Genomic DNA, 278,371 nt, shown 5'->3' with positions numbered 1-278,371 from the left:
TAAAGTTATCATTAATATACTAATAAACAAACCATTGAACAGCAGCCCGGGGGGGGGGGGCTTCAGGCTTCAGGCTTCAGGCTATTAAAGCAGAAGTGAGTGATCCGGTCGTTTTCGCTAATGCTGCGTTCCAGGCAGGCTTTTGAAATCGTAAATTACAGCTTCAAGTCACAACTTAACGGCCACTCGTAACTTCTGACCCGTGAACTCGTACCAGATCGAACTGATACAACTTCACAGGACGGAAAAACACGAGTCTACGAGTTTCCTTGAACGCACCATAACAGTCCTCGTCGCTACGTCACCACATTCACGGCGTCCCTTGGCTGCACACACAGCCCTGCATGCCGTTCTCTCTCCTCATTGGATAAAAACTGTAGGATACGATAAATGTTTTCTCCTCGACTCAGAGCAGAGCAGAGTGACTGACAGACCCGTGTTTCAGTCCAAACACTCTATAGAAGTGATTGCTGTCGGAAGATATAACTATTTAAGACTTATATTAACACAAATATATCACTTACTTCTGCTTTAAGTGAATAGAGAATAAAGAGCAGAGTAATGTGTTTTCATAGCTTTCTTATTAAAAGTCGTCACACTCAGATGCTTTGCCTCCGCTCCTCACCTGTGCAGCCAGAGCAGAGCTCAGCTCAGCGGGCGACCGCACCTCCAAGCCGGCCGCAGAGCCGGTTACCGTGGCTACAACACAGAGCTGCTACCGGTCGATAGCTACTAGGTTGCTAATAACAACAACGGTGCAGCAAAGCATCTGGCGGTGAAGGATAGTAGCGGTGCATCCTCTGAATGCCGGGGAAAGGAGGACGCTGCAGGCTGCATCTGGAGGAGCCTTCCACAGCCTTCCACAGCCTTCCATAGCCTTCCACAGCCTTCCACAGCCTTCCATAGCCTTCCATAGCCTTCCACAGCCTTCCACAGCCTTCCACAGCCTTCACGCAGCGCTGTGACGTCATCGGCCTTATGCAGCCCCTGAACTGGGACACAGTCACGCTCTGTTTTATTTTGAAAATTAACCAGGTGTTTTATTTTGTGTCTGTGAACGACTTCCTGTCCCCCACGATTTGCTCCGTGCTGATTGGCTGCACCGTGCTCTGTGCCATAATAACCAGGGAGGGGTGGTTGTCATAGAAACAGCTTAGGAAGGACATGCTGTGTGGTCATTGGTCAGTAGGTGCTGAACCTCTGATGACATCACAGCAGCCGTGCGCTCTGATTGGTGGATTTGAACTGTTTTTATAATAAACAACTTTGGTCAAAATCACTTCCTGTTGTGGTTCTGCTCTCTGATTGGACGTCACCATGGTAACCACCCCAGACTGTGATGTCATCGTCTCCCCCGGTCACACGGCCAATCAACCGACAGGACGCTGCTCTTCTTCTGGGGTTTATTAACACACATCAGCACAAACACAACAAACGGTCAGAGTGTGTGTGTGTGTTACAGTGTGTGTCTGTGTGTGTTACAGTGTGTGTGTGTTACTGTGTGTGTGTCACTGTGTGTGTGTCAGAGTGTGTGTGTGTTACAGTGTGTGTGTGTGTGTGTGTGTGTGTTACAGTGTGTGTGTCAGAGTGTGTGTCTGTTGTTTCCAGTGTGTGCTCCAGTTGTGTATTTCCTTCAGTCGTCTTCGTTTGTCTTCGTCTGAACGTAGCAACTCGGACTGGAACAGCTGCTGGAAGTGCTACACACACACACACACACACACACACACACACACACACAGAGACACACACACACACACACACACACACACACACACAACAACACATTAATTAGAGAGGTTAAGCAGTTATTTTCTGTGTCTGTGTGTCTCTCTGTGTGTGTGTGTGTGTGTGTGTGTGTGTGTGTGTGTGTGTGCAGGGCTCGACAGTGCGAGCCCCTCGTCGCAAATGCGAGTAAAAAACAGATCAGTGCGAATTGTGAAATGCAATTAGTAGCACGTGTGCGACTACCAAATTTTACCGTTCAATAAATGTTTTATGATGTGTTGCGAACGTTTGGAGGTTGTGGCCGGTTGTGCACTTGAATGCAGCATCAGCTGAAAAAAAGAGACTGCACGCGGAACCAAACCGAAGCGCAGCGCCCGGAGCGGAGGCAGTTTCAGATTGGCCACATGTCAACCGGTCTGCCTGGTCACATCTGGCGCTGTCCGCTCCCTGTGTGACCAGCCAAGCCCCCGCGAAGGCCCCGCTCCGCCTCCGCGGGCAGTGTGTCCGTAGGCTACACGTAGTGTAAAGCGAACTCGTTCATATGCTCAGTCACAACCCAAAGCAGCGCCGTAGCCGCGCCCGCGAGCACTCGGTGTGACGGCGTTGTTGTTGTTGTTTTTTTATTCCGTGCCTGTCCGTGGAGCTGTGCGCCGTGGTTCTCTACGTTGCTGTGCCAGGCAGCTGTTTCCCACGGAGCTCGGCCCCGTTTGAACAGAAGCCCGTACTGTACTGTATGAAAAGACGTCGCGTCCGCGGTGTAGAATGTGTAGAAGAGAAACACACATTTCAGGACCACTGACTTGAATAATCGGGTCAGACAAATGTAAACACACAAGGCTGAACATCACTGGACATGTCTGTTGGGATTATACAAAAAAGTAAAGTTAGGTAGAGCTGTCAAGATGTATGCAGTAGGCTATATACTAGGCTATCACTCATTTCCAATGTACAGGTGCATTAGAATATCATGGAAGAGTTTATTAAGGCCTATGTCACTAATTAAATTCAAAAAGTGAAACTAACTAACACATTATATACTGTAGCCTAATGAAGACCTGAAATTCAGTATTCCCAAAAATGTAAATACTACAAAGGAACCTTTTTTTCTCTTTTCTTTAAAGCATTTTTAATATAGAAATGTTTTCCATCTATATGCACTCAATACTTGGTTGGGGCTGTTTGATTTGAACTACTGGGACTTTTCCATGATATTATAATGTATTTAAATGCACATGTATTATGTTAATGGTGAGTGTCACCGCTCTAAGATCTTTTTTGGTCCTGATCCGTTGGCATCCCTGTTAAAAAGCTATGAATTGAACTGTTGTGCTTATAAATGCCTCCTCATTGACCTCATATCACGTTATTATTTAAAATTATTTGTGTGCTACTAGATTTTTCAACTTAGTAGCACACGTGCTACTTGGGAAAATGCTAAGCGTCAAGCCCTGTGTGTGTGTGTGTGTGTTACCTCCACGGCTGTGTCTCTCTGCTCTATCACAGCCAGATGTCCCAGAGTGCACCTGGCTGTGGTCAGCGATTCTGTGGTTGCCGTGGTAACAGCGGGTGGGGGGGTCAGATAGGAAACCCCAGACCAGGTCCTGCAGAGAAAACTGTCAATAAAGTTTATTGAAAAAACAAAACAAAAAAAACAACAACAATGACATCAGTGTTTCTGACATCACAGCTGTGACATCATCAGGTCACCTGAGTCGTGGTTCAGCTGCTGCGTCCTCGTTGCCGTCGCCAGGGAGCTGCGGGGACGACGTCCTGGTTTCTATGGAAACAGAGAGAGTGAAAACCGGTTGGACGACTGAGACAACTCCACCAGGTAGAGAGGGATGTTCAGCTGGAGGAAGAAGGAGGTGCAGAGAGAGGAGGAGGAGGAGAGAGGAGGAAGAGGAGGAAGAAGAGAGAGGAGGTGGAGAGAGGAGGTGGAGAGAGAAGGAAGAAGAGAGGAGGAAGAGGAGGAAGAAGAGAGGAGGTGGAGAGAGAAGGAAGAAGAGAGGAGGAAGAGGAGGAAGAAGAGAGAGGAGGTGGAGAGAGGAGGTGGAGAGAGAAGGAAGAAGAGAGGAGGAAGAAGAGAGAGGAGGTGGAGAGAGGAGGTGGAGAGAGAAGGAAGAAGAGAGGAGGAAGAGGAGGAAGAAGAGAGGAGGTGGAGAGAGAAGGAAGAAGAGAGGAGGAGGTGGAGAGAGAAGGAAGAAGAGAGGAGGAGGTGGAGAGAGAAGGAAGAAGAGAGAGGAGGTGGAGAGAGGAGGTGGAGAGAGAAGGAAGAAGAGGAAGAGGAGGAAGAGGAGGAAGAGGAGGAAGAGGAGGAAGAAGAGAGGAGGTGGAGAGAGAAGGAAGAAGAGAGGAGGAAGAGGAGGAAGAAGAGAGAGGAGGTGGAGAGAGGAGGTGGAGAGAGAAGGAAGAAGAGAGGAGGAAGAAGAGAGAGGAGGTGGAGAGAGAAGGAAGAAGAGAGAGGAGGTGGAGAGAGAAGGAAGAAGAGAGGAGGAAGAGGAGGAAGAAGAGAGAGGAGGTGGAGAGAGAAGGAAGAAGAGAGGAGGAAGAGGAGGAAGAAGAGAGAGGAGGTGGAGAGAGGAGGAAGAAGAGAGGAGGAAGAGGAGGAAGAAGAGAGAGGAGGTGGAGAGAGGAGGTGGAGAGAGAAGGAAGAAGAGAGGAGGAAGAAGAGAGAGGAGGTGGAGAGAGAAGGAAGAAGAGAGGAGGAAGAGGAGGAAGAAGAGAGAGGAGGTGGAGAGAGAAGGAAGAAGAGAGGAGGAAGAAGAGAGAGGAGGTGGAGAGAGAAGGAAGAAGAGAGGAGGAAGAGGAGGAAGAAGAGAGAGGAGGTGGAGAGAGAAGGAAGAAGTAGGAGGAAGAAGAGAGAGGAGGAGGAAGTGGAGGGGGGTTGACAAGGACAAGGTGGAGGAAGAAGGAGGTGCAGAGAGAGAGGAGGAGGAGGAGAAAGAAGAAGTAGGAAGAAGAGGAGAGGAGGAAGAAGGATGAGGAGAGAAAAATATGAGTAGGAAGAAGAAGAGGAGAGAAGGAGGGTTGGGGGGGAGAAGAGAGAGGAGGAGGAAGAAAAAGATAGAGGAGGAGGAAGAGAGAGAAGGAGAAGGTGGAGGAAGAAGGAGGTGAAAGAGAGAGAGGAGGAGGAGGAAGAAGAAAGAGGAGGAGGTGAAGGGGGGTGGGGAGGAGAGGAAGGAGGTGAAAAAGAGAAGGAGAAGGTGGAAGACGAGGAGGAGGAAGGTTCGGTATCGATGTTTCAAAGCAGAAGTATCACAACAAGATGTGTCGATGCCTCGCTTCACCACGGCAACTGTCACCTAGTAACTTCCCAGGCGAAGCTTCATCACGTCGTCACGTCGACCGCATCGACGGCGTCGCAGCCGAGTGAATTTAGGGCGGAGTCAACATCACTCTGCACTTCGTTTGTTGTTGTTGTTGTAGTTTCATGTGTTAACCACCAGAGGGCGTGTGTGTGTGTGTGTGTGTGTGTGTGTGTGTGTGTGTGTGTGTGTGTGTGTGTGTGTGTGTGTAGATCAGAACCAAAGAGCCACAGTCACATTGAAGGGAAACAGACTGAAGCAAAACTTCTGTCATAACAACGCTCCCTGGTAGTAGAACAAGCATTTCACAATTTTCTAACACATTTTTGTATTTTGTACATATATTATTTTATATTTCTATCAATGATGCATCTCTTTATTAGCCGACGTACAGCACGTTATGAAGACACCATCACGTTAAGATGTAACAGAAAAAACAGGCCAAAATCTGGAGATGCACATAGAACCTGAATTGTTAAACATACACAGTTGATGGATGACACCTCGCCCTTTATTGTTACGTGTAAATGCTGTTAAAGGTCGACCAGCAGGTGGCGCCGCGTTGAATTGTATCAAACGCTGTGAAACACTGAAGCATCTCAACACAACAGGTGATGTGTTACCTGCTGCAGGCGTCAGCAGTTTGTCGTCCAGCTGACGGAACAGCTGCTCTGTCAGCGACGCCAGTGATGTCACAAACTCCTCCCCCCGGACTCGCACACACTCCTGCACACACACACACACACACACACACACACACACACACACACACACACACACAGAGACTGAGGGCAGCAGGTCTGTGAGGTACAGATGTTATTCTGTCCTCAGTGTGTGAATATACACAAACTGACAGATAGCAACAAGCTCCAAGAGAATCACAGTTGAAGGGCCTTTACTGAGCTCTTGAAACTATTTTTGTAAAACTGAAATGATACAGAAAAATAACAACGACTGTATTGTCACTAAACTAACGTAGCCTAATACATTCACAGGAATTATAATGCAAATAGCTTTAGGCTAGTTGTTAGCTTAGCATTAGCACGATTTACATGTGAATCAAATAAACATTTATATAATATTCCAAAAATACACTACAGGAATCTGTGTAACGACATAATTAACTAAAATCATGAACAGTAACTCACAAGCGATAATTTCCTAGACACAAGCAGAAGGAGGAAAAAGATACGAGCTGCAGCTGCAAGCAGACGGCCGCTGCAGCTCTGCATTTCCTGATCAGACTCTGCACACTAGTCCAGTCATTTTATGAAAAAAGGTTGAACAAATTGCAACAGAAGCAAACTCAACTGATTGAGTGACCCCATTCAGGTGAGAACAATAATGAATAGGCGTATTATGGGCTATATTTGGGTCTTTTTCTAAACTTTCCCCTAATGGGATTCTTCTGGGCTTTTTTCCCCTCACTCAGGACATGTTGAGGAAACAAAACCAGTTGAGTTTGATTCTGTTGCAGTTTGTTCAACGTTGAGCCCTTTGGCTGAAAACTACTGGACGACACTGTCATGTGACCAAAACTACCTTTCAAAATAAAAGCTTGAATGAAATATAAGGTAATGAGTTACTCCCAAACGCCAATGGGCGGAGAAAAACAACACAAATACAGGCAAAGCAAAGCTCACACAGAACATGACAGATGTTGCAGATGTTGCAGCTGTTTTCTACCTGCAGCTCCAGGTGAGAGCAGCAGACGGCGTCCTCCATCGTCCTCTGTCTGTCCTCCTCTCTCCTCATCACGTCCTGCAGCTCCACGCCGCCCACGCTCGCTCTCAGCCGCCGCACGTTCAGCACCTGAGGACAGAGGACAGAGGACAGAGGGGCTCTGAGACTCTTGCACACACCTTGACTTTTAATTCTATTTATACGTATGATATTTCGGTAACACTTTACTGTAATAGGTGTTCATCAGATTGACATAACACTGTCATAAACATCAATGAATCCTTCTGACAGCTGTGGTTAAGTGTCATTCGGTAAGTTATGTCACTTTTAATGCAAAGTTGACATTATTTGAGATGTTCTTGTTCTGACAACTTGACATAAAGACAATTTAAACTGTCATAGCAGACCTAATGGACAAACTTTAACAATTATGTCAAGTTGTCCGGGTCCGAATCTCCAAACCAGAAACGTTTGTAACAGCACCGGGAAAGCAACACTGAAGAGCTGTGGCTTTGCTGCAGCTCATGGGGATCTGAATAATAAACTAAACTAAACCAGAAAACTTCTAATATTGTCAATAGACTCGCTCTGACTAAACTGCCAAGGGAACACCAGTACGTCCGTACGTCAGCACGTCGGTGACGATCTCAAAGCTGATAGGCTGTCGCGGCGCGTCTTCACGCGAATTCGCCGCAAAAGTTCAAGCACGATGACGCGTCTAATCGCGTGTTTGCATTGACTTTACATGTAATCTCGACGCGCGATGAAGCGTCATCGCGTTTGGTGGGAACACCCCGTAAGGACAATAAAGGTCTTTTAAGTTTAAGTGTTTTTTAAGTCCTCGTGTCCTTGTCTCCTCGTGTCCTCACCCTCTCCTCCTCGCTGGCCGCCGCCGCCTCCTCCAGCCTCCTCCTGACTCCGCCCACCGCCGCCAGGAGCTCCGCCTCCTGCTGTCGCCCATGGTTACCGATCAGCACCGACGGCAACGAACGCAGCAGCTCGTTAAAGGCTGACAGCTGCTTCACCAGCTCTGAGGTCAGAGAGAGACAGACAGGTGGAGGAGAGACAGACAGACAGACAGACAGGTGGAGGAGAGACAGACAGGTGGAGGACAGACAGACAGACAGACAGACAGACAGACAGACAGACAGACAGACAGACAGACAGACAGGTAGAGGAGAGACAGACAGACAGACAGACAGGTGGAGGAGAGACAGACAGGTAGAGGAGAGACAGACAGGTGGAGGACAGACAGACAGACAGACAGACAGACAGACAGACAGACAGACAGACAGACAGACAGACAGGTGTCTCACCCTCTCTGCTGCTGCTCAGGAAGCTGCTGCTCTGCTCTCCGTATCCCAGCAGCCTTTGCTGAACGCTGTCGGCCCATTGGTCCAGAGAGTCAGGAAGCAGCTGGAAGCGGCCGTGGCGCTCGCTGCAGTAGAAGTCCTGAGGGACAGACACACCTGTCTCACACCTGTCACCTGTCTCACACCTGTCTCACACGCTCGCTGCAGTAGAAGTCCTGAGGGACCAGACGGGCTGTCACTTTTTAGAAAAACGAGGTTCCAACGAATATTGAATGACCCGTAATTCGTTCGGATATATTTGAATATTACCCCCCCCCCCCCACCGCAGCACACACAGTCACACGCGGTGTTTTATTTTGAAAATTTACTGGATTCTTTCGCACAAAATAGACCAGACGCCGTAACGACCGCTGCCGGCCGCAGAGCTGCACGCCGTGACACCACACCAGCGGTTCATATGGGCACAGAAAGTAAACTGGCTCCGCTTCTCGGCTCTTCGCAGCTCTTCTCAACTCTTCTCGACTCTTCGCGGCTCTTCGCAACTCTTCTCGACTCTTCGCGGCTCTTCTCGACTCTTCGCAACTCTTCTTGACTCTTCGCGGCTCTTCGCGTCTCTTCTCGACTCTTCGCGGCTCTTCTCGACTCTTCGCGGCTCTTCTCAACTCTTCTCGGCTCTTCGCGTCTCTTCTCGACTCTTTGCGGCTCTTCTCGACTCTTCTCGGCTCTTCTCAACTCTTCTCAACTCTTCTCGGCTCTTCTCGACTCTTCTCGGCTCTTCTCAACTCTTCTCAACTTTTCTCAACTCTTCTCGACTCTTCGCGGCTCTTCGCAACTCTTCTCGACTCTTTGCGGCTCTTCGCAACTCTTCTTGACTCTTCGCGGCTCTTCTCGACTCTTCGCGGCTCTTCTCGACTCTTCGTGGCTCTTCGCAACTCTTCTTGACTCTTCGCGGCTCTTCTCGACTCTTCTCAACTCTTCTCGGCTCTTCGCGTCTCTTCTCGACTCTTCGCGGCTCTTCTCGACTCTTCTCGACTCTTCGCGGCTCTTCTCGACTCTTCGCGGCTCTTCTCGACTCTTCGCGGCTCTTCGCAACACTTCTTGACTCTTCGCGGCTCTTCTCAACTCTTCTCGGCTCTTCGCGTCTCTTCTCGACTCTTCGCGACTCTTCGCGGCTCTTCTCGACTCTTCTCGACTCTTCTCGACTCTTCGCGGCTCTTCTCGACTCTTCGCGGCGCTTTGCAGCTCTTCGCAACTCTTCGCGGCTCTTCTCGGCTCTTCTCAACTCTTCTCGGCTCTTCTCGGCTCTTCTCAACTCTTCTCGGCTCTTCTCGGCTCTTCTCGGCTCTTCTCGGCGCTTCGCAGCTCTTCTCGGCTCTTCTCAACTCTTCTCGGCTCTTCTCGGCTCTTCTCAACTCTTCTCGGCTCTTCTCGGCGCTTCGCAGCTCTTCTCGGCTCTTCTCAACTCTTCTCGGCTCTTCTCGGCTCTTCTCAACTCTTCTCGGCTCTTCTCAACTCTTCTCGGCTCTTCGCGGCGCTATGCAGGCACTGGGCTGCAGCCAGAGACGGTGAATAGAGAATCTTTGCTGCAGAACTACACATCCAGCAGCTCATTACCACTCCAATACGAACTTTTCACCCCACATTCAAACAAATATTCGATTGTCGAATAAAAAGCGACAGCCCTAGACCAGACACATCTGTCTCACACCTGTCTCACACCTGTCTCACACCCCTGTCACCTGTCTCACACACAGCGTCCTTACCTCGGCAGTGAGCAGCAGGAGGTCGTTGGTCGTCCACAGAATCGAGTTCACTGAGGAACTGAAGGAGCTGAAACACATCAGACCTCATCAGACCACATCGGTCCACATCAGCTCAACTGGAAGGAAAACACTGGGGTCCTTGTAAAGAAGGCTCAGTCCAGGCTTTTCTTTCTAAGGAAACTTAGATCATTTGCCATCAGCCCAAGGCTGCTAGGCGTCTTCTACCAGGGCATCCTGGCTAGTGTCTTATTTTATGCTGTCCTGTGCTGGGGAGGCAGTATATCCATTGACGATAAGAACAGAATTAACAAGATGATAAAGAGGGCTGGCTCAGTGATTGGTTTTAATCCAGACAAGCTTGAGGTGATAGTGGAGAAGAGAACAAGGACCAAGTTGAAAACAGTCCTTCTCTATGAAAACCTCCCACTCCACAATATATTTAAGGATCTTAAAGCTGGGGTCTGTAATCCTGTTCAGAAGCACTTTTCGTTATACTGGGGGAAATGGCCCGTCTAATTTCAGAGGAATCAGTACATTATGTCATCAGGAAAAGGAACGGAGAAAAACAGAGCTCTGTGACAGCCGCAGGAATGAGAAAACTCCGCCCAATCTGTATCCTTCAGACCGAAGGGCACGGATTGGTCGAAGTTTGCTCGGAGAGTAAAGAACCAATCAGATGCCTCCGTGTCTCGTTCTGCACCCGCCCCCTCCTGCGCGCGCGTGCACAGTCTTCACGTCTCGCTGTTGTTGCCCGGCTGGAAAAAGTCAGCACTGCTCTGCAGAAGAACGGATTTCATGCTCATTTCTGAGCAACGGCTGAGAAAATGCAGCCCAAATCACCACTTCCACGGTTACTTGTAACGACTCGCCCTGAGAAAGCCGGAGGAAGAAAAGGCTGGCTGCTGACAAAACGGCTCGGGATCAGTCTATGCTCTGGTGCAGCAAGAGGCTAAACCAGAGTACATCGGTGTAGCTTCAGGTCGGTGGAAACAACGGAGGGATCTGGGCCTGAAAAGTGATGCCGAGGTTGCTGTCTTCTGCTGGACAGGTAATTATTTGTTTTGCTTCGGGGAGGATTTCTTATTTTCATGAAATATGTAGGCTAACTTTTGCTAACGTAGCTATTGTAGCTTGTATTAGCCAAATGCTACTATTAGCTTCTCTGTGGGTTTAAAACTGGTCGGTGACGCTAGTATTGAATAGATTCTACCATAGTCGTCAGTGTCTGCATTATTATTGTGATAAAAGACGCACATATGTTGGCTTTTACGTTTTACAACTGTTGCTTATTTATGTTTTCATAGTCATGACATGAGAACTATCGATCAACCTCGACGCAGTCTAAACACGGATCGATTAGGCCCCGCTAGCTTCAACTACTGTTTCCAAGTCTCTGTCCACGGTGAGTTCAACTTGCTGCTGCTGCTGCTGCTGCTATGAATATGAATTTGACCAACGTTGTCTTTGGTGTGGTGTAAAAATCTGTCTTTCATATCTAGCCCTTTCTGTTTTATGTGGCTCAAAGTGCTATTTGAGGTACTTCAGAAAAGTATTATTGCACATACAGTATAGCCTACAGTATATGAAGTGATATCTGCCATATCATTATACAGACATTGAGTAAATGTTAGTGATTATCTTTTGAGAAATGTGATGGCCTGAGGATAAAACCTGTCCTTCACCTTAGGAGGTCCAGCACTCCACACAGAGTTGTTAACATCAACTACAACAACCACCAACACTAAAATAAAACACAGCTACCTTAGGTTGTACCTCTAACTTTGTGTGGTGTTGGTGGAGTAATTGATAATGTTACAAGCTTGTCTATGGACTATACTCTGTTAGCTGCTATGCAGAGAGGATAGGGGAAAACTGAGGATCTTCTCAACAGTTTATATAAATCTTTATGCCTTTTTGTTCTGTCAAAACATCTTCCTTTCAACTGCCAAACCCAAGACTTCTATTTCTACATATAAGCAGTTCTGTGTTTTGTCCTCTATGAATGAAGGGTAAATGTATGTTGATGCTGCACTGACAGTATTCTCTAATTTTGTAATCCTCACAGAGATGATGACTTCTCAGTAGCTGGGGTTCAGGAATCAGACATTAGCTGCCCAGAGGAGACAGCTCTTCAGCAATTGGATGCAAGGTATGTTACTGTGACGACCATCCCTGCTGCCTTGCTCTCTCTCTCCTCACAGTAGCAGGGTGGTCAGTGGCCGAAGCTGCACCTGGGCTGTGGGGAGGCTGTGGCCTACAACTCCCTCCTGGAGTCAGCTGCTCTCCCTCTCTCCTGCCTACAACACCTCCTGCTCTTTGGTTCTGTTTTTACACTCTACAACACCCCACACACACATACTCTTCCATCCATACACCCACTTACATTACTGATCTTACAGACCACACACGCCATGCTTAGTTTGTTCTTTTTCAATCCTTTTTAATCAGGAAAAAAGGGGCAAAAAATATTATTGGCATTTTTGAAGAGGACACTTTTGTCCCTAAATGATAAGAACGTATGTTTTTCATAAGGGTGTAGGTTATAGGTTGTATCACAGCCACCACACTTGACAGGAGTTACCTCCTGCTCCTTATGATGTTGCTCCTTTCAGACGTTGTTCAACTGGGGCAGAGCTTTATGCTTCAGACCTTGACGCATAAAACTCCACCCCGAGTAAACTGTAAGCTAATATGAATGTATCACACAAAGCTTATTATCTTTTCTCTTATTACAGATACGGCAAGGTGTACAATAAAAAGTGGAAGAAGTGGAGCCTTTCCACAGAAAAGGTGGAGATGGACTACAGTTACATTGCAGATCAACAGAGCTGACAAAACACTCCTCATACACAGCCTGACCTGTCTGCCTTCCCTGGAAACACCTTTTCCATGTAAACACCTTCTCCAATGTGTAGATATACTCATGTTGAAAATGTACAGATACTTATGTAACAATAAAGGGTTATACCAACTTTGTTGTAATTTTTCTGTAATCACTTATTTTTGTTGTGGTGGTGAGAAAATGTATAGCTTCTTTTGCAGACATACTAAAATGAAAGGCATTCATCACTTTCAAATTTTTATTAAAAACAATATAAATAACAAAAGACACAATTTAAATATAAGTCAAAAATATAGGCCTAAATAAGAATAATAAAATAACTTTGGAATGTACAGACTGTAAACCTCAGTGCAAATTTGACAGGAATCTAATGTAGAACACAGTATAAACAGCAGGGCTCTAGTAAATCTTACAGTGTGTTTACACTCTACAAGGGACAAAACCTTTATACTGTCCATGAGGATCTGGGTAGCGGTCTCTTTATTTTCCAGACACAGGAACTAGGTAGACGTGAAGCTGGAGGGCCTGGCGGAGGAGCATCTCCTGATGCTGACATCTGCAGGTATCAAACAGGAGGTTTGGGTTGATGAGATTCTTCCAAGCTCAAGTCGTTCATTCCTAGCCTGTAAAGAGAATAGTTCATCAAGAAGATTAGACTTTCTCATCATGTTGTCCTTATTATTACTAATATTACTGGAATTTCATTTATTATTTTTCCTTTTACAGTTTATGAATGACAATGAATTCTCTAACAGAAATGTTGTGTTCACAGTAAATGGCATGTCATTGTTTACAGTTGTTTACAGTTCTTGATTATGTTGAGATCAAGAGAAAAAAAAGGGCTCAGACTGTAGCTGGGGTCTGAGCCAGTGCTGTCATCGTGTAAACTATCAAACAACAAAGATATCGTTATCCTATTGGCATATCTGCCTAACTAATTTATGTAGCCAAATTGAGATATTGGCCTAAATTTACTTTCCTAACACTTCTGCATCACCCTGCATCATTTTCAATGAAAAACTGAGTTAGGCAGATATGCTATGTGACTATTAAAAACACTAAATACACGTTTGTCAGTGAAAAACACATCACAATCAGGCTACAATGTAATTTAGCTGATGGGTCTGTATCCAGCCGGATCCTCGGGAAAATTCAGCAGATTCAGACCTTCAGACCCGACCTGCCCCTGGGTCTGCACAGACTGATGTGCTATAAAACAAACAATAATAATAATAATAATAATAATAATATAGTTTACTTACAGGTACGGTAAGTGAGACATGACTGTTTGTTGTCGTCCAAAACTACTCGTAGCTCGTAGCTCGTAGCCCTTAGCTCGTAGCTGTCCTCTCCTCCGTGCTGCTTCTGTGCGCGTGCTAGTGTGTGGGGGCGTGGCTTGGACGGACTCACTGACGGGAGGGGGAGCAGGGGGGAGGAACTTTAGGAGGTGCTTTTTTCAAATCTTGCTCGCTCTCTTGCTAGTTTTCCAGCATTACAGACCCCAGCTTTAAAGCTCCTTCAGTGAGCGGTTAGTGATGCCTCAGTGTTCTACTGAACGACTTAGACGCTCCTTTGTTCCTGCAGCAGCAGATATTTTAACCACAAATAGCGGTTGTCTGTTGTTGTTGTTTTTATCTTCTGGAGGTGTATATTTATTTATTTATCCTTGCCTATATTAATATCAATTTAAATCGCTCTGAGCAGCTACTCTGTCGTATGAAGTATCCAATCATGTTGATAAGTTTTGTGCAATGGTATGGAAATGTTTGTATTGTTTGTTAAGTGGATGGTTGTGTTTTTATTAGGTGGCAAAGCAGTTTCCCCTAAAGTTTTCTAATCTAATCTAATCTAATCTAATCAGTCCACATGAGACCACTTCAGACCCCCAGACTGGACTCACCGTGTGCTCTGCTCTGGTTTTGGTTTGGGTCCAAACACCTGGAACCTCTTGTCGGTCCTGATGGAGCGGCCGCCCCCCTTCACGGCTCGGACCGACTCAGCAGATCTGAGAGGAGGACGGACCGCGGGACTCTGACCTGCAGATGACATCATCATCATCATCATCATCATCATCATCATCATCATCATCATCATCATCATCATCATCACCATCATCTTCATCAATAATAACGTTCTGGGGCCAGATTCACAAAACGTTCTTAAGAAAAAACATCTTCTTAAGTGTCATTTTTTTCTTAACTTCTGTCTTAAGAAGAAAGAATAAGTCATATTCTCCAAAAAAGTTCTTTCTTCGATTCCCGACCGACACTGACAACTAAAGCCTCGACTGGTAACAAGTATGAGGACCGTTGTAGTGAGCTAGCTCGATGCTAACTTCGGTTAGCGGTAGCGGTTAGCATCCGCCGCGACAGCATAACAACATAACACCGAGGCTCCCGTGACGGTCGGCTATCGGCTCACGGCTCCAGCGCTTCACTGACACTGTTTTTCCTTCCCTTTGTTGTCATGACAACTGCTGCTGTCTGGGGCAGGAGGCTACACAGCTTAGCCCCAGAGGAAGGACCCAGTTTCAATGTTTTGATTACAAACTGCAACGAACAAAACTCTACCTGCTATGCTGTTTGATGGTGCATGCAATGCAATGCAATGACGTATTTTAAGAAGTTCTTAAGTAGGACAAATAAGAAATTCCTAAGAAATGACAGTTCTTAAGAAAATATTGAGGAATTGCACTTAAGAACTTTCTTATGAACTTCTTAATTTTCTTCTTAAGATCTTTCTTAAGAACATGTTGGTGAATCCGGCCCCTGGTGTTTACCAGCTGGTCTTCTGGTCTCTGCTGGACTCTGCTGGACCAAAGAGAACCTGGAGGAGGTGGAACATCATCATCATCATCATCATCATCATCATCATCATCATCATTATCATCATCATCATCATCTTCATCTTCATCATCATCTCGTCAGACAGAGTGAGACAGGTGGAGGAGAGAGAGTTCAGACCTGTTGAGGGACTTGATGACGGCGACCACGGCGTCGTCCAGCAGCTCCACTCCGGTCCGGCTGCGCTCCAGGAGACCAGCAGGAGGATCAGACTGGAGCTGCTCCCTGGACCTGGTGACCTCGTCCTCCTGGGGGGGGAAGAAGGGGGGGGTTAGACAGGTTAGACAGGTTAGACAGGTAGACCAGACAGGTGGAGAACAGGTGTGGGTGTGACCAGGTCTCAGTAGTCCAGGGGCCGTATTCACAAAGAGTCTTAGGGTTAAAAGTATCTCCTAAGGGCTGAATTTAGGAGCAACTCCTAAAACAAGTGGGTGTGTCAGTCTGAAATTTAGGACTCCTAGTTATTTAAAGGTTCATGCTGTGCACTTTTCTCTGGGTTTATTTCCCTAACAAGATGTATCACTGGTTTTGAGTAGCTGTGATCTGCTTCATATGGTTTCTACTGCCCCTTTCTGTTGCCTCTTTCTGGAGCTCTAGCAGGCACAGGTCATTTGGCCAATCAGAAGAGAGAATGAGAACCTCTCCTCTGATTGGCTCACTGTTTTAGAGTGGCATGTGGTCGGGCCAATCACAGGCAAGTAACTGAAACCTAAGCTGCAGTCATAAAAATTGAAAAACAACAACTGGTCACGGTGGGCGGAGTTACCTTGTGTGTGACATCACAGAAAGGAGGAAGTGCTATCTGCTCGTCTTAAAGAGACAGTTCCTACAAATGGGCGGTGTGTGTTTCTCTGTTTATGACCAGTTTGATGCATGGGGCAGGATATACGTCTATCTATAAACATCTATATCATCTATATACGTGGCCCAGAGACCTCCCCAAGCACAAAAAAATAACCACACATCACATTTTTCACGCCATGGGGCCTTTAAAATAAGAGTGATTCACAAAGTATTTTAGGCCTAAAAGTAGCTCCTAAGTCTGGGAGAGCTTAAAAGTCCTGGTGAGGACTCCTAACTCAGTAAGACCTATTCACAAAGAATCGGAAATGGCTGCAGCCAGGCAAATGTTTTGGAGACAATGGAGGACTGCGAATTGCTGCAGAGGGAGGGAGCTGGATCATATTTTATCTTGCAGTAGGTCCTTTTAATCTGCCCATGATGATACGTTATATGTTACATGTTATTTGGTGTTGTCTATTTGTGTATGTGTTTGAATGTGTGGATCTTCCCGGCTGCAAATCAATTTTCCCTGTTGGGACAAATAAAGACACTTTGACTTTGACTTTGACTTTGGAGCACCTGCCCCTTTGCCCATTGATGCCCAAAGTGCCTTTCTGTCTGTGTTTTTGTTTTGTTTTGTTACAGCAACAATATCTAGAACATTTTCGCTATAAAGTGGGAGTAGTGACGGTGACGGACTGTCTAATAGCCTCTAGGCGTCACAACGGTCGGACCGAGGTGACTGCTACCGCTGCGATGCAGTCGTGCTGCTGTGAGCCAGAAATATCTCTGTGAATAGCTTTTAAGAAAAAACTCCTACGTAATAACCTTTAGTGCGAGTTAGCAGCACTGCTAGCGGTGAGATAAACGGCTTCGTGAACACGGCCCCAGGTGGTCCAGGCCCAGGAGGAACTCACCAGCTGGAAGTCCAGGTAGTGACGACGTCGCTCCAGGTCCTGACTGACGGAGGAGAGGACACACAACACCTGGTCTGCACACACCTGCAGAGAGACACACATCTACTGGATACCTGTGTGTGTGTGTGTGTGTGTGTGTGTGTGTGTGTGTGTGTGTGTGTGTGTGTGTGTGTGTGTGTGTGTGTGTACCTGTGTGTTCTCCATCATCTTTCTAACTTGCTCCAACTTGCTGTTGATCACTGTCTGTTGCTGGTTACTGAAGGCTGCCTGAGGAGAGACAGACAGACAGGTAGGTGGAGAGACAGGTAGAGACAGACAGACAGACAGACAGACAGACAGACAGACAGACAGACAGACAGACAGACAGACAGACAGACAGACAGACAGACAGACAGGTACCTGAGCCTTGATGTGAACCTGTGAGCTGCTGATCTCACTCTGTATTTTCTCCATCAACGTGACCTCTGACCTCAGGGAGCAGAGCTTCTCCTCCACCCTCAGAGACTCCTCCTTCACCTGCAGAGGAGCAGACAGACAGGCAGACAGACAGACAGGTGTCTACAGGTGTTCACACCCAATGCAAAGCTATTTTTCACCTGGCTTTACTCTGCAAGTTTGACCACAGGAGAACTGGCGTGTTCTCACACGAGCCTCAGCGCTGATACGTCGCACCGAGCCGGTCACTGCACCGCCGGTACAAATTTGCGTTGTAGGAGCCATAAGACATATAATAGATATGTAAAAAAGAGTTGGAAACTTAGATTGTATTTCATTATTTCAGGGTTTGTATTTCAGATCTATGTGTTCTATATCTATAGTGCAGAGTAGAGAGAGATCACGGCACCGACTGCCTCAGTTTGGATGAGAGCGCTGAGAGGGAGCACAGTTTTTCTACGGAGTGATGGATGTACCGTAATTTCCGGACTATAAGCCGCTACTTTTTTCTCACGATTTGAACCCTGCGGCCTGTACAACGATGCGGCTAATTTATAGATTTTTACTGGCCAACGGCCTCCGGTGGGCGCTCTAGCGGGAAGCGCAAGTAAGACAGACATGTGGGGAAATATTATGCGCCGAAGAAGACACTAGTTTTGAGTTTTGGTGCAGTGTTTTATTTTCTAACCTGGCATGTTACTGTCTGTTGGTGCTGTGTTGATGCCGTATTGGTGCCGTATTGGTGCCGTACTGCCTATTTTCAGGCACAGTTTGGAAAAAAAGCATGTCAGGAACTAAGCAGGATTTCCCCTGTGGCTCTGCTACATTTTTACCTTAATTAAAAAGCTCCGGAGTAATTGTGATGGTTTAACTCGCTACATGACTTGTGACTTGTTACGAGCGAGAACGGAGGCTCTCTGTCTTCACTTGTCGTCTCACGGCTGAAAACCAACCTTGTAACATCACTACAGTAGCCTGGCCGCTGCCCCGTGTCTCAACTCTCATCTCTGCTGCACCGCAACACAAACGCACTCCGTAACCCGTAGCCTAATCTTTTGTTCATGACGGTACAAATGCACACACGCCGTAATATCGTATATGTCATGTAATGTTATCCACCGCTCCATTTATTGATTTTTCGCCGGCTTCGTTGTCAACAAATGCACATGGAGGAGAGGAGCGTAACCAAAACAGCGGAAAAGCGAGCGGACTTGCACAGTTCCACACATCTTCCGTGTACCGTCTTTCTGTGTAAATATCTCATGTTACATCATGAAAAACCTGCAGCTTATATTCAGTTGCGGCTTATATATGTAAAAAATCTATTTTCTTTTCAAATTTAGCTGGTGCGGTTTATATTCAGGTGCGCTTAATAGTCCGGAATTTACGGTAAATTGATTTTCCTTCAGTAAAGTTTTTGTTTTGAAACAGATACATCTCTTATTCATTCCTGTAAGGATCCCTGCCTTTCATCCTCTCATGTGGCTTTGACACCACCAAGGAAAGCCACGACATGCGTCTTTGCATTGACTTTGTACGTAATCTCATGGCGTGGGAAATGAGCTCAGCGTGCGGTGTGAACGCCGTCAGACTGTGTTTGTCCCTCCAGGACACCGTACCTGTCTACACCACCAGACTGTGTTTGTCCCTCCAGGACACCGTACCTGTCTCAGGCTGTTGGACTGGAAGCGGTCCAGCTCGGAGCAGACTGCCTCCTCCGTCTCACTGATGTGTCTGGTTTCCTCCGTCAGCCTCCTCTTCAGCTGCTTCACCTCCTGGGGGGCGTGCTCCCCCCCCTCGCTGAACAACCTGAGGCAGCAAGACAAGGCAGGAAGGAATGGGACCGGACAAACATTACAACATCGGTGCTGTTTTTTTTTTTTACTTCTCTGGTAAAGTAACTAGTAACTATATTACCTGAAAGAGGAGAGGACCTGGGCCATCTCAGTTACTTCTCTGGTAAAGTAACTAGTAACTAGTAACTATAGTAACTATAGTAACTAGTAGGTGCTAGTTACCTGAAGGAGGAGAGCAGCTGGGCCGTGCTGCTCCTCAGACCGTCCATGCGGAGCTGCAGCGTCTGTCTGAAGCTGCTCTCACTGCTCTGGTAAAGTAACTAGTAACTAGTAACTATAGTAACTATAGTAACTAGTAGGTGTTAGTTACCTGAAGGAGGAGAGCAGCTGGGCCGTGCTGCTCCTCAGACCGTCCATGCGGAGCTGCAGCGTCTGTCTGAAGCTGCTCTCACTGCTCTGGTAAAGTAACTAGTAACTAGTAACTATAGTAACTATAGTAACTAGTAGGTGTTAGTTACCTGAAGGAGGAGAGCAGCTGGGCCGTGCTGCTCCTCAGACCGTCCATGCGGAGCTGCAGCGTCTGTCTGAAGCTGCTCTCACTGCTCTGGTTCAGTCTGATGTGCTGGTCCAGCTGCTGCTGCAGGTTGCAGCTCACCGCCTGCAGCCTGGGGGGGGGGGGGGGGGGGGGAGGGGGGGGGGGGGCACGTGTAAACGTTTACACAGAATGAAACTGTAAACGTTTAGTAAAAAATCCCTAAACGATACACGCAATTCTTTTTTTTTATTATTTACATAGCCTACATTTTGGGGGGGGTGAAAAACAGTCCAGCACACTGTCTTCATTTAGATAAACTATGATTTAATAAAAATGATGCTGTGACGCGCTTCCCTCCTTCAGACTAAATGTGTGTGAATCATGGTGTGAATGCGTTTTTGCCTTTTTTTCTTGTCTTTTTTTTTTGTTTTTGTGCGAGTGAGTGTGATGGCGCCGCCACCGAGTAAACCGTAAACGCCGATCTGAAATAAAGGTTGACATCCCTAGTTGTTCCTACCTCTGGCTGCTGAGCGACGTGCGGACCTGCTCCTCCATGAGGGACAGAGCAGAGCTGAACTCCTGGTTCCTGCAGCTGATGGAGGCGATGAGGTCGCTGAGCTGCTTCCTGCAGCACGACAACACCTGCTGCACCTGCTCACAGTGCTGCTGCACGGCCTGCAGGTGGCGCTGCAGCTCCGCTACACACAACACAAACAGACAGGAAGATCACCATCACCATCATCGTCCCTGTTCAACCAGGTTCAATTCCCTGTGGACGTGGGGGGTGAGGAGCTCTCCTCTCTAGGGAGGGTTCAGCTTTTATCTGCTTCTTCTTCTCTAAGTATCGTTGTAGGACTTTTAGTTGCTGTAATGCAGGGGTGCTCATTACGTCGATCGCGATCGACCGGTCGATCGCGAAGACATTTGGGTCGATCGCGTGATGAAGAACAAAAAAAAAAAAAAAAAAAAAAAAAAATTAAAAACACAGTTGTCTGGACAGCAGGCATTTTTCTCACAACCGACCCATAGACTGTAAAAGAACCGACCAAAAAAGCGAGGGCAGGTCCGCCGAAGCATCATTCCGGGTGAATCAAGCTCTCCGCCCGTTGTCTTTGTTGTTAATTTGTTGCCGCTCCACAGAGCGCACATGGCTACTTAATTATGCACGTGCTGACCACTATGGTTGTGCTGAGGCATTCTGGGGGTGGAATATGAGGTGTGTTCATGTCCGCACCATGCTTGGGTCCGGTGTGATTTATCAATGGAATATTGCGCAGAGTTGTCGCACAGCTTGATCAGTGTTTCCCACTAACAGAAAAAAAAAAGTTTTTTTTTTTCTCCTCACGTGTGTTTACGTGCGGTGCGCCCGCACGCCAGAGACGCGGCAGGTTGAGAGGCTGACAGCTGACAGATGAGAGATGGTGAAACACTAGCATGATTATAAAAAAAAACACCATCTCTCATCTCTGCCCGCACATAGACAGACACAGGTTCACATACAGACAGGGGCGCACGGTAAATGCAGCTGTCCCCCCCCCCCCCCCCCCCCCCCCCCCCCCGCCGCATAGTCCGACCAACTGGACGACCAAAAATTGGTAGATCATTTTGACTTGGTCACTTTAAAAGTAGCTCTCAGGCTGAAAAAGTGTGAGCACCCCTGCTGTAATGGATAGTTCAGTCAGGCAGCAAAGGGCCGTGTGAAACGGGATTCGATCGGGGGCCGGCTGCAGTGAGGACTGTACTCAACCCACTGAGCCACACGGCGCCTCAAACCGGTGCCGGATAATAAAACAACTGAGACCAACAGTCTGTCATCATCATGAAACCATGTTATAGACACGCTGAGCTCTGATTGGACCAGAGCGTGTGACGGGTTAGTGGATGAAGAGAAGGTGTGTGTGTGTGTGTGTGTGTGTGTGTGTGTGTGTGTGTGTGTGTGTGTGTGTGTGTGTGTGTGTGTGTGAGTGTGTGTGTGTGTGTGTGTGTGTGTGTGTGTGTGTGTGTGTGTGTGTGTGTGTGTGTGTGTGTGTGTGAGTGTGTGTGTGTGTGTGTGTGTGTGTGTGTGTGTGTGTGTGTGTGTGTGTGTGTTACCCAGGCGTGGCTGACAGATGTGTGTGTGGATGTAGTCTGTGTTCAGCTGCTGCAGGTGAACTTCCTGCTCCAGAGAAACCGCCTTCTTCCTGTCCGTCACCGTGGCAACCGCAGAGCTGAGGACGGCGTGGAAATGTTGCTGCAGGTGATCCAGGACCAGCGTCCGAGTCCTGAACACACACACCATTGTTACCATGGTTACCACGGCACCTGGGCTCCGTTTCACAAAGCAGGTTTAGTGAAAACTCTGAGTCTGTTAACTCTGGGTTTTCTGTTTCTGAAAGGGAGGAAACTCAAACCAGGGAAAGAGGAGTAACTCTCTCCAGCCCGTTTCACAAAGAGAGGTAACTGAAGATCAGAGTCAGTTACTATGGCAACACACTCCGTGAACCTAACCTGGTCGGGACCCCGAGTTTCTCCTTTTGATCTGAAGCTGCAGACTGAGAGCAGCGGCTGACAGGACTGGATGTTTGATTCTCCATGAGGAGGAGTTTGATCGTTCCTGAACAACCCTCACATGACACCACACGGACACGCGTCTCTCTCTCTCTGTTATTGTTTCGTATTAGGTCGATCCACTTCTGGATTATTTCCAGGTGTGATAGTAGATTGATGACTACACACACATCCCATAATACATCCATGGCACATCTCCGTTACATTATAATGGAAACAAACTTGAACATATCAAACACAACATTTGGAGTTGCACCTGCTCAGACACACAATGTTGAATAACTCTCCAGATTTATTTTTTTAGATTAATACTCACGTTTTGTTCCGCGGTGTAAAAGTGGGAGGGGCCAGGCTTTTTTTTTTGCTGGTTGCCATGGTGAATCATGTTATCTTTGTTCCATTGATGAGGGCTTCTCATCTCCCCGTAACTCAGGGTCAAGTTACTCAGAGTTATATGAACCAACTGTTAAATATCACCTGTTCTCAGAGTAGATCAACTCAGAGTTTGTTGAAGCTGCTTTGTGAAACGGACCCCTGTGTGTGTGTGTGTGTGTGTGTGTGTGTGTGTGTGTGTGTGTGTGTGTGTGTGTGTGTGTGTGTGTGTGTGTGTGTACCTGGTGAGTGTGTGTGTGAGCAGCTCCGTGGGGAACAGGCTGAGCGGTGTGATTGGCTCCAGCAGGTCGGGGGCGGGGCTTCTGAAGGCGGGGCCGCTGTAGGCCACGCCCCCCGACGTCTCAAAGCTGACGGAGTCGGTGATGTCATAGAGCTCCAGCAGGGAGGACGCCCCCCACACACACACACACACACACACACACACACACACACACACACACACACACACACACTGAGTCATCTGGACCAATCAGACATCTCCATGAGCATTATACTGTTTCCATGGAGACAACCGATCAGAATAAAACGTGTAAGTTGGTTCTGGTTCCTGTTCAGGTGTATCCTTGTCCTGAGCCTCGTCGTTCGCCTCAGTCTGATTAAATGAATCTGATTCGATCTGTATTAAACGCTAAATAAACCGATCTACGTTCAGTCTGGTCACATGACCTCAGCTGAAGACCATAATATAGTTCCCTTGTTCCCATGGCGACCTTCTGCTCAGCTGCAGCAGGAAAACATGAAGCGATTATTAGTATTAATGGGTCAGAGTTGTTGTTATTACTGTAACAGTTAAACAGTTAAAGTCCCCCTAAAGAGGCATTTTAAAATTTGTAAAAATGCTCTGCTATGACTATTCTTTGATTAAAATTGCTTACCTACACAAAGTTGTTTAAAATAACTCTCCAAGACACTAAAAACACGTCCATTATTTCTCCCTCATTGAAAAATTCATCTTCTATTCATATGCATGACTGCCTGGTCAGGGTTGCTAGGTAACGGTGGTGCGCGTCAGGGGCAAGGGAGACAGAAAGGTGATTTCAAAACACGAAGCTCACGTCAGGTTTCACGTGCAAGCTTGTGTTTCCTCCGGCGAGTAAATGTAAATTTGAATGTAAACCGAAATGTGAATAAAGAATAAAGAAAAAGAAAAAAAAAAAAACGTTTAACGTACGTTACTCCCGCTTTTTACCCTGTTCATATTTTATGTAATGAGATGGGGGGAAAATCAACGGGATTGGTTGCTACAGTTTTGTGACGCACGAAAACTGACTCCAATTTGAAAAATTGAATCCAGTTTTTTCAGAGTCTGGTATTGAAACGTATTGAAACTGCATTTTCAAGTCTAAAATGCTCAGTTATGGCGTGGATTAGCAATTTTGCTCCTGAAATGCCTTGTAACAGAGCCCACACACTAAATTGACATGTTAATCATTTAAAAAAGTGCATTTTTGGTTTAGGGGGTCTTTAAACAGTTAATCATGTTCATCTCTAACAGAAACATCCTGATGAGTAAAACTGAGCCACTTCTGTGTTTGTAGTTTTGTTTCCAGCTCAGGAGGAAGTAGCTACGACTTCTTCCTCTGTGGTGGTTTTAGAGGGATCAGAGACTCTGCTCATGTCAACATGCTGAACATGAAGCTGTTCTGAATAAAGCCAATAAAGTACATGTTAGGTGCATGATCACTAGAGGTGAAACGGTACACAACAAGTCACGGTTCGGTACAACACAACACACACTAACTGAATGTAAAACTAAAAACCATCTTCTGTTATAAAAGTAAAAGTAAAAGAAAAGAGAAAAGAAAACAAGTGTTATAATACCATTTATTAATTCTAGAGGAAAGAAACTTGCACTTGAACTGGAAACTATTATAAAAAAAAATCAAGAAACATCAATGTTGTTTTACACAGTTGATTTAGACTAGATGCCAGTTGCTATGGTGATGTTTCTGGTCTGTGTTCATGTCAAGAGGCTTAAAAGCAGTGGGATAAGTTGTTACACACAAGTTGTCTTTTTCCTTCACCAGTGATTGACATGTGGAGGGGTGGGGGGGGTTGAACATGTGTTAACGTGTTTGATGCGTTTCTAGCGACGCAGCGCGTTTTATTGAGAAACCACACGGTGACATAGATGAAGCAGCAGCTCCTCTAACTTCACACTCTCATTACTTCTCTTCTCCCTCTGTTATGACAGTTGCTTTTTTTTCTTTCTTTTTTTAAATATTCACTCAGACGTATTCACCGTGTGACTGTGTGCACCGAACCGTGACAGCACGGGACAAATACATCCACCGTTACACCCCTAATGATCAAATTGTTGGATTGTTGAGCCGTAGAAACAGTGGATTCTGGTTTTCCAGTCCCTCTAGTGTTTAACCTGATGAAGACGTTTTGTGGGGATGTGAACAGAACTAGTGAAGTGTAGTTGGTCAGATCAGTTTAAACCAGGAGAAGCAGCTTCTCCATCAACCAAACATCTGGATCAGAGAGACTCCTCCACACTCGGCTTCTCTTCCTGTTTGATTCTGATGGTTGCATAGAAGACAGTAACCTTACGTCACGTAAAAGGCCACGCCCCCTCGCTGGTGAAAACAAAGGAGAAGTCCTCAGTGTGTTCCATAGGCGCCAATACAAAAAACCACAATGCCAAAGAGTTGTTGTGTGGTATATTGTTCGTTGAACAACTTAAAAGAACCTAACATCAGATTTTCCCTCCTCCCCTTCAGAGAGTGGGACAGGAAAAGAAGAGATTTATGGTTTCAGGCCGTATGAAGAATGGACAACAATGGCCTGAAGCCGTGGGACCGGCTAACAGCTTGGACGCACTAGACGCGGAACCGAAGCGCAGCGCCCTGGAGCGGAGGGAGTTTCAGTTCGGCGCACATGTTAACAGGTCTGCCTGGCCGCACATCTCGCGCTGTGGAGCGCAGTGCGCGCGCCTGGAGCGCTTCAGTTCGGTTCATTTCTATTTTTCGCGCGAGCCGCGCGCGCCGAGAGCGCCGTCTGTCAAGCTGGACAGACGTGGTCGTACCAGACAGGAAGTTGGGCACAGAAAAGGCGAGAGAATCCGGTCAATTTTCAAAATAAAATAATTAAATGATGATTAATTAAGTTGTTGCTTGTCCATCTAAACATATTTGACCGTTGCGTCTGCACATGGGGCACACAGACACATGTTTAAAATGACGTGTGTGTGAAAAACCGAGTGAATACGAGTATGAACGACTGCAGTCGATGTCTGACCGGCGCGGAGAGAGGAGGAGAAGTATGCTCCCTGTGCGACCACCCAAGCGCCCGAGAAGCCGCGCGCAGTGCGCGCGCCCAGCTTCCGCGTGCAGTGCGTCCAAGGGGTAACTGTTAGTCCACATGTGCTTGTGTGGTAAACCAGGTGGTAAACCAGGGGGGGGCGGCCGCCATTCCGAAGGTCCGATAACATTATTCCGAAATTGTACATAATGTGTGGGCTAATATACAAGGAAATTTTTTTTTAAATGTTACGAGTTTTGATCCCTGGCCGCCCACACCCGAGGTAACTGTTCTAACCGCTGCACTACGGCAGCAGATGATTGGCAGGTTTCACTCAGCGTTATATACCGCACCTCTCGCTGCTGAGTGGGCTCATTCTCCGCTAGGATTTATGGACATACATTTCCTAAATCTTTATTTTTTCAGTAAAACGAGGTGATAGCTGTCTGCCTGACAAACGTTAGCTATTGCAGGAGGTTTCCAGGCCAAATCAAGACGGACTACGGCAGGATTTGTATTTACCGCCAGTTAAAACCAGCAGTTTGTTTTCACCGGAATGGGGGCGTGGCCTCACCTGCTACTCTCCATCCATGGAAACGTGTCAGTGTGTGTGGTGTCATGTGATCAGAGCTTCACCTCCGTCAGCGCGTCCTCAGGGGCGGGGGGGGCGGGGGCGGCCTCCTTCTGACGGCTGGTTGGATGATTCTCTGTGGGTTTCCCTGGTTTCTGTGTGTCAGCCTCCACGCTGGTCTCCACGGTAACGACAGACAGCTGCAGCTCCTCCAGCTGCTCGGGGGTCTGAGGAGGGACAGGTAGGATCAGTACGACAGGTGTTTCCATGACCTTATCACCATCTTTTATCTCTAGAGCAACAACTCACTACCTCTGTTGTATTGAAAGGAAACAGGTGTTTAAAAAGAAATAGAAATTTTATTTTCTATGAGCTGTATACGAGTAAGAGTAGTTCCACTTTGTTAATTATCTTATCTTTGTTTTACTTGAGTGCAAATGTTTGACTAATCTTGTAAATTTTCTTAACTAATTTTGAAAAGTTTGTTCGTTGTGTCTTTAATTAATGTGACTATGTGTTGAAACTATGTGCTGTCATTCTTGGCCAGGTCTCTCTTGCAAAAGAGATCTTGGATCTCAATGGGACAAACCTGGTTAAATAAAGGTTATAAAAATCTAAGAAAAACTGTTTAAGATTGGTGGAAATGTTCAAATGTTAGCTTTAACTTTTTAACATTTAGGTTATTGTGATTGACTGTAAATGTAAATGTATGATATGTTGTGTATATGTATATTTTGTGCTGTTCCTTGTGGACCCCAGGAAGACGAGCTGGCTACTAAGGTACCGGCTAATGGGGATCCTTAAAGAGGAACTAAACCCCTAAACCACTTTTTTCTGCTGAAAACAAATGTATTTGGGTATAAGGTAGTGTTGTCGGTTGATTCTGGTCCAACTTTTGACATTTTAGTCAAAATATTTCAATTTAGTGTATTTTGTAGTAAAAATGTAGAGTGACTGCCCTCTATGGGTTGAAACACGGCTATTACAATCACATTTTTCTATTGGCTGAGATGGAGGCAGATGACATTTTGGAGGCAGCTTTCGTCACCGGCCACCAGCTCCCCGGCCAATCAGCACCGGCTGCTGCCTGCCGCTAATGGTTGCTAGGCACTCTAGCTGCTCCGCTGTGGCTAACAGCTGCTAACAGCTGCCTGAATGGGAATCACTAACGAGCCGCTAACGGCTCCGGCGTCCTCTCCTAGTAGTGTCTGCGCTACTAGTGCTGTCAGAGTCGCTCGTTAGCGCTATATCATGTGTGTTTATTACTTTTTTTTCTCTTTTGTGTGATTTCGCGGGTGTGAATGCAGCGCAGGGGGGAGGGGGAGGGGGGATCGGAGAGTACTCCTGGAGCCCCGCCCATAATCAAGGCATTTTTTAATTTCCAGCTTAGAGCACGTCATCCAAAACGGAGGGGTTTAGTTGCTCTTTAATTAACAATTCTAACCAATCATGGTTACCAGTGTGTAGTCGTGGTCGAGCTGGTAGAAGGAGCTGAGGCTGCGGCTGTAGGAGACCAGCTCGTCCAATGAGACGGAGGGAAGACGCTCCAGCACCTCGCCCTGCTGAGACACACACTGAGAGAGGCTGCACGCACACACACACACACACACACACACGCACACACACACACACACACACACACACACACACACACACACACACACACACACACACACACACACACACACACACACACACACACACACACACACACACACACACACACACACACACACACACACACACACACACACACACGTCAGTCCCTGTTGTTACGGTCACCAGCGTTGCCGTGGAGCTGCAGCCTCACCTGTGTGTGAGGTCGTGCAGGTAGAGGACGGTCCGGTCCAGGCTGGTCGTCATGGTGACGTCGCTGCTCTCCTGGCGCAGCGCGGCCAGCAGGTCGTCCAGACGCACCTTCTTCCTCTGAGCAGCAGCAGCAAAGCATCATGGGAGAGGTTCACTTTACTTTGTTGTCACATATAATTACAAGTAATTACAGTGAAATTCTTATGCACCTTCGGTCATTTGCATAACATTAATAGGGTAACAAGAATAATACAAGAAGAAAGAGAAAGATATTTAAAACAAAAAGAGATTGGTAGTAAATTTAAAAATATAAAATAGCGCAACAGCAATCAATATGAAAAAGAAGAAAAAGAAGAATGTAACAGTTCATATCTTTTTTTTTATCCACAAGTTTCTGAACGTCATCTATGGTCAAAACCAGAAGCCGGTTTTGTATTCCCGGTGGAATTGTACGTTTGCGTTTCCATGGTTTTCAGTCGTTGTCATAGTTACGGTAAACGCATGGATCTATTAACGCTGGCTTTTAAAACAGATGTCAGTCTGTGTGATATCCACTGTTAAAAGCTGCTGTGATGATCCATGTGTTTTACAGATTTACATGGAAAAAAATTAAAAATAAAATCCATGCATTTACCGCGACTACCGTAACCATGGAAACAAGCGAAACCAGCAAAACAGGCTACGTTTTTGACAAGGTATGGGAGAGACGGCCTCACCTGGACGTGTCTGTCCTGCGAGCGGCGCAGCGCGTCCAGCTGCTGCTGCAGCTCTGCTGCTCCGCTCTCCAACCGGCTGCTGTGGGTCTCCCATAGCAACGCCACCGCTCGCATCACTACAAACACACACCTGCTGAGGCCGCGGGCGTGGCCACACACCTGCTCACAGCTCACCTGAGAGACACAGAGGCTGTTTTAGAAACCGCATACTACCGTACTGCCTACTACATACTGCGTTATATGTACTGTATACTGCATACTGAATGTGGTATCAGTATACTACTTCAGCAGACCGACGCCGTTATCATCGCAGTATGCAGTATACGAGTTTCCCAGAATGCATTTAGCAGCAACCGGTAGCGGTAGCTGTAAAACAGGTGAAAAGCTGTTTTATTTCCCGCTCTAGCGCTGTAATTATGTAACTTTATTAAGTTTTAATATGTTTTCATGTGAGAAAGTAACTGTTTAGATCCCAAATATACGGCCAGTTTATCCAAACGACGGCTGTTTAGAAGTTTGCTCCGATGTTTTTCAGAGAAGTGAAGCTCTGCAGCGACCGGGACATCACAGAGACAGCAGCCGGTCTGCAGAGCTGCTCGGCCGGCCAACCTCCGTCCTCATCCCGGGGGAGAAAACCATCGCTAATTAACTTACCCGCAGGTTTTTAGAGGTTTACCACCGGCTGGTTACATTATTTTTAGGAGATAAATGTTGGTCTCATTGATGAAATCTCAATTGTGTCAGTAGCATTAGTTTGTTTGAATGTAAAGTGAAGCTTCTTGTGTGTGAGCAGCGCTGCCTCGGGGCTCTGGAGCCTGACGTTACGTACAGAAATCACCACATTTACAAAAAATAAATAAATATTTTACAATGAACCGATCAGTCTGCATGAAGTTTTATTTTATTAAACTATAGTTACGGTACACGGCTACACTACCGTCTTTGGTTACGCTCTGGTTACGGTTAGACGTCAGGGGAGCATTGCATTGTGGGATACAGTAGGCGATGTAGACTGGTCAGATACTGGAGATATTTTCCGAATCAGTACGACATCCGGGAACTTTTCACATACTGCAGATTTAGCTTTTGTTCGCATACTGCATACTACATTTTGGCCAAATCAGTACGTACTAGCAGTATAGTATGCAGTTTCGAATACAGCCTGAGAGACAGACAGGTAGGTGAGAGACAGACAGACAGACAGGTAAAGAGACAGACAGGTAACTGACGTCCAGAGCAGTCAGCTGCTCCTCTTCCTGGCTCTGGCGTTGTCCAATCAGAGTGAGGAGCTGAGAGCTGATGATGTCGTTGACCTCGTCCTCTGGCAGCTGCAGAGCGGAGAGCGCCTCCTGAGAGACAGACAGGTAGAGACAGACAGGTAGAGAGACAGACAGGTAGAGAGACAGACAGACAGCTGCAGAGCAGACAGCGCCTCCTGCAGGACAACGAGTCATCAGCCGTCAGCCAATCAGCATCACTCATCACCAGCCATGTTTCCATCCAAAGTGATGAGAATTACTGGGAAATGTGCAGTAAAAGAAATTCTAATCCTGTATGTTTCCATCTACGGACTTTGCCCCCGGACGGACTGACGGTCTGATTTGCATAAGTTTATTACCGTCTTATAAAACGTAAAGGTGAAATCCTGCGATCTGATTGGTTGTTAACCGTGGTATAATGAGCATATACCACAGCTACTATTCTAAAGCCTCATCACAGCGTAGCTATCACTCCGCCTCAGGCACGTATGACTGGTATGAATGGAAGTTGTTGTACGTCACTTTGTTCAAATCATCAACCAAAACCCGGCCCCAGCGAGCATACAGTATGTCAGTTTGTGTGAATCAGGGGATTTTTATTAGAATCACGGCGTTTCCATCATCATTTTCTGATGTGATACATCTAGATGATCTAAACAGCTGATGGAAACACAGCTACACACAGACACACACAGACACCTGTAGCTGACAGCAGTCTCACCTTGCAGCGCTGCACCTCGGCCAGTCGCTGCTTCCACGTCTCTTTGTAGCCGCAACGCAGCTGCTGGAGGAGCTCAGCATGGAGGCTGTCTGCACACACACACACACACACAGAGACACACACACACACACACACACACACACACACACACACACACACACACACACACACACACACACACACACACACACACAGTTGTTTAATGGATGTCCCTATTCCACTAACGTAATAAAGTTGCTGTGTCTGTTATGTGGGTTTATTCCACATACACAAAGCCAGATTTCTCCAGGCGACGCCAAATGAAGCTTTAGTTTATGTGGAACATGTAAAATATGTAAAAACACGAAAACTTTGAAGACATCCAGTCTTATGGAAAATATTATGGTCCATATTACTAGATAAAACCTATACTGGTTTTTTTTTTGCATATATTTATTTTCTGTCTCTTTATTGTTCATAATTATTCTTACGCATTCGGATACATTGTATTTTTATTTCATTTATTTACTTTTGTCAAGTTCTGCTATATGTATTCCACACTCTCTGTACTTCAGTGTTGTTTCATGTCAGTATGATGTCATGTTTGTATGTTTCAAATGTGATAAATAAAGTTTGTTGAAAAAAAAAGAAGAAAGAAAAAAGGTACCGATCTGCTGATTGACGGCCGTCAGCTGGTCGAACCAATCACAGACCAGAGCGGTGGAGCAGGTGGGCGGGGCCAGGGAGCTGAAACACATCATCACTGGATCAATGACAATAGAATAGAATATACTTTATTTAAAATATTATTTCGTCACAGCGCTCCAGTGTACAAAGGTGAAGAATATTAACGCAGAATAATACAATACAACAACGTAAGATAAATTACAAATTAAATCTTTCAAAAAATGTACAAGTTAAATATTACCAGAATTACAAAATTAAAAACTACAAGAATAAACCCAAAAATGTGCCCCTCCCACTCCCCCCATCTTAACAATATATACAGAAGAAAATATAAGCATAATAAATGAGTCTCTGTTGAGGTGATATTGCACCTAGAAATAAGCTGCTTCAGTGTACAGGCCATAGTGAGCTATTGTACAGAATAACTGTACACTTTAATGGCCAACAACATGGCTGGCTTTGCAGATGAGTTTGTTGAGTTGAGATCTATCAGAGATCCACGGAGCCGACCAATCAGAGGACAGAGTCTCAGCCGACCAATCAGAGGACAGAGTCTCAGCCGACCAATCAGAGAGCAGAGTCTCACCAGATGCTGTAGACGAGGTCACGGCGCCGCTCCGTCAGGTCGTCCAGCTGCTGATCTGAGAGCAGCTGCTGCGTCTCCGCTCCGCTGCAGCTGCTCCTGAAGCTGTCGACCACCTGGCTGACTCTGCTCCTCCTCCAGCGGGACACGCTCTCCTCCCAGAGGAGACGCAGCAGCGCCTCCTGCTGCAGACGCTCCTCCTGCAGGAGCAGCAGCAGCCGCGCCGCGCTGCGACGGTTAGCCAGCAGAGACTGGTTCAACACCTGAGGAGGAGGAGGAGGAGGAGGAGGAGGAGGGTTAGCTGTCAGCGCTAAAAATGCAGACACAGCCCCTAATGTAGCCTATATGTAGGCTAATAACTAGCCTATTATCACATCAACCGCCTCCGCCCATCAGTAGCCATGTTTCCATCCAAAGTGATTAAAATTACTGGGAAATGCATTAAAAGAAATTCTAATCCTGTGTGTTTCCATCTACGGACTTTGCCCGCCGCCCCGCCCCCCTGATTTGAACACATTAGCGCGATTTAGCGCATATGTTTATTACCTTCATAACGCGACCTGTCCGTGTGTTTGTGTGTGAGAGAGACTTTATTAATGGTAAACTCTGGATGCGCTGGTTGATAAGTTTAGTTTTTACTGAGGAGGAACTATGAAGAACTGAGCAGTAACATCATTATGAAGGTGTGTGGGGGCTTTTATTTTGCCGTGGCGGTGCAGAAACCCTGATGTTGTCTTGTGAGTGAACTGCAACACGGGAGCAGATGGGGTGAAAGTGGCTACGTCCAGGGCTTGACGCTTAGCATATTCCCAAGTAGCACGGGTGCTACTAAGTTGAAAAATCTAGTAGCACACAAATAATTTTAGTAGCACACAAATAATTTTAAATAATAAAGTGATATGAGGTCAATGAGGAGGCATTTATAAGCAAAACAGTTCAATTCATAGCTTTTTAACAGGGATGCCAACGGGTCAGGACCAGAAAAGATCTTAGAGCGGTGACACTCACCATTAACATAATACATGTGCATTTAAATACATTATAATATCATGGAAAAGTCCATTTCCAGTAGTTCAAATCAAACAGCCCCAACCAAGTATTGAGTGCACATAGATGGACAACATTTCTATATTAAAAATGCTTTAAAGAAAAAAAAAAAGAAAAAAGGTCCTTTGTAGTATTTACATTTTTGGGAATACTGAATTTCAGGTCTTCATTTAATGTTAGCCATAATTATTACTATTAAAATAAACTGAATGAATAAAGACATGTAATGTTTCATTCTGTGTGTGTGATGGATATATATTGTGTTAGTTTCAGTGTTACCGTGGCCTTGTTGTGGACCAGCGTGTGGACGTGTGGCGGCAGCAGGAAGCCGATGTTCTCCAGCAGGAGGCGGTGTCTCTGCAGCACCGCTCGGATCTACAACAGAGAGGAGGACAGATGTTAGACCTGGTCCTGGTCCTGGTCCTGGTCCTGGTCCCGGTCCTGGACCTGGTCCTGGTCCTGTCTCCATGGCGACCGTCTCACCTGCTCTGTTCGCTGAGTCTCACATTCAGTCAGTTTGAGCTTCAGCTCCACGATTCTCGTCTTCTTCATCTTCACCTGCTGCTCCACCTGCTGCCAGAGGACACACACCTGCTGCTCTCACACACACACACACACACACACACACACAGAGACACACACACACACACACACAGAGACACACACATCCTTGTAAATCTATCTTTGTGAGGACATGTCATTGACATAATGTATTCACTAGCCCCGAACCCTAACCTTAACCATCCAAAACAAATGCCTAAACTTAACCATCACTCTAATGCGGCGTTCACACCGGACGCGATAGACGCGAATATAATCGCGCCAGACGCTCCATTCGCGCCGCCTCCGCCTGAATCGCGTGTCATCGCGCCATTTACATTGATTTTCAATGTAGAGTTGCCGCTCCATTCGCGTCTATCGCGTCCGGTGTGAACGCCGCTTAAACCTAATTTAAACCTAATTATAACCTAAACTTAACCATCACTCTAAACCTCATTTAAACCTAATTATAACCTAAACTTAACCATTACTCTAAACCTAATTTAAACCTAATTATAACCTAAACTTAACCATCACTCTAAACCTCATTTAAACCTAATTATAACCTAAACTTAACCATTACTCTAAACCTAATTTAAACCTAATTATAACCTAAACTTAACCATTACTCTAAACCTCATTTAAACCTAATTATAACCTAAACTTAACCATTACTCTAAACCTAATTTAAACCTAATTTTAACCTAATTATAACCTAAACTTAACCATCACTCTAAACCTCATTTAAACCTAATTATAACCTAAACTTAACCATTACTCTAAACCTAATTATAACCTAAACTGAACCATCACTCTAAACCTAATTTAAACCTAATTATAACCTAAACTTAACCATTACTCTAAACCTCATTTAAACCTAATTATAACCTAAACTTAACCATTACTCTAAACCTAATTTAAACCTAATTATAACCTAAACTTAACCATTACTCTAAACCTAATTATAACCTAAATTTAACCATTACTCTAAACCTAATTATAACCTAAATTTAACCATTACTCTAAACCTAATTTAAACCTAATTATAACCTAAACTTAACCATTACTCTAAACCTAATTTAAACCTAATTATAACCTAAACTAAACCATCACTCTAAACCTAATTTAAACCTAATTATAACCTAAACTAAACCATCACTCTAAACCTAATTTAAACCTAATTATAACCTAAACTTAACCATTACTCTAAACCTAATTTAAACCTAATTATAACCTAACGTCTTAACCCTCAAACAGCCCTTGGAAAAAGTGAGGATCGGCCAAAATGTCCTCACTTCCCAAAAATGTCCTCAGTCTGTTGGTTAAAAACTCGTACAGGTCCTCACAACGTAGCATGTACAAGAACACACACACACACACAGTGAGTGAGGGTGCTGGTCCAGATGTGCTGCTCCTACCTCACAGATACACGTATACTGACTAGACGGCGCCTTCTGCTTCTCAGCGTACGTCAACACGGCGGCCATCTTGGTCAGGGGTTTCTGACCATAGACATATAAACGTCTGAGCAGCAGTCAGACCAGTCAGACCCTGTACAACATGTTTCACTGTATTTATGCATGTGGGTGTGTGAGTATGTAAGTGTATGTTTAATTCATTTAAAAAAAACAATTATACATTAAAAAAATATATTTATATTTTGTTGTTGTATCATAAATATATGTCTGACATAATAAACCAAACAGCTTGAGAATGGGTTGAATATCCAGTGAGTTGTGGTGATGTTAATGGTTGATAGACCTCTAACAGGAAGTAGACACGGCTTCCCCCTGACCAAGATGGCCGCCGTGTTGACGTATCATTCCAATGGACAGCAGCATCTATGTGTGTACGGTATCCACAAGTTTCGTCATCTATGGTCAAAACCAGAAGCCGGTTTTGTATTTCCGGTGGAATTGTACGTTTCCGTTTCCATGGTTTTCAGTCGTTGTCATAGTTACGGTAAACGCATGGATCTATTAACGCTGGCTTTGAACACAGATGATGTCAGTCTGTGTGATATCCACTGTTAAAAGCTGCTGTGATGATCCATGCGTTTTACAGATTTACATTGGGAAAAAATAAAAATCATGCATTTACCGCGACTACCGAAACCATGGAAACGTAAACATGAAATTCCACTGGAAGAACAAAACCAGCAAAACAGGCTACGTTTCTGACGTTGGGAAAAAGGTGATACATCTCTCTATGGTCCTACCTGCAGACTGAGGTGGTCCAGATGTTCCATCCTATCCCTCAGTGCGTCCAGGCTAAGCTCCGCCCCCTGGAGACAGGACAGCACCTGGCCACACACACCCCTCACCTGGGCCTCGCACTCCTGAGGACACACACACACATACACACACACACACACACAGGGATGTTACTGCAGTGTGTGTGTTGTATCAGTAGCTATGTTTACATGCACAAAATTTCTTAATCAGATTCAAAATTTGAGGGATCGGAAAATCCGAATCCACTGTTTACATAGACGCAAAATCAAACAATCCGATCATGACGTGCGTCCACATGCACCGAGCTTTATTCATAATAACAGCATTTTGACACGCGCAGAGCTTTTCCCTAAAACAACAGCAGAAGAAGAGTTATACTTCCTGTACTACTGTAATAAACGCGGAAGTGGTTCAGTTTATCCCGTTCAGTAGGACTCAAAACCTGCACCAGATATCAAGAGCTGTTGCTGTACTCCTAGTGTACATCGTTATTAAGCAGACTCAGCAACGTGTAGCTACTACTGTTCCTGCCATTGATAAATCTCACCGGACCCAAGGAAAGTGCGGCTGTGAACACGCCATATATGGTCAATGCAAAACAGCACCTGCATATTAATTAGCCATGTGCTCTGGAAATTTGTTGTTACCTGAGCCAGCGAGGTCAGCTCTACGTCCAGTCGTCTCAGTTCGTCCTCGTGTGTGTGACGCTTCTTCTCCGTCAGTCGCTGGATGATGTCAGAGCTGGGACGATCCACCACTGATAGAGAGAGAGGGAGGGAGGGCTGTGATTGGTCGACTGACAGAGATAGAGAGAGAGAGAGAGAGAGAGAGAGAGAGAGAGAGAGAGAGAGAGAGGGAGAGAGGGCTGTGATTGGTCGACTGACAGAGATAGAGAGAGAGAGAGAGGGCTGTGATTGGTCGACTGACAGAGATAGAGAGAGAGAGAGAGAGAGAGAGAGAGAGAGAGGGAGAGAGGGCTGTGATTGGTCGACTGACAGAGAGAGAGGGCTGTGATTGGTCGACTGACTGACAGAGAGAGGGCTGTGATTGGTCGACTGACTGACAGAGAGAGAGAGAGGGCTGTGATTGGTCGACTGACAGACAGAGAGAGAGGGCTGTGATTGGTCGACTGACAGACAGAGAGAGAGGGCTGTGATTGGTCGACTGACAGACAGAGAGAGGGCTGTGATTGGTCGACTGACAGACAGAGAGAGAGGGCTGTGATTGGTCGACTGACAGACAGAGAGAGGGCTGTGATTGGTCGACTGACAGACAGAGAGGGAGGGCTGTGATTGGTCGACTGACAGACAGAGAGAGAGGGCTGTGATTGGTCGACTGACTGACAGAGAGAGACCGAGAGGGCTGTGATTGGTCGACTGACAGAGAGAGGGCTGTGATTGGTCGACTGACAGACAGAGAGAGAGGGCTGTGATTGGTCGACTGACTGACAGAGAGAGGGCTGTGATTGGTCGACTGACTGACAGACAGAGAGAGACAGAGAGGGCTGCGATTGGTCGACTGACAGAGAGAGAGGGCTGTGATTGGTCGACTGACTGACAGAGAGAGAGAGACAGAGAGGGCTGCGATTGGTCGACTGACAGAGAGAGAGGGCTGTGATTGGTCGACTGACAGAGAGAGAGAGAGGGCTGTGATTGGTCGACTGACTGACAGACAGAGAGAGACAGAGGGCTGTGATTGGTCGACTGACTGACAGACAGAGAGAGACCGAGAGGGCTGTGATTGGTCGACTGACTGACAGACAGAGAGAGACAGAGAGGGCTGTGATTGGTCGACTGACAGAGAGAGAGGGCTGTGATTGGTCGACTGACTGACAGACAGAGAGAGACAGAGGGCTGTGATTGGTCGACTGACTGACAGACAGAGAGAGAGAGGGCTGTGATTGGTCGACTGACTGACAGAGAGAGAGACAGAGGGCTGTGATTGGTCGACTGACAGACAGAGAGAGAGAGAGAGGGCTGTGATTGGTCAACTGACAGACAGAGAGAGAGAGAGAGAGGGCTGTGATTGGTCAACTGACAGACAGACAGAGAGAGAGAGAGGGCTGTGATTGGTCAACTGACAGACAGAGAGAGAGAGAGAGAGGGCTGTGATTGGTCAACTGACAGACAGAGAGAGAGAGAGGGCTGTGATTGGTCAACTGACAGACAGAGAGGGCTGTGATTGGTCGTGTTGTTTGATACGAACCCACTGTGTCAGGAAGTCTGATGACATCATCAACCTCCTCCTCCTCATCATCATCATCATCATCACCACCAGCCTCCTGCTGCCCCCTGTTGGACACACACACACACCTGAGACACACACACACCACACTGCAGCGTGTCTGTCTGTCTGTGTGTGTGTGTGTGTGTGTGTGTGTGTGTGTGTGTGTGTGTGTGTGTGTGTGTGTGTGTGTGTGTGTGTGTGTGTGTGTGTGTGTGTGTGTGTGTGTGTGTGTGTGTGTGTGTGTGTGTGTTCTATGCTACGTTGTGAGGACTGGAACGAGTTTTTAACCGACAGACTGAGGACATTTTGGCCGGTCCTCACTTTTTCAAAAGGCTGTTTGAGGGTTAAGACGTTAGGTTATAATTAGGTTTAGAGTGATGGTTAAGTTTAGGCATTTGTTTTGGATGATTAAAGGGACAACCAGGAGTTTCTATGTGGTTATAAAAAAGTCTGATATTAATGTGGATGAATCTCCGTTACCACTTGTTAATGGTCCATTTTAGATAAATCTATGGTTTTGTCTCTATGGTTATTTTGTTATTATTAGTGGTGGTGGAAATGCTGGGCGAGCCGACCAGCGTTTCTTTACTTTCGGTTTCGTGGCGAGTCATGAGAATAACGCCGCCGTATGAATCTCCGTTTATGGTGGGAACTACGACGGTATGTGATCGTCTTCCAACCTCTGACTTTAATTCTTGATGAATGAAAACATGAGTCTGTCTTGCGCCGGTCAAAGAATTTCACGGTGCGGAGGCTCATAAATGTGTGTGTGTGTGTGTGTGTGTGTGTGTGTGTGTGTGTGTGTGTGTGTGTGTGTGTGTGTGTGTGTGTGTGTGTGTGTGTGTGTGTACCTGCTGCAGTGTGTGTGTGTGTTGCTGTCCTCAGCAGACAGACAGTCTGTCCTGGTGTCTCTGCGTCCAGCCAGCAGACACCTGGACAGCTGCACCTGGAACACAGACACAGACACACACAGAGAGTAATCCAACTCACTCTAGTAATGTACCAGATTACTTTTAGTTACTTTTGGATCATTACTTCTACACCAAACATGTCACTCAGCCAATAGCCACCCACCTAGATTACATCACTGCAAACAGGAAGTCAAACACACCGAGCATCAGGTGAATTTCACAATAAAACCCAGTAGATAAACTCTGATATGTTATTCATATTATACATGTTATTCTCATGTCACACACAGCTGTTGACCTGTGACCTCATGACCTCTGGCCTCCAGATGTTCTCATGGAGCCAGATGTTCAGACCTGCAGCTGCTGATCTGACAACTATTACACAAACCTCTTTCTCCATTTCACACTCTGTTGTTTTTCTCTTCTATATTTATTCTTGTGTATTTCCACCTTGTTCACTGATACCAGCTGTAGCCTTCATGACTACTCACTGTGCAGCGTCTTGACCAAACTACAGGTTTCTACTTTAATAGTTTTGTACACAACAGTACATATCTTTGTTTCTTCTATATATTCATACTCTTGTACATAGTAAATCCTTTATATTTTAATGATTCTTTATTTCTTTAGCATCCTGTCCTCTCTGCTACTGCTACAAGAGGATTCTCCACATGCTGGTCTGGATCATAAACAGTCTCAGTTCAGATTGAATGAAACTGCTCCATGAACAGCTCAGTCAGAATAAACAGGCAGTTTGTCTCAAAGATCTTTACATCCCATCATAACAACATCCTCTGACCTTTGACCCTCACATCCACTGAGGAAAAACTCCATGGAAAACCCTTTAAACAGGGACATACAGGTGGAATATACAGGTGGAATAAACCTTTACTGACACTGATCCACAGTAAAATGACATCATGTAAACGGTGAAACTGAATGTGGTCTGGTCCTGGTTCTGGTCCTGGTTCTGGTCCTGGTCCTGGTTCTGGTCCTGGTCCTGGTTCTGGGACCGGACCAGACCAGTCCAGACCGGACCGGACCAGACCACTTGACCAGATGCTCTTTAATGAATCTTAACAGCACTTCTGTGGATTAAATGCATTTTAATTCTGTCCTCCTCCTTGCAGCTTCTGACTGAAGCTACTGTGATATATTATTGTATATATTAATATTGTGATATATAATAGTTGTACCATGTTGTGTTGTGTTTAGTTCTTGTCTCATGTTGTTGTAGTGTGAACTGCTGCAGATGGAGATGAGCTTTACAGATAAATCTGGTGTTTACATCCTTACAGCCTATTGTATGTTCATGAATACGCAGAGTCCCGTTACTAATAAACTAATACATGAAATGAATCAGATCAGTTAAAACCTGACTCGGTCTCCATGGAAACCCAGCTGGTGTGTTGTGTCGTAAAGTGTCTCTGCTCTACTGTTTGATTTAATGTAATCCCTGTTTTGTTTTTTTATCAAACACACGGTAATCTGATTACAGTTACTTTTCTGTATCCTGATTAATTAGCCTACGTAGCGTCGTTACATGTTAACGTTACATGTAATCCGTTACTCCCCTCCCCAGTAAGTTAGTCCGTTAACGTTACTCACCTGGGCATCGAACAGCTGCCGGTACACCTGTCCGCTCGGCACCGCTCTGCTCTCACACATCCCGGCCCCGGTTCGAGTCCCGTTCGTTCCTGTCGGTGTCAACCAGCTCCACTCTCCGTTAAACCGTCCGTTAATCCTCCGTTAAACCGTCTATTAACTCTCCGTTACCCTCCGTTAAACTCAGTTAAACTCTCCTCCGTTAAACCGTCTGTTAAATCTCCGTTAAACTCAGTTCAACTCACCGTTAAACCATCCGTTAAACCGTCTGTTAAACCCTCCTTTAAACTCCTTTAAACTCCGTTAAACTCCGTTAAACCGTCGGTAGCTCCGTGATCTGCTCCGTGTTTCCTACCGGGCTGTTCTAACGTTTGTTCGTCGCCATGCCAACAGAGGCTCTGGTGCGTTCACGGGCAGCGGAGAGAATAGGAGAAAGAGACTCCGGTAGAGAAAACAAACTGAGCCGGTACAGTTACTACGTAGTTGAATGAATGAATGAATTCATTCATTCATTAATGAATGAATGAATGAATGAATGAATGAATGAATGAATGAATGTTTTTTTTTTCGTGCCATCCCACCACTGTGGCCCATCCCATATGAATGAATGAATGAATGAATGAATGAATGAATGAATGAATGAATGAATGAATGTTTTTTTTTCGTGCCATCCCACCACTGTGGCCCATCCCATATGAATGAATGAATGAATGAATGAATGAATGAATGAATTTTAGTTTAGTTTAGTTACCTTTATTTAAACTCGTTAGTACACTGAGGCAAGCCTCATTTACAGTGCAGACGAGAGTACAGAGCAAAACAAACAAAACAGAACAGATATACACAATAAAATACAGTAAAGGACAGTAGACATCAGAGGAAACAATTACAAATGGAAGACAGGGAATTATTAATTAATAATTTGAAGTGATTGAATGGGACAAATGAGTTTAACTTAAGAGTTAGTTGTAGATGATTCCAGATGTGTGGGGCATAAGCTGAGAAGGCAAAATGAATGAATGAATGAATGAATGAAAATGTATTTATTTCGGTCAGGTCATTCAAAGTTAAAAGTCCAACCCTAACCCTAACCCAACTGCTGAATTTTTTCCCCCCTCCTCTATCCATTTAGCTCTCGATCTAATGAAAGCCCCTTGCGCACGGCCAATCAAATCCCAAACAATCAGTCATTCTCTCATCAGCAGCTGAGTAAAAGTCACCGTGGTTTTTGTCCTGTAATAATCGACGCTTCCATCTTTAAAGGAAGAGGAAGAAGTTTACAAGAATCACTGAGAAGAGTTTAAAACATCAACTGATTTAATCCATGAATGTGAAAACGTGAGTGAGAGACAGAGACAGAGACAGACATGTAGAGACTGAACTGTCTGTTCAACAGTGAGAAGGTTTCTGTGACAGGAGGAGACTCTGCTTCACTCAACACAGACTCAACCAGGAACCAGAACCGATCCAGAACCCAGGATACAGAGGTTGAGTGAAGGTGGTGTTGAAGGTGTAGAGGTGGATCAGTGAGTCAGAGGAGACTCTGTAGAAGGACAGAGAGCCAGCAGGACAGTCCACATACACTGCTACTCTGTTAGAGACAGAGGAGGAGGAGGAGGAGGAGGAGGAGGAGGAGGAGGAGGAGGAGGAGGAGGAGGAGGAGGAGGAGGAGGAGGAGGAGGAGGAGGAGGAGGAGGGGATAGGGGATAGGTGTCAGTCTGCCATTGTGCCTGACACTGTAACCACCATCATAGCAGTCCAGACTCCAGGACTGATCGTTCTCTCCAAACACACAGTCTCTACTGTTTCCTTTCCTTCTGATTCCTCTGTAACTCACTGATATAACAACGGTTCCTCTCCTCTCGACCTCCCAGTAGCAGCGACCAGTCAGACCAGTTGAACACAGCAGCTGATACAACCGGTCAAATCTGTCTGGATGATCAGGATATGACTGATCCTCCTCCACCCATGTTGCCTTCCTGTTGTTGTCAGACAGTTTGATCTTTGTGTTCACTGTGTTTGTGTCGATTGTGAGTGGACAGGAATCTGATGGAGAGAACAAGACACAGCTGCAGTTATTGATCATGTGATCAGTTATTGACAGTTTGATGAAGACTCATGAGGTCAGTGATGTGACAGTGTGAAGATGGTTGAATGTGCTGCTCAAAGTAAAAACACACTTACACTTCCCCGGACCGAATTGGGCTCCAGCAGGCTGCACCCTGAAAGGAGGAGGGGGGTCAGAGCAGCACCTTCTCTGTCAGCATGCACACATGGACATTACATGGCTCTCACACACACACTGTTTTATCACTGTGTTCACATGGAGGCTGGTATGTCTGGATGAACACTCAATCAATCAATCAAATTTTATTTATATAGCACCTTTCAAAGCAAACAGATGCCGTTCAAAGTGCTTTACATTTTGACTGAACAAATAGGAGGTAAAACAAGAAAAGCAAGGAGACTAAAGCACGAAGATTAAAAACAACAAGAAAAAATAACAGCCTCAAACAACAATACAATTTTACAAAACAAAAATAGAATAAGATGCAGGATAAAAATAGGAGAAAGATAACAATAAGAAAGAATATAAAACTGTAAAACAGAACAAAAACACTGTGAGACTATAGCATAAAAGCCAGATTAAAAAGATGGGTTTTTAGCCTACGTTTAAAAGTGTCAATGTTTGTAACTCCTCTCAGATCCTCTGGCAGGCTGTTCCACAGCTTTGGGGCATAGTGGCTGAAAGCAGCATCACCAAATGTTTTGGTTCTGCTCTGAGGGACAGTTAAAAGAAAGGAGCCAGAGGATCTGAGGGGCCTTCCTGGTTTATACAATAAAAGCATCTCTGAGATATAATCTGGTGTAAGTCCATGGAGTGCTTTAAAAACTAATAAGAGAACTTTAAAATCAATACGGAAACTAACAGGCAGCCAGTGTAAAGACTTTAAAATTGGCGTGATGTGTGCTCTCCTTCTGGTCTGAGTGAGGACTCGTGCTGCAGAGTTTTGAATCAACTCTGAGCACAGAGAAGAAGGAGCTGGAGTCTTTATCTAGTGATGATACAGAGCAGGAGGAGACCAGGAGGAAACACTTCATCATGTCTTTTCTCCATGTCATGTCACTGCAGTGTGAGACACACACTTTCACTCTCTGACTCTCAAGCTGCACAAACACACGTCACAGCAAAGAAGATGAAGACACAACAGGTGCAGCTGACCAGCCCAGATATCCCACAATGCACCAGGAAAGGCACAGGTGAAGACACGTTTGTTAGAGCTCAGTGAAACAGAGAGTTTAGTGAGAAACACTGAGTGTGAACACAACTTGTGTTTGTCTGAAGAAAACTCCCCAGGAAGCTGAAGAATGAGGCTGTGAGCAGGTTTCCACAGGAGCCACAGCCAAGGGCGTCACTTTACTTTGAAAAGTGGTGGGGACAATGACCATATGCAACCCCCCCCCCCTTGGAAGCCTGGACCGTGGACCCGATGGGGCTGGACTCACGGCCATTTTTTTTTTTTTTTTTTAATTCTCCGCCGGACCGCGGCAAAAACTGAAACGAGACGCTTATAGAGAGGAAAAACACAGAATATACAATATATGTCCAAAAGACTTTGTCCCGTCGTCACGACGTGAGTGAGGATCGGATGCACTGCATGAAAAGTGGTATTTTCGACAGTTAGCGGCACTGTAAATTGTCGTGGAAGTTCAGGTTTGTGACTGCATACGACAATTTGCAGGAAACACCTACAACTGTCGGGAATTGTCGTGAATTGTCAGAAATTGCCGTGGGCTTTGCTGGGCAGTTTCCCCCCCATCACCCCCCTCTCCCTAATTCAAGGGAAGGCTTTAACATGTAAATGATCATGCTGTGAGCTATACTAATGCAAATCAGTGTAGCTTGGTAGCAGGAGGAGTGTTATTCCAGGTCAGATTTTTCTGAAAGGTATTAACTTCATTTTAATCCTTATAAAACCCACTGTCAATTTAAAACATCCCAAAAAAGTTTTTATGCATTTGAATTTTAACACATTTTGTCAATACTGAGAAGTACGCTGGTGTATTAGGGCCATATGTAAAAAAAAAAAAAAAAAAAAAAAAAAAACTATTTTAAAAGAAATATATTCAGAGAAAAAACAAACAAATTGACTTTAATCATCATCTAAATAGGTTTTTAAAAATTATGTAAAATTTGTTATCTACTACAATGTTATGTAGAAAAGATTAATACAACAAGCACAACAGTGAAAAGCAACCACATTTTAACTAGACAATTTAAATGGGACACTATTTCCCAGGACTTTTCCCAGGTTTGTCTAAATGAATACAACTTTGAACATATTAGGCGAAGTTTGGAATGAGTGTTGGGAGATGGGCAAACCACATCTCGCGAGTTCTTCCATATAACAATGAACTCCCCTGTGATTGGAGGACCCGACGAGACTCCGGGTCCTCATCCAATCATGTGAGGTCGTGGGCAGGACTAACACGGAAGTACTTGCAAGGCGTAAACAGACTTCTCCCACAACTTTTTCTAACTTTGCTGATTTGTTGACTACTATGGCTGGACGGCGTCTTAACTTCGCCTCCCCCTCAACTCCTCTGCATGGACGCGAACACCTTTCCACAGCAAGTCGGCACACCGACGAGAGGAGAGTGCTTTTGAACGCTGTTAGTGGGCTGTCTCGTCAGATAACTACCGCCGACTCGGACTGACTGCCTTCATGCCTTGGAGATGAAAAACAGGCCAGAGGAGCCCAACTCTAAGAGGAAAAGACGGATGCAATCCCCAAATTGCGGTAAGAATATGTTCGGTGCCTGCTTGCTAAGCTAAGTAGCCTCAAAGTAAAGCTTTCTTTCCGTAGCCCAAGCTAAAAGTAGTCTGAACCAGTGTGTTGCTTTATCAAAGTGGGTCTCTGTGTATTTACAGGATGCAGCACGCCGTCTTCACAACTCTGAGGCAACTTGGAGGAGCTACAAACCAGAGCAAGGGTAAGATTTAAAGAATAGGCTATGTGTTCATTCTGCTGCATGAGGAAAAACGTAAAACAGATACTCATCTTAACCGTACATTTTGTTTTCACAGACTGACCTCGTGACCACTGTGCCTGATGCCGATAAAGACACTATTGTGTGTAAGTAACGTTTACTACTTTCTGCTTACTGTTGAATGTAAGGGGATGCATGTTAATGCTGTGCCTAAGTGTTACTGTCTTATACTTGCAGCGCAGGCGGAAGCTGTGAAAAGTTCTCTGGAGCTCTACAGCCTCACATTCAGAGGCAAATCCTGAATACAGGGCAACACACCACAGATGTTTACAACTTGGACAAAATTAAAAAAGAATGTCATCTGTTACCTACATCCCAGACGCAGCAAACAGAGCTGTGCCGTAGGATCATGGAGGAGACTGCTGTGTGTTGTGTTTTGTGCTATGTAGCTATACATACATTTTTTATTATTATTTATGCCAATAAAGCTCTTTCTGTGAATAAACATGTTGCTGGCAATTTTCCTTTGCTCAATAAATTCATGTCCATAGGATAACAATGTGTGTGTGTGTATATTTCAACCAATTAGGAGTGATTTCCCTAGTTTAAAAGTATATATCAACCAATCACGAGTCTTTTTTCTAGTTTAAAAGTATACATATCAACCAATCACAAGTCATTTTCCTAGTTTAAAAGTATATATATCAACCAATCACGAGTCATTTTTCTGGTTTAAGAGTAGTGGTTTCAACCAATACTGAGTGAGGCCATTCAAGCCCCGCCTGGCTGCTGCTGTTCATATGCTGATTAGAGCCATTAACACCTTCTGACCAGGCGCTGTTTCGCCGCTATTCATATGCTAATTAGCCCCTCCACCAGTGGTTCGTTTCCGTCAGTATGTGGCACGGACGAACGCGACGTTTGCAGTCCATAAATTGTCGTTAATTGCCGGAAATTAGGGAAATCTGTTCACGGGAGACGAAAATCCCACTTTTCATGCTGTGATGGTGGCTCAGGTTTAGTGATGAGGAACTGTCACTGTCAGCAGCTGCTCCAAACAGACACGTTACAAACTTTATTGTGAAGGGACAGATTAGATGTTGATTTCGTTAACATTGACTTTGCACCCGAACAGGGGCGGGGTTATGGGATGGCTACTTGGGCTCAAGCCCCGGATGTTTTTGCCAAAGCCCCGAATGTTTTACAGTAGGGGCAAAAAAAATCTCAACGCAGTTTATGTCAGTCTCCCTCCGCTGACCGCACCAGTCTGAAGTGCAGCCTCACGGACGTCGGAACTGTTTAATGAGAGGGGGGGGGTTATTGGGAGGGTTGGGGGAGAGACGCACACTTATCAGTGATTATGAGATCTGAAGTTACTTTGTAATAAATAGCATACCGCATCATTACATCAAATAATGGCCGGTATTCAATCATTACACGAACGAAAAAAAGGCCGGCCCTAAATACAAGAAAAACAAACAAACAAACAAAAAAACTCATGTGTGGACGTCTGTGAAGACTGACGGGAGTGAAGCTGGCCTCGTCCTCTGCCTCAGAGAGGGACAGCTTTCCACTGGGTCTCTGCTCTGTGTCCGGAGCATGGATATATTATAGATTCATGGACCGAAGACGGACCGCAGGGCACGCTGTAAAAATGCGACTTGAATGGGATTGAAGCGATACAGCGTAACGGAGACAGAGACCCAGGTCCGACAGCGCAGCGAGGAGAAAAGCACGTGAAGAAGATGAAGATGAGCTAATGAACGATGAGCTTGGTCGCTATGTGTAAAAATAAAAGGAGGGATTTAGAAATAAAGGCTTCCCTCAGATAAAAGCCTGCCTCCCATAAAGGCTGTTGGTCGTAGCCTACGTCACACTGAGCTGTCAGATGAGGCCTGACTCCACTATGCCAGATGCCAGGCTGCTGTATGGAGCCAGGCTGCTGCATATCACATAGATCTATGCATTATATGAGATACAGTAGTACTAAGTTAGGGATGTTTGGCTTTTGGGTTAAATTTCAGAATGCACCTAAAATGCACTATAACATTTACAGGTGAATTTAATTTAAGACACTGAAGTCATCAGGAGGAGAAACTCCTGATCCCAGTAGTTCATCACTGTGACTGATGAAAGCTGCACAGCTCATGTTTGAAACACTCAGAGATTTTGTCTTCAGTATAAACTGTGTTGGGACGAGTCAGACTGAAACAGAGGACGTCAGTGGAGTGGGCGGAGCTTCACTGTGGCCTACACCACCTCTGGATATGGTCTCAGTGATCAGATCTGATGTTATCAATGCATCAATCACCTGAGACAGATGTTAATACCAGGTGTGACCAGATGTGAACGGGGCCATAGAAAATGTTCCAGCTCCTCCTCCTCTATCAGACAGTGTGTGTGGCTGCAGCAGCCTCTCCATACCTGAAAGACTCCAGTCTCCAGTCTGGATCCTCCAGTCCAGCAGACAGCAGCTTCTCTCCTGAGGCTCCTGGATGGTTGTAGCTCAGGTCCAGCTCTCTCAGATGGGAGGGGTTGGAGCTCAGAGCTGAGGCCAGAGAAGCACAGCCTTCCTCTGTGATCAGACATCCTGACAGACTGAACACACACAACAACACACAGGAACCCTCTGTCAACACCTGCTGCTGTGTTCAAGTGGCATCAGATAAACAGGATGGTTCCTCACCTGAGAGTCTCCAGTCTACAGTGTGGACTCCTCAGTCCACCAGACAGCAACTTCACTCCTGAGTCCTTCAGTTCGTTGTTACTCAGGTCCAGGTGTCTCAGACTAGAGGACTGGGAGCTGAGGACTGAGGACAGAGCTTCACAGCTTCTCTCTGAGAGGTTACAGCCGCTCAGTCTGAAGAGATGATCATGAGGAATTAAAGAAGAAAGGGATTTATTTTCTGTCCTGTTGAAAAGACAGAAGTGTTTTTATACAATGATGAATAAATCCAACTATCTCTACACTTACAGAGCTTTGTTGGAGGCTTTGACCACTGGCAGCAGCCTCAGAAGAGCCTCCTCTGAAGCAGAGTATTTCTTCAGGTCAAACTCGTCCAGATCTTCTTCTGATGACAGTAAGATGAAGACTAGAGCCGACCATTGAGCAGGAGACAGTTTATCTGTGGAGAGACGTCCTGATGTCAGGGACTGTTGGATCTCCCCCACTAGAGAACGGTCATTGAGTTCATTCAGACAGTGGAACAGGTTGATGCTTTTCTCTGCAGAGGGAGTCTCTTCAATCTTCTTCTTGATGTACTGGACTGTTTTCTGATTTGACCGTGAGTCACTTCTTGTCTGTGTCATCAGACCTTGTAGGAGAGTCTGATTGGTCTTCAGTGAAAGACCCAGGAGGAAGCGGAGGAACAAGTCCAGGTGTCCATTTGGACTCTTTAAGGCCTCGTCCACAGCGCTCTGGTGGAAATGTGATGATTTGTCTCTGAACAGTTTAAAAAGTTTAAAGTTTAATTTCTTTCCCGACATCAGGTTGAGTCCAGAGTTGATGAAGGTCAGATGGACATGAAGAGCAGCCAGAAACTCCTGAACACTCAGATGGACGAAGCAGAACACCTTGGCCGCCTGGTACAGGCGTTTCTCCAATCTAAAGATCTGTGTGAACACTCCTGAGTACACTGAGGCTGCTCTGATATCGATGCCACACTCTGGCAGGTCGGATTCATAGAAGATCAGGTTTCCTTTCTGCAGCTGCTCAAAAGCCAGTTTTCCCAGAGACTCAATCATCTTCCTGCTCTCTGGACTCCAGTGTGGATCTGTCTCAGCTCCTCCATCATACTTGACCTTCTTCAGTTTTAGATGAACCACCAGGAAGTGGATGTACATCTCAGTCAGGGTCTTGGGCAGCTCTCCTCCCTCTCTGGTCTCCAACAGCTCCTCCAGAACTGTAGCAGTGATCCAGCAGAAGACTGGGATGTGGCACATGATGTGGAGGCTTCGTGATGTCTTGATGTGGGAGATGATCTCTCTGGCCTGCTCCTCATCTCTGAACCTCTTCCTGAAGTACTCCTCCTTCATTAGGTCAGTGAACCCTCTGACCTCTGTCACCATGTCAACACACTGAGGAGGGATCTGATTGGCTGCTGCAGGTCGTGTGGTTATCCAGAGGCGAGCAGAGGGAAGCAGCTTCCCCCTGATGAGGTTGGTCAGCAGCACGTTGACTGAGGTGGACTCTGTCACATCAGTCAGGATCTCAGTGTTGTGGAAGTCCAGAGGAAGTCGACACTCGTCCAGACCGTCAAAGATGAAGATGACCTGGAACTGATCAAAGCTGCAGATTCCTGCTGCTTTGGTTTCAGAGAAGAAGTTATGAACAAGTCCCACCAAGCTGAACTTTTCCTCTTTCAGCACATTCAGCTCTCTGAAGGTGAAGGGAAATGTTAAGTGTATGTCCTGGTTGGTTTTGCCTTCAGCCCAGTCCAGAGTGAACTTCTGTGTTAAGACTGTTTTCCCAATGCCAGCCACTCCCTTTGTCATCACTCTTCTGATTGGTCGGTCTCCTCCAGTTGAGGCTTTAAAGATGTCTTCTTGTCTGATGGTTGTTTCTGGTCTGGCTGGTTTCCTGGACGCTGTTTCAATCTGTCTGACCTCATGTTCATCATTGACCTCTCCAGTCCCTCCCTGTGTGATGTAGAGCTCTGTGTAGATCTGGTTCAGAAGGGTTTTATGTCCTGCTATAGCGATGCCCTCAAACACACACTGGAACTTCTCCTTCAGGTTGTCTTTGAGTTTAGGCTGGCATTTGTGAAGAGCTTCTGAATGAATGAACAACAGATAATAGGACAATAAGGTAAAGGTCCTTGTAACAACAGGTCACAGTGAATGAATCTAAACACAGAAATATTTGGATCTAAATTCATGTAGTCATGGTGATGACTACAACAGTTAAATGTGACATCCCCTCACAAAAGGTGTTTAACTTCACCTGCTGCTGCTGCTGACGGGTCTTGTCCTGTTGGAGGAAAGGGAATCATTAATCATGAGGAGTAGCAGGACCAACCCAGTTGACATTGTCCTCTGTGTGGAAATAGTTACAAAGCCAAGATATTTAACAAAGGTAAAACACTGGCTGCACTTCCCTTGACTGACCTTCATTAATTCCCATCTTCTTCAGAATTAACCTCGCCACCTGCAGAACTTTGTCAGTAGTGTGCATGCCGACCATCAAGTCCACCATGTCCACTCTGCTTGCATCCTCCAGCTCACACTTTGGGATGGCAGGGGAACCATCCAGTAAGTCATCATTCTGCAGGTACCACTGGAAGCGTTTCAGCTCTTCGTTCCCCAAATTCATCAAAATCTGCAGCAGCTGCTCCTTCACAGATGTCGCCATCTTTGTTGCCTGACAGAACCAGATCAGTGACACTGTTTCACCAAGACTGATACCACAATTTATCATGGTAAGGGATGTGACTCTATTTAGTGCCATCACATCCCTGGTTTGTTAATTAATATACAGTATTTAACACTGGTAGGATAAATCTGAAATGTCCTCCATCTGTACACAGGACAAACATCAGTGTGACTCACAGCAGTGATGGCCAACAAAAGACAGAAGGTATTTCAGTGTTCAGTCTGCTCCTCAGACACAGTCTCATAATTTTGACCCTGGTAGTTTTTGGTTTTTGTGAAATCTGTTTTTGTGTGCAAAGTAAATTAAATCAAGCATCCAAAATAAGGTATGGTATAAAAATGATTTGCTCTGTTTAAAAAGGACAGTCAATCACACAATCAGTATAAAACACATTTAGAACTTCAAGACAATATAGTTTAGATCAGCCTTTCTCAAAGTGGGTGCCGCGGCACACTGGGGTGCCGTCTGACTGCGTCAGGGGTGCCGTGAAAAAAATACCTCTTCTGACATAAAGGGGCCGTGTCCACCGGACGCCCTTTTAGCGCTCTGGGCGTCTACTTTTCATTCAGATCCTATAGAGCTCGGCGTGCACACCACTCAGCGCCCTCGCCGGGAAGAAAAAAAGCTCTCGGCGTTTTTTTGTTTTTGTGGCGCTCAGACTCAGAGTTGAAATATGTTCAACTTTTGGAACAGCGCCGCACTTGTCAAGCGGCTCGTTTTATAACCTGGTAACGGCAGCGTTCTGAGGGAGAGCGAGGGAGAGAGAGAGAGAGAGAGAGCGACCACTCCAAAAGTGTGTTTGGTGGACACGGCCGTTGGTCACGGGCGCTCAGAGCAGTAGGGGCCGTGTCCACCGGACACCGGACGCTATGAAAAAAATGCGTGGTACCAGGCACACGTCTCCCACTGATGGTGAGTCACACCCCCTCCTCTCTCCAGTGGAGGGCTTTATAAGTGAGTAGCAGCACCTTGAAATGAATTCTGAACGGGACCGGTAACCAGTGCAGAGTGGCAAGAATGGGTGTGATGTGGTAGGGTTTTTTGACTTTGTCAGTAGTCTGTTTTTTTTTTTTACCTTGTCAGTAGTCTGGCAGTAGCTTCGTAAACCAGCAGCTCCCGGAAATGCAATTCATTTCATTTCTGAGGGAGAGTCTGGCCTCATCCCCGTTGTAGCGTTTGGCTTGAAACCCTCAGAAGGCCGAGCCAATCAGCGTCGCCGCTGTGATTGACACAACACGTTGGCCAATCAGGGACCGACTGGTGCAAAGCCCCGTCACTACACCAACTTGCTGATTGGCTGAATGGGGTTGTCTGTCAACGCTACTACTCCCGCTCAGCTCCCGGCCCCCCCAAACGCTGACATGGGGAATGAGGCCAGACTCTCCCTCAGAAATTAAATGAAATGAAATGCATTTCCACGAGAGGCTGGTTTACGAGACTAGTCTGGCAGCTGCATTTTGGACAAATTGAAGGCGGTCGATGGATGACTGATTAAGGCATGTGAAGAGTGAGTTATAGTAGTCCAGTCTGGATGATATGAAAGCATGTATTGACATTTCTAGTTCTGAGTGGGAAACTATGGAACGGAGCTTGGCAATGTTTCTCAGGTGGAAGAACCCGTTTCGGGAGAGGGTTTTCACATGTTTTTCTAGATGCATAGATTTGTCAAAATGCACTCCAAGGTTCTTGATGTTTGTGTGGATGTGGTTCTTGAGTGGTCCGGGATGGTCTTGTACCCTGGCTGTGACACAGTTGGAGGCTATGACTAGAACCACAGTCTTTGCAGTATTTAGCTGCAGGAGGTTGGCTGCCATCCAGCCTTCAATAGCTGCCAGGCAATCCAGGAGGGTGCTGAAGCCCTGTATTTTATCAGGTGTAAATGAAAAATGGAGCTGAATGTCATCTGCATAACAGTGATGGGAAATGCCAGGAAACTTACTGATGATGTGACTGAGTGGGAGCAGTACAGGGCGAACAGGAGAGGGGCCAGAACAGAGCCTTGAGGTACCCCACAATGCAAGGGGGTGGAGTCTGACCTGTAGGGACCGACGGCCACCGAGAAACATCTGTTGCTGAGGTATGATGCAAACCAAGCTAGGGCGGAGCCCGTCACGCCCACCCAGTCCCTGAGCCTGCCGAGGAGTAAGCTGTGATCTACAGGATCAAATGCTGCGCTTAAATCTAATAGGACCAACAGGGCGCACCATTTCACGTGGCTACGAGCAAAACCTGGAACGTGGTGGTGAGAAATAAAGAGAGAAAAACACAAAGAATAGACATGTAGCCTGAAACTGCACAATAGGAAGACTTTTCTGAGAAATCATGTGACACGACTGTGAACAGAGCGGACGTGACTTTGTGGTTGACACAGTTATTGCTGGAGTGGGGGAGGAAGTCTCAGTACTGTCATTAAACTTCATGTCTCCTTCCCTTTGTTACTTTTAGGACTTATTATTTCAGTATTAAATTTGTGTAAATATACAGAGCTTTTTAATGGAATTGTGCAGATATGAAAATAAGACAAATCCTCCATCAGAGTTACTGAACAAGTGGCTGTAGTGAAAAACAACTGTGAACTACACTCATCTGTTCCTCAGCAAAGTGAAGTGAGGGCTGAGCCTCCACCTGCAGGGAGAGCTGCACTCAGTCACAACAACAAGGTTTACACAACAAGGTTTACACACCTGTCCACCACAGTGTCATTCTGCTGTCAACCAGCAGGTGGTGCTGAAGGAAGGAAAGTTCAAATCCTTCTCACATCAAACTGTTCTTTCAAATCTTGCATAGTTCCCCTTCAATAGCTAAATGTTTAAAACACAACATTCACCACCTTCCTTCATGTACAACTGAACCTTTATCCACTGGAGAACAAACAGAACAAAGGAGAGTTCCCCTCTGGACTGAGAACATGAACCAGCTGAGTGGTAGAACAAAGACGACACTCACCAGGTGAATTCAGACCCACATCCAGTCAGAGTCGCTCTTCCTTCACCTGTAGAGGAAACACAGAGAGAAGCATCAGCATCAGTCTATAATCACTTCACAGTCAAAGAGTAGAGACATTAACATGACGACAGTGAACACAACAGGAAAGACAGGAAGTAGAAAACAGGGAACTGCAAACAGGAAAAGAGAGAATGAGTGAGAAAGAGAGAAAAGCAACAGAACTTACAGACTTTCCATCAGGACTTTAACATGTGAGGGTCTTCATCAGTTTGTCCATCAGTCAGTGACAGTCGACTGGTCTCTGAGCTGCTGTCACAGCAAAGTGAAGTGGAGCGACACCACAGGAAGACCTTTCTGAGAAATCATGTCACACGACTGTGAACAGAGCGGACGTGACTTTGTGGTTGATACAGTTATTGCTTGAGTTGGGGAGGGGGTCTTAGTACTGTCATTAGTGTGAATGCTGAAAGCATAAGTATTCTCTACTCTACTCTAACCAAGCCTTTTTAATAATCAATGGGTGGATCAATGGATTATCATATACATGTTAGGATGGGTGTAGTTGTGTAGTCTTATCTGTCATAAACACGTATGTTGCAGAGCCTCCACTCTCCTTGTAACAAGCTACAAGTCATTTATTCTGCTGTTAATGACGGTAAAAATGAAACATAAGGTAAATATCCTGCATAGTTCTCCTCCTGTCCCTAGCAACGACCCGTTTGACCTAGCAACGGTCTGGCAATCGACTGCTGGAATTCTTTTTCTGTTGTTGTTCTGGTAATTCTACATAGTCAACCTAGTCAGTTTTCATTTCACTGCATCTATGACTCGTCCAACGGTGCTAACAGACCAGAGGGAGCTGATATCACAATTCAGTAATTTATTTTTTTTCCTGAATGTGTCTAATTCTTATTGAACTTTTTGTAGCTATATTCCACAAGAGCACTGGTGACTCCCCTGTGTGCCCTCCTGTGTGTTTTGACCGAAGAACATGAGACCGTCAACAACCAAGTTAGTATTAGAGTTAATGTGAAAAAACGATTCTCTTTGCTGAAGCGGCTAGCTGCCCGTTAGCTCCGTGTTAGCCATGCTAACGTAGCTCGTCTCAGACATTTACTGGACTGGGATCAAACTAATACGGTTTAACATCTAATGACCACAGTTTCATGTTAGCAGAACTGGTTTGTGAACTGGGTGATGATGTGTTAAAGGGATAGTTCAACATTTTGGCAATTTCTCCTATTGCCGTATTCCCTATAGTCATAGCAGTAGGTTCATCACCTTTAATTATTGGTGCATGTTGTTTTGAGATCGGCGGGGCAGAGACGTGAGCTGCCCAGTGAACACAATGGAGGTGGACAAGTTGTGACCTGCACATTCACCACGCTCTGAAATAATCATGTACAATGATGTAACATTACGACACATGAAGCAAATACTTGGAACTACTTGTGCTTTTGAAATCACTCAGCCCAGCAGCCAAAACGACTCGTACCTGCTGTCACCTGCTATAGTCAGACTTGCGAAATAAAAAACATGGTCTTCAACATGAGTTCATGTTTATTTTATATTTTATTGTGTCAGCTTGAAACCATACAACCATGTGTCGTTGAACAGGAATGTGCACGGCCAATCAAATCCCAAACAATCCATGAACCAATCAATGATCACTAATAAACAAAAATGAAGTCATGAGTGTTAATTGGCTCCAGTTTCCAAGAAACAGCAGTTAGGTAATAATTATAGAAATATATAATAAAAAACAATCAGTCTCAAAGTCAAGATAAATTTAAATCTACAAACTTCATGAACTCAGCGTCATGGTAACAGAAAAAATCATTGTCTGGTAGGATTAGTAGCTGATGGTTTTTGTGCTGCTCTACATCAGCAGGAAATGTCCATCACATATAAAACTGATTCACATTGTTTTATTTGATTCAGTAAAACCACAAAGAAAAATAAATCACATGTAATTCATTCTATTCAGTGTCTCTACAACATGATGTTTGTTTCCAGTTGTGTTTCTTGTTGTGTGTGTTTAGCTGTGAGCAGCTCACAAACAGCCTGTAAAGTTGAACATGAACAGTGAATGTGTTTAAAATGTGTTTTTCTCCTCAGTGACGCTGGCGACTCAGAGACTTTTAGCTTGGTGATATTAGGCCTCGTCCTTCATCAGCAGCTGAGTAAAAGTCACCGTGGTTTTTGTCCTGTAATAATCGACGCTTCCATCTTTAAAGGAAGAGGAAGAAGTTTACAAGAATCACTGAGAAGAGTTTAAAACATCAACTGATTTAATCCATGAATGTGAAAACGTGAGTGAGAGACAGAGACAGACATGTAGAGACTGAACTGTCTGTTCAACAGTGAGAAGGTTTCTGTGACAGGAGGAGACTCTGCTTCACTCAACACAGACTCACTGAGGAAACAGGACTGGACCAGTCCAGTCTAAACCCAGGATAGAGAGGTTGAGTGAAGGTGGTGTTGAAGGTGTAGAGGTGGATCAGTGAGTCAGAGGAGACTCTGTAGAAGGACAGAGAGCCAGCAGGACAGTCCACATACACTGCTACTCTGTTAGAGACGGAGGAGGAGGAGGAGGAGGAGGAGGAGGAGGAGGAGGAGGAGGAGGAGGAGGAGGAGGAGGAGGAGATGATGTCAGTCCGTTTGTTATTGTGCCAGACGTAGTAACCACCATCATAGCAGAACAGACTCCAGGACTGGTCGTTCCTTCCAAACCAACAGTCATCACTGTTTCCTTTCCTTCTGATTCCTCTGTAACTCACTGATATAGAAACCTCTCCTCTCCTCTCGACCTCCCAGTAGCAGCGACCAGTCAGACCAGTTGAACACAGCAGCTGTTCCCACCAGTCAAATCTGTCTGGATGATCAGGATATGACTGACGCTCCTTCACATATGTTGCCTTCCTGTTGTTGTCAGACAGTTTGATCTTTGTGTGCACTGTGTTTGTGTCGATTGTGAGTGGACAGGAATCTGATGGAGAGAACAAGACAGCTGCAGTTATTGATCATTGATCAGTTATTGACAGTTTGATGAAGACTCATGAGGTCAGTGATGTGACAGTGTGAAAATGGTTGAATGTGCTGCTCAAAGTAAAAACAGACTTACATCTCCATGGACCTGGTGTCAACCATGGGACTCCAGCAGGCTCCACCCTGAAAGAAGGAGGGGGGTCAGAGCAGCACCTTCTCTGTCAGCATGCACACATGGACATTACATGGCTCTCACACACACACTGTTTTATCACTGTGTTCACATGGAGGCTGGTATGTATGGATGAACACTGAGCACAGAGAAGAAGGAGCTGGAGTCTTTATCTAGTGATGATACAGAGCAGGAGGAGACCAGGAGGAAACACTTCATCATGTCTTTTCTCCATGTGATGTCACTGCAGTGTGAGACACACACTTTCACTCTCTGACTCTCAAGCTGCACAAACACACGTCACAGCAAAGAAGATGAAGACACAACAGGTGGAGCTGACCAGCCCAGGTATCCCACAATATACAAAGAAAGGCACGTGTGAAGACACGTTTGTTAGAGCTCAGTGAAACAGAGAGTTTAGTGAGAAACACTGAGTGTGAACACAACTTGTGTTTGTTTGAAGAAAACTCCCCAGGAAGCTGAAGAATGAGGCTGTGAGCAGGTTTCCACAGGAGCCACAGCCAAGGGCGTCAGTTTACTTTGAAAAGTGGTGGGGACAATGACCATATGCAACCCCCCCCCTTGGAAGCCTGGACCGTGGACCCGATGGGGCTGGACTCACGGGCATTTTGTTTTGTTTTTTAATTCCCCGCCGGACGGTTATAGAGAGGAAAAACACAGAATATACAATATATGTCCAAAAGACTTTGTCCCGTCGTCACGATGTGAGTGAGGATCAGATGGTCGCTCAGGTTTAGTGATGAGGAAACTGTCACTGTCAGCAGCTGCTCCAAACAGACACGTTACAAACTTTATCGTGAAGGGACAAATTAGATGTTGATTTCGTTAACAGTGACTTTGCACCCGAACAGGGGCGGGGTTAGGGGATGGCTACTTGGGCTCAAGCCCCGGATGTTTTTGCCAAAGCCACAAATGTTTTACAGTAGGGGCAAAAAAAATCTCAACGCAGTTCATGTCAGTCTCCCTCCGCTGACCGCACCAGTCTGAAGTGCAGCCTCATGGACGTCAGAACTGTTTATTGAGGGGGGGGGGGGGGGGGCCTCGTCCTCTGCTTCAGAGAGGGACAGCTTTCCACTGTCGGGCCTGGGTCTCTGCTCTGTGTCCGGAGCATGGATATATTATAGATTCATGTACGAAGACGGATTGCAGCGCGCGACTAAAAATGCGACTTGAATGGGATTGAAGCGATACAGCGTAACGGAGACAGAGACCCAGGTCCGACAGCGCAGCGAGGAGAAAAGCACGTGAAGAAGATGAAGATGAGCTAATGAACGATGAGCTTGGTCGCTATGTGTAAAAATAAAAGGAGGGATTTAGAAATAAAGGCTTCCCTCAGATAAAAGCCTGCCTCCAATAAAGGCCGTTGGCCGTAGCCTACATCACACTGAGCTGTCAGATGAGGCCTGACTCCACTATGCCAGATGCCAGGCTGCTGTATGGAGCCAGGCTGCTGCATATCACATAGATCTATGCATTATATGAGATACAGTAGTACTCACAAAAAGTTAGGGATGTTTGGCTTTTGGGTTAAATTTCAGAATGCATCTAAAATGCACTATAACCTTTACAGGTGAATTCAATTTAAGACACTGAAGTCATCAGGAGGAGAAACTCCTGATCCCAGTAGTTCATCACTGTGACTGATGAAAGCTGCACAGCTCATGTTTGAAACACTCAGAGATTTTGTCTTCAGTATAAACTGTGTTGGGACGAGTCAGACTGAGACAGAGGACGTCAGTGGAGTGGGCGGAGCTTCACTGTGGCCTACACCACCTCTGGATATGGTCTCAGTGATCAGATCTGATGTTATCAATGCATCAATCACCTGAGACAGATGTTAATACCAGGTGTGATAGAAAATGTTCCAGCTCCTCCTCCTCTATCAGACAGTGTGTGTGGCTGCAGCAGCCTCTCCATACCTGAGAGAGTCCAGTCTCCAGTCTGGATCTTTCAGTCTGTCTGACAGCAGCTTCACTCCTGAGGCTCCTGGATGGTTGTAGCTCAGGTCCAGCTCTCTCAGATGGGAGGGGTTGGAGCTCAGAGCTGAGGCCAGAGAATCACAGCCTTCCTCTGTGACCAGACATCCTGACAGACTGAACACACACAACAACACACAGGAACCCTCTGTCAACACCTGCTGCTGTGTTCAAGTGGCATCAGATAAACAGCTGGATGGATCCTCACCTGAGAGTCTCCAGTCTACAGTGTGGACTATCCAGTCCACCAGACAGCAGCTTCACTCCTGAGTCCTGCAGGTTGTTGTTACTCAGGTCCAGGTGTCTCAGACTAGAGGACTGGGAGCTGAGGACTGAGGACAGAGCTTCACAGCTTCTCTTTGAGAGCTTACAGCCGCTCAGTCTGAAGAGATGATCATGAGGAATTAAAGAAGAAAGGGATTTATTTTCTGTCCTGTTGAAAAGACAGTTTTTTATACAATGATGAATAAATCCAACTATCTCTACACTTACAGAGCTTTGTTGGAGGCTTTGACCACTGGCAGCAGCCTCAGAAGAGTCTCCTCTGAAGCAGAGTATTTCTTCAGGTCAAACTCGTCCAGATCTTCTCCTGATGACAGTAAGATGAAGACCAGAGCCGACCATTGACCAGGAGACAGTTTATCTGTGGAGAGACGTCCTGATGTCAGGGATTGTTGGATGTCCTCCACTAGAGAACGATCATTGAGTTCATTCAGACAATGGAACAGGTTGATGCTTTTCTCTGCAGACACATTCTTACTGATCTTCTTCTTGATGTACTGGAGTGTTTTCTGATTGGTCTGTGAGTCACTTCTTGTCTGACTCATCAGACCTCGTAGGAGAGTCTGATTGGTCTCCAATGAAAGACCCAGGAGGAAGCGGAGGAACAAGTCCAGGTGTCCATTTTGACTCTTTAAGGCCTCGTCCACAGCGCTCTGGTAGAAATGTGTAGATTTGTCTCTAAACACTTGAGACCACCTGGATGTTGTTTGTTGTTGTGACATCAGGTTGAGTCCAGAGTTGATGGAGGTCAGATGGACATGAAGAGCAGCCAGAAACTCCTGAACACTCAGATGGACGAAGCAGAACACCTTGTCCTGGTACAGGCCACTCTCCTCTTTAAAGATCTGTGTGAAGACTCCTGAGTACACTGAGGCTGCTCTGATATCGATGCCACACTCTGTCAGGTCTGATTCATAGAAGATCAGGTTTCCTTTCTGCAGCTGCTCAAAAGCCAGTTTTCCCAGAGTCTCAATCATCTTCCTGCTCTCTGGACTCCAGTGTGGATCTGTCTCAGCTCCTCCATCATACTTGACCTTCTTCAGTTTTAGATGAACCACCAGGAAGTGGATGTACATCTCAGTCAGGGTCTTGGGCAGCTCTCCTCCCTCTCTGGTCTTCAACAGCTCCTCCAGAACTCCAGCAGTGATCCAGCAGAAGACTGGGATGTGGCACATGATGTGGAGGCTTCGTGAGGTCTTGATGTGGGAGACGATCTCTCTGGCCTGCTCCTCATCTCTGAACCTCTTCCTGAAGTACTCCTCCTTCTGTGGGTCAGTGAACCCTCTGACCTCTGTCACCATGTCAACACACTGAGGAGGGATCTGATTGGCTGCTGCAGGTCGTGTGGTTATCCAGAGGCGAGCAGAGGGAAGCAGCTTCCCCCTGATGAGGTTGGTCAGCAGCACGTTGACTGAGGTGGACTCTGTCACATCAGTCAGGATCTCAGTGTTGTGGAAGTCCAGAGGAAGTTGACACTCGTCCAGACCGTCAAAGATGAAGACGACCTGGAACTGATCAAACCTGCAGATTCCTGCTGCTTTGGTTTCAGTGAAGAAGTGATGAACAAGTTCCACCAAGCTGAACTTTTTCTCTTTCAGCACATTCAGCTGTCTGAAGGTGAAGGGAAATGTGAAGTATATGTCCTGGTTGGCCTTGTCTTCAGCCCAGTCCAGAGTGAACTTCTGTGTTAAGACTGTTTTCCCAATGCCAGCCACTCCCTTTGTCATCACTCTTCTGATTGGTCGGTGTCTTCCAGGTTGGGCTTTGAAGATGTCTTCTTGTCTGATGGTTGTTTCTGGTCTGTCTGGTTTCCTGGACGCTGTTTCAATCTGTCTGACCTCATGTTCATCATTGACCTCTCCAGCCCCTCCCTCTGTGATGTAGAGCTCTGTGTAGATCTGGTTCAGAAGGGTTTGGTTTCCTGCTTTAGAGATCCCCTCAAACACACACTGGAACTTCTTCCTCAGGGCAGATTTGAGTTTACAACGACAAACTGGAGCAAAATATTCTGAATGAAAACACAAGAAATCAGACCAATAAGAAAATATAACATGATAATTCCTCTAAATAACGACTTTATGAACATGTTTCCCTCCATGTGTTGATGTCAGTGAACGTCTCATTTGTCCATCATGTTGAATCTTTAGAGAAATCCTCTTACTGCTCTGCAGACGCTCAGCCAGCTCCTCCTGCTTCATCCTCCTCAGGAAATTCACTGTGATCTTCACTAATGCCTCTCTGCTGCTCCTCCTCTGCTCTTCATCCTCCTCATCCTCCCTCTGACTCCCTGAGCATTCTGGGTAATCTGGACTCAGAAGCTTGTGGATCTTCTTCAGCTCGTTCTTGACAAAAGTGACCATGTTCTCCTCCAGCAGCTGGAACAGAAACTCTATGAGTGACAGCATCAAACTAAAACCTGACAGACTGACAATCCACTGGTGTCAAAGTGCAGCATGGAGATGATGGTGAACACAACAGATGTAACAGCAGCTGTTGGACATGTCCTCACCATAAATATGGAGTCCAGGTGTGTTTGATGCTGCTGGGCAGACTGACCACTGGGAACCTCTGAGCTCTCCTGGTCCACTCTGTGGAGGAATCAGTGTCAAGTCAACATCAGGACAGAGAGATAATACAAGATGGACTTTATATGTCCCCTGAGGACGTTCACAACAGACACAGACACTTTGGTTTCAGACCTGGTCCAACAACACGTCGTACAAACTGGTTCATTTCTACAATAACCTGAGTCTGACTGTCAGTTACAGCTTACATCTGATCAGCTGATCCACGTCCTCCTTTAAAGTTAACGATCACTTCCTTTGAGTCGTTGCTCTTTAAAGACAGACAGCTGGGTTCAGGAGAGTCTGGTCTCTGCTGCTGGATCCTGAAACAACAACACAACTCATGTTAAATAGTTTAGATACATGGAACATGAATGCAGAAAAGTTTTGCAGTTTTATGCAACCTGGCTGAATATTTGTCAGCTTTCTGCAGACCCTGGATGACGATAACAGATAATGTGTTATCTGCATTTCAGTGCCCCAATCACTCCCACTATATGGCTATATTCATAAACTCTTGAATGGACCTAAATATTGTCCAAAGTGACACCAAAGTTACATGGGTGAGTAAATGACCTTATTTTATGCCAGAAATAAGGTCCAGGTTGTAAAAGACGTCACTTGTCCAACAACAACATCTCTGTCCCGTCTGTCCGTCCTGGGTGAGGGATCCCTCCTCTGTTGCTCACCCTGAGGTTTCTCCGATTTTTCCCTGTTAACTCATTGAGTGCCAGCCCTTTCATAAAATGGTCAGTGCCATGTGCCAGCGTTTTGGGGCATTTTGAGTAATATGTCAAGACCCAGAGAATATTTTGTACTATGACTCTGAAAACACCAAACAGCTCAAAGGAAAGAGGAGACTCTCTATTTAACTAGGGAAAAAAACATTTGTTTGTACCTTGTTCCATTCTTGATATATCTTAAGTTGAATAGAGTCTAGTTGCACCAAAAAGACCACTTATGGGCGTCGCGTGGCGTAGTGGTTAGAGCGGGCGCCCCATGTACAGAGGCACAGTCCTCGCTGCAGTCGGCCCCGGTTCGAGTCCCGCGTCATGTCATTCCCTCTCTCTGCCTCCCCGTTTCCTGTCTGTCTCAACTGTACTATCTATAAAGGCATAAATGCCCAAAAAATATACTTAAAAAAAAAAAAAAAAAAAAAAAAAGCATTTTTGTGAAAGAGAGTCTCTCAAGAAAAACAGTGATTTATCTGTTTTAATTTTGGTTTCAAAAACATGTAAGACATCTGAAAATTTAATTTCACATGTTTTTTCATTGACCCCCCCCCCCCACACACACACAAAAAAGACAAAGCAACAACAACAACAACTAAAATACAACAAGTACGAGCAGTTGCTGCCCCCTCAGCCTCCCCTCCCCCCCCCCCCCCCCCCCCCCCCCCCCCTCCTACTTCTCCTCCTGCTGCATTGTCTCTGAAGTAGGGAGGGAGACGTCATGGCGTCTTCAGCCTCTCTGCTGGACGCGGCAGCGACTCACCGCGCTGATCTTTTTTTTTTCTCTAGAAATAGAAACTTTTTCCAACTTTTTTATCTCTGTACCGATCGCGCTGTCTTCTCCTTCTTCTTCACTTCTTGCTCTGATGTACAGTCTTCTTCGTTCTACACATCCCAGAAGCCCCAAAATTACTCACAGTGTGCGCGACAGCGTCCCCATTTACCAGCCGCAGAAAACTGCATTTGACGTCTATGGACGTCAATGGCACTCAAGCGTTGGATTTTGATTGACGTCCATAGACATCAATGGCACTCAATGAGTTAAAAGGGTTTTCCATGGAGTTTTTCCTCAGTCGATGTGAGGGTCTAAGGACAGAGGATGTTGCTACGATGCCATGTAAAGCCCTTTGAGACAAACTGTTTGTAAAAACGGGCTATACAAATAAAATTGCCTTGCCTTGCCTATATGGCTATATTCATAAACTCTTGAATGGACCTAAATATTGTCCAAAGTGACACCAAAGTTACATGGGTGAGTAAATTACCTTATTTTATGCCAGAAATAAGGTCCAGGTTGTAAAAGACGTCACTTGTACTTTAACATGTGGATGTTCAGGTAGGGACAATGTGTATCCGAGTTATAACTCTGATTTTATGGAGAATCATTGAAATTTGACTCCACAGGAAGAACGTTCAACAGAGACTCGAAAGCTTTGAAATCTAGTTTTGTCTTACATCTGATCAGCTGAACCTAGTCCTCCTTTAAATTCAATGACATCTTCCTTTGACATGTTGCTCTTTAAAGACAGACAGCTGGGTTCAGGAGAGTCTGGTCTCTGCTGCTGCATCCTGAAACAACAACACAACTGATAAATGTGCCTGTTGGAGAAAAACTGATGACAAATATCTTCATTTTTTTAATAAACACAACAACTGACTTTTAGGGAGAAAAGTCTGACAGTTTTATTTCTGACCTGTGGTCTGTGGTCTGGCTCTTGGTTTTAGAGGGAGGGGCTCCCTCCTCTCTGTCCTCACACTGATCCATGCTGCTGAGCTCACATCCACATCAGCTCACACACACTTTGTAGCTTCACCTGCAGAGGAAACACACATCATTCATGTGCACAGCAGCTCACATGTCCACCATGTCTCCAGCTGCTCCTCCACTGATTGGCTCTTCTCCTCTGCTTCATATCAGTGTCAGCTGAATGCAGTCACACAGCAGTGAGGAAGAGGAAGCTGCCATCAGCTGCTGTACTTCTACTATCAGTCCACTAGATGGCGTCATGAAGCTGCAGATCTGAGTGGAGAGACTGGTGTTTTTGCTGCAGTTTATTTCTCCCACTGAACCCTAAATATTTAAAACATTACACAGTAGAAGAACTGTGACTCATGTTTCTACGTTGGACCAGACGGCTGCATTGTAGAGGGTAGGCACTAAGCAGCAGTAATGAGCTGCCTCATGTTTTTAGTATGATTATATTGCACAAGGTCACTGCTGTTTTGTTTTGTGCCCTGTTTTTGTCTAAAAGCATGTTGTGGCCAAAATAAAATACATTTCATTGCATTTTAAAAAAAGAGTTCCTATTAAACCATCCACGGAGAAAACAGGAAAAAGAGTAAGGGGCTGTAGGTGTTCACACGTTAGGCACCTTAGCTACGTGAAGCACTTTGAATGCAAAGTTTGTCCCGGTGTAGGTAGTAAACTTATTTCACCTCACAGCTTCATTATCACAACATTCAGTCATTTCACTCACTGGAAATTCAGAGAGAGAACAAGACTCTTCACTTATTGTCTCTGTCAATCCATTCATCGTCTGCTCCATCAAATTTCAGGAAACAAAGTTCGTCTCAGTCTGAGGCCACGTCTTGTTTTGTCCACAGCAACAATCAAAGAGACAAAAACATTCAGTTTACAGTCAAAGAAAACAAGGAATTCTTCAGTGTTTGAGGCTAAAAACTGAACATTTCTGCTTGAAAAATGTAAAACTGTTGCAGCTCTAAAACAATTCTTCAGAACAATATTGATGATTTGTGTCCAATAATCAATAACCCAGAGTGTTTGCTGTGTGTAATCACAGACATGAATGGTGGGGACACAAAGACAGTGTTTTTAATCTACAACCTGCAGCTGGAAAGTGACCAGTAGCTTCACCTGTCAGGTACATGAGCTGCAGTACAAGCAGGAAGTAGCTCAACAAGGAAATACTCAAGGAAAGTACAAATACCTCACAACTGTACTGCACTAAATGTACTCAGTTACTGTGAAGAACCTGTTGCTGAACATTGATCAACACTGGAAAATCAATCATCAGTAAAGTCTCAGGAAAACCCTGATAACAACATAAGGTGTTCAGTATTGATCTGTGATAGGCAGTATTGGTATTGATTAGTGATACGCAGTATTGATCGATGATCAATCAATCAATCAATCAGGCTTTATTTGTATGGCACTTTTCATGCCCACGACAGCTCAAAGTGCTTTACATGATAAAAACAAGGAACACAGGGGACACATATTGGGAGACACAGCCTACTACATACGCATTCACACAAGAATTTTAAAACACTGGAAGTTATGGAGAAAACGCCATCTAACAGTCTGTAATTAGTGATAGGCAGTTACAGCCCATATTGATCAGCGATCAAACATTTTAACTTTTACCTTACCTTAACAGCTGAAAAAGAACTGCCACGAAAGACGCTGGCTCAAAAGTGAAAGTAAACTTTGAACAGGCAGTGGGGGGAGGGGAGGAGGTCACATGATCTGTGTAAAGGTCAGTGTATTACTGCCATCTAGTGGTCAGTTTTCTTGTCAAGGGAGCGGGGTATAAAAGGGAGGAGGCCTCTGTCACCTGTCAGCTCTTCCTGTGGGTGTGTGCGCTCACCTGTGTGCATCTCCACCATCCTCCCTTTGTTCTCCCCTGGCTGGCGCAGTGTTTGTGCTGCTGGCTTTGTTTGGACCATGTTCGTGGCTTTTTGAGTGAGTTTTCTTTGTAGAATTATTTGTAATCTTTGTGTTGGTGCAGTTTTCCTTATAGTTTGGTCTTGTTTTGTTATTATTTGGAGACAGACGTTAGAGTCGGCACCTTCCATTCTATTAGCTCCCTTGGTTTGTGGAACAAGGTGTGTATCAGAATTTTGGGCTATTTCTTTATTTTTGATGTCTTGTTTTATTTTTTGTTTTGGGGTGATGCCGTTCACATTATATTTTAATTCTTTAAATAAGGTTTTAGTAATATTGTAATGGGTTAATAAAATGTAGTTTTGTTTGTTTGCTTTTTTTATAGTGATAAGTTGGGTGCTTCTTGAATCTATGTGAAGTGTAATGTGTTTTTTTTTGTATATTCCCACATAGTTTTCACGGTGCTACACCAAGGCAATAAACTTATGCACCCGTATGAAACTCTCCGCCTCCTTTCTCGGGGAACCAAGGGCCGCTACAACCTGAGTGGAGAGACTGGTGTTTTTACTGCTGTTTATTTCTCCCACTTTAAAATATTACACAGTAGAAGAACTGTGAAGTACAGACTCATTGTTCACTGCTGTTTTTTGTGCCCTGCTTTTGTCTGAAAGCATGTTGTGGGCAAAATCAAATCATTTTCATTGCATTAAAAAAAGTTCCTATTAAACCATCCACGGGGAAAACACGGAAAAGAGTGGAGGGACTGCAGGTGTTCACATACGAGGCAACTTAGCTGCGTGAAACACTTTGAATATGAATTTGAAAGTTTGTCTCGGTGTAGGTAGTTAATGGTTATTTATTATTTTATTATTATTATTATTATTTATTTTTATTTCATGTAGCCTACTTTAACATCTTTTTTTTGTTATTCTGGCGTGGTGCGTCTCTTTGAACGCTCGGATATCGGAGTTTTGGGACTTTCTGAATTCCGAGTCATCTCGAACGCAGCATGAGAACGCAACGTCATTGCGTCACATCCTCGTTCGGGGCTACGTGCGGTGCGTCGCTGTCTCCGCCCACCGCTGGTGACGTAGGGACGAGCACCAATAGATCCATGACGAGGGCGGGGGCTGCTAACTCCATCGGCTGACAAGAAGTTATGGTGCGTTCAAGGCAACCCGTAACTCGTGTTTTTCCGACCTGTGAAGTGGTACCAGTTCAATCTGGTACGAGTTCACGGGTCAGAAGTTACGAGTGGCCGTTATAGTGACTTTCACAGGTAAAACAGGTCGGAGAAACACGAGTGGGTTGCCTGGAACGCTACAAAGTCATAAGTCGTGACTTGAAGCTGTAATTTACGGTTTCAAAAGCCTACCTGAAACACAGCATTAGCCAAAACGACTGGATCGCTGACTTCTGCTTTAAGATCGTGGGTTTGATTCCCATGTTGACAGAGATGGTAAAACCAGCAGCAACCTTTCAAAATTTCCCCAGAGGAAATTTTCTAGTTTCTGGTTGCTCTCCTGAAACATTTAAAATACACAAATACATAAACATTAGCACAGAGTCGTGTCCACATCCAGCTGCTGTTTATTCACTTACAGATTAAAACCTCCACTGACATTATGGGATGTATCATAGAGCTGAACCTCTCAGCGCTAATGGTAAACCAAAACCTACAGACTGCTCCTTTAAAGGGACAACGAGGAGTTTCTATTTGGTTATAAAAAAGTCTCATATTAATGTGGATGAATCTCCGTTACCACTTGTTAATGGTCCATTTTAGATAAATCTATGGTTTTGTCTCTATGGTTATTTTGTTATTATTAGTGGTGGTGGAAATGCTGGGCGAGCCGACCAGCGTTTCTTTACTTTCGGTTTCGTGGCGAGTCATGAGAATAACGCCGCCGTATGAATCTCCGTTTATGGTGGGAACTACGACGGTATGTGATCGTCTTCCAACCTCTGACTTTAATTCTTGATGAATGAAAACATGAGTCTGTCTTGCACCGGTCAAAGAATTTCACGGTGCGGAGGCTCATACATGTAGTGAAAACACTTTGCTTTTACAAAACTCCTCGTTGTCCCTTTAAAGCAGAAGTAAGTGATATATTTGTGTTAATATAAGTCTTAAATAGTTGTATCTTCCGACAGCAATCACTTCTATAGAGTGTTTGGTCTGAAACACGGGTCTGTCAGTCACTCTGCTCTGCTCTGAGCCCAGGAGAAAACTTTTCTCGTATCCTACAAGTTTTATCCAATGAGGAGAGAGAACGGCATAAAGGGGCAGTCCTCTCTGTGTGTGCAGCCAAGGGATGCGCGTGAATGTGGTGACGTAGGGACGAGGACTGTTATGGTGCGTTCAGGGCAACTCGTAACTGGTGTTTTTCCGACCTGTGAACTCGTACCAGTTCAATCTGGTACGAGTTCACGGGTCAGAAGTTACGAGTGGCCGTTATAGTGACTTTCACCGGTAAAACAGGTCGGAGAAACACGAGTGGGTTGCCTGGAACGCTACAAAGTCGTAAGTCGTGACATGAAGCTGTAATTTACGGTTTCAAAAGCCTGCCTGGAACGCAGCATTAGCCAAAACCACCGGATCGCTTACTTCTGCTTTAAGGTTAGGGTTCGGGGCTAGGGAATACATTATGTCAATGACATGTCCTCACAAAGATAGATTTACAAGGATGTGTGTGTGTGTGTGTGTGTGTGTGTGTGTGTGTGTGTGTGTGTGTGTGTGTGTGTGTGTGTGTGTGTGTGTGTACCTGCTGCAGTGTGTGTGTGTGTTGCTGTCCTCAGCAGACAGACAGTCTGTCCTGGTGTCTCTGCGTGCAGCCAGCAGACACCTGGACAGCTGCACCTGGAACACAGACACAGACAGTAATACAACTCACTCTAGTAATGTACCAGATTACTTTTAGTTACTTATGGATCATTACTTCAACACCAAACATGTCACTCAGCCAATAGCCATCCACCTAGATTACATCACTGCAAACAGGAAGTCAAACACACTGAGCATCTGCTGAATTTCACAATAAAACCCAGTAGATAAACTCTGATATGTTATTAGTATTATACATGTTATTCTCACTTCACACACAGCTGTTGACCTCTGACCTCTGGCCTCCAGATGTTCTCATGGAGCCAGATGTTCAGACCTGCAGCTGCTGATCTGACAACTATTACACAAACCTCTTCTCCATTTCACACTCTGTTGTTTTTCTCTTCTATATTTATTCTTGTGTATTTCCACCTTGTTCACTGATACGAGCTGTAGCCTTCATGACTACTCACTGTGCAGCGTCTTGACCAAACTACAGGTTTCTACTTTAATAGTTTTGTACACAACAGTACATATCTTTGTTTCTTCTATATATTCATACTCTTGTACATAGTAAATCCTTTATATTTTAATGATTCTTTATTTCTTTAGCATCCTGTCCTCTCTGCTACTGCTACAAGAGGATTTTCCACATGCTGGTCTGGATCAATAAACAGTCTCAGTTCAGACTGAATGAAACTGCTCCATGAACAGCTCAGTCAGAATAAACAGGCAGTTTGTCTCAAAGATCTTTACATCCCATCATAACAACATCCTCTGACCTTTGACCCTCACATCCACTGAGGAAAAACTCCATAGAAAACCCTTCAAACAGGGACATACAGGTGGAAATACAGGTGGAATATACCTTTACTGACACTGATCCACAGTAAAATGACATCATGTAAACGGTGAAACTGAATGTTGTCTGGTCCTGGTTCTGGTCCTGGTTCTGGTCCTGGTTCTGGTTCTGGTCCTGGTTCTGGTCCATGTCCTGGTTCTGGGACCGGACCAGACCAGTCCAGACCGGACCGGACCAGACCACTTGACCAGATGCTCTTTAATAAATCTTAACAGCACTTTTGTGGATTAAATGCATTTTAATTCTGTCCTCCTCCTTGCTGCTTCTGACTGAAGCTACTGTGTGATATATTATTGTATATATTAATATTGTGATATATAATAATTGTACCATGTTGTGTTGTGTTTAGTTCTTGTCTCATGTTGTTGTAGTGTGAACTGCTGCAGATGGAGATGAGCTTTACGGATAAATCTGGTGTTTACATCCTTACAGCCTATTGTATGTTCATGAATACGCAGAGTCCCGTTACTAATAAACTAATACATGAAATGAACCAGATCAGTTAAAACCTGACTCGGTCTCCATGGAAACCCAGCTGGTGTGTTGTGTCGTAAAGTGTCTCTGCTCTACCGTTTGATTTAATGTAATCCTGTTTTGTTTTTTTATCAAACACACGGTAATCTGATTACAGTTACCTTTCTGTATCCTGATTAATTAGCCTACGTAGCGCCGTTACATGTTAACGTTACATGTAATCCGTTACTCCCCTCCCCAGTAGTCCGTTAACAGTTACTCACCTGGGCATCGAACAGCTGCCGGTACACCTGTCCGCTCGGCACCGCTCTGCTCTCACACATCCCGGCCCCGGTTCGAGTCCCGTTCGTTCCTGTCGGTGTCAACCAGCTCCACTCTCCGTTAAACCGTCCGTTAATCCTCCGTTAAACCGTCTATTAACTCTCCGTTACCCTCCGTTAAACTCCGTTAAACTCTCCTACGTTAAACCGTCCGTTAAATCTCCGTTAAACTCAGTTCAACTCACCGTTAATCCTCCGTTAAACCGTCTGTTAAACCCTCCTTTAAACTCCGTTAAACTCCGTTAAACCGTCGGTAGCTCCGTGATCTGCTCCGTGTTTCTGAACCGGGCTGTTCTAACGTTTGTCCGTCGCCATGCCAACAGAGGCTCTGGTGCGTTCACGGGCAGCGGAGAGAATAGGAGAAAGGGACTCCGGTAGAGAAAACAAACTGAGCCGGTACAGTTACTACGTAGTTGAATGAATGAATGAATGAATGAATTTTTTTTTTTCGTGCCATCCCACCACTGTGGCCCATCCCATATGAATGAATGAATGAATGAATGAATGAATGAATGAATGAATGAATGAATTTTAGTTTAGTTTAGTTACCTTTATTTAAACTCGTTAGTACACTGAGGTAAGCCTCATTTACAGTGCAGACGAGAGTACAGAGCAAAACAAACAAAACAGAACAGATATACACAATAAAATACAGTAAAGGACAGTAGACATCAGAGGAAACAATTACAAATGGAAGACAGGGAATTATTAATTAATAATTTGAAGTGATTGAATGGGACAAATGAGTTTAACTTAAGAGTTAGTTGTAGATGATTCCAGATGTGTGGGGCATAAGCTGAGAAGGCAAAATGAATGAATGAATGAATGAATGAATAAAAATGTATTTATTTCGGTCAGGTCATTCAAAGTTAAAAGTCCAACCCTAACCCTAACCCAACTGCTGAATTTTTTCCCCCCTCCTCTATCCATTTAGCTCTCGATCTAATGAAAGCCCCTTGCGCACGGCCAATCAAATCCCAAACAATCCATGAACCAATCAATGATCACTAATAAACGAAAATGAAACAGCAGTTAGGTAATAATTATAGAAATATATAATAAAAAACAATCAGTCTCAAAGTCAAGATAAATTTAAATCTACAAACTTCATGAACTCAGCGTCACGGTAACAGATAAAATCATTGTCTGGTAGGATTAGTAGCTGATGGTTTTTGTGCTGCTCTACATCAGCAGGAAATGTCCATTACATATAAAACTGATTCACATTGTTTTATTTGATTCAGTGAAAACACAAAGAAAAATAAATCACATGTAATTCATTCTATTCAGTGTCTCTACAACATGATGTTTGTTTCCAGTTGTGTTTCTTGTTGTGTGTGTTTAGCTGTGAGCAGCTCACAAACAGCCTGTAAAGTTGAACATGAACAGTGAATGTGTTTAAAATGTGTTTTTCTCCTCAGTGACGCTGGCGGCTCAGAGACTTTTAGCTTGGTGATATTAGGCCTCGTCCTTCATCAGCAGCTGAGTAAAAGTCACCGTGGTTTTTGTCCTGTAATAATCGACGCTTCCATCTTTAAAGGAAGAGGAAGAAGTTTACAAGAATCACTGAGAAGAGTTTAAAACATCAACTGATTTAATCCATGAATGTGAAAACGTGAGAGACAGAGACAGACATGTAGAGACTGAACTGTCTGTTCAACAGTGAGAAGGTTTCTGTGACAGGAGGAGACTCTGCTTCACTCAACACAGACTCAACCAGGAACCAGGATAGAGAGGTTGAGTGAAGGTGGTGTTGAAGGTGTAGAGGTGGATCAGTGAGTCAGAGGAGACTCTGTAGAAGGACAGAGAGCCAGCAGGACAGTCCACATACACTGCTACTCTGTAAGAGACAGAGGAGGAGGAGGAGGAGGAGGAGGAGGAGGAGGAGGAGGAGGAGGAGGAGGAGGAGGAGGAGGAGGAGGAGGAGGTGATGTCAGTCCGTCTCTTATTGTGCCAGACAATGTAACCACCATCATAGCAGCTCAGACTCCAGGACTGATCGTTTCCTCCAAACCAACAGTCTATACTGTTTCCTTTCCTGCTGATTCCTCTGTAACTCACTGATATATCAACGTTTCCTCTCCTCTCGACCTCCCAGTAGCAGCGACCAGTCAGACCAGTTGAACACAGCAGCTGAGGATACAGGTCAAATCTGTCTGGATGACGAGGATATGACTGATCCTCCTCCACACGTGTTGCCTTCCTGTTGTTGTCAGACAGTTTGATCCATGTGTGCACTGTGTTTGTGTCGATTGTGAGTGGACAGGAATCTGATGGAGAGAACAAGACACAGCTGCAGTTATTGATCATGTGATCAGTTATTGACAGTTTGATGAAGACTCATGAGGTCAGTGATGTGACAGTGTGAAGATGGTTGAATGTGCTGCTCAAAGTAAAAACACACTTACACTTCCCCGGACCGAATTGGGCTCCAGCAGGCTGCACCCTGAAAGGAGGAGGGGGGTCAGAGCAGCACCTTCTCTGTCAGCATGCACACATGGACATTACATGGCTCTCACACACACACTGTTTTATCACTGTGTTCACATGGAGGCTGGTATGTCTGGATGAACACTGAGCACAGAGAAGAAGGAGCTGGAGTCTTTATCTAGTGATGATACAGAGCAGGAGGAGACCAGGAGGAAACACTTCATCATGTCTTTTCTCCATGTCATGTCACTGCAGTGTGAGACACACACTTTCACTCTCTGACTCTCAAGCTGCACAAACACACGTCACAGCAAAGAAGATGAAGACACAACAGGTGGAGCTCACCAGCCCAGATATCCCACAATGCGCCAGGAAAGGCACAGGTGAAGACACGTTTGTTAGAGCTCAGTGAAACAGAGAGTTTAGTGAGAAACACTGAGTGTGAACACAACTTGTGTTTGTTTGAAGAAAACTCCCCAGGAAGCTGAAGAATGAGGCTGTGAGCAGGTTTCCACAGGAGCCACAGCCAAGGGCGTCACTTTACTTTGAAAAGTGGTGGGGACAATGACCATATGCAACCCCCCCCCCCTTGGAAGCCTGGACCGTGGACCCGATGGGGCTGGACTCACGGCCATTTTGTTTTGTTTTTTTTAATTCTCCGCCGGACGGTTATAGAGAGGAAAAACACAGAATATACAATATATGTCCAAAAGACTTTGTCCCGTCGTCACGACGTGAGTGAGGATCGGATGCACTGCATGAAAAGTGGGATTTTCGACAGTTAGCGGCACTGTAAATTGTCGTGGAAGTTCAGGTTTGCGACTGCATACGACAATTTGCAGGAAACACCTACAACTGTCGGGAATTGTCATGAATTGTCAGAAATTGCTGTGGGCTTTGCTGGGCAATTTCCCCCCCATCACCCCCCTCTCCCTAATTCAAGGGAAGGCTTTAACATGTAAATGATCATGCTGTGAGCTATACAAATGCAAATCAGTGTAGCATGGTAGCAGGAGGAGTGTTATTCCAGGTCAGATTTTTCTAAAAGGTATTAACTTCATTTTAATCCTTATAAAACCCACTGTCAATTTAAAACATCTCAAAAAAGTTTTTATGCATTTGAATTTTAACACATTTTGTCAATACTGAGAAGTACGCTGGTGTATTAGGGCCGTAAAAAAAAAAAAAAAAAACTATTTTAAAAGAAATATATTCAGAGAAAAAACAAACAAATTGACTTTAATCATCATCTAAATAGGTTTTTAAAAATTATGTAAAATGTGTTATCTACTACAATGTTATTTAGAAAAGATTAATACAACAACCACAACAGTGAAAAGCAACCACATTTTAACTAGACAATTTAAATGGGACACTATTTCCCAGGACTTTTCCCAGGTTTGTCTAAATGAATACAACTTTGAACATATTAGGCTACGTTTGGAATGAGTGTTGGGAGATGGGCAAACCACATCTCGCGAGTTCTTCCATATAACAATGAACTCCCCTGTGATTGGAGGACCCGACGAGACTCCGGGTCCTCATCCAATCACGTGAGGTCGTGGGCAGGACTAACACGGAAGTACTTGCAAGGCGTAAACAGACTTCTCTCACAACTTTTTCTAACTTTGCTGATTTGTTGACTACAATGGCTGGACGGCGTCTTAACTTCGCCTCCCCCTCAACTCCTCTGCATGGACGCGAACACCTTTCCACAGCAAGTCGGCACACCGACGAGAGGAGAGTGCTTTTGAACGCTGTTAGTGGGCTGTCTCGTCAGATAACTACCGCCGACTCGGACTGACTGCCTTCATGCCTTGGAGATGAAAAACAGGCCAGAGGAGCCCAACTCTAAGAGGAAAAGACGGATGCAATCCCCAAATTGCGGTAAGAATATGTTCGGTGCCTGCTTGCTAAGCTAAGTAGCCTCAAAGTAAAGCTTTCTTTCCGTAGCCCAAGCTAAAAGTAGTCTGAACCAGTGTGTTGCTTTATCAAAGTGGGTCTCTGTGTATTTACAGGATGCAGTACGCCGTCTTCACAACTCTGAGGCAACTTGGAGGAGCTACAAACCAGAGCAAGGGTAAGATTTAAAGAATAGGCTATGTGTTCATTCTGCTGCATGAGTAAAAACGTAAAACAGATACTCATCTTAACCGTACATTTTGTTTTCACAGACTGACCTCGTGACCACTGTGCCTGATGCCGATACAGACACTATTGTGTGTAAGTAACGTTTACTACTTTCTGCTTACTGTTGAATGTAAGGAGATGCATGTTAATGCTGTGCTTAAGTGTTACTGTCTTATACTTGCAGCGCAGGCGGAAGCTGTGAAAAGTTCTCTGGAGCTCTACAACCTCACATTCAGGGGCAAATCCTGAATACAGGGCAACACACCACAGATGTTTACAACTTGGACAAAATTAAAAAAGAATGTCATCTGTTACCTACATCCCAGACGCAGCAAACAGAGCTGTGCCGTAGGATCATGGAGGAGACTGCTGTGTGTTGTGTTTTGTGCTATGTAGCTATACATACATTTTTTATTATTATTTATGCCAATAAAGCTCTTTCTGTGAATAAACATGTTGCTGGCAATTTTCCTTTGCTCAATAAATTCATGTCCATAGGATAACAATGTGTGTGTGTGTATATTTCAACCAATTAGGAGTGATTTTTCTAAGTATATATATGAACCAATCACAAGTCATTTTTCTAGTTTAAAAGTATACATATCAATCAATCACAAGTCATTTTCCTAGTTTAAAAGTATATATCAACCAATCACGAGTCTTTTTTCTAGTTTAAAAGTATACATATCAACCAATCACAAGTCATTTTCCTAGTTTAAAAGTATATATATCAACCAATCACGAGTCATTTTTCTGGTTTAAGAGTAGTGGTTTCAACCAATACTGAGTGAGGCCATTCAAGCCCCGCCTGGCTGCTGCTGTTCAAATGCTGAATAGAGCCATTAACACCTTCTGACCAGGCGCTGTTTCGCCGCTATTCATATGCTAATTAGCCCCTCCACCAGTGGTTCGTTTCCGTCAGTATGTGGCACGGACGAACGCGACGTTTGCAGTCCATAAATTGTCGTTAATTGCCGGAAATTAGGGAAATCTGTTCACAGGGGACGAAAATCCCACTTTTCATGCTGTGATGGTGGCTCAGGTTTAGTGATGAGGAAACTGTCACTGTCAGCAGCTGCTCCAAACAGACACGTTACAAACTTTATTGTGCAGGGACAAATTAGATGTTGATTTCGTTAACAGTGACTTTGCACCCGAACAGGGGCGGGGTTAGGGGATGGCTACTTGGGCTCAGGCCCCGGATGTTTTACAGTAGGGGCAAAAAAAATCTCAACGCAGTTTATGTCAGTCTCCCTCCGCTGACCGCACCAGTCTGAAGTGCAGCCTCACGGACGTCGGAACTGTTTATTGAGAGGGGGGGGGGTTTATTGGGAGGGTCGGGAGAGGGACGCACACTTATCAGTGATTATGTGATCTGAAGTTACTTTATAATAGCATACCGCATTTCATCAAATAATGGCCTGTATTCAATCATTACACGAACGAAAAAAAGGCCGGCCCTAAATACAAGAAAAACAAACAAACAAACAAAAAACTCATGTGTGGACTGTCTGTGAAGACTGACGGGAATGAAGCCTCGTCCTCTGCTTCAGAGAGGGACAGCTTTCTACTGTCGGACCTGGGTCTCTGCTCTGTGTCCGGAGCATGGATATATTATAGATTCATGGACCGAAGACGGACCGCAGGGCACGCTGTAAAAATGCGACTTGAATGGGATTGAAGCGATACAGCGTAACGGAGACAGAGACTCAGGTCTGACAGCGCAGCGAGGAGAAAAGCATGTGAAGAAGATGAAGATGAGCTAATGAACGATGAGCTTGGTCGCTGTGTGTAAAAATAAAAGGAGGGATTTAGAAATAAAGGCTTCCCTCAGATAATAGCCTGCCTCCCATAGGCCGTTGTCCGCAGCCTACATCACACTGAGCTGTCAGATGCAGCCTGACTCCACTATGACAGGTGCCAGGCTGCTGTATGGAGCCAGGCTGCTGCATATCACATAGATCTATGCATTATATGAGATACAGTAGTACTCACAAAAAGTTAGGGATGTTTGGCTTTTGGGTTAAATTTCAGAATGCACCTAAAATGCACTATAACCTTTACAGGTGAATTTAATTTAAGACACTGAAGTCATCAGGAGGAGAAACTCCTGATCCCAGTAGTTCATCACTGTGACTGATGAAAGCTGCACAGCTCATGTTTGAAACACTCTGAGATTTGGGCTTCAGTATAAACTGTGTTGGGACGAGTCAGACTGAGACAGAGGACGTCAGTGGAGTGGGCGGAGCTTCACTGTGGCCTACACCACCTCTGGATATGGTCTCAGTGATCAGATCTGATGTTATCAATGCATCAATCACCTGAGACAGATGTTAATACCAGGTGTGACCAGATGTGAACGGGGCCATAGAATATGTTCCAGCTCCTTCTCCTCTATCAGACAGTGTGTGTGGCTGCAGCAGCCTCTCCATACCTGAGAGAGTCCAGTCTCCAGTCTGGATCCTCCAGTCCAGCAGACAGCAGCTTCACTCCTGAGGCTCCTGGATGGTTGTAGCTCAGGTCCAGCTCTCTCAGATGGGAGGGGTTGGAGCTCAGAGCTGAGGCCAGAGAAGCACAGCCTTCCTCTGTGACCAGACATCCTGACAGACTGAACACACACAACAACACACAGGAACCCTCTGTCAACACCTGCTGTGTTCAAGTGTCATCAGATAAACAGCTGGATGGATCCTCACCTGAGAGTCTCCAGTCTACAGTGTGGACTCTCCAGTCCACCAGACAGCAACTTCACTCCTGAGTCCTTCAGTTCGTTGTTACTCAGGTCCAGGTGTCTCAGACTAGAGGACTGGGAGCTGAGGACTGAGGACAGAGCTTCACAGCTTCTCTCTGAGAGGTTACAGCCGCTCAGTCTGAAGAGATGATCATGAGGAATTAAAGAAGAAAGGGATTTATTCTCTGTCCTGTTGAAAAGACAGAAGTGTTTTTATACAATGATGAATAAATCCAACTATCTCTACACTTACAGAACTTTGTTGGAGGCTTTGACCACTGGCAGCAGCCTCAGAAGAGCCTCCTCTGAAGCAGAGTATTTCTTCAGATCAAACTCGTCCAGATCTTCTTCTGATGACAGTAAGATGAAGACCAGAGCCGACCATTGAGCAGGAGACAGTTTATCTGTGGAGAGACGTCCTGATGTCAGGGATTGTTGGATCTCCCCCACTAGAGAATGATCATTGAGTTCATTCAGACAGTGGAACAGGTTGATGCTTTTCTCTGCAGAGGGAGTCTCTTCAATCTTCTTCTTGATGTACTGGACTGTTTTCTGATTTGACCGTGAGTCACTTCTTGTCTGTGTCATCAGACCTTGTAGGAGAGTCTGATTGGTCTCCAGTGAAAGACCCAGGAGGAAGCGGAGGAACAAGTCCAGGTGTCCATTTGGACTCTGTAAGGCCTTGTCCACAGCACTCTGGTAGAAATGTGATGATTTGTCTCTGAACAGTTTAAAAAGTTTAAAGTTTAATTTCTTTCCTGACATCAGGTTGACTTCAGAGTTGATGAAGGTCAGATGGACATGAAGAGCAGCCAGAAACTCCTGAACACTCAGATGGACGAAGCAGAACACCTTGGCCGCCTGGTACAGGCGTTTCTCCAATCTAAAGATCTGTGTGAACACTCCTGAGTACACTGAGGCTGCTCTGATATCGATGCCACAATCTGGCAGGTCGGATTCATAGAAGATCAGGTTTCCTTTCTGCAGCTGCTCAAAAGCCAGTTTTCCTAGAGACTCAATCATCTTCCTGCTCTCTGGACTCCAGTGTGGATCTGTCTCAGCTCCTCCATCATACTTGACCTTCTTCAGTTTTAGATGAACCACCAGGAAGTGGATGTACATCTGAGTCAGGGTCTTGGGCAGCTCTCCTCCCTCTCTGGTCTCCAACAGCTCCTCCAGAACTGTAGCAGTGATCCAGCAGAAGACTGGGATGTGGCACATGATGTGGAGGCTTCGTGAGGTCTTGATGTGGGAGATGATCTCTCTGGCCTGCTCCTCATCTCTGAACCTCTTCCTGAAGTACTCCTCCTTCTGTGGGTCAGTGAACCCTCTGACCTCTGTCACCATGTCAACACAGTAAGGAGGGATCTGATTGGCTGCTGCAGGTCGTGTGGTTATCCAGAGGCGAGCAGAGGGAAGCAGCTTCCCCCTGATGAGGTTGGTCAGCAGCACGTTGACTGAGGTGGACTCTGTCACATCAGTCAGGATCTCAGTGTTGGGGAAGTCCAGAGGAAGTCGACACTCGTCCAGACCGTCAAAGATGAAGACGACCTGGAACTGATCAAAGCTGCAGATTCCTGCTGCTTTGGTTTCAGAGAAGAAGTGATGAACAAGTTCCACCAAGCTGAACTTTTCCTCTTTCAGCACATTCAGCTCTCTGAAGGTGAAGGGAAATGTTAAGTCTATGTCCTGGTTGGTTTTGCCTTCAGCCCAGTCCAGAGTGAACTTCTGTGTTAAGACTGTTTTCCCAATGCCAGCCACTCCCTTTGTCATCACTCTTCTGATTGGTCGGTCTCTTCCAGTTGAGGCTTTAAAGATGTCTTCTTGTCTGATGGTTGTTTCTGGTCTGTGTGGTTTCCTGGACGCTGTTTCAATCTGTCTGACCTCATGTTCATCATTGACCTCTCCAGTCCCTCCCTGTGTGATGTAGAGCTCTGTGTAGATCTGGTTCAGAAGGGTTTGGTGTCCTGCTATACCGATGCCCTCAAACACACACTGGAACTTCTCCTTCAGGTTGTCTTTGAGTTTAGGCTGGCATTTGTGAAGAGCTTCTGAATGAATGAACAACAGATAATAGGACAATAAGGTAAAGGTCCTCGTAACAACAGGTCACAGTAAATGAATCTGAACACAGAAATATTTGGATCTAAATTCATGTAGTCATGGTGATGACTACAACAGTGAAATGTGACATCCCCTCACAAAAGGTGTTGAACTTCACCTGCTGCTGCTGCTGCTGCTGCTGCTGCTGCTGCTGCTGCTGTTGCTGCTGCTGACGAGTCTTGTCCTGTTGGAGGAAAGGGAATCATTAATCATGAGGAGTAGCAGGACCAACCCAGTTGACTTTGTCCTCTGTGTGGAAATATTTACAAAGCCAAGATATTTAACAAAGGTAAAACACTGGCTGTACTTCCCATGACTGACCTTCATTAATTCCCATCTTCTTCAGAATTAACCTCGCCACCTGCAAAACTTTCTCAGTAGTGTACATGTTGACCATCAAGTCCACCGTTTTCTCTCTGGTTGCTTTCTCCAGGTCACACTTTGTGATGGCAGGGAAACCATCCAGTAAGTCAGCATCCTGCAGGTACCACTGGAAGCTGTTCAGCTCTTCGTTCCCCAAATTCTTCAAAATGTGCAGCAGCTGCTCCTTCACAGATGTCGCCATCTTTGTTGCCTGACAGAACCAGATCAGTGACACTGTTTCACCAAGACTGATACCACAATTTATCATGGTAAGGGATGTGACTCTATTTAGTGCCATCACATCCCTGGTTTGTTAATTAATATACAGTATTTAACACTGGTAGGATAAATCTGAAATGTCCTCCATCTGTACACAGGACAAACATCAGTGTGACTCACAGCAGTGATGGCCAACAAAAGACAGAAGGTATTTCAGTGTTCAGTCTGCTCCTCAGCAGTGTTGGTAATAACGGCGTTACTAACGGCGTTATATTTTTCAGTAACGAGTAATCTAATTAATTACTTTCCCCATCGTTACAACGCCGTTGCTGTTACTGAGAATGTGAAGTGGCGCGTTACTACAGTTCGGTTGAATGAAAAGCAAGGTGGTTTCAGCCACACATCAGCTGCCTCAGGACAGGGCATGACGGCGAGCTAAGGTAACGTAGCTAACGCAGCATCCAAGACCGATCAGCTGTGTGCCAGTGCAGCCCCTGGGACACAGCTCGACAGTCACAGCGAGACACAAGCACCCACTCCACCCGAGCAGCGGCGGTTGGAGTCCGACAGACGGACTCGAATCCACCTCTATAAAATGGTAAACACAGCTGATCGATCGAAAAAAATGAATTTACTTTCCGTCACTGAAAACATGCAGGTTCTTGAATGTAACTCGGTTAAGACGTATCCTCAAGACTTTTTTGCAGTTCTGTTAGGTCATGCTGCTGTTTGCTGGCATCATGCAGCATGATGATGATTATGGTAAAATTTACAGATAAAAATAAGGAAGTAGGCTAGTGGAGCTGTGCATAAAGCCTATTCAATCAACCTTTATTTAGTGGGAGCATTGGTAAAAAACAAACAAAAGAAACGTTTTAAAGTAACGAAAAAGTTACTTTCTCAGTAACGCATTACTTTTTGGTTTAAGTAACTCAGTTACTAACTGAGTTACTTTTAAAATGAAGTAACTAGTAACTGTAACTAGTTATTATTTTTCAGTAACTTGCACAACACTGCTCCTCAGACACAGTCTCATAATTTTGACCCTGGTAGTTTTTGGTTTTTGTGAAATCTGTTTTTGTGTGCAAAGTAAATTAAATCAAGCATCCAAAATAAAACTATGGTATAAAAATGATTTGCTCTGTTTAAAAAGGACAGTCAATCACACAATCAGTATAAAACACATTTAGAACTTCAAGACAATATAGTTTAGATCAGCCTTTCTCAAAGTGGGTGCCGCGGCACACTGGGGTGCCGTCTGACTGCGTCAGGGGTGCCGTGAAAAAAATACCTCTTCTGACATAAAGGGGCCGTGTCCACCGGACGCCCTTTTAGCGCTCTGGGCGTCTACTTTTCATTCAGATCCTATAGAGCTCGGCGTGCACACCGCTCAGCGCCCTCGCTGGGAAAAAAAAAAGCTCTCTGCGTTTTTTTTTTTTGTGGCGCTCAGAAGCTCAGAGTTGAAATATGTTCAACTTTTGGAACAGCGCCGCACTTGTCAGGCGGCTCGTTTTGTAACCTGGTAACGGCAGCGTTCTGAGGGAGAGCGAGGGAGAGAGCGAGAGAGAGAGCGACCACTCCAAAAGTGTGTTTGGTGGACACGGCCGTTGGTCACGGGCGCTCAGAGCAGTAGGGGCCGTGTCCACCGGACACCGGACGCTATGAAAAAAATGCGTGGTACCAGGCACACGTCTCCCACTGATGGTGAGTCACACCCCCTCCTCTCTCCAGTGGAGGGCTTTATAAGTGAGTAGCAGCACCTTGAAATGAATTCTGAACGGGACCGGTAACCAGTGCAGAGTGGCAAGAATGGGTGTGATGTGGTAGGGTTTTTTTGACTTTGTCAGTAGTCTGTTTTTTTTTTTACCTTGTCAGTAGTCTGGCAGTAGCCTCGTAAACCAGCCGCAATTCATTTAATTTCTGAAGAGAGTCTGGCCTCATCCCCGTTGTAGCGTTTGGCCTGAAACCCTCAGAAGGCCTAAGAGCCAATCAGCGTCGCCGCTGTGATTGACACAGCACGTTGGCCAATCAGGGACCGACTGGTGCAACGCCCCGTCACTACACCAACTTGCTGATTGGCTGAATGGGGTTGTCTGTCAACGCTACTACTCCCGCTCAGCTCCCGGCCCCCCCAAACGCTGACAGGGGGAATGAGGCCAGACTCTCCCTCAGAAATGAAATGAAATGAAATGAAATGCATTTCCACGAGAGGCTGGTTTACGAGGCTAGTCTGGCAGCTGCATTTTGGACAAGTTGAAGGCGGTCGATGGATGACTGATTAAGGCATGAGAAGAGTGAGTTACAGTAGTCCAGTCTGGATGATATGAAAGCATGTATTGACATTTCTAGTTCTGAGTGGGAAACTATGGAACGGAGCTTGGCAATGTTTCTCAGGTGGAAGAACCCGTTTCGGGAGAGGGTTTTCACATGTTTTTCTTGATGCATTGATTTGTCAAAATGCACTAGGTTCTTGATGTTTGTGTGGATGTGGTTCTTGAGTGGTCCGGGATGGTCTTGTACCCTGGCTGTGACACAGTTGGAGGCTATGACTAGAACCACAGTCGTTGCAGTATTTAGCTGCAGGAGGTTGGCTGCCATCCAGCCTTCAATAGCTGCCAGGCAATCCAGGAGGGTGCTGAAGCCCTGTATTTTATCAGGTGTAAATGAAAAATGGAGCTGAATGTCATCTGCATACAGTGATGGGAGATGCCAGGAAACTTACTGATGATGTGACTGAGTGGGAGCAGTACAGGGCGAACAGGAGAGGGGCCAGAACAGAGCCTTGAGGTACCCCACAATGCAAGGGGGTGGAGTCTGACCTGTAGGGACCGACGGCCACCGAGAAACATCTGTCGCTGAGGTATGATGCAAACCAAGCTAGGGCGGAGCCCGTCACGCCCACCCAGGCCCTGAGCCTGCCGAGGAGTAAGCTGTGACCTACAGGATCAAATGCTGCGCTTAAATCTAATAGGACCAACAGGGCGCACCATTTCACGTGGCTACGAGCAAAACCTGGAACGAGGTGGTGAGAAATAAAGAGAGAAAAACACAAAGAATAGACATGTAGCCTGAAACTGCACAATAGGAAGACCTTTCTGAGTAATCACGTGCAGGGCCGGTTTTAGCTATGGGCAATATGGGCGACCGCCCAGAGCGCAATCTTTGTGAGGGCGCACAAGCGCTTTAAAAAAAAAAAAAAAAAAGACAAAACAAAACTCGCCGTCAAGTTAGTGGAGTGGTCGCTGGGGCGCCCCTATGTCACGTCAACTTGCTGCTGAGAGTCATGTAGCCTACTACAGGTTGTGTATGTGTCAGGAGAGGCGAGGGGGGAGGGGCGAGGGGGGCGGGGGGATCAACTTGCGACTGCTGAGGTCTCACGTCGGATGCTCCGCCGGCCCAGAGGGCTCTCATGCGGGGAAAGAAAGGAGGGTGAAGCGCTAAACTCCTCGCCCTGAAGTTGGCTTCATTTTGGTAATGTTGCTATCGGGATGCCCAGCAATATTCCTCTTCTTCCTCTTCAATGTCTGGTCTCTGGTAAACAACATGAATGAACTGCGACAAGATCATGTGTTAAAAGGATCCTGGACTGTCCTGATGTTTCTAATGAGCAACGTCACGCTGTTTCCAAAACCACACCGACTTCAGCAGAGAAGTGAGTTTAAGCACATTAGTTTAGCCTACAGATGGAACAGTGGTTCCTGTCATTACTTTATATTCAAAATATCATGTTGCTGGCCCTACACTCACAAACAAAAACTATTTTAAATTGTGTATTTTTTTTAGAGGTTCAGAGGCTGTAGTCAAGCTGCTCAGTTTTAATATAGCCTAAGCCTATAATTTTATGTGATTGGCTATTTTAAAAAATCATTTAAATATGGCTGGATGATCAATAACAAATTAAACTGTGGTTTGACAAATTCAAACACATTTATTGATGATTTAATTTAAAGGAACCACGGTAGCCTACAAGATCATGTGTAAGATCAAATTCAGTGTTAAAGGCGCTCAGGCAGGTGATTTTGAAATATGCTAAAAGTAATCCAGAAAGTATTAAGAATACATTACTTTACTTGAGTAATTGAAATGCATTACAGATAACAGATTTTGGGACATGTAATCAGTAATCTGTAGGGGAATACATTTTATAAGAAACCCCCCAACACTGATTATAATATATTCTTGTGTTTGTTCGTTGGTGGGTTTTTTTTGTTTTGTTTTGTTTGTTGTTGTTTTTTTTTTTGGGGGGGGGGGCACCAAGGGATGGTTTCGCCCAGGGCGTAAAACTAGCCAGGACCGCCTCTGATCACGTGACACGACTGTGAACAGAGTGGACGTGACTTTGTGGTTGACACAGTTATTGCTGGAGTGGGGGAGGAAGTCTCAGTACTGTCATTAAACTTCATGTCTCCTTCCCTTTGTTACTTTTAGGACTTATTATTTCAGTATTAAGTTTGTGTAAATATACAGAGCTTTTTAATGGAATTGTGCAGATATGAAAATAAGACAAATCCTCCATCAGAGTTACTGAACAAGTGGCTGTAGTGAAAAACAACTGTGAACTACACTCGTCTGTTCCTCAGCAAAGTGAAGTGAGGGCTGAGCCTCCACCTGCAGGGAGAGCTGCACTCAGTCACAACAACAACAACTCTGCTTTCAACCAGCAGATGGTGCTGAAGGAAGGAAAGTTCAAATCCTTCTCATATCAAACTGTTCTGTCAAATCTTGCATAGTTCCCCTTCAATAGCTAAATGTTTAAAACACAACATTCACCACCTTCCTTCATGTATAACTGAACCTTTATCCACTGGAGAACAAACAGAACAAAGGAGAGTTCCCTCTGGACTGAGAACATGAATCAGCTGAGTGGTAGAACAAAGACGACACTCACCAGGTGAATTCAGACCCACATCCAGTCAGAGTCGCTCTTCCTTCACCTGTAGAGGAAACACAGAGAGAAGCATCAGCATCAGTCTCTAATCACTTCACAGTCAAAGAGTAGAGACATTAACATGACGACAGTGAACACAACAGGAAAGACAGGAAGTAGAAAACAGGGAACTGCAAACAGGAAATGAGAGAAAGAGTGAGAAAGAGAGAAAATCAACAGAACTTACAGACTTTCCATCAGGACTTTAACATGTGAGGGTCTTCATCAGTTTCTCCTTCAGTCAGTGACAGTCGACTGGTCTCTGAGCTGCTGTCACAGCAAAGTGAAGTGGAGCGACACCACAGGAAGACCTTTCTGAGAAATCATGTCACACGACTGTGAACAGAGCGGACGTGACTTTGTGGTTGACACAGTTATTGCTTGAGTTGGGGAGGGGGTCTTAGTACTGTCATTAGTGTGAATGCTGAAAGCATAAGTATTCTCTACTCTACTCTAACCAAGCCTTTTTAATAATCAATGGGTGGATCAATGGATTATCATATACATGTTAGGATGGGTGTATTTGTGTAGTCTCATCTGTCATAAACACGTATGTTGCAGAGCCTCCACTCTCCCTGTAACAAGCTACAAGTCATTTATTCTGCTGTTAATGACGGTAAAAATGAAACAGAAGGTAAATATCCTGCAGAGTTCTCCTCCTGTCCCTAGCAACGGCCCGTTTTACCTAGCAACGGTCTGGCAATCGACTGCTGGAATTCTTTTTCTGTTGTTGTTCTGGTAATTCTACATAGTCAACCTAGTCAGTTTTCATTTCACCGCATCTATGACTCGTCCAACGGTGCTAACAGACCAGAGGGAGCTGATATCACGATTCAGTAATTTATTTTTTTTCCTGAATGTGTCTAAATCTTATTGAACTTTTTGTATATTCCACAAGAGCACTGGTTACTCCCCTGTGTGCCCTCCTGTGTGTTTTGACCGAAGAACATGAGACCGTCAACGACCAAGTTAGTATTAGAGTTAATGTGAAAAAACGATTCTCTTTGCTGAAGCGGCTAGCTGCCCGTTAGCTCCGTGTTAGCCATGCTAACGTAGCTCGCCTCAGACATTTACCGGACTGGGATCAAATTAATACAGTTTAACATCTAATGACCACAGTTTCATGTTAGTAGAACTGGTTTGTGAACTGGGTGATGATGTGTTAAAGGGATAGTTCAACATTTTGGCAAATTCTCCTATTGCCGTATTCCCTATAGTCATAGCAGTAGGTTCATCACCTTTAATTATCGGTGCATGTTGTTTTGAGATCGGTGGGGCAGAGACGTGAGCTGCCCAGTGAACACAATGGAGGTGGACGAGTTGTGACCTGCACATTCACCACGCTCTGAAATAATCATGTACAATTATGTAACATTACGACACATGAAGCAAATACTTGGAACTACTTGTGCTTTTGAAATCACTCGGCCCAGCAGCCAAAACGACTCGTACCTGCTGTCACCTGCTATAGTCAGACTTGCCAAATAAAAAACATGGTCTTCAACATGAGTTCATGTTTATTTTATATTTTATTGTGTCAGCTTGAAACCATACAACCATGTGTCGTCGAACAGGAATGTGCACGGCCAATCAAATCCCAAACAATCCATGAACCAATCAATGATCACTAATAAACGAAAATGAAGTCATGAGTGTTAATTGGCTCCAGTTTCCAAGAAACAGCAGTTAGGTAATAATTATAGAAATATATAATAAAAAACAATCAGTCTCAAAGTCAAGATACATTTAAATCTACAAACTTCATGAACTCAGCGTCATGGTAACAGAAAAAATCATTGTCTGGTAGGATTAGTAGCTGATGGTTTTTGTGCTGCTCTACATCAGCAGGAAATGTCCATCACATATAAAACTGATTCACATTGTTTTATTTGATTCAGTAAAACCACAAAGAAAAATAAATCACACATAATTCATTCTATTCAGTGTCTCTACAACATGATGTTTGTTTCCAGTTGTGTTTCTTGTTGTGTGTGTTTAGCTGTGAGCAGCTCACAAACAGCCTGTAAAGTTGAACATGAACAGTGAATCTGTTTAAAATGTGTTTTTCTCCTCAGTGACGCTGGCGGCTCAGAGACTTTTAGCTTGGTGATATTAGGCCTCGTCCTTCATCAGCAGCTGAGTAAAAGTCACCGTGGTTTTTGTCCTGTAATAATCGACGCTTCCATCTTTAAAGGAAGAGGAAGAAGTTTACAAGAATCACTGAGAAGAGTTTAAACAATCTACTGATTTAATCCATGAATGTGAAAACGTGAGTGAGAGACAGAGACAGATACAGACATGTAGAGACTGAACTGTCTGTTCAACAGTGAGAAGGTTTCTGTGACAGGAGGAGACTCTGCTTCACTCAACACAGACTCAACCAGGAACCAGACCTGGACCAGTCCAGTCTATGTCCTGGTTGGCTTTGCCTTCAGCCCAGTCCAGAGTGAACTTCTGTGTTAAGATTGTTTTCCCAATGCCAGCCACTCCCTTTGTCATCACTCTTCTGATTGGTCGGTCTCTTCCAGGTGGGGCTTTAAAGATGTCTTCTTGTCTGATGGTTGTTTCTGGTCTGTCTGGTTTCCTGGACGCTGTTTCAATCTGTCTGACCTCATGTTCATCATTGACCTCTCCAGTCCCTCCCTGTGTGATGTAGAGCTCTGTGTACATCTGGTTCAGAAGGGTTTGGTGTCCTGCTATACCGATGCCCTCAAACACACACTGGAACTTCTCCTTCAGGTTGTCTTTGAGTTTAGGCTGGCATTTGTGAAGAGCTTCTGAATGAATGAACAACAGATAATAGGACAATAAGGTAAAGGTCCTTGTAACAACAGGTCACAGTAAATGAATCTAAACACAGAAATATTTGGATCTAAATTCATGTAGTCACGGTGATGACTACAACCATGAAATGTGACATCCCCTCACAAAAGGTGCTGAACTTCACCTGTTGCTGCTTCTGCTGACGGGTCTTGTCCTGTTGGAGGAAAGGGAATCATTTACTATGAGGAGTAGCAGGACCAACCTAGTTGACTTTGTCCTCTGTGTGGAAATATTTACAAAGCCAAGATATTTAACAAAGGTAAAACACTGGCTGCACTTCCCATGACTGACCTTCATTAATTCCCATCTTCTTCAGAATTAACCTCGCCACCTGCAGAACTTTGTCAGTAGTGTACATGCCAACCATCAAGTCCACTGTTTTCTCTCTGCTTGCATCCTCCACCTCACACTTTTTGATGGCAGTGAAACCACCCAGTACGTCAGCATCCTGCAGGTACCACTGGAAGCGTTTCAGCTCTTCGTTCCCCAAATTCATCAAAATCTGCAGCAGCTGCTCCTTCACAGACGTCGCCATCTTTGTTGCCTGACAGAACCAGATCAGTGACACTGTTTCACCAAGACTGATACCACAATTTATCATGGTAAGGGATGTGACTCTATTTAGTGCCATCACATCCCTGGTTTGTTAATTAATATACAGTATTTAACACTGGTAGGATAAATCTGAAATGTCCTCCATCTGTACACAGGACAAACATCAGTGTGACTCACAGCAGTGATGGCCAACAAAAGACAGAAGGTATTTCAGTGTTCAGTCTGCTCCTCAGACACAGTCTCATAATTTTGACCCTGGTAGTTTTTGGTTTTTGTGAAATCTGTTTTTGTGTGCAAAGTAAATTAAATCAAGCATCCAAAAAAACTATGGTATAAAAATGATTTGCTCTGTTTAAAAAGGACAGTCAATCACACAATCAGTATAAAACACATTTAGAACTTCAAGACAATATAGTTTAGATCAGCCTTTCTCAAAGTGGGTGCCGCGGCACACTGGGGTGCCGTCTGACTGCGTCAGGGGTGCTGTGAAAAAAATACCTCTTCTGACATAAAGGGGCCGTGTCCACCGGACGCCCTTTTAGCGCTCTGGGCGTCTACTTTTCATTCAGATCCTATAGAGCTCGGCGTGCACACCGCTCAGCGCCCTCGTCGGGAAAAAAAAAAGCTCTCTGCGTTTTTTTTGTTGTTGTGGCGCTCAGAGGCTCAGAGTTGAAATATGTTCAACTTTTGGAACAGCGCCGCGCTTGTCGAGCGGCTCGTTTTGTAACCTGGTAACGGCAGCGTTCTGAGGGAGAGCGAGGGAGAGAGAGAGAGAGAGCGACCACTCCAAAAGTGTGTTTGGTGGACACGGCCGTTGGTCAGTAGGGGCCGTGTCCACCGGACACCGGACGCTATGAAAAAAATGCGTGGTACCAGGCACACGTCTCCCACTGATGGTGAGTCACACCCCCTCCTCTCTCCAGTGGAGGGCTTTATAAGTGAGTAGCAGCACCTTGAAATGAATTCTGAACGGGACCGGTAACCAGTGCAGAGTGGCAAGAATGGGTGTGATGTGGTAGGGTTTTTTGACTTTGTCAGTAGTCTGTTTTTTTTTTTTTTTACCTTGTCAGTAGTCTGGCAGTAGCTTCGTAAACCAGCCGCTCCCGGAAATGCAATTCATTTCATTTCTGAAGAGAGTCTGGCCTCATCCCTGTTGTAGCGTTTGGCCTGAAACCCTCAGAAGGCCTAAGAGCCAATCAGCGTCGCCGCTGTGATTGACACAGCACGTTGGCCAATCAGGGACCGACTGGTGCAAAGCCCCGTCACTACACCAACTTGCTGATTGGCTGAATGGGGTTGTCTGTCAACGCTACTACTCCCGCCCAGCTCCCGGCAGCTGCATTTTGGACAAGTTGAAGGCGGTCGATGGATGACTGATTAAGGCATGTGAAGAGTGAGTTACAGTAGTCCAGTCTGGATGATATGAAAGCATGTATTGACATTTCTAGTTCTGAGTGGGAAACTATGGAACGGAGCTTGGCAATGTTTCTCAGGTGGAAGAACCAGTTTGGGGAGAGGGTTTTCACATGTTTTTCTAGATGCATAGATTTGTCAAAATGCACTCCAAGGTTCTTGATGTTTGTGTGGATGTGGTTCTTGAGTGGTCCGGGATGGTCTTGTACCCTGGCTGTGACACAGTTGGAGGCTATGACTAGAACCACAGTCTTTGCAGTATTTAGCTGCAGGAGGTTGGCTGCCATCCAGCCTTCAATAGCTGCCAGGCAATCCAGGAGGGTGCTGAAGCCCTGTATTTTATCAGGTGTAAATGAAAAATGGAGCTGAATGTCATCTGCATAACAGTGATGGGAAATGCCAGGAAACTTACTGATGATGTGACTGAGTGGGAGCAGTACAGGGCGAACAGGAGAGGGGCCAGAACGGAGCCTTGAGGTACCCCACAATGCAAGGGGGTGGAGTCTGACCTGTAGGGACCGACGGCCACCGAGAAACATCTGTCGCTGAGGTATGATGACGTCAAAGAATTAAAAGCTTCTGTGGAATTTAACAACTCACTGATAGAGGTGCTTAAGGCGGACAACGCCTCACTGAGAACTGAGGTTATCAGCCTGAAACGCCTGACAGCTGGACTCCAAAAAGACAAAGACAACATGTCCAAAAGCATTCTTGACCTACAATACAGAAGTATGAGGGATAACATCATAATACATGGAGTGCCGGAGGCCGAGAAGGAAACTCACCACAGATCTGAAGAGCTGGTGAAGGCATTCCTGGTGGATAGCCTGAAAATGAAGCCGGAGGAAGCCGAAGCTGTTCGCTTCTCTAGGGTCCACCGCATCGGGAAGGCTAAAGCTAACCGTATCGGGGAAGCTAAAGTTGACCAACAGAAGCCCCGTCCCATTGTGGCTAAAGTCACCGACTCCAAGATGAAGTTTGCCATCATGTCCAGGGGCAAAGAGCTGAAAGGAACCGACTACTCCATCAGTGATCAATTTCCAGCGGAGATCTGAATAGACGGAGGCTGCTCTACCCGATACTGGCGGAGGCGAGGAAAAACAAAAAGAACGCTCGTCTGACTGGTGACAAACTTTACATCGATGGCCGACTCTACAGAAATTCTCATATCACATACTGGTTGAGTGGAGGTGATGAAAACACCATCCCCGAGCCTCAGGAGGAGTCAACCAGCATGTCTCCCCGAGCCGGTGTAAACAGTGGCGCAGGACGATGACGTCACCAGCGCGACTCTACTACCATGACAACCGGTGAATACTGAAGTCTCACTTTTCCTATCTCTCCCTTTAGACGCTCCAACTGTTCTGATATTACCCCCTTCCCATCATTTCTCCCCAAATTCTTTTGTTTGTTTGTGTTTTATTTTGCTTTCTCCCTCATATATCTACGTTCTGACTATTTTGTGGGGAAACTGGCCCAGAACTTTGGCCGACTGGGCAGGCTAGACCCACTGCCCAGTGTGATATGACCATTGGGTCAACTGAGATGGCTTTGGCCGTAACCTCTGTGTGTGTGTGTGTGTGTGTGTGTGTGTGTGTGTGTGTGTGTGTGTGTGTGTGTGTGTGTGTGTGTGTGTGTGTGTGTGTGTGTGTGCGTGTGTATGTGTGTGTGTGTGTGTGTGTGTGTGTATGTGTTTGTTCCAGGACAATACAGCAGACCATGTATATACCACAGAACATGTGTGTGTCTATGTATGTGGGTAGGCCTATGTGTGTTTGGCAACTCTACGTGTGCGCAGTCTGTGCTTCATGTATGCATCCATGTTGGATAACCACAGTAAATCACATTACTTAATGTATATATGACTTTCAATGAGGATACCTATGACACAGATGATGTGACACAATGCTTTGACTATGACAGGGATATACACTGCAGCCAATATGTTCCAGAGCAGTTAATACAACTAAAAAATGAAAACAATTATTCCTTTTTACATCTTAACATTAGGAGCCTGAATAAGCATCACGATGACTTAGTAACTCTACTCACCAACATTGGTTGCAGTTTCGATGTCATAGGCTGTAGCGAAACCTGGATTAACAATAGATCCTATACTGACATCTTAAACCTTGAAGGTTATGAACTACTCATTAAGAACAGATCTGGTAGACCTGGTGGTGGTGTGTGTCTATATATTTCCTCTGCACTCCAGATGACTGTGCGTGATGATATTGCCATAGTAGACAATCACTCTGACTCACTTTTTGTTGAGATTAATATAAAAAATGGGAAGAATCTCATTGTCGGCGTGATTTATCGCCCCCCAGATGCCGACCTTGAAACTTTCAACATTAAACTGGAGGAAATTTTATTTTCCATAAATAAAAAAAACAAAAACTGCATCCTCCTCGGGGACTTCAATATAGACCTCTCCAGGGATGACACAGCAAAAAATAATTTCTTAAATACATTACATTCATTTTCATTCTTCCCCACGATAAGCACCTTTACCAGAGTAACCCATTCCACCAAATCTATTATTGACAATGCTATCACAAACATTCGTAACACCCCACTGGAGTCAGGAGTTGTGCTTTCTGAGATTTCTGATCATTTCCCTATTGTATTATTTATCGACCTTGTTGGCAGATCCCCACTCTCACACCATAAAATAAAACAAAAGTAATTAATGAAGAAACTTTAAGATGTTTGAGAGAGGACCTGCATACCAAGGCATGGCACAAAGTCTACAACCAAAATAATGTAGATGCTGCATTCGATACTCTGACCAAAGAAATTACAGATTCTATACGGAGGACTATTCCTGAGAGAACTCTCACTCACAATACTAGTCACAACCCATGGCTCACCAAGGGCATCCTAAAATCGATTAAACATAAAAACAAATTGTATAAACGCTACATAAACAACCCAAATCCTACTAACAAAACTGAGTATACCAATTATAAAAACAAACTCACACACATAATAAGAAAGAGTAAGAGTAAACATTACACAGAACTTATAAAAGCATCACAGGGAGACTCAAAGAAATCCTGGAAAGTGCTCAACAAGGTCTTAAATAAGCATAAAAAAAACACAGAGTTCCCGAACATGGATAACACCGAAAGCAGCAATGCCAATCTTGCAAATAGATTTAACGATTACTTTGTCTCCATTGGAGACAACCTGTCCAGTAAGATAAGCCAACCAAAGGGAACCTCTTTTAATCACTACCTTAAAGGAAATTACTTAAATTCATTTTTCTTGAAGCCAACTTACTGTGATGAAGTACAGAGAATCATTATGCACTTAAAAAATTCAAATTCAGCTGGAACCGACGAGATCTCCAACAGAATCCTAAAAACTATTGTATATGAAATAATTGAACCTCTCACGTACTGTATTAACTTATCTTTACTTTCTGGAGTGGTTCCAAAATCCACTAAAATCGCTCGAGTCACTCCAATATTTAAATCTGGTGACAAAAACGATCTATCCAATTACCGTCCAATCTCCATCCTACCTACTCTTTCCAAGGTATTGGAGAGAGTAGTCTACAGTAGATTAAATAACTATCTCGACAGGCAAAATATTATCGTCCCATCCCAGTATGGCTTCAGGAAAAATAATACTACGTGTATGGCAATCTTAGACCTAATTGAAAAAATAAACGACGCCACCGACAAAGGTGACTATGGTATTGGTATTTTTCTGGACTTATCAAAAGCATTTGACACCATAGACCACAGAATTCTTATCAATAAATTGTACCACTATGGGATCAGGGGTCAACCACTCAACTGGTTTAGCAGTTACTTACTTGGAAGACAACAATATGTATGTATACACAACTACAAATCATCTCTCAAACCCATTAAGCACGGGGTCCCCCAGGGCTCCATTTTGGGACCACTTCTTTTTATTTTGTACATAAATGACCTAGTTCACTCTTCACATGCACTCCACAAAGTTTTGTTCGCCGATGACACTAATATGTTTTTATCCCATAACAATCTTGTTGAGCTCGAACAAATCATAAACCAAAGTAGACACCTGGTTCAAATGCAATAAACTTTCTCTCAATATAAGCAAAACAAACTACATCATATTCCGTTCAAATAAAAAACAATTCGACACTAACCACATATATCCTAACATAAATGGAAAGAACATTACTCGAGTCAGCTCAACAAGATTCTTAGGGATTGTGATCGACGAATGCCTCAATTTTAAACAACATATTGATGACTTACTAAAAAAACTGTCTAAATATGTTGGTCTATTCTTTAAGTTGAGGCACTTCATTCCACTTTCTGCACTCCTCACCTTATATAAAACCTTATTTGAACCACATTTAAACTACTGTAATGTCATATGGTGCAATACATTTCCCACTTACACAAAAAAACTTGAGATTTTACAAAAACAAATTACACGGGCTCTATCATGGTCTAGCTACAATTCTCCTACAGGACCACTTTTCCTTCGCTTCAATCTCCTGAAGCTCTCCGACTATAACTATTTTCAAAATGCTGTAACAATGTACCAAGTTGTGTATAAATTAAATAAGAAGTTATGTGACCTCATTCCAATCTTTCGACCTCTGCACACCTATAGCACTAGAAATAAACATCTAATTATAGGAAAAAGGAGGAAATTAAAATGTACCAGCCACAGTGTTGTTTGCAGAGGACCAGAGATCTGGAATGGGCTTGATGACACTCTTAAAATGTCACGCTCTATCTCAATTTTTAAAAAAAACCTTAAAAATGCGATGTAGCCCTGACTTGTCGAAGGAATATTGCCTTTACTCGCCATTCTACCCCACACCCAAACCGTTATGTCCACCTGCTTATCTTTATTTTACTTAATTCCTTTTTTTCTTTCCACTCACACACACAGTTGCATTTGGAAGATGTAAATGTTGCTGTATGTCTGTCCTAGTGTCTGCTTGTGCTTGATGTTTGTTTGTGTGTCTGTTTTGGCATGTACTCAATGTATGTTATGGTATGTCTGAGGGCCCCCTACTATGAGCCTTGAGTGGCTTCCTTGGGGTGACCCGTTTTCGCACACTGCAGCTAAACGTAATATGTATCTAAGATGCTCTGCAGATGCTGTTGTACGTGTGTGAAATAAATTGAATTGAACAATGATGCAAACCAAGCTAGGGCGGAGCCCGTCACGCCCACCCAGTCCCTGAGCCTGCCGAGGAGTAAGCTGTGATCTACAGGATCAAATGCTGCGCTTAAATCTAATAGGACCAACAGGTCCTATTAGGTCGAAGCTCCTCTTCCTGGTCCGTCCAAATCTCGCGTGATTCGCAGTAACCGCACTGACGCCGGCGCAAATCACGCGAGATTTGGACGGACCAGGAAGAGGAGCTTCGAGAAGCTTCCGCTACAAACAAGCTTAAAATATAGACTTATTTAATTTTTTTCGGGACAATTACGCAATTTGGGGCTTCAGCACAAGACGGACATTACATACAAGCATCATGGAGGTATTTGGATGTTTTTTTGTGTGTGTTTTTTTACGAAGAGCTCCGGTGTCCATTTGCAACCGTTATATGGACATGCACTGCTATGCCGAGACCCCCTGTAACTCAGAGAAGCCACGGAGGAATCTGAAACTTCTTCCAGCCCTTAGTCCACATGAGGGTGAGTAGATAATGAGCGAAATATCATTCTAGGGTGAACTATCCCTTTAACATGACGACAGTGAACACAACAGGAAAGGCAGGAAGTAGAAAACAGGGAACTGCAAACAGGAAATGAGAGAAAGAGTGAGAAAGAGAGAAAAGCAACAGAACTTACAGACTTTCCATCAGGACTTTAACATGTGAGGGTCTTCATCAGTTTGTCCTTCAGTCAGTGACAGTCGACTGGTCTCTGAGCTGCTGTCACAGCAAAGTGAAGTGGAGCGACACCACAGGAAGACCTTTCTGAGAAATCATGTCACACGACTGTGAACAGAGCGGACGTGACTTTGTGGTTGACACAGTTATTGCTGGAGTGGGGGAGGAAGTCTCAGTACTGTCATTAAACTTCATGTCTCCTTCCCTTTGTTACTTTTAGGACTTATTATTTCAGTATTAAGTTTGTGTAAATATACAGAGCTTTTTAATGGAATTGTGCAGATATGAAAATAAGACAAATCCTCCACCAGAGTTACTGAACAAGTGGCTGTAGTGAAAAACAACTGTGAACTACACTCGTCTGTTCCTCAGCAAAGTGAAGTGAGGGCTGAGCCTCCACCTGCAGGGAGAGCTGCACTCAGTCACAACAACAAGGTTTACACAACAAGGTTTACACACCTGTCCACCACAGTGTCATTCTGCTGTCAACCAGCAGATGGTGCTGAAGGAAGGAAAGTTCAAATCCTTCTCACATCAAACTGTTCTTTCAAATCTTGCATAGTTCCCCTTCAATAGCTAAATGTTTAAAACACAACATTCACCACCTTCCTTCATGTGCAACTGAACCTTTATCCACTGGAGAACAAACACAGAACAAAGGAGAGTTCCCTCCGGACTGAGAACATGAATCAGCTGAGTGGTAGAACAAAGACGACACTCACCAGGTGAATTCAGACCCACATCCAGTCAGAGTCGCTCTTCCTTCACCTGTAGAGGAAACACAGAGAGAAGCATCAGCATCAGTCTATAATCACTTCACAGTCAAAGAGTAGAGACATTAACATGACGACAGTGAACACAACAGGAAAGACAGGAAGTAGAAAACAGGGAACTGCAAACAGGAAATGAGAGAAAGAGTGAGAAAGAGAGAAAAGCAACAGAACTTACAGACTTTCCATCAGGACTTTAACATGTGAGGGTCTTCATCAGTTTGTCCATCAGTCAGTGACAGTCGACTGGTCTCTGAGCTGCTGTCACAGCAAAGTGAAGTGGAGCAACACCACAGGAAGACCTTTCTGAGAAATCATGAGACACAACTGTGAACAGAGCGGACGTGACTTTGTGGTTGACACAGTTATTGCTTGAGTTGGGGAGGGGGTCTTAGTACTGTCATTAGTGTGAATGCTGAAAGCATAAGTATTCTCTACTCTACTCTAACCAAGCCTTTTTAATAATCAATGGGTGGATCAATGGATTATCATCTACATGTTAGGATGGGTGTAGTTGTGTAGTCTCATCTGTCATAAACACGTATGTTGCAGAGCCTCCACTCTCCCTGTAACAAGCTACAAGTCATTTATTCTGCTGTTAATGACGGTAAAAATAAAACAGAAGGTAAATATCCTGCATAGTTCTCCTCCTGTCCCTAGCAACGGCCCGTTTTACCTAGCAACGGTCTGGCAATCGACTGCTGGAATTCTTTTTCTGTTGTTGTTCTGGTAATTCTACATAGTCAACCTAGTCAGTTTTCATTTCACCGCATCTATGACTCGTCCAACGGTGCTAACAGACCAGAGGGAGCTGATTTCACGATTCGGTAATTTATTTTTTTTCCTGAATGTGTCTAAATCTTATTGAACTTTTTGTATATTCCACAAGAGCACTGGTTACTCCCCTGTGTGCCCTCCTGTGTGTTTTGACCGAAGAACATGAGACCGTCAACGACCAAGTTAGTATTAGAGTTAATGTGAAAAAACGATTCTCTTTGCTGAAGCGGCTAGCTGCCCGTTAGCTCCGTGTTAGCCATGCTAACGTAGCTCGTCTCAGACATTTACCGGACTGGGATAAAATTAATACGGTTTAACATCTAATGACCACAGTTTCATGTTAGCAGAACTGGTTTGTGAACTGGGTGATGATGTGTTTAAGGGATAGTTCAACATTTTAGCAAATTCTCCTATTGCCGTATTCAATCAATCAATCAATCAATCAATCAATTTGTTTATTTCGGGCATGTCAATTTAAATCATCATCATCACACTTCATCTTAGTTCAATAATACAATACACATGGCCGAAAGGGAAAGCGGGAGAAGCAAAAGCTTATCTAGTCCCGCCCCCATTACCCACAGAATAAAAATCTTTATCATAATCTTTTCTCCTTTTTTTTCCTTTTTTTCCTTTGCATTTCAATATAACATTCTTTTACTTATGACATTTTGACATAATATGTTACGGCATTAGTAGTATATAGATCATATCATAGTCTTTTCTTTTCTTTTTGCTTTTTTTTTTTTTTTTACATTTTGATATAACATATTTTTACTTATGACATTCGATATAACATGTTGGCAACAGGTAGTAAACAGAGCTGAAGTTTAGCTCTAGACAGTACATACAGATTACGTGTGTGTTTGCACATGTGTCCATATTTGTCCGTCATGAGTGAACAACAGTCTCATCTTGTAGCTTGGCATGTCACAAAGTCATAGAATGGTCCAGTCGACAGAGAGCAAAGTCCAGTGTACTTATTATTTGTTGGGATGGTGTGTGCTGTGGTGTAAGAGCCCTATTTTGCCATATTCTTTTATTCATCCGTCTCCTCTGCAGCCTTCGCCGCGCTTAACCTCGCCATATCCTCCCGAGTTTTGGCCATGTCAGCTCGTAATATTGACACGAATTCACGAACTGCTGTGATGTAGGAACGCATCCCAACCACAGCACCTCGAGTAGTGGCGTTGTCCGCCCTGGCATTGCTCTGCTCAGAGGCGATCTTCCTCATTTTCCGATATTGCATGAAAATTCCGCATCCCAGGGTGAACATCCCAATTGTCATGAACGTGAAAATGTACACGTCTTCGACGTCCTCAACATCGAGTGCGGCAAGGCAGAGGACTCTCCACTTTTCCCATCCATCCAAGATGTAGCCGGAGATGAAGGTCCCGTCCGGGCATTTGGGTTCACCAGAACCCGCACGCCTTGTTGAGAACACTCTGTCAATGGCATTCAGTGACCAGCTCAGCAAATCCATCGTGGACCAGTTGATTGAAACTCAGCTTGACAAATTACAGGGCTGCAGTACTCTGATCTCTCACAGTCATGTTACAGCATGCATTAGTACCCTAATTTATCTCCACCTTGTTGATAGACATTATAACAACATCCTGCACAAACAGCCTGGTTTAGACCTTTGACATACAATTTTCTTTGGTTAAACGTATTGTTTGGGTACAGAATGTTTTTTGTTATGTTCCCTTGCCGTCACAGCACAGTGTCTGTTGATTCGTGTCTCTGACCTTTATCAGCCCTCCTGTGTTATTTTGTACCGGTTAATAGTTGAGTTGACATACTTTCTCTTAAAGACATTAAATGTCTCTGATGTTTTAACATCATCTTCTAATGCATTCCATTGTTTGACACCTGTGATCGACAAGCAAAAGGATTTTAACGTAGTTCGAACATTTCTTTGTCTGAGAATCTTGTTCCCTCTAAGATTGTGTCTCCCTTCTCTTTCCAGGAAAAGTATTTGCAGATTTTTTGGGAGGCTTTTATTCGCGGCCTTGTACATCATTTGTATTGTGCGGTAATTTATCAAGTCATATAGTTTGAGTATTCTTGAGTCCACGAATAACTGATTTGTGTGTGCCCTGTAGTTGGCATAATGCAAGATTCTCAAAGCTCTTTTTTGGAGTATTAACAACGGATGTGTGGAGCCTTTATATGTGTGACCCCACACCTCTGCACAGTACTGCAGGTGTGGAGAGACTAGTGCCCAATACAGCAGGTGAAGTGCTTTTTGATTTATTATTTTTTGTGCTTTCCAGAGTATGGACACACTCCTGGCTAACTTGCTTTTTAAGTGTCTTATGTGTGGTTTCCAACTTAGCATGTCATCAATAATTACTCCCAGTACTTTGTTCTCACTGACCCTTTCAATATTCACTCCATTTACTTGGATGTTAATACTCTTATTACAACCTTTTTTCCCGTATAGCATGTATTTAGTTTTCCCTAGATTTAGTGATAATTTGTTTATATTGAACCACACATGAAGCTTAGCCATTTCCTGGTTTACCGTTTCCACAAGTTGGTTCAAATCACCCCCAGAACAGAAGATATTGGTATCATCCGCGAATAATATTAGTTTCAGAATATTGGACACATTGCATATATCATTTATGTATAGTATGAATAGCTTTGGACCCAGAACTGACCCCTGGGGGACCCCACAGATTAAGTCCAGGCAAGTTGATGTGTTATCACCTATTTTCACATATTGGGACCTTTTGTGTAAGTAGCTCTTAACCCACTCCAGAACTACACCTCTAATGCCATATCTCTCCAGTTTAGCTATTAAAATATTGTGGTTAATGGTGTCAAATGCTTTTTTCAGGTCAATGAAAATACCTATGGAATGTAGTTTTCGGTCAATAGCGTCAGTAATGATTTCCACCGACTCAGTTAGAGCTAAGGCAGTCGAGTGGTTCTTTCTGAATCCATATTGGCTGTCATATAGCAGATTGTATTTGTTGATGAAGTTGTCTAATCTGCTGTTGAAAAGCTTCTCCAAGATTTTTGACAGTTGTGGCAGTATTGAGATTGGTCTATAGTTGGTAAACTCATGTGTGTCCCCATTCTTAAACAGTGGCACAACTTTGGCAATTTTCATTTTGGTGGGAAATGTCCCTGTTTGAAACGATAGATTGAAGATGTATTTAAGCGGTAAGATAATACCTGGTAAAACTTTTTTAATTAACCTCATGTCAAATTCGTTAATGTCAGTTGATGATTTTCCTACACACTTATTGACCAGGTGTGTGATCTCTGTGGCCTCAACTGGTGTGAGAAACATTGAGCTGGGATTTCTGTCTCCGTCCTTATCAAAGTGGTCCCAGTGTAGGGGTGAGTCAGGAATGTCCTTGGCTAGCTCTGGCCCAATATTTACAAAGAATTGGTTGAATCTATTTGTTATGACTCCCGGGTTATCTTCCTGCATGTTGTTATAGTTGAAGTAAGGAGGATAGCTTAGTTTTGCCTTTTCATTTTTTGTCACATTGTTTAAAATATCCCATATTTTTTTAGTATGTTTCATGTTTTCTGCTAGTAGGTTGCTGTAATATTCTTTCTTGCGTTCATTTAAAATGCTATGTAGCTTGTTTCTATATCTTTTGTATTTCACTTCTGACTGTGTCGTTCTTAGTTTCAGGAACTGTTTGTACAGGGTGTTTTTCTTCCTGCAGGCATTTATCAGTGGTTTTGTGAGCCATGGTTTCCCCTCCTTGTTCTGATTTGTGTGTCTTTTTTTCATAGGACAGTGTCTGTCATACAGTGTTTTAAATATTTGCAAAAAGGAGTCATATGCATCATTCACATCTGTTTCATTGTACACATTGTTCCAGGTTTGCCTCAGTAGTTCATTTTTTAGTGCATTCATTCCTTCTTCGGTCCTGACCCTAATGTAAACGTTTTTGTTAGGTGTCTGTCTCACAGTGTGTTTCCAGTCATAGATAGCAAAGATTGGTAGGTGGTCACTTATATCATTTATCAGGAGTCCTCTTGTTATGTCGTTAACGTTAGTGAAAATATTATCAATTAGAGTAGCACTGTGTGTTGTGATCCTGCTAGGGCGTGTGATGAGAGGTTGTAAGCCCATTGTATACATCATATTAATGAATTCATCGATTACCGTGTTTTGTTTTGGATTTAGCAAGTCAATATTTACATCACCACAGATGAAAACTCTCTTTTGGCTAATTTCTGATAATATTTCTCCCACACATTCATTGAAATCTTCTATTTTTGAATCTGGTGCTCTGTAAACACAGCTTACAACTATATTTTTACCATTTGTTACACATATTTCAATTGTCACACATTCCATTAAGTGGTCAACAGCTTTAGACATATTTTGTATAGTGTCATACTTAATTTCATTGTCAATGAACAGGGCCACTCCTCCTCCAATTTTGCTTCTTCTGTTAACACAAACAAGCTTGTATCCATCCAACTCACTCTCTCTGACCTGTCTCACCTGTCTTTAACCTGTCAGTAGGCTTTATGCACAGCTCCACTACTTCCTGAACTAAACCAGCTCCTTTATTTCCTGTTTTACATAACTGGACCAACTGATGAATCCAACAGGTGAGTCTGAGTGTGTCTGTTGTTGTGAGGTCAGACTCACCTGGAGTCATCAGTTGGTTCAATTATGTAAAACAGGAAATAAAGGAGCTGGTTTAGTTCAGGAAGTAGTGGAGCTGTGCATAAAGCCTATAGAGAATGTGAAGCTGACGTCACGCCACTTTGGCGTTGTGGGACGTCGGCGCCATCTTTGGAGGAACGCAAACGTAAACAGAGAGTGGGGAAAAACGGAGGAAAACGAGCAAGAAGTAAAAGAGAAAGAAAAAGAGATGAGGAAGACGGACAAAAATAAAAAATAAAAAAGAAATGGAGAAGGGGAAGGGAAACGAAGGAGGAACGTATCGTGATAAACTCAAATTTAACGAGAAACAAGGTACACAGAAAAACTACAACTTATTAAGACCCAGATTTCCTCCCTCCACTGACTCATCCAGACATCGTGAACTATCTCGTTTTTGGTATTAGTGCATATAGCTACTACTGTGGCAGCAGTACTGTCCCACCATCATTACTTTTAAGCGACTTTGGGGAACTTTTTTTAGGGAGACGAGCAAGTGTTTACATCCGCGATCCTCCAAAGATGGCGCCCAACGTCCCACGGCGTGACGTAACTTCACATTCTCTATTGTATTCAATATAGCTTTATGGGAATGGCTGGTGTGACATCACGAATCACTTCCGTGTCCAACTCCTGCTGCTAACGTATACAGCCATGCATGTTCTTCATTACTGTCCCCTCAAAACACACACACACACACACACACACACAATCAATTCACTTTCAGTCAATGAAAACAGCTGTTTCTTGAATGTAACTCGGTCAGTTATGTGAGGTCATACAAGATGTAGCCTACACGCTGACAAAGTTAGACATCAGACTTGTGCTCGGAGAAAATCGCTTTGTTACTTTCGTCCCACGTAACGTTCATCTTCTCTCTCTCTCTCTCTTTTTTTTTTTTTTTACAGTAAAAAAAAATTAAATATTTATGCTATATTGTGCATTAAATTCATATACATGAATATATATGTTTATTTATTCCTAAATGAAAGCTCCCGCGGTGTTTTTGACCCGGCTCTGCCTGTTGTTTCTATTCTGAATATCCTGCGATTGGACACGGAAGTGACGTTTTAGAATGTGACGAGACATTCACATTGGCATGAACAGAGATTTGTTTCTGCCAAGGCAGTTTACACAATACTTACATACAGTATAATGCACCACAACATTGCAATTCATATTCAGAACAGCACAAAATACATCTAATCACAAAAACAAATACATCTGTGATGTCATACTGTCTGTCTCTCTGCAGGCAGCTGCTGGGGGGGGTGGACACTCTGCGTCTGGTCTCTCAGCTGCTTCAGTCCATTGAGAAGATCTCAGTTTTGGACTCGTCCAGTCCACCTGACCCCTAGACCGTTGACCTCTGACCCCCCGGTCTGACCCCTAGACCTCTGACCTCTGACCTCTGACCCCCCGGTCTCTCACCAGAACGTCAACAACCACAGACTTTATTTTAACCCCGAGGAGTCGTAGGAAGCTGCTGGTCTGGACCGAACCTGGTCTGGTCTAGAGACACAGGCCTTTCCTTCAAAATAAAAGCACCAAGCTAATAAAATGCAGTAAAACTCTTTAATTTAAGCAATATAATTTACAAGAAAGTCCCCGAGCCGTTAAATTAACATTTTGCTTTTATTGAATTACAAGTTAATGTTTATTTTATAAGTTTTATGGGTAACACTTTATAATAACTATCCGTTATAACTAGTTAATAGATCATTAGTAAACTGTTAATTAATGAGTTATTAATGACTTGTTAAGTGTTTGTTAACAGTTTGTTAAGGGTTTATAACGATGCCTTATATATAGTTAATAGACCATTAATAAACTGTTAGTAAATCAGTTATAAATGACTTGTTAAATAACAGTTAACAATTTGTTAAGGATGTATAACTGTGCCTTATAGATAGCCAATAGATAACTTACAAGCTGTTAGTTAATGAGTTATAAATGACTTGTTAACTGTATGTTAAGTAAGGGATAATGTATAGTTCGGAGGTTGTTATGGAGAAATAAACCCCGACAGGTTGTATGGAACCCCGACGCGAAGCGGAGGGGTTTCATTCAACATGAAGGGGTTTATTTCTCCATAACAACCGACCAACTGTACATTATCCCGCTTATTACACGGCTTACGAGTGAAATAATTAATTTGAAACTGGTGTTGATCAAAATACGACATCGATTTAAAATTGCATTTAGCGAATCTGCAAGACCGGTCACTTCCGCTGTTTTGCCGAGCCTCCTCCCGTTCGTGCATTTGAAGCCTTTGATAATCAATCAGTGGATCGATGGATTACCATACACGTGTTACGATGTGTGTATTGTGTGTAGTCGTATCTGTCATAAACAAGAGATTAACTTTACCGTTTACGGGGGGCGTTTATGTCGCGGAGCCGCGGTGCCAGCTGCACCGAGACGAGAGGAGAGCTGTGACACCGGGTCAGAGGCTCTGATCAGCAGGTTTGGTTTCCAGCCACGATGTGGAAGGAGCCTCCACTCTCCTTGTAACAAGTTACCAGTCATTTATCTAACATCACTAAGTCCGACGCTGTTTAATGACGGTAAAAATGAAATATAAGGTAAATATCCTGCATAGTTTCTCTTTTCTGTGCTGCGCTGATCAGAGCGGCATCCCTAGCAACGGTCTGTTATACTTGACGACGGTCATTATTCAGAAATAACAGACCGCAGAACGCAGCGCTGGACCAATCAGAGAGCAGCATTCAATAGAGCCGTGTAATAATCATTTATAACTACACCTTATAAATTAGTAATAGATCATGAACAAGCTATTAGTGAATTACTTACTAATGACTTGTTAAGTATCAGTTAATATTCTATGTATGTTATTGGGACGTTATTCTAAAGTTGCAACTATTCCTCATGTATTAACTGTTAATAAATGAGGAATAGTTGCAACTTTAGAATAACGTCCCAATAACATATATAAGCTAATAACTAATATATTAACTCACACTTTACAGATCAGTTGTTAATAGTTTGTTAACCATCTACTAATACCAGTGAAACTTTGTAGAACAGCAAATGGGTGGAACAAGTTCAAGGTACAGAAATTTGATGTGATATTTAAAATATCAAATTTTTGTACCTCAACCTTGTTCCACCCATAGGCTTTTCTGTGTACTGTATTTTACCAAAGAAACACCACAGATGAAATGTTGAATATTGTGTTTAATGTACAGAAACACACATACTGAGCCATCACATGGCAGAACAGCAGTATACAACAGTATACAGTACAAACCCATGAGGTTTGGGCACTTTTTGTGCAGGACATGAAAACAAAATAAATCAAAATCAAGCCATTGGCATTATTGATATGAACATGTCTTACAGTAGGACAACTTGGACCCTCTATACTTAGTGAACCAGACCCGAGCTACAACCAAACTGCTCTAGGGCGCTATCCCACAGTGACACAACACCTAAGCTTTCTTAGACAGAGGAATCAGTTTCCCCTTTTTCTTTTGATGTTCAACATCCCTCAAAAGGTTTGGATCATTAATCAACACTTCCAGACATTTTTTTGCAAAGTCCTGCAGTCGTTGCTGTGGTGTATGAGCAACCAGCAACTCCTTGTATTTCTTTGGGGCCACAACAGCCAGCTCACAGATCGGGGCATTGGCGACGACGGTGTTTCGGTCGACACCGACCTTTCGATATGCCACACTCAGCTTTCTTCCTTTCTTGTACGCCTTAAGGACTTTCCTGTATCTCTTGATGACCTCCTCAGGATGACGTGCTGAAACAGATAGAAATTTAGTTCAGTATAACAAACATACAAGTAGTGAATCGGCACAGGGAAACAGCAATTGGAGGGAAGACAATATGCCCACCAGGAAGTACATTATGGAAAATAAACTTTATACAGAGAGAGACAGAGACACACACAGACAGAGACACAGACAGACAGACAGAGACACACACAGACACAGACAGTCTACCTGCCTGACACACATGAGGGGAGCAGCCTTATTGCCTTCCTGTCTTTACACTTACCTCTCTGCTTGCCATGTTGCCTTTTTTTCTTCTCTTTTTTCTTCCTCTTGTCCTTTTTCTTGTGACTCTGGTGGTGGTGCTTCTTTTTCTTCTTGCGTCTTTTCTTCGATTTCTTGTCTGAATCGGAAGAATCAGTTGATGAGGATGAGGAGCTGGACGAAGAGGATGAAGAGGAGTCGGATGGACTGGAGGATGAAGAGAAAGAAGATGCACCAGGAGACGAGTTGGCCGAGGAAGATGTGTCAATTGTCCCACCGTCATCTGTATCTACAACATAATAGAAAATACAATACCAAATGCATTACTATGATGATACAGGTCAACTCACATACATTCTTATCAACATTTACATTTATTAATTTAAAACGTTTCACTGATTCATCAAATCGTGATCTCAGCAGTTGGACAGATGTGTCTGCTGTCAATCAATGCTACCGATATTATCTTCCAGGTATTAACTGTACATGTGTATTGTTTGGGTAATAACACGCTCATGCTCTGATGCAGGTCTGTGAAATGTTGGCCTTTCTTCCACTCAATATAGTTTACAAAGCACCCAAGTATCGTTGTCAGGTGTGCAATGTTTTCCCAAGAAAGTGTTAGGCCTACTTACTTTGACCAACTTGTTGGCAGAGGGAGTCTCTCTCCTCAGTCAGGTCACTGATTTTTTCTGTGATTGTGTGCTGCTTCTTCTTGGCCTCACGGAGCTTAAGCTGCTTCTTCCTAATATGTAAAAATGCTGTTGGAGCTACAGTTGCCTCAGTATCTGGAATGATAGGATAGAGAATTAAAAAAGCTCTAATCATAAAAGCCAGGTGAAGGTAAAATAAAATAATGAGAATCTCTGAATGAGTGAACATAATTGTACTGTATAACTATCATCCATCACGAGTGAATATATGAATGGATATGTACAGACTACCATTATATACACATAGGGCTGGGCGATATGGCCTTTTTGAAATATCTCAATATTTTTAGGTTACAATATATCCTGATATCTTGCCTAGGGAGCCTTGAATTAACGTTTTGATGCATACAAACACACCAGTATGATGATTCTTGTTTGACTATTTTGCAGCCAATTCAGTTATTGTAGACTAAGTTTTACCAGCTAGACCAGTCTGGTAAATTCAGAAAATGACATCACTTTACTGTTATAGCTTTCAAAGCCAGGAAAAGACAACTATTATGATAACAATATCGATATATTGCTCAGCCCTTATATTTGACAGCTGTAACTATTCTGCCCTCCCTGAACGTGATGTGTTTAGTTTGGCAGATAGCTAACAGTTCTCCAATGAGAGGCAAAGTTGTCTTCTTCTTGAAGCTTACTGTAAAACTGAAATACATACAACAAGGATTAATATAATATATTTAAGTAATAAAGATGTTCAACCAACACAGTTTTAACAGCATTCACACTTACAGTAAAGCCATTAACACTTAAATTATAACAGCTGAGAATAAAGTCCGCTAGCCAATGCTAACATACAATGCAAAACGCCATAGACAGGCTAACAAAACTACCACAGTCACAGCGGCAAAAAGATAAAAGGGCCTCGATCTTACACAGGTTACAGTAACACACTTGTGTGTCTATGTTTGCACACACGCACACGCACGCACGCACACACACACACACACACACACACACACACACACACACACACGTCTATGTTTGCACGCACACACGCACACGCACGCACGCACACACACGCACAGGCGCACACACACACACACACACACACACACACACACACACAATTAATCATTGGACACTTCACTAATCTGGTTGAATTATGTAGGCCACATCTATCAGTCCACGTTATCCTGTTAAACAACTTTAAGATGCAGTTTTGCTTACCGTCACCATTGTTGTCCACGAGCACAGCATGGTCCACATGTGTAGTTTTCTTTTTGCTGGAAGTACCCGCTGTTGACTTCTTTCTCTTTCTCCCGACATTACCTGGATTTCTCTCGGTATTTTGCGCATCGCCACTGGGAACACTGGTATCGGACATTTTACCAGACCGTGTCTTCATTCTTCGAAACCAATGCTAATGCGAGCTGCATGGATGTATTCTGGCGAGCTGCCGAGTGAGTGAAGGATGGGCGTGTCTGTCTAGGTTGTCAGTGGTGATGCGAGGTGATTGACAAGTTGACAACCAGCCCATATGGAGGAGGCCGGATGGCTCCTCCTCCAGCCCGTGAATACAATTATGATTGGCTTGTTTCACCCTCGTCACCCTCGACCAGTCTATGCCCTCGACCAATTCAAACATAATCTGGCGGGAGCTATAGTCAAAGACGGTTTGCTATAGTCACAGAGACTCGGGAAGCTGCTTGTGTGATGTGTGTGGAAAGAACAGAGAATAAAATAAAATATAAACAATAATGCCTGGTTTAGCCACTGAGCTAAGAGAGCTTATTGAAGGCAGAACTAAATCTAAAAGAAGACACAGAGAAATAATCAAATGGATGCAGAAGAAAAGGCTTCTAAGAAGAAAGATGAGATGCCAAAAATGCAAACACAAGATGAAATTCAAGGAATCAGTTTGTGTGGACAACTATGCATGGTAAGTTTATTTTTATTGCATGAAATTACAACATAAAGGGTATTTTTGGTTCAGAATTCTAGTCAAAATGAAATCTATTTAATTGTGAGCTGATAAGAGTGCCAATATTTTAATTCATGTCAACATTTAATTCTAGAAATACACTACACTACTTAATACTAATCTACAAGATCACAACACGTCAAAATGTTGTGAGCTTATAGATCTGCTATTTTCAGAAAAAAAATACTGAAAACATTTCAACACACATTTTATGGGGGTTCCTGGCACAAAATATTTTCAGATGGGGTCCATGGCCAGATATTAATTTGGGGGTCCTTGACATGAAAATGTTTGAGAATCACTGCTCTAGCCACTACCCTGGCCTGTGTCATTCTTATCTTTATTTGTATATCTTCAGGGTTTGCAAACACCATAACCACAGAGGGAGGAAACTGAAGAGGTCAATTAGACACAAATCTATATTCAGCAATTCAAAGGTCTCCCTCTTCAACTGGATGCGCTTTGTGTTAGGGATGGGTACCTTTTGCATTTGAATCGATACGGTATCGATACTCGGTACCTGGGAACCGATACCAGTACCAATCGGTACCTGTTTTTGGTACTTTTTGTGTGTGTGGTAATTAAAAAAATTAAAAAATAAATAAAAACGCCTGAAATTTTAATATTTACCCCTTAACAACATCACAGCTCCTCAGCCTTTAAGAATATTTTATGTTTTGGGATGGGCAATGATTTTCATATAATGGAATAGTCATTCAATGAAAAAAAAAAAAGTTTATCAGACTATAGTCTTGTCTGAAAAAATGTCCGTTTTTACTGTGGGAAAAGGAGAAACATGGAGAGACTCCTACAGCATCAGAAAGCTCTGTGTGAAAAAAAAACTGAAACTGCAGTGCAAACTCTGCAACATGTGGACTTCACGTTTTGACGAGAGGAGAGTGTGAGACTTCATCCTCGTTTAGATGTTTAGATGTTTAGATGTGCTCTCATTACATGACGAGGACTTGAATGGCGCCGCTGTGATGAGAAGCGGGACTCGGGACTCGGGACCGCTTCGGTCCGATTGTCACAACAGTCCGTTCTTCATTGTTAAATGACGGACGGCTGTTTTTCACGTAGTGATTTAAAACGACGGGCTGGCGCTACCGCTTCTCCGCGTCTCATTTCAGAGAGAGAGAGAGAGAGAGAGAGAGAGAGAGAGAGAAGGGGGGCGGGCGTGAGTGTGCGGTGCTCATGCAGACTGCACTCTCTCTCGCTGACGCACGATGAAGGTGCGTTCAGGTACCGAAATGTGGTACCGATTGACTTTATGTGAATCGATACTCGGTACTTTGGTGGGAATTCGGTCAGTACCAAAAAAGTACCGAATTTCGGTACCCATCCCTACTTTGTGTACAGGTAAGCTATGGCATAGGTATATGATTTTAGTCTGTCTAGGATGAAAAGTGAAATACTGTATAACTATGCTGTCATAAACAATAACTGGAGACTATGTAGTAAAGCTTGTGATTACTATGTTATGGAGCATATCTAGACTCATGATGATAACAGGTGCTTGGAGTTATTTCACTTTTGTGGTTTATTTTGCTAAAAGGTGTAATTTACAGCTTGAATTCTTAACAGTTTAATTATGGAAATATGTTTAATTGCTGTTACTGTGTTGGTCATTATGTATTGACAGAGCTCATTATTGCTGTTTTTGTCTACACATGGACAATTTTCATATCCTGGGGTGCAGTAGATGTAAACTTTGTGTATCAAACCAAAAAGATCAAAAGTGTGGTATAATAATTATTTGCCTTGTTCTATCAGATTTGCACAGGGCCTGCGTCTACGTCAAGTGGACATGATCAATGATGACATCTCTGGAAGCTCAGCAACCCTGTCCAAGATGGCTCAAAAGCTGCGAGATGTGTGCACTACAGCGATGGACAGATATCAGCAAGCAAGAGGCCAGTACATTGGGGGGCGGCAGCAGTTTGTCACCATTGATGAGAGCCACTTCAGACACAAAAGAAAGGCAAGCAGCAAGCACTATTATCTAGATACTAATGCAAATTACCATTGAATGACAGATTATTAATTTTGTTTAAAGAAGAATAATTCCTAATATTTTATGTTTTCAACAGTACGGACGGGGACGAATGGCTGGTGGCTGGAAGAGGAAGAAGTGGGTGTTTGGGATGCTAGGTGTGAACCGGAGAGGGAGGAGACATGCAAAGCCTGTTCTTCGCTTAGTCGAGAGAAGAAGAAGGAGAGATCTGGTGCCACTTATAGCTCACCATGTTAAAGTGGGATCTACAATAATAAGTGATGAGTGGCGGGCTTATCGCAATGCTTTACCTCAGCTAGGTTACACCCATTTCACTGTCAATCACAGTGTGTCATATGTCGATGCCCAAACAGGTGCACATACTCAGCACATAGAGAGGGCCTGGAGAACGGTCAAGGAAAATGTGTGGAGACTCAGGGGGAATCGTACAGAGGAGTTACTGGTAGACCATCTCAGAGTTATCGAATGGCATGAGTGGCTTGCCCGTAAGCATCGCAAAGGGCCGTTAGGACGGATAATCCATGACATTGCTGTGATGTATGGACATTAAATGTCCCTCTGAAATTCTGATTATCCGGTGTTTAGCACAAAAAGTGCCCAAACCTCATGGGTTTGTACTGTATACTGTTGTATACTGCTGTTCTGCCATGTGATGGCTCAGTATGTGTGTTTCTGTACATTAAACACAATATTCAACATTTCATCTGTGGTGTTTCTTTGGTAAAATACAGTACACAGAAAAGCCTATGGGTGGAACAAGGTTGAGGTACAAAAATTTGATATTTTAAATATCACATCAAATTTCTGTACCTTGAACTTGTTCCACCCATTTGCTGTTCTACAAAGTTTCACTGGTATTAGTAGATGGTTAACAAACTATTAACAACTGATCTGTAAAGTGTGAGTTAATATATTAGTTATTAGCTTATATATGTTATTGGGACGTTATTCTAAAGTTGCAACTATTCCTCATTTATTAACAGTTAATATATGAGGAATAGTTGCAACTTTAGAATAACGTCCCAATAACATACATAGAATATTAACTGATACTTAACAAGTCATTAGTAAGTAATTCACTAATTTATAAGGTGTAGTTATAAATGATTAACATACAGTTAACAAGTCATTTATAACTCATTAACTAACAGCTTGTAAGTTATCTATTGGCTATCTATAAGGCACAGTTATACATCCTTAACAAATTGTTAACTGTTATTTAACAAGTCATTTATAACTCATTAACTAACAGCTTGTAAGTTATCTATTGGCTATCTATAAGGCACAGTTATAAATCCTTAAAAAATTGTTAACTGTTATTTAACAAGTCATTTATAACTGATTTACTAACAGTTTATTAATGGTCTATTAACTATCTATAAGGCATCGTTATAAATCCTTAACAAACTGTTAACAAACACTTAACAAGTCATTAATAACTCATTAATTAACAGTTTACTAATGATCTATTAACTAGTTATAACGGATAGTTATTATAAAGTGTTACCGTTTTATGTTGGTGAAGACTTTTATTTTGGTGAATTTGGTGATTTCGGTCTCCGCTGCAGACGGGAACCAGAATGCAGACAGAATTCGAGGTAACGGACAGGAAGAGTCTGGTGACGCCAGGCTAGCACGAGCCAATCAGAGTCGTAGGAAGCTGCTGGTCTGGACCGACCAATCAGCTTCTCCTGGTCCGTCAGACTCGGCCCGTTGCCGTGGTTTCAAGGTGCTGGGAACGACACGCTCTGTTTTATTTTGAAAATGAACCAGGTGTTTTATTTGGCTGCTCCGTGCTCTGGAGGTGTGGTTGTCATAGAAACAGCCCAGGAAGGACATGCTGTGTGGTCATTGGTCAGTAGGTGCTGAACCTCTGATGACATCACAGCAGCCGTGCGCTCTGATTGGTGGATTTGAACTGTTTTTATAATAAACAACTTTGGTCCAAATCACTTCCTGTTGTGGTTCTGCTCTCTGATTGGACGTCACCATGGTAACCACCCCAGACTGTGATGTCATCGTCTCCCCCGGTCACACGACCAATCAACCGACAGGACGCTGCTCTTCTTCTGGGGTTTATTAACACACATCAGCACAAACACAACAAACGGTCACAGTGTGTGTGTGTGTGTTACAGTGTGTGTGTCAGAGTGTGTGTGTTACTGTGTGTGTGTGTGTGTGTGTTACAGTGTGTGTTACAGTGTGTGTGTCACAGTGTGTGTCTGTTGTTTCCAGTGTGTGCTCCAGTTGTGTATTTCCTTCAGTTGTCTTCGTTTGTCGTCGTCTGAACGTAGCAACTCGGACTGGAACAGCTGCTGGAAGTGCTACACACACACACACACACACACACACACACACACACACACACACACACACACACACACACACACACACAACAACACACTCATTAGAGAGGTTAAGCAGTTATTTTCTGTGTGTGTGTGTGTGTGTGTGTGTGTGTGTGTGTGTGTGTGTGTGTGTGTGTGTGTGTGTGTGTGTGTGTGTGTGTGTGTGTGTTACCTCCACCGCTGTGTCTCTCTGCTCTATCACGGCCAGATGTCCCAGAGTGCACCTGGCTGTGGTCAGCGATGCTGTGGTTGCCGTGGTAACAGCGGGTGGGGGGGTCAGATAGGAAACCCCCGACCAGGTCCTGCAGAGAAAACTGTCAATAAAGTTTTATTGAAAAAACAAAACAAAAAAAACAACAACAATGACATCAGTGTTTCTGACATCACAGCTGTGACATCATCAGGTCACCTGTGTCGTGGTTCAGCTGCTGCGTCCTCGTTGCCGTCGCCAGGGAGCTGGGGGGACGACGTCCTGGTTTCTATGGAAACAGAGAGAGTGAAAACCGGTTGGTCGACTGAGACAACGACCACCAGGTAGAGAGGGATGTTCAGCTGGAGGAAGAAGGAGGTGCAGAGAGAGGAGGAGGAGGAGGAGGAGAGAAAATATGAGTAGGAAGAAGAAGAGAGAGGAAGAGGAGAGAAGGAGGGTTGGGGGGGGGAGAGGAGGTGAAAAAGAGAAGGAGAAGGTGGAAGACGAGGAGGAAGACGAGGAGAGAAGGAGAAGGTGGAGGAAGAAGGAGGTGAAAGAGAGAGAGGAGGAGGAGGAAGACGAGGAGAGAAGGAGAAGGTGGAGGAAGAAGAAAGAGGAGGAGGTGAAGGGGGGTGGGGAGGAGAGGAAGGAGGTGTAAGAGAAGGAAGGAGGAGGAGGAAGGTTCGGTATCGATGTTTCAAAGCAGAAGTATCACAACAAGATGTGTCGATGCCTCGCTTCACCACGGCAACTGTCACCTAGTAACTTCCCAGGCGAAGCTTCACCACGTCGTCACGTCGACCGCATCGACGGCGTCGCAGCCGAGTGACTTTAGGGCGGAGTCAACATCACTCTGCACTTCGTTTGTTGTTGTTGTTGTAGTTTCATGTGTTAACCACCAGAGGGCGTGTGTGTGTGTGTGTGTGTGTGTGTGTGTGTGTGTGTGTGTGTGTGTGTGTGTGTGTGTGTGTGTGTGTGTTAGATCAGAACCAAAGAGCCACAGTCACATTGAAGGGAAACAGACTGAAGCAAAACTTCTGTCATAACAACAGTCCCTGGTAGTAGAACAAGCATTTCACAATTTTCTAACACATTTTTGTATTTTGTACATATATTATTTTATATTTCTATCAATGTTGCATCTCTTTATTAGCCGACATACAGCACGTTATGAAGACACCATCACGTTAAGATGTAACAGAAAAAACAGGCCAAAATCTGGAGATGCACATAGAACCTGAATTGTTAAACATACACAGTTGATGGATGACACCTCGCCCTTTATTGTTCCGTGTAAATGCTGTTAAAGGTCGACCAGCAGGTGGCGCCGCGTTGAATTGTATCAAACGCTGTGAAACACTGAAGCATCTCAACACAACAGGTGATGTGTTACCTGCTGCAGGCGTCAGCAGTTTGTCGTCCAGCTGACGGAACAGCTGCTCTGTCAGCGACGCCAGTGATGTCACAAACTCCTCCCCCCGGACTCGCACACACTCCTGCACACACACACACACACACACACACACACACACATAGAGACTGAGGGCAGCAGGTCTGTGAGGTACAGATGCTATTCTGTCCTCAGTGTGTGAATATACACAAACTGACAGATAGCAACACGCTCCAAGAGAATCACAGTTGAAGGGCCTTTACTGAGCTCTGGAAACTATTTTTGTAAAACTGAAATGATACAGAAAAATAACAACGACTGTATTGTCACTAAACTAACGTAGCCTAATACATTCACAGGAATTATAATGCAAATAGCTGTAGGCTAGTTGTTAGCTTAGCATTAGCACGATTTACATGTGAATCAAATAAACATTTATATAATATTTAAAAAATACACTACAGGAATCTGTGTAACGACATAATTAACTAAAATCATGAACAGTAACTCACAAGCGATAATTTCCTAGACACAAGCAGAAGGAGGAAAAAGATACGAGCTGCAGCTGCAAGCAGACGGCCGCTGCAGCTCTGCATTTCCTGATCAGACTCTGCACACTAGTCCAGTCATTTTATGAAAAAAGGTTGAACAAATTGCAACAGAAGCAAACTCAACTGATTGAGTGACCCCATTCAGGTGAGAACAATAATGAATAGGCGTATTATGGGCTATATTTGGGTCTTTTTCTAAACTTTCCCCTAATGGGATTCTTCTGGGCTTTTTTCCCCTCACTCAGGACATGTTGAGGAAACAAAACCAGTTGAGTTTGATTCTGTTGCAGTTTGTTCAACGTTGAGCCCTTTGGCTGAAAACTACTGGACGACACTGTCATGTGACCAAAACTACCTTTCAAAATAAAAGCTTAAATGAAATATAAGGTAATGAGTTACTCCCAAACGCCAATGGGCGGAGAAAAACAACACAAATACAGGCAAAGCAAAGCTCACACAGAACATGACAGATGTTGCAGATGTTGCAGCTGTTTTCTACCTGCAGCTCCAGGTGAGAGCAGCAGACGTCGTCCTCCATCGTCTCCTGTCTGTCCTGTTCTCTCCTCATCACGTCCTGCAGCTCCACGCCGCCCACGCTCGCTCTCAGCCGCCGCACGTTCAGCACCTGAGGACAGAGGACAGAGGGGCTCTGAGACTCTTGCACACACCTTGACTTTTAATTCTATTTATACATATGATATTTCGGTAACACTTTACTGTAATAGGTGTTGATCAGATTGACATAACACTGTCATAAACATCAATGAATACAGTTGATGACAGCTGTGGTTAAGTGTCATTCGGTAAGTTATGTCACTTTTGATGCAAAGACATTGTTGAGATGTTCTTGTTATGAGAACTTGACATAAAGACAATTTAAACTGTCATAGCAGACCTAATGGACAAACTTTAAAAATGATGTCAAGTTGTCCGGGTCCGAATCTCCAAACCAGAAACGTTTGTAACAGCACCGGGAAAGCAACACTGAAGAGCTGTGGCTTTGCTGCAGCTAATGGGGATCTGAATCATAAACTAAACTAAACCAGAAAACTTCTAATATTGTCAATAGACTCGCTCTGACTAAACTGCCAAGGGAACACCAGTACGTCCGTACGTCCGTACGTCAGCACGTCGGTGACGATCTCAAAGCTGATAGGCTGTCGCGGCGCGTCTTCACGCGAATTCGCCGCAAAAGTTCAAGCACGATGACGCGTCTAATCGCGTGTTTGCATTGACTTTACATGTAATCTCGACGCGCGATGAAGCGTCATCGCGTTTGGTGGGAACACCCCGTAAGGACAATAAAGGTCTTTTAAGTTTAAGTGTTTTTTAAGTCCTCGTGTCCTCACCCTCTCCTCCTCGCTGGCCGCCGCCGCCTCCTCCAGCCTCCTCCTGACTCCGCCCACCGCCGCCAGGAGCTCCGCCTCCTGCTGTCGCCCATGGTTACCGATCAGCACCGACGGCAACGAACGCAGCAGCTCGTTAAAGGCTGACAACTGCTTCACCAGCGCTGAGGTAGAGAGAGACAGACAGGTGGAGGAGAGACAGACAGGTGGAGGACAGAGAGACAGGTGGAGGAGAGACAGACAGACAGACAGACAGACAGACAGACAGACAGACAGACAGACAGACAGACAGACAGACAGGTGGAGGACAGACAGACAGACAGACAGGTGTCTCACCCTCTCTGCTGCTGCTCAGGAAGCTGCTGCTCTGCTCTCCGTATCCCAGCAGCCTTTGCTGAACGCTGTCGGCCCATTGGTCCAGAGAGTCAGGAAGCAGCTGGAAGCGGCCGTGGCGCTCGCTGCAGTAGAAGTCCTGAGGGACAGACACACCTGTCTCACACCTGTCAAACACCTGTCTCACACACCTGTCTCACACACCTGTCTCACACACCTGTCTCACACGCTCGCTGCAGTAGAAGTCCTGAGGGACCAGACGGGCTGTCAGGTTTTAGAAAAATTAGGTTCCAACGAATATTGAATGACCCGTAATTCGTTCGGATAAATTTGAATATTACTATTAATAATAATATTAAATACTATTATTATAATATTATAATATCTCGACTCTTCTCGGCTCTTCTCGACTCTTCGCGGCTCTTCGCAACTCTTCTCGGCGCTTCGCGGCTCTTCTCAACTCTTCTCAACTCTTCTCGACTCTTCTCAACTCTTCTCGGCTCTTCTCAACTCTTCTCAACTCTTCTCGGCTCTTCGCGTCTCTTCTCGACTCTTCGCGGCTCTTCTCAACTCTTCTCAACTCTTCTCGACTCTTCTCAACTCTTCTCGGCTCTTCTCAACTCTTCTCAACTCTTCTCGGCTCTTCGCGTCTCTTCTCGACTCTTCGCGGCTCTTCTCGACTCTTCTCGACTCTTCGCGGCTCTTCTCGGCTCTTCTCGACTCTTCGCGGCTCTTTGCAGCTCTTTGCAACTCTTCGCGGCTCTTCTCGGCTCTTCTCGACTCTTCTCGACTCTTCGCGGCTCTTCTCGACTCTTCGCGGCTCTTCTCGACTCTTCGCGGCTCTTTGCAGCTCTTCGCAACTTTTCGCGGCTCTTCTCAACTCTTCTCAACTCTTCTCGGCTCTTCGCGGCTCTTCTCAACTCTTCTCGGCTCTTCTCGACTCTTCGCAGCTCTTCGCGGCTCTTCTCGGCTCTTCTCGGCTCTTCTCGGCTCTTCTCAACTCTTCTCGGCTCTTCGCGGCTCTTCTCGGCGCTTCGCAGCTCTTCTCGGCTCTTCTCAACTCTTCTCGGCTCTTCGCGGCTCTTCTCAACTCTTCGCGGCTCTTCTTGACTCTTCGCGGCTCTTCGCAGCTCTTCTCGACTCTTCTCGACTCTTCGCGGCTCTTTGCAGCTCTTCGCAACTCTTCGCGGCTCTTCTCGACTCTTCTCGGCTCTTCGCGGCTCTTCTCAACTCTTCTCGGCTCTTCTCGACTCTTCGCGGCTCTTCTCGGCGCTTCGCAGCTCTTCTCGGCTCTTCTCGGCGCTTCGCGGCTCTTCGCGGCTCTTCTCGGCTCTTCTCAACTCTTCTCGGCTCTTCTCGGCGCTTCTCGACTCTTCGCGGCTCTTTGCAGCTCTTCTCAACTCTTCTCGGCGCTTCGCAGCTCTTCTCAACTCTTCTCGGCTCTTCTCGGCGCTTCGCAGCTCTTCTCGGCTCTTCTCAACTCTTCGCGGCGCTTCTCGACTCTTCGCGGCTCTTTGCAGCTCTTCTCAACTCTTCTCGGCTCTTCTCGGCGCTTCGCAGCTCTTCTCAACTCTTCTCGGCTCTTCTCGGCGCTTCGCAGCTCTTCTCGGCTCTTCTCAACTCTTCGCGGCTCTTCTCGGCTCTTCTCGGCTCTTCGCGGCGCTATGCAGGCACTGGGCTGCAGCCAGAGACGGTGAATAGAGAATCTTTGCTGCAGAACTACACATCCAGCAGCTCATTACCGCTCCAATACGAACTTTTCACCCCACATTCAAACAAATATTCGATTGTCGAATAAAAAGCGACAGCCCTAGACCAGACACATCTGTCTCACACCTGTCTCACACCCCTGTCACCTGTCTCACACACAGCGTCCTTACCTCTGCAGTGAGCAGCAGGAGGTCGTTGGTCGTCCACAGAATCGAGTTCACTGAGGAACTGAAGGAGCTGAAACACATCAGACCTCATCAGACCACATCGGTCCACATCAGCTCAACTGGAAGGAAAACACTGGGGTCCTTGTAAAGAAGGCTCAGTCCAGGCTTTTCTTTCTAAGGAAACTTAGATCATTTGCCATCAGCCCAAGGCTGCTAGGCGTCTTCTACCAGGGCATCCTGGCTAGTCTTGTATTTTATGCTGTCCTGTGCTGGGGAGGCAGTATATCCATTGACGATAAGAACAGAATTAACAAGATGATAAAGAGGGCTGGCTCAGTGATTGGTTTTAATCCAGACAAGCTTGAGGTGATAGTGGAGAAGAGAACAAGGACCAAGTTGAAAACAGTCCTTCTCTACGAAAACCTCCCACTCCACAATATATTTAAGGATCTTAAAGCTCCTTCAGTGAGCGGTTAGTGATGCCTCAGTGTTCTACTGAACGACTTAGACGCTCCTTTGTTCCTGCAGCAGCAGATATTTTAACCACAAATAGCGGTTGTCTGTTGTTGTTGTTTTTATCTTCTGGAGGTGTATATTTATTTATTTATCCTTGCCTATATTAATATCAATTTAAATCGCTCTGAGCAGCTACTCTGTCGTATGAAGTATCCAATCATGTTGATAAGTTTTGTGCAATGGTATGGAAATGTTTGTATTGTTTGTTAAGTGGATGTTTGTGTTTTTATTAGGTGGCAAAGCAGTTTCCCCTAAAGTTTTCTAATCTAATCTAATCTAATCTAATCTAATCTAATCAGACCACTTCAGACCCCCAGACTGGACTCACCGTTAATCTAATCTAATCTAATCTAATCAGACCACATGAGACCACTTCAGACCCCCAGACTGGACTCACCGTGTGCTCTGCTCTGGTTTTGGTTTGGGTCCAAACACCTGGAACCTCTTGTCGGTCCTGATGGAGCGGCCGCCCCCCTTCACGGCTCGGACCGACTCAGCAGATCTGAGTGGAGGACGGACCGCGGGACTCTGACCTGCAGATGACATCATCATCATCATCATCATCATCATCATCACCATCATCTTCATCAATAATAACGTTCTGGGGCCAGATTCACAAAACGTTTTTAAGAAAAAACATCTTCTTAAGTGTCATTTTTTTCTTAACTTCTGTCTTAAGAAGAAAGAATAAGTCATATTCTCCAAAAAAGTTCTTTCTTCGATTCCCGACCGACACTGACAACTAAAGCCTCGACTGGTAACAAGTATGAGGACCGTTGTAGTGAGCTAGCTCGATGCTAACTTCGGTTAGCGGTAGCGGTTAGCATTCGCCGCGACAGCATAACAACATAACACCGAGGCTCCCGTGATCGTTACCCCGAGTACAACCGCGCGGAACCTTGGAGTCATTTTTGACCAGGACCTTTCCTTTAGCTCCCACATAAAACATGTGACTAGGACCGCCTTCTTCCATCTGCGCAGTATCACTAAGATTAGGAATATTCTCTCCCAGAGTGATGCTGAGAAACTAGTGCATGCATTTATCACTTCTAGGCTAGACTACTGCAACTCTCTCCTGTCAGGATGTCCGAAAAACTCTCTAAAGAGTCTCCAGCTGGTCCAGAATGCCGCAGCGAGAGTTTTGACAGGAGTTAGGAAGAGAGAGCACATCTCTCCCACCTTAGCTTCTCTCCACTGGCTTCCTGTAGGATTTAGAATAGACTTCAAAATCCTTCTGCTGACTTACAAGGCTCTTAATGATAAAGCTCCATCCTATCTGAAAGAACTAATCATTCCTTACTGTCCTACCAGAGCACTCCGCTCCCAGAATGCAGGTCTGTTAGTGACTCCCAGTATCTCTAAAAACAGACTGGGAGGTAGAGCCTTCAGTTACCGGGCTCCTTTACTGTGGAACCAGCTCTCTCCATGGGTCAAAGAGGCAGACACTCTAACTACATTTAAGTCTAGACTTAAGACCTTCCTTTATGACAGGGCTTTTAGTTAGGGCTGGTTCAGGTAGCTCTGAACCATTTTATAGCTACGCTGCTATAGGCTTAGACTGCTGGGGACACATCTGGTTACACAGAGCCCTCTCCTCTCCTCTCCTCTCCTCTCCTCCCCTCCTCTCCTCTCCTCTCCTCTCCTCTCCTCTCCTCTCCTCTCCTCTCCTCTCCTCTCCTCTCCTCTCCCCTCCCCTCCCCTCCTCTCCTCTCCTCTCCTCTCCTCTCCTCTCCTCTCCTCTCCTCTCCTCTCCTCTCCTCTCCTCTCCTCTCCTCTCCTCTCCTCTCCCCTCCCCTCCTCTCCTCTCCTCTCCTCTCCTCTCCTCAGTATATTTTTGAACTGTCATTTTCTGTTGTACTTTGTAGTTTGGCCTCGGTGTCTCGCACTCTCTCTGTGTTTCCGCAGATCCACCGGAGCTCCATCTCTCTGCACCAGCCGCCGCCTACATCGCCCCCCTCCCACCCCTTCCCCTGCCGTTAGACCGGCCTCCCCTCCCTTCCCATGGACCAGTCTGCCACCCAGTCCTCCCATCGAGCTGACCGGCTCTCCCTGCCCCCCCCCCTCCCCTCACTAGAGACTGCCTTCATCAACCCCTGCTAACATTTCCATATTCCGCACATTCTGTGACAAACTGTAAACTGTTTTCTTGTCTGTAACAACATCTATTGCACGTCTGTCCGTCCTGGGTGAGGGATCCCTCCTCTGTTGCTCACCCTGAGGTTTCTCCTGTTTTTCCCTGTTAAAAGGGTTTCCATGGAGTTTTTCCTCAGTCGATGTGAGGGTCTAAGGACAGAGGATGTTGTTACGATGCCATGTAAAGCCCTTTGAGACAAACTGTTTGTAAAAACGGGCTATACAAATAAAATTGCCTTGCCTTGCCTTGCCTATCGGTTCACGGCTCCAGCGCTTCACTCAGACTGTTTTTCCTTTCCTTTGTTGTCATGACAACTGCTGCTGTCAGGGGCAGGAGGCTACACAGCTTAGCCCCAGAGGAGGAGGGGCCCAGTTTCAATGTTTTGATTACAAACTGCAACGAAGAAAACTCTACCTGCTATGCTGTTTGATGGTGCATGCAATGCAATGCAGTGACGTATTTTAAGAAGTTCTTAAGTAGGACAAATAATAAATTCCTAAGAAATGACTGTTCTTGAGACAGTTCTTAAGAAAATATTGAGGAATTGCACTTAAGAACTTTCTTATGAACTTCTTAATTTTCTTCTTAAGACATTTCTTAAGATCTTTCTTAAGAACATGTTGGTGAATCTGGCCCCAGGTCTTTGATGGGTGGAGGTGTTTACCAGCTGGTCTTCTGGTCTCTGCTGGACTCTGCTGGACCAAAGAGAACCTGGAGGAGGAGGAACATCATCATCATCATCATCATCATCATCATCATCATCATCATCATCATCATCATCATCATCTTCATCATCATCTTCATCATCATCTTGTCAGACAGAGTGAGACAGGTGGAGGAGAGAGAGTTCAGACCTGTTGAGGGACTTGATGACGGCGACCACGGCGTCGTCCAGCAGCTCCACTCCGGTCCGGCTGCGCTCCAGGAGACCAGCAGGAGGATCAGACTGGAGCTGCTCCCTGGACCTGGTGACCTCGTCCTCCTGGGGGGAGGGGGGGGGGGGTAGAGGTTAGACAGGTTAGACCAGACAGGTGGAGAACAGGTAACCGGGGAGGTGTGGGTGGGACCAGGTCTCAGTAGACCAGGGGCCGTATTCACAGAGAATCTTAGGGTTAAAAGTAGCTCCTAAGGGCTGAATTTAGGAATTTAAGAATTTAAGACCTATTCACAAAGAATGGGAAATGGCTGCAGCCAGGCAAATGTTTCAGAGACAATGGAGGACTGCGAATTGCTGCAGAGGGGGGTGCTGGAGCAGTGTCCATGATGATGAAGATGATTGATGCCCAAAGTGCCTTTTTGTCTGTGTTTTTTTTTGTTTTTTTGTTACAGCAACAATACAACATTTTCGCTATAAAACAGGAGTAGTGACGGTGACAAACTGTCTAATAGCCTCTAGGCGTCACAACGGTCGGACCGAGGTGACTGCGACCGCTGCGATGCAGTCGTGCTGCTGTGAGCCAGAAATATCTCTGTGAATAGCTTTTAAGAAAAAACTCCTACGTAAAAACTTTTAGCGTGAGTTAGGAGCACTCGTAGCGGTGAGATAAACGGCTTCGTGAACACGGCCCAGGAGGAACCAGGAGGAACCAGGAGGAACCAGGAGGAACCAGGAGGAACCAGGAGGAACTCACCAGCTGAAAGTCCAGGTAGTGACGACGTCGCTCCAGGTCCTGACTGACGGAGGAGAGGACACACAACACCTGGTCTGCACACACCTGCAGAGAGACAGACACATCACACATCTACTGGATACCTGTGTGTGTGTGTGTGTGTGTGTGTGTGTGTGTGTGTGTGTGTGTGTGTGTGTGTGTACCTGTGTGTTCTCCATCATCTTTCTAACTTGCTCCAACTTGCTGTTGATCACTGTCTGTTGCTGGTTACTGAGGACTGCCTGAGGAGAGACAGACAGGTAGGTGGAGAGACAGACAGACAGACAGACAGCAGGGATGCAAACGGGTCAGGACCAAAAAAGAGAGGAATTGTCTGGCGGGGGGGGGGGGGGGGGGGGGGGGGGGGGGAGTGCTCACCATTAACAAATAATTACATTACAATATCACGGAAAAGTCAATTTCCAGTAGTTCCAGTTGCTTTAAAAAAAAAATCCTTTGCAATAATTCAATTTTGGAGATACTGATTTTTAGGTCTTCACTGAATGTTAGTCATAATTATTACTATTAAAATAAACTGAATAAATAAAGACATGGGATGTTTCGTTCAGTGTGTAATGGACATATAGGCCTATATAATGTGTTAGTTTCACTTTAATTGAACACATTCTACATCGCGGAGGTGACTTTTTTTTTATTTTTTTTAGAAACTTTATTAAGTCAGCATGGTACAATGACGACGTCTTTCCACTTAGAGCTTCCTTCACCTCTGAAACGGGGCAGAGCTCCGTGGAAACACCTGCCTGACACAGCAACATAGGGAACCGTGCATGTCTGCGGCCACAGCTCCACATGCACGGGGGAAAAAACGGCGTCGCCGTCGCACCGACTGCACGCGGATACGCGCCGCTTTAATGAGCGCGCACGTCGCGCGTCTACATTGGAGGTCGGCAGTTATCAGTATAATCAGAGACCATGAATGAGTTCGCCTCAGTTTCACGTGATTGTCACTGTCACTGTTAGAAAAACATTTTACTGACCCCAGCTGAGACGCTGAGACGCTGAGACCCCCCCCCTCCCAAAAACAAAAACTCTTCGGATCTGAACGATTCACACAAGTCACCTAATTAAATTCTTTTCTTTTTTAATAAAAACTCGCTTTTTTCATGACCAATTAGGTGACTTGTGTGAATCGTTCAGATCCGAAGAGTTTTTGTTTTTGGGAGGGGGGGGGGTCTCAGCTGGGGTCAGTAAAGAAGCGAGTTTCGCTTTTCGGCGCGCTGTTTGCATCCCTGAGACAGACAGACAGACAGACAGACAGACAGACAGACAGACAGACAGACAGACAGACAGACAGACAGACAGACAGACAGACAGACAGGTACCTGAGCCTTGATGTGAACCTGTGAGCTGCTGATCTCACTCTGTATTTTCTCCATCAACGTGACCTCTGACCTCAGGGAGCAGAGCTTCTCCTCCACCCTCAGAGACTCCTCCTTCACCTGCAGAGGAGCACAAGGTTTCACCTGTCCACCTGTCCACACCTGTCCACACCTGTCCACACCTGTCCACACCTGTCCACACCTGTCCACACCTGTCCACACCTGTCCACACCTGTCCACACCTGTCCACACCTGTCCACACCTGTCCACACCTGTCAAAGTTCTCTTTATTGTCCCAGTTGGGAAATTGATTTGCAGCCAGGATGTCCAAAATACATAAAAGCATACAATACCAATAAATGCACATAAAACACACACACAGAGCAATCAACCTCTGTTAGGAAAAACAGCACATAGAGCAACACATAACAACAACACAGAGAACACATAACAACACATAGTGGGCAGAGTCATTAATTTCCAAGTGCAGACAGAGACAAAGTGCATTCAAGTGCATTCAAACGAGGTGAGATAAAACAAACTGTGTGGTCCAGACAGCTGTCAGTTATCTCCCTGTTTAACTCTGTTCAGCATCATGATGCAGAAGGAACAGCTGTCTACACCTGTCTGTCTGTGTGTGTACCTGTCTGTCTGTGTGTGTACCTGTCTGTCTGTGTGTGTACCTGTCTGTGTGTGTGTGTACCTGTCTGTCTGTGTGTGTACCTGTCTGTCTGTGTGTGTACCTGTCTGTCTGTGTGTGTACCTGTCTGTCTGTGTGTGTACCTGTCTCAGGCTGTTGGACTGGAAGCGGTCCAGCTCGGAGCAGACTGTCTCCTCTGTCTCACTGATGTGTCTGGTTTCCTCCGTCAGCCTCCTCTTCAGCTGCTTCACCTCCTGGGGGGCGTGCTCCCCCCCCTCGCTGAACAACCTGAGGCAGCAGCAAGCACAGCAGTTACAGGAAGGAATGGGACCCAAGGGGGCAGTTGTGGGTCTGAGAAGTGAAGCTGCAATCCCCTCTTCTTCCTCTGGGGGCTGGTGTCAGAAAGCAGCATTCTCCATAGACCCCCATGTTAAAATCACCCACTTTACATCCTCAATAAACATGTTAAAAGCCTGGTGTCACAACGTTTTCTGGTCTCAACCGATCTATGAGTGTGTGCGGTCTACCCCCGCACACACTCTGAGGGGGTGAATTTTTAACTCTACCATTTGACCGTTATTAGGTTAAAACTCTGAGGGGTTTAACTCTACCGTTTGACCGTTATTAGGTTAAAACTCTGAGGGGTTTAACTCTACCGTTTGACCGTTATTAGGTTCAAACTCTGAGGGGTTTAACTCTACCGTTTGACCGTTATTAGGTTCAAACTCTGAGGGGTTTAACTCTACCGTTTGACCGTTATTAGGTTCAAACTCTGAGGGGTTTAACTCTACCGTTTGACCGTTATTAGGTTAAAACTCTGAGGGGTTTAACTCTACCGTTTGACCGTTATTAGGTTCAAACTCTGAGGGGTTTAACTCTACCGTTTGACTGTTATTAGGTTAAAACTCTGAGGGGTTTAACTCTACCGTTTGACTGTTATTAGGTTCAAACTCTGAGGGGTTTAACTCTACCATTTGACCGTTATTAGGTTAAAACTCTGAGGGGTTTAACTCTACCGTTTGACCGTTATTAGGTTAAAACTCTGAGGGGTTTAACTCTACCATTTGACCGTTATTAGGTTCAAACTCTGAGGGGTTTAACTCTACCGTTTGACCGTTATTAGGTTCAAACTCTGAGGGGTTTAACTCTACCGTTTGACCGTTATTAGGTTAAAACTCTGAGGGGTTTAACTCTACCGTTTGACCGTTATTAGGTTAAAACTCTGAGGGGTTTAACTCTACCGTTTGACCGTTATTAGGTTCAAACTCTGAGGGGTTTAACTCTACCGTTTGACCGTTATTAGGTTAAAACTCTGAGGGGTTTAACTCTACCATTTGACCGTTATTAGGTTCAAACTCTGAGGGGTTTAACTCTACCGTTTGACCGTTATTAGGTTAAAACTCTGAGGGGTTTAACTCTACCATTTGACCGTTATTAGGTTCAAACTCTGAGGGGTTTAACTCTACCGTTTGACCGTTATTAGGTTCAAACTCTGAGGGGTTTAACTCTACCGTTTGACCGTTATTAGGTTAAAACTCTGAGGGGTTTAACTCTACCGTTTGACCGTTATTAGGTTAAAACTCTGAGGGGTTTAACTCTACCGTTTGACCGTTATTAGGTTCAAACTCTGAGGGGTTTAACTCTACCGTTTGACCGTTATTAGGTTAAAACTCTGAGGGGTTTAACTCTACCATTTGACCGTTATTAGGTTCAAACTCTGAGGGGTTTAACTCTACCGTTTGACCGTTATTAGGTTAAAACTCTGAGGGGTTTAACTCTACCATTTGACCGTTATTAGGTTCAAACTCTGAGGGGTTTAACTCTACCGTTTGACCGTTATTAGGTTAAAACTCTGAGGGGTTTAACTCTACCGTTTGACCGTTATTAGGTTCAAACTCTGAGGGGTTTAACTCTACCGTTTGACCGTTATTAGGTTAAAACTCTGAGGGGTTTAACTCTACCATTTGACCGTTATTAGGTTCAAACTCTGAGGGGTTTAACTCTACCGTTTGACCGTTATTAGGTTAAAACTCTGAGGGGTTTAACTCTACCATTTGACCGTTATTAGGTTCAAACTCTGAGGGGTTTAACTCTACCGTTTGACCGTTATTAGGTTCAAACTCTGAGGGGTTTAACTCTACCGTTTGACCGTTATTAGGTTAAAACTCTGAGGGGTTTAACTCTACCGTTTGACCGTTATTAGGTTAAAACTCTGAGGGGTTTAACTCTACCGTTTGACCGTTATTAGGTTCAAACTCGGAGGGGTTTAACTCTACCGTTTGACCGTTATTAGGTTAAAACTCTGAGGGGTTTAACTCTACCGTTTGACCGTTATTAGGTTAAAACTCTGAGGGGTTTAACTCTACCATTTGACCGTTATTAGGTTCAAACTCTGAGGGGTTTAACTCTACCGTTTGACCGTTATTAGGTTAAAACTCTGAGGGGTTTAACTCTACCATTTGACCGTTATTAGGTTCAAACTCTGAGGGGTTTAACTCTACCGTTTGACCGTCTACCGTTACTGTTAATGCCGTCAATTGCCCACGTAAATTCTAAAATAAATATTGCACAACCCTGCGCTCATAGCCTACATAAAGAACATAAAGAAACTGAAGGCCTTTTCTCAGATACAATAATTTGCAAACATAAAACAAATCTTGGACCGGCTCATTTCATAATAACAGGGCGTGCTGGCAACTTGAAATATAAATAATAATAAATATGGCTGCTTTGCAATAAAAACTCTACAAACTGAAAAAAAAATCCCTTGACAAGTTCTCTTTCTTTTACTTTTTACGCATTTTCGCGTGTGTGAAATGTGCTGCAGCTGTTTTAAAATCTAATGTGTGCAGTGTCTCCGCGCAGTCGTGTGACTTTGCTCTCTCCGAGGCGACTTCACTGTGCTGTTTAGATGTGATTCTGCAGAGAGAAGCCTCTCTCCACTCAATCTAGATGTCGCTGAAATCTCTGATTTCGTTTTTTTTGTTTGTTTGATTTTTTAATAAAATTCAAATTGTGCTCGGACTCGGAGGGAATATTTTCACCGGACATTTTGACCGGCGGGGTTAGAAAATACCGGACTTAGGCAGATTTTTCCGGTCAAAGTCCGGTAATTACCGGACAACGGAAACCCTGAACTATTGTAACTATAGTAACTAGTAAGTGTTAGTTACCTGAAGGAGGAGAGCAGCTGGGCCGTCTCAGTTACTTCTCTGGTAAAGTAACTAGTAACTAGTAACTAGTAACTATAGTAACTAGTAGGTGTTAGTTACCTGAAGGAGGAGAGCAGCTGGGCCGTCTCAGTTACTTCTCTGGTAAAGTAACTAGTAACTAGTAACTAGTAACTATAGTAACTAGTAGGTGCTAGTTACCTGAAGGAGGAGAGCAGCTGGGCCGTCTCAGTTACTTCTCTGGTAAAGTAACTAGTAACTAGTAACTATAGTAACTATAGTAACTAGTAGGTGCTAGTTACCTGAAGGAGGAGAGCAGCTGGGCCGTCTCAGTTACTTCTCTGGTAAAGTAACTAGTAACTAGTAACTATAGTAACTATAGTAACTAGTAGGTGTTAGTTACCTGAAGGAGGAGAGCAGCTGGGCCGTCTCAGTTACTTCTCTGGTAAAGTAACTAGTAACTAGTAACTATAGTAACTAGTAGGTGTTAGTTACCTGAAGGAGGAGAGCAGCTGGGCCGTCTCAGTTACTTCTCTGGTAAAGTAACTAGTAACTAGTAACTAGTAACTATAGTAACTAGTAGGTGTTAGTTACCTGAAGGAGGAGAGCAGCTGGGCCGTCTCAGTTACTTCTCTGGTAAAGTAACTAGTAACTAGTAACTAGTAACTATAGTAACTATAGTAACTAGTAAGTGTTAGTTACCTGAAGGAGGAGAGCAGCTGGGCCGTCTCAGTTACTTCTCTGGTAAAGTAACTAGTAACTAGTAACTATAGTAACTATAGTAACTAGTAGGTGTTAGTTACCTGAAGGAGGAGAGCAGCTGGGCCGTCTCAGTTACTTCTCTGGTAAAGTAACTAGTAACTAGTAACTATAGTAACTATAGTAACTAGTAGGTGCTAGTTACCTGAAGGAGGAGAGCAGCTGGGCCGTCTCAGTTACTTCTCTGGTAAAGTAACTAGTAACTAGTAACTATAGTAACTATAGTTACTAGTTACTAGTTACTAGTAACTAGTAACTAGTAACTATAGTAACTATAGTAACTAGTAGGTGTTAGTTACCTGAAGGAGGAGAGCAGCTGGGCCGTCTCAGTTACTTCTCTGGTAAAGTAACTAGTAACTATAGTAACTAGTAACTATAGTAACTAGTAGGTGTTAGTTACCTGAAGGAGGAGAGCAGCTGGGCCGTCTCAGTTACTTCTCTGGTAAAGTAACTAGTAACTATAGTAACTAGTAGGTGCTAGTTACCTGAAGGAGGAGAGCAGCTGGGCCGTCTCAGTTACTTCTCTGGTAAAGTAACTAGTAACTAGTAACTATAGTAACTATAGTAACTAGTAGGTGCTAGTTACCTGAAGGAGGAGAGCAGCTGGGCCGTCTCAGTTACTTCTCTGGTAAAGTAACTAGTAACTAGTAACTAGTAACTATAGTAACTAGTAGGTGTTAGTTACCTGAAGGAGGAGAGCAGCTGGGCCGTCTCAGTTACTTCTCTGGTAAAGTAACTAGTAACTAGTAACTATAGTAACTATAGTAACTAGTAGGTGTTAGTTACCTGAAGGAGGAGAGCAGCTGGGCCGTCTCAGTTACTTCTCTGGTAAAGTAACTAGTAACTATAGTAACTATAGTAACTAGTAGGTGCTAGTTACCTGAAGGAGGAGAGCAGCTGGGCCGTCTCAGTTACTTCTCTGGTAAAGTAACTAGTAACTAGTAACTAGTAACTAGTAACTATAGTAACTAGTAGGTGCTAGTTACCTGAAGGAGGAGAGCAGCTGGGCCGTCTCAGTTACTTCTCTGGTAAAGTAACTAGTAACTAGTAACTAGTAACTATAGTAACTAGTAGGTGCTAGTTACCTGAAGGAGGAGAGCAGCTGGGCCGTCTCAGTTACTTCTCTGGTAAAGTAACTAGTAACTATAGTAACTAGTAGGTGCTAGTTACCTGAAGGAGGAGAGCAGCTGGGCCGTCTCAGTTACTTCTCTGGTAAAGTAACTAGTAACTATAGTAACTATAGTAACTAGTAGGTGTTAGTTACCTGAAGGAGGAGAGCAGCTGGGCCGTCTCAGTTACTTCTCTGGTAAAGTAACTAGTAACTAGTAACTAGTAACTATAGTAACTAGTAGGTGCTAGTTACCTGAAGGAGGAGAGCAGCTGGGCCGTCTCAGTTACTTCTCTGGTAAAGTAACTAGTAACTAGTAACTATAGTAACTATAGTAACTAGTAGGTGTTAGTTACCTGAAGGAGGAGAGCAGCTGGGCCGTCTCAGTTACTTCTCTGGTAAAGTAACTAGTAACTAGTAACTATAGTAACTATAGTAACTAGTAGGTGCTAGTTACCTGAAGGAGGAGAGCAGCTGGGCCGTCTCAGTTACTTCTCTGGTAAAGTAACTAGTAACTAGTAACTAGTAACTATAGTAACTATAGTTACTAGTTACTAGTAACTAGTAACTAGTAACTATAGTAACTATAGTAACTAGTAGGTGTTAGTTACCTGAAGGAGGAGAGCAGCTGGGCCGTCTCAGTTACTTCTCTGGTAAAGTAACTAGTAACTATAGTAACTAGTAACTATAGTAACTAGTAGGTGTTAGTTACCTGAAGGAGGAGAGCAGCTGGGCCGTCTCAGTTACTTCTCTGGTAAAGTAACTAGTAACTATAGTAACTAGTAGGTGCTAGTTACCTGAAGGAGGAGAGCAGCTGGGCCGTCTCAGTTACTTCTCTGGTAAAGTAACTAGTAACTAGTAACTATAGTAACTATAGTAACTAGTAGGTGTTAGTTACCTGAAGGAGGAGAGCAGCTGGGCCGTCTCAGTTACTTCTCTGGTAAAGTAACTAGTAACTAGTAACTAGTAACTATAGTAACTAGTAGGTGTTAGTTACCTGAAGGAGGAGAGCAGCTGGGCCGTCTCAGTTACTTCTCTGGTAAAGTAACTAGTAACTAGTAACTATAGTAACTATAGTAACTAGTAGGTGTTAGTTACCTGAAGGAGGAGAGCAGCTGGGCCGTCTCAGTTACTTCTCTGGTAAAGTAACTAGTAACTATAGTAACTATAGTAACTAGTAGGTGCTAGTTACCTGAAGGAGGAGAGCAGCTGGGCCGTCTCAGTTACTTCTCTGGTAAAGTAACTAGTAACTAGTAACTAGTAACTAGTAACTATAGTAACTAGTAGGTGCTAGTTACCTGAAGGAGGAGAGCAGCTGGGCCGTCTCAGTTACTTCTCTGGTAAAGTAACTAGTAACTAGTAACTAGTAACTATAGTAACTAGTAGGTGTTAGTTACCTGAAGGAGGAGAGCAGCTGGGCCGTCTCAGTTACTTCTCTGGTAAAGTAACTAGTAACTAGTAACTAGTAACTATAGTAACTAGTAGGTGCTAGTTACCTGAAGGAGGAGAGCAGCTGGGCCGTCTCAGTTACTTCTCTGGTAAAGTAACTAGTAACTATAGTAACTATAGTAACTAGTAGGTGTTAGTTACCTGAAGGAGGAGAGCAGCTGGGCCGTCTCAGTTACTTCTCTGGTAAAGTAACTAGTAACTATAGTAACTATAGTAACTAGTAGGTGCTAGTTACCTGAAGGAGGAGAGCAGCTGGGCCGTCTCAGTTACTTCTCTGGTAAAGTAACTAGTAACTAGTAACTAGTAACTAGTAACTAGTAACTATAGTAACTAGTAGGTGCTAGTTACCTGAAGGAGGAGAGCAGCTGGGCCGTCTCAGTTACTTCTCTGGTAAAGTAACTAGTAACTAGTAACTAGTAACTAGTAACTATAGTAACTAGTAGGTGCTAGTTACCTGAAGGAGGAGAGCAGCTGGGCCGTCTCAGTTACTTCTCTGGTAAAGTAACTAGTAACTAGTAACTAGTAACTATAGTAACTAGTAGGTGTTAGTTACCTGAAGGAGGAGAGCAGCTGGGCCGTCTCAGTTACTTCTCTGGTAAAGTAACTAGTAACTAGTAACTAGTAACTATAGTAACTAGTAGGTGCTAGTTACCTGAAGGAGGAGAGCAGCTGGGCCGTCTCAGTTACTTCTCTGGTAAAGTAACTAGTAACTAGTAACTATAGTAACTATAGTAACTAGTAGGTGTTAGTTACCTGAAGGAGGAGAGCAGCTGGGCCGTCTCAGTTACTTCTCTGGTAAAGTAACTAGTAACTATAGTAACTATAGTAACTAGTAGGTGCTAGTTACCTGAAGGAGGAGAGCAGCTGGGCCGTCTCAGTTACTTCTCTGGTAAAGTAACTAGTAACTAGTAACTAGTAACTATAGTAACTAGTAGGTGCTAGTTACCTGAAGGAGGAGAGCAGCTGGGCCGTCTCAGTTACTTCTCTGGTAAAGTAACTAGTAACTAGTAACTAGTAACTATAGTAACTAGTAGGTGCTAGTTACCTGAAGGAGGAGAGCAGCTGGGCCGTCTCAGTTACTTCTCTGGTAAAGTAACTAGTAACTATAGTAACTATAGTAACTAGTAGGTGTTAGTTACCTGAAGGAGGAGAGCAGCTGGGCCGTCTCAGTTACTTCTCTGGTAAAGTAACTAGTAACTAGTAACTAGTAACTAGTAACTATAGTAACTAGTAGGTGTTAGTTACCTGAAGGAGGAGAGCAGCTGGGCCGTCTCAGTTACTTCTCTGGTAAAGTAACTAGTAACTAGTAACTATAGTAACTATAGTAACTAGTAGGTGTTAGTTACCTGAAGGAGGAGAGCAGCTGGGCCGTCTCAGTTACTTCTCTGGTAAAGTAACTAGTAACTATAGTAACTAGTAGGTGCTAGTTACCTGAAGGAGGAGAGCAGCTGGGCCGTCTCAGTTACTTCTCTGGTAAAGTAACTAGTAACTAGTAACTAGTAACTAGTAACTATAGTAACTAGTAGGTGCTAGTTACCTGAAGGAGGAGAGCAGCTGGGCCGTCTCAGTTACTTCTCTGGTAAAGTAACTAGTAACTAGTAACTATAGTAACTAGTAGGTGCTAGTTACCTGAAGGAGGAGAGCAGCTGGGCCGTCTCAGTTACTTCTCTGGTAAAGTAACTAGTAACTATAGTAACTATAGTAACTAGTAGGTGTTAGTTACCTGAAGGAGGAGAGCAGCTGGGCCGTCTCAGTTACTTCTCTGGTAAAGTAACTAGTAACTAGTAACTAGTAACTAGTAACTATAGTAACTAGTAGGTGCTAGTTACCTGAAGGAGGAGAGCAGCTGGGCCGTCTCAGTTACTTCTCTGGTAAAGTAACTAGTAACTAGTAACTATAGTAACTAGTAGGTGCTAGTTACCTGAAGGAGGAGAGCAGCTGGGCCGTCTCAGTTACTTCTCTGGTAAAGTAACTAGTAACTAGTAACTAGTAACTATAGTAACTAGTAGGTGCTAGTTACCTGAAGGAGGAGAGCAGCTGGGCCGTCTCAGTTACTTCTCTGGTAAAGTAACTAGTAACTAGTAACTATAGTAACTAGTAGGTGCTAGTTACCTGAAGGAGGAGAGCAGCTGGGCCGTCTCAGTTACTTCTCTGGTAAAGTAACTAGTAACTATAGTAACTAGTAACTATAGTAACTAGTAGGTGTTAGTTACCTGAAGGAGGAGAGCAGCTGGGCCGTCTCAGTTACTTCTCTGGTAAAGTAACTAGTAACTAGTAACTATAGTAACTAGTAGGTGCTAGTTACCTGAAGGAGGAGAGCAGCTGGGCCGTCTCAGTTACTTCTCTGGTAAAGTAACTAGTAACTAGTAACTAGTAACTAGTAACTAGTAACTATAGTAACTAGTAGGTGCTAGTTACCTGAAGGAGGAGAGCAGCTGGGCCGTCTCAGTTACTTCTCTGGTAAAGTAACTAGTAACTAGTAACTAGTAACTATAGTAACTATAGTAGGTGTTAGTTACCTGAAGGAGGAGAGCAGCTGGGCCGTCTCAGTTACTTCTCTGGTAAAGTAACTAGTAACTAGTAACTATAGTAACTATAGTAGGTGTTAGTTACCTGAAGGAGGAGAGCAGCTGGGCCGTCTCAGTTACTTCTCTGGTAAAGTAACTAGTAACTAGTAACTATAGTAACTAGTAGGTGCTAGTTACCTGAAGGAGGAGAGCAGCTGGGCCGTCTCAGTTACTTCTCTGGTAAAGTAACTAGTAACTAGTAACTAGTAACTAGTAACTATAGTAACTAGTAGGTGCTAGTTACCTGAAGGAGGAGAGCAGCTGGGCCGTCTCAGTTACTTCTCTGGTAAAGTAACTAGTAACTATAGTAACTATAGTAACTAGTAGGTGCTAGTTACCTGAAGGAGGAGAGCAGCTGGGCCGTCTCAGTTACTTCTCTGGTAAAGTAACTAGTAACTAGTAACTAGTAACTATAGTAACTATAGTAGGTGTTAGTTACCTGAAGGAGGAGAGCAGCTGGGCCGTCTCAGTTACTTCTCTGGTAAAGTAACTAGTAACTAGTAACTATAGTAACTAGTAGGTGTTAGTTACCTGAAGGAGGAGAGCAGCTGGGCCGTCTCAGTTACTTCTCTGGTAAAGTAACTAGTTACTAGTAACTAGTAACTAGTAACTATAGTAACTAGTAGGTGCTAGTTACCTGAAGGAGGAGAGCAGCTGGGCCGTCTCAGTTACTTCTCTGGTAAAGTAACTAGTAACTAGTAACTATAGTAACTATAGTAACTAGTAGGTGCTAGTTACCTGAAGGAGGAGAGCAGCTGGGCCGTCTCAGTTACTTCTCTGGTAAAGTAACTAGTAACTAGTAACTATAGTAACTATAGTAACTAGTAGGTGCTAGTTACCTGAAGGAGGAGAGCAGCTGGGCCGTCTCAGTTACTTCTCTGGTAAAGTAACTAGTAACTAGTAACTATAGTAACTATAGTAACTAGTAGGTGTTAGTTACCTGAAGGAGGAGAGCAGCTGGGCCGTCTCAGTTACTTCTCTGGTAAAGTAACTAGTAACTAGTAACTAGTAACTATAGTAACTATAGTAACTAGTAGGTGCTAGTTACCTGAAGGAGGAGAGCAGCTGGGCCGTCTCAGTTACTTCTCTGGTAAAGTAACTAGTAACTAGTAACTAGTAACTATAGTAACTATAGTAACTAGTAGGTGCTAGTTACCTGAAGGAGGAGAGCAGCTGGGCCGTCTCAGTTACTTCTCTGGTAAAGTAACTAGTAACTAGTAACTAGTAACTATAGTAACTATAGTAACTAGTAGGTGCTAGTTACCTGAAGGAGGAGAGCAGCTGGGCCGTCTCAGTTACTTCTCTGGTAAAGTAACTAGTAACTAGTAACTAGTAACTATAGTAACTATAGTAGGTGCTAGTTACCTGAAGGAGGAGAGCAGCTGGGCCGTGCTGCTCCTCAGACCGTCCATACGGAGCTGCAGCGTCTGTCTGAAGCTGCTCTCACTGCTCTGGTTCAGTCTGATGTGCTGGTCCAGCTGCTGCTGCAGGTTGCAGCTCACCGCCTGCAGCCTGGGGGGGAGAGGGGGTGGGGGGGGGGTAAACGTTTACACAGAATGAAACTGTAAACGTTTAGTAAAAAATCCCTAAACGATACACGCAATTCTTTTTTTTTATTTTTTACATAGCCTACATTTTGGGGGGGGGTGAAAAACAGTCCAGCGCACTGTCTTTCATAAAAATGATGCTGTGACGCGCTTCCCTCCTTCAGACTAAATGTGTGTGAATCATGGTGTGAATGCATTTTTTTCCTCCTTTTTTTCTAGTCTTTTTTTTTTTTCTTTTTCTTTTGCGAGCGAGTGTGATGGCCCCGCCACCGAGTAAACCGTAAACGCCCATCTGAAATAAACGGCGGGTCAAACATTGCTTTTCTGGTTGCCAAAAATATTCTATGCAAATATAGACACAACCCTAAACACAAACAAATAACCTTAAACGGATTGAAAGGGCCGGGGTGTCTCGAGACATTAAAGACGGCCGAGGACTGACGAGACGCGTGTACACGGAAAAAATTGCACAGTGTACACGACTAAATGGTCGCAAAATTCAATGACAATGCGAGTACATTTTTCATCTACTCGCGCATGTGCGACCAGTAAATTTGCTGATTTTTTTTTTTTAATGACCACTGTGATTGGCTCATGTGTGAAAAGAAACGCGGGGGGGGGGGGTTGGTTCTAGGATGAGTTTACCCAGGTGGGGTGTGTCTACTTGTTCTAGGTCACTAACATTAACTTTGTATTTTCAATATGTTTCACAATAAAATGTGAATTTAAAACATTATAGTTTCTGCAAGTATTTATTTGTAATACAGTGAAAAGTAGAGGAAATGTGAAAATGTACTTTGCAAGTCGATTTCGGTGTGCGCCCCTAAATTTTCTGCCCACTGTGCTCCTAGTGAAAAGAGTTAGTCTGGAGCCTTGCACGTGTAGATATTTTAGTAAACGTTGACATCCCTAGTTGCTCCTACCTCTGGCTGCTGAGCGAGGTGCGGACCTGCTCCTCCATGAGGGACAGAGCGGAGCTGAACTCCTGGTTCCTGCAGCTGATGGAGGCGATGAGGTCGCTGAGCTGCTTCCTGCAGCACGACAACACCTGCTGCACCTGCTCACAGTGCTGCTGCACGGCCTGCAGGTGGCGCTGCAGCTCCGCTAACCACAACACAAACAGCACAGCAGCAAGAGAGAAGAAGATCACCATCACCATCATCGTCCCTGTTCAACCAGGTTCAATTCCCTGTGGACGTGGGGGGGAGGGAGCTCTCCTCTCTAGGGAGGGTTCAGCTGGTTCTGCCAAACTGCTTCTTCTTGTCTAAGTGTCGTTGTAGGACTTTTAGTTGCTGTAATGGACAGTTCAGTCAGGCAGCAAAGGACCGTGTGAAACGGGATTCGATCGGGGGCCGGCTGCAGTGAGGACTGTACTCAACCCACTGAGCCACACGGCCGGATAATAAAACAACTGAGACCAACAGTCTGTCATCGTCATGAAACCATGTTATAGACACGCTGAGCTCTGATTGGACCAGAGCGTGTGACGGGTTAGTGGATGAAGAGAAGGTGTGTGTGTGTGTGTGTGTGTGTGTGTGTGTGTGTGTGTGTGTGTGTGTGTGTGTGTGTGTGAGTGTGTGTGTGTGTGTGTGTGTGTGTGTGTGTGTGTGTGTGTGTGTGTGTGTGTGTGTGTGTGTGTGAGTGTGTGTGTGTGTGTGTGTGTGTGTGTGTGTGTGTGTGTGTGTGTGTGTGTGTTACCCAGGCGTGGCTGACAGATGTGTGTGTGGATGTGTGTGTGTGTGTGTGAGTGTGTGTGTGTGTAGGTGTGTGTGTGTGTGTGTGTGTGTGTGTTACCCAGGCGTGGCTGACAGATGTGTGTGTGGATGTAGTCGGTGTTCAGCTGCTGCAGGTGAACTTCCTGCTCCAGAGAAACCGCCTTCTTCCTGTCCGTCACCGTGGCGACCGCAGAGCTGAGGACGGCGCGGAAATGTTGCTGCAGGTGATCCAGGACCAGCGTCCGAGTCCTGAACACACACACCATTGTTACCATGGTTACCACGGCACCAGGGCTCCGTTTCACAAAGCAGGTTTAGTGAAAACTCTGAGTCTGTTAACTCTGGGTTTTCTGTTTCAGAAAGGGAGGAAACTCAAACCAGGGAAAGAGGAGTAACTCTCTCCAGCCCGTTTCACAAAGAGAGGTAACTGAAGCTCAGAGTCAGTTACTATGGCAACACACTCTGTGAACCGAACCTGGTCGGGACCCCGAGTTTCTCCTTTTGATCTGAAGCTGCAGACTGAAAGCAGCGGCTGACAGGACTGGATGTTTGATTCTCCATGAGGAGGAGTTTGATCGTTCCTGAACAACCCTCACATGACACCACACGGACACGCGTCTCTCTCTCTCTGTTATTGTTTCGTAGTCGGTCGATCCACTTCTGGATTATTTCCAGGTGTGATAGTAGATTGATGACTGCACGCACATCCCATAATACATCCATGGCACATCCCCGTCACGTTATAATGGAAACAAACTTGAACATATCAAACACAACATTTGTAGTTGTCTGCTCAAACACACAATGTTAGATAACTCTCCAGATTTTTTTTTTAGATTAATACTCACGTCTTGTCCCGCGGTGTAAAAGTGGGAGGGGCAAGGTTTTTTTTTTGCTGGTTGCCATGGTGAATCATGTTATCTTTGTTCCATTGTAACACGTAACTCAGGGTCAAGTTACTCAGAGTTGAATGAACCAACTGTTAAATATCACCTGTTCTCAGAGTAGATCAACTCAGAGTTTGTTGAAGCTGCTTTGTCAAACGGACCTGTGTGTGTGTGTGTGTGTGTGTGTGTGTGTGTGTGTGTGTACCTGGTGAGTGTGTGTGTGTGTGTGTGTGTGTGTGTGTGTGTGTGTGTGTGTGTGTGTACCTGGAGAGTGTGTGTGTGAGCAGCTCCGTGGGGAACAGGCTGAGCGGTGTGATTGGCTCCAGCAGGTCGGGGGCGGGGCTTCTGAAGGCGGGGCCGCTGTAGGCCACGCCCCCCGACGTCTCAAAGCTGACGGAGTCGGTGATGTCATAGAGCTCCAGCAGAGAGGACGCCGCCTACACACACACACACACACACACACACACACACACACACACACACACACACACACACACACACACACACACTGAGTCATCTGGACCGACCTGCTGAGCTGCAGGGAAACATGAAGCGATTATTAGTATGAATGGGTCAGAGTTGTTGTTGTTAACAGTTAAACAGAAACGTCCTGATGAGTAAAACTGAGCCACTTCTGTGTTTGTTGTTTTGTTTCCAGCTCAGGAGGAAGTAGCTACGACTTCTTCCTCTGTGGTGGTTTTAGAGGGATCAATGTAATAATGCCCACGAACGTAATAAACCACAAACGTAATAAAAATATGCAGCTTTTAATGTAATAATCCTGCAAACGTAATACATTTTCCACAAACGTAATAGCCGCTGCCTACTACAAACGTAATACGCGATTTCCCACAAATGTAATAACTATTACGTTTGCAGAGATTTGTTACGTTTGTGGGGAAGTGAAAATCTTCAATTTTCAATGTAATAAAATGTAATAACGCAATGACTAATGGTCGTTGTGTTGGTTGTTGTTGTTTATATCTACTAATAGCCTACTGACTGTGCGAAATCCAGCTGCTGACTCTCCACTCCACGATCACGGAGAGCCCACCCCACCCCACCCACCCCTCAAACAGCGCATCTCTCTCTCAATTCTCAATTCACAAGCTTTATTGGCATGACTGTCATTACAATATTGCCAAAGCATTACAAAAATGGTAAAATAACACATACAATATAAATAAATAAACAGATAATATAATAATACAGATGATACTAATGAACAAACAGTGTAGATATCATTTAGCAGGTAAAACTCAACAGGAGCAGCAGCAGCTGCTCATATAGAGGAGCTCATGTTGAGCAGCTCATCTCTCTTTTTGTGACAGGCACAAACATATTTTGCTGCTTCTAGAGCAGTGGCTCTTTGTTCTCCTAACAGATGACAGAATTTGTCCTGGTCTGAGAGTTGGGTGAAGTTGGGTGTTGTTAGTGTGATGTTAGTGTATGTCTGTGTTCTGATGTGTGTGTATGCGTCACAGTGCAGCAGGAAGTGCTGCTCTGTCTCCACCTCTCTATGTGGACAGAGCTGACAGAGGCGCTGGTCTCTGGGCAGCCAGGTCTGTCTGTGGCGGCCGCTCTCTAAAGCCAGGCTGTGGCCGCTGAGTCTGTACATAGTCAAGGTTTTCCTCAGTCTGGGGTCAGTTACTGAACTCAAGTAATCTGCCATGGAGTATTCTTTGTTTAGGGCCAAATAGCATTGCAGTTTGCTTTGGGATTTGGTTGTACATGTCCAATAGTTGATGTAATTGTCTTTTTGTTTTTCTATAACTTGGTGGGGCCGGATTGTGTGAGGGTGGTCTTGGTGCTCGGTGCTGGTGGAGCTGAGCCTGTGGACCAGCTGGCTGAGGGGACTCCTGTCTTTGCTCTCCTCTTGGCACTGCAGGGCTTTGTAGTGGTAGGAGTTGGGGTCGCTGGCTTTGAGGTGTTGGTAGAATTTGATTGCTCTTTTTTGGATCCGAATTAAAAGAGGAAATTGGCCTAATTCAGCTCTGCATCCGTTATTGGGGGTGTTCCTATGGACTTTGAGGATGTTTTTGCAAATCTCGGTATGCAGGCTTTCGATCGGGTGTTTGTCCCATTTTTCAAAGTCTTGGGTTACAAGAGGACCCCACACCTCACTACCATATAGTATAATAGGTTCAATTACTGATTTAAATATTTTCAACCAGACTCTAACAGGGATATCAATACATGAGGATTTTTTAATGGACCAGAAAGCTCTTCTGCCCTTGTCTCGCAGATCGTTAATGGCCAGATTGAAATTTCCTGTGGCTGTAATGTTTAATCCGAGGTATGTGTAACTGTGTGTGTGTTGTATGTCTGTAGAGTCCAGGAGGAACCTGTGTTGGTCTTTCTGACACTTGGGTCGTTTCTGGAAGACCATGACTCTGGTTTTGTCCAGGTTAATGGTCAGGGCCCAGGTCTGACAGAACTTTTGCAGATGATCTAATTGCTTTTGTAAAGCCTCCTTAGATGGAGCGAGCAGGATTAGATCATCTGCAAAGAGTAGACACTTGATTTCAGTGTCAGAGAGGGTGAGACCAGGGATGTCTGACTCTACCAGGGATTTGGCCAAATCATCAATATAAATATTGAACAGGGTGGGGCTGAGACTGCAGCCCTGCTTCACCCCTCTACTTTGGGGGAAGAAGTCGGTTTCCATGATTCCAATTTTTACAGCGCATTGATTATTTATGTACATTGTCTTGATTATATCATAGGTTTTTCCCCCAATACCTTTTTCTAGTAGTTTCAGAAACAGACCATGATGCCAAATTGAGTCGAATGCTTTCTTGAAATCTACAAAACAAGAGAAGATTTTGTTTTTGTTGTGGTGGACATGTTTCTGGATGAGGGTGTGGAGGGTGTAGATGTGGTCAGTGGTTCTGTGTTGTGGAGTGAACCCAATCTGACTCTTGCTCAGGACATTATGTTCACTGAGGAAGTTTTGCAGACGGCTGTTTAAGATGCTGCAGAACAACTTCCCCAAGTTGCTGCTGACACATATGCCTCTGTAGTTGTTGGGCTCGTACTTGTCTCCACTTTTATGGATTGGAGTGATAATCCCTTGGCCCCAGGTGTCTGGAAAATGACCGATGTTCAAGATGATATTAAATAATTTCAGTATGGCAGTCTTGATTTTATGGCTGCCGAACCGAAGCATTTCATTTAAGATGCGATCCGGTCCACTTGCCTTCCTTGGCTGCAGGGCCTGGATCTTGGTCAGTAGCTCCTCTTCACTAATTTCATGATCTAATGGGTTTTGGTTGTCTTTAACGACTGATTCAAGAGTTTCTAATTTGTTTAGCAGATTATTTTGGGCTGAATTCGGAGTGATTGTACTGTATAGATTTTCAAAGTGTTTTTTCCAAATTTCACCATTTTGAATTGCCAATTCTTCTTTGTGTGATTTGTTGAATGAATGCCATTTTTTCCAAAAATTATTTGAATCAATGGATTCTTCAATTTCTTCGAGGAGTTGCTGTTCGTGTTGCTTCTTTTTAGTGCTTAGTGTTTTTCTGTATAGTTTCAATGATTCACAATAGCGAAGGCGGAGCTCTCTCTCTCTCTCTCTCTCTCTCTCTCTCGCCGCTGTCTGCGGGAAAATTGAATTGAATTAATAAACCTTTAGATGCCTATTTAGACTTATAAGTGTTGTATTTACCTTTAAAAAAAAAATCAGGCCATCTCCCTCTGTCAATCACAGTGTCCTCTGTCAGTATCAGCCCTGTCAATAAACAGGGGGAATCATTTGAATGTACACTAGGGTGTGCGCTATAGCTACGCTCTCCACCTGGCTCAGCTCTGTTGTCCCCCATTTTAGCCCCCAAAAAATCTCAAGCACTTTCATAATGTGATGCGTGTGTGTTACTTTGTTATTTCTGTATGACAGACCGTTGCCAACACACCGCTCTGGACGCGATCTGGTCAGAGGAGCACAGAAAAGAGAAAATATGCAGGATATTTACCTTATGTTTCAATTATGTTTCATGTTTTAATTGTAATGACAAATGACTTGTAGCTTGTTACAGGGAGAGTGGAGGCTCCTGGCTAAACACCAAACCTGCTGATCAGAGGCTCGGACCCGGTGTCATTCTCCTCTCGTCTCGGAGTCCGCGGCTCAAACGCGCTCCGTAAACTGTAATCTCTTGTTTGACATATGATGTTTTAAAACACAAAGTCTCGGCATCCGAAGGAGGCGATACGTGAACGGGGAGCAGACCGTGGTGGTTTTCAATCACACACTCCGACCCCGCTTGTTGCATCTTTAGAATATATAATCCAGGGGGAAAAAAAGACTTTCAAACATGGACCAAAACGTCTCCATAATACGCACAAAAATCCAAAAGAAACGAAAATTAACAAAAAAATTTACTAAACTGCATGAAGTGGTTGTTGTATGCCTGACAGAGGCATGCGTAAAACTATCCAGGCTATCTATTTAAAACACACACTACTTGCAAACTGCACCACTGTAGGGGGGTCTTATGGAGAGAGGGAGAGAGAGATGCCTCTTTCTTTTCTTTTGCTTTTGCTTGTGTACATTTTTGTCCTCCGGCTTATGACACGCGCTGTCCTCTGCAGATGTTTCTATAATAAACATTTGCTTAGGATTGATTGTGATAGGTACAGGGTTGGGAGGAAGAGAGAGAGAGAGAGAGAGAGAGAGAGAGAGAGAGCTGCTTGCGGGGTGGGCAGGGTGGGGTGCAGGGCTCTCCGTGATCGTGGAGTGGAGAGTCAGCAGCTGGATTTCGCACAGTCAGTAGGCTATTACAGTATAGATATAAACAACAACAACCAACACAACGACCATTAGTCATTGCGTTATTACATTTTATTACATTGAAAATTGAAGATTTTCACTTCCCCACAAACGTAATAAATCTCTGCAAACGTAATAGTTATTACATTTGTGGGAAATCGCGTAACGTGAATTTCCCTGCTAGGGATGAATAAAGTATTCTCTATTCTATTCTATTCTATTCTATTACGTTTGTAGTAGGCAGCGGCTATTACGTTTGTGGAAAATGTATTACGTTTGCAGGATTATTACATTAAAAGCTGCATATTTTTATTACGTTTGTGGTTTATTACGTTCGTGGGCATTATTACATTGGCGGGCGTTACAATCCCTCCTCTGTTGCTCACCCTGAGCTTTCTCCTGGTTTTCCCTGTTAAAAGGGTTTTCCATGGAGTTTTTCCTCAGTCGATGTGAGGGTCTAAGGACAGAGGATGTTGTTATGATGGGATGTAAAGCCCTTTGAGACAAACTGGTGGTAAAAACGGGCTATACAAATAAAATTGCCTTGCCTTGCCTTGCCATTAAGACCTTTTGTGAATGTGAACAGAACTAGTGAAGTCTTGTTGGTCAGATCAGTTTAAAGCTGTTCAGAAAAGAAAATTGATTTTTGATTCCACTATGGGTCTTTACATTAGTGTAATCACTCATCTATCAGACGATGGAGGCCAAACTTGGTGCTAAATTCTATTTCCATGTAAATCTGGGATGAAAGTGTGGTAGTTTTTTTTCCACATTGGATAATGCAGGAGCATGGATTATGCATCACGTTGCTACGATTCATCAGCCGCTGATATCAGGATCTGTCATCCGTCAATCAAACGTCTGAGACAAGCGAGACTCGTCCACCACCGACATAAAACTCTCCTCCGTCCCTCCTCCTCCAGATCCTGCCTCCATCACTTAGCCTTGCTAGCTAAGTTAGCAAGCTATAACATAGCCATAGATATATATACTGACTAGACGGCGCCTTCTGCTTCTCAGCGTACGTCAACACGGCGGCCATCTTGGTGAGGGGTTTCTGACCATAGACATATAAACGTCTGACCAGCAGTCAGACCAGTCAGACCCTGTACAACACATTTCACTGTATTTATGCATGTGGGTGTGTGTCTGAGTATGGAAGTCTATGTTTAATATATAAAAAAAAAAATCTATCTTGTATCATAAATATGTGTCTGACATTTATAATAAACCAAACAGCTTGAGAATGGGTTGAATATTCAGTGAGTTGTGGTGATGTTAATGGTTGATAGACCTCTGATGCAGGAAGTAGACACGGCTTCCCCCTCACCAAGATGGCCGCCGCGTTTACGTATTCCACTCAGTAGAGCTGCCTGGGAACGCGGCATCTAGTCAGTATATCGTAGCAAGCCTACTAGCAAACAGTTAGCTACGTTAGCTAAACATACACACACCGAGCTCGGTCGTGCCCCAAACATTGAATATCCCGCCTACTAGATAACGACCAATCAAATTAGTTTTCCTTCCTCAGGTAAACTGGTGGAAGGAGGCGACAAACAGGACAAACGCCGTTTCTGAACCTTTAAGAACCAAACATCTGCCCATACCCACTTTTGTCCATTACACTGATGCTACCTATGTTTTGTGCAAAAAAACGTGAAAAAAAAAGTGAAAAAAAAAAAAAAGAACCAAACATCTGGATCAGAGAGACTCCTCCTCACTCGGCTTCTCTTCCTGTTTGATTCTGATGGTTGTGTCCATGGAAACGTGTCAGTGTGTGTGGTGTCATGTGATCAGAGCTTCACCTCCGTCAGCGCGTCCTCAGGGCCGGGGGGGGCGGGGGCGGGGACCGCTTCCTTCTGACGGCTGGTTGGATGATTCTCTGTGGGTTTCCCTGGTTTCTGTGTGTCAGCCTCCACACTGGTCTCCACGGTAACGACAGACAGGTGCAGCTCCTCCAGCTGCTCGGGGGTCTGAGGAGGAGGTAGGATCAGTACCACAGGTGTTGGTTTCCATGGCCCTATCACCATCTTTTATCTACAGAGCAATAACTCACTACCTCTGTTGTATTGAAAGGAAACAGGTGTTTAAAAAGAAATTTAAATTGTATTTTTTATGAGCTGTACTATACGAGTAAGAGTGGTTCCACTTTGTTATCTAAGAAAAACTCTGTTTAAGATTGGTGGAAATGTTCAAATGTTTGCTTTAACTTTTTAACATTTAGGTTATTGTGATTGACTGTAAATGTAAATGTATGATATGTTGTGTATATGTGTGGTGGCCTGGGAAAACCCTTCACATGGTGGGATTTTGACATTTTCATTTTTTGATATTTTCATAAACTAGAAGTCTTCAGCAGTTCATAACTGTTTGAATAACTGAGGTAGGCTGTCCCTCTCAGATCAACAGTTAAGACCATCTATTACGACCAAAAAACTGAAAAGTGAGAAAAATGGCTTTAACTAGAACGTTGCTGCTTTAACCTCTAAAGACGAGTGTTTTACAAAACATTAAACAACTTCTGAACCGTTTATGATAAAGTTCAGCTGTAAAAAGCATTTGGATCGCGGGATTCTCTGCTTTCTGAGGGTCCTTGAATGTTTCCTCTACAATAACAACGGACCTGTCTCCTCTAGCGCTGCTGCTGCAGATCAGCTGGAAACGAAACGCTCTACTCGCCACAAAAACATAAAAATAAGTACTTTCTGTTTTGTTTTCTTAAAATATGTATTCACCACGATGTCGTAGGGAGTTCAAAGTACCAGAATCACACAAAATATCAAAATCGTTGAAATAGTAGCTACTTTTCCACCTATTTTGGCCATTTGCCACAATAGAACGTCAGCGACTTCCGACGGGTTTTCCCAGGCCGCCACACATATATGTATATTTAGTGTTGTTCCTTGTGGACCCCAGGGAGACGAGCTGGCTACTAAGGTACCGGCTGATGGGGATCCTTAATAAACTATTCTAAACTATTCTAAACCATCATGGTTACCAGCGTGTAGTCGTGGTCGAGCCGGTAGAAGGAGCTGAGGCTGCGGCTGTAGCAGACCAGCTCGTCCAATGAGACGGAGGGAAGACGCTCCAGCACCTCGCCCTGCTGAGACACACACTGAGAGAGGCTGCACGCACACACACACGCATGCACACACACACCCGTCAGTCCCTGTTGTTACGGTCACCAGCACTGCCCTACTAAGCCAGACTGCAGTAACTACGCGAACAGTGAAACTGAGAAAAATGGCTTTAAAGTTTTTTGATTTGCCTTCCAAATGTGTTGTAGGTAGATTAGTGAAAATACACAGATTTGACAAGTTTTCCTTAAAGCAGATATCAGTGGAATGTTTTTGTTAATATAAGTCCTAAATAGTCCTATTTTCCGTCAGCAATCACTTACATGAAGTATTTCAGCCTAAACACGAGTCTCTCCGTCACTCTGCTCTGCTGTAACCCGAGGAGAAAATTTTCCTTGTGGGATACAAGTGTTATCCAATGAGGAGAGAGAACGGCATGAAGGGCTGTGTGTGCAGCCAAGGGATGCGCGTGAATGTGGTGACGTAGCACGAGGACCAATTGATGCCTGACAAGGGCGGGGGCTGCTAACTCATGGTGCGTTCAAAGAAACTCGTACTTTGTGTTTTTCCTTCCTGTGAAGTCATACCAGTTCGATCTGGTACGAGTTCACGGGTCGGAAGTTACGAGTGGCCGTTATAGGAACTTTCACAGACAACAGGATGGTAAAAACACGAGCTACGGGTTACCTGGAACGCTACCAAGTCGTAGTTGTGACTTGAAGCTGTAACTTACGGTTTCAAAAGCCTGCCTTGAACGCAGCATTAGCCGAAACGGCCGTGAAGCTGATATCTGCTTTAAGTAATATTTATGCAATTAAGTATATGACCACATATTTTACATTTGACCCCTAAAAAGCAGATACTGCGCTCTGCTGCCAGTTTTCCTTAAACAGATAGACAGGTAATGCTGAGGCAAAGTGCAGTAACTACAATGTTGTTGTTTTCTTCCAGCTTTCATTAGTTAATTACTAACTTTGGCCACCTCAAAAATGATTAATAATTTGACAGTACAACCTTTAGTGAGCAAACATTTAATGTCCAGTGTTTAGCTAAGGTGTTACGTATGTGCTGGTGCTAACCTGCCAAAGCTAATGTTAGCTAGCTACCGTAACTGGCTAGCAGTGTGTAATAGAGCAGTAACTGCAGCTGAAGTACAGGGGAAAAGAGGCAGAACTGTAGTTACTGCGGTTTGGCTCAGTTTTGAGTGTGATTTTGTACCTCATATCTCTAAAACTGAGCAAAATTGACCGCTGAAAATTTTACACCAGATAAAACATTTATTGACAAGTTCAATTTTACAAAAAACTCAATTTGGAATTTTCACGTAGTTACTGCGGTCTGGCTTAGCAGGGCAGCAGCTTCACCTGTGTGTGAGGTCGTGCAGGTAGAGGACGGTCCGGTCCAGGCTGGTCGTCATGGTGACGTCGCTGCTCTCCTGGCGCAGCGCGGCCAGCAGGTCGTCCAGTCGCACCTTCTTCCTCTGACCAGCAGCAGCAAAGCATCATGGGAGAAGTTCAATTTACTTTGTTGTCTTTATTGTAAGTAATTGACCTCTGGCTAAGCCCCGCCCCCTCCACTCACTCTATGGCTAAGCCCCGCCTCCTCCACTCACTGGGACAAACAGTCAACATTGGGTGACAGTTGCTATGGCAACAGCTGTCACCGACATTTCACAGGAGGAGACAGAAAGATTAAATATCATGTTGAAGTCACCAAAACTTCACTTAGCTTTACTGCTATGGCTGTTGGTCGCCGCGGGCTAACTTCTGTTAGCCTGTCTATGTAGTTTTACATTATACGTTAGCATTAAGCTAGCAGACTTTATGCTTAGTTGTGATGCTGGCTAACATCTAAACATCTCTGACAATATGTTGCCTCAAATACGTTGTTGACTTAACTTAGAACAGATGTAGACATCCTTGTTAAGTTTATCCAGGTTTAGTTGGTGTTGTGGTCTACTGCATAACTTTATCCAGAGCAGACACTTCTCTCGGTTGAGATGTGGCTGGGAAAAGGTAAAAAAATCCCCCCCGTGGCCTCTCAGGATACCTAGTGTCAGAGTAGCATGTACCCCATGAACACCGTTTGACCATTTTAAACTTAAAATGTCAAGAAAAAACATATAAAAACCAATGAAAACTGACTAACTGCAATGCATTTCAATGGACGTGGAAGCAGAGAATGTCCCAGTGTATGGGCTAGCTATGCTCACTGTGATTGGCTCATCGCGTTTGGGGGCGTGGCTTAGCCAGAGGTCAATTACAGTGAAATTCGGTCATTAGCAACACATTAATAAAGAGACAGACTCACCTGGACGTGTCTGTCCTGCGAGCGGCGCAGCGCGTCCAGCTGCTGCTGCAGCTCTGCTGCTCCGCTCTCCAACCGGCTGCTGTGGGTCTCCCATAGCAACGCCACCGCTCGCATCACTACAAACACACACCTGCTGAGCCCGCGGGCGTGGCCACACACCTGCTCACAGCTCACCTGAGAGACAGACAGAGAGACAGACAGGTGAGAGACAGACAGGTGAGAGACAGACAGGTGAGAGACAGACAGACAGACAGACAGACAGACAGACAGACAGACAGACAGACAGACAGACAGACAGACAGACAGACAGACAGACAGGTAACTGACGTCCAGAGCAGTCAGCTGCTCCTCTTCCTGGCTCTGGCGTTGTCCAATCAGAGTGAGGAGCTGAGAGCTGATGATGTCGTTGACCTCGTCCTCTGGCAGCTGCAGAGCGGACAGCGCCTCCTGCAGGACAACGAGTCATCAGCCGTCAGCCAATCAGCATCACTCACCACACACACACACACACACACACACACACACACACACACAGACACACCTGTACCTGGAGTCATCAGCCAATCAGCATCACTCATCACCAGCCATGTTTCCATCCAAAGTGATGAGAATTACTGGGAAATGCATTAAAAGAAATTCTAATCCTGTGTGTTTGCATCTAGGGACTTTGCCCCCGGACGGACTGACGGTCTGATTTACATACGTTTATTACCGTCATAACGCGACCTGTCCATGTGTGTGTGTGTGTGAGAGAGAGAGACTTTATTAATGGGAAACGCTGGTTGATAAGTTTGTTTTTTACTGAGGAGGAACTATGAAGAAGTGCAGTAGCATCATTATGAAGGTGTGTGGGGGCTTTTAATTAATTAAACCCTGATGATGTCTTGTGAGTGAACTGCAACACGGGAGCAGACGGGGTGAAAGTGGCTACGTCACTTAATTCAAATCATCAACCAAAACCGGCCATAGCAGCGTATTTCAGTTGTGTGAATCAGGGGATTTTAATTCGAATTACGGCGTTTCCATCATCATTTTCTGATGCGACACATCTAGATGATCTAAACAGCTGATGGAAACACACCTACACACAGACACACACCTGTACCTGACAGCAGTCTCACCTTGCAGCGCTGCACCTCGGCCAGTCGCTGCTTCCACGTCTCTTTGTAGCGGCAACGCAGCTGCTGGAGGAGCTCAGCATGGAGGCTGTCTGCACACACACACACACACACACACACACACACACACACACACACACACACACACACACACACACACACACACACACAGTTGTTTAATGGATGTCCCTATTCCACTAACGTGATAAAGTTGCTGTGTCTGTTATGTGGGTATATTCCACATACACAAAGCCAGATTTCTCCAGGCGATGCCAAATGAAGCTTTAGTTTATGTGGAACATGTAAAATATGTAAAAACAAGAAAGCTTTGAAGACATCCAGTCTTATGGAAAATATTATGGTCCATATTACTAGATAAAACCTCTACTGGGTTTTTTTTTTTTTTTTCCATTTTTGCACATATTTATTTTCTGGCTCATTATTGTTTATAATTATTCTTACGAATTCAGATACATTGTATTTTTATTTCATTTATTTACTTTTGTCAAGCTCTGCTATATGTATTACACACTCTCTGTACTTCAGTGTTGTTTCATGTCAGTATGATGTCATGTTTGTATAATGTTTCAAATATGATAAATAAAGTTTGTTAAAAAAAAAAGAAAAAAGAAAAAAGGTACCGATCTGTTGATTGACGGCCGTCAGCTGGTCGAACCAATCACAGACCAGAGCAGTGGAGCAGGTGGGCGGGGCCAAGGAGCTGAAACACATCATCACTGGATCAATGAGATGCATCAGAGATCCACTGAGCCGACCAATCAGAGGACAGAGTCTCAGCCGACCAATCAGAGGACAGAGTCTCACCCGACCAATCAGAGGACAGAGTCTCAGCCGACCAATCAGAGGGCAGAGTCTCACCAGATGCTGTAGACGAGGTCACGGCGCCGCTCCGTCAGGTCGACCAGCTGCTGATCTGGGAGCAGCTGCTGCGTCTCCGCTCCGCTGCAGCTGCTCCTGAAGCTGTCGACCACCTGGCTGACTCTGCTCCTCCTCCAGCGGGACACGCTCTCCTCCCAGAGGAGACGCAGCAGCGCCTCCTGCTGCAGACGCTCCTCCTGCAGGAGCAGCAGCAGCCGCGCCGCGCTGCGACGGTTAGCCAGCAGAGACTGGTTCAACACCTGAGGAGGAGGAGGAGGAGGAGGAGGAGGAGGAGGAGGAGGAGGAGGAGGAGGAGGAGGAGGAGGAGGGTTAGCTGTCAGCACTAAAAATGCATTTGGTGGACACAGCCCCTAATGTAGCCTATATGTAGGCTAATAACTAGCCTGTTATCACATCAACCGCCTCCGCCCATCAGTAGCCATGTTTCCATCCAAAGTGATTAAAATTACTGCGAAATGCACATTAAAGGGATAGTATCATTTTTTTTTAAAGTGTGGTTGTATGATCTCCAAATAGTCCCTAAGTACTTTAATTGCAGTAGAAGACTCTCTGCACTCCTCCCGTTAGCAACGCCAGCCCATAATAGCCCTGCCCAGAGATCTACAACATACAGTGTTGTGAACAGACCCAAAGAAACGGCCTATTTTCACGGCCTAAAAGAGGTTTTACCTGAAAAATAATACACAGTTCCATTGTTCACTATAATATAATTTTTTCCAGCCCTTCAAAGTGCAGGAAAAACACAGTTTTTATTTGGACCTAACCAACTTCTGATCGGCGGGCGCTAACCCTGGGCGGAGGGATACGTGAGTTGGTCATACAACCCCACTTTAAAAAAATGCTACTATCCCTTTAAAAGAAATTCTAATCCTGTGGGTTTCCATCTACGGACTTTGCACCCCCCCCCGTGCGCCCCCGGGACGGACTGACGGTCTGATTTGAACACATTAGTGCGATTTAGCGCATGTTTATTACCTTCATAACGCGACCTGTCCGTGTGTGTGTGTGTGTGTGAGAGAGACTTTATTAATGATAAACTCTGGATGCGCTGGTTGATCAGTTTGGTTTTTACTGAGGAGGAACTATGAAGAAGTGCAGTAACATCATTATGAAGGTGTGTGGGGGCTTTTATTTTGCCGTGGCGGTGCAGAAACCCTGATGTTGTCTTGTGAGTGAACTGCAACACGGGAGCAGATGGGGTGAAAGTGGCTACGTCCAGGGCTTGACGCTTAGCATTTTCCCAAGTAGCACGGGTGCTACTAAGTTGAAAAATCTAGTAGCACACAAATAATTTTAGTAGCACACAAATAATTTAAAATAATAACGTGATATGAGGTCAATGAGGAGGCATTTATAAGCAAAACAGTTCAATTCATAGCTTTTTAACAGGGATGCCAACGGGTCAGGACCAAAAAAGATCTTAGAGCGGTGACACTCACCATTAACATAATACATGTGCATTTAAATACATTATAATATCATGGAAAAGTCCATTTCCAGTAGTTCAAATCAAACAGCCCCAACCAAGTATTGAGTGCACATAGATGGACAACATTTCTATATTAAAAATGCTTTAAAGGAAAAAAGAAAAGAAAAAAGGTCCTTTGTAGTATTTACATTTTTGGGAATACTGAATTTCAGGTCTTCATTTAATGTTAGCCATAATTATTACTATTAAAATAAACTGAATGAATAAAGACATGGGATGTTTCATTCTGTGTGTGTGATGGATATATATTGTGTTAGTTTCAATGTTACCGTGGCCTTGTTGTGGGTCAGTAGTTGTGTTACCGTGGCCTTGTTGTGGGTCAGTGGTTGTGTTACCGTGGCCTTGTTGTGGGTCAGTAGTTGTGTTACCGTGGCCTTGTTGTGGGTCAGTGGTTGTGTTACCGTGGCCTTGTTGTGGGTCAGTGGTTGTGTTACCGTGGCCTTGTTGTGGGTCAGTGGTTGTGTTACCGTGGCTTTGTTGTGGACCAGCGTGTGGACGTGTGGCGGCAGCAGGAAGCCGATGTTCTCCAGCAGGAGGCGGTGTCTCTGCAGCACCGCTCGGATCTACAACAGAGAGGAGGACAGATGTTAGACCTGGTCCTGGTCCTGGTCCTGGTCCTGGTCCTGGTCCTGGTCCTGGTCCTGGTCCTGGACCTGGACCTGGTCCTGGTCCTGGTCCTGGTCCTGGTCCTGTCTCCATGGCGGCGACCGTCTCACCTGCTCTGTTCGCTGAGTCTCACATTCAGTCAGTTTGAGCTTCAGCTCCACGATTCTCGTCTTCTTCATCTTCACCTGCTGCTCCACCTGCTGCCAGAGGACACACACCTGCTGCTCTCACACACACACACACACACACACACACACACACACACAGACACACACACACACACACACACACAGACACACACACACACACACACACACACACACACAGAGACACACACACACAGAGACACACACATCCTTGTAAATCTATCTTTGTGAGGACATGTCATTGACATAATGTATTCACTAGCCCCTAACCCTAACCTTAACCATCCAAAACAAATGCCTAAACTTAACCATCACTCTGAACCTAATTATAACCTAAACTTAACCATCACTCTAATGCGGCGTTCACACCAGACGCGATAGACGCGAATATAATCGCGCCAGACGCTTCATTCGCGCCGCTTGGTCATTTTGGATCATTCGCGTCCATCGCCTCATTCGCGCTAGACGCTCCGCCCGTTAATTTGAAAACCGGTCTCAACCTGCTCTCTCCATGTCGATCGTGGCTGATATCACCACCGTTGCTGCACTGTAGCTACTTGCTGTACAAGTCTCAGAAACACTGGAAAACCACCGCCGTCGTGTCTGGGTTCACTGTGTGTGTGTGTGTGTGTGTGTGTGTGTGTGTGTGTGTGTGTGTGTGTGTGTGTGTGTGTGTGTGTGTGTGTGTGTGTGTGTGTGTGTGTGTGTGTGTTGTTGTCCACTCTGTGTAGAAGAGGCAGCGGTGCCACACAGCTCATATACAATTAGCTTCTCCTTCATGTTGTTCTGAGTGTAAACAACCGTACAGAGAAGTGACGTCGTCGGCTTGAACTCGTTGCTGATTGGAGCGATGCCGCCTGAAAAGTTCAATATTTTCAACTTCATTCGCGCCGCTCCAGACGCTCCAGACGCACCGCTTCATTCGCGCCGCGTCTCATCGCTCCAGACGCTCCATTCGCGCCGCCTCCGCCTGCATCGCGTGTCATCGCGCCATTTACATTGATTTTCAATGTAGAGTTGCCGCTCCATTCACGTCTATCGCGTCCGGTGTGAACGCCGCTTAAACCTAATTTAAACCTAATTATAACCTAAACTTAACCATTACTCTAAACCTAATTTAAATCTAATTATAACCTAATTATAACCTAAACTGAACCATCACTCTTAACCTAATTTAAATCTAATTATAACCTAAGCTTAACCATTACTCTAAACCTAATTTTAACCTAATTTTAACCTAATTATAACCTAAACTGAACCATCACTCTTAACCTAATTTAAATCTAATTATAACCTAAGCTTAACCATTACTCTAAACCTAATTTTAACCTAATTTTAACCTAAACTGAACCATCACTCTTAACCTAATTTAAATCTAATTATAACCTAAGCTTAACCATTACTCTAAACCTAATTTAAACCTAATTATAACCTAAACTTAACCATTACTCTAAACCTAATTATAACCTAAATTTAACCATTACTCTAAACCTAATTATAACCTAAGCTTAACCATTACTCTAAACCTAATTATAACCTAATTATAACCTAAACTTAACCGTTACTCTAAACCTAATTTAAACCTAATTATAACCTAAACTTAACCATTACTCTAAACCTAATTTAAACCTAATTATAACCTAAACTTAACCATTACTCTAAACCTAATTTAAACCTAATTATAACCTAAACTTAACCATTACTCTAAACCTAATTTAAACCTAATTATAACCTAAATTTAACCATTACTCTAAACCTAATTTAAACCTAATTATAACCTAAACTTAACCATTACTCTAAACCTCATTTAAACCTAATTATAACCTAAACTTAACCATTACTCTAAACCTCATTTAAACCTAATTATAATCTAACGTCTTAACCCTCAAACAGCCCTTGGGAAAAGTGAGGACCAGCTAAAATGTCCTCACTTCCCAAAAATGTCCTCAGTCTGTTGGTTAAAAACTCGTTCCGGTCCTCACAACGTAGCATGTACAAGAACACACACACACACACAGTGAGTGAGGGTGCTGGTCCAGATGTGCTGCTCCTACCTCATAGATATATATATACTGACTAGACGGCGCCTTCTGCTTCTCAGCGTACGTCAACATGGCGGCCATCTTGGTGAGGGGTTTCTGACCATAGACATATAAACGTCTGACCAGCAGTCAGACCAGTCAGACCCTGTACAACACATTTCACTGTATTTATGCATGTGGGTGTGTGTCTGAGTATCTAAGTCTATGTTTAATAGAAAAAAATATAAATGTTTTTTTGTTGTTGTATCATAAATATGAATCTGACATATATAATAAACCAAATGGCTTGAGAATGGGTTGAATATTCAGTGAGTTGTGGTGATGTTAATGGTTGATAGACCTCTGATGAAGGAAGTAGACACGGCTTCCCCCTCACCAAGATGGCCGCCGTGTTGATGTATCATTCCAATGGACAGCAGCTTCTCTGTATCTCTCTATCTCCTACCTGCAGACTGAGGTGGTCCAGATGTTCCATCCTGTCCCTCAGTGTGTCCAGGCTAAGCTCCGCCCCCTGGAGACAGGACAGCACCTGTCCACACACACCCCTCACCTGGGCCTCGCACACCTGAGGACACACACACACACACACACACACACACACACACACACACACACACACACACACACACACACACACACACACACACACAGGGATGTTACTGCAGCGTGTGTGTGTATCAGTGTGTGTCACCAGGTGTGTATCAGTGTGTGTGTGTGTATCAGTGTGTATCAGTGTGTGTGTTGTATCAGTGTGTTACCAGGTGTGTATCAGTGTGTATCAGTGTGTGTGTATCAGTGTGTGTGTGTATCAGTGTGTGTGTTGTATCAGTGTGTGTCACCAGGTGTGTGTCAGTGTGTGTGTCAGTGTGTGTGTGTTACCTGAGCCAGTGTGGTCAGCTCTGCGTCCAGTCGTCTCAGTTCGTCCTCGTGTGTGTGACGCTTCTTCTCCGTCAGTCGCTGGATGATGTCAGAGCTGGGACGATCCACCACTGAGAGAGAGAGAGGGAGGGAGGGAGGGCTGTGATTGGTCGACTGACAGAGAGAGAGGGCTGTGATTGGTCGACAGACAGAGAGGGAGAGAGGGCTGTGATTGGTCGACTGACAGAGAGAGAGGGCTGTGATTGGTCGACAGACTGACAGAGAGAGAGGGCTGTGATTGGTCGACAGACAGAGAGGGAGAGAGGGCTGTGATTGGTCGACTGACAGAGAGAGAGGGCTGTGATTGGTCGACTGACAGAGAGAGAGGGCTGTGATTGGTCGTGTTGATACGAACCCACTGTGTCAGGAAGTCTGATGACATCATCAACCTCCTCCTCTTCATCATCATCATCATCACCACCAGCCTCCTGCCGCCCCCTGTTGGACAACACACACACACACCTGAGACACACACACACACACACCACACTGCAGCGTGTCTGTCAGGGTTAAGACGTTAGGTTATAATTAGGGTTATATTAGGTTTAGAGTAACGGTTAAGTTTAGGTTATAATTAGGGTTATATTAGGTTTAGAGTAACGGTTAAGTTTAGGTTATAATTAGGGTTATATTAGGTTTAGAGTAACGGTTAAGTTTAGGTTATAATTAGGGTTATATTAGGTTTAGAGTAACGGTTAAGTTTAGGCATTTGTTTTGGATGGTTAAAGCAGAAGTCAGGTGAATGTTTGTGTTAATCTAAGTCTTAAATAGTTGTATCTTCCGACAGCAATCACTTCTATAGAGTGTTTGGTCTGAAACACGGGTCTGTCAGTCACTCTGCTCTGCTCTGAGCCCAGGAGAAAACTTTCCTTGTATCCTACAACCTTTATCCAATGAGGAGAGAGAACGGCATGTGTGCCTGTATCAACCAAGCTTCTCAACAGCAGGAAATGATTGTGATGTTTCTGTATATGTATACGAACATAGGCTAAGTGTATATGGAAATGAATGTATTATGAGTCAAACTATGGACATATGTGAGTGAATGGATTACAGTTTTTCTCGATTGCTAAGACACATTTCTCGAAAGCTTCTCTCATTTTCTCTAAACTGTGAACACAAACCCCAATTTTCAAGCTACATTCACAAAACCTCAGACTCTTCTTGCAAAACCAAACTTTCACCTCAAAACAGTTCAATCTGTGCCCAAAACTGAACTCTGTTGTCAAATCGTGCCCCGAGTCAATCAAAATTAAAAACACTACTGAGCAGCCACTAAATACTACATAGAAAAATAGAAAACACAATGCTCAGCACATGAAGCTGTAGAAATAAATGTTTATCGTTCACTGTAGCTAAATGCATGTTGCAAAACAAAAAACCTGTGCATTTACACTGTAGCACTTCTCTCCTTCCCTTTCTTTCACCCTCCTCCCTCCCTCTCCACATCCATTTCACATCCATCCATTTCATCCCTTTTCCTTCCTTCTTATTTTTTCTTCCCAGTTCATCCCTCCCTCCCTCATCCTTTCTTCCTTCACCCTGTCGTCTCTCATCTTCTCCTCTTGCAAAACAAAAAACCTGTGCATTTAGCACTTGTACATAGTACTGTAAAAAAAAGAAAAAAGAAAAAAAAGAAGTACAAAAACCAGAAATCTTGTGCATTTACACGTAGCACTTGTACAGTACAAAGACAAACAGAAATCTTGTGCATTTAGCACTTGTATGCAGTAGTAGGCCTATGTAAAAATAAAGTACAAAAGTATAGAAATGAGAAGTGCATAACTCAGCCACAGCATCATTTCTCTGTACTGGATCAGGCCACAGGACTTCATCCTGAACTAGCTTACAGTATATGTGCCCTCACATCATTGGACACAAGTGTTATCAATTTTGAGTTGTTGTGTTCAACAGGTGAAACTTGTGCTTTACTTGTGTTTGACTTTTGCCACCTGTGCTCAGCATTTTGCAACACAGCTGCATCACAATGAAAATGTGTTGGTAAGATGTGTCTAAACAGGTGAAAAGTGCTGATGGTTTTGCCAAAAGAGTGACTGATTCAATCAGTGGGTTCAGGCAACTGAGAATTTGGTTCAGACAACAGGGTTTAGTGTTTTAGCAACTGAGAAAAACTGTAATGTATGCTTGAGGTTATGTGATGCTGATATGAATGTATATTTATGATTACAGTTAGAGTAGCGGTGTGGATGCATGTGAACGACGTTCACGTCAGCTTGCTGCATGTGCAGGATTGTCCAGTGGTCTGTTTTACTCCACCAGTCTTTTAACTTGATGTTCTTTTTGTACTGTAGAGTGTGTTTTTTATGTATGCAACATGTTCCCTGTCTCCGCAACTAATTTCTCCCTGGTGGAGACTAGGGCTGTCAATCTTCCCCCCAAATCAGGTTCGAATTTCTAACCCATCTTATGTTAAATATTCGACTAACATTCGAATTTTTAATATGTTTTTTTTTTTAACCTCATTATAGAGGTGGGGGGGGGGGGGGGGGGGGGCAGCGATGACGGTGGGACAACGACACAGCAGAACGCAGAACAATCCTGCATAGGAGCTGTCCATGGTTACTTAACCAAAAGTCTCTTGAAGTGTTAAACAAAGAGAACTATGGACTGTGGAAGTTTGAATAGCAAGAATACAGTTATCTTGACGTGAACCATATGTTGCGGTATATATATATATATATAAAAAAAAAAAGGATAGTTGATTCGGTGGAAACCCGGCTTCAGAGGCGGGGGCGGCGTCCCCCCACTCCCCCCTCCACGCGGGGGCTGCAGGGAGGGCACAGAGTAGTGGTGCAACAGATCACAGCTGATCCGTGATCAGCACACAAGTGGTCCGCGGATCTATCGATTAAAAAAAAAAATGTGTGCGTGTAGTGTGGGGACACATACGCCACCGTGGCAGCCGAATGAACGGGCAATTTAAAAAACTCTGCACGTATATTTGAAGCTGCAGCTTTACCTTGTGCACAACAACAACAACTGCATTTTGTTTTATCAACATGTGTACTACTCTGAACGCCGCGACGCACAACGGTAATTTGCCTCGTTAACGTTCGAACGTCAGTTTCCACCTTCGAATGTTCTCATTTTGACTAACATTCGAATTGTATTCGAATAGCGAAGTTCGTTCTGACAGCCCTAGTGGAGACCAATAAACTAACCTAACCTAAAGGGGCAGTCCTCTCTGTGTGTGCAGCCAAGGGATGCGCGTGAATGTGGTGACGTAGGGACGAGGACTGTTATGGTGCGTTCAGGGCAACTCGTAACTCGTGTTTTTCCGACCTGTGAAGTCGTACCAGTTCGATCTGGTACGAGTTCACGGGTCAGAAGTTACGAGTGGCCGTTATAGTGACTTTCACAGGTAAAACAGGTCGGAAAAACACGAGTGGGTTGCCTGGAACGCTACAAAGTCGTAAGTTGTGACTTGAAGCTGTAATTTACGGTTTCAAAAGCCTGCCTGGAACGCAGCATTAGCCAAAACCACCAGATCGCTTACTTCTGCTTTAAAGGGACAACGAGGAGTTTCTATTTGGTTATAAAAAGTCTGATATTAATGTGGATGAATCTCCGTTACCACTTGTTAATGGTCCATTCTAGATAAATCTATGGTTTTGTCTCTATGGTTATTTTATTATTATTAGTGGTGGTGGAAATGCTGGGCGAGCCGACCAGCGTTTCTTTACTTTCGGTTTCCGCCGTATTGCCGTTTATGGTCGGGACTACGACGGTAACTGAACCTCTTTCAACCTCTGACTTTAATTCTTGATGAATGAAAACATGAGTCTGTCTTGCACCGGTCAAAGAATTTCACGGTGCGGAGGCTCATAAATGTAGTGAGGAAACACTTCGCTTTTACAAAACTCCTGGTTGTCCCTTTAAGGTTACTCGGGAATACATTATGTCAATGACATGTCCTCACAAAGATAGATTTACAAGGATGTGTGTGTGTGTGTGTGTGTGTGTGTGTGTGTGTGTGTGTGTGTGTGTGTGTGTGTGTGTGTGTGTGTGTGTGTGTGTGTGTGTGTGTGTGTGTGTGTGTGTGTGTGTGTGTGTGTACCTGCTGCAGTGTGTGTGTGTGTTGCTGTCCTCAGCAGACAGACAGTCTGTCCTGGTGTCTCTGCGTCCAGCCAGCAGACACCTGGACAGCTGCACCTGGAACACAGACACAGACAGAGAGGAATCCAACTCACTCTAGTAATGTACCAGATTACTTTTAGTTACTTATGGATCATTACTTCAACACCAAACATGTCACTCAGCCAATAGCCATCCACCTAGATTACATCACTGCAAACAGGAAGTCAAACACACTGAGCATCTGCTGAATTTCACAATAAAACCCAGTAGATAAACTCTGACATGTTATTCATATTATACATGTTATTCTCACTTCACACACAGCTGTTGACCTGTGACCTCTGACCTCCAGATGTTCACATGGAGCCAGATGTTCAGACCTGCAGCTGCTGATCTGACAACTATTACACAAACTTCTTCTCCATTTTACACTCTGTTGTTTTTCTCTTCTATATTTATTCTTGTGTATTTCCACCTTGTTCACTGATACCAGCTGTAGCCTTCATGACTACTCACTGTGCAGCGTCTTGACCAAACTACAGGTTTCTACTTTCATAGTTTTGTACACAACAGTACATATCTTTGTTTCTTCTATATATTCATACTCTTGTACATAGTAAATCCTTTATATTTTAATGATTCTTTATTTCTTTAGCATCCTGTCCTCTCTGCTACTGCTACAAGAGGATTCTCCACATGCTGGTCTGGATCATAAACAGTCTCAGTTCAGACTGAATGAAACTGCTCCATGAACAGCTCAGTCAGAATAAACAGGCAGTTTGTCTCAAAGATCTTTACATCCCATCATAGCAACATCCTCTGTCCTTTGACCCTCACATCCACTGAGGATAAACTCCATGGAAAACCCTTTAAACAGGGACATACAGGTGGAAATACAGGTGGAATAAACCTTTACTGACACTGATCCACAGTAAAATGACATCATGTAAACGGTGAAACTGAATGTTGTCTGGTCCTGGTCCTGGTCCTGGTCCTGGTCCTGGTTCTGGTCCTGGTCCTGGTTCTGGGACCGGACCAGACCACTTGACCAGATGCTCTTTAATAAATCTTAACATTACTTCTGTGGATTAAATGCATTTTAATTCTGTCCTCCTCCTCCTGACTGAAGCTACTGTGTGATATTATTGTATATATTAATATTGTGATATATAATAGTTGTACCATGTTGTGTTGTGTTTAGTTCTTGTCTCATGTTGTTGTAGTGTGAACTGCTGCAGATGGAGATGAGCTTTACAGATAAATCTGGTGTTTACATCCTTACAGCCTATTGTATGTTCATGAATACGCAGAGTCCCGTTACTAATAAACTAATACATGAAATGAACCAGATCAGTTAAAACCTGACTCGGTCTCCATGGAAACCCAGCTGGTGTGTTGTGTCGTAAAGTGTCTCTGCTCTACCGTTTGATTTTTAAATGTAATCCCTGTTTTTAATCAATCAATTTAATCAAATACACGGTAATCTGATGTTTCTGTTCCGTACAGTAACGGATTACAGTTACTTTTCTGTATCCTGATTAATTACATAGCGTCGTTACATGTTAACGTTACATGTAATCCGTTACTCCCCTCCCCAGTAAGTTAGTCCGTTAACTTACTCACCTGGGCATCGAACAGCTGCCGGTACACCTGTCCGCTCGGCACCGCTCTGCTCTCACACATCCCGGCCCCGGTTCGAGTCCCGTTCGTTCCTGTCGGTGTCAACCAGCTCCACTCTCCGTTAAACCGTCCGTTAATCCTCCGTTAAACCGTCTATTAACTCTCCGTTACCCTCCGTTAAACTCAGTTAAACTCTCCTACGTTAAACCGTCCGTTAAATCTCCGTTAAACTCAGTTAAACTCACCGTTAAACCGACCGTTAAACCCTCCTTTAAACTCAGTTAAACTCTCCTACGTTAAACCGTCCGTTAAACCGTCCGTTATCTCTCGACTGTTGACTCTCCGTTAAACTCAGTTAAACTCCGTTAAACCGACCGTTACCGTCCGTTAACTCTGTGTTAAACCGTCCGTTAAACCCTCCTTTAAACTCCGTTAAACTTACCGTTAACTCTACGTTAAACTCTGTTAAACCGTCCGTTAAACCCTCCGTTAAACTCCGTTAAACCGTCTGTTGACTCTCCGTTAAACCCTCCGTTAAACTCCGTTAAACCGTCGGTTGACCCTCCGTTAAACTCCGTTAAACCGTCCGGTAAATCTCCGTTAAACTCAGTTCAACTCACCGTTAAACCGACCGTTAAACCCTCCTTTAAACTCCGTTAAACTCCGTTAAACTCCGTTAAACCGTCGGTAGCTCCGTGATCTGCTCTGTGTTTCCAGACTGTTTTAACGTTTGTCCGTCGCCATGACAACAGAGGCTCTGGTGCGTTCACGGGCAGCGGAGAGAATAGGAGAAAGGGACTCCGGTAGAGAAAACAAACTGAGCCGGTACAGTTACTACGTAGTTGAATGAATGAATGAATGAATGAATGAATGAATGAATGAATGAATGAATGAATGAATGAATGGATGAATGAATGAATGAATGAATGAATGAATGAATGAATTTTAGTTTAGATTAGTTACCTTTATTTAAACTCGTTAGTAGGGGAGACCGGGGTTGGTTGGCACACTTTTCACTCTTTGCCATAGCACTCTGGCATCATTTATGTGAGAATATTCAAACCAGCATTAAATGAAAGGTTAAGGTGTCAGCTTTAACTAAAACACATTTCAATGTCCACAGTTACATTCTAAAATCAATTTATTTATGAATAAAATCATACTGCGCACTTGTGCCAACCAGCCCCGACACGGGGTTGGTTGGCACACTTCATGGGGTTGGTTGGCACAATGTAAAAATGAATGGATGAAGCAACCAATATAATAATAAATTGGAAATTGAATTCTAATATATTCAAATTTAAGAAGATAGCATGTATATGCATGCAAATATTTGCATGTATAACACTAAAACGGGGCATTTAAGGCCACGAACAAGATAACACGTACACAGAACATCAAACAGTAAATGATTTGAGCTTTTTTTTTTTTTTTAAAGAGAAAATATTCAATGAAGATAGAATTTATTCTTAAATATAGCATATCACCTCTTTGTATTTTTATTTATTTCCGTCTCACTGTGTTTTAGATTTGCTGTGTGGGGTGGATGCAGATTATTTACATTTGGCCCTATATAAAATCACTAGAATTACAGTATTGGCATATGTCGGCTTTGTGGCCCATTTCACTGCATAAGTCATATGCCCATTTCTTGCACTCAGTGCACTGAATTGTATGAAATTATGTTTAATCACATTTAATATATGTATACTGCATTTTGGGGTTGGTTTGTGTGTGCCAACCAACCCCGACATGAGTGTGCCAACCAACCCCAACCAAAACAAACCCACTTTTGTGAATATATGATGTTGCCCAGGTAACATCACTCATCAAAGACTTTCAAGTTTCATATCAAATTGAAGCTGACTCCTATCTCTACAAACTGGAAGTGACACATTTACAATATCTTTATCCAAAGCAATTTTATACACTTTAAGTGCGGGGGGCAATTTTTTACTTTTGGTACTAAAAAACTGATATTTTGCCCTCAGCAAAAAAGTGAGTCATTTTCAGATGTTTTAACAAACTAGATAAGTGCAGCTCAAAAAGATGATCATTTTGATGTCACATTTGTGAGTCTGTGACCAACAGGAGGCCAGAAAACAGGGGTGTGCCAACCAACCCCGGTCTCCCCTACACTGAGGTAAGCCTCATTTACAGTGCAGACGAGAGTACAGAGCAAAACAAACAAAACAGAACAGATATACACAATAAAATACAGTAAAGGACAGTAGACATCAGAGGAAACAATTACAAATGGAAGACAGGGAATTATTAATTATAATTAATAAATCCCTGTCTTCCATTTGTAATTGTTTTTTGAAGTGATTGAATGGGACAAATGAGTTTAACTTAAGAGTTAGTTGTAGATGATTTCAGATGTGTGGGGAATAAGCTGAGAAGGCAAAATGAATGAATGAAAATGTATTTATTTCGGTCAGGTCATTCAAAGTTAAAAGTCCAACCCTAACCCTAACCCAACTGCTGAATTTTTTCCCCCCTCCTCTATCTAATGAAAGCCCCTTGCGCACGGCCAATCAAATCCCAAACAATCCATGAACCAATCAATGATCATTAATAAACAAAAATGAAACAGCAGTTAGGTAATAATTATAGAAATATATAATAAAAAACAATCAGTCTCAGTCAAGATACATTTAAATCTACAAACTTCATGAACTCAGCGTCATGGTAACAGATAAAATCATTGTCTGGTAGGATTAGTAGCTGATGGTTTTTGTGCTGCTCTACATCAGCAGGAAATGTCCATCACATATAAAACTGATTCACATTGTTTTATTTGATTCAGTGAAAACACAAAGAAAAATAAATCACACGTAATTCATTCTATTCAGCGTCTCTACAACATGATGTGTGTTTCCAGTTGTGTTTCTTGTTGTGTGTGTTTAGCTGTGAGCAGCTCACAAACAGCCTGTAAAGTTGAACATGAACAGTGAATGTGTTTAAAATGTGTTTTTCTCCTCAGTGACGCTGGCGGCTCAGAGACTTTTAGCTTGGTGATATTAGGCCTCGTCCTTCATCAGCAGCTGAGTAAAAGTCACCGTGGTTTTTGTCCTGTAATAATCGACGCTTCCATCTTTAAAGGAAGAGGAAGAAGTTTACAAGAATCACTGAGAAGAGTTTAAAACATCAACTGATTTAATCCATGAATGTGAAAACGTGAGTGAGAGACAGAGACAGAGACAGACATGTAGAGACTGAACTGTCTGTTCAACAGTGAGAAGGTTTCTGTGACAGGAGGAGACTCTGCTTCACTCAACACAGACTCACTGAGGAACCAGACCTGGACCAGTCCAGTCTAAACCCAGGATAGAGAGGTTGAGTGAAGGTGGTGTTGAAGGTGTAGAGGTGGATCAGTGAGTCAGAGGAGACTCTGTAGAAGGACAGAGAGCCAGCAGGACAGTCCACATACACTGCTACTCTGTAAGAGAACAAGGAGGAGGAGGAGGAGGAGGAGGAGGAGGAGGAGGAGGAGGAGGAGGAGGAGGTGATATGTGTCCGTCTGTCATTGTGCCTGACAGTGTGACCACCACCCCAGCACTCCAGACACCAGGACTGATCGTTCCCTCCAAACCAACAGTCTGTACTGTCTCCTTTCCTTCTGATTCCTCTGTAACTCACTGATATAGAAACGTTTCCTCTCCACTCGACCTCCCAGTAGCAGCGACCAGTCAGACCAGTTGAACACAGCAGCTGAGGATAGAAGTCAAATCTGTCTGGATGATCAGGATATGACTGATCCTCCTCCACATGTGTTGCCTTCCTGTTGTTGTCAGACAGTTTGATGTTTGTGTTCACTGTGTTTGTGTCGATTGTGAGTGGACAGGAATCTGATGGAGAGAACAAGACACAGCTGCAGTTATTGATCATTGATCAGTTATTGACAGTTTGATGAAGACTCATGAGGTCAGTGATGTGACAGTGTGAAGATGGTTGAATGTGCTGCTCAAAGTAAAAACACACTTACACTTCCTCAGACCTGGTGTCAACCATGGGACTCCAGCAGGCTGCACCCTGAAAGGAGGAGGGGGGTCAGAGCAGCACCTTCTCTGTCAGCATGCACACATGGACATTACATGGCTCTCACACACACACTGTTTTATCACTGTGTTCACATGGAGGCTGGTATGTCTGGATGAACACTGAGCACAGAGAAGAAGGAGCTGGAGTCTTTATCTAGTGATGATACAGAGCAGGAGGAGACCAGGAGGAAACACTTCATCATGTCTTTTCTCCATGTCATGTCACTGCAGTGTGAGACACACACTTTCACTCTCTGACTCTCAAGCTGCACAAACACACGTCACAGCAAAGAAGATGAAGACACAACAGGTGGAGCTCACCAGCCCAGATATCCCACAATGCACCAGGAAAGGCACAGGTGAAGACACGTTTGTTAGAGCTCAGTGAAACAGAGAGTTTAGTGAGAAACACTGAGTGTGAACACAACTTGTGTTTGTTTGAAGAAAACTCCCCAGGAAGCTGAAGAATGAGGCTGTGAGCAGGTTTACAGCGGTCCTCGTCACGTAATGAGCGCTCATCTTCTCTCCCGGTGTAAATCCTACGTCAATATTTTGGACCCGATGGGGCTGGACTCACGGGCATTTTGTTTTGTTTTTTTTAATTCTCCGCCGGACGGTTGTAGAGAGGAAAAACACAGAATATACAATATATGTCCAAAAGACTTTGTCCCGTCGTCACGACGTGAGTGAGGATCGGATGGTGGCTCAGGTTTAATGATGAGGAACTGTCACTGTCAGCAGCTGCTCCAAACAGACACGTTACAAACGTTATTGTGAAGGGACAGATTAGATGTTGATTTCGTTAACAGTGACTTTGCACCCGAACAGGGGCGGGGTTATGGGATGGCTACTTGGGCTCAAGCCCCGGATGTTTTACAGTAGGGGCAAAAAAAAATCATTACATTACATCAAATAATGGCCTGTATTCAATCATTACACAAACAAAAAAAAGGCCGGCCCTAAATACAAGAAAAACAAACAAACAAACAAAAAAAACTCATGTGTGGACGTCTGTGAAGACTGACAGGAGTGAAGCTGCCTCGTCCTCTGCTTCAGAGAGGGACAGCTTTCCACTGTCGGGCCTGGGTCTCTGCTCTGCGTCCGGAGCATGGATATATTATAGATTCATGGACCGAAGACGGACCGCAGCGCGCGACTAAAAATGCAACTTGAATGGAATTGAAGCGATACAGCGTAACAGAGACAGAGACTCAGGTCCGACAGCGCAGCGAGGAGAAAAGCACGTGAAGAAGATGAAGATGAGCTAATGAACGATGAGCTTGGTCGCTATGTGTAAAAATAAAAGGAGGGATTTAGAAATAAAGGCTTCCCTCAGATAAAAGCCTGCCTCCTATAAAGGCCGTTGGTCATAGCCTACATCACACTGAGCTGTCAGATGCAGCCTGACTCCACTATGACAGGTGCCAGGCTGCTGTATGGAGCCAGGCTGCTGTATGGAGCCAGGCTGCTGCATATCACATAGATCTATGCATTATATGAGATACAGTAGTACTCACAAAAAGTTAGGGATGTTTGGCTTTTGGGTTAAATTTCAGAATGCACCTAAAATGCACTATAACCTTTACAGGTGAATTTAATTTAAGACACTGAAGTCATCATGAGGAGAAACTCCTGATCCCAGTAGTTCATCACTGTGACTGATGAAAGCTGCACAGCTCATGTTTGAAACACTCAGAGATTTTGGCTTCAGTATAAACTGTGTTGGGACGAGTCAGACTGAGACAGAGGACGTCAGTGGAGTGGGCGGAGCTTCACTGTGGCCTACACCACCTCTGGATATGGTCTCAGTGATCAGATCTGATGTTATCAATGCATCAATCACCTGAGACAGATGTTAATACCAGGTGTGACCAGGTGTGAACGGGGCCATAGAAAATGTTCCAGCTCCTCCTCCTCTATCAGACAGTGTGTGTGGCTGCAGCAGCCTCTCCATACCTGAGAGAGTCCAGTCTCCAGTCTGGATCTTTCAGTCCAGCAGACAGCAGCTTCACTCCTGAGGCTCCTGGATGGTTGTAGCTCAGGTCCAGCTCTCTCAGATGGGAGGGGTTGGAGCTCAGAGCTGAGGCCAGAGAAGCACAGCCTTCCTCTGTGACCAGACATCCTGACAGACTGAACACACACAACAACACACAGGAACCCTCTGTCAACACCTGGAGGTGTGTTCAAGTGGCATCAGATAAACAGCTGGATGGATCCTCACCTGAGAGTCTCCAGTCTACAGTGTGGACTCTCCAGTCCACCAGACAGCAACTTCACTCCTGAGTCCTTCAGGTTGTTGTTACTCAGGTCCAGGTGTCTCAGACTAGAGGAGTGGGAGCTGAGGACTGAGGACAGAGCTTCACAGCTTCTCTCTGAGAGGTTACAGCTGCTCAGTCTGAAGAGATGATCATGAGGAATTAAAGAAGAAATTTATTTTCTGTGTTGAAAAGACAGAAGTGTTTTTATACAATGATGAATAAATCCAACTATCTCTACACTTACAGAGCTTTGTTAGAGGCTTTGACCACTGGCAGCAGCCTCAGAAGAGCCTCCTCTGAAGCAGAGTATTTCCTCAGGTCAAACTCGTCCAGATCTTCTCCTGATGACAGTAAGATGAAGCCCAGAGCCGACCATTGAGCAGGAGACAGTTTATCTGTGGAGAGACGTCCTGATCTCAGGGATTGTTGGATCTCCTCCACTAGAGAACGGTCATTCAGTTCATTCAGACAGTGGAACAGGTTGATGCTTTTCTCTGCAGAGAGAGTCTCTTCAATCTTCTTCTTGATGTAATGGACTGTTTTCTTATTTAACCGTGAGTCGCTTCCTGTCTGAGTCATCAGACCTCGTAGGAGAGTCTGATTGGTCTCCAGTGAAAGACCCAGGAGGAAGCGGAGGAACAAGTCCAGGTGTCCATTTGGACTCTGTAAGGCCTCATCCACAGCGCTCTGGTGGAAATGTGTTGATTTGTCTCCAAACACTTGAGACCACCTGGATGTTGTTTGTTGTTGTGACAGCAGATTGACTCCAGAGTTGATGAAGGTCAGATGGATATGAAGAGCAGCCAGAAACTCTTGAACACTCAGATGGACGAAGCAGAACACCTTGTCCTGGTACAGGCCGCTCTCCTCTTTAAAGATCTGTGTGAACACTCCTGAGTACACTGAGGCTGCTCTGATATCGATGCCACACTCTGTCAGGTCTGATTCATAGAAGATCAGGTTTCCTTTCTGCAGCTGCTCAAAAGCCAGTTTTCCCAGAGTCTCAATCATCTTCCTGCTCTCTGGACTCCAGTGTGGATCTGTCTCAGCTCCTCCATCATACTTGGCCTTCTTCAGTTTTAGATGAACCACCAGGAAGTGGATGTACATCTCAGTCAGGGTCTTGGGCAGCTCTCCTCCCTCTCTGGTCTTCAACAGCTCCTCCAGAACTGTAGCAGTGATCCAGCAGAAGACTGGGATGTGGCACATGATGTGGAGGCTTCGTGATGTCTTGATGTGGGAGATGATCTCTCTGGCCTGCTGCTTATCTCTGAACCTCTTCCTGAAGTACTCCTCCTTCTGTGGGTCAGTGAACCCTCTGACCTCTGTCACCATGTCAACACACTGAGGAGGGATCTGATTGGCTGCTGCAGGCCGTGTGGTTATCCAGATGCGAGCAGAGGGAAGCAGGTTCCCCCTGATGAGGTTGGTCAGCAGCACGTTGACTGAGGTGGACTCTGTCACATCAGTCAGGATCTCAGTGTTGTGGAAGTCCAGAGGAAGTCGACACTCGTCCAGACCGTCAAAGATGAAGACGACCTGGAACTGATCAAACCTGCAGATTCCTGCTGCTTTGGTTTCAGAGAAGAAGTGATGAACAAGTCCCACCAAGCTGAACTTTTCCTCTTTCAGCACATTCAGCTGTCTGAAGGTGAAGGGAAATGTGAAGTCTATGTCCCAGTTGGTTTTCTCTTCAGCCCAGTCCAGAGTGAACTTCTGAGTTAAGACTGTTTTCCCAATGCCAGCCACTCCCTTTGTCATCACTCTTCTGATTGGTCGGTCTCCTCCATGTGGGGCTTTAAAGATGTCTTCTTGTCTGATGGTTGTTTCTGGTCTGTCTGGTTTCCTGGACGCTGTTTCAATCTGTCTGACCTCATGTTCATCATTGACCCCTCCAGCCCCTCCCTCAGTGATGTAGAGCTCTGTGTAGATCTGGTTCAGAAGGGTTTGGTGTCCTGCTTTAGAGATCCCCTCAAACACACACTGGAACTTCTCCTTAAGGACAGATTTGAGTTTACGACGACAAACTGCAGCAAAATGTTCTGAATGAAAACACAAGAAATCAGACCAATAAGAAAATATAACATGATAATTCCTCTAAATAACGACTTTATGAACACGTTTCCCTCCATGTGTTGATGTCAGTGAATGTCTCATTTGTCCATCATGTTGAATCTTTAGAGAAATCCTCTTACTGTGGTGCAGACGCTCAGCCAGCTCCTCCTGCTTCATCCTCCTCAGGAAGTTCACTGTGATCTTCACTAATGCCTCTCTGATGCTCCACCTCTGCTCTTCATCCTCACCATCCACCACCTCCTCATCCTCCCTCTGACTCCCTGAGCATTCTGGGTAATCTGGACTCAGAAGCTTGTGGATCTTCTTCAGCTCGTTCTTCACAAAAGTGACCATGTTCTCCTCCAGCAGCTGGAACAGAAACTCTATGAGTGACAGCATCAAACTAAAACCTGACAGACTGACAATCCACTGGTGTCAAAGTGCAGCATGGAGATGATGGTGAACACAACAGATGTAACAGCAGCTGTTGGACATGTCCTCACTATAAATATGGAGTCCAGGTGTGTTTGATGCTGCTGGGCAGACTGACCACTGGGAACCTCTGAGCTCTCCTGGTCCACTCTGTGGAGGAATCAGTGTCAAGTCAACATCAGGACAGAGAGATAATACAAGATGGACTTTATATGTCCCCTGAGGACGTTCACAACAGACACAGACACTTTGGTTTCAGACCTGGTCCAACAACACGTCGTACAAACTGGTTCATTTCTACAATAACCTGAGTCTGACTGTCAGTTACAGCTTACATCTGATCAGCTGATCCACGTCCTCCTTTAAACTCAATGCTCCAGCCCTTTGACATGTTGCTCTTTAAAGACAGACAGCTGGGTTCAGGAGAGTCTGGTCTCTGCTGCTGGATCCTGAAACAACAACACAACTCATGTTAAATAGTTTAGATACATGGAACATGAATGCAGAAAAGTTTTGCAGTTTTATGCAACCTGGCTGAATATTTGTCAGCTTTCTGCAGACCCTGGATGATGATAACAGATAATGTGTTATTTGCATTTCAGTGCCCCAATCACTCCCACTATATGGCTATATTCATAAACTCTTGAATGGACCTAAATATTGTCCAAAGTGACACCAAAGTTACATGGGTGAGTAAATGACCTTATTTTATGCCAGAAATAAGGTCCAGGTTGTAAAAGACGTCACTTGTCCTTTAACATGTGGATGTTCAGGTAGGGACAATGTGTATCCGAGTTATAACTCTGATTTTATGGAGAATCATTGAAATTTGACTCCACAGGAAGAACGTTCAACAGAGACTCAAAAGCTTTGAAATTTAGTTTTGTCTTACATCTGATCAGCTGATCCACCTCCTCCTTTAAACTTAATGCCCTCATCCTTTGACATGTTGCTCTTTAAAGACAGACAGCTGGGTTCAGGAGAGTCTGGTCTCTGCTGCTGGATCCTGAAACAACAACACAACTGATAAATGTGCATGTTGGAGAAAAACTGATGAAAAATATCTCCAACCTTTTAATAAACACAACAACTGACTTTTAGAGAGAAAAGTCTGACAGTTTTAATTCTGACCTTTGACCTGTGGTCTGGCTCTTGGTTTTAGAGGGAGGGGCTCCCTCCTCTCTGTCCTCACACTGATCCATGCTGCTGAGCTCACATCCACATCAGCTCACACACACTTTGTAGCTTCACCTGCAGAGGAAACACACATCATTCATCTGCACATCAGCTCACATGTCCATCATGTCTCCAGCTGCTCCTCCACTGATTGGCTCTTCTCCTCTGCTTCATATCAGTGTCAGCTGAATGCAGTCACACAGCAGTGAGGAAGAGGAAGCTGCCATCAGCTGCTGTACTTCTACTATCAGTCCACTAGATGGCGTCATGAAGCTGCAGATCTGAGTGGAGAGACTGGTGTTTTTGCTGCAGTTTATTTCTCCCACTGAACCCTAAATATTTAAAACATTACACAGTAGAAGAACTGTGACTCATGTTTCTACGTTGGACCAGACGGCTGCATTGTAGAGGGTAGGCACTAAGCAGCAGTAATGAGCTGCCTCATGGTTTTAGTATGATTATATTGCACAAGGTCACTGCTGTTTTGTTTTGTGCCCTGTTTTTGTCTAAAAGCATGTTGTGGCCAAAATAAAATACATTTCATTGCATTTTAAAAAAAGAGTTCCTATTAATCTACAACCTGCAGCTGGAAAGTGACCAGTAGCTTCACCTGTCAGGTACATGAGCTGCAGTACAAGCAGGAAGTAGCTCAACAAGGAAACACTCAAGGAAAGTACAAGTACCTCACAACTGTACTGCACTAAATGTACTCAGTTACTGTGAAGAACCTGTTGCTGAACATTGATCAACACTGGAAAATCAATCATCAGTAAAGTCTCAGGAAAACCCTGATAACAACATGAGGTGTTCAGTATTGATCTGTGATAGGCAGTATTGGTATTGATTAGTGATACGCAGTATTGATCGATGATCAATCAATCAATCAATCAGGCTTTATTTGTATGGCACTTTTCATGCCCACGACAGCTCAGAGTGCTTTACATGATAAAAACAAGGAACACAGGGGACACATATTGGGAGACACAGCCTACTACATACACATTCACACAAGAATTTTAAAACACTGGAAGTTATGGAGAAAACGCCATCTAACAGTCTGTAATTAGTGATAGGCAGTTACAGCCCATATTGATCAGCGATCAAACATTTTAACTTTTACCTTACCTTAGCAGGTGAAAAAGAACTGCGACGAAAGACGCTGGCTCAAAAGTGAAAGTAAACTTTGAACAGGCAGTGGGGGGAGGGGAGGAGGTCACATGATCTGACTGAGTGGAGAGACTGGTGTTTTTACTGCTGTTTATTTCTCCCACTTTAAAATATTACACAGTAGAAGAACTGTGAAGTACAGACTCATTGTTCACTGCTGTTTTTTGTGCCCTGCTTTTGTCTGAAAGCATGTTGTGGGCAAAATCAAATCATTTTCATTGCATTAAAAAAAGTTCCTATTAAACCATCCACGGGGAAAACACGGAAAAGAGTGGAGGGACTGCAGGTGTTCACATACGAGGCAACTTAGCTGCATGAAACACTTTGAATATGAATTTGAAAGTTTGTCTCGGTGTAGGTAGTAAATGGTTTTGGTTATTTATTCTTTTATTATTATTATTATTATTTATTTTTATTTCATGTAGCCTACTTTAACGTCTTTTTTTTGTTATTCTGGCGTGGTTTGTTTGTTTGTTTGTTTATTTATTTTCACATATCAAAGTTAAAAAAGATATAACATATAAAATCCAAAACAATGTGAAGGGGAATGCAAAAAACCCTCCAGGGGCTTGTAGGGTGGCATTCTCCGACTACAGTTCTAAGCTAATGAGCATAGACACATTTGTGAGGTACAAAAGTCGTTCATACATAATAAATACAAACATGGTTTAACATGATTTAACATTGTACAATGCAATACAAAAAGCTTGATAAACATATGATAAGAAATATAAAATAATCCCAGTTTAGATAGGCAGACCATGTGGAAAGTATTGGCTGGTTAGCAGGAGAGACTTTAGTGCTCTGAGTCCTAAATTGTTGTAAAGATAAATCAAAAAAATGTACAGGTAATAAATTCCATATTCTTGGTCCACGATAAAGTAACAGAACTGTGATTGAGAGGTACAGCAATATTGGGTTCTAAGGTGACAAGAGTTACGTGTGGAAGAGGTGTGAAATTGATAGTTGTATGCAAATATATAATGAAAAGATGATGGAAGGAGTTTTTTTAGGGAACCATAAACAAATAAACCAATCTGAAGATCAGGGTTTCCCCCAGATGACGTGTTTATTGAGTATAAAAACTGATAAAAAAAATTAATAAACGATGCTTAGCCTGGCGGGGGGGCAAGTAAGGCCTGGCGGGCCGCCAGGTTTATAATACACTGGGGGAAACCCTGGAAGATGATTCACTTGATAAACACTGAGGATACCCGACTGAAGGAATAGAGGCTGTGAAGAATGTCTTTGATAAGCACAGCTTATTATTCTTACTGCTCTTTTCTGAAGCTGGTATCTGGGCTTGAGCTTAGTTTGGTAAGTGCTGGCCCAAATGATGTTACAATAATTTATATATGGATAAACCATTGCATAATATAACATAATGGCAACCTCAGTGTTGATCAGTGGTGCGTCTCTTTGAACGCTTTGAAGTCGGATATCGGAGTTTTGGGACTTTCTGAATTCCGCGTCATCTCGAACGCAGCATGAGAACGCGACGTCATTGCGTCACATCCTCGTTCGGGGCTACGTGCCGCGCGTCGCTGTCTCCGCCCACCGCGGGTGATTATTGTAGCTGTGTCCCAATCAAGGGGGCAGTTGTCGGTCTGAGAAGTGAAGCTCACTTCCGCGTTCAAAAAACTGCAATCCCCTCTTCTTCCTCTGGGGGCTGGTGTCAGAAAGCAGCATTCTCCATAGACCCCCATGTTAAAATCACCCATTTTACATCCTCAATAAACATGTTAAAAGCCTGGTGTCAGAACGTTTTTTTGTCTCAACCGATAGTTTCTACCCCCGCACACACTCTGAGGGGGGGGATTTTTTTTTTTTAACTCTACCGTTTTACTGTTATTAGGTTAAAACTCTGGCCAATTAGGGCGCGGAAACGTTGAGTGACAGGTCCGAGCAGCTCCGTGGACAGCTGCTTCGAGGCCAGTGGGCGGGTTCTCGGCCGGCCAATCCGACATGGCGCTGTTCAGGCCGCCATGTTGGAGTCACAAAAACGACTCCCCAAGACCAATGGGTGACGTCACTTCTTTTTACAGTCTATGGTCCCAATTCAGGGGCTGCATCCTTCGAAGGCTGCATTTGAAGGCCGATTACGTCACAGCGCTGCGCGAAGGCTGTCTTGTCCCAATTCGTTTAAATTCGAAGGCTCCTCCAGATGCAGCCTGCAGCGTCCTCCTTTCCCCTGCATTCGGAGGATGCACCGCTAGTATCCTTCGCGGCCTCCCATATCCCAAGATGCTTTGCGGCCCGCTGTTCACAACAACAATGGCGGCAGCGGCAGCAGTGCCGAATACACATTTAAATGTAAGTAACGAGTTTTTGCTTAACGCCAGAAGTTCAAGGGGCCTTATAACATATTTGACTGTTAAAATACGTGAAGTTAATAATGCTAATACGTAGCCACCGGACTGTAGGACCAGCTACGTGTTGTAGCTTAAGGCTAACCTGTTGATATGAGGAGCTCAGTTAACGTTATTAAAAGTAGGCTAACGTTAAAGCCTAAAGCTCGGATGGTAACTTCTATCCCATTGTAACTGTGGAGGTGTTGTAGGTATACCTCACATCAGGTTAATTAGTTCTTGTTGTAAGTTGTGTAGGCTGCAGTTCACTCCTCTCCTGTGCTCAAAGCTGAATGCAGCTGATATATAACGTTAACGATGGGTTGTGAGTCCCGCTGTATTTCTAGGCTGTAAAACTGTAAACGTTTGCATTGAATACAGAGCTAACCTTAGGATCATTATTAATGTTAATATCATACAATCATTTCACCTGTTGACATAACAGGAAATGTGCTTTACATGTCGTTTTGTTGTAGGGAGCAAGGAGCAGACAGAGGAATTTATAAAACTCCGTGGTCTGAACGACAACCTCTTCACCGGGGCCAAAAACACGGCCACACTAGGATGGAGGTAACTGTTAAAGCATAAATAAATAGCCAGTTTGTGTCAGTCCTGATGTCACTGTTCTTTAAACAGGGATGGTTGCCTAGGACACAATCTATCTGCCACATACAATGCTGTCTTGGGAGCTCTCCCCAGGAAGTTTAAACCCCATACAGACCCCTAGTTGCTGTCAGTAAACACCTTGAGTCACTGTCTTTAGAAACTAAAGACCAAGTCCGAAACCTTGGCGTGCTGATAGACTCAGATCTGACCTTCAACAGCCATATCAAATCAGTCACCAAATCAGCCTTTTATCAACTTAAGAACATATCCAGAATTAAGGGTTTTATGTCCCAAACTGATCAGGAGAAGCTGATTCATGCTTTTATCTCCAGTAGACTAGACTACTGTAACGGTCTTCTGACTGGTCAAACAGCTGCAGCTCATTCAGAACGCTGCAGCTCGAGTTTTAACCAGAACAAAGAGATCAGATCACATCACCCCGGTTCTTAAAACCTTAAACTGGCTCCCAGTCAGCTACAGAATAGATTTTAAAGTTCTGCTACTGGTTTACAAATCACTGAATGGTTTAGGTCCAGAATACATGAATGACATGTTAGTAGAGTATAAACCCAGTAGAGCTCTGAGATCTAGTGACTCAGGTCAGATAGTGGAGCTCAGAGTTCAGACCAGACATGGTGAAGCAGCATTTAGCTGTTATGCTGCTCACAAGTGGAACAAACTACCAGCAGAACTGAAATCAGCCCCAACTGTCAGCACTTTTAAATCCAGGTTAAAAACATTTCTCTTTTCACGTGCTTATAGCTGAGAACTTAAAACTTTATCTATTTTCTTTTCTTTTACTTTTATTTGCTCTTGCTTTTAACTCTGTTTTTAGTGTTTTGTTTGTTTTTATTCTGTCTTATGCTTCTTGTTATGTAAAGCACATTGAGTTGCCTTGGTATGAAATGCGCTGTATAAATAAAGATGCCTTGCCTTGCCTTGCTAACCGTAGCTCGTCTCAGACATTTACCGGACTGGGATCAAACTAATACGGTTTAACATCTAATGACCACAGTTTCATGTTAGCAGAACTGGTTTGTGAACTGGGTGATGATGTGTTAAAGGGATAGTTCAACATTTTGGCAAATTCTCCTATTGCCGTATTCCCTATAGTCATAGCAGTAGGTTCATCACCTTTAATTATCGGTGCATGTTGTTTTGAGATCGGCGGGGCAGAGACGTGAGCTGCCCAGTGAACACAATGGAGGTGGACGAGTTGTGACCTGCACATTCACCACGCTCTGAAATAATCATGTACAATGATGTAACATTACGACACATGAAGCAAATACTTGGAACTACTAGACTTGGCAAATAAAAAACATGGTCTTCAACATGAGTTCATGTTTATTTTATATTTTATTGTGTCAGCTTGAAACCATACAACCATGTGTCGTCGAACAGGAATGTGCACGGCCAATCAAATCCCAAACAATCCATGAACCAATCAATGATCACTAATAAACGAAAATGAAGTCATGAGTGTTAATTGGCTCCAGTTTCCAAGAAACAGCAGTTAGGTAATAATTATAGAAATATATAATAAAAAACAATCAGTCTCAAAGTCAAGATACATTTAAATCTACAAACTTCATGAACTCAGCGTCATGGTAACAGAAAAAATCATTGTCTGGTAGGATTAGTAGCTGATGGTTTTTGTGCTGCTCTACATCAGCAGGAAATGTCCATTACATATAAAACTGATTCAAATTATTTTATTTGATTCAGTGAAAACACAAAGAAAAATAAATCACATGTAATTCATTCTATTCAGTGTCTCTACAACATGATGTTTGTTTCCAGTTGTGTTTCTTGTTGTGTGTGTTTAGCTGTGAGCAGCTCACAAACAGCCTGTAAAGTTGAACATGAACAGTGAATGTGTTTAAAATGTGTTTTTCTCCTCAGTGACGCTGGCGGCTCAGAGACTTTTAGCTTGGTGATATTAGGCCTCGTCCTTCATCAGCAGCTGAGTAAAAGTCACCGTGGTTTTTGTCCTGTAATAATCGACGCTTCCATCTTTAAAGGAAGAGGAAGAAGTTTACAAGAATCACTGAGAAGAGTTTAAAACATCAACTGATTTAATCCATGAATGTGAAAACGTGAGTGAGAGACAGAGACAGAGACAGACATGTAGAGACTGAACTGTCTGTTCAACAGTGAGAAGGTTTCTGTGACAGGAGGAGACTCTGCTTCACTCAACACAGACTCAACCAGGAACCAGAACTGAGGAATCCAGAACCCAGGATACAGAGGTTGAGTGAAGGTGGTGTTGAAGGTGTAGAGGTGGATCAGTGAGTCAGAGGAGACTCTGTAGAAGGACAGAGAGCCAGCAGGACAGTTCACATACACTGCTACTCTGTTAGAGACAGAGGAGGAGGAGGAGGAGGAGGAGGAGGAGGAGGAGGAGGAGGAGGAGGAGGAGGAGGAGGAGGAGGAGGTGATAGGTGTCTCTCTGTTATTGTGCCAGACAGTGTAACCACCACCAGAGCAGTCCAGACTCCAGGACTGATCGTTCCTTCCAAACCAACAGTCTTCACTGAATCCTTTCCTGCTGATTCCTCTGTAACTCACTGATATATAAACGTTTCCTCTCCTCTCGACCTCCCAGTAGCAGCGACCAGTCAGACCAGTTGAACACAGCAGCTGATGATAGATGTCAAATCTGTCTGGATGATCAGGATATGACTGATCCTCCTTCACATATGTTGCCTTCCTGTTGTTGTCAGACAGTTTGATGTTTGTGTTCACTGTGTTTGTGTCGATTGTGAGTGGACAGGAATCTGATGGAGAGAACAAGACACAGCTGCAGTTCTTGATCATGTGATCAGTTATTGACAGTTTGATGAAGACTCATGAGGTCAGTGATGTGACAGTGTGAAGATGGTTGAATGTGCTGCTCAAAGTAAAAACAGACTTACACTTCCTCAGACCTGGTGTCAACCATGGGACTCCAGCAGGCTGCACCCTGAAAGGAGGAGGGGGGTCAGAGCAGCACCTTCTCTGTCAGCATGCACACATGGACATTACATGGCTCTCACACACACACTGTTTTATCACTGTGTTCACATGGAGGCTGGTATGTCTGGATGAACACTGAGCACAGAGAAGAAGGAGCTGGAGTCTTTATCTAGTGATGATACAGAGCAGGAGGAGACCAGGAGGAAACACTTCATCATGTCTTTTCTCCATGTCATGTCACTGCAGTGTGAGACACACACTTTCACTCTCTGACTCTCAAGCTGCACAAACCCCCCCACCCCCCCTTGGAAGCCTGGACCGTGGACCCGATGGGGCTGGACTCACGGGCATTTTTTTTTTTTTTTTTTAATTCTCCGCCGGACGGTTATAGAGAGGAAAAACACAGAATATACAATATATGTCCAAAAGACTTTGTCCCGTCGTCACGACGTGAGTGAGGATCGGATGGTGGCTCAGGTTTAGTGATGAGGAAACTGTCACTTTCAGCTGCTGCTCCAAACAGACACGTTACTAACTTTATTGTGAAGGGACAGATTAGATGTTGATTTCGTTAACAGTGACTTTGCACCCGAACAGGGGCGGGGTTATGGGATGGCTACTTGGGCTCAAGCCCCGGATGTTTTACAGTAGGGGCAAAAAAAATCTCAATGCAGTTTATGTCAGTCTCCCTCCGCTGACCGCACCTGAAGTGTAGCCTCATGGACGTCGGGGGAGAGGCGCACACTTATCAGTGATTATGTGATCTGAAGTTACTTTATAATAGCATACCGCATCATTACATCAAATAATGGCCGGTATTAAATCATTCCACAAACAAAAAAAAGGCCGGCCCTAAATACAAGAAAAAAAAAAAAAACACATGTGTGGACTGTCTGTGAAGACTGACGGGAGTGAAGCTGCCTCGTCCTCTGCTTCAGAGAGGGACAGCTTTCCACTGTCGGACCTGGGTCTCTGCTCTGTGTCCGGAGCCCCAATGGATGTATTATAGATTCATGGACCGAAGACGGACCGCAGCACACGCTGTAAAAATACGACTTGAATGGGATTGAAGCGATACAGCGTAACGGAGACAGAGACCCAGGTCCGACAGCGCAGCGAGGAGAAAAGCATGTGAAGAAGATGAAGATGAGCTAATGAACGATGAGCTTGGTCGCTATGTGTAAAAATAAAAGGAGGGATTTAGAAATAAAGGCTTCCCTCAGATAAAAGCCTGCCTCCCATAAAGGCCGTTGGTCATAGCCTACGTCACACTGAGCTGTCAAATGCAGCCTGACTCCACTATGCCAGATGCCAGGCTGCTGTATGGAGCCAGGCTGCTGTATGGAGCCAGGCTGCTGCATATCACATAGATATATGCATTATATGAGATACAGTAGTACTCACAAAAAGTTAGGGATGTTTGGCTTTTGGGTTAAATTTCAGAATGCACCTAAAATGCACTATAACCTTTACAGGTGAATTTAATTTAAGACACTGAAGTCATCATGAGGAGAGACTCCTGATCCCAGTAGTTCATCACTGTGACTGATGAAAGCTGCACAGCTCATGTTTGAAACACTCTGAGATTTTGGCTTCAGTATAAACTGTGTTGGGACGAGTCAGACTGAGACAGAGGACGTCAGTGGAGTGGGCGGAGCTTCACTGTGGCCTACACCACCTCTGGATATGGTCTCAGTGATCAGATCTGATGTTATCAATGCATCAATCACCTGAGACAGATGTTAATACCAGGTGTGACCAGATGTGAACGGGGCCATAGAACATGTTCCAGCTCCTCCTCCTCTATCAGACAGTGTGTGTGGCTGCAGCAGCCTCTCCATACCTGAAAGACTCCAGTCTCCAGTCTGGATCCTCCAGTCCAGCAGAGAGCAGCTTCACTCCTGAGGCTCCTGGATGGTTGTAGCTCAGGTCCAGCTCTCTCAGATGGGAGGGGTTGGAGCTCAGAGCTGAGGCCAGAGAAGCACAGCCTTCCTCTGTGACCAGACATCCTGACAGACTGAACACACACAACAACACACATGAACCCTCTGCCAACACCTGCTGCTGTGTTCAAGTGGCATCAGATAAACAGCTGGATGGATCCTCACCTGAGAGTCTCCAGTTTACAGTGTGGACTCTCCAGTCCACCAGACAGCAACTTCACTCCTGAGTCCTGCAGGTTGTTGCTACTCAGGTCCAGGTGTCTCAGACTAGAGGTCTGGGAGCTGAGGACTGAGGACAGAGCTTCACAGCTTCTCTCTGAGAGGTTACAGCCGCTCAGTCTGAAGAGATGATCATGAGAAATTAAAGAAGAAAGGGATTTATTTTCTGTCCTGTTGAAAAGACAGAAGTGTTTTTATACAATGATGAATAAATCCAACTATCTCTACACTTACAGAGCTTTGTTGGAGGCTTTGACCACCAGCAGCAGCCTCAGAAGAGCCTCCTCTGAAGCAGAGTATTTCTTCAGGTCAAACTCGTCCAGATCTTCTCCTGATGACAGTAAGATGAAGACCAGAGCCGACCATTGAGCAGGAGACAGTTCATCTGTGGAGAGACTTCCTGATGTCAGGGACTGTTGGATCTCCTCCACTAGAGAACGATCATTCAGTTCATTCAGACAGTGGAACAGGTTGATGCTTTTCTCTGCGGAGGGAGTCTCTTCAATCTTCTTCTTGATGTACTGGACTGTTTTCTTATTTAACCATGAGTCACTTCCTGTCTGTGTCAGTAGACCTCGTATGAGGGTCTGATTGGTCTCCAATGAAAGACCCAGGAGGAAGCGGAGGAACAAGTCCAGGTGTCCATTTGGACTCTGTAAGGCCTCGTCCACAGCGCTCTGGTAGAAATGTGATGATTTGTCTCCCAACACTTGAGACCACCTGGATGTTGTTTGTTGTTGTGACATCAGGTTGAGTCCAGAGTTGATGAAGGTCAGATGGACATGAAGAGCAGCCAGAAACTCCTGAACACTCAGATGGACGAAGCAGAACACCTTGTCCTGGTACAGGCCGCTCTCCTCTTTAAAGATCTGTGTGAACACTCCTGAGTACACTGAGGCTGCTCTGATATCGATGCCACACTCTGTCAGGTCGGATTCATAGAAGATCAGGTTTCCTTTCTGTAGCTGCTCAAAAGCCAGTTTTACTAGAGACTCAATCATCTCCCTGCTCTCTGGACTCCAGTGTGGATCTGTCTCAGCTCCTCCATCATACTTGACCTTCTTCAGTTTCAGATGAACCACCAGGAAGTGGATGTACATCTCAGTCAGGGTCTTGGGCAGCTCTCCTCCCTCTCTGGTCTTCAACAGCTTCTCCAGAACTGTAGCAGTGATCCAGCAGAAGACTGGGATGTGGCACATGATGTGGAGGCTTCGTGAGGTCTTGATGTGGGAGATGATCTTTCTGGCCTGCTCCTCATCTCTGAACCTCTTCCTGAAGTACTCCTCCTTCTGTGGGTCAGTGAACCCTCTGACCTCTGTCACCATGTCAACACACTCAGGAGGGATCTGATTGGCTGCTGCAGGTCGTGTGGTTATCCAGAGGCGAGCAGAGGGAAGCAGGTTCCCCCTGATGAGGTTGGTCAGCAGCACGTTGACTGAGGTGGACTCTGTCACATCAGTCAGGATCTTAGTGTTGTGGAAGTCCAGAGGAGGTCGACACTCGTCCAGACCGTCAACGATGAAGACGACCTGGAACTGATCAAACCTGCAGATTCCTGCTGCTTTGGTTTCAGAGAAGAAGTGATGAACAAGTTCCACCAAGCTGAACTTTTCCTCTTTCAGCACATTCAGCTGTCTGAAGGTGAAGGGAAATGTGAAGTGTGTGTCCTGGTTGGTTTTGTCTTCAGCCCAGTCCAGAGTGAACTTCTGTGTTAGGACTGTTTTCCCAATGCCAGCCACTCCCTTTGTCATCACTCTTCTGATTGGTCCATCTCTTCCAGGTGGGGCTTTAAAGATGTCTTCTTGTCTGATGGTTGTTTCTGGTCTGTCTGGTTTCCTGGACGCTGTTTCAATCTGTCTGACCTCATGTTCATCATTGACCCCTCCAGCCCCTCCCTCAGTGATGTAGAGCTCTGTGTAGATCTGGTTCAGAAGGGTTTGGTTTCCTGCTTTAGAGATCCCCTCAAACACACACTGGAACTTCTTCTTCAGGGCAGATTTGAGTTTACGTCCACAAACTGGAGCAAAATATTCTGAATGAAAACACAAGAAATCAGACCAATAAGAAAATATAACATGATAATTCCTCTAAATAACGACTATATGAACATGTTTCCCTCCATGTGTTGATGTCAGTGAACGTCTCATTTGTCCATCATGTTGAATCTTTAGAGAAATCCTCTTACTGTGCTGCAGACGCTCAGCCAGCTCCTCCTGCTTCATCCTCCTCAGGAAGTTCACTGTGATCTTCACTAATGCCTCTCTGCTGCTCCTCCTCTGCTCCTCACCATCCACCACCTCCTCATCCTCCCTCTGACTCCCTGAGCATTCTGGGTAATCTGGAATCAGAAGCTTGTGGATCTTCTTCAGCTCGTTCTTGACAAAAGTGACCATGTTCTCCTCCAGCAGCTGGAACAGAAACTCTATGAGTGACAGCATCAAACTAAAACCTGACAGACTGACAATCCACTGGTGTCAAAGTGCAGCATGGAGATGATGGTGAACACAACATATGTAACAGCAGCTGTTGGACATGTCCTCACCATAAATATGGAGTCCAGGTGTGTTTGATGCTGCTGGGCAGACTGACCACTGGGAACCTCTGAGCTCTCCTGCTCCACTCTGTGGAGGAATCAGTGTCAAGTCAACATCAGGACAGAGAGATAATACAAGATGGACTTTATATGTCCCCTGAAGACGTTCACAACAGACAGAGACACTTTGGTTTCAGACCTGGTCCAACAACACGTCGTACAAACTGGTTCTTTTCTACAATAACCTGAGTCTGACTGTCAGTTACAGCTTACATCTGATCAGCTGATCCACGTCCTCCTTTAAAGGTAATTTCAAAGTCCTTTGACCGGTCGCTCTTCAAAGACAGACAGCTGGGTTCAGGAGAGTCTGGTCTCTGCTGCTGGATCCTGAAACAACAACACAACTCATGTTAAATAGTTTAGATACATGGAACATGAATACAGAAAAGTTTTGCAGTTTTATGCAACCTGGCTGAATATTTGTCAGCTTTCTGCAGACCCTGGATGACGATAACAGATAATGTGTTATTTGCATTTCAGTGCCCCAATCACTCCCACTATATGGCTATATTCATAAACTCTTGAATGGACCTAAATATTGTCCAAAGTGACACCAGAGTTACATGGGTGAGTAAATGACCTTATTTTATGCCAGAAATAAGGTCCAGGTTGTAAAAGACGTCACTTGTCCTTTAACATGTGGATGTTCAGGTAGGGACAATGTGTATCCGAGTTATAACTCTGATTTTATGGAGAATCATTGAAATTTGACTCCACAGGAAGAACGTTCAACAGAGACTCGAAAGCTTTGAAATCTAGTTTTGTCTTACATCTGATCAGCTGATCCACATCCTCCTTTAAAGTTAATGCCGCAGTCCTTTGACCGGTCGCTCTTTAAAGACAGACAGCTGGGTTCAGGAGAGTCTGGTCTCTGCTGCTGCATCCTGAAACAACAACACAACTGATAAATCTGCATGTTGGAGAAAAACTGATGAAAAATATCTTCAATTTTTTAATAAACACAACAACTGACTTTTAGAGAGAAAAGTCTGACAGTTTTAATTCTGACCTGTGGTCTGTGGTCTGGCTCTGACGTCCCCCACACAGAGTGGTTTTAGAGGGAGGGGCTCCCTCCTCTCTGTCCTCACACTGATCCATGCTGCTGAGCTCACATCCACATCAGCTCACACACACTTTGTAGCTTCACCTGCAGAGGAAACACACATCATTCATCTGCACAGCAGCTCACATGTCCATCATGTCTCCAGCTGCTCCTCCACTGATTGGCTCTTCTCCTCTGCTTCATATCAGTGTCAGCTGAATGCAGTCACACAGCAGTGAGGAAGAGGAAGCTGCCATCAGCTGCTGTACTTCTACTATCAGTCCACTAGATGGCGTCATGAAGCTGCAGATCTGAGTGGAGAGACTGGTGTTTTTGCTGCAGTTTATTTCTCCCACTGAACCCTAAATATTTAAAACATTACACAGTAGAAGAACTGTGACTCATGTTTCTACGTTGGACCAGACGGCTGCATTGTAGAGGGTAGGCACTAAGCAGCAGTAATGAGCTGCCTCATGTTTTTAGTATGATTATATTGCACAAGGTCACTGCTGTTTTGTTTTGTGCCCTGTTTTTGTCTAAAAGCATGTTGTGGCCAAAATAAAATACATTTCATTGCATTTAAAAAAAAAGAGTTCCTATTAAACCATCCACGGAGAAAACAGGAAAAAGAGTAAGGGGCTGTAGGTGTTCACACGTTAGGCACCTTAGCTACGTGAAGCACTTGGAATGCAAAGTTTGTCCCAGTGTAGGTAGTAAACTTATTTCAGCTCACAGCTTCATTATCACAACATTCAGTCATTTCACTCACTGGAAATTCAGAGATAGAACAAGACTCTTCACTTATTGTCTCTGTCAATCCATTCATCGTCTGCTCCATCAAATTTCAGGAAACAAAGTTGGTCTCAGTCTGAGGCCACGTCTTGTTTTGTCCACAGCAACAATCAAAGAGACAAAAACATTCAGTTTACAGTCAAAGAAAACAAGGAATTCTTCAGTGTTTGAGGCTAAAAACTGAACATTTCTGCTTGAAAAATGTAAAACTGTTGCAGCTCTAAAAACATTCTTCAGAACAATATTGATGATTTGTGTCCAATAATCAATAACCCAGAGTGTTTGCTGTGTGTAATCACAGACATGAATGGTGGGGACACAAAGACAGTGTTTTTAATCTACAACCTGCAGCTGGAAAGTGACCAGTAGCTTCACCTGTCAGGTACATGAGCTGCAGTACAAGCAGGAAGTAGCTCAACAAGGAAATACTCAAGGAAAGTACAAATACCTCACAACTGTACTGCACTAAATGTACTCAGTTACTGTGAAGAACCTGTTGCTGAACATTGATCAACACTGGAAAATCAATCATCAGTAAAGTCTCAGGAAAACCCTGATAACAACATAAGGTGTTCAGTATTGATCTGTGATAGGCAGTATTGGTATTGATTAGTGATACGCAGTATTGATCGATGATCAATCAATCAATCAATCAGGCTTTATTTGTATGGACCTTTTCATGCCCACGACAGCTCAAAGTGCTTTACATGATAAAAACAAGGAACACAGGGGACACATATTGGGAGACACAGCCTACTACATACGCATTCACACAAGAACTTTAAAACACTGGAAGTTATGGAGAAAACGCCATCTAACAGTCTGTAATTAGTGATAGGCAGTTACAGCCCATATTGATCAGCGATCAAACATTTTAACTTTTACCTTACCTTAACAGGTGAAAAAGAACTGCCACGAAAGACGCTGGCTCAAAAGTGAAAGTAAAGTTTGAACAGGCAGTGGGGGGAGGGGAGGAGGTCACATGATCTGTGGAGGAATGTAGTATCCTGACTTTGCTTAGTCTTGACCTAGAGGGAGCTCTAGGCTCCAGGGGTGCTTCACCCTGCATCCAGGAAGTCTAGGCTATATGAGGAAGAGCTTTTGTGTTGTACCCCTCCCCCTGTGTGTGTCTATGTCTGATGGCCTGAGGCCTAGTAAAAGAAAGCCTAAAGAACTTTGGTTGTCGTGCATCATCTTTTGCTTTTCCACGATGTTATAATCTGAGTGGAGAGACTGGTGTTTTTACTGCTGTTTATTTCTCCCACTTTAAAATATTACACAGTAGAAGAACTGTGAAGTACAGACTCATTGTTCACTGCTGTTTTTTGTGCCCTGCTTTTGTCTGAAAGCATGTTGTGGGCAAAACAAATCATTTTCATTGCATTAAAAAAAGTTCCTATTAAACCATCCACGGGGAAAACATGGAAAAGAGTGGAGGGACTGCAGGTGTTCACATACGAGGCAACTTAGCTGCGTGAAACACTTTGAATATGAATTTGAAAGTTTGTCTCGGTGTAGGTAGTAAATGGTTTTGGTTATTTATTCTTTTATTATTATTATTATTATTTATTTTTATTTCATGTAGCCTACTTTAACGTCTTTTTTTTTTGTTATTCTGGCGTGGTTTGTTTGTTTATTTTCACATATCAAAGTTAAAAAAGATATAACATATAAAATCCAAAACAATGTGAAGGGGAATGCCAAAAAACCCTCCAGGGGCTTGTAGGGTGGCATTCTCCGACTACAGTTCTAAGCTAATGGGCATAGACACATTTGTGAGGTACAAAAACTGTTCATACATAATAAATACAAACATGGTTTAACATGATTTAACATTGTACAATGCAATACAAAAAGCTTGATAAACATATGATAAGAAATATAAAATAATCCCAGTTTAGATAGGCAGACCATGTGGAAAGTATTGGCTGGTTAGCAGGAGAGACTTTAGTGCTCTCCTAAATTGTTGTAAAGATAAATCAAAAAAATGTACAGGTAATAAATTCCATATTCTTGGTCCACGATAAAGTAACAGAACTGTGATTGAGAGGTACAACAATATTGGGTTCTAAGGTGACAAGAGTTACGTGTGGAATAGGTGTGAAATTGATAGTTGTATGCAAATATATAATGAAAAGATGATGGAAGGAGATTTTTTAGGGAACCATAAACAAATAAACCAATCTGAAGATGATTCACTTGATAAACACTGAGGATACCCGACTGAAGGAATAGAGGCTGTGAAGAATGTCTCTGATAAGCACAGCTTATTATTCTTACTGCTCTTTTCTGAAGCTGGTATATGGGCTTGAGCTTAGTTTGGTAAGTGCTGGCCCAGATGATGTTACAATAATTTATATATGGATAAACCATTGCATAATATAACATAATGGCAACCTCAGTGTTGATCAGTGGTGCGTCTCTTTGAACGCTTTGAAGTCGGATATCGGAGTTTTGGGACTTTCTGACTTCCGAGTCATCTCGAACGCAGCATGAGAACGCGACGTCATTGCGTCACATCCTCGTTCGGGGCTACGTGCCGCGCGTCGCTGTCTCCGCCCACTGCGGGTGATTATTGTAGCTATGTCCCAATCAAGGGGGCAGTTGTGGGTCTGAGAAGTGAAGCTCACTTCCGCGTTCAAAAAACTGCAATCCCCCCGGCTTCCTCTGGGGGCTGGTGTCAGAAAGCAGCATTCTCCATAGACCCCCATGTTAAAATCGCCGATTTTACATCCTCAATAAACATGTTAAAAGCCTGGTGTCAGAACGTTTTTTTGTCTCAACCGATTTCTACCCCCGCACACACTCTGAGGGGGGTGAATTTTTTTTAAACTCTACCGTTGTAGAGTATAACACACACGCTGAGGGGGGTGAATTTTTTTTAAACTCTACCGTTTGACTGTTATTAGGTTAAAACTCTGGCCAATTAGGGCACGGAAACGTTGAGTGACAGGTCCGAGCAGCTCCGTGGACAGCTGCTTCGAGGCCAGTGGGCGGGTTCTCGGCCGGCCAATCCAACATGGCGCTGTTCAGGCCGCCATGTTGGAGTCACAAAAACGACTCCCCAAAACCAATGGGGGACGTCACGGTGCTACGGCCATTCTTTTTACAGTCTATGGTCCCAATTCAGGGGCTGCATCCTTCGAAGGCTGCATTTGAAGGCCGATTACGTCACAGCGCTGCGCGAAGGCTGTCTTGTCCCAATTCGTCCAAATTCGAAAGGTCCTCCAGATGCAGCCTGCAGCGTCCTCCTTTCCCCTGCATTCGGAGGATGCACTGCTAGTATCCTTCGCGGCCTCCCATATCCCAAGATGCTTTGCGGCCCGCTGTTCACAACAACAATGGCGGCGACTAACGGCAGCAGCTCAGGTACCGGCGGCAGCGGCAGCAGTGCCGAATACACATTTAAATGTAAGTAACGAGTTTTTGCTTAACGCCAGAAGTTCAAGGGGCCTTATAACATATTTGACTGTTAAAATACGTGAAGTTAATAATGCTAATACGTAGCCACCGGTATGTAGGACCAGCTACGTGTTGTAGCTTAAGGCTAACCTGTTGATATGAGGAGCTCAGTTAACGTTATTAAAAGTAGGCTAACGTTAAAGCCTAAAGCTCGGATGGTAACTTATATCCCATTGTAACTGTGGAGGTGTTGTAGGTATACCTCACATCAGGTTAATTAGTTCTTGTTGTAAGTTGTGTAGGCTGCAGTTCACTCCTCTCCTGTGCTCAAAGCTGAATGCAGCTGATATATAACGTTAACGATGGGTTGTGAGTCCCGCTGTATTTCTAGGCTGTAAAACTGTAAACGTTTGCATTGAATACAGAGCTAACCTTAGGATCATTATTAATGTTAATATCATACAATCATTTCACCTGTTGACATAACAGGAAATGTGCTTTACATGTCGTTTTGTTGTAGGGAGCAAGGAGCAGACAGAGGAATTTATTTATAAAACTCTGTGGTCTGAACGACAACCTCTTCACCGGGGCCAAAAACACGGCCACACTAGGATGGAGGTAACTGTTAAAGCATAAATAAATAGCCAGTTTGTGTCAGTCCTGATGTCACTGTTCTTTAAACAGGGATGGTTGCCTAAGACACAATCTATCTGCCACATACAATGCTGTCTTGGGAGCTCTCCCCAGGAAGTTTAAACCCCATACAGACCCCTAGTCACATGACCACCCCCCCAGTTTCGGGGGTGTGGTCATGTGACTCTGGTTTCACTAGAAACCAATCACAGGACCACCCACTCTTATATGATCAACGTATTCAGACCGCATCATTCAAAACATCAAACAGAAAATCATATCGTTTTGCACAAAATCCCAAACATAATTCCATAATAGTGTCAGCTACAAGGTAACAAGTTGTTATACACTTTGTACATTATCAATGCTATTTTATAGTCCACTAAGTCCATAAATTTGAAGGCTCTTAATTTAATAAATAATTCATTTGATGGTTCTCTATAATTTGACTTATAATAATAATAATAATAAACTTTATTTATATAGCACCTTTCAAAACAAATGTTACAAGGTACTGTACAACAAGGTAACAACAATTAAAATGACAACCAGAACAAGTAAATAAAATCAAATAAAATCAGGAAAGGCTTTCCGATAAAAATGAGTTTTGAGGAGTGATTTAAAACACAACACTGAAGAAGCTGACCTAATGTCCTCCGGTAGATCATTCCAGAGCTTTGGGGCCCGAACTGAGAATGCTTTTTCCCCCTTTGTCGTCAGTCGGGCCCCAGGGACAGCTAAAAAACCTTTATCTGAGGATCTCAGAGTGCGAGCAGAAGTGTACACAGATAAAAGGTCAGTGATGTATGCAGGACTAAAACCGTTGAGTGCTTTAAAAGTGATTAATAAGATCTTAAAATCAATCCTAAAACGTACTGGAAGCCAGTGCAGGGAAGCTAAAACAGGCGTAATGTGCTCACGTTTCTTAGTTCTGGTTAAAAGCCTGGCAGCAGAATTCTGCACCGACTGGAGTCTGTCCAGGGATTTTTGATTAAGACAGGTAAAAAGACTGTTACAATAATCCAGTCGTGATGAAATAAAAGCATGTAAAATCGTTTCTGTGTCTTTAAAAGATAAAAAGGATCGAATCTTTGAAATATTTCTATGATGATAAAAGCAAGACTGAACAAGTTTGGTCGTGTGCTGACTTAGTGATAATCCTTACAGCTGTTTTCTGAAGAATAAAGATGGGTTGAGTATGGGTAGAATATGCATTCCCCCATATTTCTAGACAGTACGTTATGTAAGGAACAAACATTGTACAACACAGAATATACAAAGCACGCTGGTTCAACATATTTTTTACCTAATATGGCGATTGATTTGGCTAATTTCGATTTGACAAGATTAATATTTATTTTACCTTTATTTTACCAGGCAAATTGCTTGAGATAAAAAAAAAAATCTCTTTTACAAACATGGCCTGGCGAATGCATTTTCCAATTCAGTTTATTATTTATTCAGTTTATAAAATTTTTTGTTTCAAACACCCTTTCAATTTCTGTATCCTCTATTCTCAATTTAACTAGGCTACTATATCTGTTTTACGATTCCCAAAAATCATAAATTTTGTTTTACTTATATTTAAAGATAGCTTATTTACATCAAACCATTTCTTTACAAGTTTCATCTCATTTTCGACAGTAGTCTTGAGATTACAAGACACATTTAATAACAAATACAAGAAAAAAAACAGTCCTTCCTGTTGATGTTACCTGCCACACAGGTGTGACATATAAATAAACAATTTATGATTACTTTCAGTACTCAACTATCGCTCTTCGTCTCATTGCCCAGGCCTTTTCAAGAAATAAAGAAAATGAAAATATATTCAACTGAAAAATATGTTTTAACTTCTCAGCATCATCTAACCACACAACTTTGTTATTTGGATCTACCCTACTCTATAGAAAGGACAGTAGAACACTTTATGAATTTCATTCTCCACCTCTTGGATGCCGACATAGTATCTGCCTGTCTCCATATGAAGTACGAGTTACTTCACTGTACTTCTACCTGAACATTACATCACAGTTCAGCTGAAACTAAAGGTTGGAGGGTAAGGGGTTCATTTAACTTCTCTGATGTTATCTCCAGTCATGTTAATGGAAGAAGAACGACTCTGATCCAGGTTTAAACAGTGATTTATTAGGCCTACTGCTGGGAAAACGCTGAGTCACAGGAATAAAACATTAAAATGACCTGGATACATTGCATATGTCAAGCAGTGAACTGAACGTCCACTACAACCGTTTATAAAAGAGTAAAAATAAACAGCAGAGTGTTGTGGTTCCTGGTTCCAGCCGTCGGGTCACGTGACCTCGGCCGTGTTCAGTCAGACGGGGTGATGTCGCTGCCGCTGCTGTCGTCGTCATGGTTACTGGGCGTCTCTTACATGATCAACGTATTCAGACCGCATCATTCAAAACATCAAACAGAAAATCATATCGTTTTGCACAAAATCCCAAACATAATTCCATAATAGTGTCAGCTACAAGGTAACAAGTTGTTATACACTTTGTACATTATCAATGCTATTTTATAGTCCACTAAGTCCATAAATTTGAAGGCTCTTAATTTAATAAATAATTCATTTGATGGTTCTCTATAATTTGACTTAGTGATAATCCTTACAGCTCTTCTTTGAAGAATAAAGATGGGTTTAGTATGGGTAGAATAAGCATTCCCCCATATTTCTAGACAGTACGTTATGTAAGGAACAAACATTGTACAATACAGAATATACAAAGCACGCTGGTTCAACATATTTTTTACCTAATATGGCGATTGATTTGGCTAATTTTGATTTGACATGATTAATATGCATTTTCCAATTCAGTTTATGGTCCATAATGACACCTAAAAAAATTTGTTTCAAACACCCTTTCAATTTCTGTATCCTCTATTCTCAATTTAACTACTGTATCTGTTTTACGGTTCCCAAAAATCATACATTTTGTTTTACTTATATTTAAAGATATCTTATTTACATCAAACCATTTCTTTACAAGTTTAATCTCATTTTCGACAGTAGTCTTGAGATTACAAGACACATTTAATAACAAATACAAGAAAAAAAACAGTCCTTCCTGTTGATGTTACCTGCCACACAGGTGTGACATATAAATAAACAATTTAAGATTACTTTCAGTACTCAACTATCGCTCTTCGTCTCATTGCCCAAGCCTTTTCAAGAAATAAAGAAAATCAAAATATATTCAACTGAAAAATATGTTTTAACTTCTCAGCATCATCTAACCACACAACTTTGTTATTTGGATCTACCCTACTCTATAGAAAGGACAGTAGAACACTTTATGAATTTCATTCTCCACCTCTTGGATGCCGACATAGTATCTGCCTGTCTCCATATGAAGTACGAGTTACTTCACTGTACTTCTACCTGAACATTACATCACAGTTCAGCTGAAACTAAAGGTTGGAGGGTAAGGGGTTCATTTAACTTCTCTGATGTTATCTCCAGTCATGTTAATGGAAGAAGAACAACTCTGATCCAGGTTTAAACAGTGGTTTATTACTGCTGGGAAAACGCTGAGTCACAGGAATAAAACATTAAAATGACCTGGAAACACATTACATATGTCAAGCAGTGAACTGAACGTCCACTACAACCGTTTATAAAAGAGTAAAAGTAAAAAGCAGAGTGTTGTGGTTCCTGGTTCCAGCCGTCGGGTCACGTGACCTCGGCCGTGTTCAGTCAGACGGGGTGATGTCGCTGCCGCTGCTGTCGTCGTCATGGTTACTGGCCGTGTAGTGCTTACAGGTGAAGTCCTTGGCGGCCGACTTCTTGACGGCCCTCTTTCTGTCGTCATGGAAACAGAGACACGGTGAGACACGGTGAGACGCGGTGAGACAGGTCGACAGCTGCGGTCAGAAGATCAACTCACCTGAAGTTGGGTCGATGACGGGAGAGACAGTCGTCTGTCTGCTTCTCCTGCAGGACAGACAGACAGACAGACAGACAGACAGACAGACAGACAGACAGACAGACAGACAGACAGACAGAGAGACAGACAGACAGACAGACAGGTGGACAGAGAGAGAGACAGACAGGTGGACAGAAAGACAGACAGGTGGACAGAGAGACAGACAGGTGGATAGAGAGACAGACAGGTGGATAGAGAGACAGACAGGTGGATAGAGAGACAGACAGGTGGATAGAGAGACAGACAGGTGGACAGAGAGACAGACAGGTGGATAGAGAGACAGACAGGTGGATAGAGAGACAGACAGGTGGACAGAGAGACAGACAGGTGGATAGAGAGACAGACAGGTGGACAGAGAGACAGACAGGTGGATAGAGAGACAGACAGGTGGACAGAGAGACAGACAGGTGGACAGAGAGACAGACAGACAGGTGGACAGAGAGACAGACAGACAGGTGGACAGAGAGACAGACAGGTGGACAGAGAGACAGACAGGTGGACAGAGAGACAGACAGGTGGACAGAGAGAGAGACAGGTGGACAGAGAGACAGACAGGTGGACAGAGAGACAGACAGGTGGACAGAGAGACAGACAGGTGGACAGAGAGACAGACAGACAGGTGGACAGAGAGAGAGACAGACAGGTGGACAGAGAGAGAGACAGACAGGTGGATAGAGAGACAGACAGGTGGACAGAGAGACAGACAGGTGGATAGAGAGACAGACAGGTGGATAGAGAGACAGACAGGTGGACAGAGAGACAGACAGGTGGATAGAGAGACAGACAGACAGGTGGACAGAGAGACAGACAGACAGGTGGACAGAGAGACAGACAGACAGGTGGACAGAGAGACAGACAGGTGGACAGAGAGACAGACAGACAGGTGGACAGAGAGACAGACAGGTGGATAGAGAGACAGACAGACAGGTGGACAGAGAGAGAGACAGACAGGTGGACAGAGAGAGAGACAGACAGGTGGATAGAGAGACAGACAGGTGGACAGAGAGACAGACAGGTGGATAGAGAGACAGACAGGTGGACAGAGAGACAGACAGGTGGATAGAGAGACAGACAGGTGGACAGAGAGACAGACAGGTGGACAGAGAGACAGACAGACAGGTGGACAGAGAGACAGACAGACAGGTGGACAGAGAGAGAGACAGACAGGTGGATAGAGAGACAGACAGGTGGACAGAGAGACAGACAGGTGGATAGAGAGACAGACAGGTGGACAGAGAGAGAGACAGACAGGTGGACAGAGAGAGAGACAGACAGGTGGACAGAAAGACAGACAGGTGGACAGAGAGAGAGACAGACAGGTGGACAGAGAGACAGACAGGTGGACAGACAGACAGACAGGTGGATAGAGAGACAGACAGACAGGTGGACAGAGAGACAGACAGGTGGATAGAGAGACAGACAGGTGGATAGAGAGACAGACAGGTGGATAGAGAGACAGACAGGTGGACAGAGAGACAGACAGGTGGATAGAGAGACAGACAGGTGGATAGAGAGACAGACAGGTGGATAGAGAGACAGACAGGTGGACAGAGAGACAGACAGGTGGATAGAGAGACAGACAGACAGGTGGACAGAGAGACAGACAGACAGGTGGACAGAGAGACAGACAGACAGGTGGACAGAGAGACAGACAGACAGGTGGACAGAGAGACAGACAGGTGGACAGGGAGACAGACAGACAGGTGGACAGAGAGACAGACAGGTGGATAGAGAGACAGACAGACAGGTGGACAGAGAGAGAGACAGACAGGTGGACAGAGAGAGAGACAGGTGGATAGAGAGACAGACAGGTGGACAGAGAGACAGACAGGTGGATAGAGAGACAGACAGGTGGACAGAGAGACAGACAGGTGGACAGAGAGAGAGACAGACAGGTGGATAGAGAGACAGACAGGTGGACAGAGAGAGAGACAGACAGGTGGATAGAGAGACAGACAGGTGGACAGAGAGACAGACAGGTGGACAGAGAGACAGACAGGTGGACAGAGAGAGAGACAGACAGGTGGATAGAGAGACAGACAGGTGGACAGAGAGACAGACAGGTGGATAGAGAGACAGACAGGTGGACAGAGAGAGAGACAGACAGGTGGACAGAGAGAGAGACAGACAGGTGGACAGAAAGACAGACAGGTGGACAGAGAGAGAGACAGACAGGTGGACAGAGAGACAGACAGGTGGACAGACAGACAGACAGGTGGATAGAGAGACAGACAGACAGGTGGACAGAGAGACAGACAGGTGGACAGAGAGAGAGACAGGTGGATAGAGAGACAGACAGACAGACAGACAGACAGACAGACAGGTAGAGAGACAGGTAGAGTCAGTAATAATTTACTATTGTGTGAACAGAGCTCTGTATAGATGAGTAGATGTGTAGATGTGTAGATGAGTAGATGTGTAGATGTGTAGATGTATAGATGTATAGATGTATAGATTACCCATGATGCACTGGTGCTGAGCTTTCTGTCCGACGGCCGACTGAGCTCCTGCAGCGCCGCCTCCTCGTTCTCCCCCGACGTCCCACTGCGCACGTCATCGCTGCTGCCTGACCAATCACAGCACACACAGCCGGTCACGACCAATCACGGCACACACAGCCGGTCACTGACCAATCACAGCCCACACAGCACGTCACGACCAATCACAGCACACACAGCCGGTCAGGACCAATCACAGCACACACAGCACGTCATGTCATCACTCCACAACGCTCTGGTGGACAAGTTGTGACCTGCACATTCACCACGCTATGAGATAATCATGTTACATTACGACACATTAAAGCAGAAGTAAGGTGAATGTTTGTGTTAATCTAAGTCTTAAATAGTTGTATCTTCCGACAGCAATCACTTCTATACAGTGTTTGGTCTGAAACACGGGTCTGTCAGTCACTCTGCTCTGCTCTGAGCCCAGGAGAAAACTTTCCTTGTATCCTACAACCTTTATCCAATGAGGAGAGAGAACGGCATAAAGGGGCGGTCCTCTCTGTGTGTGCAGCCAAGGGATGCGCGTGAATGTGGTGACGTAGGGACGAGGGCGGGGACTGATAACTCCATCTGCTGACAGGAAGTTAGACAAAACCACCGGATCGCTTACTTCTGCTTTAAGCAAATACTCTGAACTACTTTCTCTCCTGAAATCCCTCCGCCCAGCAGCCGTGTCTGGAATGTAGTTCCGGCTGCATTCGCCTCTAAAACAACTCTGTGTGGTAACGTTGTGTTATTATCTCATAGCGTGGTGAATGTGCAGGTCACAACTTGTCCACCAGAGCGTTGTGGAGTTGTTGGATTGTGTATTTGATGAGTTTGTACCGTTCACCTCCATTGTGTTCACTGAGCAGCTCACGTCTCTGCCCCGCCCATCTCAAAACAACGTGCACCGATAATTAAAGGTGATGAACCTACTGCTATGACTATAGGGGTTATGGTGACTAAATGTTGGACTATCCCTTTAAAGACTCAGTATTCAGCCTGGTCCTGTCCTCACTGTGTTGCATCGGTGTTTTCTAATCTGAGTTTTGGATTTATTTCCGGCTGCTCTGAATGGAAACATGACACACAGCCGGTCACATGACCAACTCTGACCTTTGATGGCGTTGTCTCGGTGCTCCTCCTCCTCGCTGCTCACACTCCTCTCCCCCTGAAAATACAGCTGTCACCATGACATCACCATGACATCATCATGACATCATCACCCGGACAGGGAGAGGATTCAGCGTGACCGTGGTCGCCTCCATCAGGCTCCTCCTCCTCAACCTCACCAGGGGGCGACCGCCATTCCGACATCCCACCAGTCCAACATCGGCCTCTAATTGTCTAAATGGCAACACTTAACTTTATATCAAATGTCCCATCATTCCAACAATTTTCCAACAATTCTGTCTAAATGGTGGGATGTCTAAATGGTGGGATGTTGGAATGGTGGGATGTCGGAGTGGTGGGATGTCTAAATGGTGGGATGTCTAAATGGTGGGATGTCGGAATGGTGGGATGTCTAAATGGTGGGATGTCGGAATGGTGGGATGTCTAAATGGTGGGATGTCTGAATGGGATGTCTAAATGGTGGGATGTCTAAATGGTGGGATGTTGGAATGGTGGGATGTCGGAGTGGTGGGATGTCTAAATGGTGGGATGTCTAAATGGTGGGATGTCTGAATGGTGGGATGTCTAAATGGTGGGATGTCTGAATGGGATGTCTAAATGGTGGGATGTCGGAGTGATGGGATGTCTAAATGGTAGGATGTCTGAATGGTGGGATGTTGGAATGGTGGTCTGTCTAAATGGTGGGATGTCTGAATGGTGGGATGTCTAAATGGTGGGATGTCTAAATGGTGGGATGTCTAAATGGTGGGATGTCGGAATGGTGGGATGTCTGAATGGTGGGATGTCTGAATGGTGGGATGTCTAAATGTTGGGATGTCTAAATGGTGGGATGTCGGAGTGGTGGGATGTCTAAATGGTGGGATGTCTGAATGGTGGGATGTCTAAATGGTGGTATGTCTAAATGGTGGGATGTCGGAATGGTGGGATGTCTGAATGGTGGGATGTCTGAATGGTGGGATGTCTAAATGTTGGGATGTCTAAATGGTGGGATGTCGGAGTGGTGGGATGTCTAAATGGTGGGATGTCTGAATGGTGGGATGTCTAAATGGTGGTATGTCTAAATGGTGGGATGTTGGAATGGTGGGATGTCTAAATGGTGGGATGTCTAAATGGCGGTATGTCTAAATGGTGGGATGTTGGAATGGTGGTCTGTCTAAATGGTGGGATGTCTGAATGGTGGGATGTCTAAATGGTGGGATGTCTAAATGGTGGGATGTCGGAATGGTGGGATGTCTGAATGGTGGGATGTCTGAATGGTGGGATGTCTAAATGTTGGGATGTCTAAATGGTGGGATGTCGGAGTGGTGGGATGTCTAAATGGTGGGATGTCTGAATGGTGGGATGTCTAAATGGTGGGATGTCGGAATGGTGCCATGTCTAAATGGTGGGATGTCGGAATGGTGGGATGTCTAAATGGTGGGATGTCGGAATGGTGGGATGTCTAAATGGTGGAATGTCTAAATGGTGGGATGTTGGAATGGTGGGATGTCTAAATGGTGGAATGTCTAAATGGTGGGATGTTGGAATGGTGGAATGTCTAAATGGTGGAACGTATAAATGGTGGGATGTTGGAATGGTGGGATGTCTGAATGGTGGGATGTCTAAATGGTGGGATGTCAAAATGGTGGGATGTCGGAATGGCGGTATGTCTAAATGGTGGGATGTCGGAATGGTGGGATGTCTAAATGGTGGGATGGCTGAATGGTGGGATGTCTGAATGGTGGGATGTCTGAATGGTTGGATGTCTAAATGGTGGGATGTCGGAATGGTGCCATGTCTAAATGGTGGGATGTCGGAATGGTGGGATGTCTAAATGGTGGGATGTCGGAATGGTGGGATGTCTAAATGGTGGAATGTCTAAATGGTGGGATGTCGGAATGGTGGGATGTCTAAATGGTGGAATGTCTAAATGGTGGGATGTCTGAATGGTGGGATGTCTAAATGGTGGAATGTCTAAATGGTGGGATGCTGGAATGGTGGGATGTCTGAATGGTGGGATGTTTGAATGGTGGAATGTCTAAATGGTGGGATGTCGGAATGGTGGGATGTCGGAATGGTGCCATGTCTAAATGGTGGGATGTCGAAATGGTGGGATGTCTAAATGGTGGAATGTCTAAATGGTGGGATGTTGGAATGGTGGGATGTCTAAATGGTGGGATGTCAGAGTGGTGGGATGTCAGATGGTGGGATGTCTAAATGGTGGGATGTTGGAATGGTGAGATGTCTAAATGGTGGGATGTCGGAATGGTGGTCTGTCTCGATGGTGGGATGTTGGAATGGTGGGATGTTGGAATGGTGGGATGTCGGAATGACAGCTTGTAAACCTGCTCACCTGGTGGGAGTTGCAGTTGAGTCTGCGGAGGCGTGTCCTCAGCTGTAGCTCCTCCCCCTGTGACCTCAGCAGGAGCAGCTCCAGCCGATCCGACTGCTCCGTGAGCTGCCGGACCTGCTCCCGGTACTGGTCCTTCTCCTGCAGGAGCAGCCGCACCTCCTCCTGCAGCTCCGCCCTCGACGACAGAGCCTGAAACGACAGACAGGGGGCGGGGCTTAGAGCACCTGGAGGAGAAAGTCCCGATGTTGCAAGTCCAAGTAGAGTCTCAAGTCTTTGCTCTCAAGTCCAAGTAGAGTCTCAAGTCTTTGCTCTCAAGTCCCAAGTAGAGTCTCAAGTCTTTGCTCTCAAGTCCAAGTAGAATCTCAAGTCTTTGCTCTCAAGTCCAAGTAGAGTCTCAAGTCTTTGGCATCAAGTCTAAGTAGAGTCTCAAGTCTTTGCTCTCAAGTCCAAGTAGAGTCTCAAGTCTTTGCTCTCAAGTCCAAGTAGAGTCTCAAGTCTTTGCTCTCAAGTCCAAGTAGAGTCTCAAGTCTTTGATCTCAAGTCCAAGTAGAGTCTCAAGCCTTTGGCATCAAGTCCCAAGCGAGTCCAAGTCTTTTTTTGATTTGATCAAGCAAGTCTTAAGTCATCAACATCGGGACTCGAGTCCAAGTCAAGGCTCAAGTCTCAGGTCTCGAGTCCAAGTCCCCACCTCTGGCTGTAACCATGGCGACTCACCTTGTCCCTCTCTCTGATCACCTCCTCCAGCTGTCGGAGTGTTTGCTTGTTCCGTTGGCGGTACATCTTAGCATCCCCCTTCAGCTGAGTGCAGCGCAGCTCCAGCTCCTCCTTGTCCTCCAGACTCTGGAACAACACACCTGGCGTCACCTGAGCTCACCTGGACCGAGGCCACGCCCCTCAGCACAGACCACAACCCAGAAACTAGCTCACATTTATTTTGATAGAGAGGTAGATTTTACTTTATTCATTGGACAATGATGCATATTTCCTTATAATTAAATTTTTCTTTTTGCCAAATACCACACGCACAAATGTCCATTTTCAAGTAAAAAACCCTGTCTGTTTATTTGTTTTTGCTTCATTCTTTTTAATTTAATTATTCTTCTGTTTATCATATTATTTATTTCTTTGTTTAAGTAATATTTCTATATAATCTTTTGCATTGTTTAAGCACTTTACAATAGTACTACACTAAGCACTTAACTGTGTTTTTTTATCTGTTTATAAACCCTTGACTGATGTGTTCTTAAGTTTGTTTTTGTAAAGATACTTAATGCTCTTTTAAATTGCCCCCACAAATAACGTTTTTAGATTGATTGATTGATTGATTGATTGATTGATTGATTGATTGATTGATTGATTGATTGATTGATTGATTGATTGATTGATTGATTGATTGATTGATTGATTGATTGATTACAGGTTTTTCTAGTTCATCTCTTCTTCTTTGTAACTGTTCATTGCTGTGTATGATATAAATAAAAGGAAAACAAACACTACCAACAGCTTCCTGTTTCCTGCAGCTCAGGTCTATGGAGGCTCTTATTGTGAAAGTCTCACCCTGGCTGTCTGCTATGGAGGCTCTTATTGTGAAAGTCTCACCCTGGCTGTCTGCTCCTCGGCTCGGTGCAGCTCCCTCCTCAGTCTGAACACCGTAGCCAGGAGGTTCATCTGAGGAAGAGCTGGACTCTCTTCCTTCTTCTCCTCCTCCTTCTCCTTCTCCTTCTCCTCCTCCTTCTTCTCCTCTGGCGTCTCCTCCTTCACCTCCTCCTTCACCTCCTCCAGTTTGTTGGGGTGGAAGAAGGGGTCAGCGCTGAGCGCCAGGCTCCTGCTCTGTGAAGACAGAATAATCACTCTCTACTCACCGTGTTTACATTATCTAACAATAGGTAATACAGTATATAGTATATAACTTAACTATAGGCAACTCATAGTATCCCACAATGCAGCAGGAGCAGTAGAGTACAACCGATGGTCACTGACCAAGTAATACATAGCTCCCATAATGCATCACGGTGACATTGATCTGCAGCGTTTTATCTGTGTAACAGTAGAAACGTAAGTAACTGCAGAGTCGTGTCTGAAATGAGCTCATTACATATTCGTCTTTATAAAACTCACTATAGATACAGTAGCTATATATGCTGACTAGATGCCGCCTTCTGCTTCTCAGCGTACGTCAACACGGCAGCCATCTTGGTCAGGGGTTTCTGACCATAGACATATAAATGTCTGACCAGCAGTCAGACCAGTCAGACCCTGTACAACACATTTTAGTGTATGGATGCATGTGGGTGTGTGTCTGAATATGGAAGTGTATGTTTAATACATTTTTAAAAAATTATACAAATTAAAAAAAAAAATGTATACATTTTTTTGTTGTTGAATCATAAATATCTCTCTGACATTTATAATAAACCAAACAGTTGAAACTTGGTTGAATATTCAGTGAGTTGTGGTGATGTTAATGGTTGATAGACCTCTGCCTCTGTTGACTGATGCAGTAAGTAGACACGGTTTCTCCCTGACCAAGATGGCCGCCGTGTTGACGTATCGTTCCGATGGACAGCAGAGGCGGTGTCACTACCCGATTTGTGACAGCCACGTACGGCAACTCCACTTGGACAAACTTAGTTGAATTGACTTAGGTCGCCAGAGACGGTTTATCTTTTTATTTATTTTTTTAAATACTTTATTAGTAATGTAAATTGAGGGTTGGTTGTGGTGGTATGGATTTTGATGCTCAGAAAACAGGAACACAGGCGGACTTTTAATGTTTACTGTCCTCTTTTCTCGCCGGCCTCATCACCATGACAACCACAAACAATCACAACTACCACAACACTCACTGAATAAACGAGTCTGCCGCGGCTGTCTTATGACGGACTTCCGCGGTTTTTATTTTATTTTATTTTATTTTTTAATCATTTTCACAGTACCGTATTTTAAATTCACAGAACTTTAAGCATGTACGCAAATCGGGCAGTGCCCAAATGAAGTTTGTCCAAGTGGAGTTGCCGTAGGCAGCTGTCCAAGATGGCGGCCGGTCTGCGCATGCGCAGACCAGTTTTGTCACAGATCGGGTAGCGTCGCAAATCGGGTAGTGACAGGCGGCTTCTATGTGTATATATATTTATGGACAAGCAGAAGAAGAGAGAGAAGCATCATCATCATCATCATCATCATCATCATCATCATCATCATCATCAGTCTGGTGAACCTGTTGCAGTGGTCTCAGGGTTCGACGTCTCAGGAGTCGAGTTTGACCTTCAGCTCTCAGCAGCGTGTTCTTCAGACGCTCCACCTGCACAAAGGTCAGAGGTCAAAGGTCAGGGCCTACCTCTATCTGCAGGTTGCAACTGGCCAGCAGACAGGGGTCAGGGGTCAAAGGTCAGGCCTACCTCTATCTGCAGGTCGCGGCTGGCCAGCAGGGCATGGCTCTTGTCCTGGTTGAGGCGGTTGATGTCCTCCATCAGGCTGTAGTTGTGGTCTCGGAGCGTCTTCAGCTCCTCACTCAGCCGCTCCCGCTCCTCCCGCAGCTTCTGCACTCGCTCCGTCATCTTGCTGAGCTCCACGTCTCTCAGCTGCTGCTGCTGCGCCCACGCCTCCTAGAGATGGAGACACAGCGTCACACCATCATACCGTCACACTGTCACACCGTCACACCGTCACACAGCGTCACAGCATCACACCGACACAACGTCACACAGCGTCACACCGTCACACCGTCACAGCGTCACACCGTCACACCGTCACACCGTCGGTACCAAATGTGTCCGGGCTGCCAGATTTGTCCGGGGCGGCAACTGGCGATGACGTGGCGCATCGTGATTGGTCGTGAGGATTTATAAAAGTTGTAGGTAGACGAAAGTGAGCTATTTATATTTTCTAATGATAACATTAAACATTTACACAACTAACAGTGACGAAAATAATTAAAATACTGTAATTAGCGCAGGCGTTCACCAACGTTTGTTTGACGTTGCCATGGAGATCTGAGCCAAATCTGGCGAGAGTGTGTTGTTGAGACAGAGACAGGTCTGGAACTTCATTCTGGTTCTGGAACTTCATTTTCTCCTGAAGTGTCCGTCTGAAAGTTTCCATTTTGGTGTCAAACTGTTGAGAAGAGATGTGTCTGTGACAGATGAGTCCAGTATTTACTATGGAGAAGTGACTAACGTAGCTAACATCCGCGGTAGCATCCAAGTAAACGCATTACACCACCACGACCAATCACGATGTGCCACGTCATCGCCAGTCGCGGCCCCGGACACATTTGGTACCGACACCGGCTCCGCCCCCGCGGTGCTGACTCGCCTGGTCGCTATGCCAACCTGTTCCTTGGCGACGGCGCAGGCCTGTTGCCGACGTCTCTTCTCCTCCTGCAGCGCCCTCTGCAGGCGGCTGAGCTCCGACATCAGGAACTGAGTCAGACCAGACTCACCGGCCGTGTCTGAGAGACAGACAGGTAGAGAGACAGACAGGTGGTCAGATAGACAGATAGGTGGAGAGTCAGACAGACAGGTGGAGAGACAGACAGGTGGTCAGATAGACAGATAGGTGGAGAGACAGACAGACAGGTGGAGAGACAGACAGGTGGTCAGATAGACAGATAGGTGGAGAGTCAGACAGACAGGTGGAGAGACAGACAGGTGGTCAGATAGACAGACAGGTGGAGAGACAGACAGACAGGTGGAGAGACAGACAGGTGGTCAGATAGACAGATAGGTGGAGAGTCAGACAGACAGGTGGAGAGACAGACAGGTGGTCAGATAGACAGATAGGTGGAGAGTCAGACAGACAGGTGGAGAGACAGACAGGTGGTCAGATAGACAGATAGGTGGAGAGACAGACAGACAGGTGGAGAGACAGACAGGTGGTCAGATAGACAGATAGGTGGATAGACAGACAGGTGGAGAGTCAGACAGGTGGTCAGATAGACAGATAGGTGGAGAGACAGACAGGTGGAGAGACAGACAGGTGGTCAGATAGACAGATAGGTGGAGAGACAGACAGGTAGAGACAGACAGACAGGTAGAGACAGACAGACAGACAGACAGACAGACAGACAGACAGACAGGTGTTCTGACCAATCAGGATGCTGAAGGTCTTGTTGGGCTCCTTCCCTGTGATCCGACTGTACAGTTGAGGATAATCCAGCTCCAGACTCTCTAGGAACGCTGTGTAACCTTTGACCCCGGTCCTCTGCAGCGTGTCCAGCAGCGCGCCTGAAGGTCAGGGGTCAGCGGTCAGGGGTCAGAGAGAGGTCAGGGGTCAGGGACACATGGACTGTATTCAAAACCACATACTATACTGTTAGTACGTACTGATTTGGCCAAAATGCAGTATGCAAACAAAAGCTAAATCTGCAGTATGTGAAAAATTCCTGGATGTCGTACTGATTGACCAGTCTACGTTGCGTACTGTATCCCACAATCCAATGCGCCCCTGACGTCTAACTGTAACCAAAGACGGTAGTGAAGTATCTTTGCCGTGGACCGTAACTATGTTATATAGTTTAATAAAATAAAAATGCAGACTGATGTGTTGATTGTAAAACATGTATTTCTTGATGTAAATGTGGTGGTTTGTGTCCGTAGGCTCCAGAGCCCCGAGGCAGCGCTGCTCTTCTGTCCAATACACACAGGAAGCTTCACTTTACATTCACACTAACTAATGCTACTGATACAGCTGTTAGATTTCATCACTGAGACCAACATTTATCTCCTAGAAATAATTTAACCAGCCGGTGGTAAACCTCTAAAAACCTGCGGGTAAGTTAATTAGCGATGGTTTTCTCCCCCGGGATGACGACGGAGGTTGGCCGGCCGAGCAGCTCTGCAGACCGGCTGCTGTCTCTGTGATGTCCCGGTCGCTGCAGAGCTTCACTTCTCTGAAAAACATCGGAGCAAACTTCTAAACAGCCGTCGTTTGGATAAACTGGCCGTATATCTGGGATCTAAACAGCTACTTTCTCTCATGAAAAAAGATTAAAACTTAATAAAGTTACATAATTACAGCGCTAGAGCGAGAAATAAAACAGCTGTTCACCTGTTTTACAGCTACCGCTACCGGTTGCCGTGAAATGCATTCTGGGAAACTTGTAGGGCTGGGACGATACGCTTTTCTCCTGATTCGATTCTTCTACGATTTTTTGGATGGTGATTCGATTTAAATTGCGATTCTACGATATTGCCAATTCTCTCGATTTTTAGTCTTTAGCATTTTTAACATTTATCTGCACACAAATACTGTAGGAGTCTATAAATTAACATACTCCATTATAAAGGGAACTTAAACCCTTTTCAAAACCTGGACTCTACTCTACATTGCACAATATTTTTTTTAAATCCCCCAAAAAAGAAAATTTCAAAAAATAAAAATAAAAATTCAAAAAGAAAATCGATTATTGAAAAAAAAAATTTATTTAAAAATCGTCAAAAAAGATACCGGATATTTATGTGAATCGATTTTTTCTCCCACTCCTAGAAACTTGTATACTGTTACTGTGGTGTGAACACCGTCGGTCTGCTGAAGTAGCAGACTGAATAGATAGATAGATAATTTATTAGTACAGACTCTGGGTCCAGTTAAAAATACAACAATACAACAACAGACAACAACAACATACGGGGTAGCCTAGCAGCCCCTTATTAAAAGACACTTATACCAGTGTTTCCAGAACAGTGACGTGTAACGTGTGGCACTAAATGCAACGTTTGTCAGTTCCATCACAATCTGATTTTCTGAGTTGTTTAGACGACAAATGAACTTCTACATGATATTTCTTAAGACCGACTGGAGAGTGTTGACTCGAGCATTCACAAACATTTCAGTGGCGCTGGTCCATCTGGGCTGTTTTAACAAGATTCTCAAAGAGTCATTATATGCCACTTGTAATCTCTGAATACTACATTCAGTATGCAGTATACAGTACTAACGCAGTATGTAGTAGACAGTATAAAATGCAGTATGTAGTATACAGTACAGTAGTATGTGGTTTCTAAAACAGCCGTGGACTGAGCATCAGCATCACAGAACTCCTGTTTCTCACCAACTTTCCTCCTCCTGAGGACGAGGGCCGGGTCATGGAAGAGCTGCTCCTCATCCTCCGCACGGATCACCTGGTGACATCACCACAAGACAACCAATCACAGCTCTGGACATAGTCAACCAATAGAGGTATTTATTAGGCTCCATCCTGGATGATAAACTGTCTGTTGAGAACAACTCAGATGTCGTCTGCAGGAAAGTAAATCAGAGGTGGTTTTATTGGAGGAAATTATCTTTTTATTGAGAACAAGGTACAAAGAGACAGTGATATAAAAAGACAATATTTTAGATTTTCTCAGAACACATATACAAACAAACACCTCCCACCCAACCCATCCCCCCCTACAAAATCCAGTGCATCCCATTTTAAAGGGATAGTTCAACATTTTGGCAAACTGGTCCATCACCATAATCCCTAGCAGTAGGTTCGTTACCTTTAATTGTCGGTGCAAGCTGTTTTTAGAACGGCGGAGCAGAGCCGTGAGCTGCTCAGAGCTACGCTACGGAGGCTCATTATGGGATTTCTTGGTTTCCCTCATCAAACTCATCAAATACACAATCCAACAACTCCACAACGCTCTGGTGGACAAGTTGTGAGCTGCACATTCACCACACTATGAGATAATAACACAACGTTACCACACAGAGTTGTTTTTCCTGCACTTTGAAGGGCTGGAAAAAATTATATTATAGTGAACCTCAGGAGGAGGAAAGTTGGAACTGTGTATTTTTTTTCAGGTAAAACCTCTTTTAGGCCGTGAAAATAGGCCGTTTCTTTGGGTCTGTTCACATCACTGTATGTTGTAAATCTCTGGGCAGGGCTATTATGGGCTGGCGTTGCTAACGGGAGGAGTGCAGAGAGTCTTCTACTGCAATTAAAGTACTTAGGGGCTATTTGTAGATCATACAACCACACTTTAAAAAAATGATACTATCCCTTTAAAGAGTTTCAAATCAAATCAAATCAGAGAGGGAGGAGGAGGAGGAGCAGGAGGAGCAGCTCTACCTGACACTGGCGGAGGTATGGAGTGATGATTGAAGGCTCGATGGTCTTGATGAGCAGCATCCTGAAGTCCTCCAGCTGCAGCCAGCAGAGATCGTCCTCGCTCACCGCCTCCATGCTACACTACTACACACTACTACACACTACTACACACTACTACACACACAGTACACACTATTACACACTACTACTACACACTACTACAACACAGTAGATACTGCAGTACACCCAGTACCCAGTCCTGCTGCCGTCTGCTTCTCCTCCGTCTGGTCTCTGTTGCTGCTTCTGTTTCTCCAGAGGAAGTTCATTTCAGCCACTTCCTCTTTCCAGTCCAGGCCCCGCCCACTCTGACTGGCATCTATCTATCTATCTATCTATCTATCTATCTATCTATCTATCTATCTATCTATCTATCTATCTATCTATCTATCTATCTATCTATCTATCTATCTATCTATCTATCTATCTATCTATCTATCCATCCATCCATCCATCCATCCATCCATCCATCCATCCATCCATCCATCCATCCATCCATCCATCCATCCATCCATCTACTATCTATCTATCTATCTATCTATCTATCTATCTATCTATCTATCTATCTATCTATCTATCTATCTATCTATCTATCTATCTATCTATCTATCTATCTACTATATCTATCTATCTTTTTTAAACACAAACACAACTCATTCTACTTACAGTAATGAGACAGTGATGAGGTCATCACCTGATGAGGTCATCACCTGAACCACATCTGGTTTTATAGGAAGATCATAAATAAAAATCACAGCTGGGATTAAACATCGACATTTCTTTCTTTCTTTCTTTTTATTTATTCCAACCAAAAAGGCAATTTCACAATTTGACAATATCATCACAACATTTCTTCCATTGGTTGGACGGGAGCAGGGGGAAGATACATCTTATATTACCTGCCCCTCACTCAATATCTAATTTTCCAAGTAATCTGTCACTGAGCAACATTCTTGCCATAAAACATACAAAACAAAGGAAACAAAATGACAACAACAACCAATCACCATAAACAAAACAAAACAAAACAAAACAACAACAACAACAAAAAACATAAACAGAACTTAAAGTTGTCTTATCTATTAATAATAATAATAATAATAGATTTTATTTGTATGGCTCCTTTCATGGCACTCAAGGTCGCCTCACAGAAATTAATTAGCTACATACAGAACATCAGAACAAAACAGCACATATAAAATATTAAAAACACAGCATAAAAGCACCAAGGAAAAAAACTATGAAATGAAATAAAACAAGTGCAGTGACTTAGATGTGATGAGCAAGTCGGAACAGGTGAGTTTTGAGTTGGGATTTAAACAGATTAATAGAAGTGATATTACGGAGGTCAGGAGGGAGTGAGTTCCAGAGCTGGGGAGCAGAGCGGCTGAATGCTCTGCTCCCCATGGTGGCCAGGCGAGCGGGGGGAACAGAGAGGTGAATGGAAGAAGAGGATCTAACTGTGCGAGCAGGTGTGGGGATGTGGAGGAGGTCAGAAAGGTAAGGAGGGGCGAGGTTGTGGATGGCCTTGAAGGTGAGGAGTAGAATCTTATACTGGATACGGTAGGTGATGGGGAGCCAGTGGAGCTGCTGCAAGGTGGGTGTGATGTGATGGGTGGACGGGGTCCTTGTGATGACGCGGGCTGCGGAGTTCTGTACAAGTTGTAGTTTGTGGATGGATTTAGTCACTGAGCAAACTGTAGTCTTACCATAATGTAAACAAGACAATAATGAAAACAAAAAACAGCATTATAAGAATCATTGGCTACATTTATCATCATTTCTGATTGCTGTTTCCTTAAACATGTTCTTGTCTTGGAAAACATTCGTACAAGTCTTCACTTCATTACTTTGAGAGTTCCATAGTTTGACTCGAGCTACAGAGATAAACATCTGTTTAAAATGAAACTTCCTCCTTTCTTCTTCATCCTCTGATCTAAGAACAAACTATTGTTGTATACTTTCTGGCAATATTCTATTTGTTGCTTTATACGTCACAGCCAGTGTTTGTGTTTCTACTAAGTCTTTGAATTTCAGTATTCCTGATTTAATTAACTTTATCCCTCTAAAACTGGTTTATAAACTCTTCCTGAGTTAAATGTTCTTGCTGTGTTGTTTAGGAATAAATATCAACATGTTTTCTTTGCATTTTTATTATTATTCAAGGTCTGAAAAGACTTGATATGTTTGTTATTTAGACTAGTTTAGTCATTTTCAGCCAATAAAAGCTCTAAATGACAATATTTTTATTTCAATTTTGGGAGAAATGTTGTTGGTAGTTGATAGAATAAAACAAAAATTAAAAATATAAATAATACATTTATTTTTACTCAAACACATACCTATAAATAGTAAAACCAGAGAAACGGATCATTTTGGGAGTGGTCTCTTCATTTTTTCCAGAGCTGTATGTGTATATTTTATTTTATCTTATATATATATTGCTGCTACATCTGTCTGCATTAAGTATTTTCTTTTAGAATGTTTGGAGCAGCTGACATGAATTTCCTAAAGTATCTATCTATCTATCTATCTATCTATCTATCTATCTATCTATCTATCTATCTATCTATCTATCTATCTATCTATCTATCTATCTATCTATCTAACAGAGGAAGTGGACTAGAGAAGTCAAACATGAATAACTGAAGAGGAAGCATCAGCTGACTGAAACAGGAAGTGATGTCACTGATGGATTCCTGGAAGTTTGGTGAAGTTGAAGTGAAACTGTGAAAGTCTGTTGTGTTTTTCTCAATGTGCTGTTAGTAACAGATGGTTTGATTCATAGTGTTACTCCGTCGTTCACCAGCTCCAAACCATCTGTCTTTACTTCATGTAAATTTGGAGTTGGTGTGTTCAAAATATTTTTCTTTTATGACTGTAACTAGCAGCTATTATTGATGGTCAAAAGTGAATTGCTAAAATTAAAGTGGTGGTTTGATGAAAACAAATTATCATTAAACCTAAACAAAACTAAACTAAATTCATGATATTTGGAAATCGTCCAATTAAGCAAGAGGTATGTTTGAAAATTGAAAATGTGGAAATTGAAAGAGTCTTCGAAAGTAAGTTCCTTGGTGTCTTAATAGATCACAAGCTCTGCTGGAAATCTCACGTGAAATATTTGTGCTCCAAAGTATCCAGAAGTATTGGAATTCTGGGTAAAACTAGACATGTTTTAGATCAGAAGTCACTTCAAATGCTGCACTATGCATCACTGATCCGTACTTATCTTACTGTGTTGAGGTATGGGGGGGAAACACATATAAAAGCACTTTACAAAAGATTTGCATTTTACAAAAAAGAGTCATAAGGATGGTTCATCATGCTGGGTACCTTGCTCATACAAATCCCTTGTTTTTAAAATCAGTTATTTTAAGATTTGAGGACCTAGTCAAATTCAAAACAGGTCAGATTTAGTTTAAAGCCTGGAATAGGTTGCTACCAATACACATCCAGAAAATGTTTATGGTCAGAGAAAGCATATATGATTTAAGATGGAACTGTAACTTTAAACAATCTACCATCCATTCTACCCTGAAAAGTTTTAGCATCTCTTTTTGTGGTGTAAAAATGTGGAATAGACTAGATGAGGATATAAAAATGTGCAATAACTTAAAACAATCTAAAAGTAAGTACACACATACACTCTTGGACAGTTATAAAGAACTGGACAGCTCATTTTACTATTTTTATTTATAATCATGGCCTTATTTCATATTAAAGCAATATGTTTTTAATCTTGTGAATTGTATGGAACTACAGATGTATGACATGAATCACAATGTGGCGGGGGGGGGGGGGGCTGAACTTGATCAGCTTTGCTTCTTTCAGCTCCTTCTCAAACTTGCACAGTATCATTATTATTGTTTTGTTTCTTGCTCCATAGATTGTTTGTCTTTTGATGTGCTTGTTTGAGACAAATAAAAATCAAATCAACTCAAATCAAACAGTTTTTTTCTGGCACGGAGCTCTGCCGGTGTGAAACTCAAGTCCTTGTTGTCAGAAAGAGTTCCACTCTCTGTGTTTTGACATTAACTTTATTGAATCAATTAATTTGAACAAACATGAATAATTAGCGACAAGACCTACAAAAAATAAATACACAACATTTTAGTGCAAATTCATTCTGAACGTGAGGTTCCTGAACGCACCGCGCTGCTCCATCACCAGCCAATCACTGCATTGATCCAGCTGACCTCTGACCTCTGACTCCGCCCACTCTCAACGTGAGAACAACAGAGCTGAAACCTGATCCATCAGTTTATAATCAAAAACCATTGATTTCATGATTTTTGTTCACGTTGAAACTGAAGAAGTTCAACACCTCAACACCGGAGGTTCTGATTGGACGCTGCTGCTGAGCCGCCGAGTCGTTACTGGTCTTTGCTGGTGGAGATGATTCCTGAGAAGTGATTGGCTGGAGCTCCGGCGCCGCCGCACAGCAGCAGACTCTTCTGGAGAACAGAGAGAACACAGAGGTCAGAGGTCAGAGGTCAGAGAGTCCTGGTCTAAACACATCAGTCGTCTCGTCTCTGCTGCTTTCACATCAGCCAGAAGACGTGACCAGCTTCAGCCATAAATCCTGTATTTAAAACCACATTAACTAAATGTAAATTAATATAAATGTAAATTATCTTCATCCCTCAATACTTTTAAGTTCAGACTGAAAGCTTAAAGCAGAAGTAAGCGATCCGGTGGTTTTGGCTAATGCTGCGTTCCAGGCAGGATTTTGAAACCGTAAATTACAGCTTCAAGTCACGACTTACGACTTTGTAGCGTTCCAGGCAACCCACTCGTGTTTCTCCGACCTGTTTTACCTGTGAAAGTCACTATAACGGCCACTCGTAACTTCTGACCCGTGAACTCGTACCAGATCGAACTGGTACGACTTCACAGGTCAGAAAAACACGAGTTACGAGTTGCCTTGAACGCACCATAACGTCTTGTCAGCCGATGGAGTTAGCAGCCCCCGCCCTCGTCATGGATCTATTGGTCCTCGTCCCTACGTCACCACATTCAGGCGCATCCCTTGGCTGCACACACAGAGAGGACTGCCCCTTTATGCCGTTCTCTCTCCTCATTGGATAAAGGTTGTAGGATACAAGGAAAGTTTTCTCCTGGGCTCAGAGCAGAGCAGAGTGACTGACAGACCCGTGTTTCAGACCAAACACTCTATAGAAGTGATTGCTGTCGGAAGATACAACTATTTAAGACTTAGATTAACACAAAAATATCGCTTACTTCTGCTTTAATGTAAATGAAAATGATCTTCATCCCTCAACACTTCTAAATTAAGACTGAAAGCTTAAACCTGTTAAATCAAAGTTCCTAATAGTTTCTTTTCCAGTATATTTGTCATTGGATCATTATCTCTTGCTCATACACTCACTCAGTCAAATACAATTATTTTATATTTATACACACCCATGTTTTTATTTCTGACTTCTTTGAGTGTTGCTATAAAATGGCACTTGTATTGCTTTTTTTTTTTTTTTTTTTATCTTCTGAATGTATGTATGTATATTTCTTGGGGAGGAGCTTTGTATCAGCCCATATAGGGTTTTTTAACCTCTCCCGCACTTACTATTCTTGTTTAATTTTCTGTTTTTTGTAATTGTCGTTTTTTATGGTGCAAATAAATAAATATGAATACTAAATAGTAAATGTGGTGGTTTGTGTCCATAGGCTCCAGAGCCCCGAGGCAGCGCTGCTCTTCTGTCCAATACACACAGGAAGCTTCACTTTACATTCACACTAACTAATGCTACTGATACAGCTGTTAGATTTCATCACTGAGACCAACATTTATCTCCTAGAAATAATTTAACCAGCCGGTGGTAAACCTCTAAAAACCTGCGGGTAAGTTAATTAGCGATCGTCTTTCCCCCCGGGATGAGGACGGAGGTTGGCCGGCCGAGCAGCTCTCTGGACGGGTGGTGTCTCTGTGACGAGCCGTTGATCTGCTCCACAGGTGGAGCTTCACTTCTCACAAAAAACATCGGAGCAAACGTCTAAACAGCCTCATGTGGATAAACCCACCGCACACTGGGATCTAAACAGCTACTTTCTCACATGGAGAAATATTAAAACTTAAAGGGATAGTTCAACATTTTGGCAAATTGGCCCATTGCCATAATCCCTATAGTCATAGCAGTAGGTTCGTTACCTTTAATTGTCGGTGCAAGCTGTTTTTAGAACGGCGGAGCAGAGCCGTGAGCTGCTCAGAGCTACGCTATGGAGGCTCATTATGGGATTTCTTGGTTTCCCTCATCAAACTCATCAAATACAAAATCCCAAAAATCCAAAACGCTTTCGTGGACAAGTTGTGACCTGCACATTCACCACGCTATGAGATAATAATGGAACGTTACGAAACTGAGTTGTTTTAGAGGGAAATACAGAGACTGCTGCTGAAAAACTGTCCCTGAAGGCAACGCGCATCAGCGGTTTTGCATGAATTTCCCTCTAAAACAACTCTGTGTGGTAACGTTGTAAAATGTTCTAAAAATAGCTTGCACCGACAATTAAAGGTAACGAACCTACTGCTATGACTATAGGGATTATGGCAATGGGCCAATTTGCCAAAATGTTGAACTATCCCTTTAACAAAGTTACGTAATAACAGCAGCGCTACAGCCAGAAATAAAACAGCTGCCGGTTGCCGCGAGGTGCATTCTGGGAAACTTGTCATAGTCCTCGGTTTGAACCGTCTGAACCAGAATCGGGACACCACCACTTCACGTGTACGCGCAAAACAAAGCGCTGCGTTCACACCAAAAGTGACTTGAGTCGGGTTGCAAAGGGGCGGAAAATTTCCAGAAACTTTCCATGGGAAGTTAAACTGAGGAATTTTGGAAATATTCCAAATTGAAAACTTGCCATGGGAATTATGGGAATTTATGGGAATTATTGGGAATTAACTGGAAATTGGGGGTAATTTAAACAAACTGTATCATATCTAAACATAAATGCAAATATTTAGTTTTGTCATAAGCAGACATCCATGTAGAATAATACAATTAAAAAACATTTCAACTGATTTATTTGTGAGTAGAACTTTATCAAGTTTTAATTCTTGTATGAACAATCAATTCTTTTACTGAACAACAAAAACATGAATGTTGAGTAAAATATTACTCCCCCCCCCCAATAAAAAAAAGTAAGCAGTGTGCTGTGTGCATGTGATTGAGATATTAAAGTGCACTTGCATTAAATCTGGTTGTTTTAGCCAAAATTATGCTACAATATATTTCCCCCAACTATATTTAAATTCCCTGTTCAGGGCCAACCTTAAATTTTGTAAATTTCGTATTTATTCCTGTTTATTCCCATATATTCCCGTTAATTCCCATATATTCCCATAAATTCCCATGGAAAGTTTCCAACTTTAAAAATTCCCGGAATTTTGCAACCCCAGACTTGAGTGACCGCGGCGACCGGCTGCCATTCATTTTTAACGTACGCTGGTGACGAGGAGCGACGCGATGTGATTTTATGGCTGTTGGTGTGAACGCACAGTAAAGGGGGAATTCACCGTAACCAGTGGTTCTCAAACTTTTTTCGTCATTCCCCACTTTGAACAAGTGGGGATTTTCAAGCCCCACTTCCTCCCGTCGCCCCAACAAAAATCTTGACAAATTACTCCAAATTTATTGAACTTACTAGCACCAAGTATATCAGTCATATTTCATAAGGAGTCAAAATCAAAAACATGAAATAACACAAAGTTCAAAAAGAGAAAATAAAAGTGCAGATCAAAAACGAAAAGTAAAAGTAGGCTACAGTCAAATAATGAAACAGTGTTTCATTTGCAATCTGTGCAATTAGTGTATTAGTGGCTGCAATGTGCCTGTTTTGCACTGCACATCCTCAGGGTTGCAGGCTTGAAACTGCCTCAAGTCATGCTCAATGTTGAGCTGTGTGTGTGTGTGTTTTCATCTCTCTCGAGTCTGACATAAGCTATAAAACGCACACAAATATGATCGATCGCATTTGTCAATCGCTGTATTTTATTTTGAAGGTGCTTTATTTTGATAATATTCCGGATTCTCTCATTGTTTCATGTGTGACTTCCTGCCAAGATTGACGCGTTCGCTCGCGGCTCGCGCACAAAACTGACCAGGCGCCGAACCGATCGCTGCAGGGCGCGACTTCCACCACTGGTCTGAACTACACAACCAGTACTTGAGCAACGAAGGGAAGCGGTCTCTGTTCCGCGCTATTCACGGTGCTTCGGCGTCCGCAGCCTGCTACCAGAGCCAGTCTCTATTAGAAACTCTCTGCTGCTGCCGCTGCTGCTGCTGCTGCTGTTGCTGCTGCTGCTGCTGCTGCTGCTGCTGCTGCTGCTGCTGCCTTGTTGTCCCGCTGCAATTAACATCCCGACGTCAATCATTGTTTTTGCGCTTAAGTTCCAGGTTTTTTTCTCCCGGTCTCCTAATGCTTTATAATAATTTTAGCTATCCATTATTACTTTGTGTGTGGGTGTTTTGTTTAGAGTGAATTATCTTTGTTGTCAATAGCATTTACAGTAAGATAGGCATGAAATCGAAAATTTCCTCCCCGTTCGTCGCGCCCCACCTGTCATGTCTCCGTTCCCCACCAGTGGGGCGCGCCCCACACTTTAGCGGCGTTCACACCGGACGCGATAGACGCGAATGGAGCGGCAACTCTACATTGAAAATCAATGTAAATGGCGCGATGACACGCGATGCAGGCGGAGGCGGCGCGAATGGAGCGTCTGGAGCGGCGCGAATGAAGTTGAAAATATTGAACTTTTCAGGCGGCATCGCGCCGTGACGTCCAATCAGCGACGAGTTCAAGCCGACGACGTCACTTCTCTGTACGGTTGTTTACACTCAGAACAACATGAAGGAGAAGCTAATTGTATATGAGCTGTGTGTGGCACCGCTGCCTCTTCTACACAGTGAACACACACACACACACACACACACACACACACACACACACACACACACACACACACACACACACACACACACACACACACACACACACACACACACACACACACACACAGTGAACCCAGACACGACGGCGGTGGTTTTCCAGTGTTTCTGAGACTTGTACAGCGGTAGCTACAGTGCAGCAACGGTGGTGATATCAGCCACGATCGACGTGGAAAGAGAGCGGGTTGAGACCGGTTTTCAAATGAACGGGCGGAGCGTCTAACGCGAATGAGGCGTCTGGCGCGGTTGTATTCACGTCTATCGCGTCCGGTGTGAACGCCGCTTTTGAGAAGCACTGACCGTAACTATAGAAACCAAACCTCCACAAGCTGCTCACCTCGGTCCTCCTCCTCCTCCCCTTCTCCTTGATCTTCTTCAGCAGCTGCTCCTGCTGCTCCTGCTCCTCCTGCTCCTTCTCCTTCTCCTCCAGCGGCTCCTCCTCCTCTCTGATTGGCTGCACGGTGGCCAGCAGGGCGGGGACGGTGAAGCAGGACAGGAAGCGCGCCTTCAGCAGCCGGTAGGCCGCGTTACCAGAGAAACGCTCCGCCACCACGACGCGCACCGCCGCCACAAGCTCCTCCTCCTCCTGCTGCTCCTCCTGCTGCTCCTCCTGCTCCTCCTCCAGGAGGTTAGAGCCGCCAGAGGGAGCTGGAGGGACACGAAACAAACACACCTCAGACCGGAACTACATCAGCTGCTCCACATCTGGGGCCTCATTTATAATTGTGGATACACCTTTTTTTTTTTACACCCTTCTTCCCCCGTTTTGTGCGTACGCACTTTTCTCCGCCAAATTTTGGATTTATCAAACCAAAACCTGACGGGGAAAAAGTGCAGACATTTACACCCATTTTGACCCTGGCGTACCGTGATTTACACCTTTTCTGAGGAACAGGAGGAATTGGCGACACCGTTGCTGAGTCAGAGAACTGCAGTGTGAGAGGGAGAGAGGAGGACTACAGTCGGAAACTAGCCGTTGGCTAACACCGGCACTTTTACATTTTATTATGTCCATTAATGTGCACTGTCCTCCTTAAATAAATAAAAAAATAATAATAAAAAAGGAGCGGAGTACATTTAGAAGAGCACAGTAGGATTTTTTGAAGTAATTGTGGTAGTGGTGGACCGTTGATGCTGGCAATCCAACCCGCTCTATAGGAACACTAGGCTTTATGTTAATTGATAAACAGAGCGGATTGAGGATTTTGCTTTTTTGATTAGGCTATGTGTGACGTCCGACAAGGATCAAACCATCCAAGTTTAAAACACATTGGCAGCAGCTCACACTGATCTGCAGCTACTGAGACTGTTATTATTCTGTCACCTGAGTTAACGAGGTGCACGTGTGTTTGGAGCTGACGAGAGGAGAGAATAAAGAGCGAGACAACGCGGCCCTGAGGAGGAACTGTGAAGGACTCAGCTGTAATGGAAAATGACCTAAACCGAGTCCAGTAGAGCTGTAACTGTGTAGTGGAAAGGCGTTCAAAGTAATGGTAACTATCCTGGAAATCCTGCTCTACATTGTTTTAACATAGGTAAAAGAAAAAAAGAAAGATTTTCTGGGATAAAGGGGCAGATTACATAAGATTCTTCTTCCTTCTGCTCCCTTTTGTTGAGATTTGGGAGGTTTTTGTTTTTATTGTAGCTTATTAAAATGCAAGATCATTTTTCTGACTGATTTATTGCCCGATGTCGCCGTGTATCTGCTTTCTTTCCCCCATCCTCCGCCCGTTGTCTTCGTTGTCACTTTGTTGTCACTTTGTAGCCGCTCCACAGAGCACATGGCTAATTAAATATGCACGTGCTGACCATATATGGCGTTCCGGGGGCTGAGTAAGAGGTGTGTTCACGTGTGCACCGTTCTTGGGTCCGGTGTGATTAATCAAAGAGAAATTGCGGAGAGTTGTGCTGCGTACGCACAGTTTGATTGATCTGAAAAAGGTGTAAATATTTTGGGTGTACGCCATTTCTGGCTTTTCGCCGTACGCAAAAATTTTGTAGCAGTTTTACACTGTTTTGATAAATGAGGCCCCAGGACTCTACACCTGTTCCTACTCTCCACTGACTACCTGTGATCAGAACTCACTTCCTGCTTCCTGTCAGTAACAGGTGTGTCTTACCTGTCTGGTGGTCGGAGGTGGAGTCTGGCAGGTCGGGTGTGGGCGGGGCCTCTGGTCCGGTCGGGGGCGGGGCCTCCGGTCCGGTCGGGGGCGGCGAGGGGGCGGAGCTTCGGCCGAGCAGCTGCAGGGACGATGACATCAGAGACCTCTTGGCTCGTAGCAGCGCGGCGAGCGTGGTCAACGTGCTGATGAACGGCGGCAGGTAGGGCAGAGCCACGCCCCCTCCCGGCACGGCCACGCCCCCTCGCCCACTCAGCCAATCACAGACGGCCGCTGGGGGCTCCACGAACATGAGGGAGGGGTCGAACTGCAGCGCTGAGTCCTCCAGCGCCTCGGCCTTATAAGGCAGCGAGGGAGGAAGGAGGGGGAGGGGCTGTGGCGGACAGGGGGGGAGGGGGAGGGGGAGCGGGAGGGGGCGGGGCTTAGGAGGAGACGTGGGCGGGGCTAGACGACTGAGACCAGACACAGGAAGTCCAGGTAAGAGGAGCTGCCGAGGGGGCGTGGCCACGGGAACCATGACCCACATGATCTGAGCAGGAAGTGACCGCAGCCCCGGGGGAGGGGCCTGCAGCCTAGGGGGCGGAGCCTCCGTCCTGACGACTTCCTGTTTCATCGGAGACACACGACGGCGCCGACGCTTTCGAGGAGAAGGTGAAGACGAAGAAGAAGAACTCCTTTTCCTCTTCTGTTGTTCAGCCTGGAAACACGACACACAGGAGGAGTCAGAGGAGGAGGAGGAGGAGGAGGAGGAGGAGGAGGAGCTAGGAGTCAATCAATCAGTCAATCAATTTGTTTATTTCGGGCATGTCAATTTAAATCATCATCATCACACTTCATCTTAGTTCAAGTAATACAATACACATGGCCGAAAGGGAAAGCGGGAGAAGCAAAAGCTGATCTAGTCCCGCCCCCAAAAGTCAAGGGGAGGAGCTAGGAGGAGAGAGGTCTCACCTGAACCTCCTGCTGAGCTCTGGCCTTCTGACTTGGTTTTCGGACCCTCTTCCCTTCCTGGACCACACCTGTACAAGCCCCACCCACAGCGTCACTTGCCCCACACTGTTTGTCCTGAGTCAAAGGAGACAGAAGGAAGAGTCAACGGAGACAAAAGGAAGAGTCAAAGGAGATAAAAAGAAGAGTCAACAGAGACAAGGAAGAGTAAAAGGAAGTGTCAAATGAGACAAAAGGAAGAGTCAACGGAGACAAAAGGAAGAGTAAAAGGAAGAGTCAAATGAGACAGAAGGAAGAGTCAACGGAGACAAAAGGAAGAGTAAAAGGAAGAGTCAAATGAGACAAAAAGAAGAGTCAACAGAGACAAGGAAGAGTAAAAGGAAGTGTCAAAGGAGACAGAAGGAAGAGTCAACGGAGACAAAAGGAAGAGTCAAAGGAGATAAAAAGAAGAGTCAACAGAGACAAGGAAGAGTAAAAGGAAGTGTCAAAGGAGACAAAAAGAAGAGTCAACGGAGACAAAAGGAAGAGTAAAAGGAGATAAAAAGAAGAGTCAACAGAGACAAGGAAGAGTAAAAGGAAGTGTCAAAGGAGACAAAAGGAAGAGTCAACAGAGACAAAAGGAAGAGTCAAAGGAAGAGTCAAAGGAGACAAAAGGAAGAGTCAACGGAGACACAAAGAAGAGTAAAAGGAAGAGTCAAAGGAGACAAAAGGAAGAGTAAAAGGAAGAGTCAAAGGAGACAGAAGGAAGAGTCAAAGGAGACAAAAGAAAGAGTAAAAGGAAGAGTAAAAGACAGAAGGAGTCAAAGGAAAAGTCAAAGGAGACAGAAGGAAGAGTCAAAGGAAAAATATTGTCTGGTCTGCAACTTATCCAACTTACCTGAACAAACTACTGTTTATTTTAGAAAAGATATCTAAGAACGATCTCTCGCTCCAGTAGACTAGAACCATCTGCACCCCTTTTTATGAAATATTCAATATTGCCCATTCATAAACTTAATGTCTTCCATTCATGCTTGTTTGTGCATAAGTTTATCAACGCTAAACAAAATCTTCCTGACACTTTTCAACATTTTTTTACTTTTTCATCTGACCTCCATTCATATTCAACTAGGCATAGTGTCAATCTTCATTTACCCTTCTGTCGAACATCTGGGCATCAATCTAATATTACTTTTAGAGGTCCAAAACTCTGGAATGGTTTGGAGGTGGTTCTGAGGTCAACAACATCTTATACATCCTTTAGAAAGTTACTGAAAAAACACCTCATGTCATAATCTTCAGTGTTATCTTTCTGTTAATGTTAATTATGCTTTCTTTTTCTTTTCTTTTGTTTGTTTGTGTTTCATAGTTTTTCTATGTTGCACTGTACATTTTATTGTTTCATTTCTAATTTGTTTATCTTGAGTTAATGTAATTCTATGATGAAGGGAGTGGAACTTTGTACAAGCCTTCTAGGCTTCGTTCCCTCCTTGCACTGTTTTAAAATTGTGCTAAATAAATAAATCAAATCAAATCAAATCGAAAAGTCAAAGGAAAAGTCAAAGGAAACAAAAGGAAGAGTCAAAGGAGACAAAAGGAAGAGTCAAAGGAGACAGAAGGAAGAGTCAAAGGAAGAGTCAACGGAGACAAAAGGAAGAGTCAAAGGAGAGAGGTCTCACCTGAACCTCCTGCTGAGCTCTGGCCTTCTGGCTTGGTTTTTGGACCCTCTTCCCTTCCTGGACCTCACCTGTACAAGCCCCGCCCACATGGTCACCTGCCCCACACTGTTGGTCCTGAGTCAAAGCAGACAGAAGGAAGAGTAAAAGGAGACAAAAAGAAGAGTCAAAGGAGACAAAAAGAATAGTCAACAGAGACAAGGAAGAGTCAACGGAGACAAAAGGAAGAGTCAACTGAGACAAAAGGAAGAGTCAAAGGAGACAAAAGGAAGAGTCAACGGAGACAAAAGGAAGAGTAAAAGGAAGAGTCAAAGGAGACAAAAGGAAGAGTAAAAGGACGAGTCAAAGGAGACAAAAGGAAGAGTCAACGGAGACAAAAGGAAGAGTAAAAGGAATAGTCAACGGAGACAAAAGGAAAAGTAAAAGGAAGAGTCAAAGGAGACAGAAGGAAGAGTCAACGGAGACAAAAGGAAGAGTCAACAGAGACAAGGAAGAGTCAACAGAGACAAAAGGACGAGTCAAAGGAGACAAAAGGAAGAGTCAACGGAGACAAAAGGAAGAGTAAAAGGAAGAGTCAAAGGAGACAGAAGGAAGAGTCAATGGAGACAAAAGGAAGAGTAAAAGGAAGAGTAAAATGAGACAAAAGGAATAGTCAAAGGAGACAAAAGGAAGAGTCAACGGAGACAAAAAGAGTAAAAGGAAGAGTCAAATGAGACAAAAGGAAGAGTAAAAGGAAGAGTCAACGGAGACAAAAGGAAGAGTCAATGGAGACAAAAGGAAGAGTAAAAGGAAGAGTCAAATGAGACAAAAGGAATAGTCAAAGGAGACAAAAGGAAGAGTCAACGGAGACAAAAAGAGTAAAAGGAAGAGTCAAATGAGACAAAAGGAAGAGTAAAAGGAAGAGTCAACGGAGACAAAAGGAAGAGTCAAAGGAGACAGAGGAAGAGTCAAAGGAAGAGTCAAAGGAGACAGAAGGAAGAGTCAAAGGAGAGAGGTCTCACCTGAACCTCCTGCTGAGCTCTGGCCTTCTGGCTTGGTTTTTGGACCCTCTTCCCTTCCTGGACCTCACCTGTACAAGCCCCGCCCACAGCGTCACCTGAACAAGCCCCGCTCACAGGGTCACCTGTACAAGCCCCGCCCACAGGGTCACCTGAACAAGCCCCGCCCACAGGGTCACCTGAACAAGCCCCGCCCACAGCGTCACCTGAACAAGCCCCGCTCACAGGGTCACCTGTACAAGCCCAGCCCACAGGGTCACCTGAACAAGCCCCGCCCACAGGGTCACCTGAACAAGCCCCGCCCACAGTGTCACCTGAACAAGCCCCGCCCACAGAGTCACCTGTACAAGCCCCGCCCACTTCGTCCTGACTGCTCGTTACCACCTCCTCGCTCCTCCTCCCTCGTTTCCTCCTTCGGCGACGACCTTTGGGGGCGGAGCCAGGCGTCTTTTTGGGGGCGGGGTTTGTGCACCTGGGGTTGGGGTCAGGACGAATAATGGTGTAGTCGTGGTCGGAGTACGAAAGAGCAGGTGGGCTCTGACTGGCTGATAAGAAGGAGGACGCGGTGGTTGGACGTTTGCGTTGAGGAGATGGAGCAGGTTTCCTCCTGGCGTTCACCTGAGAGGAGGAGACATGACATCATCAAGGTGAGTCAGAGGAGGAGTCAAAGGAGACAGAGGAAGAGTCAAAGTACTGAGAAGGAAGAGTCAAAGGAAACAGAGGAAGAGTAAAAGGAGACAGAGGAAGAGTCAAAGTAGTAAGAAGGAAGAGTCAAAGTAGTAAGAAAGAAGAGTCTAAGTAGTAAGAAGGAAGAGTCAAAGGAGACAGAGGAAGAGTAAAAGGAGACAGAGGAAGAGTCAAAGTAGTAAGAAGGAAGAGTCAATGGAGACATAGGAAGAGTAAAAGGAGACAGAGGAAGAGTCAAAGTAGTAAGAAAGAATAGTCAAAGTAGTAAGAAAGAAGAGTCTAAGTAGTAAGAAGGAAGAGTCAAAGGAGACAGAGGAAGAGTCAAAGTAGTAAGAAGGAAGAGTCAAAGGAGACAGAGGAAGAGTCAAAGTAGTAAGAAGGAAGAGTCAAAGGAGACAGAGGAAGAGTCAAAGTAGTAAGAAGGAAGAGTCAAAGTACTGAGAAGGAAGAGTCAAAGGAAACAGAGGAAGAGTAAAAGGAGACAGAGGAAGAGTCAAAGTAGTAAGAAGGAAGAGTCAAAGTAGTAAGAAAGAAGAGTCTAAGTAGTAAGAAGGAAGAGTCAAAGGAGACAGAGGAAGAGTAAAAGGAGACAGAGGAAGAGTCAAAGTAGTAAGAAGGAAGAGTCAATGGAGACATAGGAAGAGTAAAAGGAGACAGAGGAAGAGTCAAAGTAGTAAGAAAGAAGAGTCAAAGTAGTAAGAAAGAAGAGTCAAAGTAGTAAGAAGGAAGAGTCAAAGGAGACAGAGGAAGAGTCAAAGTAGTAAGAAGGAAGAGTCAAAGGAGACAGAGGAAGAGTCAAAGTAGTAAGAAGGAAGAGTCAAAGGAGACAGACGAAGAGTCAAAGTAGTAAGAAGGAAGAGTCAAAGGAGACAGACGAAGAGTCAAAGTAGTAAGAAGGAAGAGTCAAAGGAGACAGAGGAAGAGTCAAAGTAGTAAGAAGGAAGAGTCAAAGGAGACAGAGGAAGAGTCAAAGTAGTAAGAAGGAAGAGTCAAAGGAGACAGAGGAAGAGTCAAAGTAGTAAGAAGGAAGAGTCAAAGGAGACAGACGAAGAGTCAAAGTAGTAAGAAGGAAGAGTCAAAGGAGACAGAGGAAGAGTCAAAGTAGTAAGAAGGAAGAGTCAAAGGAGACAGAGGAAGAGTCAAAGTAGTAAGAAGGAAGAGTCAAAGGAGACAGATGAAGAGTCAAAGTAGTAAGAAGGAAGAGTCAAAGTAGTAAGAAGGAAGAGTCAAAGGAGACAGAAGGAAGAGTCAATGGAGACAGAGGAAGAGTCAAAGGACTCAAAGAGTCAAAGGAGACAGAAGGAAGAGTCAAAGTAGTAAGAAGGAAGAGTCAAAGGAGACAGAAGGAAGAGTCAATGGAGACAGAGGAAGAGTCAAAGCAACTTGGTTCTCACCTTGGCTGCAGCAGCTTCCTGTAGAGCTCTGGCCTTCACACTCTGTTTCCGAACCATCTGGCCTGCCCCCTCCTCTCCGACACCCGCCTCCCCCTCTCCGACACCTGCCCCCCCCTCACCGACACCTGCCCCCCCCTCTCCGACACCTGCCCCACTAAACTCCGCCTTCTTCTGACTGCGGCGGACGGCCTTCTGTTTCTGGCCCCTCCCTCGGGACGGACCCAGGGCGGGGGGGGCTTTGGGTCTGGGGGGGGCAGGAGTGGTCACCATGGAGACAGCAGCAGCAGCAGGAGGAGGAGCTAGCAGGGAGGGGGGAGGAGGTGGGAGGAGCTTCAGCTGCTCCTCCTCCCACCCCTTCCGCTGCAGCATCCCTGCTATCGTCCTGGGGTTCTTCACCGGGGGGGGGGCGGGGTCGGGGGGCGGGGTCACGATGCCGCTCCTCCTCTGACCAATCATGTCCTTGCATCCGGCCGTGTCCACGCTCATGGCCTGCAGCAGGAGCAGGAAGGGGGGGGTGGAGGAGAGGCCGGCGCTCTGGCCCCACCCCCTCAGGGCGTCGGCCGCCGTCGTCGTGCGGCTGCGCGTCGGCAGCAGCACGTTGCCGATCCAGGGCGCCACGGCAACCTGCAGCTGGCGGTGCAGGCTGCAGCTCGCCGCGTCTCTGCCCCCCCCCGGCCGCTGGACCCTCCCTGGGGGGCGGGGCCTGCTCACCTGGAGGGAGGGAGTCAAAGGAAGAGTCAAATGAGACAGGAGGAAGAGTCAAAGTAGTAAGAAGGAAGAGTCAAAGGAGTCAGAGGAAGAGTCAAAGGAGTCAGAGGAAGAGTCAAAGGAGTCAGAAAAAAAAGAGTCAAAGGAGTCAGAAAAAAGAGTCAAAGGAGTCAGAGGAAGAGTCAAAGGAGTCAGAAAAAAAGAGTCAAAGGAGTCAGAAAAAAGAGTCAAGGGAGTCAGAGGAAGAGTCAAAGGAGTCAGAAAAAAGAATCAAACGAGACAGAAAAAAGAGTCAAAGGAGTCAGAAAAGAGTCAAAAGAGTCAGAAAAAAGAGTCAAACGAGTCAGAAAAAAGAGTCAAAGCCCATCAGGCCAAATGGCCGTCATAAAGATCTAGTAAATTAGAGGCGCCTCTTAGTATTAGGATGGCTAATTTTCAAATTGAATACAAGGTTATTGTTTTATATTTATACATTTCACATTTTTTACCTTTTAATCATGTTTAGAGATTTTAGATTTTAACACATTTTTAGATTTAATCATGTTTTAAAGTTCAAAATGATACTATGTAGTCAAAGACAAAAAATGGAAAAGTCAGGGCGTACCACTTTATTATTCTTTCAGGGGCCCAGAATCGATGTGCTAATAAATCTGCACGTAAGGGAGTGAAGTGTGCGGTCTCTTCTTTTCTCTTTTCTGCTCACCTGGAGGGACAGGTAGGCGCTGAGCTGGTCGGCTGACACCATCACCATGGTAGCGCTGTGTTGCTCCGCCCCCCTCAGCTCGCGGGGCGTCGGCGCGACGACCACGGAGCGTCCACGCCGCCCCACGACGGTGCAGCGCTCCGGCTGCCGGCCGGCGGCGTCTTCAGGGGGGGGCCACTCCACCGGGCAGGAGCTCAGAACCTGAATCATCTGTTAGTTCAGACACACAGAATTACTAAGGGTGGGAGAAAAAAAATCGACTCACTTAAAGGGATAGTTCACCCAAAATTTAAATTTCTCTGAGTTACAGCGGGGCTCCGTGCAGCACTGCATGTCCATATGACGGTTGAGAACGGAGCTCACTTTTCTTCGTAACAAAAAGACACACCAAAAAACATCCAAATACCTCCATGCTGCTCGTATGTAATGTCCGTCTTGTCTTCTCGAAGATCCTCTTCCTGGTTCGTCTAAATTTGACGAACTGGGAAGAGGAGCTTCGAGAAGCTTCCGCTACAAACAAGCTTGAAACATAGACTTATTTAATTTATTTCAGAACAGTTTCTCATGTTGGGGCTTCAATACAAGAGGGACATTACATACGAGCAGCATGGAGGTATCTGGATGTTTTTTGGTGTGTCTTTTTGTTACGAAGACAGTTGGTATCCATTTGCAACCGTCATATGGACATGCACTGTTACGCCGAGACCCCCTGTAACTCAGAGAAGCCACGGAGGACTCTGAAACTTCTCCCAGCCCTTAGTCCACATGAGGGGGAGGAGATAATGAGTGCAATTTCAATTTTGGGTGAACTATCCCTTTAATAAACAAAACAAAACAAACCTGCTCAGGTGAGTCTGCAGGAATCCAGTCCTGTATGGGAGGCAGGCTGTACTCCTCCTCCTCCTCCTCCTGCTCCTCCTCCTGCTGCTCCTCCTTCTCCTGCTTCAGCACCAGCTTCTCCTTCTCCTCCTCCGGGTCGCTGTCCATGTACGGCACCACCTGCTCCTCCTGCTCCTCCTCGCTGCTCGGCTCCTCCTTGATCTTCACCAGCTTCCTCCGGATGTTCCTCCTCACGGGGGAGCTCTTCTTCCTGGCTGCTCTGCTCCTCCGCGGCTCTTTACTCCTGCTGCTTTTCTGAGGACGGAGAGTCGGATCAAGAACCTGTGAGCGATCAGGTCCGTCTGTCCGACTACCCATTTCTCAGACCATACATTTCTTTATTTTTGCGTCCATTAGTCCGACCTCCCACTTCTCCGACTTAAAGCAGAAGTAAGCGATCCGGTGGTTTTGGCTAATGCTGCGTTCCAGGCAGGCTTTTGAAACCGTAAATTACAGCTTCAAGTCACGACTTACGACTTTGTAGCGTTCCAGGCAACCCACTCGTGTTTCTCCGACCTGTTTTACCTGTGAAAGTCACTATAACGGCCACTCGTAACTTCTGACCCGTGAACTCGTACCAGATCGAACTGGTATGACTTCACGGTCGGAAAAATACGAGTTTCCTTGAACGCACCATAACAGTCCTCGTCGCTACATCGCCACATTCACGGCGTTCCTTGGCTGCACACACAGCCCTTCATGCCGTTCTCTCTCCTCATTGGATAAAAACTGTAGGATATGAGAAAAGTTTTCTCCTGGGCTCAGAGCAGAGCAGAGTGACAGACAGACCCGTGTTTCAGACCAAACACTCTATAGAAGTGATTGCTGTCGGAAGATACAACTATTTAAGACTTATAATAACACAAATATGTCGCTTACTTCTGCTTTAAGTAGCCCTAACCCTTAACCTTACCCTAAACCTAACCTTAACACTCTGAAAAACATTCGAGAAAAAATAACTAGCTAACGAAATAACTAGCTAGCGGGTGTTGCTATGTTAACCCAGATATTAACCCGGATGTTGACATGCGTGGGTAGGCGAAGAAGAAGGGGGCGTTCCTAGCTGCGAGAACGGGAACCCCCCTAACGACAGGAACGCAGCCGGATGATATTGGGCAATGCAGCACCTTTCCGTCGGATTGTGTGTGTGTGTTTACTGTGAAATGATCCGCTGGTAACAGAAACTTAGTTTGGACGTCTTCTGTTCATTTCCATGCACCAGGAGATCAGGATGTTTACGGCGCTACACGCTGGTGCTCATGGGAAATGGAGTCTTCCTTCAGGCAAAACACTACCGCTTTGGTCCACTGGCGCCGCCAAACTCAACCAAAACTGAAAGTTCTTAAAGCAGAAGTAAGTGATATTTTTGTGTTAATCTAAGTCTTAAATAGTTGTATCTTCCGACAGCAATCACTTCTATAGAGTGTTTGGTCTGAAACACGGGTCTGTCAGTCACTCTGCTCTGCTCTGAGCCCAGGAGAAAACTTTCCTTGTATCCTACAACCTTTATCCAATGAGGAGAGAGAATGGCATAAAGGGGCAGTCCTCTCTGTGTGTGCAGCCAAGGGATGCGCCTGAATGTGGTGACGTAGGGACGAGGACTGTTATGGTGCGTTCAAGGAAACTCGTAACTCGTGTTTTTCCGACCTGTGAAGTCGTACCAGTTCGATCTGGTACGAGTTCACGGGTCAGAAGTTACGAGTGGCCGTTATAGTGACTTTCACAGGTAAAACAGGTCGGAGAAACACGAGTGGGTTGCCTGGAACGCTACAAAGTCGTAAGTCGTGACTTGAAGCTGTAATTTACGGTTTCAAAAGCCTGCCTGGAACGCAGCATTAGCCAAAACCACCGGATCGCTGACTTCTGCTTTAAGTACTGCTTTAAATTTTGTGATACTTAGAGTAAGTTACTAATTACATTTTTTTAACAGGTAACTTGTAATTGTACTGGAATACATTTTTAAAGTAACTGCAGGTGAGTGTACCTGAGCAGCAGCGAGGGGCAGTTGTCTGCTCAGCTTCCTCCACTCCCTCAGACACTGAGCGTCAAAGCGGTTCGGGATCTCAGCGGCGATCTTCGCCCAACGACCTGCAGCCGCGCAATAGAGAGACAAACAGGAAGTGATGTCACAGTTCAGACAGACAGACCCCCCCCCCGTGAAGTGGGCGGGGCCTTGAAGTACGAGGCTGTGACTGTAACTGTGACTCACCGACTCCGTGTTTGTGGACGAGCTGCAGCAGCAGTTGTCTCTCCTCTTGGTCAAACGCTCCTCTCTTTATTCCATCCTTCAGACAGTCATGGTACCCACACACACACACACACACACACACACACACACACACACACACACACACACACACACACACACACACAAACAGACATTTGTTACCTGAGGAACACACACACACACACTCATTCGGAGTGGTAGAAGTGTCGGTACAAAGCTACATGTGTGTTGCACCTGTTGCATTTATTTCTGCTTTAAGCCAAGTTAAATTTAAGACTTTTTAAGACGTTTTTAAAGCCACTTGAAATAAAATTTAAAGCAGAAGTGAGTGATATATTTGTGTTAATATAAGTCTTAAATAGTTATATCTTCCGACAGCAATCACTTCTATAGAGTGTTTGGTCTGAAACACGGGTCTGTCAGTCACTCTGCTCTGCTCTGAGCCGAAGAGAAAACATTTATCGTATCCTACAGTTTTTATCCAATGAGGAGAGAGAACGGCATGCAGGGCTGTGTGTGCAGCCAAGGAACGCCGTGAATGTGGTGACGTAGCGACGAGGACTGTTATGGTGCGTTCAAGGAAACTCGTATTTTTCCGACCGTGAAGTGGTACCAGTTCGATCTGGTACGAGTTCACCGGTCGGAAGTTACGAGTGGCCGTTATAGTGACTTTCACAGGTAAAACAGGTCGGAAAAACACGAGTGGGTTCACTGGAACGCTACAAAGTCGTAAGTTGTGACTTGAAGCTGTAATTTACGATTTCAAAAGCCTGCCTGGAACGCAGCATTAGCGAAAACGACCGGATCACTTACTTCTGCTTTAAGACCGACTTCACATTAAGCACAAATGCAAAAAAAAAACCCCAAAAAACAAACATCACCACATACATAGGGTTAGGGACAATTTTACCCACTTTCCTATGTGGTCCAAGGTAAAGCGACTGCTACATGAATGAATGGGGGGGAGGAGGGGGCTATGAGTGAATGAGTGACATCATTTAACAGCTGTGTAGTTGTTCAGAGGAGATGATAAACTAAAAAGGACACGTTTGCTCGTTCGTATGTTTCCATCCAAAGTGATTCAAATAACTGGGAAATGAGGCGCATTAAAAGACATTTGAGTTCTGTGTGTTTCCATTAAAAGTACAGACTTTGGTGAAAACTACAAACTCGCACGAGTTTTCCGCAGCTGTCCTTTCAAAATAAATGCATAAGACTTCCGAAAAAAAAAAAAAAACACTGACTCGGGAGCTGGTGGCGGTAAGAGATTTAGCGTTGACGGCCGCCACTAACTTCTCTATGTCGAAATGTTTCCAATTATTTTGAGATTTGAGACTAATTACAACCATAAAATACCACTTACCAAGTGTTAACATTTTTAAGACGTTTGAAAAATTGATTTAAGACATTTTAATGCCGATTAAGGCCTTGTTTTTAGATTAATGAATTCAATGCCTTTTAAGACTTTTTAAGGATTCGTAAGAACCCTGGTCATGCTGCGTTCATAACAACTCGGAGGTCGTAAATCCCAACTCGAAAAAAAAAAAACATGTATACCTGAAGGAAGTTTGGCGTATTGTGGCTCATCGCTGAATATACACATATAATGTTACAGCCTTGATAACAGTTAAACCTTATTTCCGTCACATACGAGGAACACAATTTCACGTGTGTTATGGCCTTACAAATTTATATTTATTAATGTGAATTGAATGTGTCTTTGGTCTTTTGGTGCTATCGCAAATGTGTGTATTGTCTTACAAATGTATATGTCTTTGGTATTTTACCTCATTGTTGCTTTTTTTTTTAAGGTTGCCTTTTATCATCAGGCAGAGGGACTGAGGATGAAAACTAGCTTTTTTAGCTAACTCGGGTGCATTTACATTTGTTTTTTACAATGTTTTATTAATGTACATTGTCCCTTGTCAAATAAATTAAACTGAAACTGAAACACCATACAACAATCACAGCTTAATATAAACGTATTTCATATAGGTTATACTGCAGTAATACACAAAAATATGCATTAAAACCATAACAAATAACTTCAAATGTCTAAATTCTAACCGTTTAAGACGAGGGCCGCCATGTTTTGATGTTGTCGTGACGTCAAGTCGGAAAGTCGGAGCTCTGATATGATACCTGAGTTTCCAACCTGTAATTTCCCTCCTCAGGACTCACCTGTCTCTACAGGCGCTGTCCGTCCGACCAGGAACCTCAAACCGAATCTTGCACCAGTTCTTCACCCCGTGACGAGACACGGCCTGAAGCAGGAGCTGAGAGACAGACAGGTGAGGGTGAGACAGGTGAGGGTGAGACAGGTGAGGGACAGACAGTCCCGAGTGTCTAAGCTCCGCCCCCAGCCTACCTGGTCCTCCTCTTTGGTCCACGGGCCTTTCTTCAGACTCGGGTCCAACACCTGGTTCCACCTGTAGATCAGCTGAGCAGGGTCCCGCCCCTCCATGAAGTAGCTCACTGAGAGACAGACAGGTAGACAGGTGAGACAGACAGGTAGACAGACAGACAGACAGACAGGTGAGAGACAAACAGGCAGGTAGACAGACAGACAGACAGACAGACAGATCAATCAATCAATCAATCAAATTTTATTTATATAGCACCTTTCAAAGCAAACAGATGCCGTTCAAAGTGCTTTACATTTTGACTGAACAAATAGGAGGTAAAACAAGAAAAGCAAGGAGACTAAAGCACGAAGATTAAAAACAACAAGAAAAAATAACAGCCTCAAACAACAATACAATTTTACAAAACAAAATAGAAGATGCAGGATAAAAATAGGAGAAAGATAACAATAAGAAAGAATATAAAACTGTAAAACAGAACAAAAAACACTGTGAGACTATAGCATAAAAGCCAGATTAAAAAGATGGGTTTTTAGCCTACGTTTAAAAGTGTCAATGTTTGTAACTCCTCTCAGATCCTCTGGCAGGCTGTTCCACAGCTTTGGGGCATAGTGGCTGAAAGCAGCCTCACCAAATGTTTTGGTTTTGCTCTGAGGGACAGTTAAAAGAAAGGAGCCAGAGGATCTGAGGGGCCTTCCTGGTTTATACAATAAAAGCATCTCTGAGATATAATCTGGTGTAAGTCCATGGAGTGCTTTAAAAACTAATAAGAGAACTTTAAAATCAATACGGAAACTAACAGGCAGCCAGTGTAAAGACTTTAAAATTGGCGTGATGTGTGCTCTCCTTCTGGTCTGAGTGAGGACTCGTGCTGCAGAGTTTTGAATCAATTGCAGCTTGTTTACGGCATTCTTGGGTAGACCAGAGAGGAGAGCGTTGCAGTAGTCTAGCCTGCTAGTTATAAAAGCATGCATTAGTCTCTCTGTGTTGCTCCGAGAGAGAAACGGCCTCACTTTCGAGATGTTTTTTAAATGATAAAATGCTGCTTTTGTGACAGAGCGTATATGTGGTTTAAAATTAAAATCTGAATCAAATGTCACTCCTAGATTTCTTGCCTCATGACTTGGGTTTAGATGAGACAAACATGCTGCGTTCAAGACAACTCGGAGGTCGGAAACTCAGACTTTCCGACTTGACGTCACGACAACATCAAAACATGGCGTCATGCCCTCGTCTTAAACGGTTAGAATTTAGACATTTTAAGTTATTTGTTGAGGTTTTAATGCATATTTTTGTGTATTACTGCAGTAGCCTATATGAAATACGTTTATATTAAGCTGTGATTGTTGTATGGTGTGAAATTGTGAAATAAAGTTTAACTGTTGTCAAGGCTGTAACGTTATATGTGCACTCATCTGCAGCGTCTCCTCTCCTCCAAAATAAATGTAAATGTAGCTACATCGGTCACTACTGCATTTATTTGGTAGCTACACCGGTCACTACTGCATTTATTTGGTAGCTACACCGGTCACTACTGCATTTATTTGGTAGCTACACCGGTCACTACTGCATTTATTTGGTAGCTACACCGGTCACTACTTCATTTATTTGGTAGCTACACCGGTCACTACTTGCATTTATTTGGTAGCTACACCGGTCACTACTGCATTTATTTGGTAGCTACACCGGTCACTACTGCATTTATTTGGTAGCTACACCGGTCACTACTGCATTTATTTGGTAGCTACACCGGTCACTACTTCATTTATTTGGTAGCTACACCGGTCACTACTTGCATTTATTTGGTAGCTACACCGGTCACTACTGCATTTATTTGGTAGCTACACCGGTCACTACTGCATTTATTTGGTAGCTACACCGGTCACTACTGCATTTATTTGGTAGCTACACCGGTCACTACTTCATTTATTTGGTAGCTACACCGGTCACTACTTCATTTATTTGGTAGCTACACCGGTCGCTACTTCATTTATTTGGTAGCTACACCGGTCACTACTTGCATTTATTTGGTAGCTACACCGGTCGCTCTGGGCCGCTGTGGTAACGTGTGCAACAGGTGCAACACACTTTGTACCGACAAAGCTACATGAGTGACGTCATGAGTGATGTCATTACTCTGCGTGTAGGGGACGAAGTTCCCGATCCTCATCTTGTGGACGAGTTCTCTGAGCTGGTCGTCTTCAGCCTCAGTCCACAAGCCGCGTTTCAACGAGGACGAGACGAAGCGCTGGAACGTCTGGAGACACATGAAGGCTGTCCTCCCCGTCTGAGAGACAGACAGGTAGAGAGAGAGACGGGTTAGAGAGACAGACAGGTAGAGAGAGAGACAGGTTAGAGAGACAGACAGGTAGAGAGAGAGACGGGTTAAAGAGAGACAGACATTATTTTTTAAACATTAAAAACCCAAGAGCTGAACCCAGAAAACAGCCCCCTCACTCAGCTGATGGAGAAACTCAGTAACCTGGCTCCCATCAGCTCAGCCTCAAAACACCAGAGAATAAAAATTATCATTAATCAATCAAAAGATTTATATTTAGAATATTGGGAAAAGAAAAGAAAAACTCAAAGCAGACTAAATTGTTATTTAACTCTAAACAGAGAATATAAATTGGCCGAATACCTCCACTCTGTTAGAGACATAAAACAAAGACTGATCCTGACCAAGTACAGGCTGAGTGAGCAGCAGCTAGCTGTAGAGAAAGGACGACAGGGACAGACATGGCTGCCCAGAGAGCAGCGGCTACGTGCTCACTGCTCCACAGGAGAGACAGAGACAGAGATGCACTTCCTGCTCCACTGTGAGAAATACTCTTTAATAAGAGACTCTCACTTTAAAGAAATAAGTAAGCTAATCAAAAGATTCCACCTGCTAACACCAGAGGAGAAGATGTCCGTCCTGCTGGGAGAAGGGACAGCAGCTCCTCTGGCAGCCAGGTATGTGTCTGCTTGCCACAACCTGAGGGACTCTTTAACATCCTGACTTGCACCATTGTTCGTACCTGATTGTACTGGATTCTATTGCTGTGTAGTTTATATGGAATATTGTTTATTTGTTATTGAATACTGTAATATGTAATACTGTATATATGTAAGGGATAATGCCCGACGAGGTGTCCATGATCAGAAATTAATGGATGACGCGGAGGCGTGAACCATCCGACGCGAAGCGGCCATTAATTTCTGATAATCTGACACCTCGAAGGGCATTATCCCGCTTATACCATGGTCACTTACCAGATAAATACATATTAAATCATTCACTTATGATTTAATGTTGTTTTTACCGTTAAAATCATGTCTTTCACAATAAGCAGCTGAGCGGACTATTTAATAACACTCGTCGGCGATAAAAGAAAAAAAAGAGGGACCGGCTGTGACCGCAGCGTGTTGCCATGGTGACTCTGTTGACGGCAGCTTGTTGCCATGGTGACTCTACCACAGCCTGGTAGTTGATCAGTGAAGGGAGGTGAGGTGACGGCTTAAATGTTACGTGACACAAAGTTTTGCTTCTTACCGCTTGTGTGTTTACAGACTCCAGTGCCGTGATGCGCTGAAAAAGAGGTCCGAGTGTCCGTTGCCGTGGTTACCAACAAGCGTTTGAGCCAGCGCAGTAATATTTAGAACATTATCAGGCAATTTGACCGGAACATCTTTATGGGTGTCCATTATCACTTTTTAATGGACACCCCGCAGCCAATCAGAATCAAGGATTCACCCAGACCATGGTATAAATTTGTTATATTGAAATGTATTTGTGAGTGGTTTGTGCCGTGCTTTGGCAACAACGGGTTTCTGTTCATGCCAATAAAGCTAATTGAATTGAATTGAGAGACAGACAGGTTAGAGAGACAGACAGGTCTCACCCCCAGCTCCGTAGCGACCTCCTCCCAGTGCGTCTCCTGGTGAGTCCTGCTCAGCTCCTCCAGCTGCTCCACCTCCTCTCGGCTCCACGGACTCTTCCTGACCGACGGGTGGAGGAAGTTCTGCCAGAACCGCTGGATGTCCTCGGCCTCCCGCGTCCCCTCGAACTGAGACAGAGAGACAGACAGACAGGTGAGAGACAGACAGACAAGTGAGAGACAGACAGACAGGTGAGAGACACCTGGGTTGTGTCCTAAACCCCTCCCCCATCCCCTCCTCCCTACTCACTATATAGTGAATTAAATATAGTGACTCACTGGTCAAATAAAAAAACACTTTCTGACACTACTCCGCCGCACAGTTAATGACGTATTACGTCGCGTAATTAAAACGTTCCGACCGCGATCATAACGGCCGGTGTAGTTACCATGGATACAACCACGGTAGGTACCAACATAAAAAGAGGAGTAAAGCAATTATTAAGCGGTAATATATATATTTAAGCATCAAATATGTTCAATCAAACCCACATAGTTTGAAACAACGTTCAAAACAGACACAGCCAGTGTCACAACTAAGCATGAAGTCCGCTAGCTTGATGCTAACGTATAATGTAAAACACCATAGACGGGCTAACAGAAATTAGCCTCGCTATCCAGAGTCTGTGGTCAGTTTATAACGCTTGTTAGGAAATTTGCTCTGATGTTTGTTGTGGGAGTCTGTGGAAGCCGCGACCGGACAACTCTGGCAGCTGGACACATTTATTGAGGCTGCTGCACTACTGCATTTATTTGGTAGCTACACCGGTCACTACTGCATTTATTTGGTAGCTACACCGGTCACTACTTCATTTATTTGGTAGCTACACCGGTCACTACTTCATTTATTTGGTAGCTACACCGGTCACTACTGCATTTATTTGGTAGCTACACCGGTCACTACTTCATTTATTTGGTAGCTACACCGGTCACTACTGCATTTATTTGGTAGCTACACCGGTCACTACTGCATTTATTTGGTAGCTACACCGGTCGCTCTGGGCCGCTGTGGTAACGGCGATCCGTGACTGCAATGCATGATGGGATATCTTGCTCCGGTTAGTGACCATCGGATGTTCACTACATTTGGCGGTGAATTGTGGGATAGATTCAGTCACTAGATAGTGAACATTAATAATCACTAAACATTCAGACACCACTACAACATGGTCACTAGATAGAGAGGAGGGGGTTAGGACACAACCCTGGTGACCTGGGGCCTCTACGATCACTGGCATCTGATTGGATGATTTTAAACTTACATCAATGTTGGAGATCTTCTGCCAATCATGTTCTTCATCTCGATCACCAATCAGCTCCTCCTCCTTCCTCCCTCTGGCCAATCAGAGACAGACAGACACACCTGTGTTACCATGACAGCTGAGGGTTAGTGTTACGCTGCCGTCTCACTGGGACACGTGTCCTCACCTCAGCGCCTCGATGTCTCTCTCCAAACCGTCGATCTGCTCTCTCAGCTGCTGCCTGTCTGCCTCCTTCGCTACCGACAGCTTCTGACTCAGGTAGTCCAACCTGGAGGGACAGAGGGACAGGTATTACATATATATATAAAACATAAAGGTGAAATCCAGCGATCTGATTGGTTGTTAACCGTGGTATAATGAGCAGTTACCACGGCTACTATTCTAAAGCCTTATCACAGCGTAAGCTATCACTCCGCCTCAGGCACGTATGACTGGTATGAATGGAGGTTGTTGTCATGTATCCATGACAACGGACTGTTGCAGTCCGTAGCAACAGACAGCTGATGTTTTTAGGATGTTAAAAATGTAGTAAAGTAGTGTAATTGACATGTTGAAGGTGAACTTTGACCTCCAGAGGGTTAACAATGGTAGAGGGGACTGAGCAGTGACAGAGCTACTTGGAGCTAACGTCTGGACAGCTGGGAACAGCTTTTTATAGCTTGTTTTCAGTCACGTGGTTATGATGACGCGAAGGGGGCGGGGCGATGTCAGATGGAGGGCAGGAAGTGGAGAGCGGTGCCTGAAAATAATGGAAAGCGAGTACTCCGAAGCTTTTGGTCGAGCCTGCACGTAGCAGGTATCACCAAAAATTAGAGGAATATATCGGATACGATCCATACAACCTTAAATCGGGAGAAAGGAAGCAGTGAAACACACCGCCTCGACCAGAGCGACTGATATAGCCTAACAGAGTGGCGACACTCCCATAGGACTCCCATAGAAATACCGAGTAATTTTAAGTCATAAAGTGGTAATAATATTTGCCATGTACAGTAACCATGTCGATTTAACAAAATAAAATGTATTGGACTGATCGGTTCATTGTAAAACATTTATTCATTTACGTAAATGTGGTGATTTCAGTACGTAGCCCTGAGGCAGCCCTGCTCACTTTTCATTCAAACAAACTAATGCCACTGCCACAGTTAAATTTCATCAATAAGACCAACATTAATCTCCTAAAAATAATTTAACCAGCCAGCGGTAAACCTCTAAAAGCGTGCGGATACGGCTCGTTTCCTCCTCCGGGAGGAGGACGGTCGGCCCGCCGGCAGATCAGCTCAGTAGAGCGGCTGCTGCTGCTGTGACGACCGTTACCATGGTCCCCGGTCGGGGCTCACACAGACTCTGCACTTCTCCCAGAACAAACATCGGAGCAAATTCCCCAGCGCTATAAACTGACCACAGACTCTGGATTAAACGGTGACGTGTTAACAGCGCTAAAGCCACAATTAAAACAGTTTTTAGCAGCTTTACTGGCTGTAAACTGCATGCTAATTTCTGTTAGCCCGTCTATGGTGTTTTACATATACGTTAGCATTAAGCTAGCGGGCTTTATATGCTTAGTTGTGACACTAGCTGTGTGTGTTTTGAACGTTGTTTCAAACTATGTGGGTTTGGCTGAATATCGTTGATGCTTAAATATATATTGCCGCTTAATATATTGCTTTACTCCTCTTTCTATGTGCCATTTTTACTGTAGAACAGGCTAGAACACCGTTTGTTTACTATGGTCACTTCCGTCCCTCCCACACACCGTTTTACGGTCAGTTGTTGAAATTTGAGTCCTTTATGTGTTACTACCTTAGGAACTCTCAAGTAACTTTTTTGATTTTCCCGGTTTGACCGTTTTGAACAGCCGTAGACAGCGCAGACCGTAGGCATTTTCCTATTGTTTTCCTGCGGGCAAAACACTTCCTGCCCTCCATCTGCAGTCGTGACGTTCCACGTGACGTCATCTGAAAACCACCTATTCTGCTTGAAGAAAACTACATGTCCTCTTTCATATTGTCATTATTGGTAACCGTTTTATAAAAGGGGGTATAATGAGCATATACCACGGCCTGTCGTGATATGTTGCTTAAATATATGTGTATAACATGTCTTTAACAGCAGCAGCAGCAGCAGCAGCAGCAGCAGCAGCAGCAGCAACAGTTACTTAGAGAGTTTGGGTTGGACGTGTCTCCTCAGACTGTCTCTGGACACAGAGTGGATGAGCAGAGTCTTCTGCCAGCTCTCCCCTAGACACACAGAGAGACAGACAGGTTAGAGACACAGACAGGTAGAGAGACAGACAGGTAGAGACAGACAGGTCAGACACACAGAGAGACAGACAGGTGAGGGACACAGACAGACAGACAGGTCAGACACACAGACAGACAGACAGGTAGAGACAGACAGGTAGAGAGACAGACAGGTGGACTCACATCGTTTGACTTTGAGCTTCCTGTCGTCCAGACAACCGGTCATCATGTTGGCCTTGTCCTTGGCCTCCTGATTGGCTGGAGGACCCTGCACACACAGAGACACGCTATGATTGGTCGCCTGGTCGCCTGGCAACAGTGTGTGTGTGTGTGTGTGTGTGTGTGTGTGTGTGTGTGTGTGTGTGTGTGTGTGTGTGTGTGTGTGTGTGTGTGTGTGTGTGTGTGTGTGTGTGTGTGTGTGTGTGTGTGTGTGTGTGTGTGTGTGAGCCTCACCAGTCCCGTCAGCTTGTCTTTGAAGTAGGGTTTGAGGAAGCGGCCCAGGAACATGGTGATTGGCTGCTGGTAGGAGGAGGGGCCGGCCTGCTCTCTGGCCGACGGCTCTCTGATTGGTCCAGACAGCTGAGTCACCACCTCCTTCTACAGAGAGGACGACATCATCACTACTGACCTGCTGTCTGTGGTTGTGTGTCTGTACCTGCTGTCTGTAGTTGTGAGAGAGCATCGGGTGCGTTCCGATCGCCCTCTAGTTCCCTGAGCAGTGGACTACCCATATTACCCATCAGCCATTGCGCTCCGTTTACGCGCGTTACGTAAATTGGCAGGGCTAACAGTTAGCTACCTGTCTAACTTTAATAACTCAGTGACTCAATAAACGCTCCATGAAAAAATATTTTCTCCAGCGGATATCTGAGTTCCAACATGACTGAGCTAACTGGAGTAGTTTCATGTCGTGTCCCACAACGGGAGGGTTTTAACAGCTGACGTCCTGGTGTTAGCTTAGCTGCTGCTGTTAGCTTAGCTGCTGTTAGCTTAGCTACCGCCGTTAGCTTAGCTGCCGCCGTTAGCTTAGCGACTGCGTTAGCTTAGCGACTGCCGTTAGCTTTGCTGCCGTTAGCTTTGCTGCCGCCGTTAGCTTTGCTGCCGCCGTTAGCTTAGCTGCCGCCGTTAGCTTAGCGACTGCGTTAGCTTAGCGACTGCCGTTGGCTTTGCTGCCGCCGTTAGCTTTGCTGCCGCCGTTAGCTTAGCGACTGCCGCTAGCTTTGCTGCTGCTGTTAGCTTTGCTGCTGCTGTTAGCTTTGCTGCTGCTGTTAGCTGTCCCTGTCAGCTGAGCCACTGATGCTTTCTACACACCCTGATGCCCCAAAACTGAATAAATACCACGCATTGCAACACAAAACTGCTTTGCTCGTGCACACAGAAATAGTAATGTTTCTTCAATCATTTCAGATCTGTCTAAACGGTGATAGTGGCATGAAACATTTTGAAACTTAAAAACTTTATTTTTAAACTTGATCGGAAACAGCTGTGACGTTGCAGGGTGTTCCCATTGGTGTTATATCGGTTAAGTGAAGTTTCCTACGGCAGATTCCCTGTGCAGGGAGTAGGGAGTAGGGGGCTCTGTCCAAGTAAACTGTGGATCGGAACGCAGCCAAGGTCTCCAGCTGCTGTCTGTAGTTGTGTGTCAGTAGTTGTGTGTCTGTAGTTGTGTGTTAGTAGTTGTGTGTCAGTAGTTGTGTGTTAGTAGTTGTGTGTCTGTAGTTGTGTCTGTAGTACCTGTTGTCTGTGGTTGTGCGTCAGCATGGTCTCCAGCTGCTGCAGCGTTTCCTGAACCACCTGCTGATAAACCAGGTTCATCTGGAGACACGAGTCCACGGACTGAGACAGACCCAGGTCGCTCTGCACAGAGAGACACACACACACACACACACACACACACACACACACACACACACACAGTGAGACACACACACACACACACACACACACACACACACACACACACACACACACACACACACACACACACACAATAAACTACTGACCCATCAACTGAGGAACCACGTCAACTCTGTGTGTGTGTGTGTGTGTGTGTGTGTGTGTGTGTGTGTGTGTGTGTGATACTGACCCCATCACTGCTGACATCATCATCATCATCTTCATCCTCATCTTCATCCTCATCCTCATCATCATCATCATCATCTGACCAAAAACACAGAGATCAGTCATCGGCTAATAACGGCTAACCGATAACAGCTAGTAGCTAACTGATAACGGCTAACCGATAACAGCTAGTAGCTAACTGATAACGGCTAGTGGCTAACTGATAACAGCTAGTGGCTAACCGATAACAGCTAGTGGCTAACCGATAACAGCTAGTGGCTAACCGATAACGGCTAGTGGCTAACCGATAACGGCTAGTGGCTAACCGATAACGGCTAGTGGCTAACTGATAACGGCTAGTGGCTAACTGATAACGGCTAGTGGCTAACTGATAACAGCTAGTGGCTAACCGATAACAGCTAGTGGCTAACTGATAAAGGCTAACCGATAACAGCGAGTGGCTAACTGATAACGGCTAGTGGCTAACTGATAAAGGCTAACTGATAACAGCTAGTGGCTAACTGATAACAGCTAGTGGTTAACTGATAACGGCTAGTGGCTAACTGATACAGGCTAACTGATAACAGCTAGTGGCTAACTGATAACAGCTAGTGGCCATGGCTAATGGCTAACTGATAACGGCTAGTGGCTAACTGATAACAGTTAGTGGCTAACTGATAACGGCTAACTGATAACAGCTAGTGGCTAACTGATAACAGCTAGTGGTTAACTGATAACAGCTAGTGGCTAACTGATAACGGCTAACTGATAACAGCTAGTGGCTAACTGAGATAACGGCTAATGGCTAACTGATAACAGCTAACGGCTAATGGTTAACTGATAACAGCTAGTGGCTAACCATGGCTAACTGAGATAACGGCTAATGGCTAACTGATAACAGCTAACGGCTAAAGGCTAACTGATAACAGCTAATGGCTAGTGGCTAACTGATAGCAGCTCATGGCTAGTGGTTAACTCATCATCATCATCATCAACAACATCATCTGACCATAAACACAGAGATCAGTCATTACTGAATCCTCCTCCTCCCGGTGTGCAGCAGCTACCTGAGATGCAGGTGAGGGTTTCGCTCGGTCCCAGCACGTCCTCCAGGTTCTGGATCTGTCTCTGGATCTTCTCTCTCTGGGCCAACAGACCTGGTGCAGCCTGAACACACACACACACACACACACACACACACACACACACAGACACACACACACCCGTTGGCTCTCACTGACCACTTACAGCTCAGCTAACGGCTGACAGCTAGTGGCTAACTGATAACAGCTAATGGCTAGTGGCTAACTGATAACAGCTAACTGATAACAGCTAGTGGCTAACTGATAACAGCTAACGGCTAGTGGCTAACTGATAACAGCTAGTGGCTAGTGGCTAACTGATAACAGCTAGTGGCTAGTTGCTAACCGATAACAGCTAGTGGCTAACTGATAACAGCTAACTGATAACAGCTAACGGCTAGTGGCTAACTGATAACAGCTAATGGCTAGTGGCTAACTGATAACAGCTAACGGCTAGTGGCTAACTGATAACAGCTGACGGCTAACTGATAACAGCTAGTGGCTAACTGATAACAGCTGACGGCTAACTGATAACAGCTAGTGGCTAACTGATAACAGCTGACGGCTAACTGATAACGGCTATGGCTAACCATAGATATACTGACTAGATGGCGCCTTCTGCTTCTCAGCGTACGTCAACACGGCGGCCATCTTGGTCAGGGGTTTCTGACCATAGACATATAAACGTCTGACCAGCAGTCAGACCAGTCAGACCCTGTACAACACGTTTCACTGTATTTATGCATGTGGGTGTGTGTCTGACTATGTAAGTGTATGTAAAAAAAAGTTTGTTGTTGTATCATAAATATGTGTCTGACATTTATAATAAACCAAACGGCTTGAGAATGGGTTGAATATTCAGTGAGTTGTGGTGATGTTAATGGTTGATAGACCTCTGATGCAGGAAGTAGACACGGCTTCTCCCCGACCAAGATGGCCGCTGCGTTGACGTATTCCACTCAGTAGAGCTGCCTGGGAACGCAGCATCTAGTGTAGTAGCTACTGTAGGTGTGTGTGTGTGTGACGTGTCTCACCTCATCCTCTGTGTCATCACTGCTTGATTCATCACCTGGTCAGAGACACAAGGTTAGAGACAGACAGGTAGAGAGACAGGTAGACAGGTAGAGAGACAGACAGACACATCAATCATCACATCAATGAAAAACAGTGCCACAATCTAGGCTATCAGAGAATCTCTATCATATATCAACATATATTATTGTGTCCATTGTTTTATTGTGCTTCTGTTGTGTTACTTATGGCGCATTTCCACTAGCACGGTTCGGCTCGGTACGGCACGGCTCGGCGCGCTATTGCGTGTTTCCACTAGCACGCAGTACCTGCAACCGGGTACATTTTTGGTATCACCTCAGCCCTGGTTCCAAGCGAGCCGAAGCGTTACTAAAACGTGACGTCAGCCGACTGCCTTCCACTGATTGGCCGATGAGTGTCGTCACTGGAAGCGACGACCGACAACAGAAATGTTCCTGCTGAAGCCTGAAGCCTGTTATTACCAGAGAATTTCTAATATTGGGACTGGCTCTGTTATTACGTGACTTTATTAAGTTTTAATATTTTTTCATGCGAGAAAGTAACTGTTTAGATCCCCATGTGCGGTTAGTTTATCCAAACGACGGCTGTTTAGAAGTTTGCCCCGATGTTTTTCGGAGAAGTGAAGCTCCAGGTCCGAGCAGCGACCGGTTCATCACAGAGGCAGCAGCCCGGCTCCTGACGTGCTCCGCCGGCCAGCCTACCACCGTCACCCCGAGGAGAAAACGACCGCTAATTAACTTCCCCGATGGCTTTTAGAGGTTTACCACCGGCTGGTTAAACTCTTAAATGTTGGTCTCATTGATGAAATCTAACAATTGTGGCTGTAGCAGAAGTTTGTTTGTGGTTAGACAGAAGAGCAGCACTGCCTTGGGGTCTGTACGCACAGAAAACACCACATTTACATCAATAAATAAATGTTTTACAATGAACCAGGCCGATCTCAGAGCTGGTAGACTCTCCGGTAAGGCATATTGAACGGTTAAATGCCGTTAACGGGACGAGAGCATAGGAGTCAAAACGGCGGTTTAAAGCTAGCTACAGCGAGGGTAGGTTCACTTCCTGTTTACAAAGTAAAAGCACCAATTCTATCGTAATGGCTTTCCTTATGATAAAAGGCAACGGGTATTTTATTTTGTGAAAATAACCGGAAGTGCGTTGCTCACTACGGCTAGCTTTAGTAACGCCGACTTCGTTGAAACAAAATTGTAAACAGCTGGTATTTTGTCAGATTTTCAACACGTTGGGGATCTAAACGACTACTTTCTCGCCTGAAAATGATTCAAATGTTGCTAAAGTTATATATTTACAGAGTTTAGAGCGTTGCTCGGCGCCGTGTAAATGACGTCACGGCGGTACTAGTGATACTCAGTTGTAATGGAAACACAACCAAACCGAGCCGAGCCGTGCCGTGCCGAGCCGTATCGAGCCGAGCCGTGCTAGTGGAAATGCGCCATTATTGTATTTTTATCTTGCTGTGCAGCACTTTGGAAACCTTGGGCCCTACTTTCCTGGCGCAACTCAGGGTGGCGCAGCGAGGCGAGCCCTGACGCAGCTGGCGAAGTGGTATTTTCGTCCAGTGCAACAAGGTGCGCAGCGGATTCGGTAAATTGGCAGACTGCTGTGCGCTGAGATGGGAGTGGTCGCGCAGCAGGGGGAGGTGTCGACAGATTCGCCGTGGCGCAGTGACAATTTGTTGCAGATAGACCGCGCGGAGAGTGCGCCGAAAGCTCGCCAGCTCCAACCTGGTCTAGTCTCAGCGCAAGGCGAAGCGCAGCCAGCGGACTGGTATTTTGACTGCCCAGCGCGCAGTGCAGACACGTCACCAAGACCCCACAGGCAGATTTCTACAGTTCCAGGCACATTTAAATGCAATTAATAATAATAATAATAATAATAATCATCATCACAATAACCCCTATTTATTGTATCTGAATCAGCACATACACCTATATCTATATAGATTGTCCCGTCACACTGATGGCAGATCAAAGGCTGTCGGCAGCGTAATGGAAACTCAGCCTGACTGAATTAACACAGATGAAACCAGGGAGGGACTGAGACAGCCGTGGATGTCCCAAGAGCAGGTGTTGACACTACACACTGTGCCGTTGCTATGATCAGCTATTTATTTATTTATTTACTTATTGATTTATTAGGGGCCAGCGCCGCATCGTCACGCGACCATAACAAATAAAACTGAAAACAAATAAACTATCATCTCTCACAGCAAACCACAATCAGCCTCGGCATCATAGTGAGCAGATATTCACATCTCCATCTGAGGTAAATTCTAAAGAAAAAAGAAAAAGAGAGACGTTACGCACAGCTGTTTGTTTATGTTGTGATCTGTGCACACGGGTTTAAATATAGGTTACTAAATATGAGTGTCTTTATTAATGGAAAAGGGGTGTGTGTGTTTTTTTGTTTTTTTGTTTTTTACTGGGCAACAGCTCTCAATCTGTCAGAGCAAGTGAGACGGGAGGAAACTGATGTTCTGGTCCGGTCCAAGCTGGCAGTGTCCGGTCGCGCGAACAGACCTCACGGGCTGATGATGCAAAAGTAGTCTGGGAGGGAGGAGGTTATGATGTTATCCAGGTCTATCTATCTATCTATCTAACCTATATTTAAACAGGTGTGCACAGATCACAACATAAACAAACAGCTGTGCGTAACGGAGGCATCACGGAGCGTCTCTCTTTTTCTTTTTTCTTTAGAATTTACCTGAGATGGAGATGTGAATATCTGCTCACTATGATGCCGAGGCTGATTGTGGTTTGCTGTGAGAGATGATAGTTTATTTGTTTTCAGTTTTATTTGTTATGGTCGCGTGACGATGCGGCTCAATAAATCAATAAGTAAATACATAAATATAGCAGATAATCGTGTAGTGTCAACACAGCAGTAATCCATCCTCATCTTTCATCTGTGCAGCCTTTGATCTGTCATCAGTGTGACGGGACAATCGATATAGATGTGCTGAATGTCTATGCTGTAATCTGTATGTGCTGATTCAAATCTTCTCTTCCACGGTGAAATCAAACGTCCGCCTTGCGCGCGCGGCGGATTTAAAGGCGAGGAGAGGAGCTCATTTGATTGGTGAAGATCTGACTCGGCTGTGTCAAACCCACTCCACGCCTTCTCTCCTCCCTCTATGCCATTTGCGCCGGTGGGAGGGAAGTAGGCGGGATGCGCCCCGCTGCGTCTCGAAGCAAAATTGCAAACTGCTCCTGACCACTCCCCGTTGTCGAAGCGAAGGCGAGGCGCAGGCCTGATCCACTCCGCCTGCACCTAGTTCACGAAAGTAGTAGAGCCCCTTGTGTTTGTTTAAATTGTGCTATATAAATAAAATTGGATTGGATTGGATATCACTCATTAAGAACGGCTTGTTGACACCCAAAGATGTGAGCACTGATGTGTTCTACCCCATGTGGTATTGTATTGTATTTTATTCCATTGTTACTCTCTTTAAAGGGATAGTTCACCCTAGAATGATATTTCGCTCATTATCTACTCACCCTCATGTTGACTAAGGGCTGGAAGAATTATCAGAGTCCACCGTCCCTTCTCTGAGTTACAGGGGGTCTCGGCGTAGCAGTGAATTTCAATGCAACGGTTGCAAAGGGACACCGGAGCTCTTCGTAAAAACACACACACAAAAAAACATCCAAATACCTCCATGATGCTCGTATGTAATGTCCGTCTTGTGCTGAAGCCCCAAATTGCGTAATTGTCCCGAAAAAAATTAAATAAGTCTATATTTTAAGCTTGTTTGTAGCGGAAGCTTCTCGAAGCTCCTCTTCCTGGTCCGTCCAAATCTCGCGTGATTCGCAGTAACCGCACTGACGCCGGCGCAAATCACGCGAGATTTGGACGGACCAGGAAGAGGAGCTTCGAGAAGCTTCCGCTACAAACAAGCTTAAAATATAGACTTATTTAATTTTTTTCGGGACAATTACGCAATTTGGGGCTTCAGCACAAGACGGACATTACATACGAGCATCATGGAGGTATTTGGATGTTTTTTTGTGTGTGTGTTTTTACGAAGAGCTCCGGTGTCCCTTTGCAACCGTTGCATTGAAATGCACTGCTACGCCGAGACCCCCTGTAACTCAGAGAAGGGACGGTGGACTCTGATAATTCTTCCAGCCCTTAGTCAACATGAGGGGGAGGAGATAATGAGCGAAATATCATTCTAGGGTGAACTATCCCTTTAAAGGTTGCCTTGTACAATCTGGCAGAGGGACTAACGATGAAAACCAGCTCTGTAAGATAACTCGGCTGCTTTTACATGTGGGTTTTTTTTTTTTTACAAATGTTTATTACTAATGTGCATTGTCCCTTTTCAAATACAGTATTATGATGAAACAGGAGTAAACACAGAGATAGATAGATAGATAGATAGATAGATAGATAGATAGATAGATAGATAGATAGATAGACAGGTACCTGTCTCACTGCTCAGCAGCTCCAGTTCACCGTGTGTTACAGACAGACTCTGCTCCAGCTGCTCCACCTGACGACGAATCCTGTCTCTCTCTTCTGACAGAGAGACAGACATGTCTACACACACACACACACACACACACACACAGTTATTAGTGTATATAGTTATTTATGAACAGTGTCTAATTCTTTCTAAATTTACATTTCAGTCCTGAAAGTTAACACACAATGAACTAGAGTAACAATAGGCTACTACTGTGAAAAGTAATAGTAACGTTACTCCACTCACTGAGTAACAGTAACAATTCTACTATGAAAAGTAACAATATTACAGTGAACAGTAACGTTACTCCACTGAGCAGTAACGTTAACAGTGAGAGTACTCCAGTAACGTTACCTGGGTCGTTACCGTCCCCCCGCAGGTCCGTCCTCCTCCCTAGGAACCACTTTGTCTTTATTTAGTTTTTATTCTGTCTATCTAGTTTTTATTTAGTCTCTATCTTGTCTCTATTGAGTCTGCTCGCTGTGCGCGCGGCGCGGAGCACCAATCAACGCAGCTCTGTCGTTAACATATTTCCCATCAGGCTTTGCGGCGGGAAAACGTCGCTCTGCGTTTCCTCCGCAGCAGCAAAGATAAAGACGAGACGAGCTGCTCTACTTCTCCTTCTACCTGTCCGCCTGTGCACACACACACATGAATATAACATTAACTCTATGTGTGTGTGTGTCTCTAAACTCACACACACCAAAACAAACCGCGGTCCCGAGGGTTCGCTCCTTATTCTCTTCCCCCTGCCCTCACTTCCGGTTGTGCCGCTGTCTTTGGTTCCGCCCCCCGGTGATTGGCTGTTTCCGATGGGGATAAATTATGATTTAATTTTTTTTTGTACAACTTGTTTTATTTTTTTGGAAAATTTCACATACACAAAAGAAAATGGACTGACGGAAAACCAAACGTTGCACTTTTTTTGAAAGAGCTTTTTCAGTCTGGCACCGACACCAAAGGACTTGAAACACCAAAAGCGTTAAAAAACAATTTTATTTTGGATAAGTATCTATTTATTTAATATGATCTTCTTTACTTAAATGTTTTTTTTTATATACATATATATATAGTTTTTTTTTATATATATATATATATACATGGTAAGCATAAACTCTTTGTATATATATATATTTTTTTTTCCCCTGGCACAACAGTATTGTTCTGTACATAATAAATGTTAATAAAGTTAAAAAACTATGGGCAGACCATAGCAAATTTATTATTGACTCTTTTACAATAGATTTTATTTTACTTTGGGAAAATGTTGTTTTTGGTTTCCATAATTATCCCAAGAAAGAAGGAAAATGTTACTTTTTTAGTAAATCTGTTTTTATTTTTTTTGCAAAATTTCATATTCATAAAAGTAAATTTTCTAAGAAAACCCCTTGCTTTTATGTTTTTCAAAAATAAATGGAACTTTATTTTAAGCTAATCACCAAATCAGCAAATGAAAAAGGCTGTTAAAACCATAATAGACCTCTGTAATAACCTTGTTGTATAATGAACATCACCGCTGGCACATGTCTTTACCGTTCCCTGTATACTTCTTTTAAATAAAGCTGTTGATAAAAAATTTTTTTTAAAAACTGACTGAAATCACTACTTTAAAAAAAACAAAACTTTATTAACAATTATATACATAACAAAACTGTTGATCCAGGGCAAAGACGGTTTATAATCTTTCCATTTATTGAATATCTTTGGCCAGGGGAAGAAAAAAATAATATTAAAAAGAAGTATCATGTGTAAAAAAACAAAAAAGCATTGATATAAAGAAAAGCATATTAATAAAATACAATTTTTTCCAAAATAAAGTTTGTTTTCAAAGCCTTTGGCATGTCTAGTCCATTGATGTTCCATTTCTTTTTGAAAAACATAAAAGCAAGGGGTTTTCTTAGAAAATTTACTTTAATGAATATGACATTTTGCAAAAAATAAAAACAGATTTACTAAAAAGTAACATTTTCCTTCTTTCTTGGGATAATTATGGAAACCAAAAACAACATTTTCCCAAAGTAAAATAAAATCTATTGTAAAAGAGTGAATAATAAATTTGCTAAGGTCTGCCCAGAGAGCAAAGCCAGAACAGATGAACAACTGTTTCTGGATGTAAATTACAGAAAGAGCAGTTAATATTAATGTCCTTTTTACATTTTTGCATATAATGATTAGCTGGATAATATTTATGTATGATTTTGTCTTAACCTTATTTGTGATTAAAAACTTGTTAGGAAGCATCCAAGTTTTTTTCCAATCAATATGATCTGTGAAACGATTCTAATAAACAGTAATATTAGGGGTAGCAACAATATCTTTTTGGAATAAGGCACAAACTTTTTTATTATTATTCTTTTGGGTCAGTGAGAAACATATTTTTCCTTCTGGAGAGTCAGTTGAATATGGGACAGAGGCATGTCTAGATGAGTCACCAACAGGTATCACCAGCGGATCGATGCGCTCGGCGCTCAGACTCAGACTCAGACCTGACGGGTCGAGCACCGAGCACCGAGCAGCTCGCGCGGACACAGACCGGTGGGCTGAGGCTGAGCGCGAGGAGCCGCGGGAACCGGGACAGAACCGACAGACAGCATGGTCGGTGGTGCACCGCTACCGGAGTGACGTCACCAGGTGAGCTGCAGGTTGAAGCTAGAAGCTGCACGAACTGTGGTGTTGATGATGTGACGTCACGGGACCGAGTTGTGCAGCAGCTAACGGAGCTAAACCGAGTTAAACCGAGCCGAGCCGAGCCGAGCCGAGCTAAACCCGGGTCAGGCCGGACAGGTAGACCCGGGGTGTAGTCTAGTCTACCTGAGGAGCTCTCACAGATAAACAGGCAGACAGTACAAGCTCTGAGCTGTTTGAAGGAACTTTATTGAGAACATCAACAAACAGGTGAACAGGGTCAAACATTAACCCTCTATGGTACCATGTTGCCACCACTTCTTGGCCTGTCACATCTCCACAATTCATCCCATTTAATGCTGTAATACTTTAAAAAAGAGAGGAGACCTTAGAGAACCAATAACAATGCTTTAATTTATCACATGACTTTCAAGAAGCCACTGAAACCCTTTTTACAGACTTTTTCAAAGGAAACAGGTTTGTCATTTTGCTCCACTAAAACGGTCTGAAAACATACAGTAACTTCCTGGCCCCTTTTCATCTGGAAAAAAATATATTTACACTAATAGATTAGTAAAGTTTAATTTTTAATAGTTCCATGCAATTTATTGACTTATTAAATAATGGAAACTTGTTAAAATGCACCTGTTGCCCGAAAGCAACAACGTACCATTATAGAAAATTGCAGTGTTGCCTTGAGGCGACAGTCGACCATTATGGAATCAATATTGCATTATGAGACTATGGTAGTGTGTGTTTAGGTGTAAATATAATGTTCAAAAACATATAATTCATCATAATTTAGTTTTTTATCCTTAATAAATTATATTTTGGATGCAGTAAAGTAAACATCAGGCTGTTATGATGATGATGAGGAAGATGAGGATGAGGCCAGTGAAGGTGAAAGTCTACAGAGACTGCTGTTTCTAATACAGTAGATAATGAACCGTAACGGTACAATGTTGCTACAGGCAACAAATCCCAAAAACTTCCAAAAAGAATTTAAAAAAAAATGTCTTTAGATTATGTTTATTTAGTCTATTTTGAGACATAAAAACACTCCAAACATGTTTTCCCCACTGGCATCATGATGCAGCGTAGCATCATGATGCAGCGTAGCATCATGTAGGCTACCATAGAGGGTTAAACCAACAGATAACTGCATTTGGTTAAAAAACTAAACAAGCAACGGAGAGGAGAAGAAACAAATGTGGTTAAAGAACTTCTGAATCTTCATAGCTTTAGGTTAGACTGGACTGAGGAAGAAAAAGAAAGAATTAAAGGGATAGTTCACCAAAATTGAAATATCCCCCTCATGTGGACTAAGGGCTGGGAGAAGTTTCAGAGTCCTCCGTGGCTTCTCTGAGTTACAGGGGGTCTCGGCGTAGCAGTGCATGTCCATATGACGGTTGCAAATGGATACCAACTGTCTTCGTAACAAAAAGACACACCAGAAAACATCCAGATATAAAATTGTCCGACTTGTATTGAAGCCCCGACATGAAAAATTGTTCTCAAAAAGGAGCATAATAGCCCTTTAAGCCTCTGGTTCATGTTCTGCTATAATGACCACAACTTGCTCAGTTTCTGTCCCATTTCCAAACGGTTTGATTTTTTATGAACGTTTATGCAGTTATGATGCAGCAGATCAGTTCAATCATATACTTTTTTTTTATAAGTATATTTTTTGGCATTTTTGCCTTTATGTGACAGCCACAGTGGAGATAGACGCCTGTGTTGTGGACTGTAGCCTCTACATGGAGCGGCCGCTTTAACCACTGCCCCACGCACCGCCCCCATATACTTTTTATTGTAAAAGTAACATTATAGTGACATTATGCAAATAGTTAAAGTAATAGCTACAGAGTTATGAATAGTTTAGTGCAGATGACTGGATCACCATCTACTGCAGAGTCAGAGCAAGTTGCCCGTTCCAATATGGCTGACTGTGATCTACGCCTGCACGTAGTCCGATCCAGGAATCGTTTCACAGATCATATTGATTGGAAAAAAACTTGGATGCTTCCTAACAAGTTTTTAATCACAAATAAGGTTAAGGAGGTTTCTTACAAAATCATACAGAAATATTATCCAGCTAATCATTATATGCAAAATGTAAAAAGGACATTCATATGAACTGCTCTTTCTGTAATTTACATCCAGAAACAGTTGTTCATCTGTTCTGGCTTTGCTCTCTGGGCAGACCTTAGCAAATTTATTACTGACTCTTTTACAATAGATTTTATTTTACTTTGGGAAAATGTTGTTTTTGGTTTCCATAATTATCCCAAGAAAGAAGGAAAATGTAACTTTTCAATAAATCTGTTTTTATTTTTTTGCAAAATTTCTTATTCATAAAAGTAAATGTTCTAAGAAAACCCCTTGCTTTTATGTTTTTCATAAAGAAATGGAACTTTATTTTAAGCTAATCATCAAATCAGTAAATGAAAAGGCTTTTAAAACCATAATAGACCTCTGTAATAACCTTGTTGTATAATGAACATCACCTCTGGCACATGGTCTTTGTATTTTCATTGTATACTGCTCCCTGTATACTATTTGTACTTGTCAACTTCTTTTAAATAAAGCTGTTGATTTAAAAAAAAAAAAAAATAGTCCGATCCACGGCCTTGGAAACGCAGCTTTTGACCCGGTTGTGTTTGTGTTTGTGTTGCAGCCGGAGCAGAGATGCTGCAGCTCCCCCTGGTGGTGACGGCGCAGGTGGACCTGGTCCTGGTCCTGGTCTCTGGACTGGCCCTGTGGACCCGGCTCAGCGGCCTCAGCTACCCCAACGCCGTCGTGTGAGTTTAACCCCTTCTACCCCGTTAACTGTCTATTATGTGTTTCTATGTGTTTCTATGTATCTGTTGCCCCAATGCTTTGGCTATATTGTACATCACAGTCATGTCGATAAAGCTAATTGAAATTGAAATTGTGTGTCGGTCTGATTCACCTGGAGGGTCGGGGTCAAGGGTCACGGCTGATGTGTGTCTCTCTGTGTGTGTGTGTGTGTGTGTGTGTGTGTGTGTGTGTGTGTGTGTGTGTGTGTGTGTGTGTGTGTGTGTGTGTGTAGGTTTGACGAGGTGTACTACGGCCAGTTCGTGTCTCTCTACATGAAGAGGGTTTTCTTCGTGGACGACAGCGGACCGCCGCTCGGCCACATGATCCTGGCCCTCGGAGGTCGGTAACCACGACAACCATGTACAATGCCACCATAGATGTGTATATACAGTATATATACTGACTAGATGGCGCCTTCTGCTTCTCAGCGTACGTCAACACGGCGGCCATCTTGGTGAGGGGTTTCTGACCATAGACATATAAACGTCTGACCAGCAGTCAGACCAGTCAGACCCTGTACAACACGTTTCACTGTATTTATGCATGTGGGTGTGTGTCTGAGTATGTAAGTGTATGTAAAAAAAAGTTTGTTGTTGTATCATAAATATGTGTCTGACATTTATAATAAACCAAACAGCTTGAGAATGGGTTGAATATTCAGTGAGTTGTGGTGATGTTAATGGTTGATAGACCTCTAACAGGAAGTAGACACGGCTTCCCCCTCACCAAGATGGCCGCCGTGTTGACGTATTCCACTCAATAGAGCTGCAGCATCTAGTCAGTATAGTAGCTATATCCACAAGTTTCCCAACGTCATCTATGGTCAAAACCGGGAAGAAGCCGGTTTTGTTTTGCCGGTTTGGTGGAATTGTACGTTTCCGTTTCCATGGTTTCCAGTCGTTGTCATAGTTACGGTAAACACATCATGGATCTATTACCGCTGGCTGTTAACACGGATGATGTCAGTCTGTGTGATATCCACTGTTAAAAGCTGCTGTGATGATCCATGCGCTTTACAGATTTACATTGAAAAAAAAAAGAAAGAAAATCCATGCATTTACCGCGACTACCGTAACCATGGAAACGTAAACATAAAATTCCACCGGAAGAACAAAAAAAACGGCAAAACCGGCAAAACAGGCTACGTTTTAGACGTTCAGAGAAAGGTGGATACATCTATGCCATGCTACAAGGACCAGTGTTGTTGTGTTGTTTCCATGACGACTGTGTGTAACCCGTGTGTGTGTGTGTGTTGCAGCCTACCTGGGAGGATTTGATGGAAACTTTGTGTGGAACAGAATCGGAACAGGTAGAAACACCTGCATATAGAACTAGTTCACACCTGTTCACACTGGTCATGACCATCCTCCATAGGCATCTTAATGCCACAGCCCAAACAAGCCACTAACTGCCACGATAGAGAACCTAGGTTACAGTGTAACCATCCATTCTCACCTGTCCTCACCTGTCCTCTCTGTCCTCACCTGTCCTCTCACCTGTCCTCACCTCTCTGTCCTCTCACCTGTCCTCACTGTCCTCACCTGTTCTCACCTGTTCTCTCACCTGTCCTCACCTGTTCTCACCTGTTCTCTCACCTGTCCTCACCTCTCTGTCCTCTCACCTGTCCTCTCACCTGTCCTCACTGTCCTCACCTGTCCTCTCACCTGTCCTCACCTGTCCTCTCTGTCCTCTCACCTGTCCTCACCTCTCTGTCCTCTCACCTGTCCTCACCTCTCTGTCCTCTCACCTGTCCTCACCTCTCTGTCCTCTCACCTGTCCTCTCACCTGTCCTCACTGTCCTCACCTGTCCTCTCTGTCCTCACCTGTCCTCTCACCTGTCCTCACCTGTCCTCTCACCTGTCCTCACCTGTCCAGAGTATCCCAGCGGTGTGTGCGTGTGGAGCTTGCGGTTGCCCCCGGCGCTGTGCGGTGCTCTGTGTGTCCCTCTGGTTTACCTGTTGACTCTGGAGCTCAGGTTCTCTCACCTGGCGGCCCTGGGCGCCGCTCTGCTGCTGCTGCTGGGTGAGTGACATCATCATCTTCATCCTCCTCATCCTCCTCCTCCTCCTCCCAAAGACGGTCTATAAGCCCCGCCCCCCCATGACGCGTCAGCTTCCTGTATGATGTCACGGCCACGCCCCTTTAGGGAGACCAGAGGCAGCAGAGAGTGTATTGACTCCAATGGGACAATTTAACGTGAAGACAGATTATGGTCTGTCCTTTCTCCCCACAGTCACTGAAGTAAATGTTGGACTCATTAGACAATAGGCCTATTTCACCACTTCCGGGTTTTCCGTTACAGGGTAAAACGACTTCCGGTTGCGGAAGCTAATACATCCATGTGCGTACCTCAGTGTACAAATTCTAGACAAAAACAGCCGTACTTGCATTTCCATGAGTTTCTAAAAGAAAGACCTGAGAAAGAAGTGGGTTTTGGCTACTGCTAAAACAAACCCAAACAGCATAGACCAGCATCATTTCCATGCTGGTTTTTCTAGCAGGGTAACGTTAGGCTATACGAAGAGATGATGGAAAAGACTTTGTTGTTGAACTGCAAAATATTAAAACTAAACCGTACACTGGTTTACAACCGTTACTGAATTACTGTATATCAATGTTGGTTCTCCAACAAAAGGTTTTATTTGTCACTGTCCAAATGGGAGATTAGCGGCTAATCATTAGCCTACTGTAATAATGCCATACATAAAACATAAAACATATTAAGCAGCAAAACATATTAAGCAGCAATATGTATTTAATCATCAAAGATGTTCACTCAAACCTACATTATTTGAAACAACCTTCAAACCACACACAGCCAGTACCACTAGTAAGCATAAAGTCCACTAGCTTAATGCTAACGACGGGCTAACAAATTAGCATCGCTATCGCCGTTCAGCAGCAGTAGCAGTAAAGCTGCTAAAAGTTTTAATATTCTTTAATGTGCAGCCTGTTGTCAGTTTATCCAGATATTGCCTGTTAGGAAATGTGCTTGTTTTGGGAGAAATGCAAAGGGAGCAGCGACCGGGGGCTAGTGGGCAGCGACCGGGGGCTAGTAGGCAGCGACCGGGGGCTAGTAGGCAGCGACCGGGGGCTAGCAGGCAGCGACCGGGGGCTAGTAGGCAGATGCTCGTAGGCTACATCCAGGTAACTTTATCCACAGGTTTTTAGAGGTTTACCGCTGACTGGTTAAACTCTTTTTAGGAGATTAATGTTAGTCTCATTGATTAAATCTTCTGTGGCGGTCGTATAGGACGAATCTCCTTGTTGTCTACAACTACTTCCTGGTAGAAAACCAGCATTCGAACAATAGTGATGGACGAGAGTTTCACTATATTTTTCATGTCACTATATCACCGTTTAGACTAATCTGATGTTTGTAAAGTTTATAAAACCAATGATTGGACAAACATTACTATTTATGTGTGCATGTTTTTGTAATTAGTCATGGTTATCATAGATTAGCCGGGCTAACGGTTAGCTACCTGTTTAACTTTAATAACTCAGTGACTCAATAAACGCTCCATGAAAAAATATTTTCTCCAGCGGATATCTGAGTTCCAACATGACTGAGCTAACTGGAGTAGTTTCATGTCGTGTCCCACAACGGGAGGGTTTTAACAGCTGACGTCCTGGTGTTAGCTTAGCTACCGCCGTTAGCTTAGCTACCGCTGTTAGCTTAGCTACTGTTAGCTTAGCTGCCGTTAGCTTAGCTACCGTTAGCTTAGCTACCGCCGTTAGCTTAGCTGCCGTTAGCTTAGCTACCGCTGTTAGCTTAGCTGGGTCATTCCATGAAAACTGTTAAATTTGGGCTTTGGAAATTTGAGTTTTTTGATCTCAACGTTTTCTTTTTTTTTTTGTTTCATTGCATGAAGAACATGTAACACTTGCAAAAAAACATATTTTTCAAGCTCAGACACCCTTTTCTGACGGTCTTTTATCACATTAAAATCCCAAAATCAGAGTTTCTTTTTCCACCCCGTCACAGGACAAAGGTTAACAAATTGAACAGTAATTTTAGATTAAAATAAGACAAACAAAAAGTTATTCACTTCAGAAGTATTCTTTTTGTTCAAAAACACCAATAGTTTGTTTAAATTATTTTTTTTAAATCTTTTTTTTTTGTTAAATCACACTGTGACGGGGTGGAATATATGTGTGACGGAGTGGAATATTGTGACGGGGTGGAATGGACAAAATTTAAGAACATACTGATAACACAGAACAAAGTGTTTAATTTGATGCTGGGGGAGGGAAATGTGAAAGTGATAGAGATTTAAATATTTTATACTAATTCAATATGAAGAACAGTGCCACTGATTCCACCCCGTCACTTTAGTGTGTGACGGGGTGGAATGTGACGGGGTGGAAAATCTAAAGCAATATGGCCGAAATCCTGGATGTGCTAAAAGCTAACACTGCAGTTAGCATGGAATTACATCGTAAAATTAAGGATTTATACAAATGTAATTTGAAATTTTGATTTAAAAATTGTTTTCCCCACTTTTTGTGTGTGACGGGGTGGATATGCTATGCATAACGGAGAAGGTTTTGAAAGAAAAATTTACCAAAAATGTTCTAAAAGAAAAATCAGAACTCATCATTGCTTGCACTTCCCTCCTTCAAACTCTTGAATGATGTCACTCCCTGTTTCCTGTTTCCTTACAGGAAGTTTATTGCATTTTGGCGCAAAATTACATTGGTGTGACGGGGTGGAATATGAAATTGATGGACATGGAGAAATTATGCTATTTTAATAAAAAAATATGACATTTTAATATAATTAACATATTTCCTATTAAGAAGAAAGTATTTCTAACTATAAGAACAATAAATGTTTGAGATTTATTTGATGTTTTTTAAGTTTTACATTACATGAATGAGAAAAATGGTCAGAGCGGACATGAGAAAATGACTGTAGTTTAACACAAAAAGTTATATATGTGCAAATTGTATATTTATTATTTACTTTTATTTTACCTCATGCTAGAAAGTAAACTTTAATTAATGGCTTCAGACACTGAAAGTATTACTGACAGTTTTATTATGCCTCCTATACCTCTTTGAATGTTGGGGACCCAAACTTAACAGTTTTCATGGAATGACCCAGCTACCGTTAGCTGTCCCTGTCAGCTGAGCCACTGATGCTTTCTAGACACCGTGATTCCCCCAAAACTGAATAAATACAACACATAGCAACACAAAACACACACACAGAAATAGTAATGTTTCTTCAATCATTTCAGATTTGTCTAAACGGTGATAGGGCGTGAAAAATATGATATATAGCTAAACTCTCGTTCGTTACTATTGATCTCATTCACATTACAGCTGGTTTTCTACCAGGAAGTAGAATGTAAACAACAAGGAGATTCGGTCTGTTAGTTTGTTTGAATGAAAAGTGACTCTGTCAGTCGCTCTAGCAGCAGCTGACCGGACCGGATGTAGATTTACCCTGTATGACGTCACTTCACAATCTGGTGAAATAGGCCAATGGACATTAACACTTAGACAACAACATGTATGAAGTGTGTGTGTGTGTGTGTGTGTTTCTCCTCCAGAGAACTCTCTGATCGTCCAGTCACGGTTCATGCTGCTAGAGTCGGTGCTCATCTTCTTCGTGCTGCTGTCCTTCGTCTCCTACCTGCGCTTCCACAACGGCGCCCCCGACAGGTGAGCGCACGGCACTGCAGCTATAGACTAACTCTACAGGGAGCCGTAGCCATGACAACCCTGTGTGTTTGTCCTCAGCTGGTCTCGGTACGGATGGCTGCTGCTGAGTGGAGCTGCCGCCGCCGCCGCCGTCGGGTGAGAGAACGACCTGACACCTGAGAGAGTCTGATACACTGCAAAAACTCTACATCTTACCAAGAATATTTGTCTTATTTCTAGTCAAAACAAACCTCATTCTACTTAAAATAAGACTCATCACATAAAAAGCAGCTTGTTTTTAGACACTTTTTACTTCTTTCAAGCAGATTTTCACTTGAAATAAGTAGAAAAATCTGATAGTGGAGCGAGTTTTTCTTTCTTATTACAAACACAAAAAACTTACTTTCACTGGCAGATTTTTCTACTTATTTCAAATAAAAATTAGTTTGAAACAAGTGAAAATGATCTAAAAACAAGTTCATTTTTAGTCTTATTTTAAGTGGAAAGAGGTGAGTTTTGACTAGAAATGAGACATTTTGACAAGAAATAAGACAAATATTATTGGAAAGATTTTGAGTTTTTGCAGGAAAGCAGCAGGAAACCGTAACCATGTTATATACAGCAGCTTAGTAAAATCAAACTTACTGCAGACTGATGTGTTCATTGTAAAACATGTATTTCTTGATGTAAATGTGGTGGTTTGTGTCCGTAGGCTCCAGAGCCCCGAGGCAGCGCTGCTCTTCTGTCCAATACACACAGGAAGCTTCACTTTACATTCAGACTAACTAATGCTACTGACACAGCTGTTAGATTTCATCACTGAGACCAACATTTATCTCCTAAAAATAATTTAACCAGCCGGTGGTAAACCTCTAAAAACCTGCGGGTAAGTTAATTAGCGATGGTTTTCTCCCCCGGGATGACGACTGAGGTTGGCCGGCCGAGCAGCTCTGTGAAACCGCTATGACTCACCTGAGTGTGTGTGTGTGTGTGTGTGTGTGTGTGTCAGGGTGAAGTACATGGGCGTGTTCTCCTACCTGCTGCTGGTGGGCGTGGCCTCGCTGCACACCTGGAACCTGATTGGAGACAGAACCGTCAGTCACGTGAGTCCAGATCACAGAGAGAGAGAGTTGCGTAGGAACAGTTTTGTTTTAGACATTTTACCACTTTTTCTAAGATGTTAAAGCTTTTTTTTTTTTTGAAATTATTTATTTATTTTTTTTAAATGTTACTACTTTTTTCTAGAAAATTTCTAACTTTTTTTTTTCTCTGAAATCTTTTTTTCTAGAATTTTTAAACTTTTTTTTCAAAAATTTTTGTTTTACCACTTTTTCAAAAATGTTTAAAGGTGTACAGAAAAGAAAATTGAATTTGAGCCCACTTTGGGTCATAAAATTAATGTGATAACTCATCTTTCAGACGATGTAGACCAAACTTTGTGCAAAATTCTATTTTTGAGTAAATCCGGGATGAAAGTGTGTTTTTTTTTTTTCGCATTGGATAATGCAGGCGCACGGATTATACGTCAGCCTGTACACGATTCACCAGCCACTGATATTGGATCCGTCATCCGTCATTCAAACGTCTGAGACACACACACACACACGGAGCTCGGGCTCGCCCCAAGCTTTGAATATCCCGCCCACTCGATAACGACCAATCAAATTCGTTTTCCTCACTCGGGTAAACTCGTGTTGCAGCTCGTGACAACTCGGCGTGACAAACAGGACAAACGGCCATTTCTGTACACCTTTAAGCTTTTTTTTTTAGAATTTTTTTTATTTATTTTAGAAATATTACCACTTTTTTCTAGAAAATGTTTAAATTTTTTTTCTCTGAAATCTTTTTTTCTAGAATTTTTCTTCTTTTTTTCAGAATTTTTTTGTTTTAGACATTTTACCACTTTTTCTAAAATTTAAGCTTTTTTTTTTTTAGAAATTATTTATTTATTTATTTATTTTAGAAATCTTACTACGTTTTATAGAAAATGTTTTACTTTTTTTACTTTTTTCTTTGCCATGATTTTGGTGTGGGGGAAAAAATCCATTCACGCATTATAATTAAAGGGATTGTTGCTACCATATATGGTCAATTGGAGGCGTTTCTGAATGCAAATAAGCCTAACCATAGTAGTTAGGAACAGGTGGGATTTATCATCACTGATTACTTACTAGTGTGCGTACGACCGGTGTCCGCACGTTTGATAATTATGGATTTTTTTGTACTTCGACACATTCTAAGTTTCATTCCTACGACAGAATTTAGAAGCTTTTCTACGCACGGTTGATAAATGAGGCTCCATCTGACCTGTGTGTGTGTGTGTGTGTGTGTGTGTGTGTGTGTGTGTGTGTGTGTGTGTGTGTGTGTGTGTGTGTGTGTGTGTGTGTGTGTGTGTGTGTGTGTGTGTGTGTGTGTGTGTGTGTGTGTGTGTGTGTGAGCAGGTGAGTGTGTGTGTGCAGTGTGTGTGCAGGTGTGTGTGTCTGCTGCTGCTGCCTGTCCTCCTCTACGTCTTCTGGTTCTACCTGCACCTGAGCGTCCTGAACCGCAGCGGACCTCACGACCAGCTGATGAGCCCCGCGTTCCAGGCCAGCCTGAAGGTACACACACACACACACACACACACACACACACACACACAGACCCACACACACACACACACACACTAACTGGGTTTCCGTCCATGTGTATCGAACTTAACAGATTTTGTGAAATTGCGCAAAAAGCAAATGCGATGTTTCCATTCGTTATTGTTTTGTGATTATTGGGAGAGGAGGAGTGTAGCCGTGAGATGACGTCATGAGAGAGTGTGAATGTATCCATGACAACAGTTGACACTCAGCTGACACTCATCATGGACAATTTACGTACTGTCCAGACTATAGAGCCACCTGAGTATAATGCTGCCTTCATGTGCTGTGGTACAGATGGTATTTTCCACTTGTGACCTGGTATTTACCAGTGTGTTGTGTTCATGTGCTTCTGTTGTTGTACAGAGAAAATAAAGATGGTGGACACACAGATTCAGACTTGTTACTTGGGTAAAACCATAGATATATGACACGTGCAGCATCTACGTGTATATATCTATGGGGTAAAACAATCTTGGATTGCCTAGTTCATCTCTTACAGCAAGAAGATGAATTATCAAAACTCAAACGGTAAATATTAATATTCATGGAGATTTAGCGCTGGCTATTTGGCTTTTTAAAAGCGTTTTTTTTTAACTCTACATGCAGGCATACATAAAGTGAATAGCTAACTGTTTTCTAAAGGCTTGCCTTGCTTACCATTAACGAATCTTGCGTTGCTCGCAGCCATGTTGAAAAGGTCAAAGGTTATTCTCAGCTCGGCAGCTCGGGCATCAAAAAATTCTACGAGTTGCCCAGTGGAAAATACCACATGAGAGGGTGTTCATGTGCACTTTTCAAGTCGTCTTTTGGTATTTACCATAATTACCATAGCACATGAAGGCACCATAAGCCGCACCAGCTAAATTTGAAAAGAAAATACTCTCACACTAGGGGTGTACCCAAACCTGAATACCTGTTCTGAAGTCCAGGAACAGGCCTAATGCTGTGAGTTCCTCCTCATTATCTGGGAGGTTTTCTCTAAAGAAACAGAACCGTTTGGATCAGCAACAGCAACAGAACCAGCTGGTTCTGGTTCTCACTCCAACACAGTAGGTGGCGCTAACGCAGCTTAACGCTGGTGCAACCGCCGCCATAGAAACACAACACCAGTAGAGCACCAAACACCAACAGGCAGCGCTGAGTCACCCTGTTTCATCTGTCTAGTTCACGTTAGGGTTGCTAAGAAACAGCAACTCCCAGCATGCATTGCATCACAGTAGACAGGAAGTGCTCACCGTTCAACAACTTAGTATTGTCCTCATAGACGATAATGGGAAAAGAAGCTAGCGGCTATAAAACATGTCACAACCTCCGCGAAACAACTGGTTTCTACCAGAATCTGATCTGTTCAGTCCGGTTACGTCTGGAAAGTCTAGAAGAGCCGCACAATTAAATGATTTTATTCCCGTTCTAGTTCCAGTTAGCCCAGAGCTACAGCGGAGGTTAGCCGGCTAGCTCGCCGTAGCGCTAGCTCGCCGTAGCACTAGCTCGGCGTAGCGCTAGCTCGCCGTAGCACTAGCTCGCCGTAGCGCTAGCTCGCCGTAGCGCTAGCTCGGCGTAGCGCTAGCTCGCCGTAGCGCTAGCTCGCCGTAGCACTAGCTCGGCGTAGCACTAGCTCGGCTGAAGTCAGTGTGACCACTTCCTGTTTCTTCCTGAATACGAATACGAATGCGAATAAGACTCAGTGGATGGAAACACAACTATTGGCTGGTGTGTTGGTGTTTATTGATGTGTATTGATGTGTGTGTGTGTGTGTGTGTGTGTGTGTGTGTGTGTGTGTGTGTGTGTGTGTGTGTGTGTGTGTGTGTGTGTGTGTGTGTGTGTGTGTGTGTGTGTGTGTGTCTCAGGGCGGCCTGTCCAGCATCACTCAGGGTCAGCCGCTGGTGGTTGCCTACGGCAGCCAGGTGACACTGAGAAGCTCCGCCTCCCAGCCAATCCCCTGCTGGCTGCACTCACACAAGGCCAACTACCCAATCAGGTGCTGTAGCCCCGTCCGACCAGCAGCCAATCACAGAGCTCCCTGCCCTGACCAGCAGGCAATCACAGAGCTCCCTGCCCCGACCAGCAGCCAATCACAGAGCTCCCTGCCCTGAGTGTTTACCTGAGTGTAGCGTTGCAAAGGGGCGGAACATTTCCAGTAAATTTCCAGAAAGTTAGAAAGTTAAGCTGGGGAATTTTGGAAATATTCCAAATTGGAAACTTTCCATGAGAATTATGGGAATTTACTGGTAATTAGGGGTCATTTTTATAAATATATATATATTTGGGGGCTTTTATTGCCTTTAATTGATAGCAGACATCCATGCAAAATAATACAATTAAAAAACATTTCAACAGATGTATTTGTGAGTAGAACTTTATCAAGTTTTAATTCTTTTACTGAACAACAAAAACATGAATGTTGAGTGAAATATTCCTAAATGTATTCCCATATATTCCCGTTGATGTGTGTAGGTATGAGAGTGGGCGGGGCAGCTCCCACCAGCAGCAGGTCACGTGTTACCCCTTTAAAGACGTCAACAACTGGTGGATCATCAAAGACCCCGACAGGTAGGACACCTTGCAGCTTCAAAGCTATGCTAACTGCTAGCCTAGCAGCAATGCTAGCTGCTAGCCTAGCAGCAATGCTAACTGCTAGCCTAGCAGCAATGCTAACTGCTAGCCTAGCAGTAATGCTAACTGCTAGCCTAGCGATAGAGCAGCTAAAAGTCGCCGTAGCCTAGCGTTGTTAAAACGTCACTGTTCAGTTTAATTAATAAGATTCAGATAAAAAGTTAAAATCAGTTAAAGAATCATTTGATGTGTTTAATTTCATATGTTTCATGATGTTTCATCAAGTTAAAAAATAAGTGAGTCAAATAGCAGTACCGCCTGTCAGTGGCCGATCCGTACCCGGAACAACATCCGTTCCAGACTTCTGCGCATGCGCAGTTTTACGGCATTAGCTTCAAAGCTATGCTAACTGCTAGCCTAGCAGCAATGCTAGCTGCTAGCCTAGCAGTAGAGCAGCTAAAAGTTGCCGTAGTGTTGTTAAAACGTCACTTTATTAATTTTAAATATTTTTTCATGTGAGAAAGTCACAGTTTAGAGTCCTAATCTGTGGTCAGTTTATCCAACTGACGTCTGTTTGGAAGTTTGCTCCGAGGTTTTGGGAGAAGAGCAGAGCTAGCTGGGAGCAGCTACCGGGAGCTAGCGTTAGCTCGCTGCTCGGCTCATCTCAGAGGCAGCAGCGGCCGGCTGAGGGGATCGAACCTGTGATCGACCGGTCAGCCAGACGTCGTCATGCCGGTGGAGAAAGGAGCAGATTAATTTATGGTCTCATTGATCAGTTTGTGTAAATGAAAAGTGAAGCTTCAGGAGGATCAGCAGGATCAGTAAATAAATGTTTACATTAACTGATCGTCTACGTTACATTTAATTTAATCAGAAATAGAACAGAGGGGAATTCGTTGCGACGTGCTTGTGTTTTTCCTCATAGAACGTCTCTGTTTTCATCCATATCCGCGGTGTCGCCGTAAACATAAAGAAGGGGGGAAGTCTGTCTGTCTGCCCCGATGCATGCTGGGAGGACAGGCCTCGGTCTCACTGTGTGTGTGTGTGTGTGTGTGTGTGTGTGTGTGTGTGTGTGTGTGTGTGTGTGTGTGTGTGTGTAGACAGAAGCTGGTGGTGGCCAGTCCTCCTCGTCCTGTCCGTCACGGTGACGTCATCCAGCTGGTTCACGGGATGACGTCACGCTTCCTCAACAGGTAACAACGGCTGTGGTGGTGAAAAGAATCCATTATTGATCATTATGAGTCGGTTATTAAAGGGATACGCCAACTTTTCTTTTTCGTGTCTTGCCTCACTCCCGAGTCCATGACCAGCAGATAGACACCATCCTTTCCACTGTGCTGCAGTAACCATGGAGATAGAGCCGTATCACCGTAATTAGGTTAGCTAAGCTAATTAGCGACTTTAGGTGGAGGCAGGCTAACACTACCTATACACTTCCAGTGTTTGAGCTAAGCTAATTACGGCGATACGGCTCTATCTCCCTTGTTACTGCACGCACAGTCGAAAGGATGGTGTCTATCTGCTGGTCATGGACTCGGGAGTGAGGCAAGACATGAAAAAGAAAAGTTGGCGTATCCCTTTAAATTTACCAAAATGACACAATCTCAGTCTCTGTCTGATCAAGTGTGTGTGTCACTGATCGGTTGTTTGTTGCCGGGGTTTCAGCCATGATGTCGCTGCTCCCATGAGTCCTCACGCACAGGAAGTGTCCGGTTACATCGACTTCAACGTTTCCATGGCGGCGCAGAACCTGTGGAGGGTGGTGAGTGACCCCTGACCTTTGACCTCTGACCTTCACAGGACCGGCTCAGGCTAAGAGCTGAGTGTCCAAAGTCCTCTCCAGACAAGAAGTTGAGTCTCTGTTAAAGGAGGATTCTGGTCATTTTCTAAGTAACGCTCTACAGAAAAGACCTGAGAACAATGTGTTCAGCCAAGACCTAGCTCTCCTGCTGCTAGCTGCTAGCAGCAGGAGAGCTAGGTCCAGGCTGCACACATCGTTCTCAGGTCTTTTCCTCTGGTCGGACTCAGGGACTTGGAGCTGTGGAGCGTTACTGAGAAAATTAGCAGAATTCTCCTTTAACTTAATTATAATTAGCTGTGAGGCGGTTCAGCAGCAGCCAATCAGAACAGAGGATCCCCAAAGAACAACATGTAACTGTGGTTCATCCCAGACTCTATAATGTAACGGTGCGTTCACACCGGACGCGAGTTAAATCTTCGCCTCGCTCTCCTCGCTCCAGTTTCCCCGCTGGAATATTTGTTTTTACTCGCGGCATTCACGCGAATATTTCGCTTGAGTTCAATATTTTGAACTCGAGCGAACGGGCAAATTTTGCGTTTTCGCTTCATTCACACTGCGCCATTCGCGTCATTCAGCCGCCGGCACAAATTCGCATCAATTCGCGTCTGTACATTGACTTTGTATGTAATCTTATCACGCGAAAAATTCACCTCGCGCCCGGTGTGAACACAACGTAACTCAGCCTATAGACCGAATCTCCTTGTTGTTCACATTCTACTTCCGGGTAGAAAACCAGCTGTAATGTGAATGAGATCAATAGTAACCAACGAGAGTTTAGCTACTGTATCATATTTTTCACGCCCTATCACCGTTTAGACAAATCTGAAATGATTGAAGAAACATTACTATTTCTGTGTGTGTGTTTTGTGTTGCTATGTGTTGTATTTATTCAGTTTGGTGGTTCTCTTCTAAGCTAACGGCGGCAGCTAAGCTAACGGTGGTAGCTAAGCTAACGGCGGTAGCTAAGCTAACGGCGGTAGCTAAGCTAACAGCAGCAGCTAAGCTAACAGCAGCAGCTAAGCTAACAGCGGTAGCTAAGCTAACAGCAGGACGTCAGCTGTTAAAACCCTCCCGTTGTGGGACACGACATGAAACTACTCCAGTTAGCTCAGTCATGTTGGAACTCAGATATCCGCTGGAGAAAATATTGTTTCATGGAGCGTTTATTGAGTCACTGAGTTATTAAAGTTAAACAGGTAGCTAACCGTTAGCCCGGCTAATCTATGATAACCATGACTCATTACAAAAACGTGCACACGTAAATAGTAATGTTTGTCCAATCATTGGTTTTATAAACTTTACAAACATCAGATTAGTCTAAACGGTGATATAGTGACATGAAAAATTAGATAAATATAGAGAAACTCTCGTCCGTCACTATTGTTCTCATGCTGGTTTTCTACCAGGAAGTAGTTGTTAACAACAAGGAGATTCGTCCTATAGTTGTTATACTGTCAGGATGTCGTTGCTAGGAGACTGCTGCTAGATGCAACGATGACACGTCTTCTCTTTTCTGTATTGTAAAGTTTTCAGCTGAAAGTACTCTGAGTTTAATCACCGTCCTGGTTTGTTCATTTCTGCCTTGTTTTTAGTCTGTTTCTAAGTTTCTGTGCTGGATAATGAATCATTCTCTTTTTTGTGTGTGTGTGTGTGTGTGTGTGTGTGTGTGTGTGTGTGTGTGTGTGTGTGTGTGTGTGTGTGTGTGTGTGTGTGTGTGTGTGTGTGTGTGTGTGTGTGTGTGTGTGTGTGTAGGAGGTGTCCAACAGGGAGGCGGAGTCAGACGTGTGGAAGACGATCCTGTCTGAGGTCCGATTGGTCCACGTCAACACGTCGGCCGTCCTCAAGGTGCTGACAGGAAGTGACATCACAGCAGGACAAAGCTGAGCTGGGCCTCGGTCCTAATAAGGGCGTAGTAACCTGTGTGTGTGTGTGTGTGTGTGTGTGTGTGTGTGTGTGTGTGTGTGTGTGTGTGTGTGTGTGTGTGTGTGTGTGTGTGTGTGTGTGTGTGTGTGTGTGTGTGTGTGTGCGTGCAGCTGAGCGGGGGGTCTCTCCCTGACTGGGGCTTCAGGCAGCTGGAGGTCGTAGCAGAGAAGCTGTTCAGAGGTCACAGCAGCAGCTTGACCTGGACGGTGGAGGAGCATCGCTACGGCACCAGTACGACCAAACACGCTTTATAAGCCCCGCCCCCCATGACCACTCAGCTTCCTGTATGATGTCACCTGGCCCCGCCCCCTCATTTCATTTATTTCATTTAATTTCATCTCCGTTAGCTTTGGCTAAGGCCATCATCACTATTCTTCCTGAGTCGACCTTCACAGATGAACTGTCCATTGCAGTAGATAATTACAGAAACACATCACACCATATTACATATCACTGGACCTTATTCCTTTCCACAGTGTAGCAGCTATTAACCATAGTAGTGAAATAATCAGATGTTCAGAAACATCCGTTCCTCATAATGACATTAACTTACAGAAACAGAACCAATTCACAAGCAGACTGAAGATATTTCTAGTAAATCAGACAAACACTAACTGATTGTACCAAATAGCTTCAGCTAGATAGAGGCTGTTTGTTATGTTCTTGGATAATATGTCCTGTCCCCATATCTCCATGGCAACTATACATTACCGTGCTTTTCATCTAGTTTGTTTCCACTGTGGGTAAGGTGAGTTTACCCTCCGTAGCATCGTCATATCTGGTTGTGTAACAGTGTTCATCCCAACTGAAGGACAATCGTTTGTATAGAAGCCTTGGCAGTTTGGTCCCAGACAGTCTTCTACTAACAGCTGCTACTGAGGCAGTAAATCAACTTTTTCATCAAAAGGATTAATTTAAAAAAAATAATGCATCCACAGAATGTCTAGAGGGGAGCAGAATAAAAGTATTAATTTTACTGAATTTTTAAAAAATAGTATATAAATAATTGTTTAATAAATTTTGGCGGGTCCGAAATATATAAATATTTACATCTGGTAACGTTGGCAACGTCGGCATGGAATGATCTCTATGGCAACAGCATTACAACTTTAGCTACTGCTGCAACTGGCGACCAGTAAAACTGAAGGTTGGAGCGAGAGCAGCGACACCTACTGGCCAGGAGGAATTAAACTTGGAGCTATCACCTTTAAAGCAATACTTACCTTTCTGGAACTTTTGCACATTTCTTTGTCTAAGTTAAAATGCTATTAATAATCTGATGATACATTAAAATGTAAGAGAAACCCAACAGGGTTAAAAACTCATCATTTTTTCATTCTCATATAATTCTGAGAAAAGTCTGACCAATAATATTATTCGGTCCGATTAATAAGATTTGACGAGCGACCGAACCTACTTAATATGTAATCACTTTGCGCACCCCTCTCCTCCTCTCCCCCCTCCCGACCAGGAAGAACGCTTATTGACACAGAGCAGTAGCAGGACACAGAGAGCAGAGGAGACTAGAGTCACAACACACTAGAAAGAAGGTTTTTGGAAATAAATAGTTTTTTAAAAGACCAATAACTGCAGCCGCAGCTGGTCGTGGAGTTTCATGTCTGATATTGTAACATTGATAGTGATCAGCCCCGAGTGATACGTAAACACAGGAAGTCACATGTGTCTATAAAGCATCCAGTGCTAACGGCTAGGGGGCTAGGCTACTGTTAGCTCTGTGCTAACGGCTAGGCTACTGTTAGCTCTGTGCTAACGGCTAGGCTACTGTTAGCTCTGTGCTAACGGCTAGAGGGCTAGGCTACTGTTAGCTCTGTGCTAACGGCTAGAGGGCTAGGCTACTGTTAGCTCTGTGCTAACGGCTAGGCTACTGTTAGCTCTGTGCTAACGGCTAGGCTACTGTTAGCTCTGTGCTAACGGCTAGGCTACTGTTAGCTCTGTGAGTTCTCAGCGGTCCGGACCCGGTGGAACTCCGGACCGGCGCGGCTCGACTCGGCTCGGTCTGGGTTTATTTTGGCCCTGAACCAGCGCATCAGGTGGCGCTGGTCCGGCCGCCAGCCCGGCTCGTTGAGAACTGTAATCTGTAACAATCACTTCCCCTGCGTCTCCAGTAGCAGTAGGCTAACAACAGTTTATTATAAAACTCATCAGTCATCATCACTGAGTCCGTTTATACGGTTTAAAACTCCGGTGTTGTGTTTGTTTGTGTTGTTCCCGTTTCACTCGCGTTCCTGTTCTGTTTACCGTTGCCATGCCAACGCATGCAGCAGGGAGGGAGGGGGCTCGTGGAGCTGCAGCAGGAGGTAGAGGTGGGTGGGACTTGTGAGGGAGGTGGAGCTGTTGATTTTCAAATGTTTGTGCTGTGCTGAGTGAAATGCCAGATCGGTAAGTATTGCTTTAATATCAGACTTTTTTATTGTCGCGGAAGTTTTCGTTCTGCCGCTGGAGAAACTCCTGGTTGTCCCTTTAAATTATTTTCATCATGCTAAATATGACTGTTAGTAGTGTAAATATTTAACGTTATCATAAGAAAATATAAATATCTCACTTTCATCTACCTACAGATTGTACAAATCCACACACACGATCGTAGATTCATTCATTGTAATTTTTCAAGATAGCGTGAACGGTGGGTTTCAAAGAGGGTGTCAGAATAATTATGAGACATAGTGCTACAAAAGAAACACAAAATAAAACATTCAAATTGATTGTTAGTTAGTCTACGCTCCATCAAAACACAAAAAGCCACTGAATGCAATGTAAAAATGCCGGGCGCTGCCCCTAAATTACCCAGGATGCATCAGTCATTCTCATTTGCATAAAAAAGCTGCTCTGGTCTATGGGGGGTCTGGGTACGCCTGACCTCTGACCTCTGACATCACTGTTAGTGACCTGTGTGTGTGTGTGTGTGTGTGTGTGTGTGTGTGTGTGTGTGTGTGTGTGTGTGTGTGTGTGTGTGCAGGTCAGGAGCAGAAGGAGCGGGAGGCGGAGCTTCATTCTCCAACTCACATCGACGTCGACAGGAAGATTTCCTTCTGGGCCAAGTTCCTGGAGCTGCAGGTCAGTGAACGCATCACGGCATCGTCACGGCAACTGTTGCTGTTACTGTTGCTGTTGTCGCCGTGGCAACAGAGTGATGATGATGCCTGTGATGTGATGTCATCACCACAGTGGAAGATGCTGACGGTGAAACAGGAAGACTCTGAGCACAAGTACAGCTCCGCCCCCCTGGAGTGGATCACCATGGAAACCAACATCGCATACTGGCTGCACTCGTCCACCAATGTAACGCACACACACACACACACACACACACACACACACACACACACACACAGACACACACACAAGCCGCGTTTCCACTACATGGTACCGGCTCGACTCGGCTCTGGTACCAGGTTCTATTCTAGAGAGCGTTTCCATAGTACCGCCTTTAGAGTAGCCGGTTGTCATAGCGACCGGCGGCGCTTAACAAAATAAAACTAAACTATAAACAGGATTTTCCCCGTGGTTATGCTACATTTTTACCTTAATTAAAAAGCTCCGGAGTAATTTGATAGTTAACTACATGACTTGTGACTTGTTACAAGTGAGAGCGGAGGCTCCTTCACCTGGCCTCTCACGGCTGAAAACCAACCTGGCAACATCCGTTACCTGGCAACATCCGTTACCTGGCCGCAGCCCCCGGTGTCCCAGCTCTCCTCTCCTCTCCTCTCCTCTCCTCTCCTCTCCTCTCCTCTCTGCTGCACCGCCACACAAACCAGCTCCGTAACTGTCTGTAAGCCTTTGTTTTTGACAGTTAAGACTACACATCGTAACATCGTAACATCCTATGTGTTATATAAAGTTATCCACCGCTCCATATTGATTTTTCACCGGCTTCGTTGTCAACAAACCCACATGGCCAGACGGGGAGGGGCGGTCGCATAGTTGCATAGTTTGTTCATTTTAAAACATTTATTTATTGAAATGTGGTGATATCTGATAACCCGCGGCCACCGGTGACAGCTCTCTGACCAATCAGCAGTCCGCAATGTTTACACGTCACATTTTAGTACCGCTTCAGCCGTTTTGGAACCGCGGCCGAGCAGGTACTAAAACAATAGTACCGGGTACCAGATTCCAGGTACTTCTACGTAGTGGAAACGCAAAAAGGTCGAGTCGAGTCGAGCCGAGTCGAGCCGGTACCATGTAGTGGAAACGCGGCTACACACACACACACACAGCTGTTTTTATGCGGTATCAGACAGTAACGTGTTGCCGTGGCGACGTCCCAGGCTCAGGTCCAGCTGATCGGGAACCCGGCGGCGTGGGGCGTGGCCAGCTTCAGCCTGCTGGCCTATCAGCTGCTGGCGGCCGTCTACCTGCTGAGGAGGAGGCGGGGCTTCACAGACCTGCCTGAAGGTAATCAATCAATCAATCAATCAATCAATCAATTTGTTTATTTCGGGCATGTCAATTTAAATCATCATCATCACACTTCATCTTAGTTCAAATAATACAACACACATGGCCGAAAGGGAAAGCGGGAGAAGCTAAAGCTGATCTAGTCCCGCCCCCATTACCCACAGAATAAAATCTTATCATAATCTTTTTCTTGTGTTTTTTGCTTTTTTACATTTTGATATAGCATTCTTTTACTTATGACATTTTGACATAACATGTTACAGCAGTAGGTAGTACACAGAGCTGCGTCATTAACCCTTTAGAGAAGCTGCTGTTTATACTGCAAAAACTCTACATCTTTTCAAGAATATTTGTCTCATTTCTAGTCCAAACTAAACTCTTTTCACTTAAATAAGACTCATCACCTAAAAATCAACTTGTTTTTAGATCATTTTCACTTGTTTCAAACTAATTTTCACTTGAAATAAGTAGAAAAATCTGCCAGTGAAAGCAAGTTTTTTGTGTTTGTAATAAGAAAGAAAAACTTGCTCCACTATCAGATTTTTCTACTTAAATCGTTGTCCTGATGCAAAAAAACGTGACTAAAATTGATGCAGGAAAACCGGAAATATCTGTGGTCCATGACTGGAATCCTTAGAGACACTGAACTCACATACTGTAAACCTCAGATAGCCCAACTCTGAAACATCCCAGAAAGACATTACTATCCCATCACAGAGAGAAACTAACACTTTGTCCTTGTTGTGTTGATTTCTTTACTAAAATAACCGGTGGAGCAGAGCAGTGGTGATGTCCAGAATATCTCTGACCGGTTATTCTAGTAAAGAAATCATCACAACAAGGACAAAGTGTTAGTTTCTCTCTGTGATGGGATAGTAATGTCTTTCTGGGATGTTTCTACTGTTTCTACTCTACACTATATGAGTTCAGTGGTGTCTCTAAGGATTCAGTCATGTACCAGAGATATCTGATTGTTTTCTGACTGTTTGTTGTGGTTGAAAGAATTGCCCCCATGGGTTAGCATTGTGGCTATCCCTATAGCGCCGGGTAGCCATGGTAACTCCGGTTTGCCTGCATCAATTTTAGTCGCATTTTTTGCATCAGGACAATGATTTAGGGGTCAAAAATGTAATCCAACAACTCCACAACGCTCTGGTGGACAAGTTGTGAGCTGCACATTCACCACGCTATGAGATAATAACACAACGTTACCACACAGAGTTGTTGTAGAGGGAAATACAGAGACTGATGATGAAAAACTGTCCCTGAAGGCAACACGCATCAGTGGTTTTGCATGAATTTCCCTCTAAAACAACTCTGTGTGGTAACGTTGTGTTATTATCTCATAGCGTGGTGAATGTGCAGCTCACAACTTGTCCACCAGAGCGTTGTGGAGTTGTTGGATTGTGTATTTGATGAGTTTGATGAGGGAAACCAAGAAATCCCATAATGAGCCTCCGTAGCGTAGCTCTGAGCAGCTCACGGCTCTGCTCCGCCGTTCTAAAAACAGCTTGCACCGACAATTAAAGGTAACGAACCTACTGCTATGACTATAGGGATTATGGTGATGGGGGAATTTGACTAAAGGTTGAACTATCCCTTAGCACTAATTCTAAGTAACTGTGTGTGTGTGTGTGTGTGTGTGTGTGTGTGTGTGTGTGTGTGTGTGTGTGTGTGTGTGTGTGTGTGTGTGTGTGTGTGTGTGTGTGTGTAGCGGCCTGGGCTCGGTTTGTGTGTGTAGGGTGTGTGTGTGTAGGTGGCTGGCTGGTCAACCTGCTTCCCTTCCTGCTGATGGAGAAGACTCTGTTCCTGTACCACTACCTGCCGGCGCTCTGCGTGCTGCAGCCGCTCGGCCCCGCGCTGCTGGAGCACACACACACACACCTGCTCAGGTAGGCACACACACACACACACACAGGGGCGGAGTGGCCATCGGGAGGACCGGGAGATTTCCCGGTCGGCCGGCGGCCAATAAACCCAAGTGAGCCGGCCCGCAAGCTGCCCTGCGTGGCCGTGTGGTGCTCATGAGTTAAAAGTAACTATAATCTCAAGTCCCCATGATAATCTCCAAGCTCTACCTCTACTCCCAAATGAAAGTCCACCCATTATTTGTACCCCTTCATGTCTCTCTACCTCTCACTCATGGTTGCGATAGTGAATCAGACTCTCATCAATCCAGCCTACTAAATGATTTTTGTTGAGCCTCCTATCTTTATCTAATTATTTTACTTCAATGTTACAGAACTTTCATGACCACAAAATATAAAATAACCAGCAATTTAATTTGTTTGTTTGTTCTTAAAGTAATGTAGAATGGTGCAAAGCCTCATGGGAAATGGGAAATGCGTTAGCATATCACTGTGAAAGTTATCATTAAACTAGCGGCTGCGGCTAAAAACAGATCGACTCACGGAAGCCAACCAGCAAACCTGATCAGTCCTGCCCGTGTGTTACGTTATCTATAAGTTATATTAATTTAACAAGACAACACAGTCCGTGCTTTACTGTAAGTGGGCCAGTGCGCGTCGGTACGCGGACCGCGGTACCGTTACGAGCCGGAACCTCTCACATCACAGCAGCAGCTGCTCTGTCTTCTCCATGGGCACCGAAGCATGTTGGTGAGTAGGACAAGACCCGAAACCGTGGCGTTTGCAGCGCGCTGTCAGTAAAATCAATTTGCAGACTAGTTGAGAAGGGGAAATAAAGGAGTAAACATGACTGGATGTAATGTTGTGGTCAGCAGTGTTAAGTAGGCTAAATCTGCTTGGGAGGCACTAATTGTTTGTTGTTTTGTTGTTATTTCTGTAGCCTAATTTCTTTCTTTTTTTTTTTTTTAGCTAGATAAAAGTAACAATGTGTTAAAATCATGGATGTATTGGTTAAAATGCACCAGAATATGGGAAATGGTGTAGCCTTTACAAAAAAATTTCTGGGGGAGGACCCCCAGACCCCCAATTAAGTTGTTTCACCCACATTTTTTTTTTTTTTTTAGCTTCTGGCACACATATATTTTGCCTTATGGAATGACACATCTCTGTTTGAGCGGTGATGCGGTACAGAAATATGTAAATGGTGTGTGTGTGTGTGTGTGTGTGTGTGTGTGTGTGGGGGGGGGGGGGTCGGTTTGGGCCGATGGTGGGCCGGTGCTGTCAGAATTTTCCCGGTAGATTTTGGTGCCCCACTCCGCCCCTGCACACACACACACAGTGATGTCATCCTCTTTATTGTATTTTTATTTAAGGAGGACAGTGCACATTAATGAACATAATAAATGTGAAGGTGCCAGAGTTTCAGACTGTCGTCCTCCTGTCCAGGTGGTAAAAACCTTTACATGCTCATACACTCACTCAGTTAATTACAATTATTTTATATTTATACACACCCATTGTTTTTATTTCTGACTTCTTTGAGTGTTGCTATAAAATGCCACTTGTATTGCTTCTTTTTTTGTTTTGATTTATCTTCTGAATGTGTGTATATTTCTTGGGGAGGAGCTTCTTATAAGCCCATAGAGGGTTTTTTAACCTCTCCCGCACTCACTATTCTTGTTTTGTAATTGTCTTTTATTATGGTGCAAATAAATAAATACTAAATACTAAAATGAAACAACAGAATTCATATAGACGGGAAAAACACAAGAAACACAGAAAGCCGGTCGGTACACAAATTGGAACGTATCTAAACAGATAATAAAACTAGAAAATTTCCTCTGGGGAAATTTTGAAAGGGCCACGGGGCTACTGCCGGTTTTGCCATCTCTGTCAACATGGGAATCAAACCCACGATCTTAAGGTCAAGACAGAGCTGATCAGACAGACACATGATTATCTTTCTATTTCTATTTCATAGCTGTAGGGATCAGTGCCCGGTGCGATGGCCCGTGGCCCTAACTACAAAGAGAGACAGTTAACTCAGTGCAATGTCCCTGATCCTTAAACCTTTAAATAAAATAAATAAATAAATAAATAACTCGACACACAAGAGACAAAAAAAACAGGAAGTGTAGTGCAGTTTAGTAAATGTAGGTGAGACGAACTGTTTACGACGGATAAGATGGATGAAGGTGCAACAATGCAAAGACCAGGACAGGGTTTCTAGTTGGAGTTGTGCTAAGATGGAATGAGAAACACAAACAAGAACCAACAACACACGACTAGCGATGTCACGATTACAAATGTTCTTGGCACAATTATTGTCAGAGAAATAATCACAGTGTTACGATTATCACGATTATTCTGCATTAATTAATTAATTTCACAACACTATGAATGTGTCAAATCAAATATAGTTTAAATATAATTACATTACTCACTGTTTACACAAAATATTTCAAATATCTAATAATATATGACCAATTATTATTAACCCCCCAGAGGAAGTGTTTGACATATTCAGGTCATGAATTGTCGTCTATACCAAATGTTTACGTTATTTTAATCGTTTTTTGTTTTATTTTATTGTAGTTTTTTAATACAAATGACACACTAACATTTAAATTCCTACTAATTCAATGTTACGTTAGTTAAACGGACCAGTATCTTTACCATTAAATAATTGTGGCGTTTAATACCACGATTAATTGTGAAAACAAGTAATGGTGACATCCCTACATACGATGTAATAAAGTGCTCTGTCAGTGTGATGATGTCATGGTGATGTCATGGTGATGTCGTCCTCCCTCTGTCTCTGCAGCAGCGCCGGCCAGCGGCGAGCGGCGTGTGTGTGTGCGTGCGGCGTGCTGCTGTCCGTCTTCCTGTCCTACAGAACCTTCAGCCCCGTGACCTACGGCCGCCCCGAGCTGTCGGCCAATCAGCTGCAGGCGCTGCGCTGGAGGGACAGCTGGGACATCCTGTACCGCCGCCGCTAGAGGCCCCGAGCTGTCGGCCAATCAGCTACAGGCGCTGCGCTGGAGGGACAGCTGGGACATCCTGTACCGCCGCCGCTAGAGGCCCCGAGGCCCTCGGCCAATCAGCTGCAGGCGCTGGGACATCCTGTACCGCCGCCGCTAGAGGTCACCAGGCCCTCGGCCAATCAGCTGCAGGCGCTGCGCTGGAGGGACAGCTGGGACATCCTGTACCGCCGCCGCTAGAGGTCACGAGGTCACGAGGTCACACGACAATTTAATAATAAAAACTCTTCAGTGAAACTTGTTTGGTGCTTTTATTGTGAAGAGGTGTTACTTCCTGTTTGTCGTCACAGGTCACAGGTGAACTCTGACACCTTTTTTTTTAAACTTTATTAACCCTTATGCACATAACAATACTGTTGTGCCAGGGGAAAAGAAATATGTAAAAATATAAATATGCAAAGAGTTTACCATGTATATATTAAAGCAACATCACACAGAGGGAGAGCTGTTGTACTGTCTATCAGCACGGCTGTGATTCGGTCGTAGATAACCTGAGTGGTGTGTTCACTTCATACCAACCCTTTCTTCCCCCCACTGCTTTGGCCACTTTCCCTGTGATGAATGATGTTTCTGAACCTGTGGACCTGCTGCATTTCTACTAGAACAACCTGTTATCTGAACGACTGCTACAGAAACCAGCCAGTACTGAACTAGAATCTGAGCAGACAGTTTCCCTCATGGACCAGAGCGGCTTTTTTATGCAAATGAGAATGACCGATGCATTCTGGGTAATTTAGGGGCAGCGCCCGGCATCCCTCCATTGAAAAGTTCAGCCTAACTGTCTTGACAAACTAAGTAACAACAAGTTGTCTATTAACAGGCTGTTTACAGACAACACTGAGCCAAAACCTCCCGGTGATTCCACCAGATACGTGTAGATGTCTGGGTCAGACATTTCTGGCCACTGTGTGGAGTCATTGATCACTGTGGGAGGCTAAAGGAGCATACCGCTAGATTCATTCATTGTAGTTTTTCAAGATAGCGTGAACGGTGGGTTTCAAAGAGGGTGTCAAAATAATTATGAGACATAGTGCTGCAAAAGAAACACAAAATAAAACATTCAGATTGATTGTTAGTTAGTCTACGCTCCATCAAAACACAAAAAGCCACTGAGTGCAATTTAAAAATGCCGGGTGCTGCCCCTAAATTACCCAGGATGCATCAGTCATTCTCATTTGCATAAAAAAGCTGCTCTGGGCTATGGGCCTGTTGCCACCAGTAGTTCCCTGTATAGACTGACAACTTCCCATCAACCTCTTCCCCATAACACACCTGCTTCCATCTTGTTGTCTGAACTCTTTGATGCATCTGTGTGTGTTTTTCATTTCATTTCATTTCATGTATTAGTTTATTTCATAGGGACAGTGCACCACTAATCAACAGTTAAAAGAACAACTGTCAGTGGGCCAGAGTTAG

General features: G+C 44.3%; 5 protein-coding genes and 4 long non-coding RNA genes across 12 annotated transcripts; 3 read left to right on the top strand and 6 right to left on the bottom strand.

The window, feature by feature from the left end:
• Positions 1-2,149: 2,149 nt before the first annotated feature.
• On the bottom strand, positions 2,150-10,022 carry ccdc180 (coiled-coil domain containing 180; the record flags this gene model as incomplete). Its single annotated transcript, XM_083979792.1, has 9 exons — positions 2,150-2,236; positions 3,197-3,326; positions 3,433-3,502; positions 5,654-5,756; positions 6,717-6,842; positions 7,583-7,743; positions 8,060-8,165; positions 9,790-9,856; positions 10,015-10,022. The coding sequence occupies 9 exons, from the start codon at positions 10,020-10,022 to the stop codon at positions 2,150-2,152; spliced, it is 858 nt and encodes a 285-aa protein (XP_083835918.1).
• Positions 10,023-45,592: 35,570 nt separating this feature from the next.
• Positions 45,593-46,432, top strand: LOC310991395. Its single transcript, XR_014595619.1, has 3 exons — positions 45,593-45,816; positions 45,948-46,009; positions 46,104-46,432. It is a non-coding gene; the product is annotated as an uncharacterized lncRNA (long non-coding RNA).
• Positions 46,433-48,313: 1,881 nt separating this feature from the next.
• Positions 48,314-186,758, bottom strand: LOC310991860 (uncharacterized protein; the record flags this gene model as incomplete). The annotated part of the gene is made up of 19 exons (XM_083979791.1): positions 186,703-186,758; positions 185,790-185,900; positions 184,988-185,125; positions 171,304-171,417; positions 171,040-171,118; positions 170,677-170,905; positions 168,726-170,523; positions 168,445-168,618; positions 78,419-78,592; positions 78,186-78,330; positions 62,536-62,666; positions 62,272-62,350; positions 61,924-62,137; positions 59,973-61,770; positions 59,689-59,862; positions 59,424-59,597; positions 48,693-48,866; positions 48,431-48,604; positions 48,314-48,317 (listed from the first exon to the last, which is right to left on the bottom strand). The coding sequence occupies exons 3-19, from the start codon at positions 185,074-185,076 to the stop codon at positions 48,314-48,316; spliced, it is 5,724 nt and encodes a 1,907-aa protein (XP_083835917.1). The 5' UTR covers positions 185,077-185,125; positions 185,790-185,900; positions 186,703-186,758.
• LOC310991397 lies at positions 64,764-66,504 on the bottom strand. The gene is made up of 3 exons (XR_014595621.1): positions 66,448-66,504; positions 65,535-65,645; positions 64,764-64,871 (listed from the first exon to the last, which is right to left on the bottom strand). It is a non-coding gene; the product is annotated as an uncharacterized lncRNA (long non-coding RNA).
• LOC310991400 lies at positions 75,015-75,799 on the top strand. The gene is made up of 3 exons (XR_014595624.1): positions 75,015-75,479; positions 75,611-75,672; positions 75,767-75,799. It is a non-coding gene; the product is annotated as an uncharacterized lncRNA (long non-coding RNA).
• LOC310991399 lies at positions 89,211-97,741 on the bottom strand. The gene is made up of 3 exons (XR_014595623.1): positions 97,665-97,741; positions 97,439-97,484; positions 89,211-89,432 (listed from the first exon to the last, which is right to left on the bottom strand). It is a non-coding gene; the product is annotated as an uncharacterized lncRNA (long non-coding RNA).
• pomt1 (protein-O-mannosyltransferase 1) lies at positions 89,441-277,030 on the top strand. Of its 4 annotated transcripts, none has more exons than XM_083979008.1 (21): positions 89,441-89,444; positions 250,180-250,230; positions 252,902-253,025; positions 253,298-253,404; positions 254,324-254,374; positions 254,941-255,087; positions 258,627-258,738; positions 258,817-258,873; positions 259,727-259,820; positions 261,159-261,314; positions 263,195-263,325; positions 263,802-263,897; positions 265,001-265,093; positions 265,566-265,662; positions 267,454-267,546; positions 267,735-267,855; positions 270,602-270,699; positions 270,811-270,924; positions 271,917-272,043; positions 273,761-273,938; positions 276,739-277,013. In XM_083979008.1, exons 3-21 carry the CDS (start codon positions 252,913-252,915, stop codon positions 276,911-276,913), a joined length of 2,160 nt encoding a protein of 719 aa, XP_083835134.1. In that variant the 5' UTR covers positions 89,441-89,444; positions 250,180-250,230; positions 252,902-252,912; the 3' UTR covers positions 276,914-277,013. The 4 variants fall into 4 exon arrangements, with proteins under 4 accessions (XP_083835134.1, XP_083835133.1, XP_083835135.1 ...); XM_083979007.1 differs by lacking the exon at positions 89,441-89,444 and having other exon boundaries at positions 250,099-250,230; positions 276,739-276,915; positions 276,995-277,030; XM_083979009.1 differs by lacking the exon at positions 89,441-89,444 and having other exon boundaries at positions 250,099-250,230; positions 276,742-277,014.
• card9 (caspase recruitment domain family, member 9) lies at positions 193,463-208,091 on the bottom strand. The gene is made up of 14 exons (XM_083979034.1): positions 207,967-208,091; positions 207,806-207,925; positions 206,801-206,870; positions 204,837-204,974; positions 204,081-204,199; positions 203,148-203,354; positions 202,967-203,050; positions 201,349-201,579; positions 200,464-200,589; positions 199,750-199,938; positions 197,400-197,454; positions 196,254-196,360; positions 193,756-193,802; positions 193,463-193,670 (listed from the first exon to the last, which is right to left on the bottom strand). The coding sequence occupies exons 2-14, from the start codon at positions 207,917-207,919 to the stop codon at positions 193,562-193,564; spliced, it is 1,596 nt and encodes a 531-aa protein (XP_083835160.1). The 5' UTR covers positions 207,920-207,925; positions 207,967-208,091; the 3' UTR covers positions 193,463-193,561.
• snapc4 (small nuclear RNA activating complex, polypeptide 4) lies at positions 211,994-248,066 on the bottom strand. The gene is made up of 26 exons (XM_083979790.1): positions 247,954-248,066; positions 247,560-247,673; positions 243,095-243,129; positions 242,046-242,145; positions 241,004-241,077; positions 240,652-240,774; positions 239,371-239,514; positions 239,101-239,185; positions 238,833-238,914; positions 236,841-236,942; positions 236,675-236,747; positions 235,377-235,541; positions 233,629-233,779; positions 231,498-231,604; positions 231,312-231,405; positions 229,112-229,207; positions 228,887-228,990; positions 226,864-227,157; positions 226,024-226,233; positions 224,613-225,323; positions 222,535-223,149; positions 221,537-221,650; positions 219,882-219,995; positions 218,931-219,627; positions 217,148-217,458; positions 211,994-212,298 (listed from the first exon to the last, which is right to left on the bottom strand). The coding sequence occupies exons 2-26, from the start codon at positions 247,669-247,671 to the stop codon at positions 212,218-212,220; spliced, it is 4,794 nt and encodes a 1,597-aa protein (XP_083835916.1). The 5' UTR covers positions 247,672-247,673; positions 247,954-248,066; the 3' UTR covers positions 211,994-212,217.
• Positions 277,031-278,371: the final 1,341 nt, after the last annotated feature.

The sequence above is a fragment of the Trachurus trachurus genome, assembly GCF_905171665.1.
Source record: "Trachurus trachurus genome assembly, chromosome: 9".
NCBI classification, from domain to species: Eukaryota; Metazoa; Chordata; class Actinopteri; order Carangiformes; family Carangidae; genus Trachurus; species Trachurus trachurus.
The sequence above is the reverse complement of the archived record's forward strand: the minus strand, read 5'-3'. Positions and strand labels throughout refer to the sequence as shown.

What these genes read in the sequence shown, in the direction of transcription:
- card9 (XM_083979034.1), bottom strand. Translation starts at nt 207,919, where the DNA reads ATGGAGGCGGTGAGCGAGGACGATCTCTGCTGGCTGCAGCTGGAGGAC. An exon ending in GCCGCGACCTGCAGATAGAG is followed by an intron (nt 203,051 to 203,147) that starts GTAGGCCTGACC and finishes ACCTTTGTGCAG; the next exon opens with GTGGAGCGTCTGAAGAACAC. An exon ending in CCGAGACAACGCCATCAAAG is followed by an intron (nt 196,361 to 197,399) that starts GTCAGAGTTGGT and finishes GTGATTGGTCAG; the next exon opens with GCAGCAGCGATGACGTGCGC.
- snapc4 (XM_083979790.1), bottom strand. Translation starts at nt 247,671, where the DNA reads ATGTCTGTCTCTCTGTCAGAAGAGAGAGACAGGATTCGTCGTCAGGTG. An exon ending in AGAGACATCGAGGCGCTGAG is followed by an intron (nt 236,748 to 236,840) that starts GTGAGGACACGT and finishes CTGATTGGCCAG; the next exon opens with AGGGAGGAAGGAGGAGGAGC. An exon ending in GAGCTCAGCAGGAGGTTCAG is followed by an intron (nt 219,628 to 219,881) that starts GTGAGACCTCTC and finishes TCGTGTTTCCAG; the next exon opens with GCTGAACAACAGAAGAGGAA.
- pomt1 (XM_083979007.1), top strand. Translation starts at nt 252,913, where the DNA reads ATGCTGCAGCTCCCCCTGGTGGTGACGGCGCAGGTGGACCTGGTCCTG. An exon ending in CGCAGAACCTGTGGAGGGTG is followed by an intron (nt 265,663 to 267,453) that starts GTGAGTGACCCC and finishes GTGTGTGTGTAG; the next exon opens with GAGGTGTCCAACAGGGAGGC. An exon ending in GGCTGCACTCGTCCACCAAT is followed by an intron (nt 270,925 to 271,916) that starts GTAACGCACACA and finishes GCGACGTCCCAG; the next exon opens with GCTCAGGTCCAGCTGATCGG.